The 245,227-nt window shown below is 46.5% G+C and overlaps 7 protein-coding genes across 34 annotated transcripts; 3 read left to right on the top strand and 4 right to left on the bottom strand.

Moving 5' to 3' along the window:
- Nucleotides 1-10,641: 10,641 nt before the first annotated feature.
- On the bottom strand, nt 10,642-63,375 carry LOC111853383 (copine-8). Of its 2 annotated transcripts, none has more exons than XM_072709060.1 (21): nt 63,332-63,375; nt 60,382-60,594; nt 44,676-44,716; nt 41,769-41,815; nt 41,387-41,490; nt 40,119-40,158; nt 36,954-37,030; nt 32,098-32,161; nt 31,193-31,296; nt 28,835-28,939; nt 26,631-26,672; nt 26,285-26,360; nt 24,639-24,692; nt 24,057-24,118; nt 18,872-18,918; nt 18,090-18,271; nt 16,871-16,998; nt 15,148-15,250; nt 14,482-14,539; nt 13,882-13,955; nt 10,642-12,727 (listed from the first exon to the last, which is right to left on the bottom strand). In XM_072709060.1, the coding sequence occupies exons 1-21, from the start codon at nt 63,358-63,360 to the stop codon at nt 12,539-12,541; spliced, it is 1,839 nt and encodes a 612-aa protein (XP_072565161.1). In that variant the 5' UTR covers nt 63,361-63,375; the 3' UTR covers nt 10,642-12,538. The 2 variants fall into 2 exon arrangements, with proteins under 2 accessions (XP_072565161.1, XP_023685962.1); XM_023830194.2 differs by lacking the exon at nt 63,332-63,375 and adding an exon at nt 60,957-61,671.
- A 4,955-nt stretch (nt 63,376-68,330) lies between these two features.
- On the bottom strand, nt 68,331-99,307 carry kif21a (kinesin family member 21A). 9 transcript variants are annotated; one of them, XM_023830202.2, is made up of 36 exons: nt 98,986-99,307; nt 88,407-88,629; nt 87,553-87,735; nt 87,016-87,165; nt 86,682-86,813; nt 86,319-86,483; nt 85,783-85,898; nt 85,479-85,674; nt 85,037-85,226; nt 84,888-84,951; nt 84,597-84,800; nt 80,285-80,332; nt 79,424-79,511; nt 79,196-79,310; nt 78,886-79,074; nt 78,607-78,806; nt 78,416-78,523; nt 77,952-78,020; nt 77,195-77,343; nt 76,960-77,104; nt 76,650-76,844; nt 76,440-76,541; nt 75,931-76,096; nt 75,532-75,552; nt 74,890-74,947; nt 74,749-74,803; nt 74,225-74,436; nt 73,277-73,402; nt 72,456-72,575; nt 71,359-71,495; nt 70,898-71,072; nt 70,608-70,772; nt 70,391-70,508; nt 69,878-70,048; nt 69,563-69,762; nt 68,331-69,444 (listed from the first exon to the last, which is right to left on the bottom strand). In XM_023830202.2, the coding sequence occupies exons 1-36, from the start codon at nt 99,027-99,029 to the stop codon at nt 69,354-69,356; spliced, it is 4,890 nt and encodes a 1,629-aa protein (XP_023685970.2). In that variant the 5' UTR covers nt 99,030-99,307; the 3' UTR covers nt 68,331-69,353. The 9 variants fall into 9 exon arrangements, with proteins under 9 accessions (XP_023685970.2, XP_023685971.2, XP_023685972.2 ...); XM_023830203.2 differs by having other exon boundaries at nt 86,319-86,480; nt 98,986-99,306; XM_023830204.2 differs by lacking the exon at nt 75,532-75,552.
- Nucleotides 99,308-103,465: 4,158 nt separating this feature from the next.
- On the bottom strand, nt 103,466-115,835 carry abcd2 (ATP-binding cassette, sub-family D (ALD), member 2). 3 transcript variants are annotated; one of them, XR_011989272.1, is made up of 11 exons: nt 114,906-115,835; nt 114,619-114,799; nt 113,174-113,295; nt 110,405-110,564; nt 109,533-109,627; nt 108,703-108,848; nt 107,710-107,855; nt 106,991-107,075; nt 106,753-106,878; nt 104,284-106,329; nt 103,466-104,199 (listed from the first exon to the last, which is right to left on the bottom strand). XR_011989272.1 is itself a non-coding variant. In XM_023830172.2 (10 exons), exons 1-10 carry the CDS (start codon nt 115,833-115,835, stop codon nt 106,119-106,121), a joined length of 2,202 nt encoding a protein of 733 aa, XP_023685940.1. In that variant the 3' UTR covers nt 103,466-106,118. The 3 variants fall into 3 exon arrangements, 2 of the variants coding, with proteins under 2 accessions (XP_023685940.1, XP_072565105.1); XM_023830172.2 differs by having other exon boundaries at nt 103,466-106,329; XM_072709004.1 differs by lacking the exons at nt 113,174-113,295; nt 114,619-114,799; nt 114,906-115,835 and adding an exon at nt 112,360-113,097 and having other exon boundaries at nt 103,466-106,329.
- On the top strand, nt 113,206-123,655 carry LOC111853375 (uncharacterized). 11 transcript variants are annotated; one of them, XM_072709024.1, is made up of 14 exons: nt 113,206-113,318; nt 119,061-119,100; nt 119,237-119,372; nt 119,554-119,671; nt 119,852-119,915; nt 120,110-120,250; nt 121,291-121,415; nt 121,490-121,626; nt 121,695-121,752; nt 121,831-121,882; nt 122,049-122,082; nt 122,166-122,239; nt 122,445-123,048; nt 123,245-123,655. In XM_072709024.1, exons 3-14 carry the CDS (start codon nt 119,258-119,260, stop codon nt 123,463-123,465), a joined length of 1,743 nt encoding a protein of 580 aa, XP_072565125.1. In that variant the 5' UTR covers nt 113,206-113,318; nt 119,061-119,100; nt 119,237-119,257; the 3' UTR covers nt 123,466-123,655. The 11 variants fall into 11 exon arrangements, 9 of the variants coding, with proteins under 9 accessions (XP_072565125.1, XP_072565120.1, XP_023685947.1 ...); XM_072709019.1 differs by lacking the exon at nt 113,206-113,318 and adding an exon at nt 116,025-116,149; XR_011989282.1 differs by lacking the exon at nt 113,206-113,318 and adding an exon at nt 118,226-118,960 and having other exon boundaries at nt 122,052-122,082; nt 122,972-123,048; nt 123,245-123,380.
- Nucleotides 123,507-157,756, bottom strand: LOC111853376 (proton myo-inositol cotransporter). Of its 5 annotated transcripts, none has more exons than XM_072708991.1 (12): nt 157,607-157,756; nt 155,236-155,741; nt 149,576-149,735; nt 145,116-145,324; nt 135,631-135,739; nt 128,015-128,178; nt 127,812-127,932; nt 126,703-126,828; nt 126,251-126,366; nt 126,015-126,167; nt 125,593-125,765; nt 123,507-124,828 (listed from the first exon to the last, which is right to left on the bottom strand). In XM_072708991.1, the coding sequence occupies exons 2-12, from the start codon at nt 155,714-155,716 to the stop codon at nt 124,373-124,375; spliced, it is 2,268 nt and encodes a 755-aa protein (XP_072565092.1). In that variant the 5' UTR covers nt 155,717-155,741; nt 157,607-157,756; the 3' UTR covers nt 123,507-124,372. The 5 variants fall into 5 exon arrangements, 4 of the variants coding, with proteins under 4 accessions (XP_072565092.1, XP_072565091.1, XP_072565096.1 ...); XM_072708995.1 differs by lacking the exon at nt 157,607-157,756 and having other exon boundaries at nt 124,507-124,649; nt 124,760-124,828; nt 155,236-156,091; XM_072708990.1 differs by lacking the exon at nt 157,607-157,756 and having other exon boundaries at nt 155,236-156,089.
- A 27-nt stretch (nt 157,757-157,783) lies between these two features.
- Nucleotides 157,784-184,074, top strand: lrrk2 (leucine-rich repeat kinase 2). Of its 3 annotated transcripts, none has more exons than XM_023830231.2 (51): nt 157,784-158,262; nt 158,465-158,550; nt 158,654-158,763; nt 159,755-159,843; nt 159,990-160,124; nt 160,282-160,416; nt 161,307-161,438; nt 161,612-161,731; nt 161,988-162,115; nt 162,481-162,560; nt 163,062-163,168; nt 163,429-163,558; nt 163,690-163,814; nt 164,139-164,266; nt 164,363-164,507; nt 165,063-165,202; nt 165,299-165,427; nt 165,560-165,730; nt 166,496-166,754; nt 168,095-168,277; nt 168,362-168,444; nt 168,537-168,609; nt 168,699-168,910; nt 169,162-169,412; nt 170,204-170,352; nt 170,483-170,576; nt 170,681-170,867; nt 171,082-171,263; nt 171,453-171,676; nt 172,114-172,241; nt 173,088-173,306; nt 173,953-174,154; nt 174,455-174,543; nt 174,803-174,990; nt 175,191-175,345; nt 175,914-176,060; nt 176,270-176,461; nt 176,671-176,817; nt 177,005-177,117; nt 177,231-177,421; nt 177,667-177,827; nt 177,979-178,149; nt 178,236-178,336; nt 178,470-178,670; nt 178,842-179,035; nt 179,120-179,192; nt 179,391-179,581; nt 179,714-179,854; nt 181,454-181,665; nt 182,601-182,681; nt 183,199-184,074. In XM_023830231.2, the coding sequence occupies exons 1-51, from the start codon at nt 158,124-158,126 to the stop codon at nt 183,315-183,317; spliced, it is 7,542 nt and encodes a 2,513-aa protein (XP_023685999.2). In that variant the 5' UTR covers nt 157,784-158,123; the 3' UTR covers nt 183,318-184,074. The 3 variants fall into 3 exon arrangements, with proteins under 3 accessions (XP_023685999.2, XP_072565090.1, XP_023685998.2); XM_072708989.1 differs by having other exon boundaries at nt 168,095-168,281; nt 168,366-168,444; nt 183,196-184,074; XM_023830230.2 differs by having other exon boundaries at nt 157,785-158,262; nt 183,196-184,074.
- An 11,411-nt stretch (nt 184,075-195,485) lies between these two features.
- LOC111853411 (uncharacterized) lies at nt 195,486-231,549 on the top strand. Its single transcript, XM_072700102.1, has 45 exons — nt 195,486-195,559; nt 195,784-195,813; nt 195,996-196,218; nt 197,182-197,317; nt 197,458-197,503; nt 197,602-197,675; nt 197,755-197,980; nt 198,116-198,241; nt 198,785-198,905; nt 198,985-199,117; nt 199,230-199,307; nt 199,398-199,467; nt 201,732-201,869; nt 201,959-202,108; nt 202,209-202,288; nt 205,453-205,602; nt 209,672-209,804; nt 210,086-210,332; nt 211,182-211,222; nt 213,377-213,465; nt 213,632-213,780; nt 214,095-214,233; nt 214,532-214,636; nt 214,733-214,929; nt 215,193-215,430; nt 215,687-215,843; nt 216,035-216,145; nt 216,289-216,430; nt 216,526-216,554; nt 216,924-220,553; nt 221,186-221,281; nt 221,673-221,768; nt 221,954-222,186; nt 224,272-224,458; nt 224,626-224,833; nt 225,141-225,325; nt 225,506-225,575; nt 225,652-225,761; nt 225,999-226,030; nt 227,011-227,170; nt 228,175-228,212; nt 228,383-228,493; nt 228,637-228,676; nt 229,924-230,032; nt 231,084-231,549. The coding sequence occupies exons 1-45, from the start codon at nt 195,508-195,510 to the stop codon at nt 231,253-231,255; spliced, it is 9,087 nt and encodes a 3,028-aa protein (XP_072556203.1). The 5' UTR covers nt 195,486-195,507; the 3' UTR covers nt 231,256-231,549.
- The last annotated feature ends 13,678 nt before the right edge of the window (nt 231,550-245,227 follow it).

The raw sequence follows: 245,227 nt of genomic DNA, 5'->3' as shown, positions 1-245,227 counted from the left end.
GAGGGAGCCGCTGAGTAAGCTCAGCCACCCCCCCCACGTGCCGCTTCCCTCATCCTGCATGCATGTCTCATAGTCACAGCAGGGCTGTTTTTCAGGAAGCACACCAACACTAAAAATCATGCCAGAGCGCCCCCTCCAGGTTATTCCAAACATCAGCTTCCATTCCAGTCAATTCAGGCCTTGGAAGGACCTCTATTCCTGATATATAAGCCACTGCAGTGACAAAAGGCTTAATTTCATCGCAGATTCTTCAGACCACTGTTCCTATTTCAGTTTTGTAAATTACAAACCTGCAGATCCAGTGCGATATGACATTTTTCAGGTGAGTTTTTTCCATCACACTCATTTTAGAGCTGGTGGAAAAAGTCTTTCCTAGCCTCCCCTGAGACCCTATTATCCTGCAAATGGAAACAGCAGCGATGCTGAGCATTGATAACAGGTTATAGGAAAATCATTCGGCATCCTGGTATCTCTGCAAATGAAGCTGCTCAGCCACCTATCAAACTTTTTTTTTTTGGTTTAACTGATTCTCTGTGGTACATGAATGTTTCTTCCAGGAGAGATTCTGCATATAAACTTAAAAGAATCATCATGACCTTCTCCATCCAGCCACACTGTACAGGCTTACAGGGAGAGCAGAGAGCAAAGGGCTGGGAAGACCCTGGATAACATTCCACACCAAGACACATGGGGGCGCTATAGGTAATTTGGAGACACCAACAAGACTAATTGCAGTAATCAGAGGAATAGCATAAAAATAGACAGAGGGCAAGATTCGAACCCCCAACCCCAGAGGCTTGGAGCTGTTCATGACCGCTTAAACATATCCAATTCACCAAACATTTTCTGATATTCAAAGAGAGTGTATTGTTCATGGTCAACATAATAAGGCAACTTATAATGTCACTTTTATGGCACATTTCCTCCAAAAACAATTATAACAACTGTTATATATATATATACCAACATGCGAATCTTCCACCCACAGCACTCGTGTTGTGAGATGAAGCCAAGCGTGTTTCATTAGCAAGTGGCCGCCTGCATTTCAGAGCGTGTGCTGAGCGTATAAGTGGCATCTTGCCTTTCAGAGAGTGTGCTGAGTGTGTAAGCGGCACTCCGCATTTCAGAGCGTGTGCTGAGCGCATAAGCGGCATCTTGCCTTTCAGAGAGTGTGATGAGCATGTAAGCGTCATCCTGCATTTCAGAGTGTGTGCTGAGTGTGTAAGCGGCATTCCGCATTTCAGAGCGTGTGCTGAGCGCATAAGCGGCATCTTGCCTTTCAGAGAGTGTGATGAGCATGTAAGCGTCATCCTGCATTTCAGAGCATGTGCTGAGCACGTAAGCGTCATCCTGCATTTCAGAGCATGTGCTGAGCGTGTAAGCGTCATCCTGCATTTCAGAGCGTGTGCTGAGCACGTAAGCGGTATCTTGCATTTCAGAGCGTGTGCTGAGCGTGTAAGCGTCATCCTGCATTTCAGAGCGTGTGCTGAGCGCGTAAGCGTCATCCTGCATTTCAGAGCGTGTGCTGAGCGTGTAAGCGTCATCCTGCATTTCAGAGCGTGTGCTGAGCGCGTAAGCGTCATCCTGCATTTCAGAGTGTGTGCTGAGCGCGTAAGCGTCATCCTGCATTTCAGAGCGTGTGCTGAGCGCGTAAGCGTCATCCTGCATTTCAGAGCGTGTGCTGAGCGCGTAAGCGTCATCCTGCATTTCAGAGCGTGTGCTGAGCGAGTAAGCGTCATCCTGCATTTCAGAGCGTGTGCTGAGCGCGTAAGCGGCATCTTGCCTTTCAGAGAGTGTGATGAGCGTGTAAGCGTCATCCTGCATTTCAGAGCGTGTGCTGAGCGCGTAAGCGGCATCTTGCCTTTCAGAGCGTGTGCTGAGCGTGTAAGCGTCATCCTGCATTTCAGAGCGTGTGCTGAGCGCGTAAGCGTCATCCTGCATTTCAGAGCGTGTGCTGAGCACGTAGCAGCATCCTGCATTCCAGAGTGTGTGCTGAGCGTGTAAGTGGCATCTTGCATTTCAGAGTCTATGAGTGGCATCCTGCATTTCTGAGAATGTGCTGAGTAGGTAAGCAGTATCCTGCATTTCAGAGCTTGTGTTGTGTGCGTAAGTGGCATCCTGCATTTCAGAGCATGTGCTGAGCGCGTAAGCAGTATTCTGCATTTGAGAGCCGGTGCTGAGCGGGTAAGCGGCATCCTGCATTTCAGAGTGTGTGCTGAACGTGTAAGTGGCATCCTGCATTTCAGACCGTGTGCTGAACGTGTAAGTGGCATCTAGTATTTGAGAGTATGAGCTGAGCATGTAAGAGGCATCTTGCATTTTAGAGCGTGTGAGTGGCATCTTGCATTTTAGAGCGTGTGAGTGGCATCTTGCATTTCTCAGTGTGTGCTGAGCGTGTAATGGATGCTGACAGCAGTTCTATGTGCCTCCAAGCTGCAGAAGCAGGGCCTTCCTGTCTAGTGGATTTCCACGTCACATTATCCACAGGTCCATTTGCATCAGCTCTGAGTCTGAGCATGTTTTCAAATGGATGTCAGTAATGGTTCCATAACAATAATGAATCATTACGTAGATTTTCAGAATTTCGTATTCATGAAATCAATGGGATTATTTCCCTTTTCTTCCAGTCATGAATAATTCATTCATCTCATCTCGTACTTCAGAGAACATCAAATTTTTTCAGTGCTTAATGAGTGAAAGTGAGAGTGCACCTGTCTGCAGCCAGGGGGCAGTGGTGGGCAGTTTGGAGTCTGGGGTCAATCATGCAGCACCTGATCAGCTTTTTATGCTTCAGACTGGCCGAACCGCAGTCCAGCTATGCTGCTGTCTCTGATGATGACTGCGCTGCGAGCTGGCTGAGGGACAGCGTGGCGATGTAGTCAGTGCGGCCAGCCATCTGCTGCACCGTACGCAGCACAGAGGAGAGTGTGAGGCATAAGTAATGCATGTGTGAGAAAGTGTGTTATGCTGTCCTGGTGAGAGTTTGAGGGATGTTACCTGACCGCCACCTTGTCTGAAAGATCCTGCTTTTACCAACCTACAGTTACCCAGAGACACTGGACCTAATAATTAAGTGTTAAACTATTTACTTTGCGATCCCATGGAGCTTCGGTGATCATGCTCAGGAACAAGATGTCAGATTGGTGTCAGGGCCGTGATGAGGAAGGGTGATGGATCTCAGCAGAGGTAAGTTTGATGTCAGGGGTGCAGAGACAAACCTACAAAAGGCAGCTGGAACTTCCTGGCAGGACGACAGGGCCGACCCGCAGATGGCAGCTGCTTCCTGACGCGTCTCTGCTCTCCTCCGGCTCAAAGGCACGGGATCCCAAACACCCAACAGTGAGCAGAGCAGGAGGGAGGAGTCTGCCTGGGAGCAGGAAGGTGTCCGTCAGGGGGAGAAGGAAGGAGTCTGCCTGGGAGCAGGAAGGTGTGCATCAGGGGGAGAAGGAAGGAGTCTGCCAGGGGGAGAAGGAAGGAGTCTGCCAGGGGGAGAAGGAAGGAAGGAGTCTGCCAGGAGGAGAAGGAAGGAGTCTGCCAGGGGGAGAAGGAAGGAAGGAGTCTGCCAGGGGCAGAAGGAAGGAGTCTGCCAGGGGGAGAAGAAAGGAGTCTGCCTGGGAGCAGGAAGGTGTCCGTCAGGGGGAGAAGGAAGGAGTCTGCCTGGGAGCAGGAAGGTGTCCGTCAGGGGGAGAAGGAAGGAGTCTGCCTGGGGAGTAGAAAGAAATCCTTTGAGGGAGCAGGAAGCGACCTGCCAGGGGGAACAGGAGGGAGTCCATTAGGGGAGGTGGAAGGAGTCCATCAGGAAACCAGGAAGGAGTCCGTTAGCGGAGAAGGAAGGAGTCTGTCGGGGGAGCTGGGTTTGATCTCCACCCACACAGTGGTGGTATTTGAGTTCAGAAGGTGAGGGATCGCACCTTCTGCCTCAAAAACACGAGGCACCAGGGAGATCCTGTGAATGACACAACAGTTTATTTTAACAACGAGTTATAACAAATGCAGCTCATGGTGCGGAAATGTCAGCCAAAGCGGCAGAAAGCGTCTGTGTCGTGTGAGAGAGTTTTTTCCCTCTCCGTTGCCAAGCTACAGCTTTCGCCAGGAGTCGGGGGTACAAAAGAGAAACAGCCTAGGCAGCAAACACACACTTATTACTGCTCCCGGCTCATTAGAGTGACGAACGAGTAACTCCAGAGCCATTTTAACAACCTCAGAGCTTCACAGCCGTCCTCCTAATTGTGACACTGATGAAATTCAGAATGAAGATTTAATGTTTTAATACAAGTTTTACCCACTGGTTCACATTTTAAATTATTTCCATAATGATGAGTAACAAGCCTGAGGGAAGGAAAACAGCTTTACAGTGAATCTCTGCTGATTTTCATCCCTTTAAATAACTCCGAAATAGACCAGAGGAACTGCAAGCTTCCAGACCAACACCATCCCAAGGCAGCAGAGAGATACACACATCCTGGCATCCTGCCAGATTTATTCTGATATCCCAGGGAAGGCAGGAGCTCTGCAGCTCCTGAGAGTGGCGCTGTCACTGAACTAATGTTCCGCAATGTGACAGGGACATTCAGGGGACACATAGGGGGGCATTTACCCCATTACACTCTTCATGGGTTGTGAGGACATTGATGAGACCTACAGCCACACAAAGTGCCAGTTGAAGCCGACATGGAGCCTCAGGCAAGCTGGCGCCCCCTATCTGAGATAAAGTGAAATTGGCTTGCGATGTCAGCGCCCTCTCAGACGATGGAGCCCTAGGCGCCCGCCTATGTGTAATGGGTTGACTGGCACTGGCCACGCACACACCAATATGTCTGTCATCAGTTTAGGGTTCAGGCTGCTCCAGCCCGACATGCCTGCTCGAAGCAAGTGATTAACATAATGTCGGACAATATACTGTGTAGGGGGGACATGCCTCTCAATGAGGGGAGAGAGAGACAGAGAGAGAGAGGAGAGGCCACGCCCACTTTCGGCTGACCAACTGCACCAGACGATTAAGGAGGCATAGGAGCTGGTGGAGGACAGGAGCTTGTCACCTTGATGGCTGAGCTGGAATTCCAGTTGCTGGCAAGCGGTGTCCCCGAGACCTGCATGGGGAAACAGGGGGGGGGGGGGCACCAGCAAGAGGCAGAGACGGTGACACTGAACATGCCGGAGTCTCTGCATCCTAGTGCAACAGGGTGGGGGGACGGCAGCTTTAGCTGAGGTGCAGGGGGATTATTTTTATGAAGGAAGCTTGCAGAGAAGAAAAAGGTCAAAGCGAAGCAGCTCTACTTAGATTCTCTCCGGCCGTCTAAACTTAGCTGCGTGAATATTTAACATCGATCCGCAGATGATGACCTCTGCATTCTGCTGCAGGAAACTGAGTCCACGCGACGGACCTCCCAGTGGCACTCCTGGGGTATTTTTAGGCTGCGGAGATATTTAAAGCCACGCTGTAGTCGCCTCTGGACCCAGGGGAAGGCGATCTGAGCGGAGACAGCACACAGGCGCCCCCTTCTGGCCTGGGGCGATCAGCATCGCAAGCAGGGTGTTGGTGGCAGCAAAAGGAGTTGCCATCACAGCACAGAGAACGTCACACTTGAGGCTCAGATGCGTGACTCTAATGTCACATTAAGATGTAGGCAAATATCTCCATCTCTCTTAGATTTTAACCGAGGCTGAAGCCGCCTTTGGCACAGGTAGTGGTTGAGGATAGTGAAACAGGACCAGACAGAATCACCCCGAAAAGTCAGTGGGGGGGGGGGTCTGTTTGCCTCAGAGTGGGAGTCACGCCGACTGACGTCATGCTAATCTGAGCTGGTCCAGCACCGAAGCTATAGCTGCGCCGATCGAAGACGGAATCATGCCACGATTATCACCTCCTGCTGTAACCTGCCTCCACGGCTGATGTTATTACCTACAAGTGGCGTGAACCAGGCACTGATCCCCACAGCGCTGGCAGCAGACAGAGAGCAAAGACACTGTCCTGGATGAGGATCACTGTGGGGTTTTAAGAAGCTCAACATGCTTTCGATTTCACAGCTTAACTGCCAAAGAAAAACTTACAGTTATAGTTGGCAGATTTTCTTATGATCCCTCGCCCACGGAGGACTCTAAGGTACTAAGAAACGCACCAATCACATGGCTCTCTCTGTTATCGCCCATTTCATTAATAACACTCTGAACATGCATCCATGGATTTAAACAGCATAACGACACAGAGACCCAATTACTGAAGAGGGTTTCTGGAGTGACGTGGTTGTCAGGGAGGTGAGCTTTCACTTATTGCTTTTGAATCTTTGCATAATCTAGCTGGCAAATTTCATGTCAAGCTTATTAAAATGAGCATGTGGTAGATTCTGTTGCATTGGGGTGGTGGGGGGGGGGGGGGGGGGGGGGGTGACAGAGACCCAGGGGTACTGAAGTGGGGGGACCAGCATTAGCATTCTGAGGAGCTTCAGCGCTAAGCGAGGCGTGCAACTTACATCCGACACAGGATGCCACATCAACAGATCTTCAGTTTTACTGGAACATTCTACATCCTCCTTAGTAACATGGAGGTCCATACATATAAATATGCCCATTTATTTGGACATGCCTGTCCAGTGGGAGACGGCCATCTATTCAGAGATACCTGCCCATTCTGAGATACCTGTTCATTCTGAGATACCTGTTCATTCTGAGATCTGTCTATTCTTTAATCAAATCAAGTGGATTTTATTGTCATTTAAGCCATATACAGTTGGTTCAGTACACAGTGAAACAAAACAACGTTCCCTCAGGACCATGGCGCTACATAAAACAAGACAGGACTACAAAAGCTACACAGAATGACATAAAGTGCATGTATGTGCAAACATTGCAGTACAGTGCAATAAGACAATACAGTGGCACTACCGAAGAGAGTGCAACACTGACCAGATTACAAAACAGCACCATTTGGGTCTGGAGAAGCTGATGCACGCTATTGACGTGCCGCCATCTTGGTGCAAGAAACCTGTCCATCCAGGGTCTAATGCCTCTCCAGCCCAGCTTTGCTGTTCAGTCACCAGTCAATGTCATGTCTGATTATTTTTAAGATGGAGAGCAGATGGCTGTGGATGCCAGGCCCAAGAAACACAGCTGTAAGGCTGATTACTCTACAATAAACCCAGCTGGAGAATACGGAATGACAATGTAATTTAAAAACCATCGAAAACACAACAAAATAATGAAAGCAGACAAAGAAACAAGGACACTTACACTTGACAGATTCAAAGCGCAGTTAATTAGGTGCTAAAACCAAAACACAATTATCACTTCAATGTCATTGTAATTATGCCACACAGCCAGGGGTGGAGCAATTCACACAACATGGAAATCACATCAAGTGACATCCCAATGATGGCCAAACTCAGTCACATCAACTTGTCACCTTCCAACTGCTTTGACTTGAGTCTCAAAATGTGCAAAATGCGAGGTTCCTCAGCACCGCGGAGCTTCTGAAATGGGCTCACCTTCCATGCCATGGACACAGAACTGAAATCCAGTACAAACATCCCAACTACTGTGACCTACTGATGAAATAGGACACCCAGCAGACTGTGCTTTGTCAAAAGGTGTAAAAAGATTAATGCGCGATGTGAAAAATGGGAAAACATGGAGATAACCTATTTTCCAATCAGCGAAGTGAAATAAAAACCCATGCCCTATATTTTCAGTCCTGTGGGATTCTCTTAAGGAACAGTAAGAGGAGGATGAGTGTAGCCAAGATTCAGCATCACAGCCTGGGGCCGTCCAGGACCTTGAAGGGAAAGGAGACTCGCAACTCTGCAATTCCATGCAAAAAGCCAGAGCGAACAAGGTTCTAAGTTGACTGTCTGGTGATGGGTATCGATCCTGACCCAAGAAATGTGATGCTACTGATGATGAGCATGAAAATGAGTGGAAACCCTTTAAATGGCTGAATATATGAGCCCGTTTTTCTCCAGAAGCCTGCCATGTCAGCCCTTCCTCATGGATTATGCACAGTTAATCTAAGACTCTATCCAAGATTCCAAACTGAAACTCTTATTTCCTCTTCAGCCTCATTATTTGGACTTTATGGAGAGTTACATCCACCTTATGCTGTTTCTGCACCTTGGTATTTCTGTAGACACATTTACAGCATTTAGCAGATGCACTTATCCAGAGCAACTTCCATTTTTTCTAAATTTGGGGACAGTCCCCCTGAAGCAAGTTGGGGTTAAGGGTCTTGCTCAGGGACTCAATGATGGCAGTACCAGAGGTGAGACTCAAACCCACAATCCTTTAGTCCATAGGCAAGCATCCTAACCACTAGACCACCAACACCCCACCTTAACAGGGGGACTTTATCTGCGCTCATATCACACAGAGACTCTAACCTTCAGCACAAATGCACCATTGAATAGCCACACAGAAGTGTCCCACACAGCACAATTACCCAGAATCCTCTTGAACCTTACATATGACTGACCAAGATGCTTATCGATGCACTGAACAGGAGGAACCTTCTGGCTTCTGTGATAACGACCCACTGGCCTGATTCATTGGCAGTTGAATGGCAGGTCTGTACTGAGGGTTGTTAGAAATCGGCTGTATCGACCAGAGGCCGCTGCTGAGTGCCCAATGATTATCGACCCCCACCTCGCAGGACTGACTGTGCTGCGGCTTAACGGTGGTGTTGGTACGACTTGGTGGTCAGATTCTTCCAGGCCTGAACTTCTCGCTCACGGAGCAACTACATGAAGAGGGATAAATGTTCGTCCGCAGCGGAAGAGATGTCATGCTGTCCTGATAGGTTTTAGTCTTGTGCTTAACTGATGGTGAAGCCATAATGGCATGAGGACATCCCTACCCTACGGCGATTTAACTCGTTGGTCGTTGGTGCTTTCCTCTTCCCCAGACACGGTGTGGATGGCAAGTGCCCGTCTCTGTCTTTAAATCTCACTGGAGAGAGTGAAACACGGCCAATCATGCCTCAGCTTTGGGGGATCTCCCGTAGCGTGTTCACCTTGGACTCGCACTGACCAATCAGCAGGCAGGAGCCATCACCCTCTGATTGCAGGATGCTTCAGACAAACTGGGTTATGACTAAAAAAGAGCCGCACCTCTCTATGGACCAAGACAAAACTGAGCAAGCCTGTCAGGTTTTAAACAGTTTACGCATGGCGTAATGCGGCAGAAGCTGCCTGGTCAGGGTCGTGTTCTAAGAGAAAGCCAATCTCTCAAATACACTTTGAATATCCCAGGAAGAAGGACATCTGGGATTTGATGCAAGTCCCTCACCGAGAATCATGCACTCATACACATTAAGGGTGACATGGAGACATCACACCCACCTGTAGGGTAAATCACCCTACCCACAGAGAGGCCACACACACACACACACACACACACACACACACACACACACACACACACACACACACACACAGAGTTGTGTAATCATATAACTTTGGGGACTGCTCATTCATTTCTTTGGGAAAAATGCTAATGCTAACTATTACAAACTTAACCCCCACCCAGTCCTAACCATAACTATAAGTAACCAAGCAAAATACAAGTTTTTGCATTTATAGTTTTTTCATTTTAGTCACGGATTTTTATAAAATAGAGTTTTCCCATATGGGGACCAGGAAACTAGTCCCCATTAGGTAAAAAAAATGGGTATTCATCACGTTGTGGGGACATTTGGTCCCCACAAGGTAAGGTATACCTGGACCATACACGCATGGCCACGCACACACACACAAACACACACACACACACACACACACACACACACAGCAAGCCCTGGAAGTGTGACAGCTGCCACTAGTAATACCGGCAGGAGCTGGGGTGGTTTCCTTTGACAGTGTCAATGTCTGTGCGCAGAGTTTCGCTCATTAATGCCAATACTGCAGCTGTCTACTGCAGAAGTGGCACGTTTCATAACATCACTATCACTGTACAGCAGGCGCTTTCGGGTATGTCTTAGGGAAATGTTATTTTAGAATAAATGTCTGCCCGCATGTAATACCCAGCTTCATCACGGTGATTGTTACCTCCGTTAAGAAAGTTTGTACCCCTCCTGCGGGCGAAAAATCTGAAGCAGAGGACGGACTCAAGAATGCCATCATCCCGTCAATTAAAACGAAGGGGGGGGGGGGGGCAGAGGTATGCGCGCTCAGCTCTAATTAAAACCAAAATAATCCACAGCGATGCAGCTTGTGTAATGCCGCTGAAAGAGCCGACAGGCAGACACTGCAAACAGACAGACCGCAGACGCGCACTGCAGGGAGATACAGCTCTGATTGATGAGCGTCCACTGCGGCTGAGTAGATGTATCAGTGGGGTCCAGTCCAGGCCTGGCCCAGTCCCAGCTACCAGCAGCAAGCACCACACAGCTGCTTGATAAAGGGTCGCAAAAAAAACCACAGGAGCTGCAGTTCAAGGACAGAGCGGCCTCTTTAAAAGGGAAACAATGCGGCGATTCTGCATGGTCTGGAACGGCGGCCACGTACCGTGGAGATCTGCAGCTCCAGCTCTGTGTGGTGACCTTCACTGGGGGTAAATGCTGTGGCAAGATGTATTTCAGTAATTGTTTATTATAACACATTTACATTTTAATTACAGATTCCATTTTTCCTGTTAAATAAATCACACAGAGTAAAATTGGTTTAGTAACAATATTTATTATAAAATGGTACTTTGTTACAGAAATAGTTATTCTCATACAGATTTCCAGACAATCAAATATATTTGAAGTACTTCCCGACATGCTTTATATGATTATTCACTGTTTCCAAAAGTACAACGTCGTATTCAGGATTTGGTGCAAAGAAAATATACTGAACAGAGCAACTGAACACTGACACAAAATAGAGAACAATTTTCAAATATCTGAAGGCATCGCACAATTCCAAGAATCCTGTGAGAGTTTAAGGCCATTTTGTTTTTTGAAGATACACTTCTCACAAAACAAACAAACAAACAAAAAAAACTGATGCATGTTCTTGTCAAAGTGCCCATGCAACACGTGAGTGTTATGTGAGAATATGGCAGGCAGACATTAAATCATTTGGATCTTCAGTAAACAAAGTCGACGTTCAGGTGCTGCACCAAAACGCAGTCGCCCCATTGGCTCACATGTGATCACATGTCACTGGGCTTGGCATCACAGGGAGAGTCACATGACACTGTAAGAAAACAGCATGTTTCTCCATAAAGAGCAGTAGCTCTGTTCATGCCAGTTCATGCAGGCAAACAATATCCAATATTACACTGAAAGACATCTCTGGTTCTCTTATGGTCAAAGTGTAAAAAAGTCACCTCAGGTGTGCTGCCTTTTTGCAAAAGTACTGAATGATGACATAATAATAAAATACTTTAAAATGGCATGTGTGTGTGTTTAAGACTGGTGGTGATCAATACCCAGATTTCTTATCTGAGTAGAAAGAGTGATGACTGAGACAGTGAGTTTCCAATCTTTCAGACAGCTTCTCTCCCGATTACTAACTTCAACCCGTATTTAATTAAAAGAGTTTCATTAAAAGTCCTCAGTGGGATGACCTTCTTGCTCCTTGCATGGTTCCCAGAGGAAGTTCTTCCTGGAAACCAACCACCATCTCTTGATGTGTACTGTACATTGGTTTTCATGTAAAAGCACAACAATCCAGTTATGCCTGGCTCTAGTGAATGATGACGGTCACCGGACCGCTGTGACAGAGGACACTGTCCCTACTGCACTGCAGAGTGCACAGCTCTGAGTCCACTGGCCATTTTAATCAAACGCGCTGTTACAAATGTGAAATCACTATTCACTTCCTGTAGTTTTATCTGTTCAATTTTCCACCTCAGTGTTTTCGGGGCTAAGTGTTGCTGGACCTCAGGTGAGATTTCAAACTGTGCATAGATATATGAGGACCATGTCAATTTGCAGATCAACACGTCATACCACTGAAAATGTCCAAACAAAACTTCAGTTACCCATGCCTCGACATTTATGTTAAAAACGCGGTGCGCGAGCGTACGTTAACGAAAGCGTGTATGTCCCCACTTGGCGCCAGCCAGCCCGGTGGAAAATCACCCTCGTGTCAAGGCAGTTAAGAGAGCAGCTAACGAGCTTTCAGAAGGACGTAAGGAGGCCGTGAGGGCAGAGGACCCTGGCGACCGGCTGATTGCCACGGGGCCCGCCAAAGCGACACGCCGGCAGTGGAGATATCACAAACTTCAGCATTATAAAAGTATCCAACTTTAAAAATGCTCATCGACATGTAAACATTGAGAGAGAGAGGAAAAGCATTCCCAGAGTTATTTACAACAGTCGCAGGGTTGCAGGTGCTGTCTGGACGTTTTGGGCTCTCCCGCGGAGGCTTACAGGAGGACCCACGTCCAGCTCTGTGACAGAAGAACTCGAAAAGGAAGTAAACATGTCCACTGTTCCTCCCCCCATTCTGAGGGACACCATCTCCCAAGGATGGGAGACCCCAAAAATATGTGTAGGTGTGTGTGTGCACATGTGTGTTTGTGTGTGTGTGTGTGTGTGTGTGTGGCCGGACACGATCACCCATTAGATCTGAGTCTGCAGGGGGTGTCCTGGTGGGGTGTAAGGGGGGGGTGCGGGGGAGGGCTTGATCCCCCGGGTCTTCATGTAGGACAGGAACTGGTCGGGAATCTCCGCCAGCACATCCTTGGCCAGCCGGGCCATGCTGAGGACATGGTTCCCCGTCCGGTCGACGTAATCCCGGAATGGGACAAACTGCAGGAGAAAGAGAAGGGGTACAGGGTGAGGGGTCCCCTATGGGAGGTCCCTAAAGCCAGCGGCTCACCGAAGCCCAAGGGGCCGAGGACGTGCCCACAGGCGGAGGCCAACAGGGACGAGCCCCATGCCCATCTTCACAGAGAGTGGATGTGGGCCTTAACTGCCTGACAGTATCACAGACCACCGCAGGCTGCCATGTGACTTAAACCTCACCGACTCTTTTCTGTTGAGCACCGTGAGGAATCCCAGACATGCGGTGCAATGGACTTATGATGATAACAAGGCTGGTGTCTAACAGGCCACTTTAAGGTAATGATCCAGGTCCCATCATACACCTCCACCTTCTGTCCTAATGATGGCCACCCCCACCTCGTCTGTGTGCCCCACAACTCCCCCACCCCTCACCTCCCCATCTGTGTGCCCCCCATGCCCCACCTTGCCATCTGTATGACCCCAAATTCCCCCACCCTGTCTAAGTGCCCCCCTATCCCTCCATCTGTGCCCCAACTCATGCCCCACCTCGCCATCTGTGTGCCCCCTCAGTTCCTATGTGAAAGATGTGAAAAGATGCAGGAGATGGTAAGATGTTCATAGGAGGAGCCGCTGAGGCCCATTTGGCCTGGGGTTCAAGGTGCTGGTGTGTGTATCACAGCCCCCCCATTACAGGCATCGTCACTGACAGTGTACATTGCTACACTGTCACTGGCAGTTTACTCTGTTACATTGTCACAGGCAGTTTACACTGTTACATTGTCACAGGCCATTTACACTGCTCCCTAAAATAACAAGTTGTCCACCATCTAGAGCAGAGCGTTAGTGCTAATGATTATCTATCCCCCAGCCCTGCTTTGAGCTCATGTTGCATCTGTTTTTCCCCCTGATTGCTACCAAACGGTGCTGGCTAACCCACAGCACTCTGTACTGCTCAATTACAGCGACAGCAAAAATGTTTCAGAAGCTGGACCAAAGAGAGTCTCATTAGCTGACAGTCCAGTTTCTCAGGGCAAATTGTGTCAAAGATTAGAGGAGCTTTGATTTTTTTTCCTCAGTCTTTTTTTCCAGGCTGTATGCGACAGCTTCAAACCATGGCATTCGTCACAGCTCCTCGCTTAAAGTCTCCTACGGGAAACCTGGCCAGACAGATGTCTCACCTGAACAATGTCCCTCTCTGCGTATCTTCCTCTCGACGACACCCTGACTTCGTCTCCGTCCAGCTCCACCATGGCTATAAGGAAGCAAAGATCGTGTTTCACTAATAATGGGTGACAGGTGTGGAAAATCGCAAAGATAATCATTCCCACAGTAATGATCCCTGTGTCTAACGTTAATATATCTGGGCGTGTCCTGTAAAACACACATATTCTACTAAATGCAAATGTACTCAAGGTGATATATACCATATAACCATGCCAGCATCATAAAGACTTTATAATACAGCTTTTATCATTTAATTGCCTGCAGGACTGATTCTGCTTATTAGACAGATAATTGCAAGCTGAGCCAGTACTCTGAGTAAGTACTCTTCAAGCATAGAGGGGAAGAGGCTGGATTTATGAGCCACAGGGCATCTAATTATGAAAAATACTGCAGCACAACTCAGACAGTTAATACAGACAAACAGTGAGGGAGAGGCACTGGGAGCAGGTTTCTGGACAGCAAGGAGGAGAGAGATACAGGACGCAGGACTAGGGCACTTATGCGGTAGCAAGTTCCACAAAGCCACTCTGAGCCCCAACCATATGCAGCCTTACCATCGAATTCTGCTGGTCCAACTCCAACAATGATGAGGGACATTGGCAGGGAGGCAGCCTGTGGACAAGGGGGGACAGAGGGACACCGTGTGCTCAGTGAGGACAGCATAGACCGTATCGCCGGAAGAGGCCTGTACTGCCCCCTACAGGGCGGAGTCTGTGCTTGCAGGTTGGCACGAGCTAAGCCTCCTAACGCTTTATTAATGACGTCTGCCTCTGGATGTGGGACAGCGACTGCCCTCGCACCCTCACACTTCATTTTGCAAACTGCACTTTACGGGAGACTGCCAAAAGGTGGGTGAATGATGAACGAGCTCATCACGACGTGCTCTGCAGATCTTCCTCGAAGAACGTGGACAGCTGGCCCTCTTCAAGCATCCCAGGTTCTGCCAGAGGCCTGCTCTCTGACCCGAGTCACTATCAGGTACCCCAATGCGTTCCAGTATTTTACTCATGCATTGCACGTGTGTACGCTGATACTCATACGCAAGTCAGGGATCTACTCTCCGGACAGGAGAAGCGACAGCTTTAAATGTGCTGGAGAAGGTTTTCCTTCAGATACCATGCATGTCACAAAGGTTGAGCCCTCATAACTCTCTAACCGCAAGCATCCTGTTGAGAAAACAGCCATGAACATATGTGATTTTAAAGAGAAGAACCTCATACATTGACGATGGCCTCCTTGGCCTGTGCCATGTCTGAGATGACTCCGTCCGTGATGATGAGGAGCACGAAGTACTGGGAGCCATCTTTCACGGATGCTGCATACCTGGGAGGGTGGGAGAGAAACACAGGCTCATCCGACAGCATTTACAGCCGCAAATGGGCCACCCGGAACCCTACACCGCTTTGCACTTCACTGACATCGCAAGCTGTCATCGCCGTCCACTTAAATGCTTGTGAAATTTAAAGCGATGCTCCCGCTGCTTACAGGACTGAGATGATTCTGCCTGCACTGCCAGGCTGAAGCCTGTTAAAAAGGAGCGAAGGACTGATCACTGCTGAGTGAACATCTCTCCACCTTATATGTACATGGCCATGGACTCTTGACATCACCAGGAAGCAGGTGAGATGGTGCTCTCCCAAGGTGAGAAACATATTAACCTACAACGCGAGGGGAATGCAAACATCCTCATCAACAAGGACAACGCAGCAGAGAGCTCCTGAGTGTGGTCTACTCATGATATTGGATGATCCTGACGACCTCACAAGTCGAACACTAGCAGTAAAAGATTTAGGAGGAACTACGCCTGGGGGACCATCGAGCTAAAGTCAGAGTAACATTCAGAAGAAAGAGACGGGACTGGCACTGCCTGCAATGTGGATGCCGCTAGGGAAGGTCCAAACGGCTTTGAGGACCCAGCTGTCTGGTGAATGTGTCAGCTTGTTATGGTCTGGCCTTCTGTGAGAACAATGCTGGCTGGGAACATGGGGGATGGGACGTTTGCTGAAGATACGGTCGTCATGATGTCAGCAGTGGGTTAGTCAGTGGGTATGAAGGTGTGTTGACACATGAGGCGGCTGTTAGAGTAGGCGGATGGGGGCTCGCGGGGTGACTGCAGCTATGCTGAGACGCCCCGCCCCCGAGACGTCTGACCATGCGACTGCTTCTCTTTCCTCTGTTCTGGTGTGGCCTGGTCTTCAGCCACACTGACATCACCGCATCTCTAAGCGTGAAGCCTGCTGGAGCCCCCAGCAGCTACACAAGCTCCACCCACATCCAGCAGCTCTGCCCACTGTCACATGACAGGAACCCATCGGGCCAAGTGACAAGATGAATGGCTGTGCATCTATGTCATGTGTAACAAACTAATACTACTTCTTTCACAATTTATTCCAGGCTAAGATGACTGGGATTCTGCTCATTTGTAATTGTGCAATTTACAATTTGTTACACCGAACTAAGTTCATGACTAATAAAGCTTTGGGGGGGAGGCTTGAGGGACACATTTCCAGGCAACTGACGTCTCACGATCTAAAGGGTGATCATCCTCGAGGATACAGGCCAGAAGACCATCTGCTTCAGTGTGTAATGAGGGCACCCAATGTGATCCCCGTCCTGGAGAACAGCAACACCCTGATCTGCTCCGCTTGGCACCATGCCTGCGGATACAGTCTTTCCAATAACGCCATGTGGCATGCCTCCCCCCCCCATATAGACCCCCCAAGGGAAAAAGAGCACCAGGCAGGATGGACGGCATGCTCTGAGGGTCAGTAAGCTTCATCCTCTCTAACTCCCTCCAGACCTGGGGAAGGTCCCACTGTCTTGCTCCACTGATCTGCTCTGTATGGATGTGATGACAGAAAAGCTCCCACCGGACTTGAACTGAAGTGTTTGGAGGTCAGAGGTCAGAGGTTGGTGGTGATTGCCCAGGGTCAGCCCGCCTACCTGGCAACGTGGTTGATGACGGGGGAGAAGTTTGTGGGCCCGTACAGCTGCACGGACTTTAAGCTCTGGTAGTACGCCTCCATGACCCCGTTGATGCCGTTGCAGTAGGGGTTCTGGGGGTTCCCATTCTGCGGAACAGTGCACAGATCACAGAGGTGGCAGCTTAGGGTTAGAGTTAGGCTGTATGTTAGGCAGACAGCGCATTGCACACATTGGACGCTCCAGTGACTTTGCTCAGCGCATTAGTGTTTAAATGATTCCTCAGGCTCACCTAGGACCCTGGCTTGCCTTAAAGGGGCAGGGCAGGACCCTGTTGGCCTTAAAGGGGAAATGTAGGTCCATGGTTCATGCTGGCCTTAAAGGGGTAGTGCAGAACCCTGTTAACCTTAGAGAGGAAGAGTAAGACTCCACTGGCTTTGAAGTCGCAGCACAGGACCCCGCCGGTATTACAGGGGCAGAGCAGAACCCCTCTGGACTTTAACGGGCCAAATAGGACCCAGCCAGCCTTAAAGGGGCAGTGCAGGACCCCACCACCTTTAAAGGGTCAGCTCCTGCGGACCTGCGCTATGTACGGCTTTGGGTCTGTTGTCAGTAAAAAACACGGGGAGCAATGTGTGAGAAACCACTTGTAATTGTTGAGGGCTAGCAAGAGCACGAGAACAACAGAGAACCCATAAAAAGAGCAGCAGGACAAGCAGGGCTGGGGAAGAAGATGAGGGCAGTGTGAATATTTCATTAAAATGCTCCCTTAAAAGGGGTGGTGCTGCTCACACCAAAATAGCGGACAGCATAAAATCTAGAATTGCACTCAGCTGTGTACTCAGTGCCCCAATAAAATGATTTCCTACAAGGAAGGCCATAATAAGTAATTACTCTCGTAATGAACCGCATGGCATGTGGTGAGTCATCTCAGGTTGGGGTATTATGGGATGTCATGGAATTATATAGACAGACAAACCTCCCTCACGCAATTCCTGCAAGTCAGTCTCACTGGTGAAAGTAAACTACTGAGAAACACACAAGCAGGCGTGATGAGCTCACACTCCCAAATCCAAGATCTGCCGCAACAGGAAGGAGGCCCGTTTTAACGAGACGACAGCCATCGCTGCTCACATCCACATCCGGACCCTGAGTTGGCCATGCATGGGAAGGAAGCAGTGACACCCCAGATCTGGACCAGATTCTGCCCAGAGGATTGTGGGTAGGAGTGCTGGCTCACCAGGGCGAACTCGTGGGAGACCCTGCCATCAGGAGGAAGCTTGGCACCGAAGCCCAGCGCGGGAAACATCTTGTCGCTGTCGTAGTCCTGGATGATTTCACCCACGGCCTTGAGCGCCATGCCGTAGGCGTTCAAGTGGTACGGGCTCATGTAGTGTAGGGAGGTGGGCTGGGCCGGGTTCCCTGCACCACAAGTAGACAGAGTGGTGTCAGCTGTCTGCTGGACCTCATCTTCACAGTTAAGGCATCACCCCTCCTGACATGATATGATCTGAGAAACAGGCATCAGCCACCAGGATCCAGGCTGAGCTGCCGTCTCCTGCTGACCCATTACGGTTAAAGCGGGGATAAACAAAATCCAAGCGTGAAACGGCGATTAACGCTCCATTTTCAGCGTGAGGCTGTTATCTCACCACCAGGGTAAAGCCATCCTCATAAAGCAGGATAACAGGACGGCAACTCAATTACACCCCCAGTTCCTGTAATGCCTTCCACCTAATTATGGAGAATGATGGTAATAACATTACTGGCTGTGCACAATCTAATAAAGTCTGACTGAATATTACCCTTACTGTATGCACTTGAACCTTGGGGGCTGGTGGGAGGGCACTGCAGAAAGCAGATCTAGTCACTGTCATAATCACCATATGCATTATATGATGCTTTTTATTGTGCTATATTCTTGTACAGGGGTGATAATAAAGGACCTGGAGCTGCTTGTGCAGTTATCTTATTGGTCCTCAGACCACTGATGGTTATCTTACAGATAAGCATCATACTCACCATTAGATGCTGTGAAGTCAATGGCCACGGTGAAATTGATCTGCGTCCTGAAACAAAGGAGAAACATCCTTCAAGATGTGCCAGACAAACAGAGAAATTAGTTAATGACATGCTGAAATACAGGCACAACGAAGGAGAGACTGAACGACATGCTGAAATACAGGCACAACGAAGGAGAGACTGAACGACATGCTGAAATACAGGCACAACGAAGGAGAGACTGAACGACATGCTGAAATACAGGCACAACGAAGGAGAGACTGAACGACATGCTGAAATACAGGCACAACGAAGGAGAGACTGAACGACATGCTGAAATACAGGCACAACGAAGGAGAGACTGAACGACATGCTGAAATACAGGCACAACGAAGGAGAGACTGAACGACATGCTGAAATACAGGCACAACGAAGGAGAGACTGAACGACATGCTGAAATACAGGCACAACGAAGGAGAGACTGAACGACATGCTGAAATACAGGCACAACGAAGGAGAGACTGAACGACATGCTGAAATACAGGCACAACGAAGGAGTGAGTGAACAATATGGCTAAATACAGACAAAACAAAGGAGCGGGTGAAGGACAAGCTGAGGTGCAGAAAAAAGGAGTGAATGACATGCTGAAATGCAGACAAAACAAAAGAGTGAATGACACTGGAATAAATACAAAATGGAGTGAGTGAACGACATGCTGAAATGCAGGAAAAAGGAGTGAATGACATGCTGAAATGCAGACAAAACAAAAGAGTGAATGACACTGGAATAAATACAAAATGGAGCGAGTGAACGACATGCTGAAATGCAGGAAAAAGGAGTGAATGACAGGCTGAAATGCAGACAAAACAAAGGAGTGAATGACACTGAAATGAATACAAAATGGAGTGAACGACATGCTGAAAAACAGACAAAACGAAGGAGTGAACATAAAATAAGAGCCAGCTACACCTCTCTCTTGCTCTGTCTCGAGTTCACTTTCTATCTCTCAGTAATCCCTGCAGTTAAGATGACAGCAGACCAGGAGGGATTTTACCATCCAGTTAATAGATAAGGGTTGGGGGGAGGGGCCCTGGAGAGGGGGAGGGAGGAGCGGATGCTGGGATTTCCATGGGAGCCCCCACACTCATGTCTCAGTAGAGTCAAGACAGATCTTCATGGATGAAGGAATATTTTCCTTACACATGATACAATGGCACTCCAGCCCGAAGGGCACACGGATACAGAAGAGAGCGATTTAACATCAAGTCAAGATGACCCTGTGTACATCATAAAAACAGACAGAAACTCTATGTGGACTTTTGCTAGCTGTGAAATGCCTCACTGCCTCGTTCATGGACAGGACTGACTTGATGACTATAGCAAAATCTGTAACGAGAAGCGGCCAAGGAGGAAGGGAGTTTAATCATCTGATAGAGTGATGGAGATGCAAAACCTACAAGGCCAGGCCGTATACAGCCGAGCAAACTGCCAATACACAGAGTCGTATCCCTGATTGACAGATCCGCAGCGAGAGGCAGCAGAACGAAGACCCTCATCAGTGCCAAGGGACCTCCAAGATGGTGGGCAGCCCACGTGCTCCACTCAGCGGCACACCATGGAAAGCCCGACCTTTATTGGAACACAGTGCTTTGACGAAGAGAAATCAAATAAAAACTCAGGATCGATGGCCCGTGGTCTAATGGCAGGTCTTTATCAGCTGCTGGTGGGTCCATTCGGGTGCTCAGGAAGCACAAACACTATTATGCTTTATTTTTAGACTGGCAAATATGTGCACTGGCTGAAGCAGAAAGTGTAAACAGAACAAGGACAGACAGACAGACCTACAGAGCAGGGATCTCACCATCTGCCTGTGAGCCACCTTCCCTCCCACCACTTCATTTATCCATACATTTGTCTCCAAGGTGAGGGAATTCAGTTGATGGCCAAATTGAAAGGGGGAAGACCTTATAGTTCACAGTAATGATACTGTAATTCCAGATCTATTCTCTGAGGCGGAATAACAGCTTGTCCAATTTGCACTCAGAAGTGAGTTTTTCATCTGAAAATACAACAGTCCAGTGTGTATCTCAAGAGGAAGGTCTGGGCTGAGCTCTGTGTTTCACCAACACTGGATCCCGGACAGCTGAGGCCCGATGATCGCTGTGATCTCCTCAGGGTTGGGTAAGGGGCACTCTGGGACTGTAAGGATCCAGACAGAGCAAAATCACACCTGGCATAAGGAAAGCCAGTACGGATGGGGCCTAAAGCACAGCACATGGGGGCTGATGAAAAATCTTGTAGTCTTGGGCGTGCAACATTTTGTAGTGTTCTGAAGCAGGCCACCAAAAGCATCATTTATCACTGGATGGTTCTTCTCTGGAAAAGGCCCACCATTGTCCTGGGAAAAGGCCCACCATTGTCCTGGGAAACGGCTCACGATTGTTTTTACAAAAGGCTACTATCGTCCATGGAAACAATTGCTTCACTCTTGTAGCCCTTTACTCCGGTGGTACTTTTAACTTTCCAACCACAACCAAAGTCAAGCCCTGCTGAACGGAAAATTGAGCTGCTGATAACCGTTGCAACTTAGTCAGAAGGATTTTAGGAAGATCAGCTAGCCAGGAAGACGTGAACCTCTAAGCATGGAGTCACAAGTCCAGCACCTTCCATGCCTCATGACATCATCCAAATAGATCAATAACTCATAGAGAAATTTCGGCACTTAAAAATGTCAAAACTTAATGGGGTTTAATTTTCTGGAAAACATCCAAGGTGTGTTATTTTCAGCTTTATCCCCAGGAAAAAAACAGAGAGGGGGCTGTAGGTGACCAGCGAATTCTCGTCTCGACTGCAGTCACTTTAGGTGTTTTTCTGGTTCTGTGATGAAATGTGCTGCTCAGAAAGTGTGTCTGAATATCAGTTGTCACTGCAAGGGAACCAGTAACCACGACAGGTGCAGAAGAACCCAACCCCTTAAAGACCTGCACTGTAAAACTGATTTTGTGACATCAGCTACTCTACACCAGTTTTGCAAAAGGTTTCATCCAAGCTAAGGACTATTCAGAAAACACTCTTTGTTCCTGCCCTAGTTCTCCACACAGGATCACCACACGTGTTAACAAAGGCTCTCCCAGTGACTCAGCTACCTTCACACAATATCCTTCACAGAAATACCCTGACTTAACAGTACACATATACAGTAAGTACAAACTCCATCCAATGAGCACAAACACACGCCTCTTTATCATGCGACAAGAGGTCAAATGGCTCACCGGTACATGTCAACACACATGGCAGCTTCAGGTGGCACTAATGATCACATGACGGTTAGTAACTGGTAACTATAAACAACACGGCCAATGAGTTATGCAAGGGTCTGACAGAAAAACAACAGAATCGTCCCACAGGAGTGTGTTTACACAGTTTCAGGGAGTTGTAAATCCCAGGGATTCTAGAAAAATCCCCCATATTTACATGACTCTGCCGTTAACCTCCAGCAAGGCACTCTGAGTGTTAGAAGAAGCCAGGGTAAGGCATTTGCTAAGGGAGCAACAGATATGACAAAAACATCAAATAATAAACACAGTTAATCTCTGTCTCCCAGGAGTTTTTTATGCATTACAAAGCCTTTTTCCACAGCATTAGCATGACTCTGAAGGAAGCTGCACGCTCATCTATATTTCATGAATCCGGCAAGGCAGTAAAAACGCCCGAGGAGGTAGAGCAGCACTCAGGCGCCGTGGCGTTACTGTGCCGGCAGGGAGCCTCCGAGAACGAGCCCCGCCCACACATGGCCCTCGCTTCAGAGACGAACAGCTGAACTCGTCCGTTTAGCGTGCTAATTACCAGCGGCGGACCAAGACTCTAAATATAAACCCCAATCGAGTTCAGCGGAGCCACCCGTTTCCTCCTGTGACAAATCGACAGGAATGCACTGGGCTTGTTCATTCACCGCAGTAATTAACATGCACACAAGGGGACCTGCAGGACATGGGCAGCATTCCAGCTCAGCCAGGCTGCCACTCAGCTCCTCCAGCTGGGACGTCGGGAGGCGACCGGAGGGTTAGACAAGGCCGGCTTGTGGGGATGCTGCATGCACACCTCTGCTTGAGAAACCTAACTTCCTGACATACATTCATCTACTGAAAGGCCATACTGACTCACCAATAACATGGCACACAAATTACGGCTTCCATTCCGGCCACAACAAAGAAACTCATATAACCAGAGACGGACAGAAAGTGCCCTAAATCTTCAAGGTGCTTCTAACGCTGTTCATCACTATCTTCTGCTTGCGGTGTCTCCCTGTTCATAAGTGATTTTCCTCTTGCTCAAATAATCATTATCATCACATTCAGACGTATACCAACTGCACTACCTCATTATCATGGGTCAGATATGGAGTTCCTCAGGGACCAGTGCTGGGACCAGTGCTTGTTTCACTCTATATCTGCTCCTTCTTTCAATTCACAGGATTCATATATCATACTGTCAGTTGTGCTGCCAGTAAACCTTTCAGCTACTGGACTCTGGGTCTGTAGGTTCTGCCCCCTCAGTCATGTAAGTCATCCACACTGAAGACTGACCATTTCATGCCTTAGGCGAGTCTACATAATGCTGCTGCATGTCTTATTCCTAATTAAGGCCGCAGCTGATCTTGAGACAGTATGTCTATCATGTATCAGATATTGTGGGCATCTTCTATTCAATGCTTGGGTCCCCCACAATGCCTGAAACTTTAAACTAGCACAGATGTGGCATCACTGGCTGCCCTAACAGTGGTGCTAAAGGAAGGCCATCAGTTAAAATTCCTTTCAACACATATCCTAAGGCTGACACAAAAGGCCCTGTCCTGAGGTTGGGAATCTGATCCATGGAGGGCCGATGTGGGTGCAGGCTTTTGGGATGACCTCTCGATCAGCCAATAACAGTGGGTCCCCAGGACTATAGTTGAGAACCACTGCTGATTGGCTGATCGAGAGGTCTTCCCAAAAAAACGCACCCACATTGGCCCTCCATGGAACAGGTTCCCCACCCCTAGGCTGTGGGATTGCTTTGGTCTTTTTACTCAGATTTTACTTCCTGGAAACAAATCCCTGCTGTTATATATGTCTATGATGATTCTCTTGTGGCTAAATATTGTGAGTTGGTGACCATTTAAAACAGAATGGAATTGATCTGACATGTTGGTTTTACTTCACTTACCCGCCTTTGATGTAGTCGAGAAAAGTGACTTCGGTATCGACAAGGAAAGACAGCAGAGTTACCTGTTGGGGAGATGCTGTTTTACAAAGGAACCATTCTGGGAAAATGACCTTTGAAAAATATTCCTCCGCCTCCTCAAATGTTTTTTGGAGGCTTTGTGCCTGACTGAATTTTTCACAGTTGGTCTTAATAAATAAAAGTTTTCCCTGTCACACACAAACATGCACGCCAAGGCTTTGTGATGTTCAATCCCACAGACAGAGTCGACTGCTCATTAAATATCAAGCCAGAAGCCTGAGGTCTCACAATGACGACTATGCTAATGATCAGTGTGGTGTGAAGCTCATGAGCTCTGTAACCCTCAACACGGCTGAAATGCATTGGGGGATCATTAAGGACATTCAAACGCATTCAAATGTGCAGTAAGAGGACATACATCCTTTGGAGCAGTGAAGACAAAACATCATTATGAATGCAAACCTGTTTTAGTATTTATGATGATACCGTTTTACATGTTTATGCCTAGTGAAACCAAGGACCTACAGAGTATAACAATTCAATCATTGGTACTGTAATACTCACCGTTCCTGAATTTATGTATTTTTTCTTCTTTGCCTTTTTCTTTGGATTAATAACCTATAGAAACACCATTTTTGATTATTATTCTTATCCTTTGCTACACAGATTAACTAATGACGCAAACATATTTGTGAACATTACTTGTTGCAGATTAATTCCACAAGGCATCATGAGAACAACCCCTCCGATATCATGAGCCTGAACTAAGGTATTACCTCACATTTTGGGCTCTTAGTTGAATTTCTCTGAAAGTCCTGTTACCCCCTAAAGGTCTTTTCTTTCCACATCATCTGGCTGTCCTCCTACATGGTCTACAAAATCTGAGTCGCGACGCTAGTCTTTCAAGATTACGGTCCTCACATCATTAATGAGAATTTAAAGGGCAACATTATGCATGACATGTGGTTATCGAGGACATGTGTATCGACTCCAGGATAAGAATCGCAGTCCGTGATCATGAAGTTAAAAGGCCAGCTCAGAGAATCTCACATATGGTCTTGGATGTGTGTGACAAACAAGGAGATCAGACATGTACATATACAAACACACACGGTTCATATATTCCTATCATTGTCTGTACGCTCCAATCATTTCTAAATAGTGTGCCTAATCCCAATTACCCCTACCCAGCCCTAACCATAAATAACCAAAGAAAATGCAAGACTTTTGGCTATTTTAGCCTTTTTGATTGTAGTCGCACAATTTTGCAAAACTGAGGTTCATGCTGTGGGGCTCTGAAAAATTTCCCCACAAGCTAAAAAGTTAAAAGTTCCACCCTGTGGGGACCAAATGTCAATACAAACCCACACACACATGCATACGGCACACTGTGTGTGTGTGTGTGGGGGGGGGAGAGGGGGTATGTATATTTTACACATCCCTACAATGTGATAAAAACCAGTTATTTTGATGTTATGGGGACCTGGCATGGGGAAACTCATTTTTATAAATATTTGTGACTTACCTAAAAATGCCAAAAGTCTTGTATTTTGTTTGGTTACTTATGGATGAGGTTAGGGCTGGGTAGGGGTTATGGTCGTCATGTTGGGATTATCCCCACAAAGATCTGTGAATGCAATCAAAAAACTAACCCTAAAGTGTAATGTGTTTATAAAGGGGGAGCGGCTTTTGGTATGGGCTCCATCGTGGCTGCCGATTCAGACGAAGATACTGACACAGACAGACACACTGCCTGTCCTTAAGGGCGCACTCCCCGTGGGGCTAGACTGCCGAAAAACTAGCCATGATCCCGACATGAGAATTTATGGCAAATCCTAAGTCCAAGCGGCAGTTTTAAAGTTAATGACTGCATGCGATGTAACGGTGTCATCAGACACACACAGCCTGCCTAAAATAACTCCTCGCCTGTGTTATTTCCACTCTAAATAGTGTGCCTTAATTAACCACCATTTGTTCAGCTCTCTCGGGGGGGGGGGGGGGTCAGGCTGGCCCTCTGTCATTAAATGTTCATGTGCGATCCTTGAGTACTACCAATGGGGGAAAGGAGGGGTTACCTCACCCGGCTAATCACTGCCTGCTTACATTCAACAGATAGAGCAAAGTCCCCAACACAGCCATGCCATTCATCAGCAGGTAGGGGGCACCCTCGAGCTGAGGTGGCAGTTTGGTAGTCCTCAGCTGGATCTCACCTCATAGACGTTGAACTGAGACTGGCCCCTGGACAGCTCTCTGTAGCTGGTGGTGAACTCGCCGATGAAGTCGTGGCTGGAAGTCACCATAAAAAGCATGTCAACGTGATGCATTACACACACCCACGTGTGCCTGTCAGCATGGTGTGCTGCACACAAACACATGCATGTGCACAAGCTCCCTGATCTGCTCCCCACACACCCTCCATTGCTGTATATGTCATGACCCAGAGAGGAAACCGGGCAGAGACCTGACCGGGGGAAAAACAGGAAAGGACCGGAAAAAGTCCAGGGAAAGGAAGAAAGGAACACAAGGAAAAAGGCACAGAGGAAGAGGAGACCTCACCTGCCATCTCGGTCCCAGTCATAGACTTCAATCTTGATTGTCCTGCAGGGACAGTGATGTCACAGTGAGTCTCAGCAGGCCAGTACTATGCTGCATGCGACTAGCGGGCCGGCACTCTGCTGCGTGTGATCAACGGGACGGTACTATGCTGCATGCGACTAGCGGGCCGGCACTCTGCTGCGTGTGATCAATGGGACGGTACTATGCTGCATGCGACTAGCGGGCCGGCACTCTGCTGCGTGTGATCAATGGGACGGTACTATGCTGCATGCGACTAGCGGGCCGGCACTCTGCTGCGTGTGATCAATGGGACGGTACTATGCTGCATGCGACTAGCGGGCCGGCACTCTGCTGCGTGTGATCAATGGGACGGTACTATGCTGCATGCGACTAGCGGGCCGGCACTCTGCTGCGTGTGATCAATGGGACGGTACTATGCTGCATGCGACTAGCGGGCTGGCACTCTGCTGCGTGTGATCAATGGGATGGTACTATGCTGCATGCGACTAGCGGGCTGGCACTCTGCTGCGTGTGATCAATGGGACGGTACTATGCTGCATGCGACTAGCGGGCTGGCACTCTGCTGCGTGTGATCAATGGGACGGTACTATGCTGCATGCGACTAGTGGGCCGGCACTCCGCTGTGTGTGATGAGCGGGTTGATACTCTGCTGCATGCGACTAGTGGGATGGCACTCTGCTGTGTGTGATGAGCGGGCCGGCACTCTGCTGCGTGTGATCAACGGGAGGGAACTCTGCTGCATGCGACTAGCGGGCCGGCACTCTGCTGCGTGTGATCAATGGGACGGTACTATGCTGCATGCGACTAGTGGGCTGGCACTCTGCTGCGTGTGATGAGCAGGCCGGCACTCTGCTGCATGGGATAGTAGGTAGGCATTCTGCTGTATGCGCCCTTGAACAATGGTACAACAGCTTGACCTAAGGTGGACTCCAGTCAGTCTTCTGCTGACTTCAGAGTAGCTCCCCAGTAGACATTCATTACCCATGTGCAGCCGCATCATCTGCAGCAGTCCACACGGCCTGTGACAGCAATGTGTGCAGCTCAGATCACATGGTCTAGTCTGATGAGTGCAACTGTACTGAAGACTGACATTAATGGTGCTGAAGGCGGGAAGACATGTCACTGACCTTCTGAACTGAATCAGCATTAAGCCAGGTGAGTGCGACAGGAGAATGTCGGTATATGTTATCTTTGCATTGATAACAGGTGAGCATACAGGGCCGGCGTCACAGAAATGCCAACCGCAGCTGAAAGCTGATTGGCCCCCAGAGTGTTCCTCCCCTGCCACTCACCAATTCGATTGATATTATTGGTTAATGATGAAGTTAACCCCTCTGTATGAATTACGATAACTCTTATATCCCCCATCTTAAAAAAATCCTAGAATTGCCCCTGAGCAATGATCACCCGCTTCACATCGGCCGTCCTGAGGTTCCCAAACATGCACATACTCTGCTGGGAGGCTACCCCCCTCCCCGACAATGTGACATCATGGCACTCGTCGGTCTGCCTGTGTCCATGCTGCTCTGACCTTTCCCCTGGAGTCAGACAATAACACGATTCAGTGCAGAGACCGACCGGTAAACCCCGTTCCATGAGGATCAAGGGATCCGGCGTAACCAGGCACCGATTAAACACGGCATCCAAGAGGAATCCCGCACTAATCCGTTGATATCCGGCTTTTTGTCTGCAAACGATTCGGCTGCGGAATGCAGGTTGCACCGGCTCCTCCAGATGGACGGAGACTCCCACTTTGAAGATGAGCAGCGTGGGGCCTGATCGCCATGGAGACGGGAGCCTCGCGGCAATGCTATGTCTCCCGTGGCCCAAACAGAAGGATGGAGAGTGTTGCCATCGTATCCTGCCACTGTCTTCTGCCGCCGCTCGTGGTTAATCATAGGCAGTGGGATGCACTGCATGAAGCGTCAGTGAATATACACTCCAGACCATGTGGGTGAAGCACCCGGCCCGGTCTGGCTCAGCCCAGCAGTACCTGACATTCCATTTAGTCCTCCTGAGCCAGCCAACTGCACTGTCTTAGGTACCGACCTGCTGTAGGAATGCTCTGACATCGCAGCAAACACACAGCGAATGCCACCATGACACCCATTTTTTATCATCTGCTATATGGAGAAGACTGATTTTTTAAATGGAGAAGAGTGGCCCAGCCCCACCCCCCTCACCTGTCGTAGTCCCCATTGCAGAGGGCCCTGACGGAGATCTTGAAGGCCTGCCACACAGGGTTCAGGGTGTTCTTCACCACCTCTGTCTTGTGGCAGATCGTAAACCTGCAACCGAGAAGCATTCGCATTTGTATGCTGTGCCAAGTTTACAGGAGAGCAGCCTGAAGATAGGCTGGTCCCGTAGCTGCATGTGGAAAATCAACGTTAGATTATATCAGCGTATTGGTTCAGATGAAGTATGCGTGTAAGCTGCCTTGAAGATCCACGTGAAACCCCTCAGACTATCCAAAATGGGTCAGTGCCACACTGCACTTTGTTACAGAGGATCCACTGATTGCTGGGCTCACTGCATTTCAGCCAGCAAGTCTTAAAAGTTAAAATAAAGAGAATTTTTCATACATGTCAGTGTCTAAACTGTTCCAGGACAACGTACAAGGGGTTTCTATATCCAATCTACAGCAATCTGTATCCATTACTGCATATGGACAAGCAGTGTTTCTGGCTCTGAGCTGTAACCATACTAGGGATGGCACGGTTCATGAAAAAAAACCGAATCGTTCGGTTCGCTTGTCTCGGTTCGGAGCATGCATGCGTCGCACGGTTCGACGGTTCATGACATGCGCAATGTAGCCTCGTGCCCCGTATGTGACGTCAGTGTGTTTCCCTTTCGCGCGAAAGAATAGGCTATATGCACAGAATGGTGTGACGTAGTTCCGGTAAAGTAAGTAATTTCCGATAGCCTTTCGTTTGCTGCGTTTAGCTCGTGTTTTCGGCGTTACCACCCTGTCTCTGAAGAAAACGTTTCAATTTCAGCCAACCGATAGCACAACATCTGAACAATGTTGTGCACCTTTGTTGTGTGACTTTATTTAATGTGCGGTTAGGCACTTTGTTAAAGAAAATTAAGTTATCTGTGACAAAGCACTCCAGTGAGTGTCATGCCTCGATCGTCCGTTCTTTCCGTGTGCCACGCCCCCTCGCTAACCCTGTGTGGATTCCCCGTGTTTACCAGCTGTTCCTGATTGTTGTCAAATTTGTCATTACTCCATTGTATTTAGTCCGCGTTTCCGTTTCTTTCTCCAGTCCGGTCATTATATTGTAATTCTGCTTTACCGCTCGTCTGTGTTCCTTTTGCTCATTAAACCCCGCATTCCCCCGATCCTAGGTCTCCTCGCCTCTGCTTCCCCGGTCAGCATTGTAACAGTGAGCCTGCTTCCATGCTGCAATGTGAACATTTGCCATGTTCCTAAAAATTCTGTTTATTGCACAGTGTCTGACCACACAGACCTACAGGCTATTGACAGATGATCATACTAGACATATCAACTGGACATATTTTGCACTATTACAGATTGATGTCTTGTACATACACAGAAACTGATTTTATCGATTACTCAAGAACATTCAATATAATTAATACCAATTTTTTTCACACACACACATTATATATATATATATATATATATATATATATATATATATATATATATATATATTATATTTAACGAACCGAATCAGGCTTAATCAAGATAGGTGATCTATCATTTTAACGATCCCCAATTAAATTAACCCCGTGGACCGGACAAATACAAAACGAATGATTAAACATTATATGCGTCTCTTTTTGTATGTTTTCTAAATAAGACCGCGTGCCCATACCCAACTGTAATAGCGATTAAAGCGATCTATTCTTTTAGCATTTATGTTAAGGCAAGACTTATTTTATTACTGTTCTGGGATTAATAATGTTTAATAATTTTAATAATGTGCTTTACAGTAAGTCAAGTCAAATTCAGTTTATGCATGATTACATGATATAACTTTTTAAATACTGTATCCTAAATTGTGGATAATTAAGCTATATATCATATGCTGAAGTACATTTCTGGAGTGTTAAAGATTAAAAGAAAAAATAACAAGAACCGTACAGAACCGAAAACCGTGACCCTAAAACCGTGATACAAACCGAACCGTGGGTTTTGTGAACCGTGCCACCCCTAAACCATACTGTGCATGAGCAGTGTTTCTGTCTCTGAGCTGTTACCATACTGTGTATGAGCAGTGTTTCTCGCTCTGAGCTGTTACCATACTGTGTATGAGCAGTGTTTCTGTCTCTGAGCTGTTACCATACTGTGTATGAGCAGTGTTACTGTCTCTGAGCTGTTACCATACTGTGTATGAGCAGTGTTTCTGGCTCTGAGCTGTTATCTTACTGTGTATGAGCAGTGTTTCTGTCTCTGAGCTGTTACCATACTGTGTACAAGCAGTGTTTCCAAGTTCTGGCAGTACAGGGACAAACAAAGATCTCCCTCACCCACCTATCCATCCCTCATCTGTCCATCTCATTGATCTACTCACGTTCCATCTTCATTGCTACGGTAGAAGACCAGAAATGGGTCGGATTTTCCGAAGAAGTCTTTCTTGTCCAGTTTGTTGCCACATAACTGCATCATTACAGACTCCTAAGAGAAACAAATATCTTAATTTCAACACTTGCACACACCACTGGACAGAAGACACTGGCAGAGCATTTCACTCCTCTGAAAGGTTAAACAGATGGGGATCTTTCTGATGAATGCAGCAGCAGAACAGGTCCATCCTGGGGAAGCCTCATTCTCATGCTGGGACGAGCCAAACCTAAACCATGCCCCTACTCTCACTCGGCCTCATTGGATCCTTTAATATACCAGCTTATTTCAGCTCAGATGGGCAGCCAAGTTCCAGAGACTTCTGCTTACAGTAAACAACATTTTCACCCACTGCTCACACTCCATCCAGCCTCCATTCAGGCAGTACAACTCATGGCTGTGAGGACACGGGACAGGAGGACAGAGGACAGCAATCCGGATGACAAGGGACAGGACAGTGGTCAGAGGACAGTGGGCAGTGGGACAGGAAGACACAGGAAAACAGAGAACAGGAAGATGGAGGACAGCAGATAAGAAGATTGAAGAACAGGCCCGCAGCTAAATGGTCATTATTTATTTAATCATTTGTTGTTTGGAAGCAAAATGACCAAGAACACACTAATGTACAGTGATGTCAGTGATATTACAGTAACTTACTTTGTTCAGTGGGTATTTATATTTATTATGAAGTGAAAAATGAAGGCAGGAAGTGCCTTTGCAGTAAATATGTAACAATGCAGCGATACATGTGGCGTAAAGCTGCCCTGTGGCCCAGAAAGAGACGCGAGACCTTCCGGAAAGGTGACCTCGCCCGGAGCCACACAGCACGGACTGCTGGAGGTGCTGCTCACTCACCCGGCAATTGCTCAGCTCCTCTGCTCTCACAATGATGGTCCCACACTTCTTGCCGGGAATGCCCCTGTTGGAAAGAGGCCGGGACATGCATTATTATCACTGGCTGTAGGGGGCGCCACAGAGCTGGAGCTCTGTCATCAGCTCCATCTCACTCTCTTTCTACCCTCTTGGGAAGAGAAGGGGCTGCATCTGACCGGTGGGAAAACTGATCTGATGGGGGGTGGGTTCTCACAAACTCTCAGCATAAATCCCCCCCCCACCCATGTGACTGAGGAAGTGATGGATGACCCAAAGCGAAAGACACATAAAGGAGCATAGCAGCCCATGACTGTGACCTGTCTCACAATTACATTAGGCAAGGCCTCACATGTCATTGAACAGGGTTTGAATCCCGCCTGTATTCTGTGTGTGCAGCTTGCAAGCTCCCCCACAGATTTACCCCCCATTTACAGTCCGAAAAAGCAGAGTAAGGTATTTCCTATCCTGTGTATGTGTGCCTATACGATGTGTGAAGGACTGACATCCAGTCCAGGGTGAACCCCAGCCTCCAATGCTAAGGTGGCCCTGTACCGGATACGGCTTTGGGAAAAGGACGAAAGGCAGGCAAGTGGCATATTACAGAGTCTAAATGAAAATGACTGCATGTCACACAGCTGTCAATATGACGTCAGTCTGTTTAAAACTTTGACAGCAGCACCCTCCTGCAATAAGCCGTTTAATCGCAGGCAGAGAACGAAAACATCCTTCACAGAATGCTGAGATACCTCTGAATTTTTCTGATGTAAGCTGATAGATGCGACCACCGATTAGGCTTTTAAACATCCTGCCATTTCAATGTGGGGAAAAACGGCAGCTGAAATCACTCAGATCCACTGCGACCCAGCGTCTGGCCTGGGGGGCACTACTGCAGGATGATTAAGGGTTATTTAACTTGGGTGCCGTAACTGCCAGTCAGGCTGAGACGATCCTGTTCTCTTGACTGACAGCTCTAGTGGAGAAATGCCATCCTCTGGCGCTGTGGCGTCATTTGTGCATTTTAATGGCATCTGCCAGGTTCTTCGCGAACAGAGGCGCCCGGGAATGATGGATCCAGTCGCCACGACTACTGAAACATGTACGTGCTGAGGATGAGCAGAGCTGCTCATGGCCCCCGGCTGCCCCGTTGGGCTCGTGGGGGTGGGGGATGGGGGGGTGGTAGTCTATGTCTGTTTCGGGGGTGGTGTGCTGTTATATTAATGTACCATTAGCTGTAAATGGAAAGATTTCAAATTGCCACCTAATGAAATCACCTGACTGCTTTTCAGATAATTTTTTTTTAAATCACCCACCACATCCCCCACCCCCGGAAAGCAAGAGGAGGCCCATGCACTCTGTGACGTACACGGTTCGTTGGAGGGAAGCAGGAGCTGGGAATGCTGGGAGCAGGAGGCCAGGTCCCAGTAAGATGCTGGCTGTTGGCTTGGGAACCGTTACGCACAAAGACGGTGTCATCACATCGCCGGTACATAAATAAACGCTGCGCTGTGCCAGTGCACAAGCCAGAATCCCTACTAAACAGGCCCGCACGGCTTCTTTTATTCTGGAGAAACATCGAAACAGGCACATGTGCACATCAAGCACGAGGGAGTTTACCTCCCCGTTTGTTGACAGAAACCTGCACCCAGACAAATAAAGGATCCGCTCTTCAAAAGTAAGTTACACTAAGTACACACACAACACCAGCTATTCTAAGTAAGAGCTGATGCAGAAGTCTGTTAAGCAAACCCAACAAAAGGAAGACGCCCGGCACAAGCCAAGATGGTGTTCCACTGTAGTATCTAGGCTCTTGGTCATGAGGCCACTCTCCAGTGGATGAGGCCCCTCCCATCCTGCAATCTCATGCGTGGTTGTACTATAAGCAGCCGTGTCCTGACGACAACATGCAGCCAGCCGGTTGGGGAGAAGTGGGCTGGCCCTGAGGCCTCCAATCAGGAGCCGCTGATTTGTAATCAGGGTATGAGTGTGCGGTAATTAAAAACCACCAGCTGCTCACAAATCGCACAGGCAGAGAGACCGGAGTGAAACGATCAGGTTACGTTCTGCAGGCTGCTCCACGCTCTTCCTCCCTGTCAAGGAGGCTCCAGCTGGACTTCTACATGGAGCTGCGACCATCTGACCTTGTGATATCATCATCATGATCATCATCATCACACGCTTCCTTCGTCAATCAGAGGAGCCACAGGTCTGTGGATCAGTCTGCCAGCGCGTCAGCAACACCAGGAACCACAGTTAGCTCCATCTAATCAGGAGCTCCAGCAAAGTCACACCTGTTGCTCTCCAAGCTACAGTACCACTTAAAGGGCACGACAGCAGCTGCATACGCAGGATCTGAATAAACACCCTTACAGGCAAGAGCGCAATCTGCTACACCCCCGGGCACAGCGGGAGCCGACTGGGAACGCAACATCAACGGTAAAGTCTGCGCCCCCCAATACTGACAAACCTGATGGTAGAAATGCACTACTCTGTGTGATAACTGATTGATCCACTGATCAAACAATTAACTGATCAATTGGCTGACAATGTCACTGACTGAAAATCTTACTCACATATACATGCACAATAAGCAGCATCTCCTTCATATGCTTCATGCATATCTTTCTACAGATATGTCATATCTGATCTAATACCCATTGGTACACATACCTTGCAGATCTCCCAAAAATCTCACAGAGCATCTCACAGATCTCGACGTGGACACTGTGCCCTGACCAGGCATAAGCGCTGCTGAGAGAGATGGGTCAGTCTGACAAACCCAGACTACATCGGCACCAGAATCATCAGTTCCCTCAGCCATGTCATCATACTTATGAAGAAGAAAATGAAAGCATTACAGGAGCAGATGAAAGCTCAGGGTGGTCTGTTGCAGCCCTGTCTTCCTGCTGCCTGATCAGTACATGGTCTCAGACACACTGACCAATTCATGTGCAAAGGAGCAGAGATCTTGTAGAAGCTAAGCACTAGAAAGCCTCTTCAGCGTGGCTGGTGACCTCTGCCCAGGCTTTGCAAAGACGTGGAAACACGGGACTGTTCGGCACACCCCCGAAGCACCAATTTGGGCAAATGATGGATTTGTGTAATTAAGTCTAATTGTTGCCCATCAGCATGGTTTAATGGTTTCCTGCGGCAGATTCCAGAGCAGATGCACTGGACTGCGGGGTCAGCAGGGCACGTTCCACACGGAGCAGCAGAGGTGGTGGCAGGCCAGAGGGCTTTGGTACAGGCCCACGGCACCCCGACAGGGGCCTGAAACGCAGATGTAGTTGAGGCACATGGTCTGTATACCTGCACTTAATGACGATGATGTTGCCCATGTAATTTCTGGCTCAAATAAGACCTGCGACCTGCAACTTTCTCTTCCATTTCCATGGAAAATCACTCCAACAATTCACACTGCAAATTATCCCGTAAAAGGCGTGTAAATCTCATTTCTCTCTATGGATCACTAAAGTATCTGTACATTGTGGGTAATTTCCATCCTCTAAAGCCCCATAAGGCAGTGATGACAACCAAGCCAGCCAAGGTCATCGAAGGCCTTGATACACAACATATAGGACTTCAGGATAACCTAACGAATGTCGACCACGGTGGTGCTATAATGAGAGAGGAAGATCACTTCAACTCCCAGGGAAACATCATGCAGACAACACACAGGAAGCCGGAACAAATCCTGGGGTCTCTGAGTTGAGGGCTGATGCAGCTCCAGGATATTCATGTGAGACTCAGATGTATCTGTGCTTGCTCTCATACTTTCACGCACGTCTAGCTGAACCAATTCAAAGCTAACACACTGCACTAACTGGGCTGCGCAGCACTATGCACCCACAGAAGGAGAGCAGTGCCTGCTAATACAGGCTGATAAGCAGCGACACAAGCACCCAGGTATGAGAATGGAGGAGGGGGCACCTTACCCCATACCAGCGTACCGCAAGAGAGCTGATGAACAGCTTCGTGATTGGGGTGGCACCCTGTGCCCAGTACGCAGTGCCCAACACAGGACCGGTACATCGCTAAGGAATAGTGCCGGGATCCCACCACACAGAGAAGCTGCCCCTTACAAAGGTTCATCAGGCTCCTGGCCTTTTGGGTCGTATCGTGACCATAAGTGACATCACTGTGACCACACCATGATGACACTGTAACCACACTATGATGACACTGTGACCGCACCATGATGACACTGAGATACACCATGGCAACACCATGACGCCACTGTGAACACACCATGAGGACACCGTGACCACGGCATGAAGACAGAGTGACCACACTATAACGACATGGACCTGTCTTTCCCACTATCGCTGAAGTACTACCCACAGAATATCATCATAACTCCAGTCATTTCGGGAGGGGGGGGGGGGGGGTCACCTAAGCTCACTAATAATCTAACCCTCCAAATGCGCCCCAATAGTACAGACAGCTGCACATGTGCTGAGTCTCTGAGGGGTGGGGTCACTAGATCTGCTCCAGTACCAGTTTCCTAATTACCCAGCAGCAGCACCTTCTGACCCCCACATACTGAAAACCCCAGCATTCTAGCATGTATCTCCCACAGGCTGGTTTTCACTGCACCCTTGGCCGTTCTGGGACCGGGCAGCTCCTGAATGGCACATGCTTGTATTTTGGGATCGCAGGGATCGCAGCCTTTCTGTCAGCTGGACAGTATTAGCAGGACATAAGGGGAGATACCATGGAGGTACTGTACTGGACTGTGAAGGTTTATAGAACCAGTCCAGCGGGTTTCCGTTAAATGTGTCATGCTGTGTTTAACTTTGAGCGACGGGACAGAGCAGAGCAGAGAACGTGGAGTTACTTACACCAGAGGCTTTTCCAAGCGGCTCCCCAAAGAGCCCACCACCTCCCCGAGGGTGCAGAACGCCTGGCCCAGGAAGTCCTGTGGCAGAGATGAAGACAGAGACTCTCACCAACCCGCACAGCTCTCCGCTCCTCCTCAAAGGTCTACTTTGGCCTACCGTAACATTAGGAAAAACCTTTCCGGCACACAGAGTGAAATATTCCTTTGTCAATCACATCTGCATGCACACAGTTATGGCTCAACACGAGAAACCACACCAGTGTGCATGGGGAACGGACACACTGACCCAGGCTGTGCATCAAGAGGTGATGACCTTAAGGTCACTTCAGTCTGATAGCATCACGCTATGCTGTGTGTTCTGTGGCACATTTTTATGGAGAAATCAAATGAGCATAGAGCAAAGCAGGACCCGGCATTAACAGCGAAGAAGGTGGGTCACTGACACAGCTTGCTGACATTCAGTCGTCTCACTTACAGTCGCCATTAAACCAAGACCAATGTAAGTGTGGAATGAAAGTTCTCTAGTCCATGAGTGTCAGGAGAAGCTCATCACAGGCTTCAACAACATTATCTGTCTGCCTCACCTCTCCAGGGTCCTGAGCTGCTTGCTTCGCTGCCAAAATGGGGTTTGCCGTCGAAACAACTTAATCTGAATTTGCTGCCAGCAACTCCTGTGTTGCAGATCTGCATAATTTGATTGCAGCTTAGGTTTATTTTGCGTTAACCATGGAAAATAAGGCAAGTCACATTTATATTCGCTAACAAGATTATCCAGTGCATCAGGCTGCCGCATGAGTCGGCAGAGACACTTCCTTTGATGTTTAAGGACACACCCATGCGTTCATGGGACCAAATTACGTTCTGAAACGGTGGGCAGGCAAAGTGGCGAACCAGCCGGGCGGCAAACCTCAAAAGGCGAAGGCATTAGCATGGGGAATAGAGGGAACGAGTAGTGCATCAGCCAGGGACTGCGTGGGGTCACGCTCCCCAAGCCTAGCGGGAAATAGCGCCATGTGGATGCTACAGCACAGAGAGGATCTCCAATCCCAGAAACACCTCCTTCAGCTCTGGCAATGTGTTCCCACAGCACATTAATCCAATCTCTTGAGTAGGAGGGTGACGAGACGAGTGATTATTATTAGTGTCGAAGCCTGCAATGGCATGAATTTGCGACGTGTTGGGTATAATCAGAGGCCCAACACTGCACGACAAAGGAGAAATCGATACCATTGCAATATACGTGCAATATAAATGAGGCACATATTCTTTACCATTGAGAGCCTGCAGAGTTCCCTCCCTTCAATGCTAACTAGCCCACAGTCCCCTCCCTTTAACACTAAGGCCCAATCCCAATTCTATTTTCTACCCCTTTGCCTACCCCTCGCCCCTTCCCCTTGCCCCTTGAAATGAAGTGGAAAGGGGTAGGGTTAAAAAATTTCCCCTAAGAAATGGGACAGCACTACTACACTGTTATACGTCATCATCCATTGTCACTACCTCCTAACGTAACGTCAGAGGACATGCGCCGATGTTTATCACAAATTCCAAGATGTCGCCGTCAGCATCGTAGCATGTAAAGATTACTCACTCCCAAAGTTTTTTTGCGCCGTATTTGGACTTTAAAAACAGATGTTCGTTTTCACCTCGAAAACGTATGAGCCTTCGGGTTTCCTCAGCTGTCCCTATACAGAATATAATTTACAAAAATGTTGTCATGTTGCAATAAGTACGAATAGTGTAAGCACCGTTCATTTACATGTACACATATGGCCGTAAGCAAAACAAAACAACGCGTTACCACATGCAGTCAGTTACCGGGTAACGTTATATGACATAAAAATATATTTCCTAATATTGTGCAATCAGTGCTATCCGCAAGCAAACTTTAGCGATTTTTTTTCAAACGTTTCTTTACAGAACATCACCGTAAACACAAACACAAGATTGATGGTAATATACATGTAATGAAAAAATGTCATAAAAATCCTTATTAATGGCAAAAATTACTTAACATTTATGGGTCTGCTTGCTCGAGTGGGCAGCCATGTTGTAAATTTCTCTTAGCCCTTCGTTTGAAGTGAGGTCCCGAAAAATCTTCGTTTCGAGGGCTATCTAGCCCTTCCCCTTACCCCTACCCAGGGGCGGATTAACGCACAGGCTAGATATGGCTTAAGCCTAGGGGCCCCACGTGTGCCAGCCTGCAAGGGGGCCCCCATTGGCGCGGAGCGGGGCTTGGTTGGGGGGCCCACAGACTACTGTAGCCTAGGGGCCTCTGTACACCTTAATCCGCCCCTGCCCCTACCCCTCCAATCAAAAGAGAATTGAGACACCCCTACCCCTACACGTGAACGCGCCAAACGGAGGGGTTGGGGAAAGTGTAGGGGTAAGGGGTAGAATTGGGATTGGGCTTAACTAGCCCGCAGTTTCCTCCCTTTAACACTAACTAGCCCGCAGTTTCCTCCCTTTAACACTAACTAGCCCGCAGTTTCCTCCCTTTAACACTAACTAGCCCGCAGAGTACCCTCCCTTTAACGCTAACTACTCCACAGAGTCCCCTCCCTTTAACACTAACTAGCCCGTAGTTTCCTCCCTTTAACACTAACTAGCTGCAGAATCCCCTCCCTTTAACAGAAACTACCCAACAATGTACACCCCCCCTTTAGTGCTAACTAATCTGTAATTTCCCCTCCTTTAATGCTAACTAGGTGGCAGAGTCTCCCCCCCTTAATGCTAACTAGCTGGCAGAGTCCCCCCCCTTAATGCTAACTAGCTGTTAGAGTTAGGGTTAGGTACCGTGAGCATGCAGCTGTCTTTCAGCCACTAATCAGTAATTACCGGGAGCCATGTGTTATTCAAACAGACGGACCGGCATAACGCTGTTGTCAGTCATTCCGCGTTTTCATTGCCAGCAACACTGTGTTCTTTTAATGGCACTTGTGCCTCTTCTTCCATTATTTATAGCGTTAATTAGGATGCTTCCAGGCAGGCAGGGCCTGTGTTGCCTCACAAGGAAATTAGTGGGCGTCCAGCATCCCAAACACAGGCCGGCACACCAGAGAATCCCACTGAGTTTGAGTTGTCTCTGAGGATGAGAGGCTCTGTCTGGTGTCAGGGTGACAGTGGGCTGGGGGGGGTTGTGGCTCGGGCCGGACACTCAGATACTCACATGCTTTGACAGATTGGAGCTCTTTGAGTCAACGTCGTACCTGAAATGCAGAAGGAAAGGCAGCGGTTAGAGTATAATGTGCCAGGGAGTAAAGGCCGGGGAGGAACTTCCTCTCAGATAAAAGTCTGCGGTTACGCTTCTCTCCACTCAATTCAATATAGTGCCTTTTACAACACAGTCACCCCAAAGTTCTTCACATGGGAATAATACGTTCCTCATTTGTACACAATAATTCGAAAAACAAAGACAAAGAAATGAGAGAAAGAAAGGAGAGATGACAACAGAGGAGTCCATACAGTTCAACACTGCGGGATGAAAGGGAAATAAAACTGTGCAGCAGGGGGCGTAGCGGTTAATCAGCCAAGCAGGGATCTTTGATCAGGGCATTTAACCTGAACTATCCCTGTAACAACTGCCGTAGGTCTGAAGGTGCTGCCCTGTCACTGTGCTTGGTTTCGGTGGCAATGAAAGGCTGATGCTGATGGTACTGGGCTGAAGGTCCTGAGAACGTTCCCCAGATGCAGATGAGTGGACACCAGTGACCACGGCGGCTGGAATGTCGCTCTGAGCATGACCGTCGCTGGACTGTTTCATGAAATGCAGTCCTCAAGCATACATTTAGTCTCGAGTGTCATGTGATTTGTGTAACAGAGAGAGAGAGAGCGAGGGAGAGATAAGGTGAGGGGAGGAGAAGTGATCCATCAGTCCACCTTCCATGTTTTTTCCCTTGATTTTTGACTGACACGTTAAGATGTTTTGCAAGTGGATGATTCTGCGTGTTAAATGCTTCTGCTTCATGTATGTGTGCATGGCTGTCCAGCATTCCAGTGCGAGCAGATACGCATGGCGGCCGTATTCCTGCACGGCTGGGGGGGGGCACTTATAGTTAGATGGACTGAAGTCCGCCCACACCCAGGCCCTGGGCTGGTGCGTCACCGTCTACACGTGCCCCACCCATCCATGCACATAAACCCTCGACACAGCACGTGGGTCGGCGGGATGGCTGAGGTGCCCGTATACAGAGAGAGCCCCGGAGGCTTTAATTATATGTATCTATCACAGAAAATGAGCTTATTGTCTGCACAGTGCAAACAGCATCCAGAGCGGAGCGTCATGCTCACATGTGACAGGTGATCCTCAGTGCTGCCAACCTGATCGTTGTGCCTCTTACCCCTGTCACCATGGTGACGAGGGGGTTCCATTCCGCAAGGCGGCGTGTCCAACCTAGCCCCCCCCGGTAGGAAACCTCGGCGGTCACATTCACTCACAGGTCGAACCGCAGGTTCTGCCTCTCTTCAAAGAAGTAGTCCAGGATGAACTTGCGCACAAAGTCTGGGTTCAGGGTATTGTCGATGACTTCTGTCCTGCCAAACTGGGTGGGGGGGGGGGGGGGGGGGGTTGGGTTGTGAGGGTTAGAAGGCATCCCAGTAACGGGGCAGCCCCTGGGGGGATTGCCCTTCTAAAGCACCATAAGGACATGCCCACAGCCTGCGAAACATGGCACTGCAGTTATTTCTGACATTTCAATGTTTAATAATGAGAAAAAGGTGCCGGATAATCAGGCTATTAGTATACTGCGAACGGGGGGGTGGTTCTGCCAGGAAAAGCTGGGAGAGACACCATGGCACCACCAGGAAACCTCATACTTACTTCTCTCCATTCCTTGCTGCCGACTCCTTGCGTGTAAAGCACACAAACTGCAGAAAAGAGGAGAACAGTGTGTGTGTGATAACATGTGGGGGGGGGGGGGGCTAGTGATATATCACCAATTACTGTCAATTTACAATTACTGGTAGTGTTAAAGGGAGGGGACTCTGCGGGGTAGCATTTAAAATGGGAAGCACAAGGCAGGGTGCATCTCACATACATTCAATGAAAATGCATCAGTTTCAAAAAACATTTCTGCTCTTGGTACTCAAGCCGGCGGCTAAACAGGCGGAAGTTAAGCCCAGAGACGTTATTTGATCTAAGCTATCAGTGAACTCATAAAAATCATAACTGCCGGTTTTATCTAAGGTTCTTGGATAACTGGAATTAAAGTTACATTAAGAGCTGCCAAGTGTTCCCACACTCTGAGCTACTTTCATTATCATCACAGCACAAAGCAGCGAGATTGAAGCTGCTCTTGGCAGAAGATCTGCCCTTATCTGTTTCCATGGGAATGTGACCCGTCTGTGTCCTGCCTGCCCAAACACGCATGGTACAGCACAGCCAAGCCACCGAGTTGCAGACTCCTCAGCACGCCCTTACTCTGCCTGTGCATTACTGCTGCCGGGGTCCGTGTTTATGCTTAGGACTTGCAGATGGCTGGTACTCCCCTGCTCCTTGCATTACGCCTCCCACTGAGAGCCATTTTGCAATCGCAGCACTGTTACAGGTGGGATTCGTTAGGCCTGGTCCATGCTGACGCGTCTCTTTCAGGCTGGTTTAATTTGCCGGTAGTGCAGGCTAATCCTGGGCATTAGAGGGGTTTGAACTGTCCCCCTGGCTCCAGAACATGCCCTGTCCATCACTGGCTTGAAAGTCCTAACACAGATACTGGAGGCTGGGCACCTTCTCTCTGGCTCCAGGGATGTAGGACAGCTGAGCCAACTTCCCATCCCTCGCCACAGTTGTGGAACCTGCCTGTCCTCACTGAACACCACGTGGCTGTAGCCTCACTGTATACCTATCAGCAAGACTGAACGGGCCTCACTGAACACCAAGTAGGTGAAGCGAGCAGACCTAACTGAACGGCTAGAAGCAGGACTGAGCGGACCTCACTGAACACCTAGCAGGAAGACTAAAACGGACGTCATTGACCATGTAGCAGCAGGACTGAGCGGACCTCACTGAACACCATGTGGCTGTAGCCTCACTGAACACCTAGCAGCAGGACTGAGCAGGCCTCACTGAACACCATGTGGCTGTAGCCTCACTGAACACCTAGCAGCAGGACTGAGCAGGCCTCACTGAACACCATGTGGCTGTAGCCTCACTGAACACCTAGCAGCAGGACTGAGCAGGCCTCACTGAACACCATGTGGCTGTAGCCTCACTGAACACCTAGCAGCAGGACTGAGCAGGCCTCACTGAACACCATGTGGCTGTAGCCTCACTGAACACCTAGCAGCAGGACTGAGTGGACCTCACTGAACACCACGTGGCTGTCGCCTCACTATATACCTAGCAGCAGGACTGAGCGGCCTCACTGAACACCTAGCAGCAGGACTGAGTGGACCTCACTGAACACCACATGCCTGTTGCCTCACTATATACCTAGCAGCAGGACTGAGCGGCCTCACTGAACACCACGTGGCTGTAGCCTCACTGAACACCTAGCAGCAGGACTGAGTGGACCTCATTGAACACCACATGCCTGTAGCCTCACTATATACCTAGCAGCAGGACCGAGCGGCCTCACTGAACACCACGTGGCTGTCACCTCACTATATACCGAGCAGCAGGACTGAGCGGCCTCACTGAACACCACATGCCTGTTGCCTCACTATTTACCTAGCAGCAGGACTGAGCGGACCTCACTGAACACCACGTGGCTGTCGCCTCACTATATACCTAGCAGCAGGACTGAGCGGCCTCACTGAACACCACATGCCTGTTGCCTCATTATATACCTAGCAGCAGGACTGAGCGGCCTCACTGAACACCACGTGGCTGTCGCCTCACTATATACCTAGCAGCAGGACTGAGCGGCCTCACTGAACACCACATGCCTGTTGCCTCATTATATACCTAGCAGCAGGACTGAGCGGCCTCACTGAACACCACGTGGCTGTCGCCTCACTATATACCTAGCAGCAGGACTGAGCGGCCTCACTGAACACCACATGCCTGTTGCCTCATTATATACCTAGCAGCAGGACTGAGCGGCCTCACTGAACACCACGTGGCTGTCGCCTCACTATATACCTAGCAGCAGGACTGAGCGGCCTCACTGAACACCACATGCCTGTTGCCTCATTATATACCTAGCAGCAGGACTGAGCGGCCTCACTGAACACCACGTGGCTGTCGCCTCACTATATACCTAGCAGCAGGACTGAGCGGCCTCACTGAACACCATGTGGCTGTCGCCTCACTATATACCTAGCAGCAGGACTGAGCGGCCTCACTGAACACCACATGCCTGTTGCCTCACTATATACCTAGCAGCAGGACTGAGCGGCCTCACTGAACACCACGTGGCTGTCGCCTCACTATATACCTAGCAGCAGGACTGAGCGGCCTCACTGAACACCACGTGGCTGTAGCCTCACTGAACACCTAGCAGCAGGACTGAGCGGCCTCACTGATCCTGAAGCCTGCTCCAGGTGGGATTTGTGTTTGGCTCAGCACCTTTAGCCCAATCTCCAGGGGGCCCATTCACGCCAAAGCCCTCTGGCCCAAAGCAAGAAGGGATGGGGGAGTGTGAAGCAAGCATCGCTAAGAAATGGATAGAAGCTCATAGGGCTGGTGGGGTGTGGAACGAGGGGGATGGAGTTCTTTAGCGGGCAGCTTTCACACACAGTTCGAACCACACATCCAAATCGGCCAAATCAAAAATGTAAAGCATCTTACTTGGGTCTGATTTGGAGAATGTATCCATGTCAAGGAGATTCCTGCAGGGGAAGAAAATGGAGAAGAGTGAGGCCAAGCCAGCACACTGAGTTCATTTACACAAGAAGACAGATAAACAGGGTGAGAAGCCAGCCAATCACATGAAGTGACAAGCCAGCCAATCACACGGGGTGATGAGCCAGCCAATCACATGGGGTGCCAGCAATATCTGAGTGGAGCAGCCTGAGCAGTAGCACATACGCTAACTGAGGGAGACAGTGTGTGATGTAAAGTGACAAGCCTCCCCCAGTGTGGCCCGCGGCTGGCAGGAGTGCCAGGACACCCTCACACATACCATGAGGCTGATCATCAGGTTTTCATAACACCCTCATCCCAAAACCCAAAACATCCCAAATTCATTTGCACCCCGAAAGCAAAATAGCACCTCCCCCATGGTTGCAGGGGGCATTACATTCCAAATGTGACATAGCTGGCTTGCTGATGTCCTCCGATCCGCATGGGCAGCTGGGGGAAAGCTCCAGAAGGACTTAACAAACATGTAGCCCCCCATGTTGGTGCTGTAGGTGATGAGCTGTGTGTGGGTCCCACGTGATGAGCTGTCTTCTGGCACAGCGGACCAGCGTGACGGGGGTGACATCCAGAACTCCTCCCGAAAATGGTCACCGGGACCCCAGAAAGCTTCCATGTGGACGGCATCTCGGCCTGCGCTCCGGGCCGAGGCCGAACTGCCGATACCCGCGGAGAACGTCCCGAGATGAAAACATAACCCATTCTGTGAGAGCAAATGACCTTTTCCTACAAGCGGCCCAAACCGTGTCCAGCTGGGCCCGGTGCCAAGCTACACAGCTGTTCAAATGATGCTGCGTAGAGCTGATGGGCGCCTTTCCGCCACGCGGCCTCCTCTGTGCTTATGAAGTTTGAGAAGTTCTTTGGGAGCACAGCTGCACGGAGGAGCTCCAGACAGCTGCATTTCCCATGGAGGTGACACCTGTGGTGCCCCAGAGAACATACAGCTCCACAAATATCTTACCTTAGAGGCACACCTGATCACTGCACTCTAATAAAGGGGAGATGAGTGGGAAAGGGGGGGCCGGGGGGGTCGATACGAGCCGGTCGCTCCATCACCGGCTGATTGCTCGCTTTCCAAACCCAATAAACAACAGATTAAGGGCCGGGACCCTGGAGGCCCTCAGCTGCCTCCAGCAGCAGCTGTGGGGAGGGGGTGCGGCCTGCCAGCGCCCCCGCATGCCCTGCCACCAACACGGCCCTCTGCAGAGGGTTAAGAGCCCCAGAATAAAACCCCATGGGCTCCCGACCCGAAGCACGCCCGCGTATCTCTGCACTGAAGGCACAGATGTTGGCCTGACATTTCCCACCTTCAAAGGCTCTGGGTTCAGGCATCTCACTTAGTCGGAAAATGCCCATGATCGGCCAGGACATTGCCTGCGGGCAACTCTCTGTCTGACAAACAGGCACACCCAATAGGCATCTGTTCCCCAGATTCTTTTGCAGCACGTTTCAGGCAGCAGGACATATTGGTTTAATCAGGGAGCATTTACCGCACTGGTGCAGTGCATTGTGGGAACCCAACTGCCAGCCACAAATGAGAACCTGCTGGAAAGAAGTTGCGACAGAGAGAGGGGAATAACACGACAGCCTGGCCTATCCTCAAACAGTCTCAGGCCAAAAAAGTTGAGAGCTCTGTTTGCCAAGCACACAGGCACAGCCAACCGTGAGATACTTTGGCAGGAGAACATGTGCTTTTAAACAATGACCATGCGGTACTGAAAAACATGAAAATGTGACACGCTTCTCACGGTACGATGTGGAGACAGCATCCTCGCTCACAGTGGACCTGCGAAGAGCTCACTTAACATCCAGAGTCAACGTGAAGCCACCCAGGACCATGCAGGACTTGATTCAGTAAGGCGCTCACGAGGGTGACGGTAGGTGACTCTCCCGGCCCATGCGAGTGACAGCACTTCCCAGCCTCATTAGCTTATACAGCTTTTAAAGCCCCGTCAGAGTTTACGGCCACATGGTCCACTGGGTGCTGATGTGTCACTCGCAGCTCACCAAGACCCGACCAGTGTGGCTCAGTGTTACAGTACCCGTCACCCTGGCAACAAGCAACCAATAAGGCAGCGGCCAAGTTGACTGTCTATTGCTCTTTTACTGGTTTTGCTGGTATTGTGCCCCCTGGAAGCCTTGCCGCATGGCTGCTTTCATTAGCCGTCAGCAAAGCGCTATTTGGGCTGAAACATCCATCTGCTGAATGTCTCAAGCATGATCTAGTGATTAGCAAAAGGGGCTACAGATGCGTCACACAGGAGAGCCAACAGCTAACATCACTCGTGGTGACAGGAAACTCAGGCGTCCTTCAGCATGCCTGACCAATAAACTGGGGTCCATCTAACAGCACGGGGCTGAGCAACTGGGCCACCAGGCACAGAAGCGGCCACCAATTAGACACTGAAAACACTGGCGTTGAATCATTCCAGGTTATTTTTGTCTCAGTGGTCAGAGATCTGCGCACCAGGGTGGCCAAGACTGAAGGAGAAGGGAGGGAGTGAAAGAGTGTGAAAACGGAGGGATACGGATCAGGGATAAGAGCACACAGAGCGTAAATGTGTCTCTGAAATGCTGTAATGTCTGCAGAATAAGATGCAAGCTGAAGACTTAATTATACCAATATAATTTCGTGCCAGTTTGATCCCTCTCTTACACAAGCAGGAAGACTTTCACAACCCCATGATCATAACAGAAAACCAAAATGCGCCTTGGGGACTAGATTTAGGTTCCTACCCTGAGTAAGAAGCACATAACTAAGTACATGTAATTGATGCAAATTCACATTTGGAGCCAAAAATGGAATTCTTACAAACATATCCCCCTATTCATCCATGAATGTGAAGTCCCCCTTTACGAAGTGGAAAACCAGCGTTGGCACAAGTGGAGGCTCTGGATAAATACCGTGCGGAAACACGGGCCTGCCTCCGCCACTCCCTGCACCACTCTCAGGACAAAGGCGCGGTTTGTTGTCAGAACAGAACGAGGTCCCAGAAGCTGCTCTCCCATCACAGACTCTTCCTCTAACATGGCCTGGATATGGTGTCCACAGAGGCCACAGCATCTCACTGCGCTAGATTCGCAGCCCGCGGGCAGCACAGGACTCCGCGCTCACCAGGACGGGGGCCGGGAATCCACTGTCGCACATCGGCGTGCAGCGAGGGGGGGGGGGGGTCTCTTTAAATGGCCGGGGAAGGACAGGAAACCTGAGGCTGGGGGGATTTGAGGACGGACGTGAAACAGAGACGCCTCCATTAGCTGCTCTATTTTAGGGAGATTTCATTAAGATGTCAGGGCTACTCAGTGATGCTTAAGTGCAGCATAATACCGGAATGCATCGTTTAAGCAGCACTCAACAAACGCTACAAAAATAATTCTGTATTAATCGTTAATCCTTAACGATCCCTGACAGATCACTTCATATAACCTGTCAAACTGCTAATGATGTGGGTATTCCATACTAGGAGCAGAGGAACTGGTTTCATTCCAAACACACACACACACGCACACACACTCTTACATACAAGGCCTGGCATGCTGCTTCCTGTAAGTATAACGCATTCACTCTGTTCCTCAAACTAGGCTCAGTCCTCATTCCTTGGTTTCTCATGTCTTCTGACAAAGTCTGGAAAATGACATTACTTCAGGACACACAGAGACACGTATGCAGACACCCATGTACAGACACACACATACAGAGCGAGAGGTAAGGGCCAGTCAGACGACCACCACTGTCACCACAGCAGGGGAATGACACCATGCAATGTCTAAGGATATATTTAAGCAGTATAACTACAAGAACGGCTTTAGGATGATTACTCAATATTGTAGCAATGCCTTCTGGGTAGTGGGCATACACAGAGCTACAGAGCCAAATGTTACTTCTGGACACACAAGAATTGCCCTAAAATAGGTCAGAAACATCCTTCCATGATGACTCAGTCAAGACAGACAGTCAGCCCCAGTTACCCCGCCTCAGTCTTCTAAGCAAGGGGCTGGGTGCCTCTGCGGTGCCTTTAAAACCGTTATCCTGCAGCCCACAACCCTCTGGTTTCTGGGGGATGCCACACTGTCTCCTTGAAAATCGTCATGTGCCGTCCATCCAACCAGCAGTAAGTGTTTGATCCTGGTTGGACGCCCCCCCCCCCCCCACCAACATTGTTACACAGCCAGCAGGTGCGTGATCACACTCAGCACACCTGCGTCTTCTATTGCATCCTAGACACACATGGCGATTTCACTGTAAGATCATTCTGCTACCCTGCGCTACTGTGGGTTTCAGGCTGACAGCAGCGCCTGTGGTCCCTCTGTCTCTTATACAGCCAGGCAGACGATCCCCGCTGGGAAACCCCAAGGTGGGAATCTCTTGAGGAATGTTGAGAGAAATGTAAACGACAGAAGAAATGCCACAGAGAGCCAGGCGACTTCATTACGGAGAGATTAGCGGGAGTGGCAGAGAACAGTCACACATCTACGGGGACCCCAGCATCTGGACAGACAGGAGAAGATCAGTAATAGGGGCCATCAGACACGGAATCCACAGAACTCATTAAATTCACAGCACCCAGATGTTTTCATTGCATAGAGGAGGTGATTTGGACGATGTACACACTGCAGACCACTTATGACTGGGTTTATGTCCGTATCAAAACATTGAATGTAATGATTTTTAAGACCTTTTTAATGCCACTCTGAGCCTTCATTACTTACATTCAGACTATTTTCATAGTTTTCCACATTACGATGAATGAACCTGATAGATGACATAACAGTTCTGTTAACCATGCATCCATCCATCCACCCACCCATCCATTTTCAGGGTCATAGGGGTCCGGGTGGCAATAGCCAGTACAGTATATATTCACTTTGGGACAAGCTGAAATGGCACTTCGGAACAGTTCAGGGATAGTAGAGAAAAAGGTTAATTTAGCGGCCTGGTATGTTTGCATGTCAGCAGAAATTGCAAAGATTACTTTGCAAAGACTGACTTTAAAAATGATGCAGCAGGTCCTTGACTTTTGCACGGCCCACGAACTGGGACTCTAGATAACGGGATTCAACTTGCCGATCCTCCCAATAGCAAATATGAACATCCAAGTGAAAGTTGACTGCGGACTGGATGAGGCTTTCATCAAACATTAAAACAAACACACCTGCTTTCTTTATATTGGATATCCAAATATTGCCCTTGCTGTATGTAAAGATCTTTGCTATCTGGGAATCTGCAAACATAACCTGGAAGAGCTGAGAAACACCGTTGTTGGAGTCATATGAAACGTTGCACCTGCAATGCTCCAGTTGATCCAAACGTTACTCTGAGGTCACCTGTCACTGGCTTAGCTGTCAGAAGAGCTACAGTAGAGGAAGTGATTGTTGCTGTAATGGCATTGTGGCGGCTTTAGTACGCTTTGCTGTATCCACTACTATGCTGGCAACGCTGCAGGAATGCATAATAGGCACAGACACCTGCTGTCGACTCTTCACAGCCACTTTATATCTGCTCATGTGAGACTTCACTGCATTAACAGCCATGTATGCGCCGCATGTGACTTCACTGCATTAACAGCCATATTGCGCTGCATGTGTGACTTCACTGCATTAACAGCCATATTGCGCTGCACGTGTGACTTCACTGCATTAACAGCCATATTGCGCTGCACGTGTGACTTCACTGCATTAACAGCCATATTACGTCGCACGTGAGACTTCACTGCATTAACAGCCATATTACATCGCATGTGAGACTTCACTGCATTAACAGCCATATTACGTCGCATGTGAGACTTCACTGCATTAACAGCCATATTACGTCGCATGTGAGACTTCACTGCATTAACAGCCATATTACGTCGCATGTGAGACTTCACTGCATTAACAGCCATCTTTCCTACCTTAAACCACTTCTTGCAGAAAATCTTAAGGGCTTGAATAGAAAGCAACTAGAATTCTTTTTTCCATTTCTTGAAGACATTTCGCTTCTCATCCGAAAGGCTCCCTCAGTTCTAAAAATCTGATGGGGAGTTCCAGGTATGCATCCTCTAGTGGGGCTGTCACCTTGAAAGTGATCACTGACACATCCTGGTGTCCAGCGGGTCGTTCGGTGCCTTGGGGCCGAGGTGCGGATCAAGCTGTGAAACCTTGGTTCCACCTGAGCCAAGGTGGCTGCCCTTCACATTTAAATCGCCTGGGGAGGGACCTCAAGACTGCGATATAGGTGGATGATAACTGGTGTCTTAAGCCTCCACCTCTGTGATGGTCGTTCCAACTGGAAGTAGACGGCCTCTTTTACTCCTCTCTCAAACCACCTGTCGTCTCTGTCCTAAACGTGCATATATGTATCCTCAAAGGAGAGTCCCCTCTCCTTTAGGCGCAGATGTACAGCTGAGTCTTGTCCTGATGTGCTGGCTGTCCTATGTTGTGCCATACGCCTATGAAGCAGTTGCTTGGCCTCTCCTGTGTGTGTGTGTGTATATATATATATATATATATATTGTGCAGACAGCACAATGGGTTTCTCAGCCATTTGGTTACTGGTTGCAATCATGTCTGGAAATATTGGTTTTCAGGTCATTTCATACAGAACCTCCATTTCCCCATCTCTCTCTCGCTGTAGCCTACAGTTTGTGTGAAGCTACCTTGCACGTCACATTAATTTGTTTCCACAATTATCTATCATTACAAGGGCGATGCAGCATGTTAGCACACATGCAACCATTAAAAAAATTGAACAATAATCAATACTACCAATCTCGTTTCAGAATTTAAACAAGTGCTTTGATTAAATTGAAAAAATGATAAAGAAAATATTTCATACCTACGGGAATCATATTTTTAGTGCCCTTTTAAGGCCGTAATTTTCTCTAAATTGGTTTAGTGCTTCCTACTTCTTTCTGATGAGTCATGGAAAGCCTGTATGAGCAGATCTGGATCAGCTGACGTGAGCACGGTCAGGCGCCGCGTGTCAGCTGAGGTCTCCTCCCCATCAACCTCTACCCCACGCGGTGCTCATTCCCCGGGGGCCATTACACTGACTAACAGCTCATCGTGGTATGTATACTGGTTTCATACTGAAAATTCTAGAGCTTCATCAAAAGCAAAGTTTCCAACTTTAACCCAATAAGAATAGTAGCTTTTTGTTTTATCGCAAAAAAAAACATCAATCAGTCACAATCATAAATTCCTTTAAATGATCCCCAAATCAGGGGTAGGTAACCATAATGCTGGAGTGCCGGTATCTGGCAGATTTCTGTCCTACCTGATGAGTTACTATCTGCCTGAGATCAGCTGTGGGTCATCAGAGACCAGGCAGGATGGAGAATTTGCTGGATACCAGCACTCCAGGATCAGGATTGCCTACCCCTGCCTTAAATCAATCCATCCACCTCCTAACCTCTTATCCTGCTGAGGTTCAAAAGGGCCCTGAAGTCTATTCCAGGCACCACAGGGAACAAGACTGGGATACACCCTGGGCAGGGTGCAATCCCTTAAAAAATATGACAATATTAAAATACTAAAGAGAACTCTGCAGCTTCTCTGGATGGACAGGTTGGACAGACCGCGATGAAGCCCGGCTGCCTTCACCGATATATTTATGATCCTGGCTGTCTGGGCTTTTCCTTACAAAAAGGGGACTGACCATAATCCGCAGGGGGGACGACCAAAATCCTATCTGACCACAGAGCACAAAATCATTAAAGTAGGACAACAGTTTCACCTTATCCAACCTTAAAGAATGCATTTGCTAGAATGGAGATGAGCTCTGATATTGCAAGGAGGATCTGAGACTTTGGCACACGTGTAGGGTGCCGTCGACACGCAGGATCTCAAAGCCAGTCGGGGATCGATAGGGCCGCCAGTGTCAGGTTTGTACCCATGCGGGAGTCTTCGCGGCCCAAGAGCAGAATCACAGAGATATCACTACCTTACTACACGGCTCGGCAGTGAGCAGACACCTGATACTGAGGCCTGTGTTTCAGGGGCCTGACCTTCAAGAACGCTTCTGACTCTGAGGAACAGAGCAGACTATTTTGGACAGACCATCTTTGAGCCCCGGCTAGTAAATGAGGAACAGCCACGATGGAGCGTCCCAAGGTAGCAGCTACGCTTCTGGCATTTCATCATCCACAGCCGGCAAAAAGCAACTACCCTAAGACAGCGGAGGAGCTGAGCCTCGCTTTCTGTCCCTTAAAAACAGAGATTCGATTATAAATAACATCAGCGCTGGGTGGCATGGTGTCATGGTTGGTAGTCCTGCTGCCTCTCACCTCTGGGCTTGGAAGTTCAAGCCCCATTTCTGCTCAGGGTCTGTGGAGTCTATGTGTTCTGGTGTCATGTGGGCTTCTCCAGGATCTCCTGCTTCCACTCAAAGTCCAAAAATCATGCAGTTAAGTTAAATGAGCACTCTGATTGTGTGCATGTGCCATATAGACAGGTTTGTGTCCTATGCTGCCAGGGATAGGCTCCAGGTCGCTCTGTGACCCCAACTAGGAAGAACGGCTAGATGTCGGATGGGTTGCACCCTGTCTCGGTGTAAAAACACAGTGCAGTGTCAATAAGCTGAGCCACTATTGACCCCGTACTTCAGCTAAGATGCAGCCCACAATTTTCTGATGAGGCTGAATACGTTGCAATTGTGACGTGCCGCACCAGCTGTGTGGAGGGCACTCAAACCTCAGCCTTCTTCTGCGTCACGGCACACGTAACACCCCCAGAAAACGGCAAACTGCCACTCTGTCACATCCTATTAGTGAACAGCTTGGCCGTCCAAATTCCTCTCACCCGCCTCTCTGAAGTCCTAGTCAGTAAGGAAACCACAGGGCTCGGAGAAGCCACAAGGTCCACTCTATAGGTTATCACCTCCTACAATCTGATATGTGTAACTACAGAGGTCGTCCCATAGACTCTGTCCTTCATGAAAGGTGCAAGCCAATCATTCCAAAGCTGAGGCCTGAGGGAGTTGCACATGTACACAATGGCAGGTGTTGCCGGGACACATGATTTCATTCACACAGATCACAACATAAAAATGTTGTTTTTAGCTCTAAGGCAGGGGTGCCTAACTCCAGTCCTGGAGGGCCGGAGCCCTGTGCAGCTTAGTTCTTTCCCTGTTCCACCATAAATGATTCAGTTCAAGAGCTGTGTGGTAATTAGCACAAGGAGTTGAATGAGGGGAAACCCAAAAATGTGCAGGGCTCTGGCCCTTCAGGACTGGAGTTGGGCACCCCTGCTTTAGGGCCCCAAACCCATGAAAGGACAACATGCTTGTCAGTTGATGTCCCTAACAGGTATCAGAGTTTCCTTGACAAAAAACGACAGTGTTTGGAGAACATCACACCCCCATATTCTCCTTATACTTCTGCATCACTCACAGTAAGAATGCTGAGGGTAAGATGAAGCTCCGTGTGTTATATGCATCTCCATCAGGTCCCATTCTTTCTCGAGGCTCCTCCTACTTCTACACAGATGAGACATGTGCTACTGAGCCAGCGTATGAGACGCATGGTACACGAGGACGCACATCACAATAATCGACTTCATTAATTAGAGGTGCTGTTGCTATGGAGATACTGCTGGGTTGGAGATGTCACTAAGATGCTGTTGGGTTGGAGATGTCATTGAACTGAGTTGGAAATATTATTGGAGACATCGTGGGGTTGGAGATGTTATTGGAGACGCCTAGTCCCATGGATCTGAGTGTTGTACCGTAACAGCATATATCGTTTCAGCAGTACTTTTCCATCAGGATGCTGGTCCAGCTGATATAATACTTCAGCTCCAGTGGTTCCCCCATATGCTCTGACTCACACCTGGCCTGATCTCAAGCTCATCAGCCTGCACTCTTCACTGTTGTGAAGACAACCCACCACGTCTCTTGTCATGGTCTTGATTCTGCCTGGTTTGCATTCCATAACAAAATGAACAAATCAAAGGTAGGACCTGCCGTGGTTATTTCAGACCAACATGAAGAAACAACACACTGAGATCGTGGATAAACGTGGTTCTGACTCAGTTTACATTCCACAGATCCAAAAAGACAAAAACACCATTATATTTTTTCAAAGCATAAATAGAGATTAAAGTAGAGTCTGGTGGTGACTTGATGGTACATGTATTGGATTAACTGCTGCATTCATCCACAGCTCTGCCCTGCGGCCCTTCATATGATGGGGCTGGTTAGAGTGGACGTCTTTCTTCTTCCTCACTGCATTCTTGCAGCACAAGCATTTGGTCAGCCCACAAGTGGTGCACATTCCCTCAGCGCAATATCGATCTCTCACACAGCCTCCCAAAGCAATTTCCGGCTCATTTGTTCAGATGCCAACAAATGAAATTTGGAGTCTGAAGAACTTTCTTCATCTCTTAGCCACAGTCAGAGTATGCAGCACAATTATATAACTGAGTAAATAATTGCAACATTTGCTAATATTTAAAAAATAGACTTTGGAATTTGTCTGGACATTTACTTTAGGTATAAGTGGATTTACCTGTTTAAATAACTTTTTAAATAATCGCTGAGATAAGTATTCTTTGTTCCAAAGACGTACGTCATCTTCTGCCAGTCAAAGCCTTATTATTAGAGAGCCAAAGCTCAGCTGAAACTGGCCCAGACGAACACAGCAGGGTCTGTATAACCCCATCCAAGGAATCCTGCCAATTAGGCCTCAGTAAACAGCCAATTCCTCATGTTCCCTAAATAATTCCTCGCATTTCGGTGCCCTTTGGGCCTGGCTCTGTGTGAACAGTGTCCGCCAAACCAACAGCATCAGACCCCAGACCCTGTCAGCCGGTGAGTCAGTTACTCCAAGACGGATGATTCTGTCAGTGTCACTTACAAAGTCAAACTCCTGTATGACAGTCACATCAAGCTTCTGGGTCCCATCCATGCCAGCGTCCGCTAGAAGCAGCGGTAGCCGTCCCTGTGTCAGCCACACCAATGCAGTCTGGCAGGTAGTGGACAGTCAGAGTCACACACTGTGTGACAGAGCTCACACTGTGAGCTCACTGGATACATAGCAGAGCCGATGTGTTCCCCTTCAGGTACAGATCAAATTAGGCCTTCAGCACTAACAGCCCCGTAAATCCGCTACTCGTCGCCTCCAGAATAAGACCTGGTGCGATGGGAAGCAGGAAACTCCTGTCAGGAACTCTCATCTGAGGCGGGGACTTGTCTGCTTGAAATTCCCTTTGCTCAGAGGACAAAAAAAAAAACAACCGAACGATTTGTCAGAGATCCAACGCTATGTTACGAATATCTGCTGATCTGTCTTTCCTTTCCAGGCCTTAAAGCAGACAGGCAGAACCACATTGAGAACTTCAAGGAGCACCTTTCACGTTCTCTATCCAGAGCAATCGATCCTACATTGGACATAGAGCAGATTAATGGCAGAATATGTGGTTTGCCAGCTGAGCAGATACCCCACCCTGACAGCTGGGACTATCGGACTAGATCGAGAAACTTTGGGTTTCAGCTTTTACTGTCGAGGAGGGCTGTGGTCGTAATCATTCACTATATTCATTGTTAACAGTGAGAGCCAAAAGCAGTCTATTTTCACCACATTTTGAGCTGCAAAATACTGAAATGCTTCTAAGGAGGCAAGCGGCCAGATCTCTACTTACAGGCCCAAAGGAAGTGGGGTCCGGTCAATTCTGCAATTTCCTTCCAGTAAACATGTCAGCTTCCCAGTAAGGAAACGCAGGAGACGCCCACACGCTGATAGCAGGGAGGGCCGGCGAGAGAGCGAGATGCCGAACAAAGGTTGCTGGATTTTTAAACCCAAGCCTGAGCAAAGCGAGGATTTGATAAATAAAGGTGTTGTGTTTTCCCCTAACAGCACTGTGAATTATTTATGAGTTTCTCTAGAAAAAAGCTTTTGTCTAGTCAGTGCATTTTAACTAAAGACCCAGACAAGGACCCAAATATACAGCCTGTCCCTCTACCACACAGAGAAATGAGCCAAGGGTAAACTTTGCATGCAGTTTGCATGTGTTTCTATGGTTCTTTATCAGTGATGAATGGATGGAGAGGAGCATTCAGAGGTGTTGACTGAAGGGTCACTCTGGACATCACGGCAAAAATGACATGCTCTGCCATCCACCCTGGGGATCACTGATCAGGCAAATACAATGATGGAAGGCAAAACCATACTCATGGAGATGAAGATAAAGACAAAACCCACAGAGAAGGAGGTAAAGACCACACCCACAGAGATGGAGGTAAAGACCATGCCCAGAGAGATGGAGGTAAAGACCATGCCCACAGAGATGGAGGTAAACATCCTGCCCAGAGAGATGGAGGTAAAGACCACACCCACAGAGATGGAGGTAAAGACCATGCCCACAGAGATGGAGGTAAACATCCTGCCCAGAGAGATGGAGGTAAAGATCACGCCCACAGAGATGGAGGTAAAGACCACACCCACAGAGATGGATGTAAACACCCTGCCCAAAGAGATGGAGGTAAAGACCATGCCCAGAGAGATGGAGGTAAAGAATATGCCCAGAGAGATGGAGGTAAAGAATATGCCCACAGAGATGGAGGTAAAGACCGCCCCACAGAGATGGAGGTAAAGACCCTGCCCAGAGAGATGGAGGTAAAGACCACACCCACAGAGATGGAGTTAAAGACCACACCCATAGAGATGGAGGTAAAGACCACACCCCATAGAGATGGAGGTAAAGACCACACCCACAGAGATGGAGGTAAAGACCACACCCCATAGAGATGGAGGTAAAGACCACACCCACAGAGATGGAGTTAAAGACCACACCCATAGAGATGGAGGTAAAGACCACACCCCATAGAGATGGAGGTAAAGACCACACCCACAGAGATGGAGTTAAAGACCACACCCATAGAGATGGAGGTAAAGACCACACCCACAGAGATGGAGGTAAAGACCACACCCACAGAGATGGAGGTAAAGACCACACCCCATAGAGATGGAGGTAAAGACCACACCCACAGAGATGGAGTTAAAGACCACACCCACAGAGATGGAGGTAAAGACCACACCCCATAGAGATGGAGGTAAAGACCACACCCCATAGAGATGGAGGTAAAGACCACACCCACAGAGATGGAGTTAAAGACCACACCCATAGAGATGGAGGTAAAGACCACACCCCATAGAGATGGAGGTAAAGACCACACCCACAGAGATGGAGGTAAAGACCACACCCACAGAGATGGATTTAGAGACACCGCCCACAAAGTTCTGATGCCATAACAAACCGTAGGGTTATGTGGGACACAGTTGTGCCTGGTAAAACATGAAAATGGCCTACTTTATTATGCATCTGTATTAGAGAGCATCTGTATTAGAGAGCATCTGTATTAGAGAGCATCAGTATTAGAGAGCAGCAAGACAGCTTCATGTTTCAAAAGTACTACAAGATTGGCTCAGTGTTCATTATTCCCTGTCCTAGTTCAATTTATTTTTTGCTTTTGTAAAAATATGTGCTTTTTTTAATTACATAAAAATTACAAATAAAACATGTACTCATTTCCTATTGTCAAAGAGCTAGTGGCATGGTGAATACACACCAAGTACTGCATTCCTGGATGTGCCGAGTCTGCGATGTAACCAACATAATCTCCAATCAGACCACGGCAAAATATTCTAACCTGTGAACAGCAACGCCCATATTGCACCAAGCATCCATCTGTAGCTCAGATGGATTAAATACCTTAGATTATACTGCCTGGTCTCCATTAACTGTGGTGTATTGAGTGCTGCACCATACAGAGTGTTTGTGTGACACCCACTTTACATGTACAACCCCTGCTGTTCTGGCTCTTTGTCTTGTGACTTGGATTTCATAATATGCCTCCATACTCCTGTTATCAGCTTTGCTGTTTCCTGCCTATGTTTTGACTACGGATTGGGATCGTGACCAGGATCTCTTTACCTGGGTTTGCTTCCACCTGGTTTTCGCCCCATTGCCCGTCTAAGGACCATGATTCTGGAAATAAACAGGCATGAACACTTGACTCCGGTTCCAGCTGTCCAGTCATAACACTGGAATGCAGCAGCATAACTGGTTCAACAACAGACTGAAAATTAGGGTGAAAGCTTCATTGTCAGAGCAGGGAACTGTCTACTGAAATGAAACCATCGTACTAGATTTACTAGCTCTCATGTGCTCATGACACGGGCGCTACCACTGAGGACTGAGCTGCAGACGTCTCTAACTGAAGGATTTCATGGTATGTCTGCCACATATGCACTGCAGAGTCAGGCTATGCAGCGGCCTTTCAAATCCGCCACCTCAAACCAACTGTATCCACGGTAACTCCTCAGGGTTACCTCTAAAACAGTAACCATGGTGACTGCACAGCTTTCTGGAGCAAATGGCTGGGGTGTACCTGACACCCCTGAGCAGATGCCCTGCGCCCCGCCTGACCACTGCCCAAAACTCCTTCTCAGTAATGTGAAGGCGTTTCCAGCTTACTTCCCATTTTACTTTATGGCACTATTATGTCATTCCCATTTCTTACTTCTCGGAAAAATCAGTTATCTATTCAACTGACTTTGAAATGTGACGTCGCGTAGCGCCAAGACATCGGGAAACGGAAGAGAAACTAGGCACTACATTTACTACAAATCGCCAACTTTCTCTTTTGAAATCTGGAGAAACTTCCCTGGAGCTCGGGAGGTGGATCTCCCCCGGGGAGACGGGCTCTGTACCTCTGAATCATCCCGACTTTGCGATGACTGGTGTCATTACACATAAAAATAGTCATGCGTGTGCCGGACCAAAATGGACAAAATCGTTATTATGCGGGAATAGCATACAAAATTAGTCAGATAAATCAAGACTGAATACAACCAGGAAGATTTCAAACAGCTCAATATAAAAAGCGGATTAATGAAATATTCATGAAATAATTCCGTATTAAAACCATGTAAATGTAACATACTGGATTAACACCGTGTAAACATCGGTATATATGTGTCACTACCGCCGTGGGTGCTGAGTCGCCGATGCATGAAAGTTTCAAAGCGGCTCGGGGTGTATTTACAGCAACAACGTGGTACAACAACGGAGAATCACTTTTTCCAGGTTATCGCAGAGACCACCTTCCATTTTCACAACGAAAGCGCTTTACTTTATACTTTAAATGTTTTACGGACTGTTGTAAACAAGGCACAGCTCTCACGTTGACTAATCACTAACACCATCTACGCAACGCCTGGTACTATTATTGTTGACGACATATGATTGTCGTTGTTATTCCTACTGTTAATATATATATATAAATACAAATAAGGTAGCGCAAACGTTTCTTAAATTGTTAACAATAGTACAATGTAGCTCATACGTTTCTCAGATTGTTAATAATATAATGTACAACGTACACTTTGCCGTTACAAGTCATAAAGTTGAACGTCGAGTTCAGAAAATATGTCAAAACAATTTCGTGAGAAAACCGACAAAACCACCGAGACAAATTCAGGCAAACACGAGACTCTCTTCCCGTGAATATATTTATGTTGTAGCCGCTGTATTTGATTAAATATCACTGCTTCCCAATTAAAACTTGAAGCTGACGCCCCGAAGTCCCCGTCCGTGATCGCGGCGGAGGGTTTACAGACACAGCTCCGTCCGCGGGGCTTAACGGCTGCCGCCGCCTCACCTGCAGGACACCGTCACCTCCACCTTGGTGGCGGGAATGGAGGCGCTGAGCGGCTCGAAGTCCCCCACGGACGCCATGGCGGGGAAGCCGCCGTTCATCGCTGACACGCTGCTACTGCTGCTGCTCCTCCGGACGGCCGTGCGAAGCCACACTGCGCCCCGTGAGCGCCGGGCTCCGGAACTGGGAAGCGGGAGGGTGATGTCACTCCGGCGGCTGGGCGCAGAGCCGGGAGCGGCGGGACGGGACCCCGCGGAGAAAGAGAGGGAGAGAAAGGAAGGGGAAACGTGAAATAAAACGAGCGATCGTGGAAACACCCAGCAATACTAAGTATTTACATATTTCTCCTTTTTTTGTGGAGAAGGGCAGGGCGTCGGGTTTGATAATCAGGTCGTGGACTGCATCACATGAGGAAGAAAAACTCCAGTTTTCAGGTCGAAATATTAAGTCAATTGAAGCATCGCATGAGCAGTTAAAGCACATTATAATCACGCACATGTAATGGTTATTATAGGAAATTAAACAGGGTCGGCGTGGTGCGAGTTTGTGTGGCTCCCCCCGCTCCCTAGTCGTCTCACCATGGCACTGTAACGGGGTTTCTCTAGTTTTATAGTAAACCTGTTTTGACAGATTGGGACAGTCCGGTAAAATGTCGGGGTTTTGAACATCCAAACTCATTCGTACAAATATGACATCGGTAACCTAAAGTATAAAAGAAAAACACAATACTGTCGGCTGGCAGGACAACGCTAGTTCAGCGCAAGGGACTCCGCGAATTAAAAAACAGCACTAGGATCTGTAATAGGAGTGCGCACCCATCTGCATTAATCTGAATCAGCCCACACGACTCTGTAAATATAAGATAAGACCAAGTCTGCTAAGACTTCTCAAGCCAAGAAGAGAAGCAGAGCATGTTAGCCGCCCAGGGGTGCGTTTCCCAAAAGCATACAGTTGCTAACTAGAACCGTGCAACTTTATGAGTCCAACAATGTAAGTTTCTAACGGGAGCTTTTCGGAAACGCACGCCCGCGTAAAGTACTACGCCACACCAGCCTAAACAAGCATCACACTGTATAAGTTACACAAAAACCTTCAGTTTTACAGTGTAATGTTTTAGTAGTAAATAGTAAGTAATCGCATTCCATCTTTAAAAGGAGCACTGGCCAGTCCTTATCCGTATAAATGGGGGATTAGAAATAAAGCAACCCCGCTTCTCCCACCACTGAAATCAGCTACCACCTCACTAAGTATTTATCATTTTGATTGCGCTCGAAATAAAACTGATTTGGATGTTAAACCCTAACCAGCTGCTAGCGATACCCTGTGCAATTGGGACCGAGCTGCTTAGTCTGGACCGACAGCTTTCCAACGATCGCGCTCCAAATGTGTGGTGCACGCATAGACATAAAATTACGGTATCAGATCCTCCATAGGAAAACGGTGACATTTTTTCTCTTACACGTGAATTACACGTGACAAGTTATTTCTAAAAATCTTAACATGCTGCGCACTCAGTTGCCAATATAGAAAGTTTTTTTTTAAATAATAACAACATATGACTCATGCATTTTTCTCAAATCATATAAGCCCTTTATATATCACTCAAAATATACAGTCCATATTAAATTAGTGTGTCATTAGACATATATGCATACATTGATGAAAAATACATATGAAATTAATGTAGGCCTACTGTCAAAATATAAATCCTACATTCATGTACAATCGATATTAACTGCATGTGTCATTAAGCATATATGTCTTTTATTCATGCAAAATACATATTAAATTGATGTTTTGTCAAACATAAGCTCTACATTGATGTATAATACACATTAAATTAATGTTTTGTCACTATTACTTTTTTCATGATTCTTTGAATAAACTCAATTGAATCTTGGACTTTGGTTCCACACAACTAGAATGAGTATTTTGAAAAGAAAACCTTTTTCATTTGATGCACTCACTTGGTGTTCTGAGAACATTTAGCATGAATTTTCTCATGCCCAACTAAGCCAAATGATTGTGGAGAGAGCATGCATGTCTTTCAAACGAAGAATATAAAAGCAATATCATTTTTTATTAATAGACAACAAGCAATAAACGTATTTCCCACTAAAGCCATATGTTATTTGTTGTATATGGTAAAATGTAAAGTTTATGTAAAAGTTAGATAGATAGATAGATAGATAGATAGATAGATAGATAGATAGATAGATGATAGATAGATACTTTATTAATTCCAAAGGAAATTTAGGAATCCCAAAGAAGATTTTAGAAAATTCGTATTTTTATTTTAAAAAATTGTCACGCCCGGCTCGTCCGATCCAAAGCATGTGAGCGGAGTGTAGCGGTGAGAATTTCCGTTCCTCGCTCACTAGGCTGTTGGCTCCGCCCGCTCCTCCGCTCTAATTCGCACTACGCCGCTCCGCTCAACACCGCTCCTCGCTCCACTAAAATTTCCTCCCGCTCCAGTGAAATCGCTCCACTCTCGCTCCAATTTAAAAGAGGGACAAATAATCTGCATGCCTAACAAATGTCACCTTAAACCGAAGCCTTATATCATAAAGAAATATGAGCAACGGCAACATTGCCACTCAGAAAATATTTATTTTTAAGCAACATATATAGGCAACAACGGACACGTTTGGCAATGGCATTCCACACAAAAATAGGCTTAAAAATAAAGGAATCAATGGTCTTAATAGTCTAAAGAATATACAGGCTAAGCATCTACGTTTTAAATTCCTCAATTTTTTCTGTTGATGCTGCTGCTGCGTCTCTATAAAATAAAATTTCACTAACAGCGTTACGTGAAATTTAAAAAATCCTATTAGACCTACTTTGAATGACAACGAATTTATTTGATTACCAATATTTACCAATATAGGCTTTTATACTTTAATTTATAGACTTGATAGGCCTATACTACAAGCATATAAAAGTTGCTCACGTTTTGCTCTGGCTTCCGTCTGTTCGCATAAAACACTCCCGTGTTTCTGAGAAAAATGATTCCAAAGTGAATCTTTACTCACTGAAACAGTTTCACCACCTTGTTATTCTTGCTCTACATTATTGTCATCTATACGTTTGATAAGAATATTACACTTGTATGATCTATCAGTTTCCTTTGTGAAATACTTTGCGAATTCCATCTCGGCCAATTTCTGTAATAGTCTTGATAATTGTATAGATGAATTCTGGGAAGATTTGCGCACGCCTCAGAATCGTAGTGTGAGCGGTATCGGAGCGAAATTGGAGCGAGACAGAGCGACCGCTCCAGCCTTAATAAAAAAAAAAACCGCTCTGCGCTCTGACTAAATTCCGACCGCTCCTCTCCTAGCTCACGCTCCGCTCACATGCTCTGGTCCGATCCTTCTGTCCTGTGTGCCACGCCGCCCCATTTCCCTACTGTGAAACCCCGATTGTAAACAGCTGTTTCCTGTTTTGCTTGTTTAGGACGAGCCGGGTGTGACAAAAATTATATATTTTAAAAACTTTATATTTTTCTTATACGTTTTTCCCTTGGGTGTCTTACATGTTAAGTGTGGGATTTGGTATGAATGTGGCCATAAGCATACAAGCAAAAACACTGACTTATAGTGAACATATAAAATACATTGATGTCATGCGTTGTCATATATAATGGAAACAAGAAAGATTCTTGATAGTGTTAAATGAACCATGTGGTTTTTTCACGTATGGGTAATGTTGGCATCTATGATAAAAGGACATCTGCATGCTTGAACTTGCATTCAGAATATTAACAAACATCTAACCTTTGATTGGAGTAAAATAAATTATTTATTAAATAAAATAATAATTATAATGGATTATTTTATGGTTTGTAAATGAGCGCAGATGGCAGGAATACCGACGAAAGGGGCTCTTATTGAAGTGTATGTTGACGCCATGTTGCCGCGGGAAAAAGTGAGCAAGCCTATTTGGGACGATTATAAGTACACTTTATTGCTGGCTCCTGCACACTAGAGGTAATATAACAGCACATGTTAGTTAAGCTGACGTTTATTTTATACGCCTTATATTAATCTTTATATCGGTTATACGGTTAAGAGGTATACAGTATGTTACGTGCGGGATGTGGAAATAATGATGGATGATGAGAGAAGTGGTTTATTGTAGTTAAGTTATTAAAATATACTCATCCGTAATAGCATCAGGTTATTCTAGCTTATACATTTCGGTATGATGCATTTATTGCAGTCCCGAGCTTTAAATCTGTATAAATGTCGGTTATATGGCAATGGAGGTGTCTGAAAATTGTGGCAAAAGAAAAGTATTTTTGATTGACTATATTTTGTATAAGTTCTGTATAGGGTTAAGGGAATACATTTGGGGAAACGTGTAAAAGCTGGTTACTTATGGACTAATTACATTGAAAAGGCGGGTGCTGAATTAGATCATTCATGTAATGAAAGGGGAACTAGAAACTTGAGACGTAGCCTATAGGTCAGGATGCTGTTGAAGTTTAATAAAACATTAGTGATTTGGAGACGAAACGCAACGCACCGTGTTCATCTGTTCCAGTTATTTATGCTTAATGCAGGTCATCTTATTTGTTGTGGTACCAAATTCCTGGGACCTGCAACACAACTTCAGTTGGGGTTCACGTGAAAATAGTACAGTAAAACCTGCCAAAGCTGCACTGATTCCAGGCAAGGACTTTGTTTAGCACATGGTATAAGATACTTCTAAAGAATTATGGGAAAATTGTGAGAAATGGCCTGTCAAACGGCTCACATAACAAACACCATGGATTAAAAAGTGCATTCACTTAAAAATGGTACAGTAAATGGTACAGTTGACATTTTTGTCTGTAAATAACTTAGGACCTTGCCTTTCAGAAGGTATAAGACTTGATTATGCATTATGAGAAAATTCTGAGATATGTCCTGTCAAACTTGGCTCATATAACCAAATGCACATAAAATTATGGAATTCAAAGTGCATTAACTTGAAAATGGCACAGTAAAAATTGACCAAATTTTATTTCAAAATAGCATAGGACCATTCCTTTCAGAAAGTATAAGACTTGTTTAAACATTATGGGAAAATTCCGAGAAATGGTCCGTCCAATGTAGCTCTTATAACTAAAAGCGCATAAAATCATGGAATTCAAAGTGCATTTTCTTGAAAACAGTACAGTAAAAGTTGATCAAATTTTTTTGGAAATAGCCTAGGACCTTGCCTTTTGGAAGGTATAGCACTTGTTTATGATGTTACGACATGCAAGACGAAGAACTCAGTCCAAAGGTATGCAGTTAGGTTAAATAAGGAAACCACATGACAGAGAGAGAACTCCACATGCACACAACTATGGCGCAATTTGAACAGCCAAGCATGCAAGTATGAGGTAATACTGTCACCCAGGTACAAAGTGAGCAGTAATATTACACTAAAATCCTGTGAGGATCAAACAGAGAGATTCTACTACACAATTCAATGCAAACACAACTGATCTGTTCCTTCCTGTGTTTCATGGATTGTTTTGTGGTTTGTCAAGCAAAATCACAGCAATGACCTGTCTCACCTGTGTTCACCTCCCCCACCTACGGGCTGACATTGTCTAATATCGATACACTGGGAGAACTGGGAGAACTGGCTGGTCCATGACTAGAATAAAATGTCACTAGATCCAGTCATGTTTTTTGTAGTTGGCAAATTAAGACAAACACGTATGTACCAACACATATCTGGACAAATACAAAGATTAAATTGTAGAGTGAAATTCATTTTTCAGGAAGATTCATATGTATTAACACAGCTCAATATTTTCCTTTATTTTGTCAAATGCATTATTAACTATATAATATGCAAACTATCTGTATGTCAATGACACAGATCACATCCATGGATGCTTATCTATAAAACGGTCAATATTGAATGCCAGATTTACATGAAACCATTACAATGACACCCCTAAACTGCCTATTTTAAAAGTTTCTCAAAAATAACCTCTGAATGACCAAGTGTCTGAGTGTCAGCACACATTGATGAATATACACACAGCAGTAATGTAACAGTTAGCTTTTTTCACATTTCAGATTCATGAACGAAACTGTTCTGCAGTTTTCTCTCAGCCATGGATGTTAAATAATTCCGCTGCAGAGTGACAGTACAGACTCCCGCTTCGGCCTGTGGGCCAATAGAAACAGCAGGATGCCCTTCATGTTGTTGTTTTTTTTTTTTTTTGATTTTCAATCTTCTGTGTCCACAGCAGCCTTGGATGCTTAGGGGCTTTTTGTGCTTTCTTCTCTCACCAGCGGAGGGAGCGCTGTGAGACGCCACCAGCACTGGTCGGCCGGGCCGCGTCTGGTTGAAGTGTGGGAGAGCCCATCGATTTCCTCCCGGGGGGGGGCCAGGCCGCTGGCCGCGTGGCTCCAGCCCGACCCCTCCTGGCATATTGACCGGAGTCCGCTCACCCGCAGGGGGCCCTTACCCTAATTAACCCTCGCTCTTTTGGCTCTTTGAAAGCTTAGGAAAACCAGAGGAGGGAGATTGTGTTCACGTCAGACGCCTTAAAATGAACCCCCCAGACAAGAACCCTAGACTGCAGTTGTTCATAGATCAATCAGCCCTATAGGTTAGACTCACCAGGAACACTCTCTATAAAGCCCACCCGTATAGGCAAAACTATCCCTTTATTCATGCAGAAACTTAACTATAAACCACTAGCAATGTATAGAACACTGTTCCATAATTGTACAAATCACTCCAGAAGTTTTAAGTTTGCACTAAAATATGTTGTCATCTCTCGGGCTACATTAATGACCAACAATGAACCTTTTTCAAAGTTTGTGAAGCTTTGTGTGAGGATGAATGAGTACCAAGGTTTGCTAAGCACTCGTGGGAATCTTACTTATGCAAAAATGTTATGAGAGCATAAGGAAACATGATTGGTTCAGAGAGATTACACAATCAAATTGTACAATCTGTTTGGTTAATTCTCTGAACCAATAATTTCTTCTGCCCACAGAACAATTTCATTTAAGTAAAACTCCCATGAACATGCTAAGCCTACAGACTCATATATTTTTGAACCCCAGGTATTTTAATTTTTATGGCACCCATGAGAAGATCATTGCAACAGTAATCCCAGAAATAATTATAAAGTAACCCCAGATACTGGAGTCTCCGTGATATGTCTGTACTATTCCTGGGTGCCCTGTAGCACACATGCAGTCCTAATCATCAGCCTGGTTAAGCTTGAGAATCTTTCACCATGTAATCCCAGCCGAGTGCCCTTTATGCTAAACATTCACACTTACCAGGCTGCATCATTTTCCGATTGCTACTGTGCTGCAGCCGTTCGGTTCAGACACACGAAGCACTGCTTTGCCGTGTTGAGTCTTCTGTGGTTTGTGTGAGGAAGTGACCCTTCATCAGAGATACTAGGAAAGGAGTCCAGAGCCCAGGCCTGAATGTAAGCTTGTGCTTCCCTTCTGTGGGTATTTCCTTCTGGACAGCAAAGCAATGAAAGCCAAAGGCCTATTGTGACAGAACACTGCCACCTAGTGATAACTCTATATATTGCACTGTACGCATCCCACCTACAGGGAGACTGGAGATTTGAACCCTTTAATTTACACCTAGGACAGTGCCAAAACTTTATATTTGTTTCAAGAAACATGGAACAGGTGGTGTTGGTGTTATCTAATAGCAGCCTGACCATCTCTAAAAGCATGTTCTGTGATGACGGCTGTAAACCTCAGTAAACATTGGCTGTTCCTCAGCGTCGCCCCGTTTGATGAGGTGTTCAGGCGCTGAGTCACAAAGGCACACGTGTCATTTCCTGCCGCATGTGGCAGCCTTCCTGTGCCTGAAATTGCCCGATTCCGAAGGCACATGATGCATTCCCCAGAAATGCATCCAGGGCGAGCCTGTCACCCGACGTCCACCCATTCGACGACACAGAGCAACCCTCCCTCAACTTGATTTTGACAGATGACATTTATTTCACGCTGCATCTGACATTAGAACTGCTAGACAGGCATTTTTCTGCAACTAAGAATCGGGAGGAAAAAAAAAAACAGATCTCTTATATACATAAAGCTGCAGACGAAGGTCAAAGGCCGAACCACAAACGTGAATGAACCTACACAGGAAGAAAGGGCTCGTTGCACATGAAGATGTAGTGTTACTGAAATGTCTACAGAATTAGGCTTACGGAGAGCTCTCTGTCCTCGCATGGAAGGATATGTACAGCTTGCACCTGTGGGGTGGGCCTCACATGTGGGATATACTGGTTAGTATGCAGATGCAGCAGCAGGAACATCTAGTCAGATCTTCTAGGCTTTCAACAGCATCATGTTAGAGAATGTGTGGATGACAATGATCAGTGAAGGCTAGAAGGGATATGAAGAACAACGCTGGGGAGAACAGAGGAACATCACGCTCTGAATACTGTGAGTAGCGCAGTTACTGCTGAGAGGAACCCAGGACTGTTCACACTAACTGTCTGACATCAAAGCAAACCTTGGTGGTTTAGTTTCTGTTAACACAAAGTCACTCTCACTTAAGACGACAGAAACTCGATATACAGTCTGACTGAACTCTACACTGAGTCACGGACATGTCTTCTGTGGACTGGTTTGGGACCGGCTGTTGGACACCTCGCCCCCACGTCTTTCGTGTTGGACCCACTTGTGTTGAGCTTGCTAAGCTTCCTATCAGGACACTATACAGCTTTGAGTATGGATTGGGGAAGAGGACGCAAGCAGTGAGACACGTCCAGGGACGTCCATCATGAGCCGAACGGGAGACATCAGCTGTAACGGTCCCGTTTCACTTTGGACATGACATTGCAGATGGACCAGACAGGCTTGGGTCCAGGCCACTCCCCATCACCACCACCCCCAGCCTCCCCCCCCAAAGTGCGTCGTGCTGCTGGCCTTCGCTTCAGGACCCCCTCCCCCCCAGGAACCTCTCCAAGTCATATGGGCCGCACACCCTGATCAGTTACTGGCGACGTCTTCCGTGGGATCGAGCGCATCTGCCATGCCGTCGATGGACCCCCTCCCGCGCCAGATCTTCACCGTCCGGTCACTGTCGATCACACAAACAAGATGCCACAGCACTCAGCATCGTAGATGGAGACCGTGAGGTGCCAGAGAGGTGAGGACTGGGTGGAGAGCCAGAGGCGTGTGTGGGGAGGTGCACTCACTCGGAGGCGGTGAAGAGGTGGGTGCTGTTGGTGGAGATGCCATTAATGGGGCTCTCGTGCCCTCGGATCTCCCCCAAGGCCGCCAGCGTGTCCGAGTGCCACAGCTTGAGCACCCCCCCTCTGCAGCCGCTCAGCAGGGCAGGGCAGCCGGGCACCAGGCCCAGCGCACACACCCAGTCGCGGTGGGCATTTGGCACTTGCTGAGGGAGACAGGAAGACTTCGATCATCTTACTCAAGCCTCCCCCCCGTTAGTGTGCCAGTTAACAGATCGCATTAAGCAGTTAACGAGGAGACGTGTGATGGCCGCCCCTCACCTGCAGCAAGTCTTTGCGGGACAGATCCCACTTCTTGATCCCGTTGTCCCGGGAGCCGCTGAACAGCTCGTCCGCCTGCACGGTCAGCGACTCGATGCCGTCGTAATGGGGGGGCTCGAAGTTGTGTGTGGGGCTCACGCTGCCCTGCGTGCCCTCCGACACGTCAAACATCTGCAGAACAATCCCCAGAAAAGCAGAGAAGTTCACAAGGAATCCCTAAAGGAAAGGGGGCATTAGGGGCACGTACAGGGGAGGGGTCACAGGGGCACTGGCCCCAGCTGAAAGCTGATTGGCTCCCAGAGTATACCATCCCCTGTCACTCACCGATTCAAAACATATCATTGGGTAAAGAAAAGGTCGGCCCTTGTGTATGACTTATGGATCTTCTTATGCCCTCCACCATAAAAAAATCCTAGAATTGCCTCTGGGTGAGATTCTTCACCACCTCACTGTACCACCGGACCACGGAGACCCCTGATCCCTTAGCAGGACGTATGGACAAATGGTCCTTACCTTAATGTAATGGTCCTTAGAACCAGTGATGACCAGATCCTGACCTTTGCTTGTCTGGTCCACTGTAAGACACATAACTGGGCCAAGATGTCCAGTGAGCTTCCCTAAGGACACGAACCTGAGGGAGAGGTGGGGAGGGGGTGGTTACCCATTCTGTCTGAAGCAAAGCCCCACTGGCTGCAATATGTAAGCAAAGGTCAGGGGTCAAAGGTCGTACTTCCTCAGGTCCCACATGCGGACAGAGTTGCCAGCCGCTGCGTACAGGAGGGTGCCCGTGGGGTTCAGGGCGATCTGGTTGATCTGGTTCTCCCCCGCTGGGATGGTGACGGTGCGGTTAGTGTTGGCCGCACAGGCGTCGCCGGTGTTCACCTGACCGGAAGACCTGCGGCACATGCACAGAAACAAGAGTGTGGGTGCACATGTGCGGAGTAATGCATAATCCCTTCTACGTGTGCATGGTAAAGTCAGAGAAGATATGAATGACCACAAGAGGGCAGAAGCGCTCACGTCAGTGTCCGGATGCACTTGGCCGAATCCCGAATGTCCCAGACCTTGACGTATGAGGTAGAGACGGTGAAGACCAGGCTGGAACAGTACTTCACAGACACCACGTTGTTAGGGTGAGCTCCTAGGGACATGATCTCCTGCCCAGTCACCAGGTTCCACACCTTACAGGTGCGGTCTGAAAGACAGAGGTCATCGGGAGGTCATCATTACTCTGACTTGTTGACATCACGCTTACAGGTAGGATAGAGTTTCACCTGGCAGGTGACATCTTCCTACACAAACCACTTTGGGACGGTAACACACACCAAAGAGATGACATTTATTGCAGATTTCTATGGCCATATTTCAAGTCATAGATAAATATATGAAGGTGTAAAGATGCGCAGTTGTTCAGAAAATGTGGAGAACATGATGGTTGGGACCCGATGCATGCTGGGAAGGGGTTGGCACGGCGACCTGACCCTTGGAGCCAGTGAAGAGCAGGTCGTCGGTGCAGTCGACGCAGAGCACGGCCTTGCTGTGTCCCTCGGCCACGTGGACACACTGCAGTGTCGCTGCCCGGCCGCTTTTGGATGACGGCACGGGGTTGATCACGCCTCTGTGGGCGGGGCACACAGACAAAAGGGTCACGCCCACCCCTCACAGGACGCCGCGACCCCGGCCACACAGGCAAACGTGAAAACCGCAAACCGCAAATGCAGCATGCACATGACCATGTGACCACGCCCCGCCCCCCTGCATGCATGACACAGCCGCCCGTCCACATGCAGCAAAAAAGAAAAAAAAAAAACGAAAAAATCCCCCACCCCCACAGAAGGAAACGGGAACAGGCCGAGAGACCTCACAGAGTCCCTAAACCTCCAGGTCTGCAGGAAACGGTGAGAGGCGGGAAAGGAAGTGACATCATGGACGAGTCAGCCGAGAGACACGTAGTGTTTAGTCGAAAAGGAAAGCAACCGTGACAGTGACTGAGAAGCAGCAGGACCCCACTCCGGGACCTCTGCCCCCCACCACTGCAGTTACTAACGACAGCGCCTCCTCTCTCCTTGGCCGGCGCAGGAAGAGAGCACGGACACACCGGGGCATCGTGTCTGACGACAAGGCACAGGGCGAGCCGCTCGCATCACCAGACGTGTCGCCTCGCAGAGAAAAAAGGGGCAGGAGGGTTAGTGCTCAGGGGGAAGGAGCCAGAGTTACGAGAGAGAGAGACAGGGAGGCGTCCAGGAGGACAGGATCAGGAGGATGGCCAGCACGCCTCCACCAACATGACAGCGAGACTGGGAGACTGGGACTGCAGCATGAAGATGGAGCAGTGCTACACATTCATGACCTTCTGAAGTATCACCCTTTCTAGGGGATGATGTCACCTTAGCCATAGTAATTACATTGAAGTTACATTAAAGAAATTTTAAATTTTCCACTCTGTATGTTGTTATACTGCCAATAATATCAAGGACAATCACTCTACACAAGTAATGTCTGAATCTAACTAAATCTGTGAAATAAAGTTCTCACTTATTAATGCTCAGTCAAAGTCTCTGGGTGGTTTTTGTCTTACTTATTGAGTGGAGGATCTGCACTCTCGAGAGGAAGCGTTAGGCGATTAAAAACGTTCTGCTGGAAGCGGCCCGGAGGGGAGGGGAGGGACGCGCCGGCCTCGGGGGTCCCTGAGTCGGGGCTGGGGAGGTAGACATGGAGGCTGAGGCAGAGGCAGAGGCAGTCGGCAAACCGCAGCCATGCCGCACGTGTCGGCATCCTGAACTCTACGGCACCGTGACTCTATGTGACTCTGTGGTCCTGGACCGGCCCCGGGGAGCAGCAGGAGGGTGGGGTTTAGAGTCAGAAGTATGAGACCATCAGCCATACTACAGCGATGCAGATCAAACAGACTACAGAGCCACAGAGCCATTAACTAGGATCGCGAGGGGTGACAGCCGTGAGCCATGTTTCCTCAAACTCTAAGCTGGAGCTCAGAAAATGCTTGGGAAGAAGTACAGGAAACAGTGGATGGGGTGAGGTACTCTAAGACATTAGGGAAGTTTTAATCAAATGGCCAAAATGTTGATCAGGAAGTCAAACACTGAATGTCTGCTCAAACTGCAGATTTGCTTCTTATTACTGTGAATATCTGACTGACTTATACTTGTGCATAAACTTACACAAATACACACAGCGAGCACAAATTAACTGAGTGGAGAAAGATGCTTTGAGTCTAATTAAAGATGTTCACATTCAGTGTAGGACTTGAGAAGAGAATGAGATCAGCCTGTGCCATCACTGATTTTATAAAAACATGCTTTTTCTGTGCACGTCAAGGGCTGATAACAGCAGCTCATCGTCACTTCAGCCTCCGGCCAGCAGGGCGGCGCTAGCTCTTACTGTTTCATCTCCTTGCCCTTGACCTTGTCGACTGCCATTTGGGCCTTCTCATACATCTTCCTCCTGGTGAGAGGGGAGGGCTCAGGCGGTCTCCTCTCAGCCCCCGGGAGAGGCCGTGCACTGGAGCTGATGTTTGAACAGGCGTGTGTACAGTTAATGACGGCGCCGGGAGAGGGCGGATGGGGTGGAAGAGGCAGAACTCAAGGCAAACAGAATAAGACCCATCAGGTATGTACAGACAGTGTAGGACATGCAGTATGGGTTGGAGTATGTGGACCGTTACCTGGTTACCCAGTCCCAAATTCAAGGTCCTTCTTCATTAGTCATTCGTGCGCTGGGGGCTCTTTATAGTGTGACACCCAAACTGTGTGTCGCACCGAAAGGTGTCCCCAAGCTGTTTCTCTGATAAAAGTGTTAGAGACTCACTGAGCCCAGCCGTGGGTGTTTAGGAAAGTGATTTCAGACCCATTAAGGTTACAGTTTGTGGACGAACTGAGCAGACCAGTAGGAAACAGCCAAACGAACCTCAGAAGGAACAGACAGAGCCATGTAGCTGAGAGGAGTCGCAGCAGAGGGCGACAGACCGTCCCAAGCAGGGGTCACCCTTCCCCACTGGAGCTCAGGGCAGCTGATCTGAGAGCAGTGTCACGTTTTTTTTCTGTCCAAGTTACCGAGCAACTTCAATTACGGATGAGTTACACTGGAGTTAAACGTAAAGACATGGTGCTCACAAGCTACATGCTATGGTGTAATGCAGCCTTAGAGAAAAGCTCATCGCAAACCTTGTATGTGTCTGCTTGTGTTTCCATTGCAGGGCAGTCTGTGTATTTTTTGGGGGGGTGGGGGTTGCTTTCAGATAGGAAAGAAACAAAAAGGACAGCGGCTGCAGCAGCAAGCGTGCATTCATGCAGATGGGTGAGTGAGGTTAGCGTGCTGGTCCAAACTTACATGCTACCCAGCTTTAAGGACAAGCCTGCAGCAGGACCCAGGAAGTCCCTATCCCTATGGGACACCCCGGTGCCCTCTGGGTCCCCGCCCCCTTCCTGGGTCTCAGCCAATGGAAAGAGGGGGGAGGAGAATTCTCCAGCAGATACATCAGATGAGGGGTCGGTGCTGTTGGCATAGAGCAGCTCCATCTGGGTGGTGGTCCTTCTGCGAGCCTGTGCCAGGGACAGACACGGGGAGACCAGGTCACTCGTGCCACACAAGCAAGAAAAACGCGCAAGTATACATTCACATGCTTTCATCCAAAGCGACGTGGAATTGACAAAGCAGGGTCAAACAGTCCCTGTAGCAATTAGCAGTTAAGGGTCACATCACCCGGTGACATCACTCCTAGGATCCTGGGATTTGAGCTTCCGATCACTGGTACAGCACGCCAGCCATATAAAACATACTGTCAACATCCAACCACGAAGGCCATTCGAGGCCGTGGTCCATCTCACAGAGTGCGGCGACTTTGAGGGAAATACCTTACTCCTCTGTCTGCTCTCCCCGCAGAGTTTCATGAGGTCGGAAGCCAGGGAGCTGGGGAGGGCGACACACGGGGGTCAAATCCATGACAAAACGCATACTAGCATCTCCACGGCGACGGAGGCTGGTCGGGACCTTACCTCCCTTCGGCCGCAGGACTCTGCGCAGACTCGTCGCTGCTGCTCTCTTCTCCGTTCTCTGTGTGACGAAAACATCGCCAGTCAGCGGTCATAGCGGCTGAGCCGCCGCTCTCACACGGGCCACTAATGCTTTCAGAAATGGCGCGCATATATACCAAGTGCGTGGGTATCTTCCTTCTCTTGGAGCCTTACGCAAACAGAGATCTGTGCACAAACACACTTGGCAAAAAAAAGGCAAAGCGGACGGACACAGCGGCTCGAATGACATGCTGTTTGGAGATGCGGCAAAAACAGCAGCTCAGCTCGGATCTCTGAAGTCAACAGAACCGACGGCTGGGGGTGGGGGGGGTCAGAGATCAGACGTCAGGTTAAGTGCACGACAGCGGACTCAAGAGCAGACGGGGGTCCTGGGAGGGTCCACAGATCCCGGTATCAGGTCCAGTCTAGAAGGCACTCTAAGGATGGTTAGGGGTTCTAATGCGTGGCTGCAGCGTGGGGTCAGTGGTGGGGGGGCGGGGCGGGGGAGCGTCGCAGCAAAGCACCGCATGCTGTACCGCTTGGCGCGGCTACGCCCGCAGGTTAGCGGTAGGGCCCATGCACGCATTACGGTGGCAGCAAGAGGGCCCGACGTCCGATACTCACCTGCTGGTATGTTACCCAGCTCTGTTTGGATTTGGGCGACAGGGGGGACAGAAACACACAGATCAACAGGCTGATCCCGACCCAACCGAAGCCAAGAGGAAGAAGAAGCGGCCATAACTGGGCTCTAATGCCAGAAGCGGCGTCGGGGAGAGATGCTGCCATCGGGGCCCGGGGTCCGGCATGTGAGAGGGAACCACTATTCAGTCAAAAATACTGACACCTGGTGGGTGTAGAGGGTTACTGCGCTGAGCATCTGTGCCGCCCCAGTCGCACGCTAATTCTGGGTACGACCTCAGTGACCCTTGCTGTCGCCGTGACCCCAGACGTCAGCATCCATTCCCGAGGCTCAGCACTCCAAGGCCAGGTCTGCACAGCACCTGCCCGCAAGGCTGGTGCTACCTTGCAGCGCGTTGCCAAGCAGGGCATCCAGCTCGGGGTTGAACTCCGCCTTCTCCTTCAGCATGTGGAACAGCAGCTGGTTCTGAGTGGCACTGTTGATCTCCGTCTGCTTGAGGCGGCCCTCCATCACCTTGATCTGCGACTCCTTCTGGGCCGCCTGCAGTCCCTGGACGGAGCAGATGGAACCTTTAACGTGTCGCGTTCTCCTACACACTGGGGCCTGGGAACAGCCTAGCCTGCCGCTCGGTGACGTACCGACACGTTCATGCGTACGTACATCTACAGGAGGTGCGAGTCATGCTGTACGAGTGTGAACATCCTTCATATCAGACTCACGGTCAACAGAACGGTCACGCGTAGATCAACCAGAAGAAATAAGCACCGCAAACTGTGAAACGTGACCGAAATGCCGACTCTGTAGTGAATTTAGTGTCTGAAACAATGACGCAGACTTTACTCATTAGCCTGGCCCAGTTAATAACACGTGTAGCTCATCGTTCAGAAGGTACCTTGTTGATGGCCATGGACAGGAAGTGGTCTAGCAGGTAGCGGGCCTCCGAGAGGGTGCAGGAGCTGATCACGGCCGTCACGTCCACGGTGTCACCCTCCTCCTGTTGGTGGAAACAGGCTTTAGAGCTCACTTACAGGCTTCCATGGCTCCATGGTCTTCAAGCAGAGGGTCTCGATGGTGTGAGGATAGACCGAGATGTTGCTGGTACCTTCGCCTCCTCCATCTGCATGATGTTGGCTTGGCAGTCAGCAATGCTGTCATTGATGTAGTCGATGTTGGCTGTCAGGGACTCCATCTCCTCGTTCAGGGCCTGCACCGTCTTGTCTGCGTCCGCCCCCTCTGTGGCGATTTTGTCTCTCTTCTTGGAAACCTTCTCCCTCCGTTTGGTCAGTTCTTCACGTTGCTGTTATCCAAGGATGAATAAAAGAGATCAAAAACACGGGAATGGCTGATGTCGAGTCACCTGCGGTAGCTCCCCCTGCTGGTGGAGACCCAGAGTCTCAGCCTAGAAGACACACCTTGAGAAGTCGGTTCATGTCAGTTTCCATGTTGGAGATGGTCATCCTCTGCATGATGATGTCAGAGATACGACGCTCCAGGGACTGCCACTTGGTCCGGGCCATCCTGGTGGAGTACACGCCACCGAGGCGTTGCTGGTACTTCCTGGGACAGAAGCAGGTCCACGTTAGGCCCGACCCGACCCGCACCCCCCCATACCCCCGGTACAGTGGAGCAGAGCCGTAGAAGAGGTACCTGGATCCGTTGGGAGCCACCACACCGCCACCAGAGAGCATGCGGCCGGCAGGGGTCCGATGGGAGGGGTCCTGGAGTGGCTCCGGTAAGCTCACCTTGCGGTTCACCTTCCCCGACGCTGGCCTCGCCTGACGCCGCAAGGCGGTGACCTGTGACAGGGTCACCGGGAGGTCAAAGGAGCTCAAAACCCGTGAAAAAGGAACTGCTAAGTAATTAGACTAAATATCAGCATTTAGCTCTGCTTTAAAAAGAAAGTTAGTTATGAATCTCATCCAAACTCTACCTGACACAGACATGAGATGTTTAAACAGGTCCAGAGTCCATTTTTTGAATAGCTGATAATTAAAGCCAAGGACCTTTTTTTAAAGTTTGGCCGACCTGTAGCCACGCCCAGCAGTTAGCTGGCTGCCTGTAGCCACGCCCAGCAGTTAGCTGGCTGCCTGTAGCCACGCCCAGCAGTTAGCTGGCTGCCTGTAGCCACGCCCAGTAGTTAGCTGGCTGCCTGTAGCCACGCCCAGGAATTAGCTGGCTGCCTGTAGCCACGCCCAGCAGTTAGCTGGCTGCCTGTAGCCACGCCCAGCAGTTAGCTGGCTGCCTGTAGCCACGCCCAGCAGTTAGCTGGCTGCCTGTAGCCACGCCCAGCAGTTAGCTGGTTGCCTGTAGCCACGCCCAGCAGTTAGCTGGCTGCCTGTAGCCACGCCCAGCAGTTAGCTGGCTGCCTGTAGCCACGCCCAGCAGTTAGCTGGCTGCCTCTCACCTCCTCGGTCTTCCTGCGCAGGATCAGCTCCTGCTGTCGCTTCTGTGCCTCTAGAAGCTTGAGCTGATGCTGTGGGGCAGGATGTAGAACAACAGCTCAAATGCAGCAGGAAAATCCAAAGGAAATTACCTAGAAAACTACCCCTGCACCCCCAATTGCCACCTCCTGCCTGATTTACCCCCCCCTCAGTGCCCACCTCCTGCCTGATTTACCCCCCCCCCCACCCAGTGCCCACCTCCTGCCTGGTTTACCCTACCTCCTGCCTGATTTACCCCCCCCCATTGCCCACCTCCTGCCTGCTTGATTTACCCCCCTCAATGCCCACCTCTTGCCTGATTTAACCCCACCTCATCCTGAGTGCCCACCTCCTGCTTGATTTACTGCCCCCCTGGTGCCCCCTCCTGCCTGGTTGACCCCCTTGAGTGCCTACTTCATGCCTGGTTGACCCCCCCCTTAATGCCCACCTCTTGTCTGCGTTGGTCCTTTTTCAGGGTAGCAATCTCACGGTTCCGTCTTGACTCGGTCATGCGGTTCTTCTCCTGCTGCTCCTTCATCTGCTTCATGAGGCGAACCTGAGGAGATGCTACTGTGAGACCAGGTCTTCTCCCACTGACACTCACGGGTCCTGCTGGCCCTGGCGGCCGCCCGACAGTACCTTGGTCTTCTTCATCTCCACCACGTCCTGCTGCAGCTTCTTCAGCTGCTTCTCGTACTGTGACTGGTTTTTCAGTAGCCTGGCGTGCTCCTTCTGGGCCGACTGCAGCTTCTGCATCTCCTTGTTCATCAGGCTCAGCTTCTTCTCATACTCGGCCTTGATCTTCTTGGCCTTCTCCTCGGTGAAGGTCTCCACCGAACCTGAAAAACGTGAGAGCCCGTGACTATGGAGCCCCAGGGCTATGGAGAGCGGGCGGGAGAGGCCTCCAGCTACACCCACCCATGTTGTGTAGCACGCGGTCCCTCTCCAGCTGAGTATCCCGGATCTTGCACTGCAGCATCATCAGTTTCTGCTCGTACTGCTGCTTGAGCGTGTGCAGCCTCCGTTGGCTGTTCTCCAGTTCATCGATCAGCTTCTGCTTGATGGCGATCTCACATGTGATGTTGGCCAGGTCTGCCTGGAAGTTCTCTGTCCGGCACAGAAGCACACAGCAGAGGTGAATGAGGTTTGGGTTAGGAATGAGATGTGGTACCTGTCTTACGTTCCTCCCCATTCAGCAGAATGTTCAGGCTGTCCAATAAGATGTCACCTTTCTCATCAAGCTCAGAGTCAGACTCATCAGAGCTCTCCTCTGCTTCCATTTCCTCCTCTTCCTCTTCCTCCTCCTCCTCCCCCTCTTCGTGGTCACTTCCCTCTTGCACCTCCTGTTGGTGTTACAAAAACAGACGCCATGTCATCAACGCTGGTGCCGAAAAGCTGTGTGGTAGTTCTGCATACTGCCCACCAGGGGGAGCCAGCGGGAGGAGGGTCGGCGCACCATTTTGCCATCATCGATGGCTCGTTCACACAGCTCCATGTCTGCTGCCTTGTCCTGCTCATTGTCAGGAAGCTCCTCCTTGATCACACTGGGAGAGATAAGAAACAGGGAGGTAGGAAACTGATCAACCCGCTACACACTTCACAGTTACTCATTCATGCCAAAAGTTCCTCTATTATATTACTAAGACAACGTAAGCACGAGTAGGACAGCATGGACCTGAAGCCAAACTACAGACACAAGATCAGGCTCGTACTGTAGTGTTACTACTCAAATATAAACTCCTACAAAACACTTAGCACTAATTAAAGCAAACTGTTAATGAAGAGCTTAATCGGATAGAGTTCAAAGTGCCACAGAGCACAAAACATAACATCAGATCAAGAAAAATCAAGCTATAAGACTACCAATCAAGTTCAGACAAGTTAGTAAATTACTGGAGCCAGAGTAAGGAACAGTTTAGGCTGGTGATTACAGTAGGAAAGGGTAGTTACCAGACCACATAAAACCCACCCACAGGTCCAAATGAGCGGTTCGGTACAGTTTTTGGGAGCAGACACTAAGGATTATTTCAGAGAAGTTACTGACATTTGAACGTTTAATTGACTATAGAATCTTGCTCTGTGATCTTAAGGCATCCGCAACTTCTTAGACAAATATAACCTTAGCACTTTCTGTGAGGACCAAAGGACATGAGCGCATATGCAGAGCATACGGCCCGCTGTGGGGGGAGGGTAAGGGGGCAGGGCTGGAGAGACAAGAGTCAGCTGACGAGCTGCTAGTGGGCTTTCCTCCAGGTTTGGGAACTACCTGTCAAAATGAGGACAGCATTAGAGAAGCGAGAGGAGAGACATAGCCAACCTGTCATCCTCAACCTCCTCCTGCCGACTCTCCTCCAGCAGTTGGAGCCTTTGAGGGAGGGGTGGGGGATGGGGGGGGCGAGAAGAGGTGGAGATTGGGGGAAGGGGTGTAGAAGAAGGGTACACCGGGGAATACAGAGGGTAGCAAGGAAGAAGAGGTCAGAGAGAGATCGGGGAAACAAGAGACCTGGAGGTTTACCAACAACTCTTAGCATCCCTTCAAGTTAAAAGATCAATGCCAGAGTATCAGTGTGTCCCTGCGTATCACCATCAGACACCAGTACTATCCAGGGTATCAGTGTGTCCCTGCGTATCACCATCAGACACCAGTACTATCCAGGGTAACAGTGTGTCCCTGCGTATCACCATCAGACACCAGTACTATCCTGGGTATCACTGCGTATCACCATCAGACACCAGTACTATCCTGGGTATCACTGTGTCCCTGCGTATCACCATCAGACACCAGTACTATCCAGGGTATCAGTGTATCCCTGCGTATCACCATCAGACACCAGTACTATCGAGGGTATCACTGTGTCCCTGCATATCACCATCAGACACCAGTACTATCGAGGGTATCACTGTGTCCCTGCATATCACCATCAGACACCAGTACTATCCAGGGTATCAGTGTGTCCCTGCGTATCACCATCAGACACCAGTACTATCCTGGGTATCAGTGTGTCCCTGCGTATCACCATCAGACACCAGTACTATCCTGGGTATAACTGTGTCCCTGCGTATCACCATCAGACACCAGTACTATCCTGGGTATAACTGTGTCCCTGCGTATCACCATCAGACACCAGTACTATCCTGGGTATAACTGTGTCCCTGCGTATCACCATCAGACACCAGTACTATCCTGGGTATAACTGTGTCCCTGCGTATCACCATCAGACACCAGTACTATCCAGGGTATCACTGTGTCCCTGCGTATCACCATCAGACACCAGTACTATCCTGGGTATCACTGTGTCCCTGCGTTTCACCATCAGACACCAGTACTATCCTGGGTATCACTGTGTCCCTGCGTTTCACCATCAGACACCAGTACTATCCTGGGTATAACTGTGTCCCTGCGTATCACCATCAGACACCAGTACTATCCTGGGTATAACTGTGTCCCTGCGTATCACCATCAGACACCAGTACTATCCTGGGTATAACTGTGTCCCTGCGTATCACCATCAGACACCAGTACTATCCTGGGTATAACTGTGTCCCTGCGTATCACCATCAGACACCAGTACTATCCAGGGTATCACTGTGTCCCTGCGTATCACCATCAGACACCAGTACTATCCTGGTTATCACTGTGTCCCTGCGTATCACCATCAGACACCAGTACTATCCTGGGTATCACTGTGTCCCTGCGTATCACCATCAGACACCAGTACTATCCTGGGTATCACTGTGTCCCTGCGTATCACCATCAGACACCAGTACTATCCTGGGTATCAGTGTGTCCCTGCGTATCACCATCAGACACCAGTACTATCCTGGTTATCACTGTGTCCCTGCGTATCACCATCAGACACCAGTACTATCCTGGGTATCACTGTGTCCCTGCGTATCACCATCAGACACCAGTACTATCCTGGGTATCACTGTGTCCCTGCGTTTCACCATCAGACACCAGTACTATCCTGGGTATCACTGTGTCCCTGCGTATCACCATGAGACACCAGTACTATCCTGGGTATCACTGTGTCCCTGCGTATCACCATGAGACACCAGTACTATCCTGGGTATCACTGTGTCCCTGAGTATCACCATCAGACACCAGTACTATCCTGGGTATAACTGTGTCCCTGCGTTTCACCATCAGACACCAGTACTATCCTGGGTATAACTGTGTCCCTGCCTATCACCATCAGACACCAGTACTATCCTGGGTATCACTGTGTCCCTGCATATCACCATCAGACACCAGAACTATCCTGGGTATCAGTGTGTCCCTGCGTATCACCATCAGACACCAGTACTATCCTGGGTATCAGTGTGTCCCTGCGTATCACCATCAGACACCAGTACTATCCTGGGTATCAGTGTGTCCCTGCGTATCACCATCAGACACCAGTACTATCCTGGGTATCAGTGTGTCCCTGCGTATCACCATCAGACACCAGTACTATCCTGGGTATCAGTGTGTCCCTGCGTATCACCATCAGACACCAGTACTATCCTGGGTATCAGTGTGTCCCTGCGTATCACCATCAGACACCAGTACTATCCTGGGTATCAGTGTGTCCCTGCGTATCACCATCAGACACCAGTACTATCCTGGGTATCAGTGTGTCCCTGCGTATCACCATCAGACACCAGTACTATCCTGGGTATCAGTGTGTCCCTGCGTATCACCATCAGACACCAGTACTATCCTGGGTATCAGTGTGTCCCTGCGTATCACCATCAGACACCAGTACTATCCTGGGTATCAGTGTGTCCCTGCGTATCACCATCAGACACCAGTACTATCCTGGGTATCAGTGTGTCCCTGCGTATCACCATCAGACACCAGTACTATCCTGGGTATCACTGTGTCCCTGCGTATCACCATCAGACACCAGTACTATCCTGGGTATCACTGTGTCCCTGCGTATCACCATCAGACACCAGTACTATCCAGGGTATCACTGTGTCCCTGCGTATCACCATCAGACACCAGTACTATCCTGGGTATCAGTGTGTCCCTGCGTATCACCATCAAACACCAGTACTATCCTGGGTATCAGTGTGTCCCTGCGTATCACCATCAGACACCAGTACTATCCAGGGTATCAGTGTGTCCCTGCGTATCACCATCAGACACCAGTACTATCCTGGGTATAACTGTGTCCCTGCGTATCACCATCAGACACCAGTACTATCCTGGGTATCAGTGTGTCCCTGCGTATCACCATCAAACACCAGTACTATCCTGGGTATCAGTGTGTCCCTGCGTATCACCATCAGACACCAGTACTATCCTGGGTATCAGTGTGTCCCTGCGTATCACCATCAGACACCAGTACTATCCTGGGTATCAGTGTGTCCCTGCGTATCACCATCAGACACCAGTACTATCCTGGGTATCACTGTGTACCTGCGTATCACCATCAGACACCAGTACTATCCTGGGTATCACTGTGTCCCTGCGTATCACCATCAGACACCAGTACTATCCTGGGTATCACTGTGTCCCTGCGTATCACCATCAGACACCAGTACTATCCTGGGTATCACTGTGCCCCTGCGTATCACCATCAGACACCAGTACTATCCTGGGTATAACTGTGTCCCTGCGTATCACCATCAGACACCAGTACTATCCAGAGTATCAGTGCATTCCTGTGTATCACAATTAGACAGCTGTACTACCCAGAGTATCAGTGCATCCCTGTGTATCACTGTGAGATACCTGTATTATGCAGAGTAATCGGCTGTTTTGCCGACAGATCTCAGAACTGGAGTCTGGAAACTGACTAATGCCCTAGTTTCATGCTATTTTACACAGTTTACAGAGACATTAGACAGTTCAAGCATCTCCAAAATATGAGGTAATGTCTCAGATTTTCAAATCCACAATTCCTTAGCAGGGTGGTGTCCTTGGTAGGCTGTCACTGAGTCAGAGCATGGCCACGTTCCTGTTTACATACACAGGGTACCCCGGTCTCTGCATCGAGTGAAAACTCACAAAGGCTCAAGTGTGAAGCTGATCTGCATAGAACGTGCTCTGCCCTGTCCATGAAAGCATAATCGCCTGTGTTAATGCTGCATGCTGAGCAGATACTGCACACCTGCACCCCGGTTCTCTCACTGCCAAACAGCAGTGCCACGTCCTGTCAAACCACTTTCTGTCACTAGACGCTCCTAAATCTGCTCTGCTTGCGTGCTGAGACTTAGTCCAGGTCTGTTTGGCCAAAGACCGCTCCATAGGGTGGGAAATTGCCCAGGGCATTTGGAGGGGAGGGAGGGGGGCAGAGGAGGCAGGAGTGCACATCACACTAAAGCTCACACGCACATTCCTACTGTAAAGCCGCCCAGAACAGCCATACAAACACACGCCTACGCACACCAATGAACAGGCGCATTTGATGGGCGTCAAATCTACTAATTATGCACTTTAACATACCCACATTACTGTAAGCATATATTCTTGAACTGCGTCCAAAAGCACATTAGGTAATTCACAGCATGCTGGGGCTTTAGATGAGCCAGGGGTAATTACCCAGAATGCACCTGCCTCACTCACTTGCTCAGACCCCCTCTGGCCCACATCAAAGCTCATAGGCAGCAGCCAGTGCAGATGCCAGGACCAAACCTACTTCTTCTTCTTCCGGCGCTCCTTCCTCTTCAGTTTCTCCAGGTCCTTCTTGGCGATTTCGATGATGTCAGATGTCTCCTTCTCAGGGGCCAGGAGGGCGGGGGAGAAGGAGCCTGGGCCGCCATAGAATGAGGACCGCGTGGAGGCGCGAGACAGGTTCTTCCTCAGGTTCTCGTTCACCGCTTCGCTCTCCAGCAACTTGGCCCTGCAGAGCGTTAAAGCAGCAGATCTCTGAAGCCACGCCCCGCACCGCACACTGGATCTAACACAGCGACACGAGTTGACCGCATACCTGAGGTCTTCGATTTCCTTGATGTAGTTCTGTATCATGTTCCCAATCTCCTCATTCCCTTCCCCTGTAAAGTGAATCACAGTTCAGTAGGTAAATTGCAGTGACATCATTTCAGCATGTAGCCAGCAGGGGGAGCCCACGGCACAGACCTGCCCTGGCCAGTGCCTGATTGGCCTGGTCGCTGAGCAGCTGCGTCAGACGGGCCCTCTGTGCATCGATGGTCTCCTGCATGGCCTTGACGCGCACACGCAGATTATTGTTCTCGGTCTGCAGCATGGAGTTCTCGTGGAACATGTCATTGATGCTCTCGATGCCATCCTCGCCCACGATGCGCTTGCCCTATGCAGAAAGGGAATGCAAGCCTGCCTCCAGTCTCCGTTATGGCAAGGTCATTATATTTACAGAACGCAGGATACCACCTCTGCCCCCCGACATGCCGATTCTCCTTACACTCCACTCCTGAATATATAATAACGGAGGGAGGGGCTTATCTCTAATCTGCCCCTCCTTCTCTATTGTCCCAATCAACCAGGCTCCACCCCCCCTTAGTCTGTGTGCCTGGCCCCTCCCTCCCCGAGGCCCGGCCCCCACCGTCTTGTACTCCATGAGCTCCATCTGGAGGCGGGCGATCTCGGTCCGCAGGGCACTGATCTGCTGGCTGGCCTTGTCCTGGTTCACCATGACGCGGTTCTTGATGTTGCGGGCCCGGTTGGCATATTTCAGTGTGTTCAGGGTCTCCATGAAGTCGCGGTCCGAGGGGCTGATGCATGCGATCATCACCGTTTGGCTGTTCGCCAGCATTACAGAAAGAACGTTTATTTATTTTTTTTAACACATACAGGGTAAAAACCCATTGAAAACCAGCATAATCCAGTCGGGCAGTTTTGTCAGGCACCTGTTCCCTCCCAGGGAGTCCTGAAGGAGGCGGGTCAGCTTGGAGTCGCGGTAAGGCACGTGTGTCGATCGCTTGCTTTTGTCCCCAAGAGCGCTGATGACATTGCCCAGAGCTAGCTAGAGGACAGGAACATACAGAGAACAGTGTCACCTCCAAATGTGCTCATTTGTTATCTGTACAAAGGTAATCATGTTTTATTATTTATAATCTCTATTTCCTAAATGTAATACATCGGAAAAGATTTTCAAAAAAAAGCTCGAGAAACCCAGGCACTTCTGTAAATGACCACTAGGTGGCACTGTGGAGCCGGGTGCCTGTAGCAGGTGGGTAATTTTATTGGTATGACGAATGATGGCCTTTATAGGGGATGACATGCCATCATTGCTGCTGAGATTCTTTTAGGCATGGCGAGGGGGGGTCATAAATGCTTTAGTAAAATGCTTTTAACAAACGCAGCTCGGCCACTTTGCTGCATTAACCGTGACGAAACGTCACAGCGCCGTCCCAGCGCCGTCCCAGAGCGAAGCCTGACTCACCAGCCCGCAGTTGATGGAGATGCCCTCCCTGGCACGGTCTCCTGTTGCTCCGGTTCTCTTCAGTCTCTCGGAACCAGCCAGGTCCACAAAGTGAAACTTGGCTGTCAGTGTCTCAAACTCGTTCATCTCAGAGGAACCGTTGGCCATCCTGTTGTCCATCTCCTGCTGGAGCACCAATGATTCAGGAGATTCTGCATGATGCTGACTGCACTACACAGCTAATCCCATTTCACTGCACAGGACAGTGGTTTGATACCACCTTCTTGCCTAATGGTGCTCTGTACATGTCTTAATTTACATTAATTGAACATGGCCTTAAAAAGCTCCCAGAAGCCTTTGCAGTAAATGGACGGCGACACGTACATTGTCCGGTGTGCAGACGCGCACTTGGCACAGGTGGATGGTGAAGATGGCATGAGAGCGGGAACTCTGGACATTCATCTGGGTGCTGGCCGTGGTGCGGGAGAGGGCACCAAGCTTCAGGCACTGAATCATCTGAGGAGAAGAGAGAGATTCAGCCACAGAGACAGAGAGGGAACCAGCTTCAGCCACATAGACAGAGAGGGAACCAGCTTCGGACACATAGACATAAAAGGAACCAGCTTCAGCCACACAGGCAGAGAGGGAACCAGCTTCAGACACATAGACATAAAAGGAACCAGCTTCAGACACATCGTAGGTGTGAGTTCAGACTGACCTCGGTCTCCGAGGTGACCATTCGAGTGGTCACCCCAACTGTGTATATTCCTCCATTGGCGTCCTCGTGAATCTTAATGTTGGATTTCTGCTTCCTGGCCTCAAGGTCACGTGTGGAGTCAAAGAGGTCCAGCACCTCCTCATTGTATAGCTGTAGAGAAACACAAAGACTCACAGCTGTAACTCAGCTGAACCTTGACCACACTGACCAGCCGGATTTTAATGAGGTGTGTCATTAAGATTCTGACGTTTCGGGAAGGGAAAGCAGAACAGTGAACAGCGAGGGCTTTGTGATCAGTTGCCCACAGCGATGGGGGACTCCTGCTCCCTTCCCGTCTCCAGCTAACTATAAATCCTGGGTTATTTCAATATGCAACAACTGTCAGCTGAGGATGATCCCGCCCTGCTGACAGCTGCTGTCACACTTGTCAGAGGTCACGCTGGTGGGGGCGCAGGGCACCAATAATACAGTGCAACTCTTCACTCAGTCCCACCAAGAATAGTTTGGATTCTTGCTCCCCAGGACGCCCCTCCATACCTCCAGAAACTGGGCGCTGATCTTGAACTCAGGAACGGGGCGGCCCTGCTCGATGGCAGCCTGGCGCCGCTCCTCGATGCCCTTGAAGAGGTGCACCACAGCACGCGGGATGATGCCCAGCTCCTCGTCGGCGATGCTCACGTCGAACCCCGTGCCCATAGTGTAGGTCTTCCCCGAGCCCGTCTAGGAGGAGGGGCAAACATGAATACAGTCGGCCTCTGCCGCTGCAGGGATCCCCCCCCCCCCTCAAATTCACCCCTCAAAGTATCACACGCAAGCACAGAGCTCATCCTGTGCAGAGCTCGGCCAGAGCAGACCAGTCTGTTAAATGTGCGGTAAGTTGCAAGAGAGACACTGAAAATGGTGCTTTATGCGCTCAGACGGAGCGTGAGCGAAACCAGACTTCAAGGCGACTGGAAGACAGGGAACGGGTTATGCTAACAGGCTGCCGGCTCAGTGGTAATGTATGTAAAACGCTCCTGAAAGCCTGTCCATTCATTGCTCTGCCAGGAAAATAACAGCACAGAGAGCACAGCTGGGGGTCAGGCTCAGTCACCATGGCGACCAGCCGGGAAACATGATGCCTTTTCATATTCGAAACTGTAAAAGCACTGGGATGGAGAGCCGTGCAAAGGAGAGACCTGCAGTGTTGGCAGAGAGTGTATCAAAGCAAGAGACCCAACAGCCAAGGGCCCCAGCAGAAAAGAGGCCGACCCCCCCCCCCTCACAAACAGTCTGGGATAAGAACATAAGAACATAAGAACATAAGAAATTTACAAACGAGAGGAGGCCATTCGGCCTATCACGCGTGGCAGAAACTTCCAGAAGGCACTGAAGGTTGCGCGCAGCGCTACCTGTCCGTAGGCGAAGATGGTAGCGTTGTAGCCCTCGAAACAGCCCTCGATCAGCTTCTCTGTGCAGTTGGCATAGATGGCGTCCTGCTGTGTGTCCATGTCGAACACATAGTCGTACGTAAACGCCTTGTCCTTGCCCAGGATGACCTGGGGCTCGCCCGGCGTCACGAACGTGCAGATGTGGCATCCCTCGATCTTCTCCCGGGGCAGCTGAGGTCGGATCCTGGCAGTGGGGGGGGGGGGGGGGGCAGAGGGAAGCCATCATCCAATCATGTCTCACTTAACACCCATGTGATATTATGAAACGCGAGTGACCCCCCCCCCACCCCGTTAGCTAGAGCTGCTCTGAATACCCATGGCAGGTGTGGCGCACCCTCTGGTGACCTCAGAAACACAATGGCAGCGGGTCGCTGAGCCCTCCACACCCAGCGTGTGCCGTACAGCGCGGAGGTGCAGCTCACATTCTGGGAGAAAGAGCCACCTTCCACTCTGCCTGCTCAGCAGTTGGTCACATTTTCTGTTTATCCAGTCAAATCCAGTGGTGAACCAGGCTTAACACAGCCTGATTATCACGTGCCTTTGCAGTGCAGCCCGGGGTCGGTGTCAATTTAAACTACAGATATGAAAACCCTTGTTATTCCTGACCTCCTAGGGTTAACGGCTGCCCTAGGGCCGTGTGTGTGTGTGTGTGTGTGTGTGTGGTCCCCCTGCTTCCCAAGGCAGACAGAGCTCTCGCTGTGCCCCCCCCCAACCCCCCCAGGAGGGGCACCACTGAGATCAGTGCAAAATGCCAGGTGAACAGAGGCAGCGTCTGTCTCCCCGGTGGAGCCCCAAGCCGGAGCAGGAACGGCAGCCGCTGGCAGCGCGCCCCGGGAAGCCCCGCCCCCAAGCGCTTCCAGCCCATCACAAGCGCGCGCTCTGTCTTCCTGGGTCACCACCGCGGGTCCGGGAGAGGCCCAGTTAACGGTCCGAACGGCAGAGCAGGCGCCGGACGGGAAGGAGCCGACAGCAGGGGGATAAAGGCCGCTTTGTGGACGATAACAAAAGGATGCGGCACAAGGCCAGTGTCACGCCTGCACTGCCGGGGAGGGGGCAGGAGGTAGGCACCCGGCGAGGGGGGAGAGGACGAGCCCGTCACAGTTTCCGAAGCTTCGCCCACACGATGGGGCGCACCAGAGTCAGCATTCTGCAGCTCGACCGACACGGCAGCCGTTAGCACAGCGGGACACCTGACGGCTCTCATTTAGGGGTGACCGGCTTGGTTAAAGAGGCGCACGGTTACAAACACACACACACACACACACACACACACACACACACACACACACACACACACACACAGGAAGCCTGACTCTGACCTGCTGGAGCTCCTTCAAATGAGTAATATTACTACTATTAGCAACGTAATACTAATAATACAGTTACTCAGTACAGCCCTAAGCCTTCCTCACATAGCTGCCGGAGGTGGAGGATGTCACGAGTACAAACACACAGTGCACTGAGCAAGCGGAAAAAGCCAGAACCCAGCAGGGAAGAGGGGGGCTAGCTGCCTGCAACCCCCCAGGCCAGTCATGCCCCGATACCAGCATGTCGGAAGGTAATTAAAATATTTTCCATTTTCCTTTATTATGAGAAAACAGTCACCCTCAGCCATATGCCTTAACACTGTCAGCTGCACATGATTATCTACGACCCCTCCCTGTTACCGGAACACACATGGAGGACAGAAGAACCCCACGGACTGATATACAACTTCGGGATAAAAGCCGCAGTGATTCCCGATTCCTTACTGCAGACACGGTGGCGGTAGGTGACACACCAGCGCGGTGACAGCGCCACGTCAGCACCGGTGTACAAAGGCTGACGTGGTGCAGACTGAGTGGTGACACCGTTCCATGACATCACCATGGAAACGGCACGTGCAGGACATAGCGCCCGTCTGAGAGAGACAACGCAGCCAGTGTGCCGCCATGTTCAGCAGAGACACACCAAGGGAGAGGAGACTCATCCATCTAACCATCCATCTACCCATTCACTCACCCATACATCCAGACTGGGTCTGCTTTACTATATACAAGGTATTTTGAACAGCAATGTTTTCTGCATTAACCACTCAAAAGCCTGGTATCATCACTGTGTACTATGCTTTACCCCAGTGAAATACATGTGCATTATGCTTTAACCACGTAAAATCCCAATGTGTACTATCCTTTACACCAATGAAATCCCCTCGCGCACTATCCTTTACACCAATGAAATCCCTGTGTTGCTATGCTGTACCCTGGTGAAATCCCCTCGCGCACTATGCTTTACCCTGGTGAAATCCCCTCGCGCACTATGCTTTACCCTGGTGAAATCCCCTCGCGCACTATGCTTTACCCTGGTGAAATCCCCTCGCGTACTATGCTTTACCCTGGTGAAATCCCCTCGCGCACTATGCTTTACCCTGGTGAAATCCCCTCGCGCACTATGCTTTACACCAATGAAATCCCCTCGCGCACTATGCTTTACACCAATGAAATCCCCTCGCGTACTATGCTTTACCCTGGTGAAATCCCCTCGCGCACTATGCTTTACCCTTGTGAAATACCCTCGCGCACTATGCTTTACCCTTGTGAAATCCCCTTGCGGACTATGCTTTACCCTGGTGAAATCCCCTTGCGCACTATGCTTTGCCCTGGTGAAATCCCCTTGTGTACTATGCTGTACCCTGGTGAAATCTCTTTCACAAAGGTCCTGCACAGTACTGCAGGAGTTCACCCTGCTATTATTTGAAAGCAGGAGCCCAACCTCTCGGAGGTCTACATAAGCTCCTCCCCCAACACAGACCAAACACTTCCTACAGACTTCGGACTCCGAAGCACTAATCTCCCACGATACCACAGATGTTCCTTGTTCACAGCTATTTAAACACTAATCTGCCATTTAATCCAACTGTTTCCAACCCCCCAGACCTGCAGTCTGTCCCAAAACTGAGGATTAGCGAGCCCAATCCCAAGAATAAGTACTTCTGTCTGTTTGGAGGGAAAACACAGGTGAAACTGTTTGGAAAGCGTCTGGTAACTTATTAATCTGCATGAGTTTGTACGTTTGTAAGGGACGTGCAACAGTGCTGGAAGCAGCACTGAACTGTGGAGGGGCTGTATTCCTGATGCCCCGGGGGTCACTCACTCACTCCCCCCCCCCCCCACTGCAAACCAATGGACCTTCTCATCCAGCCTGTCTGCAGAAGCTTTCTGCACATCATCATTTAACCCGCTAAACCCAAAGAGCCGTACCAATCCAGCTCAGTGAGCGCAAGAGATCACCTGCATGCTCCAGACATCAGGCAAGATCATACAAGATCACAGACGAGTAAGACTGTGAGATTATCAGAACTAACAGTAATGCCACAAAATCAGGAGAAACCCCCGTAGCCTAACCCCCCCCCCCCCCTTTACTGAACGTTCCTGTTTAACTCCAGAAGCTTCATAATTTCCCCCAGGTAATAAAGTGTTCAAGTGTTTGTGAACCTGCCCGAACCTGTGAGCCAGCTCTTCAAGAGGAATGCTTAACAAAACTCATTAAGTGGCGAATCCAGAGTCCCTACTGCACATGGTGCTTAATGGTTTTTATTAAAAAAGAAACATTTCTTTCGAAGATCAGAGCCCTGGTGCCGGGGTGACCTGCAGCACAGACAGGGACACTGACCACGGTCAGCCTGAAGGCTGGAGGTCATGTGACGGCGACAGTTACTCTTCAGCTCTCGGCCTCATTACTCCGGTTACCGTTACCGGGAAACGCAGAAAGAGCCCACCCCCTCCCTGCCAGGCCGGGGGCTATGAGCCGTGTGACCAGCAGAAGGTGCCCATAGCCCCGCCCCCTAGTCCACCCCCCCGCCCTTGGCATCATTATCAGCTTACACCCTTGGCTCTGCCAGTGATCCGTGGCCCATTTTAAAGCAAGAGATGGTGCCACATTTACACACCGTCAGGAGCTTAGACACCCCATGCTGTGTCCGGGGGGGGCGGGAGGGGGGGAGGCTTAAATAGCGGAATATTTTTCAGATTAAATCACCCATTTTCAGTCTGTCAGCACTTATACTGAGATTGATATCCTGCCGCTACCCCAAACCCTGACGTGGGTCACAGGTATCAGACCCCCATTTCCCAGCCTCCTCCACCTTCCTTGCCTTCCGCTGTAGCCGTGGCAACAGACTCCTAGGCAACGGGCACGCCTCACTGCTTCTGAAGGCCAGCCTGGGTTCAGGTGCCTCGGGCAGAGAAAGGCCGTCTTTCTTTTAGCGGAACGAGAACCCGGACGGCGCCAAACAAAAGGCCAAGCTGAGGACGGCCGGCGCTGCTGATGGATCTGGTGCTGGATCGCAGGACAGCTTCCTGTCAGGATGATGGGCTCAGCGGCGCCCCCACAGGAAGGACACCAGCCTGGACATGCATCAAATAAAACGGCCCTTAGGCTGCGTTAAAACTTGTTTCCACTTACTGACACTACAAGGCCATTTCCAGACTTTATAGGCCTTTAGCGCCTGGTCTGGCAGATCTGAAGCCAGCAGGTTAACGTTTGACCAGCAGGAGGCGGAGCCTCCACCCTCAGCACCACGGTCCGACGGGATGCAAAGCACCTTCCCGCCAACAACAAAGCCCCAAACGCTCAGGCTGGGGATAAAAACACAACCCCCCCCTTCCCCAAAGGGAAAAAGGAAAGGCTGTGCAGAGGTGAAAGCCAGCACAAAAGGAGGAGAGAATAAAGTGGGGGGGTGGGGGGGGGGTGGAGCGGTGGATGTGTGGGGCGAGATGGTAGCATGTGGGGTGGGGGGGGAGGGGGGGGGGGAGACACATGCTCCCCTGTAATGCAAACGATTGTCCTGCAAAGATCATGCTGTTGCCCCCCAGGACAGGATAAAACACAGAAATAGCAGGTAAAGTCTGCCCTCTGTGTTAATCACAGCCACGCCATATTTCCCATGATGCAGTGCGAGCAGATCCATGGCAATTATTACATCACGTTTTTAATCCAGACCAGAATGTGTGGCAGGTATCAGGTATGGATGGAATCTGCAGCTCCACATGGACACAGAAAGAGAAGACCCCCCCTCCAAACCCCCGCTCCCACCCACTCTCCCAGTGCGGAGGTCACTGTACTCACTCACACCGAGCGGGGGCCAGGGGGGAACAGGAAGGAGCTCACCAGCCCCCGCAGCACACAGACTGATGATGATGCGACAGCAGTAACACTCAGGATACGAGATAAGCTCCTGCCAATTCCGCACGGGCCACGCAGCGCCATCCGCAGGAGGCTGGTGGACCAGCGCTGCAATGGAAACATTCAAAAAACAAAAACAACTATGTGAAGCCGCACCCAGACACACCAGCGGTGGGAAACGACTCCTGAAGAGAGAGGAGATCTGCAAAACAGACCCTGGCTGATCCTGGGCTCCAGCTCACATACGACCAGCATGTGAAATCTCAGTCCCCCCCACCAGCAAAGTCGAGGGGCTTATTGTTCAGACAGGGCTTGTTGACAAAGGCCCCAGGATGATGAGATCACCTTTATCAGCACGACGAGCCCCAGCTGGGCCATGGAAGACCATCAAGACGCTGGAAGCTCATCTGCAATGACCGAGGACCTGGGCTGACGTCACGTTATTCAGGCTCACCGAGAGTGTATGACTATTATCTGCCTGTCGGAGATGACCGGCCCCTGGACCGCTCTTGGGCTATACAGGGGGGGCTCTCAGGTTTAGCTGGGCTGGGGAGGCGGAGGCAGGCTGGGCTGAGTCAGGGCGGAGCCCAAAGGGGCAGACGGAGCAGCTCTGTCACCGACGGCGATGGCTGACAGAGCGCCCCCCCCCCCCCCCCCCGGGTGAGGCCATCTTCGTCTGGCATCACCGACACGCTCAACATGAGACGAGGAGCCACATCTGTACACGTCCGGAATAAACAAATGGAATTTGGGAATGCAACCGCGTTCGGAAAATCACGCCTCATTTTCCTTTGAGGACGAACCGTGACGCAGACTGCTCACTCATTGTGGTCACTTCTCGGGCACAGAAAGAATATAAATAGGTATTTCTGGATCCCTGCGTTTATCATTTTCAGGGTAACCGATTCAAACAACCCCCCCCGGATGGATCCGAGTCCTTATCCTTCGGCCAATGAGCTCACCAAAAGCCATCAGATGTCATTTCATAATTATAATAATAAAGCTCCACATGTACAGTCACTAACTCGCTAACCTACATGGCTGTAGGGGTTATACAGCCCTCTGGCATGAAGAGTGATTTCAGCTCTGGTGTGAAGTTCATGCTGCGGACAGTTTGAACATTAAGCTCTGGGGTGTCTGACGGACAGGAACAAATCGCTGAAAGGTCTGGCCAGCGAGAGACAGGAGACCCAGCCCAGGGTGACAGACAGGCCAAAGCTGCCTGCTTCTCCTGCTCTGATCCTGAGGCCATGTGAACACACAGATATACACAGAAATACACACACAGACACAGACACACACAGACATACACAGACAAACACACACACACACACACACTCCATGCTACAAGGTCCTGATGTAAACACAGTTCCATGGCTGGGGCAGATCTGGAGGGTGCAGCCTTTCCCAGAGACAGGAAAGAGAAACACTAAGGCGGGGAATCCTGCCACGCTGGAGGTGGCCAGATCTCTACGGCTCGACTCACAAAGAACACAAGTCGGTTACTCCAACTTAATATGTGCTCATACCAGAATCGGAAGAAGACCTCAGTCTCCCTCAAGCGGCCTATTTCCTCTTCTGGAATGATGTTTTTTTTGCACAGGTGGAGTGATGTGTGATCTTTGCATGGGTGACGTGTGATCTCCACCTAGTTACCTGTGGCGTGGACATCGCTGTGCCCTAAACTGGCATCTTATATACAATATGGCACCACATAGATATCTGAGCAGGAGGCTCTGTATGCAGGAGCAGGGGGCAGCCTGGGCCAGACCAACCCCGTCAAACACCTTAAAGACCTCATGTATTACGTTTAGGGTTAACTCAGATTGAAGACCTCATGCATTACGGTTAGGGTTAACTCAGATTGAAGACCTCATGTTCTCATCAGTAATGGGATCCACCTTCCGGACTCTGAAGAATGCAATGATATTAAGTGTTAATTAAAACACGTTAAAGGAACAGATTTGTTACCTGCTGAGCCTATCTGTAGTGGGAAAGTTCTTTGCATTAATCAAAGACGACATGCTGTTTCAATGGTGTGGCTGCTTTCCCAAACCCCCCCAAGACTTCTGAGAACTGCTCACGGTGAAAGTGATTTAAACCGCCTACTTAGACGAGAATGAAACATTAAGAGGCACTAAAAGCTGATGTTAGGCAGACGGGTTCAGACAAGCTCTGCACGACAGCGGAGATTCGACGCTAATTACCGCGGCACAGCGAAATGTCCGGGGGCGGCGTGCAGATCGAAGGCGCTCACGCTGCCAGGCACTCGCCCAGCACCATGCTACAACTCTCCATATTTACAGAGTCAACAAAGACGAAAATCCAGCGAATGTAGGAGGACGCGTCAGGTCTGAAGAATCCTGAACCTGAGAAGATGGGATTCATGACCTCTGGTTACACAGATTCATTTGGAGAGAAAAAAACAAAAGAGTACAGCATAAAAAATTTAATGAAAAAACCCCTTTGCCCTTCCTTTAGAATGGGGCCAAGCTGACGACTGGAATGACAAAGACCGCAGTTCCAAGTGGCCAGATAAGGGGCTTAAGCACACACTGCTATCTCTGTGCCTGGCCTGGGACGTCTGCTCGAGGCCCTGACACGCGTGCGAGAGCCTGGCCCCGCCACAGTGCCACAGGGGCCTGGGACAGTGACCCAAAAGGACCCGGGAGGCATTGTCTGCAGCGACCGCAGACTGAGCCAAGCGGCCGGCCCACTATAGGGGTGCGTGCAAAACCGCTCCATCCACGAGGACGCCTGGCAGTGAGCTTGCATTTTCCCGGGACGGAATGCCGAGACGCCAGACCCGAATATAGACCCGTCACCACTTCCTGTGTTCAAAGGGATGGGAAAGGACAGGGTGACGATGGACAGGGGGTGTGGCCAGGGGCACGGCAAAGGGGCGGGGCACAGTTTACTCTCCACAGTGTAATTGCCTACAATCCGCTCTGCACACCCCACTCTGTGGAGACTCAGACCACAGGAGGAAGCTTCCAGAACAGCTCGGGAATTTCATAAGATGGGTCTTTACATGAAGGGCACCTCTGCTCGTGGAGAGCCGTGGCGTGCTTGTGATTGGAGCGCTTGTGAACCTCGAGTGCAGCGTGAGAGCAGGCTAATACAGCATATACACACATCCTCCCGGTACGAGTCATCCAAGGAACATTAACGTCATTTCGTACCTCTTTGTTTTTAAGAAATGCATACTCCGGCTACATGCTGAAACACACCGAAAGAATGAACAGATGAGCTCAAAGCGGTGTTACGAAAGATGGCAGCTTTATCTGAGGTTTGCGCTCTCCTTTGAGCCTTGCAGTGTTTTCCTGGCACTGACAGGCAGTCGGTACACAGCCAGCGACGCAGGTCAAAGTCTGCCTGCTCACGCAGGGTCACTCCACACTGGGCCAGGCCGCAGTAACCTGAGCGCGCAGGGCTTTTGTTTGGCAGCTTCCATTGTTCCCTGCTGCGGCGTCTCACATGAACGGCCGGATCCACCTGCCTGTCTCTCCACGAAAGCGCCTTTGTCCTCATCCTTGGGCGTAGTACGGCCTCCCCGGAAGCCCCCGTTTGAAAGCTTTCTAGAAATGATCTGATCAGCAGGCTTTTGTAGTACAGCAGAAAGGGGACGTGCTTAGCAACCTAATAAGCACAAGTTGCGTAAAATACATCCGCAGTGGGAATTCCTATAATCCATAGCAGGCTTTGTGCAAAACAGAAAATGTTAAGAACACAGCAATTTGTCATCAGCAGTCTGGTTTTGTAACAGCGCGACCTCGAAATCCACGGCAGCGATAAACCTTGACATACATTCCTATCCGGCTCTTTCTACCCTGTTTTTAACTTCAGCTCCCTATGCTACATTAACCCATAAGACTCCCCCACACCTTTCCTGATTACAGGTCGGAGTACAGCAAGGTCACAGCAAGACCCTCAGATAAAGGCCCACCACACCTCACAAGCGGGCCCTTATCAGCTGGAGAGACCCAGAGCCTTCCGGAAAGACACGGACCTCAGGCTTCAGGAAGAAGGCTCAAGCAGGGAGATGTGCAACAGAGCCGGGCTAAATGTGATCAACCATCAAAGCAAAAACGAATCAGAGAGGCAGAGAGAGAGCACCGGTCTGATGATCTCAGTCACCCAGCGCCCTTGAAGAGCCACTATGAAATGAGGGACTCAGCATCCACCACCAAGGCCAGCCCCCACTGATGCCTGTATTATGGTCTGTCGTGCCGCCGGTATGGAAACCGAGCTACGTAAGCCTCTCTCTCAACCAGCCTCACATTTCCGGTCGATGTCCACAACGGACATAAAACGGTGCGCAGGGCAGCCATGTTTACTTATATTTAAAGCTGCGTGATGAGACTGTAGACTCCTGACACTGTCTTTATAATCTACCACTAGAGCAGAATTCCTCGTAGAAAGCAGCAGGATCTCCCCTCCGGGCAGCACTGACCCCGGGCAGCAGGTACATTACGGCGGCCCCGGCCCACGGCTGCATTTAGATTTCCACTTGCACTTTTAAGGGGCCGTGCTAGAGGCTCTCGTAGGATTTACGCCCCGATTGAGTTACCCCACGCCTGCCAGGCCGCCGGCGAGAAACAGCCCCCATTTTAACCCTGACACATCTGCGTGTGACAGGCGCCCCCAACAAAGACACGCATTCATTTATTTCAGTGTAGATGCGGTGGGGGAGGGGATAAAATAACAGAAATTGAATGGACAGGGCACGGGCTCATTATCTGGCCGCCCAGGGCGTGAAAGCGGACTTCACGGCACATTCGCAGGCGTCGGTACCGGCTTTGGGCACCGGGCCGCAGCCGCCATGGCCGACGAACAAAGAATCGACCGGCGGGTGCCGATTGAGCGACTGGCCGTCAGGGAAACCGCTCTTACATCGATCAGCGCTCCTTCAGGCGGCCAGTGAGCCGGCACCCCCGGGAAAAGCTGCCAGGTCCGGCAGAAAGCCCACCCAGAGAGATGGGAGCAGCTTATTATACGCTTTTATTATAGCACGCACAGTTTATGTATGCATGCGTGTGATATGAATGCATGTACGAATTTATATATATGCATGTATGTATGTACGTATGTGATGACAGGTTTTTACACGTACGCGAGCCTAATCTCCACCCCCAAGCGCGCCCCCCATCGTGTCGCACCTCATCTATTCGGACATTAAAATGTAGCCGCAATCTAAATAATTGCATACGATCGGAGATCAATCAGCCAGAGGTGAAATGACACGAGCCGCCGGATTCCTTTCCCTCGGTAAAGATAGAAGGAGAGAGAGGCAGGCCTCCGGTGAGAGGCGGTGCTCTGCGGAGAGGGAGCCGGCGCGGCCAGCAGCAGCAGGTACACCCGGATCGCCATCACCTACCTCAGAGCCACCCGCACGGAGCTCTCATCCTGCCCCTGCGACATCCTGCCGTCCGCGATTCAAGGGCCGAGGAAGAAGTGGAGGAAAGATCCAACAGTGAGCGGAGGCTGTGTTATAATGAGCTGGCAGCCACGGCGCAGGCTCACGGCCGTTCCTCGGCCATCTTTAAAGAAAGACGAAGCGCTTCACTGATCGCGGCTGCACGATTCTAGCAAACCCGTCGTTCGGCCGGCTCCCGGACCGGACCGGACTGCGCTCGGAGTAGGATCTGCACGGACGGGGATCCCGATCCCCAGCTTGCCGAGCCGCAATGCGTCAGCAGGCCACGCCCCCAGCGGCGCCCTCCCCACTGCACCGCCTCGCGCCTGGGAACGCCTTCGCGACGCTGTAACGGCACTGCGACCGGAGGGGGGGGATGTCAACCGCCGCCGCACAAACCCTCACTGAGTCCAAAATAAAAGCAAATATGCGGAAAGCATCTTCATTAAGTTACACCTAACCTGCCCTTGCAAATAATATTTTGATGAATGACGTAATGTTGTTTATGTTCCTTTTGTTGATGGCCTACCTGTTTCAGCACATCGTGGTATGCTCGGTGTGATGCTGATTTGGGTAGCTAAAGATACCACATCCACGAACACAAACCAGAGAAAAAGCTACTGAACTTTTGAGAAATTCATGGCATTGGTGGCGGTAGTCGTGTTTTGTAAATATATTTCTATTTTAAAGAAGGGGAGGAGGAAGCAGATGAATAATTTACATGAATCTCAAGCATATATGATAATCAAGCCGACAGTCATTTACACGTTATACGGATAGGCGACATCTGCATTTTCCTCATATATTAAGCTATTATTTAGGGCAAATCATCATAGGTGAGCGCCCCCTTGTGATCACAAGGAGTACTTCAGTACGCATCCTGGCTCGGTTGCTGTTTACGGTGTATGGGACTGAAAATTTCTAGTTATTATGTAGAGGTCGGTTTGATTTACATATGAGCAGGGGCGCCGTAAGGGGGAGGAAAGCTAGGACGATTCCAAGGGCCCTTGAGTGACAGGGGCCCTAAAAAATTAGGAAAATAACTGGATTGGTTTGGACTGGGGGGCCTAATATGATATGCTTTCATGGGGCCCAAAATCTCTAGCAACGCCCCTGCATATGAGTATCATATGGGCTTAAATACAAAATATAAGCATATCTTAAAAACTGGACAAATTTTATTGTTGAAGAAGGGGGTAGACTTAAGGAAAAGCATCACATTTGAGACACGAGGTGTAACCGAGGTTTATAAACGTTAAATAAAATCACGCAACTGAAAATCCTTCACAGTAATTTAGTGATGCAATCAGAACATTCACGATTGCCATTAATCATAAATTAGACAGAGATTTCACCACTAGATGGCAGTAAGTTGGAATGAAACGAAGTGCTTTTTGTAATCTGCATAGCTCACTTGGTAGTAGGCACGTGTAGAGCGGTCTGCCTGAAATAGGCCTATTTTATGAGTCGAAAGAGGAACGAGACAGATTTTTTAATAATCAGTTCAGTTTTTCCCGATGCAGGGCCCCTGATTAACCAGGTGGGGCCCCTTATTTTGCTGGTGCCATTGGCTATAACCTAGCATAGCCTGTGCATTAATCCACTGTAATGCCTGTATTTAATTCAGCAGTGATTTACTTTTATTTAAGGTAGTAGTTTCTAAGATACCATCTATCCGATTTCTCTTATCCTTTTGAAGTGCACATCAGCTGGCCCCGCCTTGCACTGTCACCAGAATCTTGTATTCCAAAGCAGCCTTAACGTCGGTTCTCTGTGGGACGTCCGTAGCTGTGTGACCCAAACTGAACCGGCACAAGGCCTGCTTTCTATCTCCGTCAGACCTGGATCTGACTTTATCCCCTTTGGTTCTGGACCAGAACTCCTGTGTGGCATGTCACTTGGCAATAAGCTTCTGCACTGCACCAAACACAGATAACTGGGGAGGGTCTGTGTGAAGGCAGGCCTCCCACCAGCATAACTAGGGAGGGTTTGTGTGAAGGCAGGACTCCCACCTGCATAAATGGGGAGGGTCCATGTGAAGGCAGGCTTCCCACCGGCATAACTGGGGAGGGTCCATGTGAAGGCAGGCCTCCCACCGGCATAACTGAGGAGGGTCCCTGTGAAGACAGGCCTCCCACCGGCATAACTGGGGAGGGTCTGTGTGAAGGCAGGCCTCCCACCAGGATAACTGCGGCATAACTGAGGCCAGATATAACCAAGAGCAACAGTAAACTAATTGCAACAGTAAACTAATTTGACTAATTGCATTTATTTCCCCTACTTCTGCTGGGGGGTGCTGCCTGGAGCCCTCAATCTATCAAGATGTCCAGCACACCCTGCAACATGTGACGTCGCCACTACCAATGACGTCCGTGCATCCAGCTCGCCATTCTGCCTGTGTCATCTTCCTTGTATGACCCGCTCCCTGCCTTCTGGCTGCCTGGCGATTGGAGGGAGCGTTGGCACCGGCTTGCCATCTCCCCCCTGCTCCCCGTTTGTGTCTCAAAATTTACTGTATCTGACTCTCCCTGCCGGCCCCTGGAGGATGGGCTCCCCCTTTGAGTCTGGTCCCTCCCAAGGTTTCTTCCTTCTAGGGAGTTTTTCCTTGCCACTGTCGCCTATGGCTTACTCACTGGGGGCTTTGGGTGGGGATGCTGTAAAGCGCTTTGAGACAATGTAATGTTGTGATAATGCGCTATACAAAAATAAATTTGTTGTTGTTGTTGTAAACAAGTAAGCAGGCAAAGTCATTACTTTCAGAGCCTCATCGATGTTCTTCTCACAGGCCCAGTATGCTCTGCCTGTGTAGTGCTACATCTGTGAGCTACGTAACATAACGCCTGAAATTCAGCAACCACAGCTGGTCTGTATGACAAGCTGGCTGTTTATACCCACGGATGATGTCTGCACACAGGTGCTAACTGTGCGGGTTCAGCCACTGAACGTGTTAACAGCAGGGGAATGCTGACTTCAAGTCACATACAGCTGCACTGCCAAGAGCAGGCTGGCCCTTACACACTCTCATATCACACAGAATATCACCACTAAATAGCAGCATAGGAACGCAACACCTAACATTCATACTTGAAAGTGTACCTCCCGTTAGTAAATAAATGCCATGCCTTTCCAGAATATTCTGACCTTTTCTACAGAGTTCCATTTTCACATAACAGTATGTACTGACCATTTGCACGGCTGAAAAACACAAATGAAATAAACTGTTTGGATAAATGGATTCCATAAATCTGAATCAATGGCAGTGCTTTTGGCAGCAGTTACAGTATGAATCTAATTTGGTGAAATATTTGTCTGTACAACCAGGAGATCTGCTCAAACTATCGGACAGAAGTGCTCTACATTTTTACAAGGATTCTGGTCTGGGCTTTGACCAGGAAGCTGTCATTTATTTCCAACCCACATTTGTTCTTTTTTGTTTTTCTGCAAAATGATTCCCCCCCAGTTTAAGCAGATTGATTATTTTTCTCTATCACTTCCAGTTCCTGTTTAGTAGATGCCCTCTGACAGTAAAGTGTCTCCACCATGCATGATTGCAGGGATAATGTTGGCATGGTGACGAGCTGTGTTGGAATTTGCAGCAAAGTGTTCCTGAGCCAATTAGCTTCCAGTGTGGCCTTGCCTGAGCACAGTGGCTCCTGCTGCATTCTAGAACAAAACAAACATGACTGGGCACCACAGCTAATTTACATTAAATTAGTTATTAAAATGCAAATCCCAGTCATGCCCATTAGGATGTTGGATTCAGCCACCTTTCCATCTCCCAGCCACTTATCCTGGATGGGAAAGGGGGAATGAAGGACTTTCAGCTTCAGAAATAACCTGTTTTATAACTGCAAAGGTCTACATTTTCAGCAGAACAGTAAAACTTCAGCAAATCGCATGAAAAATGGAGAGTGTGATTTTAACAGCATCCCATAAACATGCTACATACTGGGGTCAGCTTATGCAAACTTACAAACCGAGCGACATTTTAGTGTGAACAGTGCAGCATACATGCTGCATATCGCTGGTTACATCCCAGTTGGTGTTATTTACCAATAGCCCATTTTCTACTACATAACCCTAATCTCTGATCTGTCTTGAAATGAAAACAGAATTGTCATATCTACTTCTATACGCAAACAGTTCAGTGACATCTGTGTTGTACAGCTAGTTTTGTTGACATTGCTGCAGTAGTTTAAAGATTGTTTCATGTTTCAGGAGATAAATATATGAAAAACCTGCAAGAATTTCTCGGGCGGGACATTTTTTCCTAGCTACGGAGGAAACTGTCAGGATTGTTTTATTTGATTTTAAAAGACAAGGTTTCTTTAACATCCACCAAGAGTTTAATGACATTTATCAGCATTACCAGGCTTTACATGCCCCCCCCCCAACCCAAAGCACCCCCCAAGACAGAATTCCCGCTGAAGATTTTCAGAAATAACCGTGTTGTCTCTTGCATTTATTCAAAAATCATGGCAAAGCAATATTTACACATATCTCAATCCCCCGATGCAGTTTCACATTCAGGCTAAACCTTAATAAATGTTTAGATGTCCTTTTTGATGTGCCTGTATCAAGGTAAAGCATGAAGAAATGTCCGTGCTGAATGACGGCTGTGTCTGAGATTGTTCATGGTGGCTGACAGCGGCTACTTTTCCTATAGTGAGAAGCAGCGAGACTCTTTCATATACAGTGCAGACCATAAGCATGACTCTGTCAGTCAGCGTGCGAAAGAGCCAATCTCCCGCTTGGCGTCACCCAGACAGCAATCTGCTGAACGAATCTGCTGAGGCTGGGGGCCTCATACTGGGTAAAACTGGTGGGTAACAGAAGACAGTGAGCTGTTTCCAGTGTTTCTCTGCTGTCACGATAATTCAGCACCTTTTAGCTAGTAAAAGTTGGTCCAGGATTGTAGATGACCTCACTGAACACCCTGCGGTGTGGGACAGGAAGCTAAGTAACCTCACTGAACACCCTACGGTGCGGGACAGGAGGCCAACTGACCTCACTGAACACCCTATGGTGCGGGACGGGAGGCCAAATGACCTCACTGAACACCCTACGGTGCGGGACAGGAGGTCAACTGACCTCACTGAACACCCTACGGTGTGGGACAGGAGGCCAACTGACCTCACTGAACACCCTACGGTGCGGGACAGGAGGCCAACTGACCTCACTGAACACCCTACGGTGCGGGACGGGAGGCCAACTGACCTCACTGAACACCCTACGGTGTGGGACGGGAGGCCAAATGACCTCACTGAACACACTACGGTGTGGAACAGGTGGGTAGCCGGTCTTTCTAATCATTCACATTGCCTCATTCAAGCAAACTATTCTAAAATTCTTTTGTTACATGAACAAAAATGTTTTTTTTTTCTCCAGTAATAAGAATTATCATTCAACAATAACATTAAAATGATCACATTTTCAGTCTCACAATCTGAGATGATGTAAATGCTTAAACATTACATAACAGACAAAAAACAACAGGGGTTGATTCTGGATATTACATGATAAACAGCTATCATAATTAAAATGCACAAAACTGCATAATCGAAACAGAAAGAAAATGGTTTGGCAGTATCTTAAAAACTAGTTTCTAATTCAAAAGAGGAACTATACAAGACTTGCAACAGTGAACCACAAAGATGGCTAACATGCTAAAAATCAACAGTGAGTTTCGTGTCGTGCGACATCGAGACTATGATCTATTGTGGGACAATTCTGAATTTGTAGGAGGGCATGAGGGATGAGCATCAAATGGGCAAAGTCGCCCGCTGACCGCGTCACAGAAAAGGGTCCTGCTTTCCTCATTCTCAAGAACACAGGCCTGTAAACATGACATCAGGTGGAGCAGCTGAAACAGAGATTAGCACCTGCTGACTTTCGCTAATTAAGGGGCTTGGGGGTGTGGCGTTGTACCATGTGACCCATACCGTGGTGCTTCATTAGGGACACCTAGCTGGTACCATGTACAATGCCAAACACCCCTTTCTCCAGAACCACTTCAAGTCTTGGTGGATCGTGTGATCATGGATGCCTTTCCGTTCGTCACTGTCTTACTCAGTTTTTTATTTTTGCCCTTGTGGTTTTCCTGTTGGCTTTTAACCCCCCCTCTGGCCTCTCTCATTAACATGGTGTTCATGCCCCTGATTGGGAGTTTTTTGTTTATTGCACCATCCTCTGTAAACTCTGAACAATGTGGTGCGTGTCTGGGACTACCACGATTGTACATCAACAGTCACGCCATGAGCAAAATCGCTTAGGTCAGGCATCTTAGCTGTTGTAATGCTTAGCCAGACAGACCCTGTCTATGTGCTGTATGTATTCAGCTGCGGCCACATGATTGGCTGTTTGGATGAGCAGGCTGTTAGCATTAAGAAGCAGGTGTACCTAATCAACTTATTAACATTATTTGAATTCATAGTGGATGTGTCCTGGACATGTGACCTATCAAACGAGACTGTATGGTGGATAGATTATCATTGTGACCTATCAGACAGGACTGTATTATGAAAGCGACCAATCAGATGGGACTGTATATTAGACACATCATGAAAGGGACCTATCAGATGGGAGCTTTCAGGGAGCAGGCTAGCAGCCTGATGTTTCTGGACATGTGACATCTAAAGGGACAGCAGCTCTTCAGGTGAAGTGACCTTCTGGCCCTCACCGTGTCACTAGTGAATGCTCCTTCTACCACCGATCTATCTTCACTTATAATGGGTTTGTTGTCACATTGACACTCCAAGCGGGTCACTGCTCAGAGACGACACGGTGTTTCAGGATCACAGAACCCAGACGATGGAGTCAGCGTCTGAAACAATATTACCAAGCAGTATAAAGGAAATATAAATGAAACGAGCGCGTGAACGAGGCTCACACCACAACCTCCGGTCCAAATAACAGCCATCAAGAGGACAGGTTTGATGGGTAAGGGACAAACAGGCCAGTCACTCTCAGCATGTCCAACGATCACATTCACAATTTAAAATCCTAAGAGTGGTTTTCCTGAAATCCCTGATTCCACTTCCCTAAAAGCGTTAGGATGGAGCATGCCGGGCCTTGGTGCCGTACTCATCCGCCTGTCACTCGGCGGACGGCGCCGTCTTCAGCACCGAATCCTCTCCCAGGATCTTGCAGAGCTCGTTCAGTCTGTGCTGCATTTTGGGAATTCCGGCCAGCTGTGATTCCAGCCGCTGCTTCTCCTCGGTCAGCGATAGCCGGGTGGCCGTGTCCAGCTGCTCGAAACGCCAGCCCCCCTCGCCGTCGAACTGCAGCAGGTGCGTGTGGTACCTCCTGGGCACGTGGAAGAGGACGCAGAGAGCTGTCAATTTACCCCAACCTCTCTGCGACAGTGGAGGTACGCACAACTGCTGCCTCGCGGGGGGGATAGGGAGTGTCCATTTTCATTTTTATTTATTTAGAAGACACATTGATCTGAAAGGATTTATAGTTTTTTTAGAAAACAAGGACAGCCGGTCCCTAGAGCGATTGTGGGTTAGTGAGCTTGCTGAAGGGCCAAATGATTAAATCATTCTATAGACCCTAAGATTCAAACCAGGATTCTGATCACAGGCACAGCATCCTAAATGCACTGAACCACACGTTACCCCTGTTTCTGGTGTTTGGTCTGGCACCCACTGATAAAGGTGCCCAGGTCCACCTGAAGCTGAGGAGAATGCCTAAGGAAGGATTCTGAAACTGCCGCAGTTTACTCACCAGAGAGAAGGCCTATGGGTAATCGACAGCAGCGAGATCCCAGCATCCTTCGCAGCCTGGAAAATCTTGCCCTCCACGTCGATGCTGATGGCGCTCGTGCATTCATCCAGCAGGGCGTACTTTGGCCTGTGGGATTCGACAGGGTCAGCGCCCACTCTCCGCTCAAAACATCTGTTATCTTCTGACGCAGTACGCCGCTATATGACATGGTCAGAACGCCGCCGGACGCTCCTCTTACTTGTGGTAGAACATGCGGGCCATCCCCATCCTTTGTTTCTCTCCCCCGGAGAGAACGTCCTTCCAGTCCATCTCTGCATCCCAACCTGGAGGCCGCAGAAGATCAGATGTGTCACCAACACCTCCACCCATCCAGATAATGATGCTTCCTTAAGCGAGACGCCCTACGTAGGCGCATATTTATAGACGCCTCAGCACAAACAAGCCGAGCCCCCAACACCAAGGCTGCCAACGGCACCCACACCTCCTCAGCTCAGCCCTCAGGACCTTTAGACCTATATAAATGCTCCAGGTTTAGACACCGACGAACGTCATCCAGGATCATCGCCTCGGTAACGTTATACTCGGTGATGCTGCAGTGTGACAGACTCTGAACGCAATTTACAAGACCTGCAGTCTGAGTCAGAGACCAGAGGTTTCAAGGCTGACTGGTGTCCAACAAGATGTTGTTTCTACCAACCAGCTGAGTACTCTGTGACTGTGAATCTTCAAACTTAACTAGTTGGTAGCAACAAAATCTTGATCTGGATTTGTAGTTTATGGACCTGAAATGCCCAACAATGTATGTAGGTCACTGAACTGGGTGAAAATGGCAACTAAACAGCTGTATCTCCTCATTCCCTGAACAGCCAATGTCTGACATTATATCAGTGTTTCTTTTTCAACATTTTCTCAGCATTACTGATGAAGGGCTATGAAGCCCCACTGGTGTGAATGTACCTCCTTCGCGGGTGACAATGTGGTTGAGGTTGACTATGTCCAGGATGAGCTCCAGGTCCGAGTCGCTGTACCCCTTGGTGTGCATGTCCTCCACCGTGTCGGGGTAGATGACTTGGTCTCGCAGGGTTCCGAGGGACATATAAGGTCTGGATAGGAAGAACGAGTGAACAAATGAAATGTCTCTCAGTGTAGCCAGTGTAAGTACTCTGCCAGGACTCTCTGAAGAATGGAGAAGATGATCTAGGAGGTTCTCTAGCAGTGTGGGAGAGTTCCATGGGAACTTGAAGATTGAAACATCTCAAGTGCCCAGAGTTTGTTGGTGGCTATTAGGATCAGTCTATTATTTAGATATTATATAGATCTATTATTTAGGTGCTTTGTCATGTAATATTTTTCCTCAGTCCATTTCCATTCGGTTCCCTTCCCTTCTGTATGTGGCACTAATGGTGTTAAAGCCTCTGACTGGTACTGCATGTATTTCATAGGGTCTGGCGTCTGCCTGCAGAGCTGTCTGATATCTAACAGGAATAACCAAGCCGTGTGAATCTGCTGACGACCCATCTATCAAAAGAGCTCATCGACCAAGGCCACATCCTCGGCCTCCTATTGGTCAGAAATGCACCGGCACGGCGTGGCTCAGGTTCCTATTCGCTGGGAACAGGCAGCCACCTCAGCGATCTGCTTTCGGCTGACCCACATGTATTTGTATATTAAATATTTACTACTCAGCTCGAGCTCTTGCTGCCCAGGCCCCTGCAGGCCGTTATTTCACTACCCCGGGCTCCGGTTTCCACTGTCAGGATGCCGTCACTGGCTCCAGTTACTCCAGTGGCTGTTTAGCTCCAGGAGTAGCTAGCACAGTCTGATTCTGGTTGGGTGCAAATGGGAGTGCAAGGTGGACTCCCTGGGTACGGAGAGGAAGAACCGGAGGAGGCTCTGGCACAGGGGAACCGGGGGCGATATGGCGGCTGGGGTGGGACGATGCCTTCCTACCTCTGAGGGATGTAGAACATGTGCTCGGGGGATGGCTTGTACAGGAGGCCATTGTACACTGGCCACAGCCCACTGAGGATGCGGAAGAGAGAGCTCTTTCCACAGCCATTAGGGCCTGTGATCAGCAGGTGCATCCCCTCCTCTACCTGCAGGGGGAGTCACAGACAGACAGAGATACAGACAGACAGGCGGGCAGACAGACAGGCAGACAGACAGAGAGCAATACAGACAGGCAGAGACACAGACAGACAGAAACAAAGACACAGGCAGACAGATAGACATATAGACCAATAAACAGACAGAAATAAAAACATACAGACAGACAGGCAGAAACACATACAAGCAGACAGAGACATATACAGATAGACAGAGACACAGACAGATGGAAAGACAGACAGATAGACAGATAGAGAGACAGAAAGAGAGACAGACGGAGATGGATACAAACAGAGACCGAGAGACAGACAGAGACATAGACGAAGACACAGACAGACAGATGGAGACATAGACAGAGACACAAAGAGAAAGAGACACAAACAGACAGACAGACAAACAGGCATATGGAGAGAGCCAAAGACATATACAGACAGACAGAGAGACAGGCAGATGAACGGACAGAGACAGACAGGTAGAGACACAGACAGACAGAGACACAAAGAGACAGAGACACAGATAAACAGTGAAATAGGCAGATGGAGAGAGACATAGACACAGACAGACAGAGGGACAGATAGAAAGAGACAAAGACAGGCATGTTGGTTTATCTGGAGGTTGACACTGAGTATAACTGAAGTTCCTGGATTCATGCTGTTGCCACTCCCAGTCCATACCTTGAAGTTCAGGCTGGACACCACGACATCCCCGTTGGGAGTTATTATGGGGACACTTTCACATGTTATACCTTTTTCCACGTCGACAACTCTCCCTGTTGGAATATCAACACTTTTTGTTATAGAAGTAAGGAAAAATTGTTCTAATTGTTTTTTCCAGTTCTTGTGGGAAGAAAAATGTCTATAATAAATGTTCAAACAAAAAGATCAGAAAGGTCACCCAGTCAATAATGTGTCTGATACAATAATGATAGAATGTGAACAAAGAAACAGTGTGCAGGTCACTAAACAGAAGACCTTTAAGGTACAAGTTTTTTGTTTTTGGCTTGTGGGAGCTTTACTTACACAAGAATGTTCTGAGGGCAGAATGAGAAATTATTGATTCAGAGAGATAACCAGATTGTGGAGGGGGTGGGTCCAAGCAACTAGAAGAGGCAGGACCTAGACATCATCTTTCCTTCTGCCCCCAGAACATTTCTGTGTAAGTAAAACTCCCATGAGCTGGTTTTTGGATGGGCCACGTAACCACAGTACCTACAGTGATAGCACCCTTCATGAAAAGCGATGACCATCATCATTCAGCTGCCTAGAATAATAACCGAAATGTCAGCAGCTGGAATAGGGGGGACACGGCCTGGTCCTCTGGGATGCTCTCTGTGTACTTTGCCATCTCTCTCTTTACATTCAGCATCCCCTCAGGAGGTGGACAAGTCAACGAACAATCTGACGCCGTTATACCTGCTGGGCCGTTTCACCCTGTTTGCATTTGCTGCTGTGTTCGAACTGTGTTGCTGCTGTGTTTATGTGCCGGTAATTCTGTCTGCTGTCTGTCCACTTTCCTTGAATCTCACATGCACGTTTCTTGCCCGTACCTGTGATCTCCAGGGGGCCGTCGATGTGCATGGGCACTGGGCTCTTCTCGCCCTCCCCCGCCTGGGACACTGCTGCCCGCTTGTAGATGCCTTGCTGCACCTCGTCGAACACAGCCAACATGTTGTGCACGCGGGCCGTGTAGCCGGCTAGCTCTGTCACCTGTTAGGGGAGAGGAACGTGCGGTCAGGCAACCCAGAGGCAAGTAGCATTTCGGTCATTTGGGGAAGCGAGGTCATTGTGACAGAGCAGGTCGTTTCTGAGTACGGTCACATGACCTGCAATGTGTACACACTCTCAACACGGGAAAACATTCATGGAATAGTGTGATGATGGGATGAGATTCATCAGTTCCGTGCACTGGCAGCCAGTAACCTCTATTAACATTTAGCGGAAATTTGGAACAGCGTGAGAATGCACAGAATCACAACGTGAATGTTGGTATTTACATACAAAGGTGTGAAACCAGTTAGAGACAGGAGGCCGATTCAGGGATTAACATTCACACAAGGGCCGAAGGGTTTCCTCCTCATCAACGTCCTTTTCAAAAAGTGCCAGCCGACATGAAGAAGCAAAGCCAACGTTTCCAGGTGACGAAACAGAAGGATCCCAATTATATGCTTTTTCTGCCTGGGAGTTTTTCCCCCATTTAAGAAGCTTCAGCCAGGAGACAAGGGACTCCATGCTGCAAGGCGTGTGGCCATGTGACACTTCGGCAACCAATCCACAGGCGTTTACATGAGCCTAGATGACCGCTTATGTGGCTCTTTTAATGAGCCTTAAAAGCTTCCCGGAAAATGGACCTGGAAATGTGGGAATATGCGGAAACAGCACTGCCCGTACATTTACCCTGAAGTCCATTTTCCATGCCACAAAGCTTAAAGATTTCAGTCATTTTCTAACTCCTTTTAATAATGAGAATCACCAGTCCCCAATAAAAGCTTTACATTCACCATTTCCTTTTGTCCATGTGAGTAACGAGGTGCTGTGGAGCGAGAGAGGCATGCTTCTTTGGGATGCAGGCGTCTGCTCCTGCTCCTGTCACCACGGCGATCCCAATCTACCAATGAGATCCGTTCTCTGGTCACTTGTTATGCGCCGGGAGTACAGGCCTGGGCCGCGCATGTAGGACGTGGGCTGGCCTCCGGGGGCCTCTCGCCTCTGCTGCATGTTAAGCAGACAGGGGGCTTATTCAGGACAGGCCAGGATCTCGTTCTGATAGTGGCACCGATTTGTGATGCTGGACAGACGAACAGGCCGAGTGCAGCTTTCAGTGCCGATCTCTCAGAGCACAGTGTGCAGAAGGGGGTGCCGTCCCCATCAAACCCGCACACACACACAGACACATGCATGCACACACAGACACACACACGTTTGTATCTTTGTTATATCTTTGTGGGGACCATCCATTCATTTCTAGTGGAAAACCTTAACCCCAACAATGACGACCTTAACCCCCACCCAGCCCTAACCTTAATCATCAGTAACGAAACAAAATACAAGACTTCTGGAATTTTTTGTTTTTTGATTGCAGTCACAGATTTGGGGACATCTGGTCCCCACAATGTAATACATACACGACCACATACTCATTCTCACACACACTCACACACACGCTGCAATTGCAATTGATAATCCTTAAACCTGCTCTTGCAGTTTTTAAAGGAAACGTTCTGGACTTTCATTTTCACTTTGCTGTATTTGTGGATTTACTTTTTTAAATGGGACTTCCCCAAAAAAGTAAAACCTCTAGACACACAGACATGCATGCATACACTGACACACACACATTAATTCACACACACAAAGACACACACAGACACATGCAAAAAGACAAACATGGGCACACACTAACAGACAGATGCACTGACAGATGCACTGACAGACGCACACAGCCATGACCGCAGAGCCCACAGGGCCGAAACAGGAACACCCCCTTGCAGAGCGTGTGATTTACCTTCCCCTGGAGAACCCAAACCTCTGCTTCAGCATTTAGCATGCTGCCGTTTAGCACGTTAGCATTTAGCACACTAACATTTAGAACTGCAGCTCACGGGAAAGCCACACGGGTATAACTTGGTCTCTTTCTCCGATTCAGAGGCAATCCCAAAAATAGCCGGCAGCACATTTCACAGCACTGACCCACATCCTAAAAATAAGCCCTAAATAAGGTGCTTTCTCAGGGCCATGGGCACAGACCGTGCTGTGAGTAGGGGCCTTAATGTCGTATTTAAGGACAAAACCGATGCCAAATGCTCACCCCTGACTCTTGTTTAGGGAGACACTGGATCTATTCGCAGTGCTTCTGGGGGGGAGATATGAGGTGGAGGGGAGTGGGGGTGCTTTTACCACAAAACTGATTTCGTTCAACATGATGACATTGCAGTCTGAGCATCAAGTGAACTGCTCTTCAAAAAGCATCAGGGGACACTGCGGCGTCTCCAGCTGCCGGCACCAAAGAGCATTTACCACTGACAAAATTAGACATCAAATGAAATGGTGATCTCTATGGAGTCCTGTTGTGGAAGATGGCAGGAAGAGGCTGGGAGATGGATCACCAAACAAACATATGAAACCACTGGAAAGTTCTTGGGTTTAATTCACTCTCTATCCCTCGTAAAAGTCTAATTTTTGATGACCGCATAAAGTGACGTGTCATATTCTGTTTTTCAGAGATACACCTCTCTGCCGGGGGTAGGGGTGATGGGATGCCCCCCCCCCCCCCCCGATCACATCACGAGGGAAGCCAAGTACAAAAAACACAGAGGCACCTCCTTGTATGAAGACATGATCCTCTCGATGGCGTCGGCGCCGGACGCTAGCAGGTTGCGCGCCGTGGTGAAGGCCTCTGTCCGCTCGCTCACCAGCACCTGGGTCTGGCCGTCGGCGAGCTCTGCAACAGAAGACGTCCCCGAGGTGAACCTTTGCTTATTCACAGGACCCATGGATGGCTCTTTCTTCTATCCAGCCACAGAAGTAATGACGAATCACAGCCAAACGCTTCGAGATGCACGATATATTGGTTATCATATCAGTATCGGCTGATATTCGTCAAAAATAAAGATACCGGCATCGGTTCGATTCGTCAGCTGATTTTTAGACTTTAGTAGATATTCATAGTTTGCAGTACAGGCGCTAAAAGACAAATATTAAAATAACGTAGAGGATTCCATTGAATGATCAGCCATTTTCCGTACTGGGGGGTAAACGGTTTTGTTGGCTCATTTGCCACTTAGAACCTCGTCACAGTCTCCCAAGGTACCACACCCATTCAGGAGATCTTTTGAAGTAACGTCACCATCATCAATGTCACTACAGATATGTGGAGCTCACAGGTTAGCAGGTTATGTATTGGTTACTGGTATCAGCCAAACTTTCCACATATGTGCAGCACTACTAAAAGTGTATCGCTCTCAATGCCAGCGTCACCCCTGCTTGGTGACACTAGTCTGGGGATCATTTGTGGCTGAATGATGAATGATGAGGAATGACAAGCTATCTACGCATGTGGAAAAACCGTCCTGGTTAACACACCACAACAAAACGTGCCCTCTACATTTAACACATAGTAGTGGGCAGCTATTATTTAGGTGCCTGGGGAGCAGTGCGTTGGGAGGGGTACCTTGCTGAATGGAGATTTAAACCAGGACCCTTTTGATCACAAGCGCACTTCCCTAACTAATTAGGTAAACACTGCCCATTTGTTCAGCCCTATGACCACAGCTATGACACCCAAGGCCATCAGTCCCATCTGTAAGCTACTTTATCACAGTAAGACTTTGACCTTCCGTTTAAAATGTTAAATAGTGGATATTTGCTTTGTCTGCAAATATCCACATATTTAAGAAACCTGTGGGCTTTGAAACTTGATATAATTTCCCGGATATAATCCTCGATATACAATTACAGGGGAAAGGTCACTTTATGACTCAAAAACCATTACTTAAATAAATTCACAGTTTCATTATAATCTCAGAAGGTGGGCGAAGTTTCAGTCAGGCCAGATGTGCATCCCGTGCGTCACACTCTCACACACACATGCTAAAGACACACAGACACACTCACTCCCAGGAAATCAAAGCACATTATGAGTTATGCGGCTTCGCGGATAATAGACGCGTCATTTCGCTAAAATACACATCGAAGGCGCTGTTTTCCCCCGCAGTCGTTTTACCGGTGTGGGAACTTCTTAAAGCGCCGCGGCGGGCGGACTCACCGCTATCGGCGAAGCCGGTGGCTGTGATGATGGGCACGGCTACCATGACCAATCCACTGCCACTCCATACGTACTTCATGAGGAACTGCTCCACCATGATGTACCACAGGCGCTTGGACAGGATGAGTTTCATCTGCTCCTCCAGGGCTTTGTAACACTTCTGCAGCTGCTTCATCTCCACCTGGGTGGAGAGGAGAGACACGGTGCTGCATAGGGGGAGGAGATGCGGCAGGCGGACGCAGCCAGGCTCCGGTGCGCCGCTCGTTAATGCACCGGCCGTGACTCACCGCGTGGCCCCGGTAGAAGGCGATCTCCTCGGCATTGGCGATGATGCGCGAATGCACGTAACGGAGGTGTCCCCGTCGGTGCGCCTCTTCCGCCACCAGCCGCCCGAACCTCGGCGAGCAAGCCCGCAGTACCTTGGCGGTAACGAACACCACCAGCCCGGCCAGCAGGGTGGGTCCACTGGCGCTGGCGCCCCGGGACCGGGCCGTCTGGATCAGCGTGTAGGAGGTGAGCAGTACGTCCAGGATGGGCTTGGTCAGATTGGAATAGAGATGCGCCACCGATTGCGAGAACACCATGATGTCCTCTGTGAGAGACTGGTCCGGGTTCGCCAGCCGGCTGTCCATGTTACTGACCCGGTAGTAGGTCTGGTCCGTGAAGTAGGTCCGGTAGGCATGGTCCACCAGGCGGGTCCGGAACGCCAACGCCAGCCTGCATTCCAGGTAACGGATGGCGCTGTTCACGAAGGTGGCCGGGATGGCGACCAGCAGCCAGCGCATCAGCTTCAGCGCGAAGCTGCGCGGCCGCTTCTCCACGATGGTTTTCACGATCTGACCGTCTAGGCCGGCCACGTAGATGGAGAGGAAGGTCCGAGAGACCAGGGCCACCGAATGCAGACAGAGCAGCCCGACCTCCTTGGCGAGCAGCCGGGGGAAGAGGATCCGCGCCAATTCGGCGATCTGCCGGAAGAATTCTGCGTTCACGGCGGGGGACCGGGCGCAAGGGGTGGCAGAGAGCGGCAGCAGCGAGCCGTTTTCCTCTACCGGTGCGGCGACGGTGCTCCGGGGGTCTTTCCTCGCGCGGATCCGTCTGCAGATGATGGGGTACAGAGCCTTCGCCCCGTACGCAGCGGCCACCAAGAGGACAGCCCGCTTCGCAGCGGCCGACCGGTTCCATTTTGCTTTGGACGTTGCGTGCAAAATGCTGGACATTTTTCCACGATACTCACCGGGGACACAAAAACGCCGTGGTTAATCCCCCCCGCTGCTCCGCGTCCTGTCCATCTGGAGCATCCACAGCAGTTCCGCAGCGGACTGCACCGGGAGCGAGCAGAACGCCGGCGCACGGTGCGGCGCGAAGCTCTGCCTCCCTGGGTCGCTGATTGGCTGATTCCGCTCGGTGCTCCGCGAAGCCTCGCCCCCCGGAGCCGCCGATTGGCTGAGACCGTGACAAACCCACCCCTCCAGTGTGACAGCCACGGTCTTACCCGGCCGCTCTAATAAAGGGATGCTCAACGCAAAAACCCGTAAGTCACAGAGCTGGAAAGGTCTGATCTAAAGTCACCCCGCTGATCTCAGATGCAAACAAAGTGGCCAGAAGATGTCACTATATCTCAGAACACACTAATTGTATGCGACGTTTGGACCACGGCCGATGAACCATGTAGCCTACAGACAAAACTGGTTTCAGGTGGAAAGATGGTCCAGTCATTGGCATCCTACTTGGCAAAACTTTCAAAAACAGCTCCAAACTGCTGACCACAAAAATAGACAGTTCAATTTAATTCACTTCAATTTTATTTGTATAGCTCATTTTTCTGACATTGTTCTGTGATAGCTCTGTACAGCTAGTAGATTGATCAGCTTGTCATATTCCCATCTATTTCAGCTGGCATGACATTTCTGAAGTAGCCTAGTAGATGTTTTCTTTCCCAGCCATGGGTTATTGGTGGCACTGTAATGTTTTGAAAAGTGGATTTGTTAAACTGTACCTTTATGGCCCTAACAAGCTAATTCATTATTGTGAAAGATAGTATTTTTTGGAGGGGGGGCATCTTTGGACAGCACTTAAAATTTTTGCAGAATTTGGCTCTGCTGGGGCACTGAAATAAACCATGACATTTTACAATACATTCAGTATGAACTCACTATAAATAAAAAAAAGAGTTCACGACCATTTCAGTGATGAAGCTGAAACTGTAACATTGCTCTAAATTTTGTATAAATAGCACAATCCGAGCTTGACTACAAATATGTCTATATATCTTCAGGCCTTTTGACAAGAGAATTTTTGCTACGTAAATATATGCTGCTTGTACTCCCTATTTCCTGCTTGTAGCTATATATATATATTTATATCACCATCCATCCATCTTCCAACTGCTCGTCTATTGGGGGAAGTTAGGGGAGGGGCTACAACGTTTCACACAGCGCATACACACACACACACTATGGGTGATATAGAGATGCAATCTCACCTAGATACATGTATTGAGAAACCTCCGTAACACAGAGAGAACAAACTCCATACAAATACAGCAGGGTTGGGATTCAAACCCTCAACCATGGAGTCTTAATGGGAGCTACCCACCGTGCAATCTTTAACTTCCATAGACAGTGACTGGCTCAAGTCCCAGGCCGAGTCACATGCTGGCAAAAACAAATTGATGAGTCTGAATGAGGCATAAGATATTCAATCTGAGTTAATTTAGTTGTAAACGGGATTTTAAAATCACATGGATTATATGAAACAGTCATGAATGTGTATTTTATTTAATGATCTTCAATGCTTAGAATGTACATTTTAAATTTACAAGCTATAAATATTGTTTCCCAATATCAAAGGCCTTATATACTTGACTGCAGAACAGTATTACTGTAAGGCAGAAGTATAACACTGCATTTTACCATTAGCCCATAAATGAGTCAAGGTGACATGCTAATTTCATACTGAAACTGTTTCTGTTGGCATAGCTTTTAAAGCGAAACCCTGGAGGACAGGATGTATATTTTTAAATACGCTAGCAGGAACCCTTTAAGAATCACTGTGATATTTCTGTACAGTTTCTAGACCAGTGTCTACATACGCTGCTTTATGTGATTGTATATTTTGTGTTTTAGCAATTAGTATTGTGTGGCTGTGCTCTGTGTGTGCTGTCTTCTCCTTATCTATTGTGTCTTTGGGTTCTTGAAAAGCGCTATATAAATCAAATGTATTATTAATATCTAATACAGACTGCAATGTGCCTGGTTGCTGGACTACTGTCCACAAACCAGGGACATTTTAGATGAGATGGTATATGTCATGGATCAAGAACAGTTCACAATGTTCTCAAATTAAAAACAGATTGGTCTACATGTCTTGTATCCACAAACATATTGTGTTATTTTTAGAAGGTATGTATTGAGCTATTGATTAAATAGATAAATCCATCCAGGGTCATGGTAAAAGCTTTTTTAAAAATTATTCAAAATCAAGATTTAGAAGTTTCACAATTGATTTTCTATGTATTTGTATAAAGGCAGGGACACTAGCTGTTTTAGCTTAATATTTAGTGATGTTATGACAGCTATAATATAGTTTCTCAATACTACTCTTAGTACAGCAGTCCCTTAACAGCCAAGTCTGGATGTTGCTTAAATGTGAAATATAAAACCACCTTTACCGTGGTTGACATTTACAAGCATCTCAATTATTACTGCTTACCTGGGGGAAGGGGGTGGGGGTTGTTTACCACGTTACCTTGTTCAAAAAACAGAACAGTTCCCTTTTTAGGATCTCAGTTAAAAATTTAAAGATGTCCCTTTTATTATTAGGTAGCAATATGTCGTTAAGTTTAGGGTATGCCCTTGGTATGTGACAGCAAAATAAACATTTTAGACCGATTACTTTATGATGGTGATGATGATGATAGGGGGGCGTGATGCTGGCACTACTGCTTTTGGTACGGATTCATCATTATGATTACGATTAGTAATACAGTAGCAGCGGTATCTCGCAGTCCCGTAGTCTCATCACGCGCAATAGGCAGTGATGTACGGAGACGCACGAGCCGGTGCAGCACGAGTAGTCAGACTCCACATTTCGCCGTGACTCCGCCGGCTTCACATACGCCGACATTACTGCTCACAACTTCGCCGAAACACGCCGACATTTGTTTATATTTAATGTAAACGTAACACTTTACCGTCGAAAAGCCAAATGAGGAAATTAGCTGCTAGCTACCGAGGCGCAAAACGCAGCTAACCGGGTTGTTTAAGCTAGCGGAGCCGCCAGAGCTAACGGAACCATATCAACCGGCCCGACTACGTGACATGAACTGGGTGGGCGGCTCACGGTACAAGACTTAAATAATCTGTCCTTCATACCTACTGGATATGAACAGCCACGCATCACTGTATTTAAAATACGTATTAAGATGAGTTATTGTCTTCTAGGGATCGATGCCTGGTGAAAAGTGACGTGAGGAAGCAGAGGGTCGGTGATGTCCGCGCTTCCAGCAGCCGCCGAGATGCCGTTTTTATTTATTTATTTATTTATTTATTTATTTTTTAAATGTAGCACTCACTCCTTCAACCCCCTTCACTGTGATGCACTTTGACGTGTCTCCTAGGAGTTCTTCCAAAGGAGGAAGATGGAGCGGAGGACCAAGCATGCGGGGCAGCCCGCAGCTCCGCAGGGCGCAGGGAGTTTGGATCTTGTCACCATGTTGGTAGTGAATCAGATCGCGACCAAGAAGGAAAATCACTGTAAGAAAATGCCAAAGATCTGAGTTCAAGCAGAACATATTCCACAATTTATCACAAGAACTTTTAAACAAAAATGTATATTTCCACATTAATAATAATTATCGATGTCAATTGTTGGTATCGTTTCTGTCGTTGTGCTATCATTAAAGACGTACTGGAGCTTTTAACCTGTGAATTTCAGGTGAGCCTAAAATAACCTACTTCAAGAACGTAAAGGCACCTAAAAACCCCATAGAATTGCCCATGAGCCCCTGCTCCCCATCGGCGTTGTGCCTTGAAGAAAACTCCCCTCAGCAGAGGTACCTCAGTGCTGGGCTGCTCCTGAACCGGCCCAGCGAAATGCTTAGCTTACCTTTAAAGCTTAAAGCATTATTAGGCTTCATAACACAGACCTCCTACTTTGTGTATTCTTGTAACATGGTTTAATTGACATTTTAATTTTCAGTGTTAAGGTGAAATTTGTCTTTTTACTATTTTAGGGCCCAGTGCTTAGGTTTGAGAAGGAGAACACGTCACACATCGCAGTCACAGAATCACGGACGTGTAAGGAGTCCTGAACACAAAAAACACTCTGGTGTAATATGTGTATTTCTAATAATTTTTCAGTAAAAACCGTCAAACCTGTAAAATAACTACCTACAAGGCATAGAAGTATAATTTTAAGCTATTTTATACTAATTGTTGTTTTTTATTCCTGAATTAATGTAACCCAATCTATGCTCGCTTGTTACTGCCAGCTGTCACCTGTGTGGGAATCCGGCTTTTCCGATAGCAGCGTTCCCGATTACCAGCATGGCGTCACGGACACGTTGAGCCTGTTCTCAGCATGTAAACCTGAGTCCTTGTCCGAAAAGTTTGGCATTCAGCCTGGGCCAGAGGTGGGTGGTCCTTTGCATGGGAAGAAGAGCCTAATTTAATGCCCAAGCCAACTTATGTGTATGGTCAGCTGAGGGACAGTCAACCTGAATAAGTTAGCAATAGCATCATTCCTCAAACATTATGCACTATATGGACAAAATATTGGGACATTGGGCCATTGCACCTACAGGAACTTTTATGATATCCCATTCTAAATCCATAAGCATCAATATGGAACTGGTGCACCCTTTGTAGCTATAGCAGCTGCCACTCTTCTGGGAAGGCTTTCCACAAGATTTTTGCCCATTCATACTGCAGAGCATTTGTGAGGTCAGGCACTGATGTTGGACGTGAAAGCTTGGCTTTCAATTTTGCAAGTTCTAGTTCACCCTGAAGGTGTTCAATGGAGCCTCCATATGGGCCAGTCAAGATCTTCCACACCAAACTCACCTAACAATGTCTTTAAGGACCATGCTCTGTGCACATAGACAGTCATGTTGGAACAGAAAAGGGCCTAACCCCAAATTGTTCCCACAATGTCTTGGTATGCTGAAGCATTAAGAGTTCCTTTCACTGGAACTAAGGGGCCTAGCCCAACCTCTGAAAAACAACCCCATACCATTATCTCCTCCACCAAACTTTACAATTGGCACAATGCAGTCAGGCAGGTAACGTTCTCCTGGCATCTGCCAAACCCAGACTTGTCCATCAGACTGCCAGACAGAAGCATGATTCGTTAGTCCACAGAACACATTTCCACTGCTCCAGAGTCCAGTGGTGGCATTCTTTACACCACTCCATCTGATGCTTGGCATTGCACTTGGTAATGTGAGGCTTGCATGCAGCTGCTTGGCCATGGAAGCCCATTCCATGAAGGTCCCAGCGCACGATTTTTGCAGTTTGAATCACCGCAGTTATTGAGCGACTTTTACGCACTCAGTACTCAGCGATCCCGCTGTTACTTTGCATAGTATGTCACTTTATGGTGAATTTCTGTTCTTCCTAAACCCTTCCGTCATGCAGTGTTCACATTCTCTAACTTTGTTTTACTCCTTGGTAGTTTGTACCTTTCTCCCAGCCAAGAATCGCTGAAGAGCAGAGTCCCTGGATCAAATCATCAAGTTGGTCACAACAGATGCTGAGCAGCCCGGAGTGCAGAGTACAGTTTGGAAACGTGGAGCCATGGTGAATGAGAAAACAGTACTTGTTTGTGGACATTTATTCCTGTTTGTGTAGGTCATTAAACATTTATGTGACAGTTCACACAGCTGTTCAGAAGAAAGCAGGTCAGTGAGGCAGAAGGTCAGTGGCCATTTTGGCTTCACCCTGGATAAAGAGGAGGACCACAAACAGTTGTCTGACCTGGAGTTTCACCAGAGTAGGCCAAGCTGCTATGGTATGAACTGCTTATTCCGTTACTTGACAGCATGATTCATTTTCATTCTTAATAATGAGATATATAAGCCTTCACAGCTGCTGAATCTGAAGAGGAGGAAACACAGCTTAATTCTGCAGAGATTCAGTGAGTAGTGTGGTTCTGTTCTATGTAAAGGAAAGAGCAGTGTCCATCTTTACATTCACTGCTTTCTTCTTTGCACAGGAGTTTCAACAAACCAACAAGCAGATGCTTTGATTATAGTTTTTGGTCTCAGGTAAGAGTTAAACATTTATGCATTATCAGAACCAAAATTATTCAGATAATCCAGAGGCTAGACTACAGTTCGGTCCTCATCATGTTAATCTGTGCATCAAATAGAATTTCTTTTCTTTATTGCATGCAGCAGTAATTAATATGCAATTTTTGAATTGATACCAAAGCAGGTTTCTGAAAACACCAGACAGCTGGCAGGACGTGAGTTTTATGCCTACTTTTTTTTTCTATGGAATTTCTATGGAGTGCTTGGTTATTATAAAAGCCTCACTACATAATGACAGGAAACCAGCTCAACAGCTGCGGAACTCCAAGCTGTTCATCCAGAGACGGTTTCCTCAGCACAGACACTGATGATGTAAGTCTGCCGCTAAAGCCAACTTTCCCTTTTGCATATCTGCATCTGTACTTTTGGTCCTTTTGAATGCACGCTGTGAGGTATGATTGCTGAGCTCTATGTGACCATGCCCCTAAGCTTAACACCCTCCACATGCTGCTCAGTGCATCCCGGGAGTCCAGGGCACTGTGGGAACTTCTGTGCAAACTGACTTATGTTGTATCAGGAGGAAGACTCCTGGTGGCATCAGAGCAGCCCCTCACAGAGCTCCATCTGTATAGAGACACCTACTGCTCTGAGGCTTACAGCCCACTTGCACGGGGGTGGAGATGACCGTAAAGGTGTCACGAGGCAGAATCAGAGATGTGCCACTGACAGCCGGTGTGAGCAGCCAAGTCAGCTCAGGGTAGGAGCACATCCAAGGAAGACTACTAGGGAGGGTCAGCTTGTGCTGACACCGCACTCACGAAGAAAACACCCCATTGAGACAAAGGAAGCAGGAACACAAACCGACAGCAGCCATGGACCTTGCAGGTCTGATGTTTCTATACAGTGCAGCCTGGGGCAAAAACACGGCACATACAGCCTGATCCAGTTTGAAACTGACCGACTTCCTGTTCAGCCTGAAGTAATAATCTCAGCCAGCAGAGGGCACCCTGCTCAAGCTGAGCAGCACCTGCAATCAGTCTGGAATTCAGACAGCCACAGAGAGCACTTGAGGTCTGGTATAGGAGGACATTCATCTCTCTCCAGAGGGACAGAATGTTTCTGCAAATCTGAGGAGCTTCCAGAACCACCTTCCAGCAGGATCCATGTCATCAGTACTGCAGGTAAAAATGTAACATGTAGCCCATGGAGGTACCTTGGGGAGCTGCTGCTTTCAGACAAATTAGTACAGGTGTTACAGTAGCATACAGTTATGCTTAAATTGTAATTTAAAAGGTGCTCCAAATCAGAAGTGTTTAGTGCACAATGGGCTGTAGCTGGAACTCATTCTGTGTGGGGTTCACCTTCCATGATGGGCAGAGGAGTCAAACACTGAACAGCATGAGGGAGCAGGGATCTCGCAGAGCTCAGCTGGGATCAGTCACCACCTGCCCTGGGAGCCAGCAGGAGGCAGCAGCACAGCAGAGAGCAAACACCTCAGTGAGGGCTGCAGAGCATTCTGGGAGTCGGAAGAGACTGCCACGCTGCACGAGATTGCGGATATACTGGTAAAGATGAAGCAGAATGACACGTCGCGGTGAAGGAAGGCGTGCATCTGACAAATGAGAGATCTGCCATGATGCAAGTTCACTTTTTTATTAAAGCAGGAACAGATACAGCGAAATAATTAATGTTTACTTTCTCATGTACAATTTCAAGTGATCTCATTTCATGAACTTATGCAATTGTATACAAAGTTAAAATCTAATAAAACATACAGCAACAAATCAATTTACAGCACTGATATGTCATCTCTTTTCCTCTAATTCATAAACTGTACAAACACATTATTCAGACATTTGTTTTATATATGAAAAGTGCAACTATCCACCATGAACAAACATAGGAAATACTTCATTACATAGTTCTATGTCATTTCAACAACACTGTCCCACATTTCTAAAAATGATCTTAAATATTCAGAAATAAAAGCAACCTGAAGGCATCATTTCCTCAGTAAGACTGATGATCCCTGTCTGCATAAGGAGGTTCAGGACACTAAGTCGATACCAGTGAAAAAGAGAAAGTGGCAGTTCATCACCAGTATCACTAGTACTGTAATACCCCCACCAGTCTGTCCTGCTGTTACTGGCTCTGTGCTTTTACATCACGTTTAAGTTCACTTTGCCAAAAGCCTTGTATTTCCCTGCTTTTAGCAGTAATTACTGTGACAGTGAGTATAAGACCCCAGAACCCAAGGCCTACATGTTATAGGCCAAAAAACAGCACATTGTCTTGAGCAGGTGAATACATTTTCCACGATTTATTTGGCAAAAGCTAATCTCCAGTCACAGATAAAGCACATCATTTAATCTAACTCAACAATATAGTGAGATAGGCACTGAACCATGAATACCTGACAGTTTAAGGGGGACAGTAAACACCACCTAGGACTGAATCTCCTAACTGTAATATATGTTAAATGTATCATTACAGGACTCTAAACATTTAACACACAAATATTAAACTATGCCATTTAAAGAATAAATATACGATTTGGTTTGTACACACGGCCACAGAGGAAGACAGAAAATTAAAACGGGCAAAGTACTTCCTGCCAAAAACAGTATGAGTGTACGAATGCACGTGAAGCGACTGATAGACGAGTTGTAAACATTGAATTAGGAGTATAGTGTGTTCTGTGTGCTGCATACAAAAATATCTTCTGCATCCTCTCTGGAACACACATCTTCTGGCTTTCTGAAAAACGTAACGACTATTGCAGCTGCAAAACAAACAAGGACAGCTGCTGATGAGGGGGACTCTCCAGCCGGACACGTTTAACGGCAGTTTTACCTCAGGGGGAGGTGCTGCCGGCCACATCGCTTTACTTACGTGTATATATGCGATTCCACTGTCTGCCTCCAGGACTCTGTGGTGTAAGTAGGCCAGCTCCAAGCGAGACTAGAAAATTCAACACTCCTTAAATCCATGATCCCCTAGTGTTTCCTCCTCCTCACTGTGTGTCTATGCTTGGTCATAGTTACCGAGATATACAATGAACAGGAGACCCAGAGCCACCAAGTCGAACTATGGCAAACTACTCCATAGCACCACCAACCAGAGATCAGCCATGAGACCACACACTGTTCCCAAGTGATGAGGGTGTCTGACTGGCAGGAGCGGCTCCCGGGAATCAACGGCATGTTCTGTGGTCCACAAACTCATCTTTAGGAGCCAATGTAAAATACTGATAAATATACAGTATAGTGAGTTAATACAGAAATACTCCAGTGATCTGCTTCAGAGGAGCACTAGACACACATCAACACAAAACACTTTGTGTTACGAGCTGCTATTGGTAATGATTTCATTTCATTGGGCAGGAAGGCCTCAATCCCTGTGTTTTGATATTTGTCTGGGTCCTGAATTTCTCTGTCAGAGGCCGTGTTCCGTTTGGCCATCGATCCCAACTGAGCCGCTCCACTGATTTATACTGGACAATAAGCACATTTTGGCAGATGCTGGAGCCCAGCCAGCCCTATGGAATATGAATCATGGGACACCGACTGTAAGGCAGACTAGAAGCAGGCTTAAGTTAGACCCCAAACCCATCATGTGTCGTACCAAGAAAGCCTCGGATTGGAAAGGAGAGTGTGAAGGTGATGACCGGACTACTCCACGTCAGAGGCGTCGTTATCTGACAGGTGGTAGTTGCTTCCTTTTACCCTGATGTACTCGATCTGCCGTCCCTCGTCCGAATCAGATGCGCCGCACGTGCACAGCCGATTCTCAAACAGCAGCTCGATCTCCTCCAGCCGGTGGCCCTTGGTCTCGGGCAGACAGCCATAGATGAAGAGGAAGCCCAGCAGACTAAGGCCGGCATATAGGAAGAATGCACCTGTGAGGTGGGGGGGGGGGGGGGGCGGGGGGAGGCGGGGGGGGGAAGGGTGAAGGACAGAGTCACCAGGGGACCAGGACAGGAGTTCCTCAGTAAGTTACCAACATCCACCACAAATGGAAGCAGCAAGTGCCTATAAGAGGATATCTGCATCCTCAGCAAAACACAACATTATTGTGGATGGAAATACCATTATTTAGCTCAATCTACTCATGCAAGATGTGAATCAGTCCAGTCATGGTCAGGTACCATAGTAGGTGAGGTACTGAGCAACGTGGAGGAAAGTCAGTGAAACCAGGACGTTGAAGGTCCAGTTGACACCAGCAGAGCAGGCATTTCCGGTACTCCGGGCCCACAGGGGATAGATCTCAGAGTTCACCGTCCAAGGCATAGGACCCATTCCTATCAGAGGGTCGAATAACAAGGAATAAATTCCAGAATGATCTGAAATCAGGCCTTCCCAGAACAGAACCAAAGCCTCTTACCTGGGGCGAAGAAGGCCAGGTAGGAGATGAGGCCTAGGAGGACCATCCATGAGTAGGCGGTGGGACAGTAGTTATAGGCCCAGTAGACGCTGTCTTTCTGGGTCATGTTGCTACACCTGTGTGTGGTCAGAACAGAACAGAACAGATGTCCAGCAAACCAATATGCCCGTTTCTCTGCTGTAAAGGCGGCTCAGGAGAGCGGCGTGAAGCAGAATTAGATGCTTGGTGAGAATCGGCCTTGTGTGGCGTCTGTGTGCCTTTTAAGTGTGTTTGGCTCCCTTCTGAAGCACACAACACGTGTTCCGTGACAGGAGGAAGCTCAAGTGCAGGAACAAAGACGTTTAAAAATTGCAGAGTGTGGAGAAGTTCACCAAGCCCAGATCCCAGGGAATGCACTTGGAGGTACGGTAGATCCCACACCTCCCCACCCAGCCAGGCTGCCTCCCCCTCACCTGCCCCACGCTGCTTCCTCAGTGGAGGACACGCTGACGGGCACACAGGAGGTGGTGGAGACGGTGGTGCCGTTCTCCTGGTAACAGAAGCCACAGCGTGGGTCCAGCATGCAGGGCTCGCACAGCCTGGAGGGGGGGGGGGGGGTAAGATATGAATTTTATAGTCTGTGGAAGGGGTAACAGCCCCCCCACCCCGAGTTGTATTTGCAATTTCAATTGTGAAAAAAGAGCTCAAGCTGCCCTGTGTGTGTGTGTGTGTGTGTGTGTGTGTGTGTGTGTGTGTGTGTGTGTGTGTGTGTGTGTGTGTCTGTGCCTATGAGAGACTTAAACCTTTCCTGATAAAACACAGTAAACAAGCAGCCTGCCTTGCTATTCCGGCACCTTCTGTTTAGATCTCAGATCACAGGACAACCTGGGCCCCTCTGTGCCATTATATACTGCTGTCTAAAAACTCTCCAAACGCACTTAATGCTATAAGCTTCAGGTGAGCCTACAGTGATGTCCATTTTTTCCACAAGGGGGCACTGCATTCATCATTTCATAACATCACGGAGATGGAAACAATTCCAAACCCCACCATGGCAACGCTGTGAAAATTTCACCATCCATTGCTGTTCTTTAGGCAACACAAACTGCTCTGCTTGATGATCTGATTCTGGATCTGATCCGACCCACATGCCCATAAGTAAGGGTGTGGGAGAGGCTTAGCAGCCATCTTTAATGGGACCAAAAACTGAATGAATCTTCCTCCTCCCTGGCACAAATATTTGGTATATCCTCTTCATTTCCCGTGCCCATACTCATAATTTACACCCACCGGGAACACCTGTTGCGTTCTCAACTCAATCCGACGAGGTCCATCCTGACTCAGTTAAGTTCTGCTACTTGCTGGTAACACACTCGCTCTTCTTGTTAAATCCGGGTTAAGCCTTTATGGATAGGTGGTATATAAAAACAAAGCTCCCTGAAGATGAATCTGATCATCATACATGCATCCTTTCACTGTGTGCGTGCCTGTGTATGTGTGTATGTATGTGGTTGGGTGCTTGATGCATCCCCATGCTGTCCTGAGAGCGCCCCCTGCAGAGGCAGTCCGGCACAGGCCTCACCCGTACTGTGCGCAGGTGGAGTTTTGCAGGGAGGGGTCAGTGGGGTGAAGGGTGATGGGGGGTGAGTTCTGGGCAGACAGGAGAAATCCGGCCGCCAGGAGGATCAGGCTCAGACAGGTTCCTGAAGGAGAATGACAGCTGCGGCAAGAACAGCATCACCCTAACTGCTTTAAACGTGAAGACGAATTTAGCGGGATCTGTACCAACGATGCTGCCCAGGGTCAGCCGCCGGCGGCCCACCCTCTCCACCAGCCACACCCCCAGCAGCGTGAACAGGAAGTTGGTGAAGGCTGTGACCGCGGCCAGCCAGATGGCCAGCCTGTCATCTCGCACTCCTGACATTTGCAGGATGGTGGCGCTGTAGTACCTGGGGGGGTAGAAATGTAGAGGCTTTAGACAAAGTAAATAACCACAAGCTCATCAACTTCAGCTGAAAAAAGCACAAGGCCCTGATAGGAACCTAGAGGTGAACAGCATCATCCTGAGGCACCGCAGCCCCGATGAAACCAAACAGCATCATCCTGAGGCATCGCAGCCCCAATGAAACCAAACAGCATCATCCTGAGGCATCGCAGCCCCAATGAAACCAAACAGCGTCATCCTGAGGCATCGCAGCCCCAATGAAACCAAACAGCGTCGTCCTGAGGCATCGCAGCCCCAATGAAACCAAACAGCGTCGTCCTGAGGCATCGCAGCCCCAATGAATCCAAACAGCATCGTCCTGAGGCATCGCAGCCCCGATGAAACCAAACAGCGTCGTCCTGAGGCATCGCAGCTCCAATGAAACCAAACAGCATCGTCCTGAGGCACCACAGCCCCAATGAAACCAAACAGCATCATTCTGAGGCACCGCAGCCCCAATGAAACCAAACAGCGTCGTCCTGAGGCATCGCAGCCCCAATGAAACCAAACAGCGTCGTCCTGAGGCATCGCAGCCCCGATGAAACCAAACAACATCATCCTGAGGCACCACAGCCCCGATGAAACCAAACAACATCATCCTGAGGCATCGCAGCCCCAATGAAACCAAACAGCGTCGTCCTGAGGCACCACAGCCCCAATGAAACCAAACAGCGTCGTCCTGAGGCACCACAGCCCTGATGAAACCAAACAGCGTCGTCCTGAGGCATCGCAGCTCCAATGAAACCAAACAGCATCGTCCTGAGGCACCACAGCCCCTATGAAACCAAACAGCATCATTCTGAGGCACCGCAGCCCCAATGAAACCAAACAGCGTCGTCCTGAGGCATCGCAGCCCCAATGAAACCAAACAGCGTCGTCCTGAGGCATCGCAGCCCCGATGAAACCAAACAACATCATCCTGAGGCACCACAGCCCCGATGAAACCAAACAACATCCTGAGGCATCGCAGCCCCAATGAAACCAAACAGCGTCGTCCTGAGGCACCACAGCCCCAATGAAACCAAACAGCGTCGTCCTGAGGCACCACAGCCCCGATGAAACCAAACAGCGTCGTCCTGAGGCACCACAGCCCCGATGAAACCAAACAACATCATCCTGAGGCACCACAGCCCCGATGAAACCAAACAACATCATCCTGAGGCATCGCAGCCCCGATGAAACCAAACAGCATCATCCTGAGGCATCGCAGCCCCAATGAAACCAAACAGCGTCGTCCTGAGGCATCGCAGCCCCAATGAAACCAAACAGCATCATCCTGAGGCATCGCAGCCCCTATGAAACCAAACAGCATCGTCCTGAGGCATCGCAGCCCCTATGAAACCAAACAGCGTCGTCCTGAGGCATCGCAGCCCCAATGAAAACGAACAGCATCATCCTGAGGCATCGCAGCCCCAATGAAACCAAACAGCGTCGTCCTGAGGCATCGCAGCCCCAATGAATCCAAACAGCATCGTCCTGAGGCATCGCAGCCCCAATGAATCCAAAAAGCATCATCCTGAGGCATCGCAGCCCCGATGAAACCAAACAACATCATCCTGAGGCACCACAGCCCCATGAAACCAAACAGCGTCGTCCTGAGGCATCGCAGCCCCAATGAATCCAAACAGTATCGTCCTGAGGCACCACAGCCCCGATGAAACCAAACAACATCATTCTGAGGCACCACAGCCCCAATGAATCCAAACAGCATCGTCCTGAGGCATCGCAGCCCCAATGAAAACGAACAGCATCATCCTGAGGCATCGCAGCCCCAAAGAAACCAAACAGCGTCGTCCTGAGGCATCGCAGCCCCAATGAATCCAAACAGCATCGTCCTGAGGCACCGCAGCCCCAATGAAACCAAACAGCATCGTCCTGAGGCACCACAGCCCCAATGAAACGAAACAGCATCATCCTGAGGCATCGCAGCCCCTATGAAACCAAACAGCATCGTCCTGAGGCACCACAGCCCCAATGAAACGAAACAGCATCATCCTGAGGCATCGCAGCCCCTATGAAACCAAACAGCATCGTCCTGAGGCAACGCAGCCCCGCTGAAATTAAATAGCACCATTCTCAGAACCAACAGTTCCAGTGAACCAGGCTGGATTCATTTATCCATTATTTGGGAGCCAAAGAGTAGACTGACAGTATGAGAGATGAGAAGTCCATGGGGCAGACAGGCAGTGAAAAGCGATTACCTAAGGCAGATTCCCTCAATCCAGTCTTCAAGGGACTTGCAGAGCTAGCAGGGAGGGAGCAAAAATGTGGACTGTCTGCAGGTGCCCGAGGACCAGATTATGAAACACACACACCTACAGAAATCGGCATCCAAACAGAGAAATATGCCAAATACAGATGCATCAGGTTGCTTTAACTGTCCTGGCTTTTCTGGAAAAAATATTTCACTAATTATACACCACAGCTAAGCACAGATCTGTGGCAGATACCACAGGGTTCCATTCGCTGTCAAGATTAATCCAGCCCTTACTATTTAAGAGTGCTATTTTACTTTTACAGTTTTAACTGAAAGTTGCTGTGGCAAAGAGCCAATTTAAACAAAGCCATGTGAAATGGAGTGTGCTGGGATAGTGAAAATAACAAGGCTATCTGTGACAGGTACTCCGTGACAGCGACAGCAGCCCCTGGGGTCAGCCTCCCCCTCCACAGACTGCCCCCTGCTGGTCCGTCTTTAACGATTCTGCATTCACTTATGATCTGAAGAGAGGCCGCTCATAAAACCATAAAACTTTCATAAAACCAAACCACAGAGGAATGACAGAGCAAAAAAAAAAAAACGGTGAAAAAGAGGGCTTTGGGTTCTGTGCCGAAGAGCACCGATGGTCCCATATGCTTCACCAACACCTTTCGAAACAGAGCATAAAACAAGCAGGACAAATGCAAAACCGCATAAGCAAGTTTTTCATTTTTGCACACTATTCATAAATCTAGCCAGTTATCAGCAGAAGGACAATCCCATATCCACACGAATGATAAGGTTTCAAAGGAAGAACCAGCAAACATGCGGTGTGTCTGGAGATGCTCTTAAACTCTCACTTGACAGGTGATGATGTTTCAGTGCACACTGCTGTACTTCATCTGGACTGTATACAACAACACACACACACACACACACACACACACACTCTCTCAGCTTCTTTGGCTCTGTGAGTCATAGCGAGGGCCTTAGATCTTGCTGTAGGCTGGTGAGGAAACCTTCCCCCTGAGGTAGAGAGGATAATTGGAGATAACGACTATCGCCAGGCCCAGCTGATGCCAGCATGGTGCCCCGGCCCACGTGGTCATTACCCCCCTGCTGGGGCACATGGGGGGGCCCATTCAGGGAGCCCTTCATCCGGCTACCTGCTGGTGCGGAGGAACAGAGAGCTGGCAGGGGCGTGACGGGCCCAGCGGCATCTGGCCCATCTCCGAAAACAGCAACACTACAGTCTCCTGCAAACACGCTCCGAAGAGGTGAAGGGTTCAAACCCTGACGACAAACAGAAACATCATAAAATGTGCTGAAGGCCTACAATGGCCATTCAAAGTCACAGTTCAGACACGTTGCAGTCTGATGATGGGCATCCGGTCTAGAAGAGCAGTTGCCCCAGAGTTCATCTTCACACGCTTAATGTGGGGGCTTTAACCGCTTCCCACCAGGCAGCTCCTGGAGGTCCAGCAGAGGGAGGGAGGCCTCCCCACAGTGCAGACACAAAGCAAGACCTGCTGTAGATCACGCGTGACATCCTGAGCTTCAGAGGTGGTTGGCAGTGGCACACAGACCAACGTTCAGCCGGGAAGCCCTATGGGCAGCCCTCACATTCACCAACAGAGCAGCGGTCTTCCAGGACAAGCTGCTCATTCGATGCTGGCTTTGAGCGTCACACGAGCACCGGCGGTATGGAACCCAACGTTGAGTGCAAAGCCAAGCCGGCGTACACGAGTCTGTGGGATTATAGAGCACTTAGAAAAGTGCTTGGGGACCACACCGTCATGGCAACAGAATCAGCGACCCATACGCTGATCCCAAAGGGGGTGGGGGGGTCACCATGGTAACCACTTCCCAAAACACACCAAATGGCAGGTCAGAATGCCCTGCCTGCCCTCCTGCTGTACCTGGGGGGAGATGAGGGGGGGGGGGGTTGCTATGAGCTTCTCATCACCTAAATTCAGTGTTTCCAAGATGGAAAATAGGAGGTCCACACGGTCACACCCAGCAGAGAGACAGACAGGACATCTAACCGCTAACATGCCGAATCAGAAGAAACCAGGCCTGCAAATATCCCGTGGGTGATTGCTGGCCTTCCCAAGACGGTACGTGCCCCCCCTGCTCCTCCTCGAGATCTGAGCTGCCAAGCGGCCTTTTCTCTCCATGGGTGGAGGGCGTGAGCGTTTCCAATCTGAAAACACGATGTCCCTCTGTGGACGCTGCTTCTATTTAAAGAGCGCTTACTTGGGGCGTGACGGCTAATCCTGACTCACCGTCAATAGTGATCCGCACCAAAAACAGACCACTGTCCAATGGCTTATTTTCAAAGCAGTGAGCCAGCGGCTTCTGGAAGCAGCATTACTTGCGGCTTTGATTACCTCAGTGCTGTTCTTGGCATGAACGAGCATTCAGTCCTTCAGTCAGTCTGGAATGGGGGGGGGGGGGGGAAATCGGGCACGGCCCTTAATTGGTCCACCTCCTACCCAAACAATCTGCACCAGTATGTTCAGATATCTAATATCAGCACTGCGTCACTGAGTGATCATTATCTGCATCTAAACTGTGACTAAACAGAAATCCCATTACTAGAAGGTAATAACAACGATCCCCATGTCCTGTTATCAGAATTTAATACTTAGAGCTTATATTCCAGCTCCGGCAAATCAGTTCACAATTGGTGTGTAATTGTCCGCTTCAGACAGCTCAGAAACATCACAAAACAAGATGTTTTCTAACCTTTCATGGCACTTCTACAGTATGTAGAGGATTAGACTCCTGTAATATGCTGCTCTTAGCAAAACACACCACACTGTCAAGACACAGCAGCAAGAACAGTAACCGGTGTGAATATGACCAAAGATTAGCTACCCAAATGTGCCCCAAGGGCTTCTGGGTAAGTATTGAACTGATCAAGGCATCCAATCCAGAGCAGACAGATTTGGAATGCAGGACATCTTGAAGATTTCTCAAACCAATAGAGAGCGTTGGTGATAGCATCTTCAGGGTGTTTACATGCGGACTGTCGCTGTAGCCCAGTGCAGCATGACAAAGGCTGCTGGTGCTGCTGCTGCGGGTCAGAAACCAGCATCCGCACTCAGCCACTGAATCTCCACCCTCTCCATGCAGATTCAGGGCTGTAGGGTTCTACACAAACACACAGAGTATTCATATCTGTATAACTCGCTATCTGGGATCCCAAGGTGCCTCGTTGTTCAGTGGGTGCGGCAATACTCTTACCAGGGCATGTTCCTCAACCTGACTTCACCCGATACATTTTTATAAAATTGAGGTCATCCTTGTGAGGACCGAAAAAATGCCCCCACAAGGTAAAAAGTTACAGGTTTTGAATCGCAATGTAATTATTGCAAAAACGCACACACCTCATCAGACACTAAATCAATGACCTCAGACAAAACGTCAGATTGTTAAGATAATTACTAAAGTCACGTCAAGACAAACATGGAAAGGGATGCCAATTCTGACAGACACCAGTGTTCCTAACACACACCCTAGCTGAGCGACGTCATGAAGGCTTCATTAGGATGGTGTCTCTGCCTTCTGTAAACCCTCTGGAGATGACCACACTCCAACAAACACGACTATGAATGATGGATCACACCCCCGAGTCCTGCCCCAATGTGCAAAAAGCGTCTTTTTCACAGGGACACTGTACAGGACATCTTGAAAAATCAGCACGTACATCCACACCAGGAGGGTGAGATCAGCCGTGGCCGAGCACAGGGAGCGGGACAACGGCACGCAGGGTGACGGCGGGACAACTGCACGCAGGGTGACGGCGGGACAACGGCACGCAGGGTGACGGCGGGACAACGGCACGCAGGGTGACGACGGGAGGGACGGTGGCCATGCTCCGGTGCCATATGGCCAGGCGAGGGACCACAACCTGGGAGCCACTTCATTATGGTGTGACAGAGCCGACCCTGGCTGTCACACTGGCTCTGTATCACGGATCTGTCACTTGGTGACAGCGGGATAGTCATGATGACAAACTAAATTCAGTCAGCTTTCCTGTGTTCCAGAACCAGACAGCACGCAGACACACACACACACACACACACACACACGCACACACACACACACACACACACACACATATATATAGTTGCTGCTTTGAAAGAAAATTCCTCCTTCAGGGGTTGCCTAGCAACAGCACACAGCCAAAGACCGTCATGAAAGATGATTAAAAACAAAAATGCCTAAAAGCAGCTGAGAGGTAAATGTCATCAAGGTCCGCGCTCATTACCATGTTACACTCATGACACACGCGTTCACTTTCACTCAACACAGGTTCGCTGGTAACGCTGTACTGGGATAAACCGGGATACTGAGTGGTCATGGGGCACTTTGGGATCCCAAAACAATGGTACCTCCCGCTGTCTGACATCACTGCAGGCTGCCAGTCATCCCAGTGTAAATCAGACCTTGCAAAGTTACGTAACAGATATTTTCATGAAGACAGACATTCCACTAGCTTGGGGGTGGGTGTTTGGAGTCGCAATCCATAAGCCCTCGGTCTTCTCTCACAGTACATGACTGAGATAGCGACAGGGGTCGTTTCAGGAAGAATTGTGTTTAATGGACAACTTGCTGGTTTAGGGTGGGATATTCGGATGGGATACTGCAGGCTACCTATGGAGCAGCAACAGGGGCAGGTGATGCAAGGGCTGCAGGTTCGACTGCGTTTCCTAAGGAACACGGTGTACCTGACTGCTCTGACCACAGGCCGCTGTCAGGAGCACAGGCCGCTGGCAGAGCACAGGCCGCTGTCAGGATCACAGGCCGCTGGCAGAGCACAGGCCGCTGGCAGGAGCACAGGCCGCTGGCAGAGCACAGGCCGCTGGCAGAGCACAGGCCGCTGGCAGAGCACAAGCCGCTGTCAGGATCACAGGCCGCTGGCAGAGCACAGGCCGCTGGCAGAGCACAGGCCGCTGGCAGAGCACAGGCCGCTGGCAGGAGCACAGGCCGTAACCTTTCCCCAGGGAAAAGCTCTGACTGAAAGGCACGTTAGAGAGGCAGCAGACTGCAGAGACAGCGAGAGCGCCCCCCAACTCCCTGGGCAGAGTTACCCCCATCATTCCCCCCGCGCTGGAATTAATCAGGCGTACCGCTGAACTCCTACAGGAAAGCGAACTGGGAAGCTGGGAATGCGCCGGTGCACAGCAGGACACGGAGGAGGCCGGTACCTACATGACCGTGTTGATGCCAGACAGCTGTTGGAACATCTGCAGTCCGCAGCCCACGATGAGCGCCCGCCGTGTGGGGGGGTAGGTCAGCATGCGCCAGATCACCAGGCCACCTGGGGGGGAAGCAGAGAGGTGGGCGTCAGTTCCCGTTCGGGCTGCGAGTCATACATAAAGCCGCCGTCTGGGAGGGATGCAGGAGCGCCCAATCAGCATTCTGCGCTTCCTGTCTGGAGGAGATGGGGCAGTGACTGCATGTCGGTTATGCGGCGGGAGGGTGGAGTGGGTACGCCGACTGTAATTCTGCTTAGCTTGGCAGGGTGTGGGCACCAAGACAGCGGCCGCATTGTCTCAGGAACGCCAGTCTGACAGCGTTTGCACTTCACGGATCAGGGAGGTGTCCGGCGATCATTAGCAAGCCAGCAAAATACCAACGAGGGCTCCGCTGGCAGAACTTACCGGATCTTACGGGAACATTTCATTGGATCAACAACTCAGCCCCTGCTTTCAGCATAAAGCTGCCTGATTCCTGACCCTCACAGGACCCCCCCCCCCACCTGCAGGGCAGAATCGGCATGGAGGCACAGTGACACAATTCAGAAACACGTCATACGGACGTTCAGGGAAAGCCCAGAAGACGCGATGGGGGAGTCCAAGCATAGGCACAGCCTGACGTGTAGAACCAGCAGAACTTAATCAACTTTGCGGGTTACCCCCGTTTTTCTTTTCTTTTTTTCTTATTTTGTAGCACTTTGAGATTTGTCTCAAACATATAGTGCGTTACAAATAAAAGGTATTGCCACACCAGCAAACAGCCACACCACGGCCAGCTAAGTCTTCAGGTCGACCCTCTGCACTTACACTACAGAGATGACCAAGAGTCACCATAATACAGCAGAGTGAAAGGAGACACCACGAGGGCTAAATTCAGGTTCACCGGCAAAGTCTTCAAGGGATGTTAACAGAAGTCGTTTAACCTTAGAGAGAAGTTATCCACAGACTGCAGAGAATGGTGGTGACAGGAAGAGGAATGTGATGGCAAAATGGCAGAATCTTGGAGTCATGGACTGACAGTCTATATCGGCCAACGAAGCACACGTCTCCACCTCTTTCCTGGACACCCTGTAAGCTGCCATCCATGTCCTACTGCTGATCCAAGAGAGAATCTCTCAAGCAGTCTATGGTGGCCAACACCCTGAATGTTAAATGTTACACGTTAACAGCCCATGAAAAAGTTACAGGGACAGTTAGGTAGACGTATCTGGAGAAGATATCATCCAATAATCAGGGCGATTCAGAGCGAGGAACCAATGAAAATACCACCTAAGCCACAGGGAGCTAACATCTTCACATGTGTACGCCTCCACTCTGCGAGGATGAGTCATTACATGGACAGACACCGTAATATCTGCTCTGAAACGACACCGGCATCAGTGAGGGAAAGATTGCCGTTTGTTGGCTTTAACCTGCAGCAGAGAGCCCCAATTATCTGATTTCCCCCGGACATCATTAATCCTTAATGACCAGTCCTCCTATTATACACTTGTCTCCGTGTTTCGTCCCACAATGACCTTGTTACTGGGTGTCGTGTTACTGGTAAAAAGTGGCGTTTTTTTCCACCAGGCACCACGCACCGCTGATTAGTGGCGGGGGCCGCCGTTTCTGGGGGAGTGACTGAACGGCCAGAGCTGCGACACGACCTGGCCAAACTTCACAGGCTCCCTATATCTGGTGACACTTTAAAGAAAATAAGAAATGGAGAAAAGGTTATACCGCAGCTTTTCAAAAGCAAACCGACAAGTGGACATGACAATGCCTCCCCCTGGTTCAGATGCGGCCCAAAAACCATGTGACCGATGCCCTGTGATTCATCAGCAAGCACCTGCTGATAGGACAGGAAGGGGCATCGGTGCCGGCGCCACACGACCGATACCCGACACAAACAAGCCCGACTCAGAGAAACCACACGCCTGCCAAGCACACCGGGAAAAAAAAGGAAAAAGCAATCAGCTAAAAGTCCAAAGAGTCACGTCCACATGGACTCACAAACCCACAAAGGCGGCTTTCAGCATAAAACAGACCCCCTGCATTAGAGACTGACCAGTGATGCAGGCAATTTTATCAGTGTGTATGCAGGTTTTTGGGATAACCTATAGGTCAGCTGTTCAAACCAAGATGAAGGACTCTTCAGCCAATCAGTCCTCTAATTAGTAACACAATTAGGGAGCTGCAGCGATATCCCGCATACACAGCGGCCCTTAGCGGATAAGATTGCCCACCCCTGCTCTAACGGCTTGGAGAGGACCGACTTGGCAGGCAGTGCTGCTTCTGGTCTGGACTTAATGAAGTGGGCCAAGGGAGAACGGAAGGTCTGCCGCAGTCTGCGCTCACGTGGCTTTGGTCAGTCGGCGCCGTCTGCAGCGCTCTCCGGTACGAGGGCCCTGGAGGGCTTCCCGTTGCTAGGAGTCACTCCTGCTGGAGTACCGGGCTGTGCTCCTCCCTCTGGGATGTGCTCTGAGGAGCGAGCAGGCAGAGCTCACCAGCTGCACCAGGAGGTGTTCAGGGGCCCTGCAGAGCTGCTCTTAAGGGCAGAGCCCTCACACACCACTGACACTATGCTCTGAATGGGCCACATGTACAGGATGTGTGGATGATCTCAAATGTATGACTGTACTGACACGGGCCAATTAACAGCAACTGAAACCGCAGTGTTGAGCAATGCGAATGCCAAGTGGCATTTATGTATACAAAGACTACAAAGAGGAACAGAGAAACAGACTGATGACACATCCCACCGAAAGCAAAGTGTGCTTAGTGTATCTAAAACTACTGTCGTGGCTCCTGCTTCCTCCGTAAAAAGGGGAAGGTGTCCCACTGTGTACAGGAGAGCAGAAACATGGACACCGATTTCATTTCCCTCTGTGAAGCAGCACCGTGATTCTCCATAATCCGGCTGCCATGTTATCCAATCACGTCGTTTCGAACCCCGGGCCGGTCCTTCTCCAAAGCAAGCGGAAGAGCTCACAGGCGTCACTGCTGCCGGGGAAAGGTGCCAAGCCAGAAATAGCCCTGGAGGGCAAGGACTCAAACCCCGAAGGACACCCACAAGAATAAGGCAGAGGCTGACTATTCAGATCCACATCCATGGCATTCAAAGGACTGCAGGACACATTTCTGACAAGGAGGCCCAATGATAAATCTCCTACAACAACCGGCACCATAAAGCTCCAAGAAATAACAGGTTTTTTACCCCCAGAAAGTGAAAACAATCACTGAAGTTTAACTAGTGGTGAGAGGCGTAACTTCAGGGTTCCGAGGAGTTTATGCTAAAAGTGTCTCTGCTGATCTCTGCTGAAGGGGACGCAGGTTGGGCGTCGCCGTGGGAACCTAAAACATTTGGCAGGCAGGCCAATGAGCAGCAGGCGACATTTAGAGAACACTGACCATGTGACATAGTGGACATATTGACCCCAGTGTGGAGCAGCAGTGACCCAGGGAGGAGGCCCTGGAGCTGGGATCTGGGACCATGTGATGGGGGGGTGGGGGTGGGGGGGAGGTAACCCAGTGCCCTGACTGTTGGTGTACAGTGCAATAAAAATAAGTAATCCTGGTACATACTGTCTGCTTCACTCTCATTAGAGGGGACAACTACAGCTAGGGGAATATTCATCAAGATCAATTTTTGTTTTAATGGCTTTCATATACACAATTTTTACCAACGTATTTCCCTGAATGAATCATTCGCAATTCTGTAATTCCGCAAACAGTAAAGGCTGACGAACTGACCAGCAAGCAGGGACAAAGTTCAGCAGAATTGCATGTTGAAGCAGACGCATCAAATGACGTTACTGTTTACTGCTGGATCCATCCCAGGGGCGAGATGTAAAGGATCATTCATGCCTCACACCTTGGGGAGCTGCCGTGAAGCGTGCGCTCTGGAGCACGGGATCTCGGATCAATGACGGAACACAGATCCGCACTGTCACCGCAGGCTAAGTGACAATCCCAGTGTAAAGCCACAAATAACCACTATTACCAAAAAAATATAGTGGCGGGGCCCTTAAAGGCCAGGGAGGTCATAAATCACCCTGAGAGTCCGGGGGGGAGGGGGGTCCGTCCATGGGCTTTTCCGGAATTAATCACAGGACATACATATAGCCTTTCAGCATCACTCACAGCCAGAAGGGAGTTACATGGCAGTGACCAGAGCAGGAACCATAAGGAGGACTGAATGCAGAAGGGACACAAAGCACGTCCCCAAAGAGGCCAAGAAGGGCAGGAGGCCCACATGCATGATATCCACCCTCACAAGGTTAATTACAGAGCTGGACTGGCCTGCCTGACCATTTATCCTGGGCCATCAGTGGAAATCTGAGCCAACTGCAGCTGTTCTGTGGATCGAGATTACTGCTGATTTTAGATCCACAGATCCACTATCACTGATCAGCCTGCAGCTTGGGGGGGGGGGGGGGTGAAAGAGCAATCACCCTCCTAACCAATCACAATGGTGAAACCATGTTCCTCAAACTCTTCTCATCATGGACTACAAAGCAATTTTGCACCATAAAATCAGACCTTCAGTTTGATGGTGCACCGATGCACAGAAAAGAGACACTACCCCAGGACTGGTGACCGGGGTCAGGTCTGTCCCACAGCAGCAATTGGCACATCAGCACCATCGCATCTACATTGACCTCCACCTATGGTTCCTCACCAGGCTCATGCATGCAGGAGTTCATCAGCAGACAAACATTACCCTGAAATAACGAGCACTTACAGTAACTCTATGCATAATTTTCAGTGATTACTGGCAACAGAGTCGTGCTGCAGATGGATGTGCAGTGCTGCTTAAAGCCAACCCAGGCAGGTCAGAGAGGTCGTGTTCAGCTCCGGCTGAGCCGTGGGGGGCAGGATGCGGGCTGGAGGGTGTGAGCCAGCCCCCAGTGCAGGTGTGTGAGTAACATCTCTGCCATCTCACCCCCCATTGGTGCCTTACTCTGCACCAGGAAACACATTTTCCAAAGAAAAGTTTGAGTATTACATATTAGATAGCATTAAAAAGACATAACTTAATATAAAAGAAATTAGAATATACAGCACTCACAGAAAGTCTTGGGATGCTTAATTCTGTAAAAAAAATGTACATTTATTGGTTTCATAAAAGACCATTGACAAGCAATTGAAAATGTTTAAACCTACTCGCTGTAAGCAAATGTCCCAAGACTTTGAGAGCACTGTACGTTACTAAGCGAACAGTAACTGTGGGACGCTTTCCCCAAACCTCTACATTAAACTGCAGAAGCAAGTTGGGTATCGAAGGATAACCAAAGAATGCTTAATTTCGCCTAAGCCTAACCCGATCCAGCCTAACCATAAACACCCAAGTTTTGCTAGACAAATCGCAGGCCCGTGCCATCGAAAGGCCTCACACACACAGGGCCGGGAACATGGCAAAGCTCAGCACATAATATGCTCCACAGTTTCGCATGCAGCTCGACTGCCATGTGACACATTGGCAGGATGGTCGAGATTAATTTCCCATCTGTGAAGCAGAACACAACATGTGAGTGTCACCCATCTGCCACCTCAGCCCGTGATCAGCGATCTGCACCTTAAAGACAAGCGCCGAGGCATAAGCGGGGAGAGCGGCTTCTGGCCACATGGGACTGCCCGCCCCCCCAGGACATTAATCACGCTTCCCTCACTCACAATCACAATAACAATCTCAGCCACGTAGCGGCTGCCCCGCACGGCCAGCCGAGCGCAGAGCCCATCATGCCTCTGCCAGACGGCACTCCGCTGGCGCTGCAGAAGGGCCTGCCTGGTCTCTGAGCTTTGGAAGGCACTGTGCTGATTACACCGCAAAATGGCCAAACCGCCTGAACCCCAGGCATGCGCTTGCCGCCCTGCCCTGAGGAGGCGGGAGCCCGTGAAAAATCATTTCGCAGATTGCAGTCTTTCAGCTCCGGTTCCCAGTGAACTTTGGGGTCTCTCAGAGCGACCGCCCCCCCCTCCCCCCGCCCAAATGCAATCAACACAGCAGAGCAGCCATCACAGAGAAGTGACCCTGCTATCAAACTGAGCTACAGGAGGAAGCTGCTCCATTCTTAAAATGAGAATCAATGCCTTTAAAAGTCCTTTTTATAAACGGCAAAGGAAAACTACCCGAGTGTTAGAGTGAGGGAGACGGGGGATTTCCCTCAGCCTCACTTTTGCCAAAAAATTACAGGTTTCTCAAAAAAAAAAAAAAATAAATAAATAAAGGCACTAGACCAGACCTTAACAGAGGTGCAAAATTCTCATAAAATCAGCAAAGTCGTTCCCGCATTACAATGTTTAAAGTTAGAAGTGTTAAAAGTGCAAACACGGAAAAGTTTTCAAAGTCTGACCCTTGCAGAGTAATCAGGGAAGATAGATTTTAGCCAAGTAGAGTGTCATGGGGAATTTCCTGACTCTTTATAACCATAAATTTTGAAAATCTATTTCAGGATAGTTGAGCACCTTTTTAAGGATCCCTGCGGAAATATTCTCAGGTTTAATACAACTAAAAGGCTGGATGGGCCCAAACCACTCAGCACTGACCGCTGCATTTCAGCGATTTCCTGCATCCTGCAGAATGCACCAGGATGAATCAGGCCATCCATGCAATATTTAAACTGCATATTTAGTACAGAAGAGTTTGCATGTTCTCTCCAATCCCTGAAGGGGTTTGGTAGACTGATGCTGATGTGTGTGTGTGTGTGTGTGTGTGTGTGTGTGTGTGTGTGTGTGTGTGTGTGTGTGTGTGTGTGTGTGTGTGTGTGTGTGTGTGTGTGTGTGTGTGTGTGTGTGTGTGTACGTCAAAGGTATCCCTGGCAACTGCCCTGTTCTGCCTGGGATGGGCTGCTGGTTTCCTGGGACCCTACAATCGATAAGCAGTTACAGAAAATGGATTAATATCCAGGTCATATTCTGTCAACTTTCTAAATACTCTTTCCAAAATGCATGGGAACAAGTGGCGAAAACGCAGACACTCTGTATTCCCATGCGGAAGTCAGCTTCAAGACAGGAATCGGAGAGCTTCATTCAGCAGCAAGATGCTGCTAGATGTTGTGGCATGCATTCTGACCGGGGTCAGGAGATCAGCGCAGCGCTGCGATGTGTACAGTGGGATGCAGTCCTCCCGAAATAAGGCAGGCTGATCACACAGCAGATAAGCATCAGCTAGGATGCTTCAGGACAACGGTAAGCAAAAACAAGCCAAAATGTATTCGACGATTAGGAGCACGTGTGGGCAGGTTAATCAGCAGTAAGGATGGCATCTATTCCATCAGCTCGCCGAAGACCATCAGATTACTCATGCATTTGGACTTCAGCCATAGAGGACACTGGATGCAACTTACATTACAACAAACCAAAAGCAATACCTCACAGCAAATCGGTGAACTGAGCATGACCGATGCAAAGCAATGGAAAAGCAGCTCTGAAAATTGGCTAGCATCATTTACATGTGGCCCCGATAAGCAAATCATATCGGACCAGCCCTTTCCCCAAACAAATGCTGGCTACCACAAATCCAATTAACCGCAGGATCTTTCCGCTGCTGCTGGGCGTTCTGTGTAATAAAAAAAATTTTTAAAAAAAGTTAAAAATTGAAATTTGCTGATAAACACGATTAAGAGTTACAGCTGAGCAGGCCAGACAGCACAGATGATAGACGCCTGGAATTTTTTTTGGATACATCCTTAGTCTGCCGTTCTGGAAGGAATACGACGGGAAGCCCCCAGTAGTGCTACCGGGGCGGCCTCTAGAGCAGCGTCTCTCAACCCGGTCCTCGGGGTGGCCCCTAGAGTCCATGTTTTTGCTCCCTCCCAGCTGTCTGGGAGGTCCTGAGGACCGGGTTGGAAAACACTGCTATAGAGGTGCTGGTGCAACGTTAACGGACCCATTCGCGTTGCTGCGATACAGGTAAACAGCACAGAGGCACCTTCTGCTGCCGTTTCCTCCATCTGTCCCTCAGTCGATTCACACCCCACGTGCGAGGCGTCGCTTAGCGGCCCCAGCAGCGTGAGCCACATGGCGCAGAAGCACCGCTGCATCACAGAGGAACCCATTCACAACCATCTCCTCATACTCCTGCTAAAACAAAACACTTCAAAGCTAATCCGCATCCACCAACCCTGAATCAAAGTGGAAGAATAACGACCACAAAACATATTATCAGGGGGGCAACAACATGATCTCACCATCTCCTGGGTGGGATATGTCGTGTAGACACCCAAGAGAAAGTCCACAATGTTATAACAAATGAGGGATTATTATTATTATTATTATTATTATTATTATTATTATTATTATTATATTATGAAAGGCCATGGGCTGAGGAGATGGACACTGATGACAGTGGAGATATTAGAGGAGAGGTCCTTCAGAGAGTAGAATCAATTTAGATCTTTGAAGAGCCTCTCAAGAACCTCTATCTACCCCCAGCTTTTCCAACAGGGACAGTGTCTCTTGATGACCTTTCCCAGGGACATGACCCCCACGACAGGGGAGATGAATGTGATGGATGTGTTCTAGCAAACTGGAGGTTAGTGTCGGGAAAATCATGCGTTTCCCTGCCATCCCTCAGGGTGGCGTCTCTCTTAATCAAAGGTGACCCGATAGACAGCAACTGATCTCACCATTTTAGCCACGTGTCAGAATCCATCACACATCCAGTTCCTGACCAGAGGCAATCTGTCCGTCTTAAGAACAAACTTTTAATGAGGATAGCGCCATCTACATTGCTAATGTGTACAGGGTGAACACAAGGCCAAGGGGCACTGTTAAGGGGGGGAAGGAAGGACAATTCCAGGGGCTCCGGAGTAACTGGGGCCATTTAAAAAAAATTTTAAAAAAAAATATATGTAAGAGATCGATGTGTCATATTTCTTCCTCTTTTGCCTCCATGACCGCACTTTTCTCGGCACATCAGCAATAAGTTCTGGGCCGTCATAAAATGCCATCCAGCTGGAGCGGCTCCTGAAGGTAACCCTTCTTCTAAATTCCACCAGCAACCAGAACGTTTCCTGTGAAAAACCGGTGAAGGCTTGCGGCGTAATAGAGAAGGAGGGCAAGAGACGCGGCAAAGGCAACGCCGTGGACTGACCCCCAAGGAGCGGAGAGCCACTCCAGCGACAGAAACAAGGCAGGGCCTCTGAGCCTCTGCGAGGAAACGGTGTGTGAGGCAGCTTATTAAGGCCAGCATGAAGGCTCTCTCTCTCTCTCTCAGAGTCTTAGCCTTGAGTTACCCTCCTCATGCTTCCAGTCAAAGGGAACTAAAGCAGCAAAATTCAGCCTGATTTCAGCACCCAAAGCAGCTCCTCCATCTATTTTTATGCAAACAAAAAGTACAAAAGAGGGTCCCATACCTCTGTAATAAGTACAGCGCAGTGGAATGACATGATTAACGCCATTCTCAGTCACATGACAGGAAGTCTGGCCTGCCCCCTGTCCGTGGCTTCCTCTCACCTGCCGCGGAGTCCTTCTCCTCCTCCTCGATGCTGCTCTTGATGCTGTCGAACTCCTCGTCGATGTTCTGGTTCCCACGGATCTGGCTGAGCACGCGGCGGGCCTTCTGGGTCAGGCCCTTCTGGATGAGCCAGCGCGGGCTCTCCGGCAGGAAGAGGAACCCGATGAACTGCAGCAGGGCGGGAACCACCGACAGGCCCAGCATGTACCTGCGGAGGGACGGGACACGGAGACAGAGAGAAGAGACTGAGCCTCTAGCCTGAGTGAACCGTGTGGAAAGCTGACCTCGCTGAAGCCTGCCATCCACACAGAGGGTAGCCTTTGGTTTATTACCTTGAATTACATGATCCCAGTGGTGTCTACACATCGCAAACAACGTACACAACACAGCAACAGCACACTGAGAGTAAAAGTAGGCAGGTTTTAAGTCAAGTAAAACAGGGTTAAGTAAATCCAGTAGGGCTGTCACTACAGATTATATCAATAACCTACCGATGCATCAAGTAATCACTCATATCTAACAGGGGTGGGCAATGTTATCCGTAAAGGGCCGGTGTGTACGCGAGTTTTCACTGCAACTCCCTAATTAGATTACTAATTTGAGGACTGATTGACTGAAGGGTCCTCGCACCTGGGTGTGAACAGTTGACATAATGGGTATCCCAGTAACCTGCACACACCGGCCCTTTGCGGATAAAATTGCCCACCCCTGATATATAATATAAGTTTGCTGTTGAATGTTTTTGGACAGTGAAGGGAAGCGGAGGATGTGGCAAATAGCGATTCACACAGGATGGACGTGCGAAAAACTCCACACACAAAGGGCCGGTGTGAGGTAACAGCGCTACTGACTGCACCACTGCTGCCCGTTGCCCTGACATATATCTATATATAAATGAAAAGAATATCACCACTGCTGTCGCATGAACTCTGCATGCGCTCTCCGAGACAGTAAACCATCCCCATCCTTGCTGTTGAACCCACTCATAGACAGTGTGGTGTGTTTGCCTAGAAATTAAAAGTAGCGAGGAGGAGAAGAGCGATAGCGAACAAGATCTGGTTATGAAAACATAGCAGTCTACTGCTGCATAGAAATATTTTGTATTCCATAGACATGATATTAAGCAAAAGCAAGAGATTCGTTGGCACTGCTTTGCATCCACTGACATTGGTGGTGTTGCTGTGAGTTGCCAATTTAACAGATCGTAACGTGAACTTTTTCCAATATTGTTAGCCCAACTCAAAAACACACAATAAGTTCATAAAAATTAATATTATATGGTTATTTTGTACTGTCTTATGGAATATGATATGGCTAAGTGACAGGGCTAACCTTTGCTTTAGCAGTGATTATGCAGGAATTGTAGAAAGTAAATTAAGCAAAATGATTTTGGTCAAAGTGAAGAAAAGGTCAGGCTAGGCTCCTTCAAGAGGCTAAAAGGCACATATATATGGTTACTCTCACATTATTGGCCAAGTCCGTTCAACCTGAATGTCATCTTTTAAGATGTATTTGTATTGCAGTCATGCTGTGGTGATATTTAAGTTCTGCTTTGCAATATTGACAGACGATTGCATTTTCATTCACTTGTGAAGCGCTTCCACAGAACTGATGCTTTCACACTTTATCTGGACCCTCATCTACTATGCAACATCTTCCTTCCACCATATTGCAGAGCAATTAAAAAGGAAATTTTTAATCAATGCTATAATGATCAAGTAATTGAGTTTGAGTAAATTGAGATAGCTGTAAAATCCAGATTTAAATTAAAAAGCATCATACAACAAATCAAAAAAAGTGGAAATTTACTAAGTTCTTTAGTACGTGTTACTAGTATATTTTTGACTATTGTATATTTTTGACTATTACTAGTATATTTTTGACTTTTCTATAATGCGTCTGGAATGGTATAGGAAGGTAAATCTGACTTGCGTATAATTTGACTTGCATAAGGGTTTGTAAAACTACTTGTCAGATGATACATTGTATGTAATGTGCACAGCTAATTATCAAGCACATGCAGATACAGACTACATAAAAAACACACATGTAGTTATGTATATACACACTTGCTGTGTATTAGCTGCTTCCAGAGCTGCATTTTAATGCCATCCATCAGTTACTGAAAATCATTGTAATTACCTCCTTCAGCATTTCATTTCCAAACACAGTCCTGTGCGCCTATCAAATACCTTCCCCTGGCTGAGCTCCCCAGTGATTTTCTTGGTTGGTTTCTTAAATAACTCAGAAGACCCATGTGGCAGTCACTCACTCTGATGAACGGCACATGTGTCATCAAAATCCATAAACTCATCCTTGATGGGATGGAATTAAGCAGATTACCGAGTAATTACATTTTTTGGAAATGTGCTGGGAGACCACAGCTGCCTACTCTATGCGGCACATGATTTTGGTCTTGAAGGGACTGCAGGACGTCATTAGCCAGTGTTTATAATCCCCGTTCCAACATTAGCAGGATGGGCTTCCAGCACAAGGGGAGATATTGGATCATGGTGTCCCAGTAGCTCCCCAACTCTTCCTCACTGCCCCAGAGCGCTGACTGTCAGGCGGACTTTGGCTCTGTTCATAGGCCAGGTTGGCCTACTCTGCCTGCACAAGTTCGCTGCTCTCTGTGGCCTAACTGCAAACCTGCTACTCCACACGTCTGAGGGTCCTGACCCCCCTTACCAATTTACACTAACCCTAACAGACCCTTTAAGGTCTGTTAGAGATCCTCCAACTTAAAGGGAAATTTGGGGGTTGGTGGCAGGAACCAGCCACTAGCGTGGTGCTGAGGTGTCACCCACCGCACGGCTGCACTGAGGTTCTCTCCCTCCCTGAGGTGGGTCGTTGTGTGGTGGGTGCAGCTACGCACTGTAATCAGCGCCCGCCCCTTACATCTAACACACCATAAACACATGGGTAAGGCTTGTCACTTTAGCCAGAAAGCCTACGTAGATCATTGTCCTGCATGCTTTATATTTACTTGCTACGTATTTATCCACCCGTCTGTCAGTCCGTCCATCCATCCATCCATCGCCGGGGCAGCAGTCTAAGCAAGGTTGCCAAGACCACCCTCTCATCAGCCACCTCCTCCAGCTCCACCGGGAGAATACCAAGGTGCTCCCAGTCCAGCTTAGAGACATACCTCTCCAGATTGCCCCGGGGTCTCCTCCCAGTTGGACATACCTGAAACACCTCCTCAGGGAGCTGCCCAGGAGGCTTCCTAGATACATGCCTGAACCACCTCCATTGGCTCCTTTTGATGCAGAGGAGCAGCAGCCCTACTCTGAGTCCCTCCCGAATGTCCGAGCTCCTCGCTGAGGCTGAGCCCAGGCACCCAGCAAAAGAAACTCATTGCTGTGTAATTACAACAAATCCACAAGAGTCAGTCTGCAGACAACCTTGCTATCGTGTATATTGATTGTGGTTCTGTCTGCAGGCCAGTCATGGTACTTGGGGCAGCCAGAGCCTTGGCAGAGTAAGGAAAGAAGGAATCTGAGCTGGAAGCGATTCCATCAAACGGTTTTAAAAAGGGAACGTGCCAGTGTCTAATGCAACAGTATCCGAGTCCATTATTTGCCTGCATTGTTCTGACCTGGACTACAGCAGCCGAGCAGCAGAAATACCCACTGCTATCATTCATCGGCTCAGAGACTTCAGCTCCAGTATAATCCAATGACTTTGATGGAAAATGGAGTCGAGAGAAAGAGAATTTTCTCATCTGAACAGATTTGCACCCTCTGTAAAGGTTAAAAGTATTTCAGGTCAAATTCAGACATCCGATGACATTCAGATTCATCCCCAAGGGTTTTACTGGAAACAGAAGCCTCTGGTTCTATGCCATGAACTCTACATGCAGTACCAGATGGATCTGGACCTGCCACGATGAGGTTATTGCTGGCGGTGCTGAATTCAAACCTGATTACCCTACTGGATGTCCCAGCTCAGGGCTTTAAAGAGATCAGAGGTGGTCATTAAGTTCTTCTATGACAGCAATAAGGTTTTCAGAGGCACCATGTGTTCACCCTGCTCTCAACGATAAGCTCTGCCAACTCATATTTGTGACAAAACGTAGCAACTTGAAGTGGAACCACCGAGTCCCACATAACAGAGCGCAACACAACTAAGCCAGGAAAAGGTTTCAATGCTGTATGCATCCCACACACGTACCTAGACATGTGGCATGTTTACAGCAAACTCAGTCAAAGCGCAACACACGTCAACGAAGCAAACCGCGAATGGAAAGGAACCTCGCAGCCAAAATACAGCTGCCGATTCTTCACACTTCTCTCTCAAATTGTGAAGATGATGGAGAAACACTCCCTGCATTGCAAGGAAGCCCAAAGCACTCACCAAAGTCTTTGAGAACCAGAACATGGAATAATACCAGGTTTCACGGCATGCTGGCACTTCCTGCGTGGGGAGGGAAGCACAAACACAGGCGGGCGGCTCGTACCTCCAGCCGTCCCGCTGAAGATAGCTGAAGGCCCCATCCACGATGCTAGCGACGAACTGGCCGCCTGTGACGAAGAGCGTGTTGATGGTGACCAGCTGGCCTCTCAGGTGCGGAGGTGATGATTCGGCGATGTACACCGGTACCGTCATGGAGGCGATGCCTGGGCCAGGATACAGAGGGCAGACTCAACAAACCAGGCAAGTCAGTCTCAAAATGTACACATCGGTAAAAGGTACACAAAGGGGACTCAGTAAAAGTCAACATCAACCACTGGCAAACTGCAGCTAGGCCATCTGCATGCCAACAGCCAGCAAACAGCAATGCTGACAACGCCCAGACGGGCAACCCTGCTTTCATTACGCATAAACCACATGTGCCCCAGCACCATACAATCTTGCAGGACAGCGTGGGAATGACACTCCGCTTTCAGCCAACGTATCCACCTCTCCCTAATCCCCTAAATCCCAAGTCTCAACAACTACGATTTGCCGCTATAGTAACACTCCTAACAAGTCTGACAACACAGGCCCTAGAGCGGCCTCTGCGATGAGCCCATCCTGTACAGGGAAAGCGGGCACCTAGTGGTATGGAAATCTGACTGGTCCCAGCCGCTTGATACTAATGGCAGCTGTCTGAACTGGAAGAGATAAACAGCACGTGGAATAACAGACAAACCAGCAGAGCGCGTTTCACCAAATTCAGCAATGGGGACGTCAGCCCTGCTTGGAATGCAGTCTATTAATAGTCTCCGAACGCCGCTTCCTGGCAGACAACGTACCTGTTGCCATGGTGACCTAGCTCCACAGCTTGCATGGATGTTAATCAATAATCAGGGACAAGGGGGCCACAAGATTTACTGACATCTCATTACGATTCAGAAACAATGCCGGGAATTAAAAGCAGCCCAAAGTCAAAAGCAGCGCGGAGCAAGGTGAAATATTTGCATGTGCCAAAAATTCAGCTTTACCAATCACGGTCTAGGCCTTCGCCAACACCTCTCTGTAGAGCAGAGAAGATGGGAGATTGTACTGGAAAATCTGCTTTAGCAGATTATCACGCACAGGTGACCAGAAGATGTCTGGCAAAGTGAGTCAGGCATATTGGTGACTGCTGGATGGTTTTATTACCCAGCGTGAGGAGGAGGGAGGGAGCGGAGGGACTTGTCACTGTCAGCAGGGACGGGGAGAGCAGGAGGTGCTCTCCCTTCTCATTAGGGCAGTCTGCAGGGCCGCCAGCTCCAGAACACTCTGCAGAACTTGACAGGCACAGTCCTTCAAATTAACGCCCTTCTACGACCACAGAGAAGCAGGCTGAGCTTCCCAGCTGCCACTTACAGGTACGAGGGACTCTGCACAGATCACGTTTCTAAGCGAGCCAGAAGGAGCTCTTACCAAAAGTGAGTGAAGAAAGTGGGCATCAGGAACGGCACTGAGCTGCCCGCACCGCAGCCACGGGAACCTCACTTCCTGCACGTCTCACCCGATCCGCCAGGACTTCACTTATCTGCGCAGCAATCAAGTTCAACATGACATAGTTGGCCATAGGTAGGAGAGATATGGAATAATGGAGGGGCTGAATAAATCCCTGGATCTCCATAGGGGACGCTGCACACCAATCACTTGCTACAGAGACAGCCGATCATCTCCCTGATGAGATGAACGATCCGGCAGGCTGCAGAGACACAGAGCTACACAGATCTTAAGAACGCCCGAGGACTCAAATGCAGTGGAAAGGCGAAGACTCAGCATCAAGGCCCTAAAATTCATTCATACATACATACGTGCACTGGGATAACTATAGGTACAGCAATTCAACAGAGCAGCTCCTCTCTTTGAGAAATGTGCCTAGCATGACTGCAAACCACTTAACCGAGTTACTGGATGTAGAAAAACAAATGACTCACTTCTCATAAATCAGGCATTTTTCAAATCGTACAGACAAAGACTTGGGCACAAATCAGCAAGGAGTTATTAGTAACAGTGCTGCCTCACACTGCTAAAGCGGGTGGTAAACTAGGCAGTCCGAGAAGCGTGTTACTTTGGTAGCTCAGCAAACAGAGAATTACAAAATAAAAATCAAGTGCAGCGTAAAATGTATGCCCAGACCTCTTCAGAATCAGTGCAGAGTACAAGATGTTTTTGTCTGGGGTGAACTAAAAACAATAAGCTTAATCTTTTTGTGGAACGGTCAGTAAGCTCTGTGGAGGATAAAGGAGAGGTGGTCTGGCAAGGGGGTACAAGAGGGAAGGTGGAGTACAATATCGGTACAGGGGAATAAGAAGGAGAGGAGGAGTACGACATAATGATGCGGGGGGGAACAAGGGGGGAGGAGGAGTACGACATAATGATGCAGTGGGGAACAAGGGGGGAGGAGGAGTACGACATAATGATGCAGTGGGGAACAAGGGGGGAGGAGGAGTACGACATAATGATGCAGTGGGGAACAAGGGGGGAGGAGGAGTACGACATAATGATGCAGTGGGGAACAAGGGGGGAGGAGGAGTACGACATAATGATGCAGTGGGGAACAAGGGGGGAGGAGGAGTACGACATAATGATGCAGTGGGGAACAAAGGGGGAGGAGGAGTACGACATAATGATGCAGAGGGGAACAAGGGGGGAGGAGAAGTACAACAATGATGCAGGGGGAGTAGAAGGGGAAGGAAGATACAACAGCGTGACCATAACTAATGATAAAAAAAATAATACACTGAGGAAAACACGAGAATTTACTGCAAATATACACAAAACTCTGAAGTGCAGTAGCAGCAGGCCAGCTGAGGGCCGCCTCAGGAGAACATCAATTAAGTAAACAAACGGCCCTCCAGAAAAAAAAAGTAATAAGAAACAAATGAAAAAAATCCATCTAATGTCTTCATATTCTGCACTGGTGTCCAACAGCTGCCCAGATCCACTGGCTGACCCATAATTTTATTGGGAGATCTGCAGATATGTTACACCCTCAGGATTTACAGCTCACTGTCATCAGACACTAATTAAACATAGACGGTGAACACTGCACTGAAGGCCATTAAACCCACCATCCCATACTGTCATTCTAATGAAGCGAAACTGCACCCAGGGTAATCCACACCTCTTGGCTTAATGAGAGAGCACTGAACAGTGTCAGTAACTCAAGGAATTTGGAGTAAATTAGCAAAGCTAGATCTTGTAATGATAGTGATGACCTCTGGGAGAACTTTCTGGAGCAATTTCCGAGCTTGTGACCCCTAGAAATCAGGCATCTACCTACAGAGAAACTTCTCATCTGGCTCTTTAGCTAAAGAGCTCCAGTAAAGGTCACATCAAAGATCATTAAAACATTCGAGTACTGGACTCTTGTTTTAAAGGATTTTTAACGTGACCTTTAAGCTCACCAAAATCTAATTTATGGAAATTCAGACATCTAAAAGTGTCAATATACACCAGTCACTGAGTTTAATTTGAAAATCCTTGACTAACTTGAGTAAAAAAAAATAGGGAACCACTCTTCATGCAGAAAGGTCCCTCAGAGTTCCAAAATTGTGAGAGTTCTGTTGGCCCACAGTATACAGTATTAGTGGCTAGTTTCTTCTAGATTGGCTCAAAAACAACACTACATGCAAGTAACCCAGTCAGACGACTGGCCAAACAAGTGTTGGAGCAACGTGGAATTCAGCAAGATGGGGCTGCAGACTGGCTGGGTTATCAGCCTTATTTGGTATGGAAGCAGCCCGCTATCATTTTACAACCTTTTCGCCCATTACCAAATGCCCAGTTTGCCCAACAACAAGAAGCTCACTGCACAGTGGTTACCAGTTGCGGGCAGAGCAAAATAACCAAGATCTACAGTCAACACCAGAAAACCACAAGTGAATTTATCTAAAGCAATAATCACAATTACCGAGACTGCACAAAGCCTTGCACACAATGAGTTAAACATTAAATTAATTTGTCCAAACAAAAACTTCCACAAGGCTGAAATCCCAACCTAACCTGAAATGTCCAAAATGACAGCATATTAAACATAGTTCCTGATCAAGGAAGGAGGGTGACTGTCAGCGATCTTTTGGGAGTCAAGGATTATTATGAGTGAAGAGCTCATGTCTGAATGAGAGGTTAAGGCTGTCATCGCCGTCTGCTTCTCCCATAATGGTAAGCCTCCCTTACTGGTCTTCACAAAGCTACAGTATGATCATCGGACAGGAAAAACCTGTACAGGTACTCCACCTCCCAAACTCTCAAAGTCAGGCAAAAGAAAGGGTATTGTCAGATAGACATGCAGGAGGCTTTAAAAAGAGAATAACAAAATATCTTATGTCTTGCAGTTTTGCCATTACCACAGGTATCCAATGAATTCTTACCCAAGTCCTCTAAGAGGTTTATTAAAAAAAAAAAAAAGCAGGCATCACTCTCTTTCATTGGTTTTGGTTCAGTTTGAGTGAGAAGGTTAACGTTTACTACGCACATGCATTACATTTACATATTACCGGCAATGCAGAAATATTACATTATCTATTTGCATTTGCCATTTCCATAATCACAGGCGCCAGGCTTATTTCCGAAGCGCGTCCGTGTGCATACAGCCTCCCTCAATGACTTACTTAACTGCCTTTTAATTGCTTCTGACTCGTCTGAAAAGACGCGGAGCCCGCAGCTGTCCGCCGGTAATTAGCAGGCGACGCTCTTCACAGCCGTATGTTTCCAGAAATGCGGCAGCATATAGCACGCGCTACACCGGAACGTGTGCAAAGCGAACAGGGATGATACAAAGGAAACCAGGAACCCAGCAACGGTGCTGGAAGCTCCAGGGTCACCATTCCCAAGCCCAGTGCCAGCCAATCGGTCATCAGAACAGAGCCCTGGACAGCAACACTGGCGTCAAGAAGGTGATCCGACACCTCCCGCAATCAGGAACCCATAAGCACTTATTTCCCCTGTTCCGTCAAAATGATCAACTACCAGTTCTGTACAAGGCAACCTGTTGAACGCCACTATGGTAGCTATTTACATCCAAAAGAGATGCGCTGATCAATCTCAAAACCAAAGAGTTGTGGGAAAAAAAGTCACTGGTGATACATGCATGCCACAAATGCATGCTACCTATGCATGTATGTATGTAAGGAAAAAAATCACAACCAAAACCTCATCTACGTTAACAAATCTTCTCTACTACTGATTGTTTTTCCTACAAACCAGCTTGCAACGAATAAATACCCTGAAAGTGCAAAAAGAAACCAGTTTTTAGATCGTACATTAGAACTGTTCGTGGATTTTCATCCTGCTTTCTGTTGTTTTCCTGGCTGAGAATAACGATCGGGTAGTATAAAAAAATGTAAATCTTCCGACAGCACATTTTACCTGTCGGTTACAGACAGGACGGATCCCCGTGGTATTTTACCACCCAGCCTTGCATAGGATCTGCTGCTTCATTACAGTACTTCAGGGTTGATGCTGCATGCACTGACACGTCGAAACGAACATAAAGCTTTAGATTCATAAGTAGTGTCAGCAAAAATATCGTCGCCCGAGCCTTCGAGAAGGTGATTGTGAAGCCGAGAGAAATAAGTTGACACTACTGACCAGAAGATGCAAAACAAAGCTTACATAATACAACTTAAAGAGGATATAAGAGAAAGAAACTTTTCGGGACAGCAACAGGCTCCCGGGACATTAACTTACCCAAGCCCAGGCCGACTATGAGCCGTCCGACGAGCAGCACTTCCTTACTCCCGGCGGCGGCCAGCACCACCCCGCCGGCCGAGAAGATGAAGCTGGCACCCAGGATGCAGAGCCGGCGGCCGGCCACCCCGTTCAGGAAGCCACCAGCCAGGGCGGACAGCGCCGCGGCGCCCACCGTGCTGGAGACCAGCAGCTCCTGCCACAGGGTGCTCAGCTGCATGTCCCGCTTCAGCAGCAGCATGGCCCCCGACACCACTCCAGTGTCGTAGCCGAAGAGAAAGCCGCCGAGTGCCGAGAAGACGGCCAACACGTAAACGAAGGCGGGCGTGACATCCTGCTGGAGCTGCTTGCGAGCGGCTCTCTCCGGGTCCCCGGGCGCGGCGCCTTGGCTCTGGATACTGGCGTTGGACGCAGCCTTGATGAGCCCCCGCTCCCCGTCGTCGCTCGCTTTCTTCCTCCGCTCCCCCATTAAGTTGCTCATACTCCGCAGGTTATAGTCATGGGTGCTAGATATTCGGGACATAAGGAGACAGCAAGTACACGGGAGCCCGCTTATCAAAGGGTTTCCCTGGAATGAAGACGCCGTTAAATCGGCGAGACCCCAGCAGCTGCCGAGCACTTCAGAACGCGTTCATATGCGCCCGCAGCTCCGCCGGACTGCCGAGGCTGAAGGCGCCGTATCTGTGCCCCAATGGGCGGGCAAGCACCACAAGCACGCGAATAAACAGGAGGAGAGGTGAGGCAGAGGAGGGGCCGGGGAGGAGCTCGCCGGAGCCCGTCACCTGAGCCCGTCATCGGAAGGGCGAGCCTATGCGGCGTTCACGATCCAACATGGAAGCACGACATTCGGCTCGCTTCGGGACGAGTCGTATTTTTCCGTGGACAACGTTCGGGTGTGGAGGCGGAGCCGAGAAGCGTACGGAGCCCGAAGCGAGCTTATGCCAAGTATCCAAGCTCATATCACACATTTCATTCTCGCAGTTAAAATAGTAGCTGCATTAATCGACGGCGACACTAGGGCTGAAATTGCAAGGTATGCAGTTGGCCCCAACAAAGTACTTTTTGCTTCATATTTGTAATTTCTACAAATTTCTACATTACTAAAGTTACCTATACATTAATTGATTTTCATATATCCCATCATATGAGACACACAGACATATTTTCATATTGGGGTCAGAGCGTAGCTTTTGGAGTTAAGGACCTTGCTCACTGGCCCAATAGTGATCTTTTGCATTGGATAAAGAGACCCCGCAGCATGCAAAATTTACTTGATTCCAGGGCCGTGCAGAGACGTTTAAAGGGGCGGGTGCTCAAAGTTAAAAAAGATAGAACAGGCTGAATAACAACAACTCACATTCATGACGAATCTAATATGGAATTATGTGGATATCCATATTAGATCGTTTTTAGTGAAATAAAATCCCTACAGAAAAGAAGGGAAAAGTCCTGTAACTTACTTTAAAACAAAACATGTTCCCTAAAACGGTGGACAGAGCTACAGACCCCCTTGTAACACCCTTACCCAGTTAGCTAGCAGTTAATGACCACCACTACTTGTGCAGTTCATAAAAGGACAGGTAATGTTTGTCGCGCTGTTGCACAAACAGCACGCTAATTTATTTCAATTAATTTGTTGTTATAGACTATAGTGTGCGCTGTACACCCTAATTACTGTTTTGTTGCAGTCTGCACCTTCCAATTAATTTGCCTGCTTCTCCTCCAGCTCTGCACCACCCAGCCTGCAGAAAATGCGCGTGCACTTTGCGAGCTCGTACCCGGCTCGTAGCGAGCGCGCTCTGCCCTCAAGGGCGAGCATTGGTTAATGGCAGTCATGTGACTGATGCAAGCCAGATCCTTTTATTTAGCAAAATTGAGATTAATAGTTACATTTTATTGTTGAGGGGCAAAGACAGGGCTCCATACGCACATACACATTTAAAAAAACAACAACAACAACAAAAAACCCAAGAAAAGGGCACTTGAGGCATCCTGGAGGAAAGGGGCGGGTGCTCAAGCACCCTCCGCCCCCCCCCCTCTGCACGTGCCTGCTTGATTCCCCTATTTCAAAAGCGCGTTTCATGTGCCCTCTGTTGGCACATATGAGCATAACGCTTAAATCCCATTTCCTGAAACACTGTCATGTCACTGTCAAAACAGTGAAATAAATTGTAGTTTTAATACTGGCATACATGTATGATATATGTTGCATGACATGACATAATTTAAATATACACATATCATACTGCACGTATATGCTATCATACACATTACAACATACTTATTTACATTAAGCGTAAATTAAATTCATTATTTCAGCTACCACATGCTCCGTGGAGTGATTAGTATAATTTTCAAAGCATCGACGTACCTGGCCTGCACTGATATTACTGTCACAAAAACCTTCAAGTCGACAACAGATCGACCAAATATAAGTTTCTTCCCAAGTCATAAAAAGGTTAAGTAGAAGCGGCACGTGCTGCTGTCACATGACCGCCCCGACTCGGCCGGCACGCGGTGCCTCGGTTCGGGAAGTCTGTACTCAGGAGTGATTCCGGTTCTGGAGCTCTGCAGTCGTGTGACCGGAGTTTGACGTTACTCCCGTTCAGGAGCTCCGTGGTCGTGTGACCGGAGGTTGTTACTCCTGTTCGGGAGGTCCGCGGTCGTGTGACCGGAGGTTGTGTCTTCTGTCTGGGAGTTCTGCACTCACACCCCTCGCTGACAATTTGCATACGATGACCGGAGAAGTACCTTTCCAATGACAGCGGACAGGCCAGTCATGCGTCAGGGCAGTTTTGAACCCCGAATACAAAACTTGATCTTTGATTAATATTTGCTCACGAGCTCTCTGCGATAAATGCAATTGGCAATACCGCAGTCCCGGGGAAATGGGCGACGACGGCAAACTGGAAGAAAAGGTGATCAAACTAACCGTAAGACTGAAAAGTTTGCAAGAGGGGAAACAGCTGGACACCCTGGTGCAGATCATGGACGATTTGCGCTGCCTGGCCGACGCTCAACATTGCGGTGAGCTGCGGGAATGTCAATGCGTCAACTTAAAGATTTCACTTTGACTTTATTTTGTTTGAATACGTATACGGTTTGGCAGCATACATTTATCTGACGTTTTTAGCTGTTACTATTTGTATGGAAATAGAAGCGCGCTGAATTCGCTTCAGTCAGTCATCTCGTATTTTTAGAAATGATTTGCCGCTGTCTTTGTGCACAGCCGCGGAGCTGTTTGAAGATAAGGACGTCCATCTGCCTTTGATGGTAGTACTGACGTCGTACATAGACAGCCGGAGAGTGCAGCAGGTAATCCAGCGCTGTAACACCACTATTTTAGTCTTTATGTCCATCTTGTTGTGATTTAAAGCCGGACGGCACTTAGGCTGACAGTCTGGAATCTGGCCTGCAGGTGGGGCTGTTGCTACTTTGCCGTCTGATAGAAATCTGCCCCTCCACTCTGGACAAGTTAATTGGACCTGTGATAGAGGCGGGGGAATGGGAAGTACTGGCAGTACATCGGTGGGTATTCTCATGTTGGTCGAGGAACACTGACCACCTGTTTTGTCCTTTGATAAAACAATGTTTCTTTTGAGGTCTAAACTGATTATCAGAATTCTTTTTATTAGCCAAGTATGTTTCCATGCAAGGAATTTGCCTTGGTGGTGCTTTTAGAAGACAGTACAAAACATGCAACGATTAGCAAAGGTATATACAGAAAAGTAATAAACGCTAGATTGGCAATTGGGTAAAGTGATAATTATATAAAATTAATTTTAACAGTAGCAGTAATGATGATAATGACACAATTAAACATGTAATTATGTATGTGTATGTATGTACATAGTAATAATTGTAGTATAAATATAAAACTATGAATCTAAACTATATATATAGTTTTCTCAATGAAAGAAAAACTCACAATGGTCACAGAAATGAGTTTATTTTTTTAATTATTCTGTTGAAGCATGGTTGAAAAGCAATGTCTTGCTTTCATTGGTTAAATTTCATAGAATTTTTATTTTATTACTTTTGTCAGATTAAAGTTGTTTCTGTGACCATTGTGAGTTTTTCTTTCATACCAACAATTTTGTCCACGTGTGTATAATAAAGTAAAGGGCTCTTAAATAGTGCACTTATTTAGTAGCAGCCAAATCAACTCTATATGTGTGAGAGTGCAATATGTATACAGAGTTCTACACAGCTGCATTGCGTTTTTGTAGTTATCATAGTATGGGAAAGGTAGGCCTGTTCTTATTTTGTACAGAGAAGGTGAGCGAACGCTTTCATTTGTGGTGGTTTGAGGTGGCCTTTGGCACCTGTGCTGTAGCAAGTTTAATTGTAATGTTGCATGAAAACCCCTGGAGACTACAAGAAAAAAACGTTGAGTAATTGCTTTGTTTACTCTTACCTACATGGTTCAGAGTGGATTTAGACAGGATGTAGGGGAGTTGAGGGCTTGGCTGTAATTCCCCATCTCTCTTTGGTGTCTGCTGTGTGCTGGTGGTTACAGACAGATTCTCAAGGTCCTCTCTGTGCATCACGAGCACAGCCAGCTGATGGCCCTGGGGCTCCAAGTACTGGCGTACATCCTTGCGTCAGGTGAGATGGTTTTTATGGATATCTGCTAGATTGTTTTATGGCAGCAGGTGTGGTCTTCTAGTCATTACAGATTCCAGACGTGGGATTGTTTATTATTCACTTGGATCTTGAAAAGAATGTTTCTCATCTCGATTGGTGTCTGAAAGATGCCATAATGCTGATGGTCCTGGAGGATGACATGGACGTCTTTGACCTGGTGGTCAGTGCGATGACACGTTTCCAAACCAGTGGAGAAATCCAGTTTTACGGCTGCAAGTCCCTGCAGCTGCTTCTGGAGCACGGTAAGGGTGCAGCTCAGGTGCACTTGGTATAACTGGTGGTGGCATCACCAGGCTCCACACGTCTCCCATGCTGTTAACGCAGCAAAGCAAGTGAACTTTATCTTCTGTTATTTTCTTGTCTTTCTTATCTTCTGTCCATCCCAACATCCGCCCTCAGTTCCAGAGGAGCACCTAGTGGAATTTATAGAGAAGGAGGACCACATCATAGTCCTGAAGGCTGCCCGCTTGTTCAGAGATCAAGAGAATGTGCTTCTACAGGCCCTTAGGGTGTTGTACCCACTGGCTGGTCCAGGTGAGGCTTCATGTCAAATAAGCTAATTAAGAGCACTGCGCTACCCAGACTCATGCCTGACTTATGGTCGTTCCTAGGCGCTACACAGAGCTTACACACGGCCTACACCAGGGGTGGGCAATCTTATCCGTAAAGGGGCGGTGTGTATGCAGGTTTTCGCTGCAACTCCCTAATTAGGTCACTAATTAGAGGACTGATTGGCTGAAGAATCTTCGCACCTGGGTTTGAACAGCTGACCTGCAGGTTATCCCAAAAACCTGCATACACACCGGCCCTTTGCGGATAAGATTGCCCATCCCTGGCCTACACCATTGCAAGCATTTATAGTTGTGTGCTGGCATATCTGTGTCACACTGCAATTTCACCGCCAAAACACAGCGGGTAATGCAAAGGAATAAGTGTGATGCTGCAAAGCGGACCAATCACAGATGTTGCGGCGACATATAGTTACGTTTCTGGGGAGGTGCACATTACATTACGGTGTAGACTACGGCATAGCTGCATACTGACTGCATCGAATCTACGCACAACCATAAATTACGTTTTCGAGTGTTAAATTTGTGTATCATTATATACAGTCATCTACCAACTTGTACTCTATCGAGTAATGTCCAATCATACTTACGTCCCACAAGACGTATCAAGAGATGTCCAAAGCAATCATAGTGGACGTTAGTGAACATTTTTTGCAACATGTGCAGCAAATTCGGCGAGAACCAAAACAAACTGATTGCGTTGCAACTACAGAGATTTAGTTAAAAATGTGCAATATTATATCTTATGTTTTACAGTATTTTTATTAAATAATAAAAAAGAAATAATAATGTTTGACCTAATTCCCTGTCAAATATGCTGAAGCGCTGTTTTGTTCTTGTTTCTATATGTTGTAGCTAGCAATGTGGAGATCTTGATGTCAGGAAATGAGAGATGCTACGGTGTCATCAGTCAGGCTATGGAGTCTTTCCAACACAATCAAGCATTGCAAGAGATCGGCTGCTGCCTTTTCCAGAAATTCACGTCAGGTGTGTGATCATATTTCACTGTGTCCTGTCAGGCATTTATGTTGCTTAGTTGAGATCTTCTTAGAGAATCTGTCCGGTCAGGAATTTTTGCTGGTTAGTTGAAATTCTCTAAGGGAATCTGTCCTGTCATGCATCTATGATGGTTAGTTGCTGTCCTGACCTTGTGTCTGCAGAGAGCTACTACAGCATCCTGGTGCTGAATGGCGTGCACAGGGTCATTGTAAGAGCATGTATGATGTATCCAGAGAATACTACACTTCAAGCATCTGGTCTCTCTTGCCTGGCTGCCCTCAGTGAGTATTCAGGCCTCATAAATGCACCGTTCTAATGATGGAACAGATACAAGACCATAAACACAAAAGTTTAATATTAGCACTTTTTTTTAAAGGTTACTCATGAAATATCAACTGATATTGAGGTCTGAGGTGCCTGTATCCCGTAATCTTTATGGGGTCATTCTTTCCAACATTTGTCTGCACAAATACTGCATGTATGTGCCTTTCATATTCACACACACACACGTACCTGCTGCCTGCTGTGTTCCTTTAGCCAAAACGGTTTTCTTAAGTACGGAAATGGAGGGTGGAAAAGGGGAGGCAGAGGAGCGTGAGGAGCCGAGCTGGTTTGGGATCTGCTGCAGCGCCCTGGAGCTCCACACCTCCAGCGCCCAGGTGCAGGTGAGTCCTTCCGGAACAATCCCGTCGGCGACGTCTGTGTCCTGCACCGCAGTCCATTGTCGTTCTTCATATCAGGTCTGCACACACAGCTGGGCTTCTCGACATATTCTACAGAATGGCCCCGCCCTTCTTCAAACAAAAGCTATCATTGTCCTCGCTCACGTACTCATGGGATGCCCCTAGTAGTGCCTTGGCCCCTGAAAGTCTACTCTTTCTTCCTGCTTATGGGCAGCCCTGCCTCTTCGCAGCTTTTTGAGAGACTCCAAACACAGATAAGCCACACCTGCACCTGTTCGTCTCTCTTCTTATCATCGGGGCCGTCTTTCTGTGCTAAGCAATGTGTCTGTGCCTGGCTTCCCATCCAGGAGTCTGCATGCAGAGCAGTGAACAGTCTGCTGCTGTACGACCGCAGAATCCAGCAGATTCTCAGGGATGTTGACGGGAGGTAAATGGACCTTCTGGGGGCGAGGTGGGAGGTGGAGTCCATCGTGGGGTTGGGGTGGAAGCTGGGGCAGGCCTGCGGCTTGTAAGCCACGGCCAAAACTGTCAAAGTTCCGGCTTGTCATGTCTGCTCTGTATGTCCAATGATATATATCAGGCAAGGCTGTAGGTTTGGTTTCAACATTGGTAGGCACCAAATCAGCCGCGAACCCCTTGCCCCATAAATGCAAATGGTACTCCCACAAATCCCAGATCTGCACCCTTAGTATCAAGTCTGGTCTGTCGCATAAAGGATCTTGTTTGAGTGAAGGTCTGATATTGAGATTTACTGGAGAAATCAATGAACATAATTGAGTTTACCTGCAAGATAGATGCTGCTGATGACTCATGCTCATAAAAAAGGGTTATTACTGTCAGTATTAATTGGTTCGAGATTTTTAAAGGTGCAGTCATGGGTGGTGACGCAGGGTTGAGTGGCGTTTGAAGGCATCTTTCTCATTTGCAGGACTCCTATCCACAGGCAGATTATGGCTGCCATTCTTCTGCATTCATCCTCCTTGGATGTTTTCCAAGCAGCGACCAGTGCACTTGAGAGTCTCATAGACCACGACAGTGAGTCTGGTTCTCCTCGCTCCTTCAGCTTGCTTAAAATGCTTCTCTGACTTTTGCATGCTTTTCAAGGTGAGGATCCATCCTGCTTTTGAACCACCCTGCTGATCTCTGGCCAAAATAGTCTTTGTCCAGATGCAGACCTCTTCCGTTTGCCCCAGCATTAGAAAACCTGAACTCGGGTGTCTGTAGGGATGGTAGAGATGCTGATGTCAGTCTCCTGTTTTTGAGGTGGAGCGCTAACAGCACAAGTTGTTCTTTAGGTAAAGTTCGAGCTCTTTTGCTGTCCAGTGGGATCCACATCAACGTTGTGGAGATGATGAAAAAACACAGTTCCTCTCCTGAGGTAGCAGAAAGCGCATGTAAGTTACTACATCAACTGTTCCAGGGAAGGTAGGTTTCCATCCTTTTACAATTAAATTTGCTCTAGTTAAGTCGGCCGTTTGTTATTTTACATTTCACAGTCTACCTGATAGATACTGCGCTTGATTTGTTACTGCGTTGTCAAATGTGCGTCACTGCAGGACGGCCGGTTTGGATGAGCTGATTATGGCCATGTGTGAGATCCTGAAGGCCATGAAGGTTCACAACCTCCTGCCCAACATCCAGCTAGAAGCCATGAGAGCCAGCCTGACCTTTCTCAATCCCGGTACCTTGCTTTCCCTCTGGGATCAATAAAGTTAGTCTTAATCTTAATTGTACTCTTGGAGTTTGGCTGCATCTTCAGGGCACAATTTGGTGGGAGGGAGGGGGGGCTTCTACAAAATGTAATCGTAAAAATTGTGTGGGTACTGCTTAATGGAAAAGCACAATGTTCTCAACCTTCTGTTACTATAGAGGCTTTTCTCATGAACCCTTCAGTAATGGTCACATTTTGCCGTGTTCCTTGTCACGTCAGTGCTGGGTGCTTTGTTTCACTTTTTCACTATTTCTCCTGACTGATGTTTAATTTGATACTCTTACTTGGATGTAGACAGGAGCCTGAAGGAGCACGGTATCTCGTTGAGGGACCCAGATGCTGTGGACATCTCACTAAAGGTGCTGAAGAACCAGTGTTTGGTGGAGGGTGCACATGCTGTGTACCTGGAAGCCTTGAATAGGGTAGGGCTCTATTCTCATTTCCTCTTAGGTGGAAGACCTACTTTTAATTTCTCCATATTCACACTGACACTGAATGTTGGCTGTTTCTTTGCTCAGTTCATCGGCTTGCTGGATGTTCAGCTGTATGGTCTGAGAGTTCTGTCCGCTCTGGTTGACTCCTCTGGCGCAATGGATCTGATGTGTCAGCAGGGGGCGATAGATACTGTGTTGCACACGCTGCAGATGTACCGTGAGGAAAGAGGTAAGTGGGAGACTGATGTGAATAGGAGCGTCAGTGATGTGCTGTTAAATGATGTAGCACTCAAGCAAGATCGCAATGGTCCCGAAAATATTACAGCTGGCGTTAATTTAATATTTATACATATAATTACATTATTGGGCACTTTTATCACTTTTTATTATTGAATTCATTTTGTTTGGTGTAAGTTACTAAGTTTTGGAGGTCCATAGCCCCTAACTCTATTTTTCGTATTGCATATGTCACTTTTAGTACATGATTTTGGTGAACGCGAGGTTTTTCAGGTACACATTAGTAGCATTGTTGTAGGACTCCCTGTATTCATTGACTATACTTCGCAGCTATGATATGTAGAGTAACTGTAAATTTGTTGGGATTGGGGGGCCCTTTTCAGACTTTCTATGCTTTCATATTTTTTAATCTAAATTTTATCTGCGTCTGTACAGTATGTGAGCGATGTTCTTGTGGGCTTTTGTCATAAGCATTTCGATGTTCGGCTGAATCCGTTCATCATGCACACGATAGATAAAGGATTTTAACTTGTGAAAAAACTCTCAGAAATCCATTACTGGGGACTGAACCTGCTCCATGAGCTCATTGCAAAGAAGAAGCTGTCCAGCATGATGATGCCAGTCCTGGCTTCGGTTGTGGTCGACTCTGTGAGACGACATCAGGGGGATGCAGAGGTGCATTTGAAGGTTGGTGCATGGTTATCTGGCGCTTGCATATCGCATATTTTATTGCATAAAATTTTATTCGCATCTTCATCGGCGGTTTTGTGTTTTGCCTTTCAGGGGTTTCAGGTGGCTCTGAAGCTGCTGGACGTGTTCCCAGCAGCAGCCAGCAAGATGGAGACGGAGGACTTCGACAGAGTGATCTTTCACCATCTCTCACGGCGTCCTTCCGAGCAGCGAGCGGATCCAGTGAGTCGGCCATTTTTTTTTTTTTTTAAACATCGGTGGGGGGTGGGCCCAAATGCAACAAGTCTGCCCGTGTGTATGTCTGCGGTGTAAAATATCATGGAACGGAGTGACACTCGCTTACTCCTCTCTCAGGTTCACAGACTGAGCTGCCTCTGCCTCTCCAAGATGGCCGCTAACAGTGACATCACCTACATCATGCTGGAAAAGGCCTGCGTCGACGGTGACATCACAATGGTGGACTGTCTGATACGGCTGGGAGCCGATGTCAATAAGAAGACGAGGACGGAGTCTCTTATCTATCAGGTGAGCCTGTTGTGATTTTGGAAGGCCACTTTAAGTATCAGTACTTGTATATTTCTCCTTTTGTTATAGAGGATTGCGTTCCACAGAAGGAGTGCGTACAGTATGTCAGAGCCTCCCAGTGTCTTCTGTTTATTAGAGGTGGTGGGTTGTCGTAAGATGGCAGTAGTCTGTAGTGTAGTACAGGCAGTCCCTGGGTTAAGCACGTCCGACTTAGACACCTTGTACTTAAGAAGGACAGCCATAAAGCCTGTTGCAGTAAAAATTGGTGATAAGCACAATGGTTTGTAATAATAAACACATGCGCTACTTCGTGATACTCATGAAAACATTGCACGGCACCAGCGATTGATCACTTCGACATACAGTACAGTACTGTATGTGGTTACTTTTATTATCACTGTATTGTTAGTACTATGTATTGTATTATTGTCACGACTGACCTACAAATTGGACTTAGACTTAGGGAACAGATCTCGTTTCTCACCTAGGGACTGCCTGTAACTGAGTTACTGGGGCGACGTGCAGCTCAGTGGGTTACGAGGCGGCGCCTGTGATCAGAAGGTTGGCGGTTCAAATCCCAGGGTCAGCAGAGTGGCTTCATAGTTGGGCTCCAGGGACTGGCTGACTCTGCTTTCTCAAAAATGTACATCATTTTGGATAAAAGTGCCTGCTAAATAAATAGAATGTAATTGGGTACGTTTGTTGTAAAGTTACCAGTATAACCACTGAGTGCCAGAGAGTGATGCGGCTGCATCTATGCTGCAGGTCTGCGAGCGAGGGGAGCACCTGCAGCTGCTGGAGCTGCTGCTGAACTGCGGCGTCCACGAGCAGCATCTGCGCAGCGCCCTCGGCGCCGGCATCCGCAGGTGGGCCGGCCCTGTCATCACTCTGCTCCTGGCCAAGCTGGGGCTCGACCTGAACAACAGCGCCCTCTGTCTGGGCGGCTTCCGCCTGGGCCGCATCGAGGCCGCCTGGCTGAGTCCGCTGTTCGAGCGCAGAGCTCCAAGCCTCGGGAGAAGGACCAGTGAGTTTTACATTCTTTCTTTCCAGATCATCCAGGATATTTAACTACTTGAACCTTCACCTCCGCACTACATCTGATTGTGTCATTCCTGAGCACACAGATCCGTGACAGACCAGTCTTTCACACACACCAAGAATGTTTCATGCACAGTAATTCGCTGTCAGCTCCTCTTGTCCTCTCAATAAACACTGTACAATTTAATTAACAAGATTACTAAGCTACTATTAAACTTCCCTGCTGAGAGCTGGTCTGGGGCGGGGGCCCTCCGGGGGGGGGGGCTTTCCCGCCCCCTCCAGACTGAACCAACCTGCATGGCCTGTTTCTTTGTATCACACCAGATCAGCATTTTCTCTTCCACTTATAGATTAAAGGGAAAAAATAAACAAAAAGCCCTAAACAAACACTCTCCTAGACGAGGGGTAGCATGACGTGTGGGGTGTGGTCTGCCTGGGGTAGGGGTATATGGCTGGGGGCTGCCGTGCTTCACCTTCTGGCCGGCTGATGGTGCACGGTGGGCCTGGCCTGCCTTGGTTGACCAAACAATAACCTTCCCCCCCCCAATCATTCTTCCTTTTGCTCCTGCTTCTCCTCTCGTCCATCTCTACCTCCTTATGTATCCATTTTATCTTCTCCAACAGACATAAAGACACAAACACACACATGCTCACACACATCACATGCCAACCCTTAGGGGGAAAGTAGAGTATGCAGCCTCAACAGGCTACACATATATACTGCATAACAACAACTAATGCTTCTGTCATTGTATTTTTTGTTGATTTTATTATTCATTTTTTCTTTTGTTTCTTCAGTTCTGTCTTTTCTTATATTTTTTTCCAGAAAAAAAACACAAGAGCTTGTGAGACATATCCAAATGTCAACATAGGGGCTATGGGTATTTTTCTTGTGTTGCTGTGTAATCATTTGCTATTTTATTTCATTCGTGACTTGACCCTTATTTATATATATATATATATATATATATAAATGTATATGTAAGGAACCAGCTTGCATTTCATTGTTATTATTACAATAATAATTGTAATAATTATTTTTTCTTTTCCCCACAGTTCTCATGCTGTCTAATGTTTGTCCTGTTCTTGTGATTGTATTATGTGTGTGTAAACTTCCCTGTTTACATACACACAGAATATCAACATATAAATATTTTCTGCTGCACATACTTTGTGAAGTATATTTTTATATTAACAGGTCATCAATGCTTAAGCTTGCAATGCACACACAGATCTTTGGGGGAATTCTGTGAGCTGTTATGCTCTTACGGATGCCGTTTTGTTGGGTATATGTGAAGGTGACTGATGTATCTTGTTTGCATGCAGGTAAAGGGATGTCACTGGCTAGAGTGATTCTGTCCTACCAGAGGAGAAAGGCCAAAGTCAGCTCTTCCAGGGTGGTGAATGAAGTTTGTTCCTCAGGATACCTGTCTGATGAAAGTGAAGATCTCAGCCTCTTCTCTGCCATGGACGGCTGTGTCAACGCAAATTCCGACATGGAGAGTGACGGCAAGTGTGCGCCACAATCGCCTGATTGTCTCCTCCGTGGCAGTGCCCAGTCTGTGTTGACAGGAAGTGCGCCATTTTCCACAGGAAGTGATGGGACCTCAAACATAAAGAGCAAATTTCCATCTGACACGTTTGAAGAGAGTAACGGCCAGCACCGTATCTCCGAGGTGCGTTCTTCTGGGGTGTGTTTGTTGGTTTTGAGCCTTTTCCTGTAATCTGTCTCTGATGCGGTCTGTCACATCTGTCTCTCTCCCTGAAGGTGAGCAGTGCTGACTCAGACCAAAGCGTGCCGAGTCACCGGAGATTCTCGAAGGCATCCCCGAGACAGAAAGGTCTGACTTCACTGCTTCCTGCTTTTCATGTCTTTCACAGTTTGCCATGTCTGATTTCCAAAATAACTGACATTTCATTCGGTTGCCAGGTAATTGTTCCCCTGTTTTTGGTGGCATGGACTGCACCTCCCCACTGGGGGGAGACAGAGAGCACATCAGGCTGCTGGACCTCTCAGGGAATGAGTTGGACAGCTTGTCCTGCCTGATGGGGGACAGTGTGACCTTGCAGCACCTGGAACACGTCGTCCGCCTGGAGCTAAGCCAGAACAACCTTGTGGAGTTCCCTGAACTTCTGTGTCAGGTGTCTTCAGCAGCCTCATACACAGTCTGTCCTGGCTTCCTATGGAGCTTCTGTACTTCACATACCTCATTACATGGTCTTCTTTAAACCCTGACTACCAATCATTCTACTGAGTTTTATTCTACATGGCTAACTCCTTAGGGTGTCTTCAGAACATCTGTGATTGCGTCATTCATGACAGCTCCTGTGTTGTTTCCATTTACTTGACAAATGTTTTTTTGTTGTTGTTGTTGTTCCTTCTGCTTGCACAGAGTCTGAGGAATTTGACCCGTTTGGATCTCCATGGTAACCATCTCAAGTCTTTCCCGGCCGGCTTGCTAGGCTTGCCCTCACTGAGCGTGCTCAATGTGTCCCGGAACTGTGTGGGACCGCAGCTCTGCCTTCCGCCCGCTGTGCGATGCCCCTCGATGAGGCACTTCAACCTCTCCTTCAACCACATTGCCGTGTTCCCTGACCTTCTGGGCCAGTCGCTGGAGATGCTGGAGGATCTTTTACTTGAAGGGTTTGTAGGCCCTACGCTCTGTGATGGATCTTTCTGTTCGAGAGGAATTCTGCTTCATTCCCTGTTTTGTTCATAGGACAAGCTCTGGTCATGATGGCACTTATATAATAAATATATCCCACCTTATCCCTATAAATATATAGGGATAAAGTGGGATTGCTCTTAGGCTTGGGCAGTATCTCTATTTTTTCATACTGTCATACTTTCTAGACGTTTCCCCCCGGAATTCTGTATGTGACAATATTCAAAGGGATAAAAACGTAAATCATGTAGGCTACGGTAAACTCCAGAATCCAGCCTGAACGGGCTCATCGCTGTGGAAGCTGAGCTGTAGGGAAACGAGGAGACAGCTCCTTGTTGAAGAGTTAAATAGCTTCCCCTCCATTTATTGACGGCACTGTCACTGCCCGATCTGTGGCCGCATGCACACTAGGCTTCACATATTCCACGTATGCTCCAGCAGTTTACACTGCATTCATAGCACATTCTGTTTTGAGGCATTAACCTCTGCAGGTGCTTTATTCCTTGTCTTGAGGCTCCAGTAAACGATAATGCTGTGCACTGCAATACATCGCCCCAAAATAACTTCTCCATATCAGCTTAATAGAAAGAGGGGCATCTGTTTCATTTATTATTTTAAAATAATACCTTTGTGATTTCTAAATAACGGAGTATGCCATAATACCGTCATAGTGCCCAAGCCTAATTGCAGCGTATCTGATAAGTGAGAGATGCAGTGCTCTTGTGCGTTTGGGGAAAGATGCCATGGGTGGACGTTCCCTGCGTTTCAGGAACAGGCTTACGGTGCTGTCGGGCCCTCTTCTCCTGCCTGAGATGAGGCTGCTGGACATCAGCAGAAACAGCATTGAGCGTATCTGTCAGGATGCCCTGACCAGCTGCCTGAAGCTGGAGACTCTCAATGCTTCCATGAATAAGCTTAGTAAGTGCAAGAAGTTGATTTTTGCACGCCCGTTTGGGGAAATCCCGTGCATCAAAGGCCAGAACCGTGATGTCAGCTGCAGATGTGTGAATGCATGATTTAATTGGTTGATTCACTTCCTTTTGTACAGGTTGTTTTTCGTCACTTCCATCAAAATTAACAACACTGAAATTAGCTGATAATAACTTCACTTGTGTTCCAGAAGTAATTCTTCAGCTACCACAGTAAGAGGGACTTTATTTTTTTGTTTTAAGTGATGAACAGTCTTTATTAATGCATATCCAATAATCTTCAATGAGACTTGATGGATTATACTGTATCGATGTAGTTTACGATCCCTGGACATGAGGAACAGCAGCATATCTGTGCTGCCGGGGCCTGTCGCCTGGACCTCCGTTAACCTGAGTGAGCTCATCTTCAGTCACAACCGCATCGCTCTTCTGGACATCAGTGAACCTGTGTACAAGTGGGCTCGACTGGAGAAGTTACACCTCGCCGGCAACATGCTTACTGAGGTAGCGATCGCCACCTGCTGGTCACAGAGAGAACTTACAGCTCAGCTGGACAAAAGTCTCCAGGATGCTAGTTTGCTCAAAGATCACAGGGATACAGAAAAGGTCCTAAAATCAGAAAAACATATACAAAGAGGCCACTGGTTTTACAAAGGAAAAGGTCTTTTTAATTAAGGTTTGGCTAAGATTTTATAGTGTTTTGAATGCTCCGTTTCAGATTCCAAGTGAGATAGGCTTGCTGGAAAACTTGACGTCTCTGGATGTGAGCAGGAATGAGGGGCTGCGCTCCTTTCCGGATGAAATGGGCAAACTCAGCAGGCTGTGGGACCTGCCACTGGACGGGCTCAGACTCAACATGAACCTGAAGCACATCGGCAACAAGACCAAAGACATTGTCAGGTTGCTGATGTGGCGGTGGGGGCTGGGGCACATTTGAGTAAATTAATCTAAGGGATTATAAGGTATTTTATCCCATTAACTGGAATCAGAACAGAGGTAGATAATTTATCACTCATCAGACATGAAATAAGTTTGACATGTTGCTGAAGGTTAGTGCCTCTGACGGCTGCTGTTCCTCTAACACGTCAGGTTCCTGCAGCAGCGTCTCAAAAAGGCAGCTCCCTACTTCAGGATGAAGCTGATCATGGTGGGAAATTCTCGGAGTGGGAAAACCACACTGGTCCAGCAGCTCATGAAGCTCCGGAGGTCCCAGTGGTTTGCGGACCAGCTGAGCGAGGCCATTGATGTCAAAGACTGGTCCATCCGTGTCCGCGACAAGAGAAACATAGTACTGAATGTGTGGGACTTTTCAGGTAAACCCAAACACAGGTCCTACAAAGTATAAGAGCTAGCAAAGGAAAAAATTATGCTTCATGAACCAAATGTTGTATCTTTTGACCCCACTAGAGGGTGCTCTCTGTTCAAAACAAGGACACAAAGCATGCCCCAAAGCAAACCAAGAGTGCCATCTAGTGGGGTCAAAAAATACAGCAAATGGTTCATGAAGTGCCATTTTGTCCATCACTACTAAGAGTACTGAGTGATGCCAGGTACAAACATTTCATCTAGTAATCGAAACTTATGACTTTTGGTATAATGTCAAGTTCTGCTTAGTTGGGGATGGGTTAGTTAGGTGGGTTCATCGCAAATGATTTAAGACCCAAATACTATACTGTACAATACTATACCATATTTCATGGTAACCTTATGGAACCCACAACAGACCATGCAAAAAAATATTTGTGCCCAGGAGGAGAGAAATTCAGCAGCTCACAGTGTCATTTCATGAGCCAGCGAGCGATGTACATCGTGGTGTTCAACCTGAGCAAGGGCCCGGCTGAAGTGGAAGCCCTGAAGCCCTGGCTTTTCAACATCAAGGCGAGTGTGAGCCAAAGCTGACAGAGATATGGGCGCCCCCTTGTGGCTGATCGTGCTGCTGGCAGCTTGGTGGCGGTGCCTGTGTTCTGTTTGGATTTCCACTTGGCACGTTTGCTTCATTCTGTAAAAATGTTGCAGATTTGTTGGCTTCATGACAAAAGTCCATTGTCAAACAATGTGTAATTTGCACATACTGTATCTTCCACACAGACACTTTCTTTTTATTAAGTGTGCTAATTTTTTGACTGGCTCATTCAGTTCTTTTCTTGCCATTTTGCTATTAATTGCAATTGTAATGATTGGCTCCAAAAGGGATGCTAAACACAGAAGTCTGGTGTTTAATTACAAAGGTATTACTAAGGTATTACTAATTAAAAAGCATCCAATGAAATTGCTTGTTTTAACCCAGAATAGCTGTTTTAGAACTATACTTTTTGTTATAAGCCCAATAAGTTTGCAATATTTTTACTGAATTAAGCAAGCATCTAATAACTTTGTGATCACTGTATCTTTATTTAGCAGAGTCTTTTGTCTAAAGTTACGCACAAGATAGGCAGGTCATACATCACAAGCTTACAGATGGCAAAGGGACCTGCTGGGCTGAGCTTCCGAAGAGTGTGCAGGAGTGATGGTCTATACCAATCCATTGTTACAAGCTAACTTTGGAAAAGCCATTAAAAAAGGCAACTAAGTCTATTTACAAAATACAAGAAACAATAATGGCAACTGAAGAAATTTCAGTGGTAGGGTTAACGAAGATTAAGTTAGGATTTAATTTGCACGATGTATTTATGCACTGTGACGGTGTCGTTGATGGTTATGTCCTGCGTGATCTGTTTCCTACAGGCCATCGCCCCCCTATCCCCAGTGATCCTGGTGGGCACTCATGCCGACGTCTGCGAGGACCATCAGCTGCAGGCATGTTTGGCAAAAATCAAGGGAGAGCTGCTGCTTCACCAGGGCTTCCCCGCAATCAGGGATTATCACATGGTCAACGCGTGCGAGGACTCCGACCCAATGAGCCGACTGCGCAAGGCTGTCATAAGGGAGGCCACTGGTTTCAAGGTACATGACGCGGCTAGCTCACACAATGGCCAATTACTTAGAAGTCGGGCCACACACGTAATAGATACATGCAAGTCCATCTCCATCTGTAACAACTAATACATGTGGAACTAAGTACTTCACTGGCCTTAACATCTGCAGTATGAACATCTGTTGACCACCAATGGAACATTCTTGCATCAGCTAATATAGACTGTATACTTCAAATGATGTCTGGACAAAACTAAATCAAATGTCGACACTAACAATCCTGTCACATAAAATGGTCCTGTTACCTTGTTCGTTCTACCCAACAACCCAAAGTTTTCGATGCGGCGGAGCCACTTACAAACAGAAATACGTGCGCTTTACGATATTTTGGGTTCGTGCGCTGTGGTGCGAGGCATGCTAGTAGCTGCTTAATTAGTCTTTCTGACCAACCTCGTGGTGTCACATTTATGTCAGCCAATGGAAGACATCGGGTGGGATCAAAACAAACAAAATAGTTTGTCTCGAGGACCCTGCACAGTGGATCACCATAGTGATTACGGCTCATACGACGTCGTATTCTCAAAACGTCTTCGATTTTGTCTGAAGAATAGGCCACTGTTGGAATGCCCTGCACAGGTGACGGTGTCCGTATGAGTGATGGTGTGCTGTCACGCAGATCCAGGGTCAGCCGGTGATTGGGCAGCTTATCCCAGACAGCTACCTGGAGCTAGAGAGGAGACTTCTGCAGGAAAGGGCAAGAACAGCCCACGACTTCCCTGTGCTACGTCACCAGCACTTGCTGGACATTGTGCAGGAGAACCAGCTGCAGCTGGATGAGAGCGAGCTGGCCCACGCGGTCCACTTTCTCAGCGAGGCTGGTATGGACAAACAGAACCGAGTTACTTCATGATAAATCAGTCCCACTAGTATTAGACATAACCACAAAGCAAATTCCAGTGCTCAATGGTATATCACAAGGCTCTGCAAATCCAGGACTTGTTTGAAGTTCTCCCAGGTAGTTAGCTTAATAATTACTGATTCTGATTGGCCACAGAGGCTTCACAACTTAGTATATCGGTATCCTGTAACCAGTCCTTTTTATTAAAATTGAAAAAGTTTTTCCTAAACCTGTCTCTGGCCAGCCGTCCTGCCCGCAGGTGACGACCTTTGCTTTCCAGGTGTGCTGCTGCACTTTGTTGACCCAGCCCTCCAGCTTGCCGATCTCTACTTCATTAAACCCCAGTGGCTCTGCAGCATCGTTTCCCAGGTTTCACACTAAATCTGCCCAACATGAGAATTTTGCCAACTTCTCTTGGCAAGATACCCTGCTGTACCGCTTACGGCATTCAAAGAAAAACCTTGATGTTATTATAACAGACATAATTCAGATGGATCAGAAAAATAAGCTTATGTTTGAGAACAGTAGCGTATAAAGGTTAAATATTAACTGTAGATTCCTAGACTGATTGACTTTTGAAAAACCGAAAGTGACACTTACAGCATGCTGCACTGTTCCTTTCTCAAAGACGTCGCCGCTGAAATGTGCCTGTCGCTCGGAACAGCCGAAGGGCATCGTGCGGCACTCGGTGGCTGAGAAGTTCCTCCTTGAGAGCCGGTGTTTTCCAAAACGTTACTTGGCCCAGTACCTGAAGCTTCTGGAGAAGTTCCAGATCGCTCTGCCCTTCGGAGAAGATCAGCTGCTCATACCAAGCAGGTGGGATTGAGTTTCTCTCAATTCCACCGCCACAGGTTTTGCTTTACATATGCCATCATTTGGACAGAACTGCTGTTCGCATCATTTGTGTCTAGGTCATCTATTCCATGACTTCTCATTGGTGGAGTAATGAACATCTGGAATGGATGGGGCTTCCAAAAGGGACTAGATGAACCACGTGACCCCTGTTTCCTTTGTAGCCTGCCACATCGCAGACCAATGATAGAGCTCCCCCACTGTGAGAACTCTGAAGTTGTTGTCCGACTGTATGAGATGCCATACTTCCCAATGGACTTCTGGTCCAGGCATATCAATCGTCTGCTGGAGGTCTCTTCATCCTTGTTGAATGCAAAAGGTGGAGAACAATTTCGAAAAGGAATAATCCTGTGTTTCTTTAGATTTTTTTCCTGAAGGGGTAGTTCATCCCAAAACTGAAAAAGATGTGTTTTAGAGAGGTTTTAGTGCTATCTCTCCATCTAGGATGTTCTTATGTAAGTTGCCTGATTTTGGAGATATTGACTTCTTTCAAATGTTGGGCTTTTCTCAAATATAATGGAACTGAAAGGCATTCTTTCTGTACAGCAACATCTTTTACCAGAAATCATGACCTGAAGATAATCCATAGACTTTGTACTTAGCAGTTTAATGTAGGAACTATTTTCTAGTACCGAACTCCACACACCAATCATATCATTTCACAGAAGATATGGGCACAAGCACCCTGGTGCTATCATTTGTGCAGTGATATCAGTGAAAACATATATATTTTTTTTTGAGTTTTGGGGTGAAATGCCCCTTTAAACTTGTGTTATGTGTTTATGTATATTTGCATATGTTATGCATATTCACAATGTTTGTTTTATTGTTTTTTGCATACTTATTTTTGCTGGCCCAGAAAAAATGTCTCACTTCATTTTAATCAGAAAAAGCTCTAAGACCGAACCTAGTCTGCTGGAGGACAGGAATCCACCTGAACTGGTCTCCTGAAGCTTACTGTCTGGTGGAGTCCACATCCTGGGAGAATGCTCCTCAGAGCTTTGTCAAGATCACGGTTCCTTGCTGTCGCAAAGGTAGTCTGCAATAACATGAGCCATCCCTCCGTCTAAGTTGAAATCAGTTTTTGCACAGAATTAGCTAAAATACTTAGGTGAGAAGCAATCTGTTTTCAAGACTTGCATAAATGGTTTCAGATTAACTTTTTAGAATGACATGATTTGAGTGAGATTAATGAGGGCAGGATTTATGGTGTTGAAATCAGCTTAATGATGGTGCTCCCTAGGTCATATTCTACTTGGTCAGGTCGTTGATCACATCGACTCCCTTCTGGAAGAGTGGTTTCCTGGCCTCCTCACCACTGATATCCATGGCAGTGGGGAGATGTTGCTGAAGAAATGGGTGCTGTATAGTTTTGAAGATGGTCAGGAATGGAGTAAGATGCTTCTGGAGGACCTTCTCACACAGATCAAGGAAGGTCAGTGTCCATAACTAATATGCTAGCGAACCTTGAGCAAGACCGAAAATAACACTTATGGCGCTTTTCCACTGCCACCAGGAACCAAGCCGCACCTCTGCTGACAAAGCGGGGCCGAAAGCGTGAAAAAGCACCATTAGAGGAAGCACCCTTGCATGTGATATCACCCTGAACACTTCATTCCTGAAAGTTTGGTCTGTGTTTTCTAGGTTATCTACTGACGAATCCATCTGACCCCCGATCTACAGTTCCCATTTCCCAAATAGCACCAGATCTGATTCTTAGGGATTTGCCAGCAAGTATGATGCTCAACACTGAAGAGCTGGAGATAGACCTTTCTAATGAGTATTTACTGGGTAAGACTCCTTTCACTAGATGATGAAACTTGATTACAGTGTGACTAGAGACATGGCATGAATGTTGTTCAATGGTCTGTCACATCCTTCCCTAACTGCCGAAATCAGTACCGAGACAAATGTTTTTGTTATTAATCATGGATTAACTGCGGACTGTAACTTGGCTGTGCTTCGTTTTGGGATTGAGGGGATGGAGGTTTTGGGTCCGTCTATCGAGCTGTCTACAAGAACGAAGAAGTCGCTGTTAAAATTTTCAACAAACATGCCTCGGCGATGCACATTCTCAGGCAGCTCAGACAGGTAATCACCCTCTCTGCTCCATTACTGCCTGGGGACAGGCAAGTTCTCAGTTACCTGTAGCCTGCGGTACTGATGTGAACATGACAATGTCCTTGCTGGTGTTCCGTCTCCAGGAGCTAGCTGTGCTCGGGCGCCTGCACCATCCCAGCCTGGTGTCTCTCCTGGCTGCTGGGACGTCTCCCCCCTTGCTGGTCATGGAGCTGGCCCCTTGCGGGTCCCTGGACTCGCTATTTCAACATGAAAATGGCAACTTGAACCGCAAGCTGCAGCATAGGATTGCCCTGCAAGTGGCGGATGGACTTAGGTATGGAGATGTGAGCAGGGGGCACTTTGCAGGGATGCAGGTCCTTATTCCCGCTCAGTCTAACGCAATTAATGCATCAGTCATTACTCTGGTGAATGTCCATACATAATGGGATACTAATCAGGATTTAATCCTGTATGTCAGATTTAATTCATACTACTTCAGTCGAGCAGAATCAATTTGTTTTGTTGAAATGAATTGAATGATGAATTGTAAGTCCGACGTCGCCTGTTTTACTGTGACAGATTCCTTCATGCTTCCATGATCATTTACCGAGACCTGAAGCCACACAACATTCTTTTGTTTAATCTGAAGACGGACTCTGAGATCATCGCCAAGATCACCGATTACGGCATAGCTCAGTACTGCTGCAGTATGGGGGTCAGAACTTCAGAAGGGACCCCTGGTACACCTATCCTCCTATGTTTTGGGCATTAACAAGTGAAATGTTTCACTAGATCTCATAAATCATAGGCTGTTGAGGAACAAGATGTCAATTGTGTATGACTGATCACTGTATCACCATAGATGATGCTGTTCATGATGCATCCCAACAGGATTTCGAGCTCCGGAAGTTGCCCGAGGCAACGTCATATACAACCAACAGGCAGATGTGTTCTCTTTTGGCCTGTTGATGTACGACCTGCTCACTTGCGGGGAAAGGATGTTTGATGGCATGAAGTTCCCCAGTGAGTTTGATGAAGTTGCAGTCCAGGGAAAGCTGCCAGGTAGGGTTTCAGAAGGTGCCGACGCGCATGAAAGACATGAGACATGGGGTGCGAATAATGCAGAAGCTACTCTATGTTCCCCTTAGATCCAGTCAAGCACTATGGCTGCAGCCCGTGGCCTTTGTTTGAAGATCTGATGAAGCACTGTATGAAGGAGAACCCTCAGGAAAGACCCTCAGCATCAGAGGTAGGAGTTTTTCTAGAAGAAACGCATTGAGAGCAACACGTGTTGTCCTCTTTTTATATGTGAGACATGTATGGTTGTTGAGATGAATACGTTACAGGTGTGTGTGTGTGTGTGTGTGTGTGTGTGTTTGCAGGTATTTGACAAGCTCAACTCGGGCGAGATGCTCTGCCTGATGCGACGGGTGGATGTTTGCCGGGTGCCGAACGCTGAGTGCTTTGCAGTGGCCCGTGGGGGTGACGCGGGGCTGTGTGTCAGTGTCGGAGGAGGCAGCAGCAGCCAGAGAAGAGGCTGTATCACATCTGTCGTGCTGAGCTCTGGGAAACTGACTGCCCAGGTGTGCAGCGAATGTCCTTCTTCCCTGTCTCATCTGCGACCCTCTTGTAGAAAGAGAGATGTGGTTCACAGATTATTACAAATAAGCAGCAGTAGAGCATTTAAGTCATACTTACACGGATGTGTCATGGGTACAATGAATGATGAAGTCGTGTTACCCCTCCCAATACAGGAGATTGATAGCAGTCCCGTCCTGTGCCTTGTGACAGTGCGAGTCCCAGAGGAAAGCAGCGATTGGCTGGTGGCAGGAACACAGGCAGGATCTCTTATAGTAATAAACACGGCGGACATGTCTGTTCTACACGGTCTTCAGAGAGTCACCGATGCTGTGACTTCCCTCTTCTTTCACTGTGACCCAGAACACAGGTGAGCCAGTATTAAGCTGTGTGATTATAGGCAAATAAAGTACAAGACAACAGTAATTCAACCATGGCTTATGTTCTTCTTAAGGCATAAGAGGAGCCATTTGTTAGTGGGAACTGCTGATGGAGTTCTGGCTGTTTATGATGAATCGGAGATTCAGGTACTGAGGGATGCACGTCTATCTCCTGTGTCATTATTCATCATGGACTTCAGTTATTTGCCATATATTTGGCAACACTATGACACATAGCTGTTTCAGAACTGGATTGTTTCTGTTGGGAACCATATGATGCTTAAATAACAGTTTTGTGATTTAATATAAGCAGAATTACCTGCTTTCTCTGGTTTTAAACTACAGTATGATAATGGCCAGCCTCTGAAGACACTGCATATCGGGACCATTAACACTCCCATACTGAGCCTGGGCCAATCTGCTTGCCCACTGGACGGAACCACCATCTGGGCCGGCTGTGGAACCCAAGTTTTGGGATTTAATGCAGACTATGATATCCTGAAGACCATTGAAACCAAACTGAATTGCTTTAATCAGTAAGTATTCTTTCTTCTATGGGGAAATTGAACAAATCTGAGGCACAGAATACATTTCACATGTAGTATTCAGTAAGGTGAGTGCAGATGCAAGAACAACAACATTAAGGCTGCTTTGCATTAATAATGCAGGTGGGGCAGTGAAACCAATATTTCCCGCTTGGCGGTGGATAAGCACATCTATGTCAGCAAGGTGAGGACCCACACAGTTGAAGTTTGGGACAGGAAGAGCGAGAGGATGAGCAACCTCATTGACTGTGCTCAGATACTAAGGTGAGCTTTTCTCTACTTGTAAACATAACGCAAAATACAGTGAGTATCCATACAAGCTGTATACATGTTTCACCTATTTGTGTGTCTCATATGCCTCGTTTCCACCAATGTGGTGCTGGTGCCGATACCAAACTTTTTCCCAATCCGGATCTAGTTCCGCGTGTTTCCACAGCAAAAAAACTGGCCCTGGACCAGAAAAAATGGCTCCAGCACGGCACCACAGAAAAGCTGGTCTCAGAATTTGGCACCATAACGTCAGCGAGCGCGGGATGGGCTATCACATCCAAACCTTCTGCATACTCGGAAAACTCAATCCATAATCTATATAGTTTAGTCTAATAACGTCAGTGCTGGCAGTGAAACAGCTAGACAGCTTATTAGCGGAATAATGTTGCATCGTTGTTTTTATTTTGCAGAAAATGAAAGATCGATCTGCTGGCCAGGTTTAGTAATAAAGTATAAATATGTCACAGGTCGAGTAAATTAAATATTGGGGTGTTCTAGATCATAAGGTGGACAGCAAAGTTCAGTTTTTAGCAGATTTTTATTGCGTGATCCTCTGAAGGACAGTGATAAAACAAGAAGGAAGAATAAACCAACACACACTGATGGGGAGAGCCTTTATGGAGACAAAATGTCACAAAATAGCTGAAAACAGTATGGATTGTATTTGCTGAAAATAAGATATTTTATGGGAAATATGAACTTGCACTAAAACACTTGTATAATTCACAAATGATGCAATGTTACATAGTTTTGTATTCTGTAGAAAACAAAAGATGTTTAATAATTAATTGTAAACGCCACAGGTTGAATAAATATAATATTGTGATGCTTATGTGACGAAGAGATCATAAGGCTGGCTGTAAAGTTCAGTTTTTAGCAGATTCTTTTATTGCGTGATCCTTAAAAGGACAGCGGAAAACAGCAAATGAGAATAAACTCATACTCGTACAGACAGGGCAGCCTTTAGGAAGACAAAAGTGGACACGGGCAATAGAGACAGGGCAGAATGAGTCATATTCTGAAAACAGTTTATTTTTTAAAAATTCTTTTTTGGTTCGGCAGCTTATAAAACCTTACAATCCAAAACAGATCAAAATAAATTCAAAAAACAAAATTACCCATTGACCTTTACTTTCACTTCCGCCTACATAACATTTCTGTTCCGTTCTTTTTTTTTAAACTGGGGGAAACGCAGGCAGGTTCTCAAAAGGCATCAAGCAGGAACCAGCCCAGCACCAGCACTCAGTGTTGGTGGAAACGAGGCAATAGAGAGCAAAATGATATATAGGCGAAAAGACTTTCCCAAGCAGGATGAGTAAATTATCGCTATTCTGTCTGTACAGAGACAGTCATTCTCATAGTTAAGAGACTAATAATTACATAGTATAGATAGAAATTTTTGATATGATGCCTTCAACCAACTGCCACAACACTGTGTGTCTAAGAAGCAGTAAGGAGATTTTTTTAACTTAGAGGGCTCTGATCCCAGAAATCCACAACCCTGAATGTATTCCTGTATTAGATCACTCTGAAGTGTCTATACCATTGAGCCGCTTGGCCAGCTGCATAAGCAGATGTCTCTGTGTCCTGCAGACAGAGATTGAGGGTTTCATATGCAGAGAGGGAACTGGACACTGGGATTTCCTGGGCCAGTGTGAAAGCCCTGCTGATACAGCACAACACATCTCTCTGGATTGGTACCAGGGGTGGTCATGTGATCCTCATGGACCTGTTGACCTGCCTGCCCCTGCAGGTCATCGGCCATCTCTGCCAGTCTGTAAGGAGCATGATGTTGGTCCATTCAGGTGCCTACTTTCCCATGATTTCCTGTTGTTCCATTGCCTGTTTTCACTACATTCCCAGCAGGGCACTGTTTAGAGGATTTCAGCAGCAGTACTCAATTCAATTCAATTTTATTTGTATAGTGCATTTTCAGCTTGTGGGAGTTTTACTTACACAAAAGTGTTCTCGGGACAGAAGGAACAGTGATTGGTTCAGAGAGAGAACCAATCAAATTGTAGAGAGGGTGGATCCAAGAAACAAGAGGAGGCAGGACCAAAACATCTGATTGGTTGGTCCCACCTGCTCTAGTTGTTTGGCCCCATCTCCTCTACAATCTGATTGGTTGTTTCTCTGAACCAATCATTTTTCCTTCTCCCCTCAGAACATTTTAAAATAAAACTCCCATTTTCACAATATTACATTGTCTTAAGGTGCTTTACATTATCCCTGCCCAAACCCCTTAGTGAGCAAGCCAGAGGCGACAGTGGCAAGGAAAAATTCCCTAGTTGAAAGAAACCTTGGGAGGACTCAACGGGGAGGCCCATCCTCCATCCATAATGTGCAATTAGCCAAAATAGGGGAGGCTAGAGGCAGTGCAAACAGTTAGGTAAGTGCAGTATGAAAGCTCTGGAAGATAAGGCTGTGGCAGCATAAGTAGGTGGGAGAGGCAGGTGGGAATGCAGGCATGGGGAGTCCCTAAAACTCCGATTCCACAAGGAAATGTCAAACTAAAGTGACAGCACTGACAGTTCAGTTCATCCAAAGCCAATGGCACCGATCCCCATCCAGCTCTACACCTCACACTATAGGCCTAACTGGGAATGAGCAGTTAGCTAGAGCTGTACTCCACCTCCTGATGATCAAAGGGTTCTGATGTGTCACCATAATTCCCCAAACGTACCACCCCACTCTCCACAAATGCACCCCGCAGTAAGCTGCAATCTCACTTTTGTTGTAGAAGCACTAAACCCAAGGAATGTTGTTCTCGTCCTGGGACGAAGCAGCAGGGCGAGAAGGGAGAAGGCCAGAATGGACTACGGTGAGTATGACGCAGTGCAGCCATCAAATCTTCGGAAGCGAATTAATGACCACAGAGAGGAAAAAAAAAAACACAACCAAACCTCGTTTCTCCGCTCTTCCCAACTGCCTACACATAACCCATGTCTAACACAGTACAGTTCACTTTTAATATTTATGAAGTTGAAATATCGGCTGACAATATTGGCTAAAATTGACAACAAAATTGTCAAAATTCCAAAATATAGTTTATTAAAAACCTAGTAGTTGCCAACTTTTGTCATTAATTTACTTCATTGAAATCGCCCTCTCCATGCTCCTCTGTACTCCCACGCTATTGACAGACAGTTATCTCTTGAAAAACTATTAAACATTTCAAGGAAACTGCAGGCATTTGTATTCTTATTTTTCCTGCTTAAGTAAGCAATATATTTAAACTGGGCAGCAAATTTACAAGCGTTTGTGTAAGATGGGTGCACGGTTCCGTTCTTTGTTTGACCTGTGGTTTGTCTCACTCTCTGTGTACCTTGACTCAGAAGATGACTCCACCCTACTGGTCTGGAACAGCACACAGCCCCAGGAGGTCCGAGATCTGAAGAAACACTGTGACATGAGGATGGAGATCGCTGACAAGATGAGGACACCACGAAACACCTGAGGTGTCAGAATGAACACCTCTGCTTTAATTTCGTGTTAATATGCCACTCCTTCATCCATTTTCCATACACGCTTGTCCCATGCAGGGTTGTGGGGGTCCAGAGCCAATCCTCGAAGTAAGGCAAGGAATAACCCAATAGAGGGCAACACACTATTACAGAGCACACACAACACTCACGCCTCTGGACATCTTGGCAATTCCGATTCACCTCAGCAATTTTTTGGAATGAGGGGGGAAATCCGGAGGAAACGGCATGAGGAGAACATGCGAACTCTACATACGTAGCGCCGGGCAAAGACCCGAACCCTAGACTCCAGAGGTGTGAGGCAACTGTGCTAACCAGTGCCACAACATAATCTGTAAATGATTTATCATCTTGAGTATTTGTGTTTTTTCACATGGAGGTCTATTAAAAAATTGACAGTGTTCCTCGAAATATTTCTGAACTGGAAAATGATATAGAAATGAAGAATCCAATTCAGTGTTTAGTGAGATTAATTTATGTAGAGCTGATTATAAAGTGATTATTTAGTGAGTGTTGCACTGTTGCAACACTTATTTGGTCATGGATGTGTTTTTTATGTACATTGTACTCTCCTTTTCTATTACCTATGAGACACCACCTTCGTTTGAACATTTGCTTTAATCATATGGTATAATCACCTGTTTTTAAATGATACAATGTAGCCCTTTGTGATTTAATTATTTCAATGTTATTTAGCAAAATGTTTGAAATGAAGAAAGATGTATGATTGTACTTGTTGATTGTTTGAGTTCATTGCCTACATTGTGTCCCTGATGATTTCCAAGAGATGAGATACAGCTAAGATATCATCTGTGTGTCCATTTACTGTATGGTGGTGGAAACTAGCTCATCTGTCGCCAGAGGATCTGCTCCAGGACCAGCCCCTCCTTGCAGTTGTCCTGCTTGGTCAACCAACCAAAGATGGCAAATAAGGTAACAGGCAAATATATTCAAGAAAGGTTAAGGATAAGATCTGTCAGGGGATTGCTGGTCACGGTTTTCTCATCTGAAGCAGAGCTACATACCTTAAGCCAAGCCCCTCTTCGATGGCTATGAGGTCATGATGGATCATGTTGTAACATCAACTGCAGCCTCGTACAGAGGCATAGACTGTGAGTTGAAGGCCGGCCTACATTTTACTTGGAGATTCTGCTCCACAGAAACCAAGGCAAGCCAGTCTGTGAGTGGGTCTGCTTAGAGCAGGCCCCCAGGGGTGCTGTTAGAGATTTTGCCCCGCCATGATTGGCTATAATGTTGGGGCCAGACCAATCCAGTAATGTTCCAAACGTCTTAGAGCCCCTGTCATTTAGGGAGTGGGGGCTGGTGCTGTGTGGGATCATGGTGCAAAGGAGTAGATCTTCATTGCACAGGGTACACCTGCATATTGATCCTTTACATGCGTTTTCACAGTCTCACTATTTAACATCTTGGATTTGGTAGCCAATCATAGGTTTGCTTGTCCCAGCAGGCTCTGTTAAGCTGGAGCTACTTAATCTTTACCTGCAGCCATTGCGACATGGCCTGTGCATTTGTCAGGTTCATCTGGAGTGCTGAGGGTGTCAAGCTGTATGAATCCCAAGAACCATCGTGCTGAGATCCTGAAAACTGTATACTACAACAATAATGTTAAACACACCTCTCAGGTTAGATAGAACAGGAAGTTCAGCCTCGTGTCCAATGTCTAGAACGCAGCAGGGATGCTGAGCAGGAGTAAGTGCTTGGCTGAAGGGCGAGGTTGCATACACTCAAGTCCAGCTTCATGAGCATTCCTGCTGTCCATGCTTATACAACAGCAGGTATGAGCAGGAAAGGACACTTGCTCTTAGTTGTGATGATGATGAACTGCCTACTGGTAGTTCACACAAGTCTAGGGCCTCCATCCATGAAAAATAAACCCTAACCCCACAGCAGAGTTGCATGCATTCATAGCCCCTACTTTCTAACCCCTGAGCCATCAGTCTCCATAACTGGAATTTTTTTTTTAATCCAATGACAAGATTATATGAAGTTAAATGATATTTATATTGGCGTATAGTGGATACAGTGAATTATGCCCCAAATGATATGACGTGAACAGTTGTTGCTCTCTGAAATAGAGCATGATGTTCTCATGATACTGTTCTGAGCAGTGGTGGCCTAATGGTTAGGGAAGTCTGCTTGTGTGGTTGAATCTCTGACCAGCATGGTGCCACCTCCAGCCCTCCTCCCCCCTGCTTCTAGCCCGGTGCTAAATAATAGCTGCCCACTGCTATGTGACAATCTCACATGTGGGGTAAAGTCAGAGAACACATTTTATTGTTGTGTGCTGTGGTATCTCAACAATGACAATTAATCACGTTCACTTCACTTTCCCTTCACTTGTACTAAATGTGCTGGTAAAATTTACTCTTGACTGCAAACATAAGTCTGTATGTACATTGTGCTCGCACACTATAGACAAAACCTGGGGAACAGGAGCATTTTCCATAAAGTTGTTGACCAAGTTGCGTATATTCAAAACCTGTAGGTTTTGACTCCCGTGTCTTTGCTGATAATCCACACCTAATGTCAACAAAAAGGGTGGCAGTATTTGATGATCCACTTTGCTTCTTAGCTATGCTAACATGTAGCGATGGAGGTTCCCTCACACATCTAACACGCAACTGTTCCAGTTTTCTGACAATGAAGTAAACATTTTGTGTTCACAGTGATTATGCCACTTAAAGCTTTATTATAGTATTAACAGCTACTGAACATACATGTGAGTCTTTTTGATCCATCACTTCTGACTTCATTTATTGTTGATCTTGGGAGCAAATTTGCTGGAAATCTCTCCCCATCTCTTCCTTGTTTGTGCTTCTTTGGTCATTGGAACTTTAAACTTCCCTGTATGGTTGTCAAAGGCATATACATGACAAAGGTAATTTTTATTCTGAATATCTTCCTTGAGATGGATTTAATATTTTACCAAACACCATAAACCTCACTTTGTATTTCTGGATTGGAAGTGAGCTAACTTCCCCCAGTAATCGGGCCCTTGGGTAATACTTAACTTAAAGCAGTCATCATAATGCATTATAATGCATTTATAAAGTATCATAAACACAGCAATAACTATTTAAGTAATGTACTATTATGAAAGTATCTATAGTGCATTATACAGTACATGACTGCTTGTCTTACAGCCTTTTCAAAACCCAAACTTTTCATGCTCCAATTTTTTCCTGATTCCCTCAATACCCAGATTAAGTCTTGCAATAACATAGTAATCATGAGATATATGTAATATATCCCGTATCACTGTCCGTATACTGAGACTCTGATAGCTAACACGCCATTTTGTGTATACTGAATGGGGACTCCTTTGGCTTATTGGGTGATGGTTTTCTGTCATATGGGATGCTCAGAGTTTTGTATTATCAGAGCTTATTTGTTTATGGGCTTTCAGCTTTCATCTAAAATGATTTGCTACCCTATTGGCATTTCACTCTTTACCTCTTTCTCCCCTTGATTGTGCTCTGGATCCACGTCTTTTGAAACTATTAATGGCTAACTTAATTATGGCTACCTGGAATGTGAGGACGCTTTCAACCCCTCAGAAGCGCTCAAGTGTTATCCCCTCTGATAAGGATTTTTCATTCTTTTCCTCTCCTCACAAGACACCATCTGAAATTGATTACCTTTTTATATCTAAATCTTTAGTGCCTTTCTGTCTTGACTCCTTTATGGCACCTTCCTCACTGTCGGATCACAGGCGCGTTCAGCTCAAAGTCTACCTCCTGTCTCTGTTATCAAAAGCTCCTCGCTGGTAGTTTAACCTTTCCATTTTGCAAAACACTGCGTTTGTGGAGTGGCTGGCAGCAGATCTAGAAAAGTTTATATCGTGGAATGAAGCATCCATGCAGGACCCTGGCTAAGTCTGGATGGCTATAAAAGGTTTTATTCGTGATTTCACCATTTCTTTTACCTCTCACCTTGCTCGTGCGACGAGTCGGAAAATTACTGAATTGGAGGCACGTTTGAATAGTTTGTAGTCTAAGCGGTCTTGCCAGTCGAACCCGATGTATGCGGCTCACATCTCCAGGATGTAGGCTGAACTTAACGGTTTGCATTTGCGTAAGGCTGAATTTGTTGTGCATCACACTAGGACATGGTACTAGGTTAGTGGAGTGAAGCATGGTAAGCTTAAGCTTACAGTGTCCATTGCTAACATCACTACTTTGAATTTCAGCTGTGTGCTTGATGGCATGAACTGTACAATTCATAACTGGCAGTCTCTGTCATTGTCATTTCAGTCGCGTTTGGCTACAATACAAAATGAATGTTCTGCCCTGCTTAAATTTCTCAAGTGCTATGCTTCCTTTGTCACCCCCTTTCCACTTTCTCAAAGATGTCTCGTCAACGGGTTACGTCGTTTCTCTGGAATACCCTTAAGCCTCGGGTAAGATAGTCTTTTCTGACTTTTTCTAGAGATGATGGAGGTCTCGTTCTACCAGAATATGAATGGTACCGTTGGTCTTCTGTTCTCCACTCGGTCTGGCACTGGCTTAAGCCCCCCTTATCACTGCCTAACTGGTTTTCAGTCTAATAGAATCTGGCATATCCACATCAGCTGCCACACCTTCCTTTTCTCTCCCTGAAAGCTAAGGCGGCTAATCCAGCGCTGGGTCCAATTGTGTCTTAAGATGTACAGGATCTTCTATCAAGTTAAGAAGCACTTTGGTTCTGTTCCATGCTGGCATTTCAACACATCAATATTTCTTAATAGAGCACTCAGCATTGGTGGTCAACCCATCATGAATTCCCAGTGGATTTCGCCAGGAGTCCAAACACTGGGTGACCTACCTCCTATTTGACAATTCTGGCCTCCTCATGTTCCAGGCTCTCAGCTCTAAATTTCCTCTTCCTTTTGTTTCTATCTGCAACTACAATCTGCCCTCAGAACATGTGGGATTTCCTTCTCTGCTCCCTTGCCTACTCCTCCCCTTTGTAAAGTTGCGACTTACTTGTCCAAATCCAGTAAACCAGTTTCTGCGTTGTACATGCTTTTGCGTGATGTTGTCCCTAAATGGGGTGAGGAAATCTCTTCTTCCTCTCCATTGCACTGGAACACTATTTTTAAAAATGTTAAGCATGCTTCTATCAATTCCAATCCCATCCTCCTCACAGGATGTACTGTACTGTACTCCACGATTAGGTTTCACTTTGCCTCTTCATCCAGACCACAAAAAGTGCTGTAGAATTCGGATTCCATCAAGCTAGGTATGGTATTTATATGGTATTTCTTAACTATCGCAGGAATACCATATGATTACCACAGGACATTTTTGTAAGGGGTTAGCTATCACCCTTTCAAACACAACTAGCTAGCTATTTAAATGCTGTTCTGTTTAATTACAAATGGTAAGTAATAGTACATTACAATAACCTATAATTTATCACTGTTTCCTAGGAGTAACAAAGAAAATGGTTAGCTAGCTCTCTGTATAGCTAACGCTAACATAGTTATAACCGTTAGCTAGCACTTTATATACTCAGCGACAAAAAAAGTCGTAATGGTCTGATTTGGATATAATTTGGTACACGTACAGACCAGCGATGGGTGTATAAATGATTCAATTTGCAAGGAGCTGGCATGTCTAGTCACCAGACACAGAAGATGCCTCGTAGACGCATTAGACAGCATTACCAGCACTTGACGGAGATTGATAGGGGTCATATTTTGGGTTTGCATGAGGCCTGGTGGTCATATCGTGCAATTGCTCGGTATGTGAGGCATGCAGATGTCACAGTCGCCCGATGTTAGAACCAATGGGCACGTCATGAAGATTCTGGTTGCCCAAGACAGACCACAGCAAGGGAGGATCATCATATTGTGTGCCAAGCATTACAGATCCCCATGACATCTACGCCTGCCATCCAGACATAGGTATTGGACTCCCTACATCACCCTGTGTCACCCCGTACTGTGTCTCGACAACTGGCATCAGACAGACTACGAGTTCACCTTCCCATGCGTAGGCTGCCGTTAACACCAGCGCAGAGACGGCTGCATTTGGAGTGGTGCTGTAACCGGGAGGCATGGACTGATCATCGTACCATATTCAGTGATGAATCTCAGTTCTGCATTATCATGGATGGCCATCATGCCGGCGCCGAAGGGAGAGGATCAATCCTGCCAATGTTGTGGAGAGACACACCGGCATTACTCCTGGCATCATGGTGTGGGAAGCCATAGGGTATGACTTCAGGTCATCTCTGGTAGTGATTCGGGGGAACCTGCTGGCACAGCGCTATGTCAGTGACATTCTGCGTCTGCAAGTCTTACCCCTCATGAGACAACACCCTGGTACAGTCTTTCAACAAGACAACGCCCATTGACACATGGCACATGTATCTATGGACTGCCTGCATCATGTTGAGGTCCTCCTGTGATCAGCCAGGTCCCCCGATCTTTCCCCAATCAAACAAATGTGGGATCAGCTCGGATGTCAATTCAGACCCAGTGCCAATCTGCAGGAACTCGAGGGCCATTTACAACAGCTGTGGGCCGACTTGCCGCAGGAGACGATACAACGACTGTATGACTCCCTTCCACATTGTATTGACACATGTATCCAGGCCTGGAGGGGTGCCACACCCTACTGACATGGGACCGGCAATGTGCTCATGTAATGTAGCATTGTCAAAATGCACAAGACAAATAAGTTGAACTGACAAAAAATATTGAATTTAATTGAATGCTATTGTGGTTCACAAAAGAAGCAACAAAATCACTCAAGCTGCCGTTGTCAATTGTGGGTGTTCCGAAGCTAAAGTTCAATTTCATTGTCATGATTATGAAAATGGCAAGACTAGAGGTGGAGGTTTGCTAGATGCCCCCCCCCCCCCCCCCCCCCCCCACCCCCCATTAACTGTTCAGTGCAAATATATTTGTTTTAGGACTTGCTTTCAAACTAACCAGAACACTCCCAGGGCTACAGCTATCTACACTGTCACTTTTTTCACCCACTAGGCTATTTGACAAGCAACTATTTACATTTCACTGCATCACAGAGCAAGCTTGCTGAATGGATGATAGATATATTTGTATCAAATTTATTAGCTAAATAATACATTAGTTGGAAGCCCATTGAACGTGTTATTAACCAAAGCTGTCTGACTGAATATGTTAGCGAGCTAGCTAACTATCTGATGTTATGTTAGCCAGTTAATTATTGTTTACTTTGAAAAGACAGGACAAATGTTTGATAGGAACTAAAACTGACATCACTTGTCCCTATGGAGCTTAATATCCATCCTCAAGTAGTTTTTGCTGGACTGTGTCATTGCTCAGTTGCATAAAATTGACGTTGAATACTGTTGTATGTACTGTCAATGATTTACTCAAACTTGTGAGACCTTTTCATTACTTGATGTCACTGAGTAAATTCATAATACGATGAAAACACGTAAGTGCCAAAATTATTGGTAACCAAATAAAAACTTTTTTTTTTTTTGCTGTGTACCTTGTGTGCAGACCAGGGTTCGAGTCTCCACCATGGCTACATCTTTGTGGAGTTATTCGTTTTGTGGGGAGCCTGTTCTCCCTGGGTGTGTGAGTGTGCCCTGTCATGGTTTGGCACCCCATCCTGAGTGTGTGAGTGTGCCCTGTGATTGGTTGGCACCCCATCCTGGGTGTGTGAGTGTGCCCTGTGATGGGTTGGCGCCCCATCCTGGGTGTGTGAGTGTGCCCTGTGATGGGTTGGCGCCCCATCCTGGGTGTGTGAGTGTGCCCTGTCATGGGTTGGCACCCCATCCTGGGTGTGTGTGTGTGCCCTGTGATGGGTTGGCGCCCCATCCTGGGTGTGTGAGTGTGCCCTGTGATGGGTTGGCGCCCCATCCTGGGTGTGTGTGTGTGCCCTGTGATGGGTTGGCACCCCATCCTGGGTGTGTGTGTGTGCCCTGTGATGGGTTGGCGCCCCATCCTGGGTGTGTGAGTGTGCCCTGTCATGGGTTGGCGCCCCATCCTGGGTGTGTGAGTGTGCCCTGTGATGGGTTGGCGCCCCATCCTGGGTGTGTGAGTGTGCCCTGTCATGGGTTGGCGCCCCATCCTGGGTGTGTGAGTGTGCCCTGTCATGGGTTGGCGCCCCATCCTGGGTGTGTGAGTGTGCCCTGTCATGGGTTGGCGCCCCATCCTGGGTGTGTGAGTGTGCCCTGTGATGGGTTGGCGCCCCATCCTGGGTGTGTGAGTGTGCCCTGTGATGGGTTGGCGCCCCATCCTGGGTGTGTGAGTGTGCCCTGTGATGGGTTGGCGCCCCATCCTGGGTGTGGGAGTGTGCCCTGTCATGGGTTGGCGCCCCATCCTGGGTGTGTGAGTGTGCCCTGTGATGGGTTGGCGCCCCATCCTGGGTGTGTGAGTGTGCCCTGTGATGGGTTGGCGCCCCATCCTGGGTGTGTGAGTGTGCCCTGTGATGGGTTGGCGCCCCATCCTGGGTGTGTGAGTGTGCCCTGTGATGGGTTGGCGCCCCATCCTGGGTGTGTGAGTGTGCCCTGTGATGGGTTGGCGCCCCATCCTGGGTTGCCCCCTGCCTTGCGCCTAGAAGCTCTGGACCCCTTGCAACCCTGAACAGGACAAGCAGTTAGAGAAAATGGATGAATGGATGGATGGATGGATGGATGGATGGTGCAGAGAATGACCTTATTTCAGTTATGTTGTATATTATTAGTTGTGTGTGTTGTTTTGTTCATTTCTATTTTAACTTTTGATTTTATGATTTTTAATACTTAACATGACACATTCATTTGTACAAATTTGAGTCAGTTCAATCTGCAACATCAAGCTCGCTCTCAACCATACAGTATTGTCTTGCTATCTACTACCATAGCACGGTGCAGAGTGAGTAGGTCTACCACAGGAATATCACATGTGATGTTTTTGATATCATATAACTGTGATATTGCAACGAGTATGAACCACAAGATGTGCCATAGATGTCCAATGATGTCATGATAGTGTATGGTATTTATGTGATATTTCTTAACTATCAGAAGAATACCACAGGAGTGCTACATGGCTGCCATAGGACATTTTTGTAAGGGTTATTGTGAAAATGCCACTTTCCATATACTGAACAGGGACTCGTATAGCTAACACAACACTTTCTCTGTATTTATTCTTATTTCTATACAGGTTTGTTTTACTTTGTATTACATATTTCCTTTCAAGCATAATCCTGAAAGCAAGTGGAACAGCATTTCACTACACAGATGCATAGTGCATGTGACAAATAAAAAATATATTAAAAAAAACTCTTTAACATTCATTGGAAAATCTTGTTTAGTTTTCAGAATATTAGAAAGAGTAGATACATCTATAACATGTAATCTGTAAAAGCAGATTATTTTGTAACAGTGTTTTCCATTTTCTCAAATCTGAAACATGGTAGATTAGTTAGACCCATAGCCCTTTGTTAAAATGTTTATTTTTATCTTTCAAACTTATTAGAAACGAGCCTTAAAACACTTAATTGAAATATGTTAATCACCAGAGAAGTAACAGGACACCACAGTTGGGACATTATGCCCGTACGTTGGTTATCTTTAAACATCCTAATGATCCCGCAATAATAATTCTGAAATTGTCACTCCACAAGCGTGTATTGGCCCTGAAGGTCAGACTTTCCTCATATTGTAATAAAGTGATGCTTAACACATTATAATAATGTGGAAAAGTCTCTCTTTGCCATAGTTCACTGTTTTTACTGTACCCACAACATTTTTGCTTTCATGTTTAGTGTCACAATCCGCTCCGTCCGATCCTGATGTGTGCCACGCCCCCTTCATTACCTCGTGTGAATCACCGATTGTGATCACCTGTTGCCTGTTATGTTCAACCTGTCTTGTGCATTTAGTCCGAGTCTCAGTCAGTCTTCCCCAGATCAGTCATTTTGGTGTGATGTTATCCTGCGGAGTGCCTGGTCTTGTCCGTGTCTGCCCGTCTGTGACCAATAAAACCACGTGTATTGGACTTCACAGCTCCGCTTGCCTGCTTCCCCGTTCGCCTGCACGCCGGATCGTGACATTTAGTGTGTATGTAAATAATTTTGAAGAAGCAGGCAGCTTTCCATGCAAGGTCTGTGTTAGCGTGGGATTTTGATTAACCATCCAGGTCCAGGATGTCGGCATCCTGTTTGACGTGTTCACATTAATCGCTAGTGGGAAAAAAACAAGCATGAGATGCATTTTTATCTAATTATAAATCTGCCATGGGTGATAAAAGAACTGAAAGGAATTCTGAACAAGAAAAAAGCTTTTTTCACCCTCTCTGAAGCTGAAAAAAGGGATGTAAACAGAGAGTTCAAGCGTGCCATAAAACCGCCAAGCTGAGATGCAAAAACAAAGTGGAGCAAACATTTGCACAGGGGAATCTCCGCTCAAGAACATGGCAGCAGTGATCACTGTTTCCTTCAGCTGTCATGCCATTCAAGCCGAAGGCAGCAGCCAGACATCACTCCCTAATGCCCTGAAGCTGAACTCATTCTTCATCAGATTTAAACAGTATCCAGTCAGAGTCAATTATCTCCACAATCAAATCCAGCGACTCTAACCTCATTGTTAATACAGAAGAGGTAGAGAGAGCCCTCAAAAGTACAAACGTTAATACATCTGTGTGCAGACCCTTAGGCACTGTGCTGAGCAGCTAGGGGTGTATTCCTGTGCCTGTTCCAGAGCTCCTTGACCTGCAGCATAGTCCCCCAGATGTGGAAACAATCTAGAGTGATTCCGATTCCAAAGAAGGGCACCACAAAGGTCCTGAATGACCTTAGTCCTGTGGCTCTCACTTCTCTGATGAAGGCGATGGGATTGGTCATAAAAAAACACGTAATTGAAGCAACTGAATTGATATCTCTGCCTTTTGGTCCCATTCGGTGTCACAGTTCAGCTCTGCAGGAGTCTGTGAGGTAGTGTGACAGCTCCTGCCTTGAACTCAATGTCACAAAAACCAAGGAGATAATAGTGACTTTCTACAGCAAACTGTGGCAAATGACTGAGGCAGTTACCACCATCATCCAGGGGAAGTCTGTGGAGATTGTCAAGGAAAATAAATACCTAGGTACAATATTTGACAACCTGTTGAAGGTTTCCTCCAACACAGAGGAGGTCCTCAGGAAACGTCAGCTGCGGTTGTATCTGCTTAGGAATCTAAGGTTGTTTGGGGTCAGCAAGAACATTCTTACAACGTTCTACTACTGCTTTATTGAAAGTGTCAATAAAGGAGTAGAATAAAGTGTCAATTCTCCTTAACCTGCTGGTTTTGCTCCATCAGCCTGCAAAACAGGAACCGTTTGCTGAAAACTGTCAAAGTCTGCTCAAAAATGATTGGTCACCCTGTTAGAGCTTTCTCCACCCTATGTGAACAACAGACTGTGAAAACAGCTCGAGGGATTGTACAGGATCCCTCACACATCCTGTTCCCCATGTTTGAGTGGCTCCCTTCAGGGCGCAGGCTTCACTGTCCAGGTTGCAGGACACAGAGTTGAAAGGCAACCTTTGTCCCCAAGGGTGTCCAGCTCCTTAACTCCCAACATCGGTGATTCAGCATCATATTAATGGAACTTTTAATGGAAATTTTTTAGAACACAGCATTGATGTTTACCAAACAGCAATACACTTTTTAAGTGTCCTTTTAATTCTATATTTATTGTTATGTGTGAATGGTTGTTGTGCTACTCCACGTACCTTTTTAATTGCCCCTTGCGGAAAAATAAAGTGATTTGAATTGAGTTGCACTGATTTGAAATGGGGCATCTTGACATCTTATCTGTTACTCAAATTGAAAACAGGAAATAACCAGAAAGTGTATGAGATTAAAGTTAAATATGTGTTAAGACTGAAACAAGCTGTTCATTATCCTTGTCGTTTTGACACAATTTACACACTTCATAGAATGTAGCTTTTTGTTAAAAATGTTGACTTGGCAGTGCTTCAGAAAGTCTGGTTGTGTAAAGCTAGTGCAAGTTAATTATTTTAATTAGAGCTAAAAAAACACGTTATACACAGAATAAGAAGCAGCCTGTGTAGGAAAAGGAGGTTACATCCTCATCAGGGGATGGATTATTCAAAGAAGGGTGTGAACCCAGTCAATATAAATACCTGTTAGAGGGAAGGTCACAGCATCTCAGACAGGCTTGCAAAGTAGGCAGCATGGAGACCCTCATGTGGATGAAGCTCCTGACTGTCTTCTCGCTATTGTCCGGTACGATACTGCTTACTAATTACAATAGAAGTGGTTACATTTTTCGTTTGCTTCAGTAGACAATGGAAAATTTGTGTAAAAAATCTGTATATCATTCATTGAATGCTGTACTTTGAAATGTTTTGAAATATCTCCATTGATTCATCTTGTGTATTCCAACAATCATTGCTTATCAGCAGGGTCAGAGTGTATATGATATATTATGCATGTTTTTATATTTTTAGGTCAGATTGCGATTACAGCAGCATCATCATGTAAGTAAATGCAGTTTGTTATGACCTACTCAAACATAAATTGTCATAGTATTACCATGTGCAATAAATCAGCTACATACAGCATGTTACTGTTACTTACTTACCTGCAGAGTGAGGAATGTATTAATTACTCTTAAAAGCTTATTGGTCCTTACTGAGCTGGGATTGTTCCCTCTCCTCAGTGGTGTGTGAGACCTACGGAAGTGGTATCATCCAGCCCTTATATGACAACCCGTTTTACGTGAGAACCAGCTGTGCTTCTGAATTCATCAGCTTCACCTACGGAAAGGTGGATTGCCGTATCACTTTGACCCGAGATGATGGTCTGATTGTCAAGGTCGTGATTGACATTAACCAAATGAAGACGGTCCTTGAAAATGGCATTTTACATGTAAAGGACAACAAGTAAGCCTCCTAACTCTACTCAACATCTCTCTCTGTACATACTTATCTGAACATCAGGTGTGGTTTGCTGTCAAGGTGTAGTACAGGCAGACTCTGCCTGCACAGAAAGCCAAACTGGATGGTATAGGTACTGTGTGTGGACGGTAAGCTAACAAAACTGATGCTATACTGAAGCTCACTTGCACTGGACAGTCTCCTGGCAATGTACCAAAGTGGGGAAATCTGCAATCTGCTGTTAGTTCCAGTTTTTAAAGAGCAACCTCAGAAAGAAACATGTTCACTAATGCTCTTCAATACCATGAAGCTGTGATCGTACTATGAATATTCCTGAAAAGGCAATTAGGAGATACTTTTAATGACTGATTAAGATTACCGCAAAATCTATTAAAATAATAATAATAATAGTAATAATTATAATAATTAATATTTATTGATCCCTGTGGGGAAATTGTCTTTATGCCTCCCTCAACATGCTCTTTGTAGAGTAAGCTGTCTGTGAAGGGCAGCCACCTGTTGGGGCGCCCAGGGAGCTGGGGGTTAAGGGCCTTGCTCAAGGACCCGCAGACGTGCCACAACTTTAATTTACCTAGCATTAGGTAATCTGGGAATGATACAAAAAAACGTAGTAACATCCGACTGTATCCATTATTTTTCGTAATGTTTACACACATAAGCCATTATATCAGAAATGAGTGTGATCACAAACCCAACATGTAGCCTGAACATGAATGTGATAACGGACCTGATGTGCAGCCTGAACATGAGTCTGATCCTGGACCTGACATGCAGCCTGAACATGAATGTGATCACAGACCTGACATGTAGCTGAATGTCAGCATGATCACGAATCTGACGTGTAGCCTGAACATGAGTGTAATCACGGACCTGACGTGTAGCCTGAATGTGAGTGTGATCATGGACCTGACGTGTAGCACAAAGCTCACTGCTGCCTGCTTTCCCCAGTGTCACCCTTCCATATGATGACATGTACCTGCATATCTTCCAATACGGCATCTACACCAAACTAATAAGCAGAATCCTCCCTGCATCTACATCCATCATATGGTACAATGAGAACAGTAAGATCACCACCTTTTGGGTAAGAGCTCATTCATCAGTTCTGAATGTTGTTTTGTGTATTACACAATAAATAAAGAATCAGAAATCAGCTTTATCCGAGTACTTTGCAGGTACATGGAATGTTTTTCCTCATCATTGTGAATGATGGACTATTTTTAGGTGGAGCTGGATGACAAACAAGTGTCTGTAACTTCAGGATTTTGTGGTGGGTTCATTTTACCAACATAAATATGAGTCATGACGTGTTTTACTGGTGATAAGCTTCTGTACTATCATACTCTATGTCTGTCTATTTCACTGCAGTGAATAACGACACGAAGAATATCATTTCTGGTAGTTCTTGTTTGACAACAACTATCACACCTGCCGAATCAACGGTTTGTGTTCCCAAACAATCTTCATGCCAAAAGATTTTAGTTTATCTTTTCTTGGACTGATGACTCTCTCTTTTTCCAGGATTGTGATTATACATCCGAAGTTGTTGCCTGTCAACCTAATATTCCCATGGAAACTTTAATGGATCTTTGCCTAATGAATATTGTGGATATAAGCAAAGAAAATGAAAAGAATGTACTCTGTTCATATTATCATGAAAACGTGCAAAGCTGTGACCTGGACAACAATAACCAATTTCCAGTAGGAAACTATTTAGTTAATACCTGGAGGACAAAGACAGGCTGCCGTAAGTAGCTTTTTTGCTGTATTACCACATTTCCTCTAATATACATGATAAGACTTAACATGCTGTTAAGGGCTCAGTGTTCTCCCCGTGGGTATTCAATATGCCTTTGAATATCTTCTTTTCTTACCAAACCAGCACCACCAACCTGCCCTGGTAACCAACAGTTTCAGGAGTTTGGCAACCACTTTTCACCAACGTGTTCCAATCCCACTTTGGACACAAGCACCCAAACAAAGATCAGCACGTGTGTATGCCCACCAGGTGAGGATCACTTTGGTGGGAAATCCAGCAGAAGAACAGGATGTGGGGATCGTACAGTACAAGGATTCACAGGATATTGTTAGGGGACGCGGCAGAATGAAAATATGCTATTTTGGCTCAGAGGAAAATTGGGTTACTGGCCATAATGACTGCAGATTGAGACCATTATACTTTCAAGAAACACCTCAAAACCCATACATTCCAGGAACACCTATATAGCCTGATACAACTTAATGTTCCCTGAATGTTATTAATGTTGCACTTTCTGCTCATTGAATAGTTGCCTCATTAGGCTCTTGCCTTGTTTGGAAGATGTTGTGTAGCTATTGTTCCAGTACTGCTTACACTTGTACCTGGCCATTCATTGGAAGCTCAGCCTAGTTTCACTTATGCCTAGTCAGCTACCTGACAGCACGTATGTTAATAATGTGGTATTTGCCTCACTTGTACATCACTTTAGGCAAAATGACCTGCTAAATAAAATTCATGTAAATCTGTACTGTTCAAACCTCACAAGAACACTGTCACAATGTTGCTTGTTAGGGACGGTTCTGAATGACCTTCAAGGGCTACAGAACTGTGTGGCTGTGAAGGACTGCCCATGTACATACGCAGGAAAGTTATATGAGCCCAACGCACAGAGAAGAAAGAAATGCAGATCATGGTAAGGGACCAAATGACGTCGTGTCTGCTGCTAATGATAACCAGCTAACAAGGGTAAAGACATCTCATCTTTCATACAGCACATGTGAGAGTGGAAAATGGAATTGCATCGAACAGCCCTGTCCCTCAACCTGCGCAATCACAGGAGAGTCTGTGAAGACTTTTGATGGTGTTCAGTACAGCCTGCCTGGATGGTGCACTTATGTAGCCTCGGTAGGTGTGGAAGAGAAGTACAGGTGCAACTGCGGCTGCCCCATTAAGAATGCAGAGCCCCACAGAGAATACAGAAACTGTATTAGTATCATGTCATCTTTATTTTGAACAGGGGAGCACATGGACTTTATCCATTCAACTGACAAAGGAAACCGCTTCCATCGAAGAAGTTTCTCTAAGAATTCAACAGGTGTGTATATTGGCTCTTTAGCTGTGTTAAGAGATGAAATATCATTTACCATGTCATACTTAACTCATCAATGTCAAATTCTAATTGCAGGAAACTTATACATTCAGCAAGATGAGTGTGAGAGTTGATGGGGAAGATATCAAGGATTTCCATCAGACTGGTCTGTACTACTTCCTGATGCTATTAAATGCATTGTATCATATACCACTCAACACGGAGGTTATTCTCTGGAATAGTCTAGCTAGATTGATTCACAGTAATAAGAATATATATTAATATTACCGTACCTTTTTAAGCAATGAACAGTAAACTTTACACTGCACTGCACCCCCCTTGGGGGGGGGTGGGGGGTGGGGGGTGCGCTTATGTGCACTGATACCTTCACATGTAGGGAGTACATTGTAGGAACTGGAAAAAAACACCTGAGCAACATAAGCACATGGTCACTACACCTTACAACATAAAAAGTCGTGACTTGCAACAGGGGAGGGAAATGGGGAGGTGGAGGTAATCCAGCATAGACACACAGCCATCCGGTCCTGCAGCCATAGGCGCTGGTCACAGACCCGCCTGTTCACGCTGGGGGTGTGAAGCGACAAAGGCCTGTTATGGGGGGAGGGGGCGATGAGTGCGTATCTGTACGTATGTATATGTGTGTGTGTGTATCCAGGTGTCCTTGGGATTGGGGGAGAGGAATGCTTACTTTATAGATTCTGTTAAAAGTTTACAAGCTCAAAAATGTGGGCTGAACTAAACATACGGCACAAATCTTTGACATCTTGCTTTGTGTGTAGCCTAAGGGCTGGTTTATATTTCACCTTTGCGATGCATCCGCTTATGCATCATGGTCACCACGCATATCCTGCGGTCATTGCATTGTAGTTCAAGTATGTCTTGCTGCGACATGCCCATATCCAACCTGACCTATCATATGTCACCTTACAAGCCTGACCATAGTGCCATTCATTCAAGAAGCATTTTGCGGCAGTAATAATGCCAAAATTCTTTTTTATTGTTTAGTTACTTAGGGTTAAGGTTAGGGTTGAGTAGGGGTTAGGGTTAGGGTTAGGTGAGCCCAGCTCCCCTTAGCTCCACCGTAATTCGAACCACTTACACTAGAAAATGTTGATAAAAAGTACAGTGTAGTTAATACATAAACCAGTATCATAGTTCTGCATTATTATTCCCATTAGTGCACGGAGTAGAAATATGCCCTCGAGAGAGTTGGTTTCTACTCTCTTAGCAACATAACATGCTTTGCAATTTTAATGATTGATCCTTTTCAAGATTATTTTATATAGTATATTTTCATCCTTGCTGTTAAATCACTCATTGACAGCTTGTTAGAAATTAATCGTAAACACCATTTTGCCTTATAACTATTACAGAATTTATCAAAAAAAATAAATAAAATCACACCACGCAATATCGTGCAGTTCAAAATACTTGCTACTACAAGATATCTAACAACACACGACATTCAGTATGAGGTAATAAAGTGATGTGTGGCAGAGTAAAGCACCAATATGAAGCGGTGCAGTTGGTAGAATACAGAGAATACTGCAGTAATATTACAGAATTAGTAACTCGCTGTGGAAGCAGCACCTGCAACTAAGATCAGAAACGAAGGAGCCGACCAAGATGATTTTCTGCACCCCAGTGGACATAACTCTTAATCCTCCAGATTGACATAAACAACATGTGCAAGTACGAGCAGCAACACTGCTTATGTAACAACAGTGCAAAGACGCGTACGTGTTTGTGAGTGTCGAGTATCAACCAGCCCTAAGCCTACAACAAAGGCGATATGTGCCAGTCAGTCACTATCAGACTGGGTTGTTTTTTATGTTTTCATCAATTATGTCATCAAATCGCATGAGCCTACCACAGGCATGCTAAACTTCATCCATTGTTTATTAGCATATCTGTCTGCTGCTCAAGTTCGATGTAACATCTAATTTAAATGACCCATCAATAAGTGAATTAATAGGAGGTACAGCAGGGGTGGGCACTCTTATCCAGAAATGGCTGTTGGGTTTTCCCTGCAACTCCCTATTTAGATTACTAATTAGAGGACTGATTGGCTGAGGAGTCCTCAGACTTGGGTTTCAACTGATTACATCTGTCACCGATCATCTGCCTGACACTGTCATGTAAGGCTCCTCAGAGGATCAAGCAAATCAGGGTTACTGCATGAGGCCTGCACACAGCAACAAGCAGCTGCTACTAGTAAAGACTTAAGAATTGCCACTTTGAGAAAGACTAAAGCAGAAACAAAGACTGGTGCCGAATATTGTTGATAGATTAGATAACTGTAACTGAAATGTATCCAAACACTATTGTCCTTAGTTGTTTTGTGGTTGAACTTTTCCTGCTGTCCTATTTAAACCTGTGCTAACTCATTTCTGTTGGTGTTCTTCTCAGAAAATGTGACAGCATTCTGGCAGTCTTCCACATATGTTCAACTGCACACTTCATTTGGCATGAACGTTCAAGTCCAAGTATCGCCAAAAATCAAAGTCTACATAACATCACCATTAACTGAGAATGGCCAAACTAAAGGTATGATTTGTCTTATCACGAGAATTCATTATTTCCTTTTTTCCCCTCTTAAGTATCTAGATTTACATGTGTACATGTATGTCCTTCAGGAATCTGTGGGAACTACAATGGCAACACCAATGATGAATATATTTCGTCCTCTGGAATAATGTTGAGCTCTTCCGATGCGTTTGCCAAGTCCTGGTCGCAGGGCGACTGCCCGGACAAAGACAAGAAAGACTGCTCTTCCATAGACACAGGTAGCAAAACAATTTGTGGGCTTGGGGAAAAAACACCATGTTAATATTTACTATTTAACATAAAGTAGCAGACCATAATATGCTATTTTGATTTTTGCAGAAGCCTGCCAGTATCTGAAGGATCCCACAGGAATATTTGCTAAGTGCCAAAGTGTGGTGCCATCTGAACAATATTTCCAGGTAAGAGCAACACTAAGTTATGACAAGCCTAACTGTGTATAGGAGCTCTCACACCACAGGAACTTTTTTCCAAAACCAGAACCTTTTTCCAGAAAAAGGAACTTTTGTCACATTTACTTTAACATGCATTTACTTTATCAGCACAACAAACGGGATCTGGGTTTACTTTTAATTATTTATTAGCCAATTACATCGCTTCAACATAGCTGAGGGCGGAGTCCGGCATGATTTGGTCTGACTGCTTCATACACAGGGAGCTTCTTTTTTGTTAATCATATCAGCAAAGGTTTCAGCTGTGTGTGTGTGTGTATGTGTGTGTATATACATAGTTGATTGTTGTTGCCAAGTTTGGACCCTCTTTGAGCTATGTTTGTAATCGTTCACACTAATTAAAGTTTACCTATTATGCTCAAGGGGTGTCTTCATCATAATGTTATTTTTGTATTAGTATTGTATTAGTTTTAAAGTCTACACTAGAAAAGTACTTAGGTTCTTACAAAAATTGTATTACTTCATAGCCATTTGAAATAGTGATTACTTTAAAAATGCAAACAAGCCTAAGGAACTATGAGACATGTTTTTGAACTGTTCAAGTGGTGATTCCCATTTAGTCACATCAGTTACTAACAGAAAAAAAAACAAATAAGTGTTTACATTTTTGCTAAATAGTCATGTCAAACTGGAACAACAATGTAGACTTTAGACTTGACTTCAACTCTAATTTTGTGATTCGTGAACATCTCTGCGTTGTAGTTCCTTTGAGGCAGTTCTGAAACCCATTTTCAGTACCTACTCAAATCTCAGTACTTTTCCTAAGAAAATGAGGGGCTTACAGTGATATCTTGCTGACTGGTTGACCACAAACACAGCCTCTCACTTGGAAGTTATGTGGAAGTGTGGGAAAAATAGACATGATTAGCGGAGCAAAAATTGCTTCTCCATATTGCGTCTCCATATTTCTGCATCAGAATATTCGATTAATATTCAGTATACTTTTGTCTAATATCACCGGTGTCGGCATGCAACTTGCCAGCGCTATGACTTTATAGTGAAATAACTTTAAACCTTTTTGTATTCTGTGGAAAACGAAAGACGGATCTGCTGGCCAGATTTTAGATGAATCATGAACATGTCATATAAATGGAATATATTTAAAAAAAAATGTGTCCCATTTTGATAGGAACCCCCCCCAATAACTAACAAATAACCAGACAAAACAACTTGATAATTATCCTTTGTCTTGGGGTGGCGGTGTGGTTTTGAATTATGTGTGAAGTTTAACCTAGAAGCTATTTGTGTCTCCCATGCTGATTGAGCATAAAGGTCCCAGTTCTGTTGTGCAGTGTGAAAGCGACATGTGGAAGTGGTCACGAGCTTCATAAGTTCCAGGTTGACATAGTCGAGGAACCAGGGACCAGGTTCCAGAACTCTGGTGTGAAAGTGCCTTATGTGACTTAGTCTAACTTAGTGGGTTTTTTGGGGGAAGCTGTCTGTTCAAATCAGTCTGTTCAAAAACCACCGAAATGCACATGAAGCCGCCCATACAATTTGATCAGTTGTTCTGTATTTTTGATAAAACGATAATTACTTAAAAGCAGGGATAGGTTACTCAACGCCTATTCTCAACACTGATTCAAAGCGATGCTCAGCAGCCTGACTTGAAACTGTATCATCCTGTGATCTTTGGAAACAAAGCTTTGTTTCTTGGAAACGTGAAACATGTTTCAAAAATGGGACGTGTTTATCCTATGAAATGCCATCGGGGAATAAATCATAGTAATTGGACTGACAAGTCTCTTTTTAAATGTTGGCAATTCAATTATTACTAGTTACAATGTCTATTTTAGATTACTGTTACTAGTAGCCTACTCATGTACTTTTAGTTATCTATAATTACGTTACAGGTATCTTAAACTGTTTAACATTTTGGATATCTAAAACAGACATTATTACTATTAATAACCGAAATGTAGACATCTAAAAAGAGAACTGTTACTATTAAGAATGTAATTTCAGATATCTAGAATTCGCATTTGAGGTATATAAAATGGAATTGTTGCCTTCTCAAATGAAAACTGCAATACAGATGAACTGGAAAAGGGATGCCATTCCTTCTTCTAAGAACTGTATTATGGATGTCTCAGATGCTCATTTGTACTTGTAAGAATTGAATTAGAGATATCTGAAATACTTGATTGTATTAGTAAGAATTACAATGCATATATCTAAAATTACTATTCCGCCAACTATTTAATGTTAAAACGGCTTGTCATTGAAATGTGGGTTGTACATCTCATTCATCTGGATGATACAGTGGGGAGATAGGCAGGTACGTCCTGTTTAGCGCTGCTCACATCTACTGAAGGCCAAAAAGGCACATTCTTTATGTGTCAACACATTATTACACGTTAACAAGTTTTGAGCCTGTTAATGCTTAAAACCTAACATGGTTTGAGTCTGACCCTTTTGGCATTCCATACTAGGGGAGTATTCAGTTCTTTCCGTAATCCAGTGTGTTCTCTACGTTAGTAGTGATGGGAAGTTCGGCTCAATTAACTGATCCGATTCTTTCAAACTGTCCGTTGTAATGAATCGATTCTTAAACCGATTCTGTGATTCACTTTTTTTTTTTCGTCTTTTTTTGTGTCTGAATCATGGGATCGGATAATAAATCTGTCTCAAGGTTACGTTATTTGACTGAATGATAGCACTGGTGTTCAACAAAAATGTTCAGCTTTACTATTCACAATAAAAAAACAATATATACTGTAAAAAGCAGAAAGGGTGTCGATGCTGAATAAAAACGCGTGTATATGTAGTTCTTATTTTCTTTACTTAAGCCAAATTCATGTGCATGGGTATCAAGGACTACATCACAGTTAACAACTGCAATATTACCAATACAATCACGCATACACATACACATACAATGAGCATGACTAAACTTGCATACGTTGTTGTGTAAACATCAAAGTTAATAAATATCTTAGTTTGTTCTTTGATGAAAGACATAGTTTTATTATACAGAAATGCAATGATTTACTGTTGTGATTAAATGATGAAGAGCTGCGTTTATGTTATTCCTTTTAACAGCGTAACTGCATTTCCGCAGTAAACGCCGCGAGGGCTCTTGGGATCGGTTCGCTAACTGTTAACCGAATTCGTTTGAGTCACCGACAGAGTGTCCGAAAACTCGCAAGTTCGATTTGTTCATCGAACGTTCTCTCGGGTTTTTTGGAGTCAGCGAGTTAGAGACCAGGTACTCGGCCGTTCTCGGCACCAGACGGAAGTCTACTAACGCAAAAGTGACGAATGTAAGTGACGAACATACTGTAAGAATAAATCTAGTGATAAGACAAGCGCAGACGGAACATGAAAAATAAATCCGATATCGCGGGGGATGCTTTTGGATGTTGAATAGCCAAAGATCAGTTTTAAAAATGTTTTAAAATGATTTTAAAAAATCGATTCGTTCAGACTTACGAGTCGGTTCAACCCGTTTACTAAAAAAACCGAGTTAAAAAGAATGATTCGTTCGCGAATCGGCCATCACTATACGTTAGGTATATTTCACAGCTGCGTGGTCCATACATGCTGTCTGTTACTGCTTATATATATTTTTTAATATATAGACATAACAACAGTGGCATGAATTGACAAATAGCATTAAGTTAATACAAGAAAAGACACCAGGCAATTGGATAGATTTCAACATTACAGTAAAATCAGCAAAACAGTCCGTTATATCCAGAGTTGCTGTTTGCCCAGAATACAACCACAGGACACCATTTACTCATGCCACACCCCAGAAGACACACTTGTGGTATAGATTGTTATATTGTACATGTAGTAATCCAACTTTACCTGAGCAGATGCGTGACTATTAATAATTCCGACTACGTATCTGCGCTGGATATCACCGGCACGCCACGCGCCTTGTAGGCGGAGCCTGTATGTCCGTTATAGCTGAACAAAACTACAGCCAAAAGCGGCCTTGGGGACCAAATTGTTTGTCCGTTATAAGCAAAATTCCGTTATATGCGAGTCCCCTATATCCGATGCTTTTTCTGCATGTTCTTCAAGGCGCACGGCCGGGACCAGCGGACCTCGTCCGTTATAGACAATATTCTGTTATAAGCGAGTCCACTATGGGATTTTACTGTACTATTGTATAGAGAGGGAGAAAAAAAGTATCAATAAAAAAGGAATAGATACTAGGGATATTTGTGTAGCACTATATATCATTTATTAGATCATATAATGATTCTGCACATTACTGCTTAAAAATTCAGTACTCCATGATTTCGGAGAAGCCATTTCACAGATTGTGGTGGAGTTGTGTTTAATTCTGCATTAGCACTGGTGCAGGTCACACTTAAACAATTCTGGCTTTTGCAGAATACAGAGCAAAAAAAGTGAGAAGTGTCACTCCTTTAATTCATTATTTCACAGAATGTCCACAATGGATGTGACCACATTTTTCTGAATCAGAAGTGTCAAAACATGGTAGCTTTTTTCGCATTCACATGCTGGAAACTGACACGTTAATGTGCATATTTTGTCAGTGATAACATGTTATTACGCAAAATGTGTGCATTGTCATTTTTGAGCGTGTTAATGTGAAAAAAGAGCCATATACGAACAAGACACATGTGGCTCATCCGTCTTGTTAGTCTCGATGATGCAGTGGTGAGGTAGTTTGGTACATCTTATTCCGCACGGCCCACATCTATGCAAGGCCAAAAAGGCACATTATTAACATGTTTATGCATTATTATGCATTAACTCATACAAAGTGTGCCCATTAACTTGCCAATACTGACTGCGTTAATCTGAAAAAGCTAACTTTTTGACTCTTTTGGCCATCCATAGTCTAATAACATCTTGATGACTGATTAGATGGAATATATGCACTTGCCAAACTGATCCTAAACTGGCCCCTATTATGTTTACCCGCCCAAAGAAATTTTAACCAGTAAAATCAAATTAAAAACCGCCAAATTCATAGTTTTTAGGTGATGTCACATTGTTGTAAGGGCAAAACAAGGTTTCATTTCGCTGGCCACCACATCCGTTTAGCTAACGTGCCAGCTAGTTGTTACTGGATGCACTAACAGTCAAGGAGACAAGCCAGAATTGTATTTCTGCTGAATGCTATCCCAGAAAGAATGAAAGAATGAGAATCATCAAAGGATGCTTTCCCACCAAAGTGTAGTAACCTAGGGCCCCATTTATATGAATAAAATAGCCATGAAACATTTGTACGCACATTTATAAGAAGACTGCAGAAATTTAAAGATGACATGTAAGCCAAAAACAATACCGAAATGATTTGGATCACAAAAAGTCATATAATATCTAAATATTTCTGATACATACTATTTGTTAGTGTAAGTGTATCTTTAATATTAAAAGTTTTGGTAACCTCACTCAGGTTAGCTGTCTTTGTGAAAGTAAGTTTTAAACTTTAGTGTCCTTAATTGTGCATTTTCAGTAACGGGTCCAAAACATAGTGCTCCCAGTGCATATAGCATTAACTTTGTACATGCAGTCAGTCCTGCTACAATGCGTAATATCACACCAGGAATCTGTTCTAACACGACTGATATATTAGTACCCAAGTCCAATACAACGTACGTGTAATTGCATTTGTATTTGAGCGATTTTTCAGTAGGAAAGAAATTAAAGCACTACGTACGTGATTTAATTGCAATATGGTCCTACTAAGAAACACTACTTGCACACTAAAACAGCTATCCGAGAGAACGATAGTGATGTCCCAGTCGAGAACTAATTATTCTTTGAACCTGTTTTTTTCCCAGTGTAACTGGTTAAACCGATTTTTAAATCTAAAAGAGCTTAACTTTTTGTACATTTACGCATTACACAGGTCAAGATCTTAGATTATGAAATCTAAAAATATTTGACAAATTATCATATAAAACACAGCAATGTTTTTAATTCACTTACATTTGCTTTTCGTAGACAGTCTGTAGCTACTGTATGTTGCCTTCAGTGTCCCTCCACCATAACCCGGTGTGTGTGCTGTGCGCATGTCCGGCCGCAAGGTGGCAGTGTCTCACTGTGCCTCCCATGTGGATGTTTATTATGTATGATATTCTTTGTTATTATTATTTCTTATTTTAAATGCATATAATTACATAATTGGCCACTGGTATCGCAGTTTTATTTTGTTTGGCGTAAGTTTTGAAGTCACCATCCCCTGATCCTACTTTTCCTATTGGAAATGAATATTTTAGTACGTGATTTTATTTTTTCAGGAACATATTAGTTACGCTGTAGAAGGACATATGGACCGATTTCCATTTTCTCGGCCGATTATGATTTTTTGCAACTGTGACCTGCCGATGCCGATTTTAGCCAATTCCGATTTTCTTTCTTATAACTATAATTGACACTAGATACAAACAAAAATCTGCCTTTCTTCATTGCAAATTTAAATTTTCATAATAAAAGAAATTGTTACGCTTTACAATTCCCACCAAACTGCACAGTTACACGATCTTCTCTCACTTAAACAAGTATTAAAAAAAAATGATCTGTGACTGGAAAGAGGTACAAATAACAACTAACTGAAAATGAGTTGCTGTACAGCCAACATTATCTGACATATTTTACTTTACCAAACGAGCAAGTACAACAAATTTAAATAAAACAAATATCGTTTACTTACATTTTCCAGTATATTTAAATTAACGTTAACAATACATTGACCTTTTTCTCCTTTCTTACTCTTCTTAAAATAAAAAGGTCTATAGGTTGCAAACCTCCAAATAAAACTGAAGTGTACTCTTCCAAATAATAAGAGGTGCAAGGTAATATTAATACCAACATCGCGTGTTATGTAAGGGATAATGTACAGGCAGCCGGTAGTTATCGCAGAAATAAGCCCCGACAGTGTGATCAGGACCCGACGCGAAGCGTATTTGTTTTAAATTAACATTTTTAAACGATAATCTTTGTTGGCGCGGACTGATTTTAAACATACAAGTAGTACCGGCTATGCGTTATTACTTTGGAGCGGTCATTATTTGAAAAGAACGAACCTGCAAATGTCTCAACTGACCAATCAGAATCAAGCATTCCAGAGAGCCGTGTAATAATGAAAATTAACATTAAAACTGATGAAAAAACATTCAATGCAATTTTTTATGCAAAACATACCTTTTATTAAATCGTTCACTGAATCTTTTTACTAAATTTTGGATAATGTAATATAGCCTATTGATCAATTGATTGGACTGGTGTGTCCTTTTTTGCCATAGCAGTGTGGCCGCCCACCTTTGAAAAATGTTACCAGTAGAAACAATGACCTGTGATGTGTGGACTTGACAACCTCAAAATCTGTCTGCATGTTCATAGGACTGCACAGAAAGCTTATGCCAGTGCACCGGCACCCAGGAGGAGTGTCTATGTGTGGCCCTGGAGAGTTATGCTAAGGCTTGTGCCAATCAGGATTCCCCGGTGGGTGACTGGAGGAAGGCTACAAACTGCCGTAAGTGCGCCAGCTGTCACCTGCCCCGGCAAGAGCAGGATATGCAATTGTCCAGCGTGGCATCTTCTGAGAGGAAGTCGACTTAGCAAACCTCCAGTGCCACGCCTGGCAGGCTTCACTGCCGCACCCCCCCTCACCGTCCGAGGCAAAGTGAAACTGGCCAGTTAGCTATGCCAGGGTGGGGTTGCTGGCAGTGAAGCTTGCCCAGGGTACCACATCAGCTTCAAACTGCACTGCCTCTGTGTTCAAACCAAGGTGTGACCCTTTAATTTGCGTTTCAGCTATAAAGTGCCCCAACAATCAGAGGTTTGACTACGACACTCAGGCCTGTAATAGTACCTGCCGGTCTCTGTCGGGCCCCGACCCAGCTTGTGATGTGGATGACGCCCCGGTGGACGGCTGTGGGTGTCCTTATGGCAGCTTCCGGAATGACCTGCAGACCTGCGTCTCTCAGCCAGAATGTGCGTGTTACTACCAGGGAATCGTCTTCTCAGGCTCTGACCCAACTTACATCAAAGGGCAAAAATGGTGAGTTTCACAAAGTCCGTTGTTCTGCAGGTGGCATCACTGGGATCTGATTGAAACATGAAGCTTAACACCTACTGGCACAGTTAGGCTACGTTCACTCTGCCATGCTGAAGTGACTCAAATTGGATATTTTGCTTTAATGTGACACATATCTGATCTTTTCAGGGCTGTGTGGACACGCAAATCTGATCTTTTCAAATCGGATTTGTGCCGCTTTCATATGTGGTACTAAATCGGATATGTATCCGATTCGCGGCCATGCGACCTGAATGTGACGCTCAGATCGGAATTCATGTGGCTTTTTGCTTATACGCATGCGCTGACATCAGCCTGCACCGGTAGCGCAGGAAGGTAAAAATGGAGGAGAGCTGCGATAACAGTCAGTGGAAGTATGGAGAAGGTGGGGATTTAATTGATATTTGGGGTAATTAATCTGTTCAAGGTAAACTGGAAGGAACCTATCGTAATAGAGAAGTATTTGAAATAATTGCCAAAGAAATGGCACATCAATGCCAAAGAAAAATAAAGAGCCTGAAGTCAAAGTTTAGATTTGAAGTCAAAGCAAAAGACTCGAATCAGCATGGCTGCACAACGTGCCAATTTTACGACCAGCTTTTTACTCGTGTAAAAACGTATCAATGTGCGCATGCATGACGTTTCGGAGGACCGGTGCGTTCACATTACAGTCAGATACAGGTCACTTGTACTTATGAATGTGAATCGTCAAGATAGACAAATCCGATCTGAGCAAAAAATCAGAATTGTACGATGTGGCTGGAAGTGTGAACGTAGCCTTATTGTGGTCATGCTAATCTGAACGTGTACAAATGTCATCTTTGTTTATTATAGCACGTGTGAAAATGGAAAACCCAGCTGCTCACCAATAGAAGGTAAAGTCAATCCTTCACCTAATGACATATTGTAATGTAATGTGCGTCCAGTCGCTGATCTGAGTAGGACAGCTTCTACAAAGTTTATGTTACACTCTATTTCCTGTTTCAGTGTATACTGATTAATATATTATCAGTCCATGTATTTAAAAACTGCTTTTCCCAGGGAGGACAGTGTTGCTTATTGTTACATGCCGTAAGGGTTTCGGATATCCACCAGTCTCCCAGGGTATGGAAAGTGGACATTCAGGATTTGACGTCAGTCGTCATATCGGGCTTGTTCCTGTGTTGCAGGAAAATGAGGTGGATGCATATTTTTCCATTTTTGAGCGCATTGCTACGACTTTGAACTGGCCTAGACATTTCTGGTCCCTGCTATTACAGTGCAAGTTAGTGGGTTAGGTGCAGAAAGTATGTTCGGCCCTAGAGTTAGAGCAGAGCCTAGACTACAACATCGTGAAAGCTACTGTCTTAAGGGCTTATGAACTTGTACCTGAAGCTTACTGGCAGAACAATTTGTTTAAAAAATGGTGCTCCGCTAGTGGTGTGTTTCACTTCGATTAGCTCAAGGAGCTATTGCTATTAGAAGAATTTAAGAATTGTGTTCCCGATTGAGTCATCATGTATTTGAAAGAGCAGAAGACAGAAGCTAAATGGGATCAGCAGGCTTTATTCTCGTCGACTGGAACACAGGGCCAGGGTCAGAGGTCAGAGGGGGCGGAAGGGGAGTGGCCAGAAACAGGGAGGCGGGCTGAAGCAGCAACTGGCGAGTGGAGCTTGGGGCAGAAGACTGAGGTGTCCTGTAGACATACCCGAAACCCTTACGGCACGTAACATTATGATCATTAATGTTTGAGTATGAGTTTGGTTCTGCAGATAAACATATACTCTGCATTATGTACATTTTATACAACAACCAACAACATACTATGTGAGATTATAAAAATACGTCAAAACAATAACTTATTTACAGGTTCAATTAAGAAACATAAATAGCCATTCAGTGTAATAGATTAGAGTACAGCTATATAAACACATTACTGATCCTCAAGTGTGATGCATCTTCAGAAATCTGCACCGCAAATAATTCTTATACCATAGGTAGGCTAAAACTAACACAGACCATTGTTTGTTGATTTGTTGATAAATTAAGTTAAACTACTATTGACAGTACTCCATAAAAGGGCTTTATATAATATTACCAACATTAACAGAACATGATAAAACTGAAACTGGAGTTACATTGGGATTCAGATGTATATTAAGTTATATTATCATGTTACTATTATGCTATCAAACAAGTCTAATGCAAACAAATAACAGCTAAAGGCCATAAATACATAAGCAGTTAATCTTAACTTGTCATTAGCTTCACACAGACTATGTCACGAATAACAACATATAATAGAAAATTACGAAGTACACAATTTCATTTTCTGCAATAAACATAACAGACTGAAGGTTCTCTGCTGAAATTCGTGGGCACATGTACATACACAAAAAGCCGACCATTGCATAGTGCAGTTCTTCCCAACCCAGTTCTTGGGGACTCCCAGACAGTCCACGTTTTTGCTACCAGGAACTGGGAGGAAGTGGACATGTGAACTGTCTGGCAGGGAGCTGGAAGGGAGCGAAAACATGGGTCACCAGGGGGTCCCCGAGCACTGGATTGGGAAACACTGCTGTAGTGGTTTAAAACGAAACACCATGTCAAACCTAAGATGTGAGGCAGTCAGACAAAAAGCCCAGCAACACACTGTATGTCGGCATTTTCTGCTGTTACTAAACTGGTTTTCAAATGAAAATTGAGAATAATATATAAATAACAACTAAATAAAAAACAAAGTATGAAAACACTGCTCCGTATGACAAAAAGTAAATTTTTTATGATTTATTGTTTTATATTTCAGTTTGCATTCCATTCAATTTGAAGTAAAAATACTCCAATTCCTTGAAGTACCCTTAGTTAATAATTTCAATGATACTGTGATAACTATTAAAATGTTGAGATAACATATTTCGCCATATCACCAAGCCCTGCAGTAGACAGATCACGGCCAACACAACGGACCTGGAATGTCTGCATCTCATAAGCTCCTTTTTGGCAATAAAGTTGTGGGAAACGGTGTTCTGACTGTGTGTGTGGTTTTGCAGAGTGTCCTTCACCAAAGATATACGAACACTGCTCATATGCATCTGGAAGTATGGCAGCGAGAACGTGTGAAGCCCTGCATAAGCCAAAAGTAAGTGCAGACAACTGAGAAGTAATAATACAGCTCAGAGAAAGGAGTCTTTGTAAAGAGCTTTGCCCATCCGAGTTAGTCTGACATTGTCTTGTAGGAGTAAGCAGGTGTTTTGTGAAATGAAGACCTGTATAAACCGACAAGATGTGCATTTCCGTCTTTTCAGAGTGACATCTGTCAGGTCGGGTGTCGCTGTCCAGATGGTCAATACGAAGACAATTATGGCGCATGTGTTACCCAGGAGAAATGCACTTGCACATTTGGGGAACAGACATACAAGTCGGGAGACAATGTACAATTGAAGTGCCACAGTTGGTAAGTCAAGTCTTCTTCACTTTTACTTCACGTCGCTGAGATCGTAAAGCAGGAACACCTTGGACTGTAATGCTACTACTTTGCAGGCACACAATCTCAGACACAGTAACACACAAAATCAATGTCAAAACACTGTTTCAGTTTTTTGTATCCATCCCAATGAGCCACCATGCTGCTCTAGTAAATTACTATTTTTAATCATATAGTGTAACAAAGTCCTCAGTAGAAGCTACACACTTTGTGTAATTAGTAACAGTTCAATCAGAATAGTACAGATCCCAAAGAGGCCTCCTGACTGTATCCTAACTTCACAGCACTTGTACAAATGGGACGTGGGACTGTATATCCCTGCCGTGTCCTGGGAAGTGCCAAGTGTTTGGGAACGGCTACTACCAGACGTTTGACTCCAAGTGGTACCACTTCGACGGGCACTGTCAGTACACGCTGGTTCAGGTGGGTTTGGTGCTGGAGCGACAGCCATTGCTGTACGCATTTCTGCTGTTGCTATAGTGAAGGAAATAGAACAAGCCTGAAAAAACCTTAAGCAAACTTATCATGTGAGATGTTTTTTCTTTTCTTTTTTTTCAAGTAAAGTTACAGGTATAATCTTCCCAATTATGATTATACTGTAGTAAAATGCTAATATATAGCATGTAGTGCTATGTGACTCCGGCTGGAGAATAAGGAGAAAGGTTGGGTTTGCTGTTCTTGGTTTGAACATGGCTGCTGTACCATTTCCCCTGTTTACCAGGACAACTGTGAGACAAGCAACAGCACATTCTCCATCACTGTGGAGAGCGTTCCCTGCTGTGATGCCATGTATACATGTTCTCGCACTATCGTGGTCAACTTCAAGGTACCCTGAACAAGTCAGGTCAAAGTGGCTTTTTGCACCCCTATTTTGCATATTCTTGTATTTGCTGTAACATGAGGTTCCTCTCCCTTGGAACAGGGTGAAGTCCAACTGATGTTGCAGGACATGAATGTGACAGAGACAAGACGCAACCCTTTGTCTACTGACATTGTGCCCATGTACTCTGTCCACACTGTTGGCCTGTACATCATCATCTCTAGCCCAGACATTGGGATCGACATCATCTGGGACAAGAACACCAGAGTGACCGTCATACTGGATGAAAAATGGAAGGCCTGTAACTCAGTCTTTTGTTCCTATATATTTGTATACACAAACTGTATTTTTGCTGCTAGGTTTTTAACTTTTACTATTGGGTAATTTCTAAGCACTAGTGTTTATCTCTACTGGAATAGTTCAGTAATATTCACTAGTATATGGTTTAAGCTGGTATCTCCACACAGCATTACTGAGCTGAGTGTACCTGTGAACCCAAAACTGTACAATTAGCACATGTTCCCCAGAAAGATACTCAACTCCTTTTCTGTCAATAATAGACAAAGGTGTGCGGTCTCTGTGGAAACTTTGATGACAATGAGATGAATGATCTGGAAACACGAGCACTAGCACTGGTGACCAGTGAGCTGGAATTTGGGAATAGCTGGAAAACTCAAAGCCAGCCTTGTGCCGATGCCGTCAATGACACATTCATCTGTAATCACGACTACTGTGCAGCCTGGGCAGAACATCGCTGCCAAATCCTCCTCAGTGACTCCTTCAAAGACTGTCACCCCAAGGTACAGGACTGCCTTTATTTCAGGACTCCCTCATCTCACAGAAATTGCCTCATTACTCTTAGGTATCACAGTGACTTGACTGCAGCAGTCATTTCACGTGTAGCATTTTAATGGAAATACTGATTTGTTCTGTAGGTGGAAATAGATGGTCACTCACAGATCAATGGCTTGTAATATTAAACCTTGTGGAATTAATGCATAGTATAATTCTACGACATTAAAGCCCACACTGTTTTTTCTCATCTATCTGTTGTAGGTGGACCCTCATTCATATTATGCAGCTTGTGTGAGGGAATCGTGCTCCTGTGATTTTGAAGGAAAGTTCCTGGGTTTCTGCACTGCTGTAGCATCCTATGCAGAAGCCTGCAGTGAGCATGGTGTCTGCATTAGCTGGAGAACACCGGATCTGTGCCGTATGTGTCTCCATCCATTTTAATTTCTGTTAAAAAGTATAGAAATTCAACTGCCTCTTATTTGTTATGTAATTATATTTAACCTAAAACATTACAGGAATGAGCAGGGTTGTGCAAGCAGTTTTCCTGTATATATCTTTATATATCCTAAATACTTCTCTGCATAATCTTACTGTTTACCTTCATGCCAGCGGTTTTCTGTGACTACTATAATGAAAAGGATGAGTGTACCTGGCACTACCAGGCGTGCGGCCCAGTAAAAACCTGTGGAAAACCTTTCCCTTTTACTGGGAAGCTGGAAGGTAACAGTCAACGTGCTTTACATTCACACCTTAAATTAAACATTTCATGTTTTTCAGCATTTTGCTCAGAGAAATATGACATATTTTTATAGGGAAATTTGTTTAGCAGAAAACCCATTGATCTCTTTGTAAATGCCACACAGGTTGCTACCCAAGATGTTCAGAAAATGAGGCATATTTCGATGAGAACAGAGGAAAATGTTCCTCTTTGCCAAACTGCACTTGTTACTGGAATAATGCTGTTTATCACCCCGGTGCAAAAATAAGTGTCCCAGGCATGGACTGGTAAGAAATGTGGCTGTAATCATACTTAATTGAATTACTTATACTGATTTTGCTGATACGTTTGGTTAATGATTATACATATGTATTTTTTTCAGCTACTGTACCGATGGAAGTATCACATGTCGTATGTATTACCTATTATATATTATTTTCTCATTTAAATTTCAAGAGATGTTTCTTATGAGTTTTACATGTACATTGCACTTCCCAGTTGACCTTAGTGACAGATTTGTGCCTCAGCATGTGTTAGATGCTGAGAGAAAAAACAAATACAGTGTTTGATACAGCGTTAAGTATAGAGAGGCCTTAAGATGGAAATCAGAAGGTAATAGATAGAATTCAGTCAAATGAAATACGGGTCCAGGTGATAGGCCTGTTTTTTTAATGCTTTTTCTTCTCACCTGGACATACAAAGATGGATGCTCGTGAGCTTTTCTGTCTTCTTACTGCATAACATTTTCTTGACTGAAGCTGTGTTTTCATATGTGATTAGATCCTATTACTACTACAACTGGGCCAACCACAACTGTGACTAAACCAACTACAACTGGGTCAACCACAACTGTGACTGTATCAACTACAACTGGGCCAACCACAACTGTGACTAAACCACCTACAACTGGGTCAACCACAACCGTGACTGAATCAACTACAACTATAACTGAATCACCTACAACTGGGTCAACCACACCTGTAACTGAGACTACTACAACTGGGCCAACAACTGTGACTGAATCGACTACACCTGGGTCAACCACAACCGTGACTGAATCAACTACGACTATAACAGAATCACCTACAACTGGGTCAACCACACCGGTAACTGAGACTACTACAAGTGGGCCAACAACTGTGACTGAATCAACTACATCTCGGTCAACCACAACCGTGACTGAATCAACTACAACTATAACTGAATCACCTACACCTGGGTCAACCACACCTGTAACTGAGACTACTACAACTGGGCCAACAACTGTGACTGAATCGACTACACCTGGGTCAACCACAACCGTGACTGAATCAACTACGACTATAACTGAATCACCTACAACTGGGCCAACCACACCTGTAACTGAGACTACTACAACTGGGCCAACAACTGTGACTGAATCAACTACGACTATAACTGAATCACCTACAACTGGGTCAACCACACCTGTAACTGAGACTACTGCAACTGGGCCAACAACTGTGACTGAATCGACTACACCTGGGTCAACCACAACCGTGACTGAATCAACTACGACTATAACTGAATCACCTACAACTGGGTCAACCACACCTGTAACTGAGACTACTACAACTGGGCCAACAACTGTGACTGAATCGACTACACCTGGGTCAACCACAACCGTGACTGAATCAACTACGACTATAACTGAATCACCTACAACTGGGCCAACCACACCTGTAACTGAGACTACTACAACTGGGCCAACAACTGTGACTGAATCAACTACGACTATAACTGAATCACCTACAACTGGGTCAACCACACCTGTAACTGAGACTACTACAACTGGGCCAACAACTGTGACTGAATCGACTACACCTGGGTCAACCACAACCGTGACTGAATCAACTACGACTATAACTGAATCACCTACAACTGGGCCAACCACACCTGTAACTGAGACTACTACAACTGGGCCAACAACTGTGACTGAATCAACTACGACTATAACTGAATCACCTACAACTGGGTCAACCACACCTGTAACTGAGACTACTGCAACTGGGCCAACAACTGTGACTGAATCGACTACACCTGGGTCAACCACAACCGTGACTGAATCAACTACGACTATAACTGAATCACCTACAACTGGGTCAACCACACCTGTAACTGAGACTACTACAACTGGGCCAACAACTGTGACTGAATCGACTACACCTGGGTCAACCACAACCGTGACTGAATCAACTACGACTATAACTGAATCACCTACAACTGGGCCAACCACACCTGTAACTGAGACTACTACAACTGGGCCAACAACTGTGACTGAATCAACTACGACTATAACTGAATCACCTACAACTGGGTCAACCACACCTGTAACTGAGACTACTACAACTGGGCCAACAACTGTGACTGAATCGACTACACCTGGGTCAACCACAACCGTGACTGAATCAACTACGACTATAACTGAATCACCTACAACTGGGTCAACCACACCTGTAACTGAGACTACTACAAGTGGGTCAACAACTGTGACTGAATCGACTACACCTGGGTCAACCACAACCGTGACTGAATCAACTACGACTATAACTGAATCACCTACAACTGGGCCAACCACACCTGTAACTGAGACTACTACAACTGGGCCAACAACTGTGACTGAATCAACTACGACTATAACTGAATCACCTACAACTGGGTCAACCACACCTGTAACTGAGACTACTGCAACTGGGCCAACAACTGTGACTGAATCGACTACACCTGGGTCAACCACAACCGTGACTGAATCAACTACGACTATAACTGAATCACCTACAACTGGGTCAACCACACCTGTAACTGAGACTACTACAAGTGGGTCAACAACTGTGACTGAATCGACTACACCTGGGTCAACCACAACCGTGACTGAATCAACTACGACTATAACTGAATCACCTACAACTGGGTCAACCACACCTGTAACTGAGACTACTACAACTGGGCCAACAACTGTGACTGAATCGACTACACCTGGGTCAACCACAACCGTGACTGAATCAACTACGACTATAACTGAATCACCTACAACTGGGTCAACCACACCTGTAACTGAGACTACTACAAGTGGCTCAACAACTGTGACTGAATCGACTACACCTGGGTCAACCACAACCGTGACTGAATCAACTACGACTATAACTGAATCACCTACACCTGGGTCAACCACACCTGTAACTGAGACTACTACAACTGGGCCAACAACTGTGACTGAATCGACTACACCTGGGTCAACCACAACCGTGACTGAATCAACTACGACTATAACTGAATCACCTACAACTGGGTCAACCACACCTGTAACTGAGACTACTACAAGTGGGTCAACAACTGTGACTGAATCGACTACACCTGGGTCAACCACAACCGTGACTGAATCAACTACGACTATAACTGAATCACCTACAACTGGGTCAACCACACCTGTAACTGAGACTACTACAACTGGGCCAACAACTGTGACTGAATCGACTACACCTGGGTCAACCACAACCGTGACTGAATCAACTACGACTATAACTGAATCACCTACAACTGGGTCAACCACACCTGTAACTGAGACTACTACAACTGGGCCAACAACTGTGACTGAATCGACTACACCTGGGTCAACCACAACCGTGACTGAATCAACTACGACTATAACTGAATCACCTACAACTGGGTCAACCACACCTGTAACTGAGACTACTACAAGTGGGTCAACAACTGTGACTGAATGGACTACACCTGGGTCAACCACAACCGTGACTGAATCAACTACGACTATAACTGAATCACCTACAACTGGGTCAACCACACCTGTAACTGAGACTACTACAACTGGGCCAACAACTGTGACTGAATCGACTACACCTGGGTCAACCACAACCGTGACTGAATCAACTACGACTATAACTGAATCACCTACAACTGGGTCAACCACACCTGTAACTGAGACTACTACAACTGGGCCAACAACTGTGACTGAATCGACTACACCTGGGTCAACCACAACCGTGACTGAATCAACTACGACTATAACTGAATCACCTACAACTGGGTCAACCACACCTGTAACTGAGACTACTACAACTGGGCCAACAACTGTGACTGAATCGACTACACCTGGGTCAACCACAACCGTGACTGAATCAACTACGACTATAACTGAATCACCTACAACTGGGTCAACCACACCTGTAACTGAGACTGCTACAACTGGGCCAACAACTGTGACTGAATCAACTACACCTGGGTCAACCACAACCGTGACTGAACCAACTACGACTGTAACTGAATCACCTACAACTGGGTCAACCACAACTATCACGGAGACTACTACAACTGGGTCAACCACACCTGTCACTAAACCAACTACAACTGGGTCATCCACCACTAGAACTACAAGTAAGTTTGACATTAATTGCGAAGGAATCAGCTACTTTATGTATAATTTCAGCATTATCTACGACAAAATCAAGTAGTCAAAGTGAAACTTAAGTTCAAGTGAAATTATTATCACAAATAATAGTGATTCTTGTCTTCATGTTCACATAGAATAGTTTTCCAAACATTCTGAAAAATGTTCACCCGCTTTCCTTATTCACAATTGTTTTGAAATGGTGTCTCAGAAGCTCTTCACATGATTGGTATACGTGTCACTCTTCCTTGATTGCTCTTATTATTATCTGCCATATGTGTTATCACTGTATTTACATAGCAGAGTGTGCATGATAACCGATTTGAAATTGAAAAGGTGTTTTTCCTCAACTGATTGCTGCTTGTCTTTAGTTTCCCAGCCCAACTGCTGTCCAACACCTAAGGTGCCGAAGTGCCGTTAGTGGGACATTAAGAAACGTGTCTCATGGCTGCTGCTGGCATATAATTTGTAGTGTCTTCTGTCTGGTATCTTATATTTAGGTATTAATGTTCAAAATAAATCTGGAATTTCTGTTATTGTTAGAACAAAACTAGAGCATGTATATTTAGTATGTAAGACAAAATCAGGGAACCTCCACCTGCTTGCTCTCTTCACTTAGCATGCCCAGCTGCCCTCATGTGTCCTCAACCGCCTCCGTGTTCTGGTGGACAACTTCAATGGTACTTTGATGGGTGCTGCAACAAAGCTCACTGTGGTAAGTACTGTTTTCCTTTATGCCTCTTTACATTTATGCATCTATGCAGTATTGAAACCAGCAGTTAATGAACTTCTCTTACCAACAATGGCTTTTTTGTTCTTTCCCTGAAATGTTTCTGTGTGTCCTATGTATGTCTGCCATTTTTCTAACTTCAGCACTAATTTCAATGCTGTGTGTTTCTACATGCTGTTTTAATTAGAGTTAGTCACAAATGCTCATAAACAGATGTATTTACTACTAAAGATTGTCACCTTATAAATCTTCTCATATAACAGCCTTATAAATATAGATGTGTCCACTGGTGTACAGCAGGTAACTCTTCATAATGCCCTCTATCCTAAGGCTATGGGTCTGTCCCGATGTCTCACCACACATCTGCTTCCTTTAGTTTGCCCCCCCTGTCCAGAAACTACAAAACCACAGTGTCCCAGAGGACTGCTAAGGAATATCTCTGATGATTGCTGCAGCAGATGGACTTGTGATTGTAAGTGTCATCTGATCAACATCTTGTCTGTTCTCGCATTTATCCATCAAGTTAGACTCTAAGAAGTTTCTCCTTATTTTGATTTATCTCAGCATGTTTACCTCCTTCCTTCAGGAATCGTTTTGTCTCTCTTCATTTGACCCCCTATGACCCCTAATTGGAATGAGTTTCACTTTCTCTCCCAGGTCAGTGTGATCTCTATGGAGATCCCCACTACATCACCTTCCAAGGCACAGCATATGACAGCTATGACAACTGCACTTATATCCTGGTGAAGGAGAAGGTGCCACGATATAATTTCCTCGTTGCTGTGGACAACTACCTAGTTAAATATTACAAGGGCTCATTTGTTAAGGGTGTCATAGTGCAATATATGAATTCCAGTGCCACCTTATATGTAAATGGAAACAAAATCCAGGTAAGCATCTCCAGGAAAGAACTGTTTTCTATGTTTGTCCTAATGCCTTTCAATAATGTATGTGGATGTACATTACTGTATAAAAGTCTTATGCAGTCAAAGAAAATGATTTTTAAATAATCTTCATTTTGGTGTAAAACTATGATATATTATCTGTCAAAGGACCCTATTTTGCACTGCAGGAAAGCCCAATTTCCTAATTTTCACCCCAGTTTAAATTTCATTTACAAGCGTTAATAAATACATACATACATACATACATACATACATACATACACACATACAGTATTTTAAAGTATTAAAGTAGAAAGAGCTCTTGTCAGAATATGTATCAGTATCAGCAGATGTGTATCGGAATCGTATCAAGGCTGAAGACGTGGATCAGCCCATCCCTATACAGCTATACAACTTCAGAAATAATGGAGAGACTCCATGTTTTCTTAAATTTGCATCTTAATCCTAGTTTTTCCTGGTTCTGCTGATAGAAAGCTATACTGAATGGCAGGTTGCTTCCAGGTCCAAAATGTCTAAGACAGCAGTACACAAGAACAAGGTGAAGCAGGAGACACTGGGAATAACCAAAAACTAGCCAAAAACTAGTGGTGGACTGCAGAAGCTACTTTCTAATGTCAGAGGTGACTGTCAGCTTAGCCAACGGTACCTCATGAATCAGAGAATGACCTCAATTGACCTTCAGAAAGAATGTGAAACATTAAGTGGTGTGAAATGCACTGTTAGGACAGTTTGTAACCGGCTCCAAGAAGCAGGATTTAAGTCCCCTAAAGCAAGGAAGCCCTTCATTAAAGAGAAGCAGAGAAAATCCAGGCTGGTAACTGCAAAAAGAATGTATATTTTACACAGGCACATAACCATAAATAGGGCTTGGTACAAATCCCAGTGTGAATATGGCACCAGTTCCTATATGATCAGTATGCACTGGACTGTAATGCAATGCAGATTTCGGTGCCACTTAAATACCTAGTGCTAGGGGCACCTGAAGCATCACTAAAGCTCACGTGCTGTCGGTAATTAACATAACACTTGTTCTGAAGTCAGTAGACACTTACTGTTAGCCTATGGCCTTTAATTAGTCTCAAAACCCACGCGTGTATATGCTCTCGCAAGCAGAAAACTATGCGTTCGCTGGCTCGCTCGGCGTTAAATTAGTCTGAATACCCTAGACCATGCATGCATATGCGCCCGCGAGCAGAAAACCCAACCTCTCTACAGGCCAGAGGTGGAAATTTCAGGTCCAGAAAGTATAAATCCAGACCATGATTTTGTTTCAACCAACCAGCTGAGTACTCTGTGACAGTGTCTCTTCATACGCAATTGGTTGGTTGAAACAAAATCCTGGTCTGGATTTTTTTAGTTTCTGGACCTGAAATTTCCACCTCTGCTACAGGCTGGCACTGGCTGGGCCCTCTCTACATTCAATTCAGTTTTAATTATATAGCGCATTATCACAACATTACATTGTCTCAATGCGCTTTACATTTCTGCCTCGTAAGGACCCCCCATTGAGTAAGCCAAAGGCAACGGTGGCAAGGAAAAACTCCCTAAGAGGAAGAAACCTTGGGAGGAACCAGACCCAAAGGGGGAGCCCATCCTCCAGGGGCCGGCAGATGAGTCAAACAAACAAGATGATATGACTAACATACATGCATGTATCTGCACAACACTCGCTTGCAATTATTGTATTCAGTTTGTAATTTCGTTTTCCTTAGAAACAAAATAACCGTTCATTAATGTTCTGACCTTCGTTTTAGCCTTATTTTTTGTTAAGCACCATTTAGGCAGCAGTGCTGTTTTAAAAGTATTTTTTTAGCAGTGGCATCGGGGAAAAAACCCAAATGATACCCAAACCTACCCATAACTTGAGACATGAGTGAAACTGAAAATTTTGCATGGTCTCTCTATTTGTTCTAGAGCTGTAAATACCCAGATAAATATCTTTAAACATTTTCTTTGACTGCCTAAGACTTTTGCACAGTGCTGTATGTACATTCCAATTGCACCCATAGTTGTTATATATCCATCTATTATGCAAACTGAATACTTACCTAATTTGTACTCGATTTCCAGTGCAAACTCAACAACCACATAATAGCGCCACCTTACAATGATCAGGGGATGAGATTTGAGAAAACTGGTTACAAGGTTTTACTGTATATTGACAAAATTCGCTCCAGCGTCTCCATCTCAGTAAACAGTGACCTAACTGTTACCTTGGCAATGGAAAACTTTGAGCATAATACTGAAGGACAGTGTGGTGCGTATTTCATTTCTGTAGTATTGTTATGTATGTGTATAACTCTTTGATTGCGTTGTATAAGTGTGTGTGTGATGGTGAATCTGCTCCAGCACCTTTTTATACATCACAGCTTTCAGCCTGTACTGTCCAGGTGTGTGCTGAGCCTCATTAACTGTGTCGTGCAGGTGTTTGTGCTGGAGCGTCTTGTGTGCGCAGGGATGGCACGGTCGAGGACGACACGTGCTGTGGACTGACGTCTTCATCATGGGTGTATGACGATCCAGCAAAGCCTTACTGTAAACCCAAAGACGTTCCTTGTACTCCTCCTAGTCCTCATACCTCCTGTTCACCTGACCCTGCGGGTGCAAAGCTCTGCGATATCATTGATGACAGGTAAGCCATTTGTCATTACTGCATAAAACATTTACTTGCACACCAGATAATAGCATTAGCTTCACCTTCCTTTTTATGGATAAACCATTATATACATTTTAACATTTATTTAGCAGATATTTCTTTCCAAAGTGACGTACTGGTGAGGAGGCAGGGTCAGCCAATCCCTGGTGCAGTTGGGGCTTAAGGGCTTTGCTCATGACTCAAGACTTGAACTGGCAACCTTCCGATCACAGGCACTGCATTGTAACCTGCACCGCCTAACCTTTTGTGCCGTGTATGACATGACTTTCTGTCATTGTTTCAGCACCTTTGCGGAGTGCAGAAAAATGGTGGACCTGTCGCACATTAAACGGAGCTGTGAAGCAGATTTGTGCCTGATGACCAACCCAAACTATACGCAGCTCTGCTCAGTGCTGAGCAAAGCGGCCGAGGAGTGTAAAGCACTCAACATCTGTGTGGAATGGAGACACCTGACCAACGGAGTTTGTGGTAATGTGCAGTGAAAAGCCTACAGCGGTAGCATGCCGTGTCTCACAGTCGAGGTTTTGGGACGGCTTGAAAAGTTTCTCAGATGCTCGGAGTGACTCCCGGTGCCTCAGATTGACCAGAATCCACCCAGCTTCGTCAGACACAATGAATTCACAATTTTCCCCTACTTCTCGCCTTCAGATTTCCAGTGTGACCAAGGGATGGTTTTTCAAGAATGTCGTGACCATGCTGATGACTACTGTGAAGCAGGGTGAGTGTGTGGAAGGTCTCTTTGATGGTTAAAGGTACAGTAGGGAGGTTCTTCTCACTGTCAGTGTCCTTCTCAGGGAACGTGTACCAGGACTTTCCTTTGGCCTTGACCAAGCTGGGTGCTTCTGCCCGGAAGGAATGTTCCTGGCAGAAAAATACAAAGATATATGTGTCACGAATTGTCCAAGTAAGCTGTGTGTCTGCCCGTCTCATCATTGTGATGTATTTCCATTTCAGATGTGTTTCATTTGTTTGGAAATGACTCTTCACAGTAAATGGTGAAGATGATGATGTCAAAGTATCTGAGAATGAACCTATTAACCAGGCAAAAAATGTTATGCACTCTAAATAGGGCCCATGGGCTCTGTGTCAGTCTCATACCTTATCTATTTAACTTACCTTGACTTGTTCATTCTGTCCTCAGGTTGCAAGGGTCCGCTTGGAGTTCCTAAGCAGGTGAGATTTGCTCTTTCTGATTCTTACTGTACAAGCTAAGATGAATTTCACCAAAGTGCCGACTGAGACAATAATGCCTGTTTCCATGCCTGTTTTTAATCGGTGTTCACTTGGCGCCAGCAAATGTGTTGCAAACGCCTGTCAGATATCTAGCAGGTTAAATATTCATACCTGTCGCAATCTCCAAATCCAGTAGTGTGAAAGGTGTTGTGACTGGCAATGCCAATGAAAGCATAGTGGTGAGCTGAAACTTGAGGGAGGAACTTTAAAAAGGTGTAAATAGTTCAGTAGCCCATGTTTAAATTGGTGTTTAGAAATCGAATTTAAAGTCACACGGCGATATTAAAATCGCCACCTTGAAGAATCGCGATTTGTAACAGAATCGATTTTCCCCCACCCATAGCAAACAGCTTTGAAGAAATAACCCTGGGTGTCTGGTACAGTGTGTATTTCTCTGCTGGGTGTCTGGTACAGTGTGTATTTCTCTGCTATTTTTTACTTTGTTCTCTGTGTTGCCAAGGGCAACTCAGCTTTCACTGTCTGAGTTGCCTCTCGATCAATCTCTAGGAATGTCACTTTTACCATCCATCACCTTGACCAATTTTTTTTCAAGTACTACCATTGGCGTGATTTCACAGAGTTCCTCTGGCCAGGAAGATTACATGTAGAAAGTTGTTTATTCCCTCAGTCATTGGCTTCTCAAATGCTTCAAAATAAGTATTCTGTCGCCTATGGCTTACTCACTGGGGGCTTTGGGTGGGGATGCTGTAAAGCGCTTTGGGACAATGTAATGTTGTGATAATGCGCTATACAAAAATAAATTTGTTGTTGTTGTTGTTGTTGTTGTATTCTTATTGACTTTGTGATATTTAATTTTTTTTTACTCTATGGTTGTGTTATGCATAAGCTGAGATATTTGTTTCATTGTAAGACATTAAAGTTTTCTTAAGTTCTTGAACTGATGAATGGTCTCCCCCCAGCCTGGTGACACCTGGGAGTCGGATTGCCACAAATGCACTTGTAGTCAAATCACCAAGACCGAGGAGTGTGAGCCCCTGCCCCCTCCTCCCCCTGTCACCTGCACAGACGACCAGGTGGCCATCACCAGTAGCCAGGGATGCTGGAATAAAACCGAGTGTGGTAATGTATCCACAAAAAAAGTGACTCTTTAAAGGGGCCCTGTCGTGCTTTCCTGGTTTTTCCTTTTCCTTTAGTCTGTTATACAGCTATATGTGCATATAAACGATCTGCAAAGGCCCAAAGTACATGCCAAAGGGAGTAGCTCTCACCATAGAAACCACTCTTCTCTAATCTGCCTGAAACGCCTCATTGGAATTCCAGCCCTTACATCTGTGACATGGTGAGGTCACCTTGTAGCAAAATCCCTATTAGCCATATACCTGCAACGATCTGTCTGCAGACTGCAAGATGGGTGGGACATGTATGGTAAGCTGACCAATCAGAGCACACTTGGGTCATTGGAGGTGGGGCTTAAAGCTGTAACAGAGCATTTCAGACAGAGTTATGGACAGTGAATAGAGATGTAAAGTATGAGGAAAATTATGTGTTTTTGGCACATTGAAGCATATAAATCTATTCTAGTACATTCCAGAAATGAAATTATGAGCAGTGAAAATTAGCATAATAGGGCCGCTTTAATAACATGGCATGTTGGGGCTAAATTGAATGATATTAGTATTTATTTGAAATATTATTGCACAAATTCTTGTCAAATTATGTATAGGATTTATCTGTCAAGTTACCCGAACCCATGCAAATACCTACATGTAGTGATGCATTCCAGTCCCTGCACCTACGATTCTGCCTGTAGGGAAGTACGGTCATGGGTAAACGGAAGCAAAGCAGGAAGTAAACCTTGTGGCGTGTCAGCGGATCACGTGGTTTTCATCAGCTTCAGATTAGCTGCCATTCCTCAGTGTGCGGTAATTTTGATGGAATTAGAAATCGGACGTGTTTGTTTTCTTTGATGTAATGCATGGTGATCGTCCAATAAACAAAACATCTAATGAAAGACCAACTAAAGCCAGCTGACACACAGCTGATTCCTCCAGTATGAAAGACGCCAAGAATGACAGAATGCAGTGTATGGCTTGGAGTGTAATATTTCTTGTTTTATTCCACAGTTCACAGGACCTGTCAGCAAAATGGAAAAGTGTATCAGGTATTTAGAAAGTGATTTATGAAAGTAGCCGGAGACTGAATTGGAAAGAGTAAACATGTCAGTAATTCTGATAGATATGGGTTTAGTAGAGATTATAACCAGAAATATTGACTTTTTACACGACATTCCTGCGTCAGGTATGTGATCAAGTCTCTGTCTCGCTGGTGTAGGTCGGTCAGAGTTGGAACGACCCTCAAAAGCCATGTGTAACTTACGTCTGTGAGAAGGAAGGAATAAATACCAAAACAATGGTTTGTCCAGGAGCTGTGACCTGTGCAGAGGTAACTCTCCACTGCATTTGCTCATAACATGCCCTGTCCCCTGTTGCAGGTCATATGACACTTATCATACTTTCACCGTGAGAAGTGTCCACCTTGTTGTTCTCTTCTGCACTTGTAATTCTTTCTGTTGTGTTTGTTTTCAGGAGTTCAGGATTTGGGACGCACAGCACTGCTGCTACAATTGTAAGAGGAATCTTTAAAATATGATGGGCATATTGTTTTTCTGAATAAGACAGGAAACAAGTTAACCAGTGATACATTTGATGGCGGAAATTCCACCAATTTTTCAGCTATTTCAGGGCTGACTGGTGGCTTTTAATCTTATAACTAGAGTCAGCTAAGTCTTAAGTGTAATATACATCAGGAAATTCATCAAACTCCTATCCAGCAATTGATGGACTTTGTATGAGTTAATCAAGATCTCAATTTTTTACACATTTTTTTACATAACTGCAAGATTATTCCATAGGTGTGTTCTTATGCTTAAAAAAAATCGTCTTATCAAACACATCATAGTGCAGCGGTCACTAACAGGCGGACCGCGGTCCGGGTCCGGACCCAGAAGCTGTCCCATACCGACCCGGACCGACAGCCAAAACATTTAGTTATTATTTCAAAACTGACGGGGCGCTTTTATTTTAACCGGCGCAGCGTTTGTAGTCTTTTCGGTAGTGGTTTAGCAGTAGAACCTGAAATCGTAAAGCTGAAAAGTTTTGAAATACAATATGTATTATATAACACGTTGGATAAATAGACGTAGTTTATTGTTGATTTTATGTTCGTTGAAGTTTCTGCATTTTAACATATGTATAAAGTAATGTTACCTGTTATATAAATAAACTCATATGAAACAAAAAATGTACGTTTTCAGGGTTGCCAAATCTCAAGCATCTGGCGTAACACGCTTTCAGACTCATGCTGGAAATCTTACGGCAAATCTATATTATTCCATTATAAAACCTAAAATTAGCTACGTCAAATGTGTATTTACACGGTTAAATACAAAAGCAGACTATTTACAAAGGTAAGAACTGTTATATGTGTGCAGACATCTCGAATTGACCATCTCACTTCAGTCAGCTGGCCAAAGTTCTATGTCACGTGACAATAAATAATGTCAAAGCGTTTTTGAATTGTACTGAATTAATTTGATTTGACAGTCAGGTACTGATTACGTACAACGTTGATGCAACTAATAGGCTACTTAAATATATATCACACTATTAAATAGTTAGACATTATGATCTTCTGGACCTTTGCTTCAAGATTTTTTCTCTAACTGGACCTCTTTAAATTTTAGTTGAATACCCCTGTCATAGTGTGTCCCCATTAAAGTCTTGTAAGAAACCAATGAGTTGTGGCGGCCTCTAGTGGTGATATAGTTGAATTTCAGAATAAAATATGTTGATCATGTAATTTGTTTATTGCAGGCAGCAACATGTGCTCTGTGACGACGTCACCCACTGTACTATCATATGGAGGCTGCACCGCAACAGTACAGATCCCCACGTGCCAGGGCCAGTGTCAGTCATCTTCAATGTAAGTCTGAGTCCAATTTGCTGTGTCTTCACAGTATTAACTGTAAATTGTACATGGTAAAAATCCAGTCCAGTCTACTAATCTGATCAGAGATATACAGAAATGTGGGTAGCCTGATAATCCTGTAATTGTATCAGTGATATAAAGATGCTTTTAAATGTTTTGCATTCTGTTAGCTTAGTTTTAATTTATACCTTTATTGATTGTACTATTAGGACAAAACAAGATCCTTGAGTTGTTATATGGCAGCATATACTTAATTAACTAATTTATTTGCCATTTTAGACCAGTATCCAAATCCTACATTAAAGCCATCATTTACAAACACAAGCTGATCTCTGCTAGGGCTGTGGCTTCTGATCATCTGCTTACCCACGGCTTTGCCAGCCCACCCATCAACAACTTTTAGTCACCTTGGGGTGGGCAGTGTATCGAATTTTCAATGAGCTATAGAATATTACCGTTTATATCCATGTCCTTTTAACTGCATGTTACAATTAGTGTTAAATGATTTTGCTGCCATATAACACCTTGCTGTGTATCTGTATAGAATAGATAGTGTATAGATGTGTATCTGTACCATGCAGATGATCGTGCACTTCAAAGCACCTACAAACCAATCACATCTCACAATTTGAGCAATACTGCCCACCTGCTCCAGGGGGCGCTCTCTTGTAGCACCTTTACCCGCTGGCTCTTTCCAACATGCTGTGCTAAGAAACACTACTGAGGGATCCTTCCCTCCCTGCTACCATCACTACAGCGCCTCCTCCTGGCGTGCCAACCCCATAACTCATGCCGGGACAAAATCTCATTGCTGAGATAGTAAAAGTCCGCTGCTTTTTAATTGGATGTAGACCACCATTTATTTATTTATTCACAACATTATATTCATTTTTTTTTTAACTAGCTTGCATGATGTATTATTGTCTTTGTAGTTTGTCTTTGATTTGCATTTTATGTTCCTGGTTGCTGTATGCTGTATGTAGGAAAATTTCCCTCTGGAAAAAATGAAGTTTGTCTTATCTGATCTTATCTGATCCTGTTTCAGGTGGTCATATTCAAATGGTGTTTTCAAAATGGGTGGGACCTGTGGCTGCTGCCAGGAAAAGAGCTCTGAACAGCGGCAAATACAGCTGACCTGCAGTGGCAACAAAATGCAGACCTACGCATACATGCACATCACGGCCTGCCAGTGCAAAATCTGCAAGGGGGACGACTGAAGCCGTCGGGTTCAGCAATGACCCGGGCGAACGGCCCAGCGTCCTTTCAGACACCTTCGGTCACCATGGAAATCTGAATGTCTACATAACCTCCTCAAATGTCACTTTCATAAACAAGACATTATCCCCAGAATAATCATGATTTAGTTATGGTTTCCAGCTATATCTAATACAGGAAATCAGTTTAGCATAATTAAGTGGTAAAATAAATTAACATATTGGTGTATTGGTGATGGAACCGTAATATCATGCTGTGTCTTTTGAAATTTGAAATAAACCATCTCTGCATCTATTTTCCTGTTTCTGTGTTTGTCAGTCTTGATGTTCAGCAGTACGTGGAGAACTAGACCCTCCGTGCCAGTTTGTCTTTGGTCTTTGTTGTCACGGTCAAAGATCTCAGGGCACATGTTAGCTCTCCAAACCGCCGGAAGTCAGGACACGGGGCAGTCAGCATCATATCTGATCTTTAATCTCACAAGGCAGATTCTGCGCTTTTAGCAGGTCAGTGGAAAAAGATATTTATTGAAGCATCAAACTTGTTTACAACGACAGCACATGAGTAAACAAAACAATCACCCGACGAAAAGCAACTTCTCTGTACTGCAAGGTACTAAGATAAATGTAACCTATTAACAGAGCCCCATATAAATATACGAGTGTTTCTCACTGTCACGGCGGCTGGGCATAGTGCAGGCAGAAATGAGGGATGATTCACTGGTGGCTCTGAGACAACAAGGGTTTATTGAATACAACTATATAAAAAACACAATGGGGAAATGAACCAAAACAAAGCAAAAAATAAAAATCACAAGGCGTCAGAAAAGAAAAAGGGATTAACAACAAAAAAAACAGAATAAACACAACTAAGCAAAACAGTGAACAAGACTGGGCAATTGAGCAGGATAACAAACATGCAGTAACATTTATAATGATTCACCAAGGAACATCAGAGGCAGACACTTAAATACATACTGTAGGAACACCAGGGCAAACAAGGAACAGGTGCGAAGTATAATCAAATTAAATAAAAAAGCACTCAGGATAACGAGGAACAGGTGGAGCAGATTACACTAGAGCATGAAGCTAAGGAAGCTTAACATACGACGAAACTAGGGGGCATAAAACAAAGGGCTGAGAAAACTACACAAAATCCAAAATCAAACAGGACACAAGCAGGACAGCAAAATAACTGCAACACACACTAGGAACAACAAACCCCCCCCAAAAATAAACAAAACAGGTGAGGCTTGAAGCCATAACTGGAAAGTTAAAGCTGCTGTACTGCAGAATCAACCCCCTGGGACATGCAGGAAGCCAGGGAATAGGAGAACACACAAGGGTTAAACAGGGAATGAAAAGCGTCCAAGTCCAGTCCCTGGATGTGGAAAAGACCATCGACAGGCATGAGTTCCTGAAATCTGGCTTTGCTAAAACTCGGAGCTGGTCCACGGTTTGGAACATGGATTGAAATAATTTACAAGAACCCCAAGGATACCATTATAACAATGGTGTCATATCACTATCAGATGTCCCTCTGTCCCCGCTATTATTCACACTGGCTTTGGGGACATTAGCGGCTGCCATTAGGCCAGACCATAAAATCCTGGAATTAAACAGTAGTGGGAAAGAACAAAAATGAATGCTTTAGGCTGACGACATCCGACGGCCGCCCACCCATTAAATACGTTACCACTATTAATTCAAGCATATTTTTACTAGACAGGATATAAAATCAAATTGAGTGAATCTGAGGCTATGCCAGTGTCAAAACTGTGTCATTCAAATGTAGTAATATGCCATTAGAGAATGGAAAACTGGTGACCAAGCAAAACTTTCTATGGAGCGTGACGTTCCCCACGAGTGTTTGCGGTAGAGATATGGGTGTAGCTGTATGCGACTGCAGCTGTGGTTTCTTGCCAAATTGCACATCTCGCACATCTCTCTGACCGCGCCGTTTATAGCAAACAGCAACCGGCACTCGCGCAGCAGCAAAACACACACGCAGACGCACACCACTCTCTCAGCCTTCCAAGAAATGCTGTGATGGCGATAAGCTGCTGATCCAACAACAACGACAAAAAAAATAACTCTTTTGGCAAGAATTTAGTTTTAGTCTTAGTCATTTACTGAAAATTGTAGTTGGATTAAAGTCACGTTTTAGTCTTTCGTTTTGTTTTAGTTGATATTCGGTCAGTGGAACTCAGGTTTAATTTTAGTTAGAATTTTCTTCTTCATGATATTGAAATGGTTTTTCCTGAAGGATATTTCCCTTGGGAAGTAAGCATACGTAGTCTGAGAATGTGTTACTGACTTACCATGCTTCTTTTGTAAATAAAAATGAATGCCTAAAATTTGTTAGAAAAATACAATGAAATTTCCTTCACAGGTCGTATTTATTTTCTGCATACATCAACAACACATACTTACACTTTTCCCTGTTTCATTTTTATTATTAGGGCATTAAAACACCCCTCAAATTTAACTGCATGCCCAATTTATACTGTAATAATGTTTGTTACTAAAGCATCAAAACACAGATGAAACATCCATTTAACTGTGTGCAATAAGTGTCATGTGAAGGGTTAATCATTTAAGAATGCAACTAATAATTTTATAACTATATGACCTCTAACCCAATGAAGAAAATAGACATGGGAACCGATACTATAGGATGAGGTGATCTCACCATGTAGATGGGAAAAATCAGGAACTGTCAGCATGAGACCAGGTCAGGGTGACCTTGTACCAGACAGTAAGAGAACAGGAACCCATCATATAGCTGACAACTTATTTTTATTCTTTTCTGGGAACATGTACACACACTAACTTTTACTCTTTTCTGGGAACATGCGCACACACACTAACTAGAGCAGAAGACAAAATCTGTTGTGGTCACGTAGGTGGAAAGTACCGAAAGAGGGGGGCCAACACCCCAGAAGGCCTATAAACGTACAGGACTGATGCTGATGTTTTGAGCTTCTCCCTGTACATGCTGAATGTATGTCAGATGGTTGCTCCCAGATTGCAATCTGTCAGAGAATAAACTGGTGACCTGCAACTACTCCTCGACTGTGCAGTGAATCTCTTCTCATCAACGGACTCCAGCGGAGTTGTGACTCCAACACATGTCTGCTAGATATCTGATGGGTTCTTGCGAAGTGTTGGTGACTCCGTCAGGTCGCATTGTGAACAGATATCACATAACGATCGAGTGCCGATTTGCTGTCGCTGATCGCACACCAATTTGCCTCCAATATGGGGGCTTTGTCTGTAATTTGCAAAAACTGTCGTCGAGCAGAAAATCAGGGCTAAAACCGTGTACTGCAGTGTGAACTTAGCATTAGCTATACTGGAAGCTGGCATTTAGAACATAAGAACATAAGAACATAAGAACTATACAAACGAGAGGCCATTCGGCCCATCGAGCTCGCTTGGGGAGAACTTAACTAATAGCTCAGAGTTGTTAAAATCTTATCTAGCTCTGATTTAAAGGAACCCAAGGATTCAGCTTGCACTACGTTATCAGGAAGACTATTCCATACTCTGACTACACGCTGTGTAAAGAAGTGCTTCCTTAAATCCAGTTTGAAATGTTCTCCCGCTAATTTCCACCTATGGCCACGAGTTCTTGTATTTGAACTAATGCTGAAGTAACTATTCGGTTGAACAGCATCCAAATCTGTTAGAATCTTATAGACCTGGATCATGTCCCCCCTCAGTCTCCTTTGCTTGAGGCTGAACAGATTTAGCTCAAATAACCTTTCCTCGTATGACATTCCTCTAAGACCAGGAATCATTCTTGTGGCCCTACGCTGCACCTTTTCTAAGGCCACTATGTCCTTTTTAAGATATGGTGACCAAACCTGTACACAATATTCTAGGTGAGGTCTCACCAAGGAATTGTATAATCTTAGCATTACCTCCCTTGACTTAAACTCCACACACCTGGAGATATACCCCAACATCCTATTGGCCTTTTTTATTGCTTCCCCGCACTGGCGAGAATGAGACATGGAAGCATCAACATACACACCAAGGTCTTTCTCATAATCAGCTACCTTTATTTCAGTAGGTCCCATAAAATACCTGTACTTTATATTTCTGCTCCCTACATGGAGTACCTTACATTTGTCTATGTTAAATTTCATCTGCCAGGTGTCAGCCCAGTCACTAATTAAATTAAGATCCCGCTGTAGCTGCTGAGCCGCTAGTTCAGTATCTGCTACACCACCCACCTTGGTGTCATCTGCAAATTTCACCAGTTTACTGTATATATTGGTGTCTATATCATTTATGTAAATTAGGAACAAAAGTGGTCCTAAAATTGAACCCTGCGGTACCCCACTATGAACGCAGGCCCACTGTGACATCGAGCCTCTTATAACTACTCGCTGCTTCCTATCCGTTAACCAGTTATCAATCCAAGTCGCTACAGTTCCTAAAATACCTGTCGCTTTGAGTTTAAGTGAGAGCCTCTTGTGGGGAACAACATCAAAAGCCTTTTGGAAATCTAAATAGATGACATCATAGGCCTTCTTATCATCAACTTCCTGAGTAGCTTCCTCAAAAAACTCCAACAGATTTGTTAAACAGGATCTACCTCTCCTAAATCCATGCTGGCTATCCCTCAAAATGTTATTTGAGTCCAGGTAATCTACCATTTTCTCTTTGATTATAGCCTCCATAACTTTACCAGTTATACAAGTTAGACTGATTGGCCTATAGTTTGACAAATTACTTCTATCCCCTTTTTTGAAAATGGGCGTTATGTTGGCATGCTTCCAATCAGAAGGTACCACACCTTCAGATAAGGATTTTTGAAACAGTAATGTTAAGGGTCGGCAAATAATATCCCTCATCTCTTTTAACACTATAGGTAAGATGCCATCAGGGCCCTGTGATTTATTTATTTTGAGCTTAGCTAGGCTTTGCAAAACATCAGCTTCAGTTATATACTGTATATATTAGCTATAGACGATGTTGGATTAGTAATAAGAACTGGTAAGTTACTAGTGTCCTCGACAGTGAATACCCGTGCAAAACTATCATTGAACTCATTTACTATGTCAATGTCATTTTCAATTATAAGACCCTTACTATCCTGCAGATTAGTAATTTCAGCTTTTAGAGCTCTTTTAGAGTTAAAATACTGGAAGAAACTTTTAACGTCATCCTTAGCCTCCAATGCGATCTTCCTTTCGACATTCCTTTTAGCTCGTCTAATATCATTTTTTAATTCAGCCTGTAGATTTAGATACTCTTGCTTTATTATGTCATCATCAGTTATTTTCCATCTCTGGAACAAAGCCCTTTTCCTCCTTACTTTATACTTTATGTCCCTATTAAACCACCTAGGTTGCAATTTCCTAGATTTATTCTTGCTAGAAACAGGTATGAAGTCCTCTTGTACTTGCAATAATGTGCTTTTAAAAAATTCCCATGCTTCTTCAACAGTTTTGTTATTTAACTCCATCCAGTTCACAGTTTCTAGTTTTAATCTCATACAATTGAAGTTAGCCTTCCTAACATTATATATTTTTGATTTGGACTTTGCTCTTCGGGCACTAAACTTAACCTCAAATTTAACCATGTTATGATCGCTACTGTCAAGTGGTTCTAAAACATCTAATTTACCAATCCTGTCCTGATTATTAGAGAAAACAAGATCAAGAATGGCATCTCCCCTGGTAGGGGTGTTAACAAACTGAGTAAAAAAACAATCCTGTACTAATTCCACCATCTCCAGTTCATTTTCAGAAGAGCCAGCAACAATGTCCCACTGCATCCCCGGTAGATTAAAATCACCCATAACTACCACATCATTTTTATTGCTCATAATCCTAATATCACTGTATAACAATCTGCTTTCCTCAGCAGCTACATTGGGTGCTCTGTAACAAACACCGACAATTAGGTTATTTGAGTTTGTAGCATCTAATTTTACCCATATAGCTTCCGTACTTTTACTTATATCAGTTAGCTCCCTTGCCTGCAAGTTTTCCTTTACATATACTGCAACACCACCTCCCTTCTTACCTATACGGTCTTTACGGAACAATGTGTAACCATCCATATTATATTCTTGTCCATCCTTATCACTCAACCACGTTTCAGTTATTGCTATAATATCATAAGAGTCCGATGAGATAAGAGTCTCTAAATCATGAATTTTATTCCTAATACTCCTGGCGTTTAAATACAGACAACAAAGGGTAGGCCTATTACAGTGCCTACTTATAATATGATTTTTTTGGGCTTTCCGTTTCCCCCGAGTTACATACTTAACTAACCTCCCTGCCCCCCCAGTCCCTAGTTTAAACATTCCTCAACTACTCTACAAATACGCCTTCCCAGTACACTGGTTCCCCTCCGGTTCAGATGCAACCCATCCGGCTTGAACAGGTCCCACCTGTTCCAGAAGGTCCTCCAGTGCCCCATAAACCTAAACCCCTCTTTCCTACACCATCCTTTTAGCCACGCATTTAATCTCCTTATCTCAGCTAACTTAGCCTCACTTGCGCGTGGCACGGGGAGTATTTCAGAAAATACCACCATGGACGTTCTGCTTCTAAGCTTATTGGCGACTTCTATAAATTTATCCTGCAGAACAGCCCTTCTACCCTTTCCTATGTCGTTGGTGCCAACATGCACCACGACCACTGGATCCACCCCAGCTGGGGCCAAAAGCTTGTCCACACGATCTGGAAGGTCTCCTACCTGGGCACCAGGCAGGCAAGACATTGTTGCATGCGCAGACATGCGCAGACATGCAACAATTGGGAAAAACAAATCATCCAATGAGAATCCAATGAGAGACATTGAGAATTTTTATGAGCACTTGCAGATTTATGTGTATGTAATTGATTGGTTAAAAAGAATAACAACCAATGCTTTGAGATGGCTACTGTGATCTAGGTTGTCTGCCCAAACAGAGCCAGCAATTTCGTCTCATCTTTATTTGTTAGACCATAATGAACGGAGATTCCGCGATTTTCGTTGTCAAACACTTTTTCATTTATGTTGTTATTGCAACTTAGTCATGAAATAAAAGTTCATAAACGAATACTTATGGTCAAAATTATAATTGACAAAATTAACACTGGCTTTGAGACAGTTCAACAAGGTTGACATTATTTGATGAGCCATTTCGATCCTTAGTTTATGCTAACGTACTAACAGAGGTACCAGGATATGATGTGTGTGTTCTGTATATATTGCAATAAACTTCAGAAGGCAGAGCAAAGTAGATCAGATCCTTATCTGAAGGTGTGGTACCTTCTGATTGGAAGCATGCCAACATAATGCCCATTTTCAAAAAAAGGGGATAGAAGTAATTTGTCAAACTATAGGCCAGTCAGTCTAACTTGTATAACTGGTAAAGTTATGGAGGCTATAATCAAAGAGAAAATGGTAGATTACCTGGACTCAAATAACATTTTGAGGGATAGCCAGCATGGATTTAGGATCCTGTTTAACAAATCTGTTGGAGTTTTTTGAGGAAGCTACTCAGGAAGTTGATGATAAGAAGGCCTATGATGTCATCTACTTAGATTTCCAAAAGGCTTTTGATGTTGTCCCCCACAAGAAGCTCTCACTTAAACTCAAAGCGACAGGTATTTTAGGAACTGTAGCGACCTGGATTGATAACTGGTTAACAGATAGGATGCTGCAGTAGTTATAAGAGGCACAATGTCACAGTGGGCCTGCATTCATAGTGGGGTACCGCAGGGTTCAATTTTAGGACCACTATTGTTCCTAATTTACATAAATGATATAGACACCAATATATACAGTAAACTGGTGAAATTTGCAGATGACACCAAGGTGGGTGGTGTAGCAGATACTGAACTAGCGGCTCAGCAGCTACAGTGGGATCTTGATTTAATTAGTGACTGGGCCGATACCTGGCAGATGAAATTTAACATAAACAAATGTAAGGTACTCCATGTAGGGAGCAGAAATATAAAGTACAGGTATTTTATGGGACCTACTGAAATAAAGGTAGCTGATTATGAGAAAGACCTTGGTGTGTATGTTGATGCTTCCATGTCTCATTCTCGCCAGTGTGGGGAAGCAATAAAAAAGGCCAATAGGATGTTGGGGTATATCTCCAGGTGTGTGGAGTTTAAGTCAAGGGAGGTAATGCTAAGATTATACAATTCCTTGGTGAGACCTCACCTAGAATGTTGTGTGCAGGTTTGGTCACCATATCTTAAAAAGGACATTGCGGCCTTAGAAAAGGCGCAGGTAGGGCCACAAGAATGATTCCTGGTCTTAGAGAAATGTCATACGAGGAAAGGTTAGTTGAGCTAAATCTGTTCAGCCTCAAGCAAAGGAGACTGAGGGGGGACATGATCCAGGTCTATAAGATTCTAACAGGTTTGGATGCTGTTCAACCGAATAGTTACTTCAGCATTAGTTCAAATACAAGAACTCGTGGCCATAGGTGGAAATTAGCGGGAGAACATTTCAAACTGGATTTAAGGAAGCACTTCTTTACACAGCGTGTAGTCAGAGTATGGAATAGTCTTCCTGATAATGTAGTGCATGCTGAACCCTTGGGTTCCTTTAAATCAGAGCTAGATAAGATTTTAACAACTCTGAGCTATTAGTTAAGTTCTCTCCAAGCGAGCTCGATGGGCCGAATGGCCTCCTCTCGTTTGTATAGTTCTTATGTTCTTATGTACACAAAATGGCATGTTAGCTTAGGAGTCCCCACTCAGTATACACAAAATGGCATGTTAGCTATAGGAGTCCCCACTCAGTATACACAAAATGGCGTGTTAGCTATAGGAGTCCCCACTCAGTATACACAAAATGGAATGCTAGCTATAGGAGTCCCCTTTCAGTATACACAAAATGGCGTGTTAGCTATAGGAGTCCCCTTTCAGTATACACAAAATGGCGTGTTAGCTATCAGAGTCTAAAAGACAATATGTACAATGATATATATGGACAATGATACGGGATATATTACATATATCTCATGATTACTATGTTATTGCAAGACTGAGTCTGAGTATTAAGGGAATCAGGAAAAAATTGGAGCATGAAAAGCTTGGACGTCATGTAGGATAATAACTGTGAGGGACGCCAGGAAAGGGAGCGGTGCTTGTAAAATAGCAATTTTCACTTGATCTGCTGCTGGAGGAATAGAGAGTAAAAGACTATAAGTCAAGGGCTGGTAGCACATAACTTAAAGCAGTCGTGTATAATGCACTATAGATACCTTAGTACATTAAATAGTTATAGCCGTGTTTATAATACTTTATAAATGCATTTATAAAGTATTCCAATCCAGAAATACAAAGTGAGGTTTATGGTGTTCGGTAAAATATTAGGTCCATCTCAAAGAAGATATTCAGAGGAAAAATAAACTTAGTCATGTGTATACCTTTGACAAACATACAAGGAAGTTTAAAGTTCCAGTGACCAAAGAAACACAAACAAGGAAGAGATGGGGAGAGATTTCCAGCAAATTGGTTCCCTAGATTCACAGTAAATGAAGACAGAAGTGATGGATCAAAAAGACTTACATGTACGTTCAGTAGCTGTTGATACTAGCCTATAATAAAGCCTCAAATGGCATAATCACTGTGAATACAAAATGGTTACTTCATTGTTAGAAAAATCAGGTCAGCATTCAGCTATGTCAACGACAGGAAATCAAGTTTGTCTAGTGTATTATTAGTTTTCTAAGTTAATTTTCTGTTTTTATTCAATCTAACCTTGCTTTTTATGGAAAATTGAAAATGATCATAGCCTGTGTTTTGAAATAGTGGTTATAATGAGACCCCATCCAGGGTATGCCCCAGCCTTGTGCAATTCCCCCTCCCCCCCCCCAACCAGGATACACAGCTGGGTGGATGGGTCTGTTGTAAATGAGCAATCTTCCACAATTGTTAAGCGAAGTATCTGAAGTGCAAATTCAAACTTCATCATTAAGGCCTGATCATCATCGGCTTCATCATAAGAACATAAGAACTATACAAACGAGAGGAGGCCATTCGGCCCATCAAGCTCGCTTGGGGAGAACTTAACTAATAGCTCAGAGTTGTTAAAATCTTATCTAGCTCTGATTTAAAGGAACCCAAGAATTCAGCTTGCACTACATTATCAGGAAGACTATTCCATACTCTGACTACACGCTGTGTAAAGAAGTGCTTCCTTAAATCCAATTTGAAATGTTCTCCCGCTAATTTCCACCTATGGCCACGAGTTCTTGTATTTGAACTAATGCTGAAGTAACTATTCGGTTGAACAGCATCCAAACCTGTTAGAATCTTATAGACCTGGATGTGGGCAGTGGTGGCTTGATGGTTAGGGTAGCGCACTTGTAATTGAAAGATTGCAGGTTCGAATCCCCCACCAGCAAGTCACCACTGAGATGCCCTGAGCAAGGTACTGTCCCCAAGCACTGCTCCCTGGGCGCTGAATTAGCTGCCCCCTGCTATGTCATGAAAGTCACATATGGGTCAAATGCAGAGGACACATTTTGTTGTTGTGTGCTGTGGTGTGTTGACAATGACCACTGATCACTTAATTCTAAATTCTAATCATATCCCCCCTCAGTCTCCTTTGCTTGAGGCTGAACAGATTTAGCTCAACTAACCTTTCCTCGTATGACATTCCTCTAATACCAGGAATCATTCTTGTGGCCCTACGCTGCACCTTTTCTAAGGCCGCAATGTCCTTTTTAAGATATGGTGACCAAACCTGCACACAATATTCTAGGTGAGGTCTCACCAAGGAATTGTATAATCTTAGCATTACCTCCCTTGACTTAAACTCCACACACCTGGAGATATACCCCAACATCCTATTGGCCTTTTTTATTGCTTCCCCGCACTGGCGAGAATGAGACATGGAAGCATCAACATACACACCAAGGTCTTTCTCATAATCAGCTACCTTTAGGTCCCATAAAATACCTGTACTTTATATTTCTGCTCCCTACATGGAGTACCTTACATTTGTCTATGTTAAATTTCATCTGCCAGGTGCCGGCCCAGTCACTAATTAAATCACGATCCCGCTGTAGCTGCTGAGCCGCTAGTTCAGTATCTGCTACACCACCCACCTTGGTGTCATCTGCAAATTTCACCAGTTTACTGTATATATTGATGTCTATATCATTTATGTAAATTAGGAACAATAGTGGTCCTAAAATTGAACCCTGCGGTACCCCACTATGAACGCAGGCCCACTGTGACATTGTGCCTCTTATAACTACTCGCTGTAATCCTATCTGTTAACCAGTTATCAATCCAGGTCGCTACAGTTCCTAAAATACCTGTCGCTTTGAGTTTAAGTAAGAGCCTCTTGTGGGGGACAACATCAAAAGCCTTTTGGAAATCTAAGTAGATGACATCATAGGCCTTCTTATCATCAACTTCCTGAGTAGCTTCCTCAAAAAACTCCAACAGATTTGTTAAACAGGATCCTAAATCCATGCTGGCTATCCCTCAAAATGTTATTTGAGTCCAGGTAATCTACCATTTTCTCTTTGATTATAGCCTCCATAACTTTACCAGTTATACAAGTTAGACTGACTGGCCTATAGTTTGACAAATTACTTCTATCCCCTTTTTTGAAAATGGGCATTATGTTGGCATGCTTCCAATCAGAAGGTACCACACCTTCAGATAAGGATTTTTGAAACAGTAAAGTTAAGGGTCGGCAAATAATATCCCTAATCTCTTTTAACACTATAGGTAAGATGCCATCAGGGCCCTGTGATTTATTTATTTTGAGCTTAGCTAGGCTTTGCAAAACATCAGCTTCAGTTATATATATATTAGTTATAGACGATGCTGGATTAGTAATAAGAACTGGTAAGTTACTAGTGTCCTCAACAGTGAATACTCGTGCAAAACTATCATTGAACTCATTTACTATATCAATGTCGTTTTCAATTATAAGACCCTTACTATCCTGCAGATTAGTATTTTCAGCTTTTAGAGCTCTTTTAGAGTTAAAATACTGGAAGAAACTTTTAACGTCATCCTTAGCCTCCAATGCGATCTTCCTTTCGACATTCCTTTTAGCTCGTCTAATGTCATTTTTTAATTCAGCCTGTAGATTTAGATACTCTTGCTTTATTCTGTCATCATCAGTTATTTTCCATTTCTGGAACAAAGCCCTTTTCCTCCTTACTTTATATATTATTTCCTTAGTAAACCACCTAGGCTGCAATTTCCTAGATTTATTCTTGCTGGAAACAGGTATGAAGTCCTCCTGCACTTGCAATAATGTACTTTTAAAAAATTCCCATGTCTCTTCAACAGTTTTGTTATTTAGCTCCATCCAGTTCACAGTTTCTAGTTTTAATCTCATACAATTGAAGTTAGCCTTCCTAACATTATATATTTTTGATTTGGACTTTGCTATTCGGGCACTAAACTTAACCTCAAATTTAACCATGTTATAATCGCTACTGTCAAGTGCTTCTAAAACATCTAATTTACCAATCCTGTCCTGGTTATTAGAGAAAACAAGATCAAGAATGGCATCTCCCCTGGTTGGGGTGTTAACAAACTGAGTAAAAAAACAATCCCCTACTAATTCCACCATCTCCAGTTCATTTTCAGAAGAGCCAGCAACAATGTCCCACTGCATCCCCGGTAGATTAAAATCACCCATAACTACCACATCATTTTTATTGCTCATAATCCTAGTAACAAACACCGACAATTAGGCTATTTGAGTTTCTAGCATCTAATTTTACCCACATAGCTTCCGTACTTTTACTTATCAGTAAGCTCCCTTGCCTGCAAGTTTTCCTTTACATATACTGCAACACCACCTCCCTTCTTACCTATACGGTCTTTACGGAACAACATGTAACCATCCATATTATATTCTTGTCCATCCTTTTCTCTCAACCGCGTTTCAGTTATTGCTATAATATCATGAGTCCGATAAGATAAGAGCCTCTAAATCATGAATTTTATTCCTAATGCTCCTGCCGTTTAAATACAGTGAGAGGGAGGGCTGGGCATTCTTGCTTACACTGCTGCCCCCATGACCCAACCCCGAATAAGTGGCAGAAAATGGATGGACGGATGGATGGATGGATGAATGTAGCATGAAGGTGCAGATAATATAAAGCATTACTGTACATTATATTATACAGAACATCTCACCTGAGAATAGTTTAATATTCATGCCATTCTCCTTGTGTGACAGTCATTCTCCCAAATCATAAGTGGCCCAATGCAACTGTGTATATGCCCACAAACAACAAACACATAAAACCCAAGGAAAAGGGTACATTTGCAGCGTGAAAAAATATCGATTCCATTGCTGAGCTATAAGTGAATTACCTGCCTATTTCATGGTCAGATGTCGTTTACGGAAAGGTCCTGTTATTAGGGGCCAGGCAGCGTTAGCTGCAGGATCCCTGTTGTTGTTTCGTATTTTATTATTACTGTAACACAGTCACAGCGTTTGTAATACTTGTCTTATGTTTGATTGTTCTCTGCTAATTTAACCCTTGTGTACATGGAGCTTTCAGTAACAACAGCTGACAGCAGCTTGGTGGCAGGCAAACGGAGCTTGCATTGCGCTGTAACATTACATTCTTTAATATGCTTGAATATGAAATGTTATCATGAGTTCCAAGACAATTCTTTCATCTCATTTGTGAGGTTGTTTTCTTTTAGACCCTGGGGGCATGACACCCCTGAAAACCATATTATTGTATACCTTCCATTCATTATCTAAACCACTTAGTCCCCACTGTGGTCGTGGGGGGCCCGGAGCCTTGTGCGCAGGCGGGAACCAACCCTGGGTGGGCGCCAACACACCACAGGGCACACACACTCACAACTACAGGGCCAATTTAGACACACCGATCAGCCTACCCTGCACGCTTTTGGATTGTGGGAGGACACCGCAGCCCCCGGCAAAAAGCCATACGAACGCAGGGAGAGCGAGAACTCCACACAGAAAGGACCCGGGACTGAACTCA

This window comes from Paramormyrops kingsleyae, chromosome 1, assembly GCF_048594095.1.
Source record: "Paramormyrops kingsleyae isolate MSU_618 chromosome 1, PKINGS_0.4, whole genome shotgun sequence".
In the NCBI taxonomy this organism is placed as follows: domain Eukaryota; kingdom Metazoa; phylum Chordata; class Actinopteri; order Osteoglossiformes; family Mormyridae; genus Paramormyrops; species Paramormyrops kingsleyae.
This window is presented reverse-complemented; position numbering and strand designations above follow the sequence as displayed.

Coding starts and splice junctions, on each gene's coding strand:
- LOC111853411 (XM_072700102.1), top strand. CDS start 195,508: ATGGAGACCCTCATGTGGATGAAGCTCCTGACTGTCTTCTCGCTATTG. Junction 195,814..195,995: donor GATTACAGCAGCATCATCAT/GTAAGTAAATGC, acceptor CCCTCTCCTCAG/TGGTGTGTGAGACCTACGGA. Junction 228,213..228,382: donor AAAATGGAAAAGTGTATCAG/GTATTTAGAAAG, acceptor TCGCTGGTGTAG/GTCGGTCAGAGTTGGAACGA.
- LOC111853375 (XM_023830174.2), top strand. CDS start 118,938: ATGAACTGGGTGGGCGGCTCACG. Junction 120,251..121,290: donor GCATTCAGCCTGGGCCAGAG/GTGGGTGGTCCT, acceptor ACTCCTTGGTAG/TTTGTACCTTTCTCCCAGCC. Junction 121,627..121,694: donor GAGTAGGCCAAGCTGCTATG/GTATGAACTGCT, acceptor GAGATATATAAG/CCTTCACAGCTGCTGAATCT.
- kif21a (XM_023830202.2), bottom strand. CDS start 99,029: ATGTCGCAGGGGCAGGATGAGAGCTCCGTGCGGGTGGCTCTGAG. Junction 74,948..75,531: donor GCTGGGTAACATACCAGCAG/GTGAGTATCGGA, acceptor TTCGTCACACAG/AGAACGGAGAAGAGAGCAGC. Junction 73,403..74,224: donor TCCTTAAAGCTGGGTAGCAT/GTAAGTTTGGAC, acceptor TTCAAACATCAG/CTCCAGTGCACGGCCTCTCC.
- abcd2 (XM_023830172.2), bottom strand. CDS start 115,835: ATGTCCAGCATTTTGCACGCAACGTCCAAAGCAAAATGGAACCGGTCG. Junction 106,879..106,990: donor GCCCGCATGTTCTACCACAA/GTAAGAGGAGCG, acceptor CGAATCCCACAG/GCCAAAGTACGCCCTGCTGG. Junction 106,330..106,752: donor ACCCATAGGCCTTCTCTCTG/GTGAGTAAACTG, acceptor CCACGTGCCCAG/GAGGTACCACACGCACCTGC.
- lrrk2 (XM_072708989.1), top strand. CDS start 158,124: ATGGGCGACGACGGCAAACTGGAAGAAAAGGTGATCAAACTAACCGTA. Junction 168,445..168,536: donor GCCAGCACCGTATCTCCGAG/GTGCGTTCTTCT, acceptor CTCTCCCTGAAG/GTGAGCAGTGCTGACTCAGA. Junction 178,150..178,235: donor AGTCCAGGGAAAGCTGCCAG/GTAGGGTTTCAG, acceptor TGTTCCCCTTAG/ATCCAGTCAAGCACTATGGC.
- LOC111853376 (XM_072708990.1), bottom strand. CDS start 155,758: ATGTCCCGAATATCTAGCACCCATGACTATAACCTGCGGAGTATGAGC. Junction 149,736..155,235: donor CATAGTCGGCCTGGGCTTGG/GTAAGTTAATGT, acceptor ATCCTGGCCCAG/GCATCGCCTCCATGACGGTA. Junction 126,367..126,702: donor GAGGAAGCAGCGTGGGGCAG/GTGAGGGGGAGG, acceptor GACCACACACAG/GTGTAGCAACATGACCCAGA.
- LOC111853383 (XM_072709060.1), bottom strand. CDS start 63,360: ATGCGAACAGACGGAAGCCAGAGCAAAAC. Junction 37,031..40,118: donor GCTCCAATCTGTCAAAGCAT/GTGAGTATCTGA, acceptor TCTCTGCCACAG/GACTTCCTGGGCCAGGCGTT. Junction 24,693..26,284: donor CTCAGTTCAACGTCTATGAG/GTGAGATCCAGC, acceptor GTGTTTCTATAG/GTTATTAATCCAAAGAAAAA.